The 243,793-nt window shown below is 46.4% G+C and overlaps 6 protein-coding genes across 8 annotated transcripts; 4 read left to right on the top strand and 2 right to left on the bottom strand.

Moving 5' to 3' along the window:
• The first annotated feature begins 10,291 nt into the window (after positions 1-10,291).
• Positions 10,292-18,546, top strand: LOC128420023 (gastrokine-1-like). The gene is made up of 6 exons (XM_053401390.1): positions 10,292-10,331; positions 10,692-10,739; positions 11,828-11,965; positions 12,077-12,184; positions 16,077-16,215; positions 18,299-18,546. Exons 1-6 carry the CDS (start codon positions 10,320-10,322, stop codon positions 18,394-18,396), a joined length of 543 nt encoding a protein of 180 aa, XP_053257365.1. The 5' UTR covers positions 10,292-10,319; the 3' UTR covers positions 18,397-18,546.
• Positions 18,547-20,182: 1,636 nt separating this feature from the next.
• GKN2 (gastrokine 2) lies at positions 20,183-28,788 on the bottom strand. The gene is made up of 6 exons (XM_053401389.1): positions 28,695-28,788; positions 26,353-26,409; positions 24,920-25,051; positions 23,791-23,901; positions 22,090-22,243; positions 20,183-20,748 (listed from the first exon to the last, which is right to left on the bottom strand). Exons 1-6 carry the CDS (start codon positions 28,704-28,706, stop codon positions 20,666-20,668), a joined length of 549 nt encoding a protein of 182 aa, XP_053257364.1. The 5' UTR covers positions 28,707-28,788; the 3' UTR covers positions 20,183-20,665.
• Positions 28,789-33,304: 4,516 nt separating this feature from the next.
• On the top strand, positions 33,305-38,571 carry LOC128420024 (gastrokine-1-like). Its single transcript, XM_053401391.1, has 6 exons — positions 33,305-33,387; positions 34,556-34,609; positions 35,099-35,236; positions 36,195-36,305; positions 36,543-36,684; positions 38,324-38,571. Exons 1-6 carry the CDS (start codon positions 33,376-33,378, stop codon positions 38,404-38,406), a joined length of 540 nt encoding a protein of 179 aa, XP_053257366.1. The 5' UTR covers positions 33,305-33,375; the 3' UTR covers positions 38,407-38,571.
• Positions 38,572-44,477: 5,906 nt separating this feature from the next.
• Positions 44,478-55,141, top strand: LOC128420025 (gastrokine-1-like). Its single transcript, XM_053401392.1, has 6 exons — positions 44,478-44,513; positions 46,271-46,324; positions 49,306-49,443; positions 50,780-50,884; positions 51,925-52,057; positions 54,821-55,141. Exons 1-6 carry the CDS (start codon positions 44,502-44,504, stop codon positions 54,910-54,912), a joined length of 534 nt encoding a protein of 177 aa, XP_053257367.1. The 5' UTR covers positions 44,478-44,501; the 3' UTR covers positions 54,913-55,141.
• A 12,055-nt stretch (positions 55,142-67,196) lies between these two features.
• On the top strand, positions 67,197-192,493 carry ANTXR1 (ANTXR cell adhesion molecule 1). 2 transcript variants are annotated; one of them, XM_053401380.1, is made up of 18 exons: positions 67,197-67,315; positions 80,976-81,047; positions 83,459-83,530; positions 87,415-87,496; positions 87,657-87,690; positions 92,318-92,397; positions 98,305-98,373; positions 99,987-100,067; positions 110,404-110,464; positions 114,856-114,954; positions 123,524-123,593; positions 124,945-125,023; positions 140,405-140,500; positions 151,268-151,309; positions 165,948-166,043; positions 167,423-167,590; positions 169,302-169,382; positions 190,634-192,493. In XM_053401380.1, the coding sequence occupies exons 3-18, from the start codon at positions 83,472-83,474 to the stop codon at positions 190,898-190,900; spliced, it is 1,464 nt and encodes a 487-aa protein (XP_053257355.1). In that variant the 5' UTR covers positions 67,197-67,315; positions 80,976-81,047; positions 83,459-83,471; the 3' UTR covers positions 190,901-192,493. The 2 variants fall into 2 exon arrangements, with proteins under 2 accessions (XP_053257355.1, XP_053257354.1); XM_053401379.1 differs by lacking the exons at positions 67,197-67,315; positions 80,976-81,047; positions 83,459-83,530; ... (1 more) ...; positions 87,657-87,690; positions 92,318-92,397 and adding an exon at positions 108,400-108,511.
• Positions 192,494-197,135: 4,642 nt separating this feature from the next.
• GFPT1 (glutamine--fructose-6-phosphate transaminase 1) lies at positions 197,136-242,134 on the bottom strand. Of its 2 annotated transcripts, XM_053401377.1 has the most exons (20): positions 241,886-242,134; positions 231,417-231,524; positions 230,709-230,816; positions 228,553-228,678; positions 227,381-227,439; positions 225,966-226,100; positions 224,297-224,358; positions 223,102-223,181; positions 218,094-218,199; positions 215,575-215,738; positions 214,830-214,925; positions 213,658-213,755; positions 212,766-212,886; positions 212,444-212,500; positions 209,313-209,470; positions 206,084-206,198; positions 203,650-203,777; positions 202,699-202,866; positions 200,370-200,531; positions 197,136-200,063 (listed from the first exon to the last, which is right to left on the bottom strand). In XM_053401377.1, the coding sequence occupies exons 1-20, from the start codon at positions 241,890-241,892 to the stop codon at positions 200,019-200,021; spliced, it is 2,103 nt and encodes a 700-aa protein (XP_053257352.1). In that variant the 5' UTR covers positions 241,893-242,134; the 3' UTR covers positions 197,136-200,018. The 2 variants fall into 2 exon arrangements, with proteins under 2 accessions (XP_053257352.1, XP_053257353.1); XM_053401378.1 differs by lacking the exon at positions 212,444-212,500 and having other exon boundaries at positions 241,886-242,131.
• Positions 242,135-243,793: the final 1,659 nt, after the last annotated feature.

Raw genomic sequence — 243,793 nt, forward strand, 5'->3', positions numbered from 1 at the left:
GGTAAAGGTAAAGGGACCCCTGACCATTAGGTCCAGTCATGACCGACTCTGGGGTTGCGGCGCTCATCTCACTTTATTGGCCGAGGGAGCCGGCGTACAGCTTCTGGGTCATGTGGCCAGCATGACTAAGCCGCTTCTGGCGAACCAGAGTAGTGCACAGAAACGTCGTTTACCTTCCCACCAGAGCAGTACCTATTTATCTACTTGCACTTTGACGTGCTTTCGAACTGCTAGGTTGGCAGGAGCAGGGACCGAGCAACGGGAGCTCACATCGTCGCGGGGATTCAAACCGCCGACCTTCTGATTGGCAAGTCCTAGGCTCTGTGGTTAAATCACAGCGCCACCAGCGTCCCTATTCTCTAAACTAAATGCCCCCAAATGCAGCTTTTCCTCATCAAAAGCAACAATGGCCTCTGCAGCAGTAACAACATATTCAGGGAGGTTGCTGGCAATCTTTCCTGGCTTTCTTTTCTGAGTTTCTGGCTTCACAGTGTGTTTACTCCCCACCCCTTCGATGAACACACCTCAAATATTGAACTTTCAAATATTTTCTGTTAGCTTTCAAGGCAGTGCCATGCCGTTGATTCAGCCGGAGACTAAGTGTGCCCTCTTTGTACAAAGAGCTTTGGTGGAAATCTACCTGAGACATTATCATTCCGCACCAGTTTGGTTTGGCTGGAGACAGGTGGATAAAGTGTTCTTATGTACTCTGGCTGGCAGAACCAATGGCTCTTCCTTTGCATTCTTTCTCAGTTTACTCATTGCACCCACCAGAGAAGTATAGTTTGGTTTGTCTTCAAGTGAGGCTATTATCTCAAGGGCATCGTTAAACTAAGGAACTTGCTTCCCACAAGAACCAGTGACGGCCACCAACCTAGTTTGCTTTTAAGGAGGATTGGACGAATTAATGGAGACGTTTCCTTTTCTCCCCCCCCCCCAAAAAAAAAATTATTCATTTTTGTTATGTACTGAAGTTCTCACCCTGGGCCAGCAGGGGGATACTGTAGATAGTTATGCAAATAAGGGATCGAAAGTGACGTTCAGTGATTGGATAGTTTTAGAAAGTTGTTACAGTAACATTGTACTGGAGCTCTATATAAGCAGGCTGACTGAACCCTTCAGTTCAGTTCTGTCCAGGCCTGTGAATAAACGAGAGCTGTTTGAAGAATCGCTGTGTCGTCTGATATGTTCACCCACAACTTAACAATTTTATAACACTAATAAACAGCACAAACAGAAAAACCAAACAATACAAACAAATTCTTGTCTTATCCTTATTTTTTCTAAACATTGTTAAGTGAGCTTCCCCAAGTCCCCCCTCTCTGATTTTCATTTTACTTCATCTTTAGCAGTTTACATATTTTAACCATTTTTTTATTACTTACTTTTACCATTAAAATCTTCACATATTATCCCTTACAAACAATGCTATTTTAAAATACACTGTCTTCTACTTCTAACCCTACAGCCTATATCCACTTCCAAAGCTATTCTAAGATTTAAATATTAACATATTTTTTTCAAATATTCTTTAAACTTCTTCCAATCTTCTTCCACCGTCTCTTCTCTCTGGTCTCGGAGTCTCTTGGTCAGTTTGGCAAGTTCCATATAGTCCATCATCTTCATCTACCATTTTTCGATAATTGGTACATCTTGTTTCTTCCAATTCTTCTCTAATAATATTCTCGCAGCTGTTGTGGCACACAGAAAAAAAAAAGTAACATCTTTTTTTGGGATTTCACCCCCCACTATACCAAGTAAAAAGGCTTCTGGTATCTTAATAAATGTGTTTTTCAACACCCAGCAGACATTTCTGATGTTCTTAAGTGTCATGGCTAGTTGATCTGGGTTCCTGGTGAAAAAAGGATTGCATTCATCTAAAATATCTGGTTACCTTTGGTGTGGAGCTATCACAGCAGTCTCCCCAAGCAGTCATTTTTGGGTGCCCTTAAGGGGGGACCAACTCTGACCCAGGGGACATGATCCAGCTGCACAGCCTCTGCAAGGACATTGGTAACAAGGAGGAGGTGGGCAAGGCTATTGAAGCCCCTGCCTGGTGGATTTCACCACCTCAGTGTAAGTATTGAGCTAATTGGTCTGACTCAGCAAAGGGTTCCTTTCTAAGTTCCTCAGTAATTTTATTTTATTTCTTTGTCTCTGGCATCGAAATGCCTTTCGTCAACTGTGCCAGTACAATTGCTGATTGTTGTCAATTCATGCCTTTAGAGCGCCCATCTCCTGCCAAATCCTCTTGTTAGACTAAAGGGCAGGGCTAGGCAGAAACACAGCCGCGAACAAGAGGAAATAAGGGAACAATGGCCATTGAAGTCATGACAACTCATACACTGATTTCATTGACTCCAGGACAATTGCTGTTTTGCTCTCTTAAATAAAGCCTGGAGAGATTTCCCACACTAATCGCGTTGAGGATATCTTATCATGAACCGGAAGGCAACTGGCAGTTGTAGTTTTTATAGGTCACTGCGAGATCACATTGCCCAACATCTCTGGAGCTGGAGCAAGTCGCCCAACATCCCTTGACATGGGGCTGCCTCTCCTACGAATGGGTGGGCCAAGGGCCCTACGACAGCCTCCCGAAATATGGTGCCCTCTTGGTTTTGGGCTGCATCTCCCATCAGCCCCAGCCAGCATGTGGAAATGCCTGTGTGGTGAAGCTGCAGTAGATGCTGGGGGAGCGTGGCAGCCCCCCAACCCACTCGTGTCTGTTCTTCCTGAGCCCCCTGGGTGCAGATGCATTGGGTTCCACCCAACATTGTGGGTGCACAGCGCATGGGTACATGATGTCATGCACAGTGCATGTTTCTTTTTTCCCCTCCAAAATTTTTTATTGGTTTTCACACTTAAAAGAAAAAAGAACATTACAATACACAAAATACAAAGAAAAGCACATAAAAATAAATTTTGACTTCCAAATCCTAATTTCATCACGTTAATAACTGACTTCCTCGAATCCCCTCTAACTGAATTTCACCTATTTAGCAGTTCTCCAAATTCATATTTCTAATAATATTTAACTTCTTTCATTTACTAACTTCTTCTCCTTTATTAATATTAATGTTTCTTAACCCAGTGAGATGGTATTTACAAGTGAGTCAGTATGAATATTACTGCGTCATTGTGTTGTTCTTCCTTTCGATTTATTCCTTTTCTTTGCTAATCTTGCCGTCCATAATTTATCCACCCTCTTTCTCTGCCTTCTTCCTCCCAGCAGCGGAGCAAGCCAATCGGGCACCTGGGGTGGCGTGTGTGCCCTGTGCCCAGGGGTGGGGCCAGCTGCCCGTGGGGCGGGGTGAGCCGGGGCAGGACACTCCTCAGGGCCTCCTAGGAGTCTGCCTATGTCCTCCCACTCAGTTGCCCTACAGCTGAGGGGGAGGCGGCGGGTGGGCCGTTTGGGTCAGCACGGAGCCTGCAGGCGCTCAAGCCACCATGTCACTCCCAGGAGAGACATGTGGCTCAGGCACGCTGCAGGCCACGCGGTGAGTGCCACCCAGCATTTTGTCACCCCCCTCAGTGGTGACACCTGGGGTGACCTGCCCCCATCGCACCCCCTTCCTCTACCCCTGCGTCCTCCTCTTCCATATCTGATTCAAGACCTCCTATTTGTAAACCTAACAAAGGCAGGTTTCTTGCCTGCTCTCAGGTTGTTATGATGCACAGCGTACCTTTGTGTGCTATTAACTTTAAAGTCCCCTTCATGGATCACTGCCTTGCCGTGGCGAAGGGGCTTGAATAACTCAGAGAAGCTATGAACTACGCCGAGCAGGGCACCCAAGATGAACAGGTCATAGTGGAGAGTTTTGACCAAACGTGATCCACCTGGAGAAGGAACCGGCAAGCCACTCCAGTATCCCTGCCAAAAAAACTCCATGGACAAAGACAACAGGCATATAAAAGTTATGAGATGGTTGGATAGTGTTCTCGAAGCTACCAGCATGAGTTTGACCAAACTGCGGGAGGCAGTGGAAGACAGGAGTGCCTGGCATGCTCTGGTCCATGGGGTCACGAAGAGTCGGACACGACTAAACGACTAAACAACAACAACAACAAACTTAAAAGTCTTCTTAATTTCCCGTCTCTGTGGCAGAGTGTCACCACTGAGGTCTTGAATTAATTGAGTTTTAGTACCTCTGAATTCTATTTGTCCTTTTTCTCTGGGCTTCTTCATGATCCTTTAACTAGGGAATGGCATAAGCTTATATCCCGGGGATGCTGTCCCAGTTTTGGCTTTGGATAGAGGGATCTACGAATCCAGTCTTTGTCCATCACTGTCACATTTATCTTTGGTACTAAGGCATTGATTGGCAAAAAAGGTAAGAAGGTCAGATTGCTCGAGTGCCTCTGCCAGACCTCAAACACGAATGTTTCTGCACTGGGCATAACCCCCCAGGTTCACCAAGCAACCTCACAGACCAGCTTGAGATCTCACTAGGTGTGTGATGGCTGTTTTAGGCTCAGCATGAGGGCCTCTTCCGCGGATATTTTAAAGTTCAGATACAGTAGCGGAGAGATCTTTAGATCCCTAACGACCATATGAAATTACAAAGGTGCATAAGCATTTTGGATAATGTAGTCTTGTCAACACAAGGGAAGTTTTTAATGTCTGCTGTTTTTATTGTGCTTTTAATATTCTGTTGGGAGCTGCCCAGAGTGGCTGGCGAAACCCAGCCAGATGGGCGGGGTATAAATAAAATTATTATTATTATTATTATTATTATTATTATTATTATACAGATTGAAAACTCAGCACTAGTAATGTGGCAAGTGTACATCGACAGGAATGTGAACAGTCTAGTTCTAGAACTGTAATTTTTGACTGAACATGGTGAGTTCTAAAGAGACCTATTTATTATTATTATTATTATTTATTTTTAATTTTTATTTCTAGTCCCCTATTTTCCCAGAGGCAATGAGTTGTCGAAAACGAAGAATAAATGGAGGAGACTCCGCCCAGAGAGATTGCCAGAGAGCCAGGAGAATTGCCCACAGTGCCCACGATAGCTTCCTCCACATTCCTGCCTCCTGCCTCGACTGGGGGCTGGGCCAAAGGAAACACTCTCCCAATCATTCTGTTCCCACCCAGCATTCCCAGATCTGCTGCTTCGCCCTTGCAGCTGTCAGCACTACATACTTTACATAGATTCCTTCTCAGCACTCACAAACTCGCCTGCCTGGCTATGCGAGAGCCAAACACATTCAAGAAGCCAAACGCACATCCAAAAACAGCCCTCATTAGTCTGATCTCCACTCTAACTACATCCGAGTCCCACATCCCCAGTCAGAAGTGACTTTGGAGGGCACCGTTAGGGGTTGTGGATTGCCAGGCACTGCCCACAAGTCTGGGCATTGCACCTGGATTTTAACCTATTAGGGGACACGGGTGGCACTGTGGGTTAAACCACAGAGCCTAGGACTTGCCGATCAGAAGGTCAGTGGTTCAAATCCCCATGACGGGGTGAGCTCCCGTTGCTCTGTCCCTGCTCCTGCCAACCTAGCAGTTCAAAAGCATGTCAAAGTACAAGTAGATAAATAGGTACCACTCCGGTGGGAAGGTAAACAGCGTTCCGGTGCGCTGCTCTGGTTCGCCAGAAGCGGCTTAGTCATGCTGGCTACATGAGCTGGAAGCTGTACGCCGGCTCACTCGGCCAATAAAGCGAGATGAGCGCTGCAACCCCAGAGTCGGCCACAACTGGACCTAATGGTCAGGGGTCCCTTTACCTTTACCTTTACCCAGCATCCATTTAGTGCAGCAGCTGTGCCCAACTTGTTTGCTTTTAAAAGCTAGCCAAATTAGAGACAAGATTATTATCATTAATAATATTAATACTTGATTGAAAACAACAACAACCAACCTCAAAGCAGTTTGCAAAAAAGACAAAGCAATAAAATAATCAAGAAGAATCCACCACAATTCAAAACTTTTGAAAAGTTAAAGTAACAGCAGACTAAAAACAGATTAAAGCTCACAACAACTGTCTAAATATCTGGGTAGGCTTGTCTAAACAAAAACAATATGCTTTTGCAGGAGTTGAAATGAGTACAGTGGTACCTTGGGTTAAGTACTTAATTTGTTCTGGAGGTCCGTTCTTAACCTGAAACTGTTCTTAACCTGAAGCACCACTTTAGCTAATGGGGCCTCCCGCTGCCGCTGCACCGCCAGAGCACGATTTCTGTTCTCATCCTGAAGCAAAGTTCTTAACCCGAGGTACTATTTCTGGGATAGCAGAGTCTGTAACCTGAAGCGTATGTAACCTGGAGCGTATGTAACTCGAGGTACCACTGTACAGTGAAAGTTTTTGCCTGATATCAATAGGCTAGGAGTTCCAAGGAGCAGAAAAGACATTTTATGTACACAACAACAGCCACACGGATGCTAATGGCCCAGAGATGGAAAGAAGACAAAGTCCCTACCAGAGATTAATGGCAAACCAAGCTGTTGGACTATGCCAAAATGACAAAACTGACCGGAAGGCTCAGGAACCAAGAAGACCAAAACTTCAACGAGGAATGGGGGGGAAAAATATGATATATTTAGGAGACCACTGTAAGCAGATGAAAACATTAGCAGTATTTTAACAACACTTGTAATGTAAGAAACACTATGGACAATGTGGAGAGATATAAAATATGGATTATGAAATAATATGCAGTTGAAAATGTTGACAATAGGACCCATGGAAGGGATGGTGGAAAGTCTGGAGATTCAGTGAAGATTCTAAATATGGTTATGTATTTGGTACTGTTGTAACTCTACACTTGTAAAATCAATAAGAATTATTTAAAAAAGAAAAAAGAAGGCTAGGATGTATAGGTATATACATCCAAAGTATAGGTGCTAAAAGATTGAATTCTTACAAACGTGGAATGGGTATTAACGTGGCACCTGCCCATTGCACTGATTCAAGCTGTCAAGTGGGCACATGTGTGGTAAGGCAATCTCATAGGTAAACTGGTTCTAAGTTGTTAAGGGCTTTATATACAAATAGTCACACCTTGAACTTGGGCCAGTAGCAAATTGGCAACCAGTGCAGATCTCTGGGCAAAGGTGCTATATGGTGGTAAGGCCTCGTTCCTGCTAGCAATTGTGCTGCTGTATCCTGTGCTAGGGACGTGGGTGGAGCTGTGGGTTAAACCACAGAGCCTAGGACTTGCTGATCAGAAGGTCGGTGGTTCGAATCCCCATGACGGGGTGAGCTCCTGTTGCTCTGTCCCTGCTTCTGCCAACCTAGCAGTTCAAAAGCACGTCAAAGTGCAAGTAGATAAATAGGTACCGCTTCGGCGGGAAGGTAAACGGCATTTCTGTGCGCTGCTCTGGTTCGCCAGAAGCAGCTTAGTCCTGCTGGCCACATGACCCAGAAGCTGTACGCCGGCTCCCTCGGCCAGTAAAGCGAGATGAGCGCTGCAACCCCAGAGTCGGCCACGACTGGACCTAATGGTCAGGGGTCCCTTTACCCTTACCTTATCCTGTGCTAACTTCCAATTCTACAATTCTGTGACTGTATTTTCTCAGCAGTCACCAACAACCACATATTTTTATAGCATAGCGCAAGATCTGAGTGCTGCCAGTTTTGGTGTGTGTGTGTTTGTGTGCAAACCATCTTCACCCAGATCCTCTTTGGAAGAGGAGCTGCCTGCTGTGTGCATGATGATGGGATTAGATCAGTTTGCATTAAAATGTGAACCCAATTAATTTCTCTCCCAGCCCCTGCTGACATCGTGCTTTTCTTGGGTTATGCTAATACTGTTGGAATAAGCATAGAGGCAGGGAGAGCATGGATGATGCAGTCGACTTCTAGACCAGCTGCTTTCCTTGGAATTGACATAATTGATTCACTCAGCATTAATGGAGAAAAACTGTTTGTTGCATTCCAGAGGTTTCTCTGTCTTCCTTCCATCTTTCCAGTTCACCACATTTCCTCATTATTATTTTTTTAAGTTTTCCTGTACATTTATTAGCATTTCTTTTTTTTTCTTCATTTTTTATTGATTTTCACATTTATCACAAAGAAAAAAGAAAAACATTACAAGACATAGAACAACGAAAAAAGACACAAAAAAGTTATTACTTCAAATCCCTAATTTCTTTACATTAATAACTGACTTCCTCAAATCCCCTCTGACTGAATTTCATTATAACACCTGTTTAACAGTTATCCAAATTCATATTTCTAATAATATTAACTCCTTTCATTTACTAATCTCTTCTCCTTTATCACTATTCTAATCCTTAATATTTACTAGCACATATTTTTATTCTACCCCTAAGCCTATTAATTTCTTCCAAGAATTTTCTATTTATCTTATATTACAATATTTAGCTAAATATTCTTTAAATTTCTTCCAATCCTCTTGTATCTCTTCTTCCTTCTGGTCGCGGATTCTTCCAGTCAGGTCAGCCAGCTCCAAAAAGTCCAACATCTTCACCTGCCATTCTTCTATTGTTGGTATCTCTTGCGATTTCCAATTTTTGGCTAATAGAAGTCTTGCCGCTGTAGTGGCATACAAAAACAGTCTAACATCTTTTTTGGGCAATTCCAGTCCTATTATTCCAAGTAGAAAGGCTTCTGGTTTCTTAATAAATGTATTTTTCAACATTTTTTTCAACTCATTATAAATCTTTTCCCAGAAGTCTTCCACCTTAGGACACGTCCACCACATATGATAAAAAGTACCTTCTTTTTCTTTGCATTTCCAACATAGATTATCATTTGTGTGGTAGATTTATTAGCATTTCAGGGCACATTTCCCCCACTGTATACACACATATGTATCCCTTTTCATTTAGTATATACATTTTTAAAGCTTGTTTTCTGCTGCTCCAGAGGGGAAGGCCTGAACCGATGGATTCCAATGGCAAGAAAAGAGATTCCAGATAAACACCAGGAACAGCTTTCAGAGGGTAAAAGCTGCTTCAGAGTGGAATGGACTTCCTTGGAAGGTTAGGCAGAGGTTGGATAGCCATCTGTCAGGGATTCTGGAGCTGTGATTCCTGCATTTCGTGGCGAGTTCCCGCCTCCCCCCTCAGAAATAAAGACACAAGATACCAGTATTTTAGGTTAATGGGTAGAATTAGGCCACAAATTTATTGATTACAGGAATTGAGCGGTGTTGGCTTAGGCATTGGTCCTATCAACTAACCGGCTTCAGCCTGCTTGCTTGAAGACCGGCAAGGGTTAACCACCAGGAGGGGGAGTCCTGCTGATGCACATCAACTAGGAGCTCCCCCGGGGTCACCACTTGGGGGCGTGCCTTAGGCCCACACCTCCATAGGCTTTGGACAGGGCAACGCCCCACGGAACCCTTTACCGGACTACCCTTCAATTTGGGGGAAGGTGATGGCGCTTCCTCCCACCCCCCACTCATCTGCATAACAATACCCTTACCAATGCCTAACCGCCAATGGCGAGGAAGTTGTGACGATTTGCTACGAGGTAGGCGAAAAACCAAATGGCTGGTGCCAATTTGCCAAGTGGGAAAAATTCCTACCAGGCCCCTTGACGGCGACCAACCGAAGTCCATAGCAATGTCAAAGGGCCAAACCTAAAGGGTGGGAGGGTGGGAAAACCGGAGCTGCTGGGGCGCTGGGAGAAAAAGGGAAATCCTCAGGCGCGCCGCCCCTAAATAACGCTGGCCACGCCTCCCGGGCCAGCCGATTGGCTGGCCAGGGAGATGACACGTCCGAGGATTCCCCCCAATATCACAGGGGCTGCGAGCCAGCCCCCACGAGCATGGGGAGGGGCGTGAAGCCCACAACCCCACCTCCTCTCCAGCTCAGAAGTGGCTTTGCTGAGGTATGAACTGGATGGCCCTTGATGGGCTTGCCAACTCTATCATTCTACAATTCTGTGACTCAGAAGTAGCTTCAGCCCTCCTGATAATAATAATAATTAATAAAATTTGTATTCTGCTTTATACCTGCAGACCTGTGCCACCCTTACGGGTGACGGTGGGCAAGCACACCCTTGAGGTTCTTGCAAGTGCCACGCTCAACTACAGCCACTGAATGAAGTCTGCATCCTTAAAGCTTTCTATTAGGAGCACATCTCTTTGTGCTTGGATCTAACTTACTAGTGAAAAAAAATCTTTTTAGGACTTGGCTGGAAGTCTGTTTAAAACAAAAGATTAGGTTATTTGCCAACCACTTTTAGCTGGGATTAATGCCAGCCTGGAGCAACTTACGTTGCTGCAGATCTCGCTAATCTTTCTGGACCTTGGAATTGCTGATATGGAAACTTTATTTAAGCATAAAGTCTGAGATTTTTTCAATCCTCTTTTTCGGAAACATCTGGCAGGTGGATCAAATGAAGATTTTGGTAAGTACTGCTTCCAGCTTCGCCACGGTAGTGATAACAATTGTTTTCTTTTGGTGCCATCGGCTAATGGGATTGCACTGCAAGAATGGACATGGTTGATTGCCTTATGAAGGTTTGTAATCTGAAACAAGTTGCTGGGCAAGAGAGATGGATATCTTTGTGGATATGGTAGCCATGGAAGACAAGCTGGTCATGAAGATGTTTTGAGAGGTCCCAATCCCACCTGGAGATGCCAGCAGAGACTGAGCCTGGGAGCTTTTGCCATTCTGCCCTTCCCCTGTCGTACTGCATTGCATTTTGTTCAACAGGCCATTTAACCTGCAATAATTATCTAATGAGCAGATCTGATCTCTCCTTCAGGCTGTCCTCGTATTTCTTGTCTCCCTGACTTGTTCTTCAGCCAGTGATGTAAGTCACCATTTCTCAACGTTGGGATGGGGGAAAGGGGCTGACCCCATTTAAGGAGGTTATTTTTTGTTTTATGGGCATTTCCACTGGGCAAGCCTTTCCCAGGTGCCTGATAGGATAGATTAGGTTCTGAAGTCCAGGACGAGGGAGAAACTTACTCAGTCAGGTTCACATTTTAGTATGGACCCACCTGATTTGAATTTCTTAAAACAATGTGAATAGAGACACAGCTAGCCTTCAGAATTCACATTGCTCTGAATTTTGCGATGCAGTTCTTCAACTGTTGTTGTTTGTTATTGTTTTTTTGTAGACAAAAATGCATCTGTTAAGAAAAACTGTGCATAAAAACGAATGTATTAGAGAAAATAGCATGTGGAAATGCATGATATTAAGGGGAATTGTTTAAAAAACGTGTGCATATCTGGCAAAATCACAAGCAAAAATGTGCCACCCTGGTCTTCTTTGGCATGGATGATGGCAGAAGGGGTGGGGGAGGGTGTGTCCCCCAAACAAGGAGCTTGCCCCCCACTTGTCCTTCCCATTGCTGGACTGTGTCATTGCTGGATGTCATGCTGGATATGTCATTGATATACCGTGTTTTTTGCTCTATAAGACTCACTTTTTCCCTCTTAAAAAGTAAGGGGGAATGTGTGTGCATCTCATGGAGCGAATGCAGGCTGTGCAGCTATCCCAGAAGCCAGAACAGCAAGAGGGATTGCTGCTTTCACTGCGCAACAATCCCTCTTGCTGTTCTGGCTTCTGAGATTCAGAATATTTTTTTTCTTGTTTTCCTCCTCCAAAAACTAGGTGCGTCTTGTGGTCTGGTGCGTCTTATAGAGTGACAAATACGGTACTTTGCCCTTTCTGTGCTCCTGCTTTTTTCTGTGGAGAAAAGGCGGGAGATACATTCAATAAATAATACTAAAAAATATATATCTTCATGATGACTTGATGTCCAGCTTTGATACAGTCTACTTGAAAAATTGCTGAAGCCCCCTCCATCCCCAGCCAAGGCAGAGTTTCATAGCCCCCCTCCTGCATGACTACCCCCTGCCTCATCCATTACAGTCCTTTTTTAAACTCCCTAGGTTATTGCTGTAAAGCACCAAGGAAATACCGACATCAGCACCCACCAGGCGGTGAAGGTCAACCAGCAAGATCAAACGGCCAATATCCACAACTATAATGGGTGGAACGGATGGGATGCCATCTGGGATTACCAAAAGGTAACCCCCCAAGAGCAGCTAGTAATTCAGACCCACTAATTCTGGACAGGTCCATGGAGATTTGAATCTTTGGATTTATAATCAAAATCTGTCTTTTCTTGCATTTGATAGGGCCTTTTTGCTGCAAGGCTGTTTCGGAAGAGGGTCTGTGTTGTAGCAGCAATGGATTTTGAGCTATTCCCAAGCCTGGAGACTCTCCACAGTTTCAAAGGGCAGAAGGTATTGTGTAGTGGAAATTATATGCTTTGATTGGTAGCCTACATGAGAAGAGATGTAAAAACTGCAAGAGTGTTTGAGAGGATATCAGGAGAAACTGCTTCCTCACACTGCCTTATGAATGTGTCCAGATGATGCAATCTTGATTTCCTTGATTTCCTGGGCTTGCACAGGCTGCTGAATTGGTTCACCTTGGACTGCAAGAATGAGCATCTTACTATAAATTACCAAAAAACTAAAGTTATGATGTTTGGCAAATCTAAGAAAACTAACAATTGGTTGCTCGAAGGAAATACACTGGAGCAATTATTCTCATTTCAGTTTGCTCTTTCAGTGGGCAGGCTAATGGTCTGCACAGCTCCAATCAAGCACCTTATTTAGCTGGTAGAACTTTAAATGGACTACAGTGGTACCTCGGGTTAAGTACTTAATTCGTTCCAGAGGTCTGTTCTTAACCTGAAAATGTTCTTAACCTGAAGTACCACTTTAGCTAATGGGTCCTCCTGCTGCTGCTGCGCCGCCGGAGCATGATTTCTGTTCTCATCCTGAAGCAAAGTTCTTAACTCGAGGTAATATTTCTGGGTTAGCGGAGTCTGTAACCTGAAGCGTATGTAACCTGAAGCGTATGTAACCCGAGGTACCACTGTACTACAATTCCAGCCTATGAAAGGGGGCAACTTGTTGCAGCCTATTTTAGAACTTTATAAGACCAGGGTGTTGCCAGAGATGTTCTTTGGAGCACACTGTGGGCCATGACCAATTTTGATTCACTGCCAGTCCCACCTCTACTAAAATAGCACTGCTCCCTGCAGAACTGGGTGTAATGCCCATTCAAGCCAAAGCCCTTAGACTAACTCTGTTTTTTTTGTTTAATTCCGCCCCCACCAAGCATGTATCGAAATCCCTCATGACAATTTTGGAAGACATGACCCCAAACTCATGCAAATGTGATATGGAATCTGCTGCCACGAGGCTGGGACCCTCTGCCTCCTTTCTTGTGACGCAGGGTTTTGAGAGAGCTAAAGAATTAATACTCCATTCCCCCCCCCATTTCATCTTTTTGAGAGAGCTAAAGAATCAAAGGCTTAGAGACACCAAGATGCAATCACAAACTACTGAGCTCAACATCTGTCAATCTGACTAAGTGTATGTTTTTTTATTCCATTGTATGCATCCCTGCGGGACGCGGGTGGCGCTGTGGGTTAAACCACAGAGCCTACGGTGGATATGGGAAAAAGGATTTAAAGGAACTGCCATAAGTAAATAAAATTAGGGGTTGCTGGAAAAATTTAAAACAAGGATGCAGAAAAAGGAGGTATGGGGAAGTCGTTGAAAGAAGGTTTAAGGAAAAGAAGGTTAAGAAATTATACATGTTTATATGTTTGTTTGTTTTTGTATTGTTTTGTATTGTTATTTAATATGTATTGGAAAATTAATAAAAATTTATTTAAAAAAAAAAATAAACCACAGAGCCTAGGGCTTGCCGATCGGAAGGTCAGCGATTTGAATACCCGCGACGGGGTGAGCTCCTGTTGCTCAGTCCCAGTTCCTGCCAACCTAGCAGTTCGAAAGCACACCAGTGCAAGTAGATAAATAGGTACCGCTCCAGCGGGAAGGTAAACGGCGTTTCCGTGCGCTGCTCTGGTTTGCCAGAAGCGGCTTGGTCATGCTGGCCACATTACCCGGAAGCTGTACGCCGGCTCCCTTGGCCAGTAAAGCCAGATGAGCGCCGCAACCCCAGAGTCGGCCACGACTGGACCTAATGGTCAGGAGTCCCTTTACCTTTACCTTTATGCATCCCTGCCAAGATAGATTTGCCAAATGTTAAAATTGAGGATCACCTTTACACAGGCAAGACTAAACATCCTTCCGTTAGCAGATTCGACGGACTGACATAAAGGAGTTCCTGAGCAGGATAGAGTTTGTGGCTGCAACTCTGTGTCAATAGGAGACATAACTCATGTACTCCTAGAATGCCCTTTTTTATAATGACCTCAGAAACAATTACTTCCACCCATTGTTAAGATGGCAGAAAGGAGGGACATGTCTCGCAAAGACCTGTTTTTTGATGTCTAATGTAGAGAGGTTTATATCCTTTAGAACATCCAAATTTCTTACCAAGGCTTTACAGATTTGTGTAATGAAACACTGAAACTTAAAGGGGGAATGAGAAATGATTTATCCTGTAGAGGTCAGGAAGGAGAAATGTAAACCACTATTATTAGCAACATTCTTATTATTATTATTATTATTATTTTTCTGTGTGTAATGGCTGCTCACTAAACACAATAAATTGAACTGAACTGAACTTATGAAAGTGCCAAGAATGTGCAGGAAAATCTCAGCCTTGACCTGGCCTGATAGACAGTAGCTTGCCCTGTGCTTCTTGCTGAACCAGGCACCCAGCTCTGAGAATTCAGGCTTGATTTACCTCTTTAGAAGCTCATGAAATTTATAGGCCTGGGGACTCCACTTTTGTAGGTTCTCCAACAGCCACTATTGTTTTGACCAAATGAAGTTGTCCTAAACATCACAATGGTGTGTGGAATGAAGAAATCCACCACAGACAAATTCAAGCAGGAAAATCTGCAGATCACTCCCATTAGCTTTAAATCTGTAGCTGAAATGGGAAACTCAACACCAGGCACGGATTCCGTTGTCTGGCACAGCCACCTATTGTGATTCTCCCCTGCTATTGCCATAAGCAGAGCAGGCATACAGGTGAGCCACAGGGAGGGGGCTAACAAAGGAATTTGTGGAGGAAATTGGGCATAGAAGATGGATCAAGAAGGGAGCTGTTCAACAGTGGAATGGACTCCCTCGGAAGGTGGTGGCCTCTCCTTCACTGGAGATTTTTCAACAGAGGTTGGATGGCCATCTGTCAGGGATACTTGAGCTGTGATTCCTGCTTTGCAGGAAGTTCGGCTTAGAAGATCCTTCTTCAACAATTCTATGATAATTTTGGACAGGGCCGTCTTAAGAATATCCGGCGCCATGGTGCATCCCTCTGCCCGCCCCCGTTTTCAAGAGTTGCTGACCTTTTTAAGGGAGGACAGCGCTGCCAGTGACACGCCCAGCTTTGCGGGGCTGGAGGAGGTGGGCAGCGGCTGGAGGGCAGCTCCTCCAGCGGCGAAGAGGAGGCGGAGGCTGGACGTGGCAGCTCCCAGTTCAGCTGGCCACTTCGTGCCGTGGTGGCCATGGCAGGCGGAGGCTCTGAGCACGGCGTGGCATGGAGGCGGGCGAAGGTGCCGATCTGATGCAGGGAGGTGCCATGTCCAGCCTCTGTCTCTTCCCTGGCGCCCTCCAGAACTTGGCGCCCTGGTGCCCTGCGCCACCAGCCTCTATGGGTAAGACGTCCCTGATTTTGGAATGCAGTCTCTTTTCTACTTAATTGATGATGAATGGTTTTTAAAAAGTGAGGGAGATTTTCAGCACTGCACTAGAGCATCTCCAAGCACAATCTCTGATCATGATAAATTTCCACTAGTAATTCCAATTTTTTTGTTATGTACTGAGTTGAATAGGATCCAAAAGGCAGCAGTCTGATTGGTCCTAGAACAATAGGATCCAAAAGGCAGCAGTCTGATTGGTCCTAGAACAATAGGATTCAGAATGCAGCAGTCTGATTGGTCCTAGAACAATGCAGCAGTATGATTGGTTGGCAGGAACTACCCAATCATGCTCCAGATAGAAGTGAATCCACAACCTGATTGGCTTACAGTAGAATTCCGGAATTAGCCAATCATGTGCAGCCCATTGTGTAAATAATGTATATAAAGCAGGTACTTTGAGGGGACATTCATTCATTCCTCCTCACCACTATGAGCTGAATAAAGAGCATGAAATCACTTTGCGACTCTGAGTATATTTCATTTTTCATCCCACCCTGGCACAGCTGTCCAAGAGCACCCTTCCGGCGAGCGACTTAACATTCGTGGTTGGCAAGAGCCGTGTCCAGAACACTGTTCAGTTTGGAAGCCCCATTGAGCAGCTCTGCAGTGGGATTCCTGTGTACTACGCCTCCAAGGAACAAGGTGAGGCAGGTTTCTCTTCCTCTCTAGCTGCAGAAATGGCTGTGGGGGGTTAAACTCAGTGGGCAGATAATCTTGGTCAACCTGGTGCCCTCCAGATGTTTTGGACTACAATTCCCATCACACACAGCCAGCCAGCATGACTGTATGATGCTGGGACTGGAAGGAGACGTTGTCCAAAACATCTGGAAGGGGACCAGGTTAAGGAAGGTAGTAGGAGATCATGACCACAGTCAGGTTGACACACAGAGGAGAGGAGGTGGCCTTGCTATCCTTTCTCAATGGTGTCCCCACTAGGGAGCAGGACATCAAACCCCACTTGTCAGTTGTGCAGGCTGATCAAACTGCTCTTGGAATGGGAGGGCCTCATCCTGGCTGCTGAGCCAAAGGGAGAAGTGAGCTCAGATTAAGGTTCCTTTAAGCCGATGAGTTTTTTGCTTAGATGTCCTGCTCCTACCATTTTCTGTACAGCACAGGGAACACCTCTGCTGATCTGAACCCATTTCAAGCCTCTAGGTCAGTGGATTCCAAAGAGGGCAGTAGTGCCCCCCATATATCGGGGGAGCACTCTAAAAGGCCAGGGGGTAGGAGGGGGGCACTGGAGGGGCAAAAGCTGGTATCAAGGGATCAAATTCATCAGTTTTGTTGAATTCATTAAATGAAATAGTTTAAACTGGATTTTGGATAAATGTGCAGTTAATTCCTACTGTTTGGAATTTTATTGTGTCACTGTCTTCCTTAGTGGGTTGTGCAAACCCCTATTCGGAATACATTCGTACCTTGGATCCTGAACACCTTGTGAGTCAAACATTTTGGCTCCTGAATGCCACAAACCCGGAAGTGAGTGTTCCGGTTTGCGAATGTTCTTTGGAACCCAAATGTCCGGCGCGACTTCCGTGGCTTCCGCGGCTTCTGATTGGCTGCAGGAGCTTCCTGCAGCCAATCAGAAGCTGCACCTTGGTTTCTGAACATTTTGGAAGTCAAACGGACTTCCGGAACGGATTCCATTCGACTTCCGAGGTACCACTGTAATGGGTAAGGGAGGGGTCACTGGAACTGGGGTGGGTGGTCCAGAAAAGTTTGGGAACCACTGACCTAGATATTGTCACCTGAAGGAGCCTTGGGATTTGGGGCTGTGTAGAAGGGTAAAATACTACAGCAAGAAATTAATCACCAGCAAACACACACACACACACACACACACACACACACACACACACACAACGCCAAGACTTTTGTAGGGAACAGTTGCATGATAGCCAAACACATTCCAATCCAGTTTAAGCTTCTTGTGTAGACGTGATTCAAGCTGACTTTGCAGAGTGTATAGAACATGGGTCGGCAAACTAAGGGCTGCAGGCCAGATTAGGCCCAATTGCCCTCTGGATCCGGCCTGTGGACAGTCCTATAATCGCTACTTGGATCGGTTGGATCGGTGTGATCTTTTGGGCTGCGCCATATTTTTTTTGCATTTTTTTCGGGCGCCATTCCCCCACCCCTCACACACACCTCCTCCCTCCTCCTGGCTTCTCCCCGCCCTGCAGAGGAAGGGAGCTGGGCTTTGATTGATGCCAGCCAATCCGAAGCCTCGCCGCCCGCATGCTGAGGCGCAGCCCAGACTCGCCACCCGCCCACCGGCCTCTCCATCCATGGCCGCGCTGTGGGCATTGTGGCGGGCACATCGTGGGGCATTGGCCGGAGCTTGGCGTGCCTGCTGGCCCTGCGCCCAGGAAAGCTGGTCTGGAAAGGAGAGGCGACGCCACCACCACCGGCTCACAACCGCAGGCAGAGTGGTGGAGGAGGTCGGAAAGCAGGGGGCGGGGAGGGGCTGGGGGGAGAGAGGAGCCCCCCTCCACTGTGTGTGTGCACGTGCGCAGTCTGGCCTGCCACAAGGTCTGAGGGGCGGTGAACTAGCCCCCTCCTAAAAAAGTTTGCTGACTCCTGGCGTAGAAGCTGCTTAGGGGTGCAGGACCTGGATTTATTTTACAGGCCCCCAGTTTGGAAAGGCCAACCATATCTTGGAGATGGCAGCACTGTGTCTGATACTTTTTTGCTAATAATTGTGTTGTGTTTTCCCCCCTCACAGGAACCAACCTCCCCTTGCAGAGTCGAGGGTGTGCGAATGTCGGGATCCTACGTGGCTTATTCAACATCTATCTCTGCGGCAACATTCCAAGTTGCTAAAATGCTGGCCAAGAGTCCACAGAGCGATTCTTTGCCTTCTTTGTTCTCCTCACAACAACCTTCTCGCTGTCCATGTTTTCCTCTCCAGCCACTGCTCAGTTTTCCAAGTCCAATCCAGCTATCAGCACTTGAAGAATAATAAAAAATGTTTACAACATGAATGGGTCTTGATTTCAATTTCTTGAAATTTGAAGGAAGATTTAATAATGCGACATGAAGCACTGCACTCAGTTGTGTCTCATTTTTAAAAATTCCGACATGCAACCACAGAGGCTTCAATCTAGGTGAGAAGACCGGTCTCTGTGTTTGGGGAGGGGGCAGGTAAGAGGGGCTTTCTATAAAGCATTAGCCTCCATCCCTTCCTCACATCTTAATTTGTCGCAAAGAGACAAAAGTAGCACCTCAAGTTTCAACAGCTGGATTTCTGTTCAGTTTGCCCACTTACCAAATTGGTACTCAGCTGGGTTCACTGCATGGAAGAGGTGCAGAGGCCTTTCTGCAGCCATAGCGTGTCTCTAATCAGCTACACTTTGGAACTCCCTGCCTATTGATATCTGGCAGGCGCCTTCACTGTGCTCTTTTCAGCTGAAAACATTTTTGCTTAGACAATATAATAATAATAATAATTTATTATTTATACCCCGCCCATCTGGCTGAGTTTCCCCAGCCACTCTGGGCAGCTCCCAATCAAGTGTTAAAAACAATACAGCATTAAATATTAAAAACTTCCCTGAACAGGGCTGCCTTCAGATGTATTTTAAAGAGAAGATAGCTGCTTATTTCCTTCACATCTGAAGGGAGGGCGTTCCACAGGGCGGGCGCCACTACCGAGAAGGCCCTCTGTCTGGTTCCCTGTAACCTCACTTCTCGCAATGAGGGAACTGCCAGAAGGCCCTCGGCGCTGGACCTCAGCTGGATGATGGGGGTGGAGACATTCCTTCAGGTATATAGGACCGAGGCTGTTTAGGGCTTTAAATGTCAGCACTAACACTTTGAATTGTGCTCGGAAACGTACTCTGAAACATAGACAAAACGATGTCTTTTTAGTTTATTGCTGGTTTTAATTTTTTTGAACGTTGTAGTTATTTAATTGCTATATTCTTTTGTAAACCATTAGATGTGTTTCATTAACCATCAAGAGGTATACAAATTTTATGGAATTAATAAATATATTTAATCGGAAAGAGTTGTGGTTGCTGAGGAAATGAGCGAAAAGGTAGGCTGTATTTCAGGACTAGCTAAAACCTGGCTTGTGGGCCACATCAGGGCACCCACCAGAGCAAAATATTGATGACCCCACCGAGTGGAGGGGTATTAAATAAATGAATAAGCTAGAGACAGCACCTGGTCTTCTGCCTAGCTCAGCACTAGGATGGGGTTCAAAAGTGCCACCACCCCAGTTACCAGATTGGTTATTTGATGAGTGAGAAAGCAGCTGAGCTGTATGCAAGAGAGTGGAGCAGGTGTATCTACCGCTGGGAAGACACCCCTCAGGCACAAAAATGTTGGCGCACACCCCCCCCCCCGGGTTGTAAATGCTCAGAGATATGCTTGGTTCTTTATCAATTATTCACATCTTTCTTAGCTAAGACAGACTCTGAAGATGGGTTCTGTCTAGGACAGTGGTTCCCAAATGCTTCGGAGCCACTGCCTCCTTGGCCCCATAGACACATCCCCAGGGCCGGATTTAGGTTTGACGAGGCCCTAAGCTACTGAAGGTAATGGGGCCCTTTATATGTCCAGCTGTCCTTTGTCAACAACAAATTGTCACTGTTTTTTTTGTGTGTGTGTTGAATATATGCTACATGGTAGTTTATGGACCTAATAGTTATATAAAGCCATTTGCACATAACAAAATATGTTTTTTTATCTTATATTTTGGAAATGTACATCCAGTTTTCTATCCAGGGGGCTCAAATGCATTTTCTTAAATGATCATTGATGGCTTTTGTCGCTGCATATGCCACACAGGAGCTAAACAGCGAAAGGACCTTTTTTTGTAGTTGCTGGGGAGAAGGCTTTGGTTTAGGAACGGACTTCCGGAACGGATTAAGTTTGAGAACCAAGGTACCACTGTAGTGACTTTGAAAATAAGAAGCCAAGAGCAGGGAGGGTTGGGAAGTTGCTTTTCTTTATTAACAGGTCTTGGGTTGGGCTGCAGCTTTCAAGGGAAGCAGAAGGAAGCCCAAGAAGCTGAGGAAAGTGAGATAATTCACGGGGAGGCAGAAAGCTTGGAAGAGCATGGAATACTGGGAGCAGCTCAGGAGGTCTACAGGTTGAGGTTTCCGCAGATTTTGATGCCCAGAATGCCAAGGATGCCAGCCTTGGCACAGCCGCCGGCATGGAATCCACCTAGGTGGGAGGAGACAAGAAACACAAATTACACACACGCATAAAAAATAAATTTGAGACCTGAAAACTGCGATCCTATAGCCGCTTACTGGGTGGAGAGCAAGTCCCTGTGAACTCAGTGGGGCTTCGTAGACTTGAATAAGATTGCACTATTAGGCAGTTAGTGAGATAGTCCTCTTATTGGATGTAATCCACTGAGAGCAGTCAAGTACAACATTCCTTGTATTGCTAGAGAAGACATGCAGGGAAATGTTTGGTCCAGCCAGTCAAAGCTTCCTGTTCCCCCTGGCTGGAGCATCCTTCCTTTGCATGTGATAGAAGGTGGGCGTGACCTTACCTGTCCAGGTAACAAAAGGACGAGTCACGCAGCACTCTCTCTCTTTTTCACTTCCTTCTTCGTTGGACCAGCTTTTAGCTAGGAATGCTCAGCTTCTCAGCTAGCAGAAGCACTAGGGTTATTCCCCCATATGGGGTAGATCCACATGTACATATTTGTAACTAAGTCTGCCTTCAGGGATCCAACTGTGAACTGATGTAAGTAAACTTCTTTTATTGACTTTGAATAAGATTTTATTCTCTTTATTCTTTTAAGAGGGATTCAAGGGAACTTACCAGGAACGTACAATTCAATCTGAGACAGACTGAATTGTATAAGAGTGAGAGGCTTACACAAGCCTGCAACCAGCTATCTGCTGTGCGTGAGTAGGGGAATGTAAACTCTGCTAAGTAAAGAAACTTGCTAACACAAGTTAAAGGTAAAGGGACCCCTGACCATTAAGTCCAGTTGCAGACGACTCTGGGGTTGCGGTGCTCATCTTGCTTTATTGGCCAAAGGATAGCCGGCGTTTGTTCGCAGACAGTTTTTCTGGGTCATGTGGACAGCATGACTAAGCCGCTTCTGGCGAAACCAGAGCAGCACACGGAAACACCATTTACCTTCCCGCCGGAGCGGTACTTATTTATCTACTTGCACTTTGATGTGCTTTTGAACTGCTAGGTGGGCAGGAGCAGGGACTGAACAATGGGAACTCACCCCATTGCGGGGATTTGAACTGCTAACCTTCTGATCAGCAAGCTCTAGGCTCTGTGGTTTAGACCACAGCACCACCCATGTCCCTAACACAAGTTAGGAAGGATATTAATAAACAATATATCCTCTCCTGCCACCCCGAACATTCCCACACCTCTTCAGTAACCAATCCAGAAAACCTGCCACTCCAGTTTGCGGAGCTCTTTTAGTCTAGTTTGATCTGCATTTCCATTGCACTTCCAACATTTAACCACTCTGGAAGTTCCATTTCCAAACTGAAGCAGCTATTTGGCTGGACTGTGAATACTCACTCTCAACTTTTTCAACTTTGTAAACGGGCACGTTCTTGCAGAGGTTCTCAATGGAGCTGCCGAAAAGAAGCCACTCCTTGATTTCTCCGAAGAAAGAGTCACTGGGTTCATATTTCACCCACACGTTTCTGGGGGACATCATCTTGTTCATCATCTAAAAAGGGAACGTGTTTATGAAGTAACTCATTTCTAGAGGGACAGCTGTGTTCATTTCCTGCTGCTTGTTCCCTGGGAAGGAGGGGGGCTGGTCTGTCCTCTCTAAACTCAGACAGACAGCTCTCATCTGCAGAGTCAGCCCCTTGCTTGCTCAGCTCAATTTCTGAGGCTGACTCTTCCACTGCGCTCGGGGGGGGGGGCACGTTCCTGACACCTGCATTGCAGGGAGTTCGATTTGGGAGTTCCTTCCAACTCTATTCTATGATTCAAAGTGCATAAACTGAATACAATATACAACTTGAAGACTGGGAAAAGAAGTGGAAGGTGAATTTAAAATTTACAGTTTGTATTTTATTGAAAGAGAATTATATGAAAATGATGTATAGATGGTATATTAAGCCAGAGAAAGTGGCAAAAAATGTATAAAAGGGGATCTAAAACCTGTTGGAAATGTAAAGAAAAAGATGGTACATTTTATCATATGTGGTGGGAATGCAAAAGGGTTAGAAATTATTGGGAAATGATATATAATGAATTGGAAAAAAAAGTTTAAAAAGACTTTTGTTAAGAAACCAGAAGCATTTCTCCTAGGAATTTTAGATCAAGATTAAAAAAAGAAAGAAAATTATAAATTATTTATGTATGCAACAACAGCGGCAAGAATTATATTAGCATGGAAGACAGAAGAAATACCAACGAAAGAACAAAGACAAGGGAAACTTATGGAATATACAGAATTGGCAAAATTAACAGATAAATTACATGAAAAGGATAACTAAGACTTTAAAAGAGAATGGGAACCATTTACAACATATATGAAGAGGCAACATAAAGAATTGGACTCACTGGCAGGGTTTGAATAAACAAACACAGTTGTATATATAAAAAAGTAAGACTATATGTATTGGGAAAATTTTGGGAAGTAACACACAGTAATATGGAAATAAAACAAAATGGGAGTATGAGGGAAGTCCAGGGGAGGAGGGGGGCAATATGGAAAATTGTTAGAGAAATATTGTTAGAGGATGTATACATGGAAAAGAACAATACAACATATTTATTAAAAACCAAAGTGCATAAACTGAATAGGCATGTACAATGTATGATTTACCGTATTTTTCGTCCTATAGGGCACACCGGCCCATAGGACGCACCTCATTTTGGGGGGGGGAAATGAATAAAAAAAATTATTTTCCCCCCAGCCGCGGCTGCTGCCCCAAGCCTTGCGCACACCTGCCTGAAGCACGGGGCACCCTCCGGAGGGCTCCCCATGCTTCGGGCGACAGGCTGCCGCCCCAAGCCTCACGCGCTCGGCGGGAACTCCCGCCGGGCTTGCAAGGCTTGCGGATAGCTTCCTGAAGCCTGGAGAGCAAGAGGGGTCGGTGCGCACCGATGCCTCTCGCTCTCCAGGCTTCAGCGAAAGCCTGCATTCGCCCCATAGGATGCACACACATTTCCCCTTCATTTTTGGAGGGGAAAAAGTGCGTCCTATAGGGCGAAAAATACGGTATACACTGAGATGTCTGTAATGAACTCTGCAGTTACCTGCTTCTCATAAGCCAGCCGCCCAACTTCTTCCAGCTCTGGAATGTAGCCTTTTTCCATCTTCATGACAAAGCAGGCCCGTCGAGAAAAGAGCCGAGTGGCGATGTATCCCTGTAATTCACAAAAGGAGAATAAGAATTGAGATTAAGGTACTGGGACTTCCGGGCTCCTTTTCGCTCCCACCCCAAGGTAGGAATCAACATTGGCTTTCAGTCTGAACTAAAGGCCCATGGTAAACAAGAAAGACTCTTTCTGAGGCCACTGGCTAATTTTATTAAAGGTGTTCGAATACATTTGGATGCCCTGCAACTGATTATTCAACCTCATTTTGTAGCATTTTTACTTTTAGTGGCAAGAAAGACTTGCCGAAATGCATTAATAATTTCAGAGGTAATGACAGGCGACTAATGACGCATTTGTCTGAAGCCACATTTTGTATGAACACAATTTAAAAAAAAGAAAATAAATGACCTTCTTCTCCGTTACAAACTGTGTGTGAACAAATTCAGGAAAATGCCTGCATTGGTGAACAAAGGGGCCTAACTCTTGTAAAAGTGGATTTTGAGTCACTAACCTAACTCCTCCTATTGTGTCAAAATTGGATAGACTCAACGAGTTCTTCATTCTTGCCAGAAAACCAATCTGTATGTTGAATGTCGAGCTGACTTATTTTACGGAGCGAAGAAAGCCATTCATTCAAAAGCACGGATGAATTTGACTGTTCTGGAAACAAATTCCTCAGAATGTGACTGACGGGTGCTTGCCATTGCCATCACCCTTTACAATGTCTGTGATCACCCCAAAATAAGTTTATTTTAAATAGATGATACTGGATGGATGGATGGAATGCAGCTGAATAAAAAAAGGTTTCTGCCTAAAATAATGGTTATTCCTGGTCTGATTTCTTTCTTTCCTGTGTTGTTAAGCCCACCTTTCTTCCATAAATGAACCCAAGGCAGAATTGCTTCCAAGGCCGTCTCCCAACCAGGCACTGACCAGTCCCAGACCTCCTTAGCTGCAACAAGGTAGATGGTGGCTCCACCTGCCTTCAGATCCACCCTCTGTCACCTGAGTCTGTTTTGCAGAGGATCCCAGAAGATTGTTGTGAGACAGAAACAGGTAGACTTACATGCTTGTAGTCAAAAATAGTATCTGAAGAGCAAAGTCCTCCATAGACGTGGATGTTGGCCACTTGATTCTCATTATCTATGGACACGGTCTGCTGGACATAATCACCATTGTAGCTTGGGATTCTGTAGACCTGAGAGTAAATATAGCCCCAAAAATTTTTGTTGTTATTATTTTTTACATATTCCTTGTTGTGAAGTATGACATAAGTAAGGGTGCTTTAAGTATATATATTTTCAAAAGTGTAATTCACTTAAACTTTCTTTTAAAAAATCAAAGTGACTAATGAGATAATGATTTAAAAGAACCCCATTATTGGGTAGTATGCCAAAGTACACAGCAGCAGGAAAAAAACCCCCATCAAATGCATGAAAAACTGGAGCAAAAATGAAAAACACAAATAATCAGCAAAATGGGGGGGAGGGAATGATCTCTTTTGCAGCATCGGGAAGCAACCAACAGATCCTTGAAAGAGTCAGGTTTTAATCTGGCTTCTAACAGCACCCAGTATTGGGGCTCAGAGGGGGCCCCCTGCAGAGGCATGCCACAGTGTTGGCACTACCATTACTGTGCAGGCGGGCACTTGCCCATGTGACAGGAGCTCCGATGCTGAACCTCAAGGGAGCTGATTCCCAGTTTAAAGGTAAAGGGACCCCTCACCATTAAGTCCAGTCACGAACGACTCTGGGGTTGTGGCACTCATCTCACTTTACTGGCCAAGGGAGCTGGCGTTTGTCCGCAGACAATTTTTCTGGGTCATGTGGCCAGCATGTCTAAGCTGCTTCTGGCGAACCAGAGCAGCGCATGTAAACGCCGTTTACTGTCCCGCTGGAGTGGTACCTATTTATCTACTCGCACTTTGACGTGCTTTTGAACTGCTAGGTTGGCAGGAGCTGGGACTGATCAACGGGAGCTCACCCTGCCATGGGGATTCGAACCACCGACAGTCCGATCAGCAAGCCCTAGGCTCAGTGGTTTAGACCATGTCCAGTTTATACCAGTTTATAAATATAAACTGTATAAATAAACAGCATATTCAACTGGGCTCTGAAGCTAACAGATCATTAATGCAAAATGAACAATACCAGAGTAATATGTTCTAACTGCCGTTCTCTGTTAACAAACTGAGAGCCTCCAAACTGTGAGCCTGTGTTTTCAGAGGGGCAGGATACAACCCTGTCCAAAACAAGGTGCAATTCTGCAAATCCACCAGTACTTCTATCTTATCTTTATAAAGTTTACGTTTTGCTTCATTTCTGCCAGTCCCACTTTTCACAGTATTTTAGGAGTTCTGCTCACTTCTGCATGCTGGTGTTGTGTAGGGCATACATGCAGTGGGATAAATAAAACCACATCCCCAGTATAGTAAATACCACCACAATGGTTACATCATTTGAAGTGTTACCATGGTGAAAAAGAGATGATTCTGTTTACCTGGAAAGTGGCTAAAGCTGGGCTCCAGAAGACCCCCAGAACAGCGATTAATACAGCCTGGGGGAAGAAAAGGGGGAGGGGGAGATATTTTCCATCAAGATAAAAATAGGACAGCAAACTCACAATTGGAAGTAGCTCCATTTAAAGCAGTAATTCCCAAACTTTTAGGGGTCACTGCCCCCTTGGTTCCATAACCTCATTCCCAGGCCCCTTACCCTACCCTGAGGAAGATAGTAACACAATATAATTCAAAACAGACAGAATTAATGGCACATTAAGTCAATTAAAATTATTTAGTGAATTCAACAAAATGGATGGACTAGATCCAGTGATAACCAACTTTTCAAAGTCTGAGGGTCACTAACATCTCCAGGACTCCTCTGCCAGCCCCTTGCCTCTTTGCACCCCCCTAGGTAACCCCCCCCCCCGGGCACTACCACCCACTTTGGAAAACACTGGTTTGATTTGGGGCTAATGGCAGTGAAGTCAATGTGGGTGCGTAGCTTTGAACCTTCTGCTACCTTCTAGAAGCTCCCAGCACCACAAGTGAATGCACAGAGATTCCATACATGCGCAGCTTCCCTGTTGCTTTCAGGGATTGTCAATGCCCTGGGAGAGCAATATTACCAGTGCCCCATGCTGGTATCAGAAGAGGAATGGGATTTCCCTTCCCCAAGGAATGCAGAGGAGAACCAGAAGCTCTATTCTTCCCAACTCCCACAAAGAGGCTGCATTTTGTTCCCACTAATCCAATAGGGGTCACTGAATGAAGAGAAGAAGAAGAGGAAGAGTTTGGATTTGATATCCCACTTTATCACTACCCGAAGGAGTCTCAAAGCGGCTAACAATCTCCTTTCCCTTCCTCCCCCACAACAAACACTCTGTGAGGTGAGTCGGGCTGAGAGACTTCAGAGAAGTGTGACTAGCCCAAGGTCACCCAGCAGCTGCATGTGGAGGAGCAGGGAAGCGAACCTGGTTCCCCAGATTACGAGACTACTGCTCTTAACCACTACACCCCACTGGCTCACCTGCAGGACCTTCAGAGAATCTACCCAAGACATACCTCACTTCTTGGTTTCTTTATTTAAAATATTTGGGAACCGCCTCTCATTACAATAATACCCAGGCAGTATACAATCAAGCAATTCAACGCAAAACAGGAATGCAACATTCAATCAAAGCAGTCTAGTAAAGGCAACACATCATGATTTCAGTAGCTAGGAATCATTCAGCTGGCATCAGAGGCTGGAGTAAGCCTGAGTGATTATCCATGTTCTCAACAGCCATTGGCAGCTGTTGCCCTCAGTGGGTGGAATTCCATTCCCCAGTCAGGGGGCCACCACGCAGAATGCCCTGCTCCAATTTGCCATACTATGAACCTCCACAGGCCTTGGAATAACACACCAAATTGAAGGTTGCCTGTGGAAGAGCTCCCCACCCCCACCCCAATCTTGGGATCCTCTCTTATCCTTCTCTGGATCTCAGACCTCCTGTACCCTGTAAGAGACATGCCATATTTTCAGTTTAAACATCCATGACGTTCAAAGTTTTGGCTGTGTTGTGGGGTTGAGGGGGGGTCAGTGCCCCGAGTCCCTTCCAGACATGGGGTCCTGTACATAGTGAGGGTTAGGGTCCAATAGGGGATTCTGTTGCTGAGCTAGACAGGCAAGTTTTTGAGGAAGACGGTGACCTCAGCTGGCCACTTAAGTGTCCTCATTAGCATCCCAAAAGAATGAGCCAGGTTGCAAGAACTACAACAAGTGATGGTGGGCCTCTAGGCTGAAGAGGGGGCCTTTCCTTCACCTGCTCACCTAGCTGCTAGGTAGGAGAACAGTAGCCAGAGAGTGTGTGAGAGAACTGAGCTGGAAGCAGCCTGGAGGCTGGAGAAACAGAGACCTGCTTGCTCTGTGCTGGATCCAAAGCTGTGACTCATGGAGAAGAAAGAGCTGTTGGAGTGCTGATGTTGTGAGTCCCTCAATCCTATACTCAAGCTATATAGATGTGTAAATAAAACCAAATATGCTAAAGACATCACAGTCTCTGCTGACCTTCATTCCAAGGAATCTGAACCCAGGTGTGGTGTGTAACAATATAATCCTACTCTGCTGTCAGAAAATCGTTCTGTAGTTACAGAAATGAGTTCATTCAAAACCAAAGCAAGTTCATTCAAAATTCACAAAATGTAAAGTTTTGGATGAGATAAAGGTCCCTGTCTCCTTCCAAGAGATGCTAGCTAGCGGTGAACCCCCACCTGCTATGAATTTCCACCCTTACAAAGACAATTCACAACGTCACCTAAATATATTAATTTTTGCTAAAAGGATTCTGCCAGCTATACTCACGAGTCCGGTCATTTTTCTCTCAGATAAGGGGAAGAAGCTGAGAAGCAAATGGAATAAGATTCCCGAGACGTCGAACTTTTATATCTTGCCTGTAGGTGTGGGGAACATTACACAGAAATAGGCCCCGTACACTTTGGGACTCCATATCTATCGGACCCGCCATGGTAAACGGCTTTATCTGCATTTTGGGCTGAGCCGATAACCACACCCGATAGCCCAGAGTACATTAGTCAGTTGCGAAAAAATTCCAATTTGGTCATTTTGCAAATATCAGTTAACCCTTTCTAGAATGTCTGCGCCTGCCTGCCTCTAGTCTGCCCATCTGCTCTACGATATCAGGTTCTTAAATAGAGGCGTGTGTGTCTGAGGTTCTGTGAGGGAGACGATGCTTCTGAAATTTCCCTCACCTAAATTTTACCAGGATTTTGGAGTTCTACATTACTGAGCTTTGTTTCCGCAGCAGAACCCAATATGCATGGAAAACCCTCTGTTCTGAATTTTGCTCAGACCAACTAGTTTGTCACAGACTCCATAACTTGCTTGCCCGTTTCCCACTGGAACTTCAGACTGACCACTGTGAGAACGGGATATTGGACCAAATAGCCATTGGCCTGATCCAGGATGGCTCTTTTATGTTTTAATTGGTGCTATTCCCACCTCTAGAGTGCATTACATAGGAACAGAGTCAGACTATTGGGTCTAGCTTTGAATTGTCTATACTGGCCAGCAACAGCTCTCCAGGATTTCAGACAGCCTGCTCTCTCAGCCCTACCTGGAGATTTCACTGGGGAAATCTAGGACTTCCTTTAATCTGTCCTAGATCTTCCAATATTCAGCTTCGTTGGAGGTTGGTGGGTTGTAGCGTCAAGAGAAAGGGAGGAAAAATGTTCTCTACCCACTTCCTCTTCTTGCTTGCCTTTTTCTTCTTCTAAACTTTACACATGTTGAGATCTCCTTGCAGGGGCGGTGTGTCCTTTATCGCCGCTTCAGATGAAACAGGAAGCGCTGCCTTGCTGGACCACTGCTGCCATTGCTGCCACTGCTGCTGCCACCTACCTGCTCCTGCCACCACTGCATGCCCTGCCGCATCCACCGTTGGCAGAGAAGCAGTGCTGCCATTGGCACCAATTTCAAACAAGATCATACTGATTTTGGGTGAGGTTTTGCCCCAAATCGCACAAGATCTTGCTTGCTCTGCAAGATCTCATTCAAATCAAATCAAGTACCTTTATTGGCATCACGATGTTATTTAAAAAAAATATTTTTATTAAACAATTTCAACATAACAAATTATCAAACCATATAATCCCATACATTATTTTCCCCCTTTTTCCCCCAACCCCATTCCATCCCTCCCTCCCCCCCAACCAGGGACTTCCCTCAGCTCCTTTCTCTGCACGTATTATTCTCTGCATGTTATAAAATTATACATATCCTTATGTTAACTATCTATCAATCATGTTATTAACCAATAAATTTGTGTATGTTTATTCAAAACCTGCCAAGGAGTGATCCACACTGGATCCTTTGCCTCAGGCATCACCTGAACCTAGTCTGGGGCCTGATTCTGAAGAGCCCCAGTCTGCACAGGTTCCCCTGCAAGAAGCACCAGCTGGGCCGAGTCAGGGGCCTGAGCCTCCCCTGGCTCCAGATGCGGGGATGACCTCGTTGCCTTCAGCTGGGCCATCACTTACAGCTGCTCCACTACCGGCTGGGTCAGGAGAGGCTGAGGCAGCCTCTGGGTCTAGTAACCCATCGACGTCTCCCGAGTTGCAGAGACTAAGGTCTAAGAGAAGGAGAGACCTGAGTACTCACAGGAGGAGTGCTCACCTCTGGGCAAAACAGGGAGGTGAATCACTGGGGGATCAGGACTGGCCTTTACCCCGACGAAGATAAAAGGCTGCTGGACCCCGCCCCAGGTTGTGGGAGCAACATTGCTGTTTGCTGGAACCTGTCTGAGATCCTGTGCTTGACCTAGCCTGGTTTCTTGCTTTGTGTCCTGCCTTGGCCCTGTTGGGCTGACTCCTCACAGAATCCTTGGATTCAGGACTGGACCTGGACCGCGTTGCTCAGGTTAACCCCTGGGCCCAGCACAAACATTTTGCTCAGCATCAGTTGGCGAGGTCTGCTGTGTAAAGGGCAATCTTTGATATTGTGGTCCATTGAATCAGGTACTACAGTGGTACCTGTGGGTTACTACAGTGGGTTACATACGCTTCAGGTTACAGACTCTGCTAACCCAGAAATAGTGTTTCAGGTTAAGAACTTTGCTTCAGGATGAGAACAGAAATTGTGCTTAGGCGGCGCGGCGGCAGCAAGAGGCCCCATTAGCTAAAGTGATACCTCAGGTTAAGAACAGTTTCAGGTTAAGAACAGAGCTCCGGAACGAATTAAGTACTTAACCCGAGGTACCACTGTACTTGGTTGCAGGCGCACAGACGGGCTTGATATGGAGTATGTATGAATCTTCCTTTGGTCACTGCAGAAGGGAAGGCATGTAATCTTGAGAGAATAAAGGAAGATCTCATTCAATTTCAAGCAAGATCATGCCCCAAATGGTTGTGATCTTGCCCAAAATTGGTACCAATGGTGGCGACGCTTCTCCACCGCTGTCAGAGGCAGCTAGGCAGCTGGGGCACCCATGGGTGTGTCTCCTGGGGCCTGAAGTAGTGGACTCAGCCTGCCTAATGGCTGTGCCAGCTCTGTCTCCTTGTTGGTTTTTATCTTCTGTGGCCAGGGTGCCCTCACAACCTCCCTTCAGCACTCTTGCCCCCAGCTTGGTGCTACGCTGCTCAGGCTGGAGGGAGCCCAGCTCTGATGGTTGGGAACCGATGGTGGGATTTGTAATCCAAGACAGCGATGTGCCACTGTAGCTGTTGATTTATGAGCTACTGGGGGAGGGAGTAAGTCCCCTGATGATGAACCTGCATAGCAGCAGACAGGGCAAAATGCCTGAGAGGAATTGGTACCAAGTTGGGGAGAGCTGAGGGACGCGGGTGGTGCTGTGAGTTAAACCACAGAGCCTAGGACTTGCCGATCAGAAGGTTGGCGGTTCAAATCCCTGTGACGTGGTGAGCTCCCGTTCCTCGGTCCCTGCTCCTGCCAACCTAGGAGTTCGAAAGCACATCAAAGTGCAAGTAGATAAATAGGTACCGCTCCAGCAGGAAGGTAAACGGCGTTTCCGTGTGCTGCTCTGGTTCGCCAGAAGCAGAATAGTCATGCTGGCCACATGACCCAGAAGCTGTACGCTGGCTCCCTCGGCCAATAAAGCGAGATGAGCGCCGCAACCCCAGAGTTGGTCACGACTGGACCTAATGGTCAGGGGTCCCTTTACCCTTTACTTTTACCTTGGGGAGAGCTGGGATGAATAAATGTCACTTTTGCAAACATTCGTGCCAGATGTGAAGAACTGTGCAGGTTTTAAGCAAAGATCCGCAGTGTAAGAACTTAACTTTATATCCATGGAAAGATGGTCTGTATCTTTATTTTACAGAAAGTGGCAAGCGCTCCACCAAATTTATTCTTTCAGTGATTCCATACCACTAGCAGCATGTTCTTTTGAAAGGGGCCACATTTTCCTTAAAAGAGACACGGGTGGTGCTGTGGTCTAAACCACTGAGTCTAGGGCTTGCCGATCAGAAGGTCGGCGGTTCGAATCCCCACAACGGGGTGAGCTCCCGTTGCTCGGTCCCTGCTCCTGCCAACCTAGCAGTTCAAAAGCACTTCAAAGTGCAAGTAGGTACCGCTCCGGCGGGAAGGTAAACGGCGTTTCCATGCACTGCTCTGATTCGCCAGAAGTGGCTTAGTCTTGCTGGCCACATGACCCAGAAGCTGTATGCCGGCTCCCTCAACCAATAAAGCGAAATGAGTGCCGCAACCCCAGAGTCGTCTGAGACTGGACCTAACGGTCAGGGTCCCATTACCTGACCTTTTCCTTGCTTACAAGTGTTAACAGAAGAGGCTGTTGGCCTTCGCAAACAGTTTTTGTGTATGCATGGGTCAATTAATTATATCAATTTAAAGATGTGAGCAGGGAAGACAAAGAACTGTAGCCATTGGAGCAACAGACCTCAGAATGTTTTCTCGTGTTAAATTCATGTTTCCTTGAAAATTAGATCGACTCTAGGGGTGGCAGCCAACTAGGTTTATCCAGAGTAGACCCGCTGAAATTTAACAGTCCTAATTTAGTCATGTTCACTAATTTCCATTGAGTAAAACATAGCTGAATGCCACACTAAAAGCAAAAGTCACAAGAATGGAACTTAAAAATGTAAAAAAAATTCCAGATTTCTGCCCATCCTGATCAATGCAGATGTTGGAATGTTACTTGACATTTCACACAACAGGCTTACTAGGCGAGCCGTGTTTGTTTTGTGGGATTAAACTCGGTCTTAATTCAGCAGTTTTAAAATGACGCCTCCCGCCCATTCCTTCTGTGCAATCAAATGTTATCAAAAAGTGTATTGATTATATCTTTTATCAGCCTCATGTGGCTTATCTGTAAGGCGTCACCTGGTTTCCTTGTCCTTCGCCTACATGCCCCAGGTCTGACGAGGACCAGCCCCACTGTGATAAGGGGGCCCTACCCCTTAGGACTCTCCACACCTAATATTTGAAAACCAGAGTATATAAAGTGGAAGGGTTCCCCTTTAGCTGATCCTGCACTTCTTCCAGTGACAAAATGAAGCTGATTGTGAGTATACACAACTTTTCATTTTCTACCGAAAGCCCATGCGATGGAAAACCCACTTTATCCCCAAAACCTCTTATTTTTGTGGGAGGCAATTTCTAGATTTCGTTTATGTATGTATTTATTTTATGACATTTATATACTGCCTTTTCTCCAAAGGAGTTCAAGGTGGTATAAATGATTTTCCACCTCCCATTTCATCCTCACAAGAACCTTGTGAGGTAGCTTAGGCCAGGGTCACCCAGCGAACTATGTACCTCACAGGGCTGTTTTGGGGGTTAAATGATATGGGGAGAACCTTACCCTCCTTGGAGGAAAAGCAATGCAACAAATAACATAAAATAAATCTGCTACATCATATGTAGACCTGGTGGGCTTCAGCTCCTTGAGGAATATGCAAGAAACACACTCATGGTGAAAGAGCCCTTCTGCCCATGAATGCTCTTGAGGCACTGTGCTTAAGAGCTCTTAACTCTGTGATGGATTGCGGTCCTAATCTTATAACGTGAAGTACCATATTTTTTGCTCTATAAGACTCACTTTTTCCCTCCTAAAAAGTAAGGGGAAATGTGTGTGCGTCTTATGGAGTGAATGCAGGCTGTGCAGCTATCCCAGAAACCATAAAAGCAAGAGGGGTCGCTGCTTTCTCTGTGCAGCGATCCCTCTTGTTGTTCTGGCTTCTGAGATTCAGAATATTTTTTTTCTTGTTTTCCTCCTCCAAAAACTAGGTGCGTCTTATGGTCTGGTGCGTCTTATAGAGCGAAAAATACGGTGACCCCCATGCACTAACAAACACAACTGTCCTTTTAGCTACTGGAAAATTGAACGTACATAGGATGCTGCAGCCGGAATCCTAATGTCAAAGTTGGACATTGGAAATCAAGGCACTTCGGAAATTTCTCTGCCCCTACTCAGAATAATTCGATAGCCAGTGCATGCTTGAATCCATCTCTAGTTGCCAGAAGTCCAAAATAGGAGACAAAGAGTAAAGGCACTTTATGCAGCAAAGGAATAAGCGAGAAATGGCTGGCTTCACAGCTTGAGTTGTTGTTTTTTGTAGATTAGTTTACAAATACTGTACTGAGATTATGTTTTAATTTTAAAAAACCCGCGTTGATTATAAATAGATGCCTGTCATGTAACGCTACTCTTCTTCTGAAATTCGTTCCAGGCTCTGAGTGTTGCGCTCCTGGGCGTTCTCCTAGCCCCCGCCTTAGCCGTTAATGTAAGTACTAAGACAGATTAAACACGTTGCTCTCATTACATTATTTCTGTTGTTGCTGCTCTTAGAAGCTCGAAATTGGATGTGCTCTGAGGCTGCCTTCATATCCTGGTGTAGAATTCTGCATGATGAGACCCTCTTGCATTGTGAATGTGGGGACATTCTTGAGCCTTGCGTAGGCTGGCCAATTTGCCAGATTTTGAGGGATAGGGGCCGGTGCTCTTCCAAAGATTCCTGCATTGCAGAGGGTTGGACTAGATGACCCCTTGGTCCTTTCCAACTCTACATTTCTAGAATTCTATCATCTCCAAACACAGCTTGAAATAAATAATGCTTCAGATTGAACTGTGCTTGAGAGCTAGCTTCAGTCATGCTTACTGAAGTGGATGTCCACTTTTTGTTCTATTCTGCATTTACAAGGAAATGTTTATTGTGAAATCTGGAACACTGAAAATCTGACTGTCTTGCTGTTCTTCATTTTTCCCACTCAAGAATATCAGCGAAAACAACCAGGGAAATGTGGGAGGCCATTCCCATCAGTCTGTGAGCATTGACAACCAAAAGCAGGTGGTCAACGTGGACAACAACAATGGCTGGCACTCCTGGAACAACATTTGGGATTACGGCACTGTAAGGAGCACCCACACATTCAGATGCCTTTGTTTTTTTACTTGGGATAAGGAAGGAATTCAGTTTGGTTCGCATAAAAAAAAGTGAATTGATCGCATTTGTGATTTCCGAAATGGTATGAGAACAATAGAGTATGCAGTATTGGGGAGGGGGTGAAATGAAGCTCAGTTCCACATTTCATGCAGACCTGCCTCGTCACTACTTCTCAAGGCAATATGCCAAATGAGGCACAACCCTGCAGATTTCATAATGCAGTTCTCCATCCAAAAACTGCACAAAATTCATGCATTTATTTCATAAAATTTATATAGCGGTCAATTGCAGAAAAACCCTCCACTGAAAGTAGTTTGCAAAAATAAATTGAGGGAATATAATTTGTAAATTTGTATATTAGTGAACATGGGCCGCGGGTGGCGCTGTGGGTTAAACCACAGAGCCTAGGACTTGCCGATCAGAAGATTGGCGGTTCAAATCCCCGCGACGGGGTGAGCTCCCGTTGCTCGGTCCCTGCTCCTGCCAACCTAGCAGTTCGAAAGCATGCCAGTGCAAGTAGATAAATAGGTACCGCTCCGGTGGGAAGGTAAACGGCGTTTCCGTGCGCTGCTCTGGTTCGCCAGAAGCGGCTTAGTCATGCTGGCTGCATGACCCGGAAGCTGTACGCCAGCTCCCTCGTCCAATAAAGCGAGATGAGCGCCACAACCCCAGAGTCTGTCACGACTGGACCTAATGGTCAGGGGTCCCTTTACCTTTACCTTTATATTAGTGAACAGTATATATAAAATTGCACTAGATTGGGGAATATTGTATGCAAAACTTTTTATTTCTTTAAAGGTTGTGAGTTTGAGGCAGTAATGGGGTGAGCCATGTTTAAGACTGGAAAACTGAAAGAAAGTAAAATTGACAGAATTGTCGCTTCCTGCGTAATGCTCATCTGACTACTCCTGTTTTGCTTGGACAGGGCTACATGGCAACCCGGATCCTCTCCAAGAAATCTTGCATTCTTACCAAAATGAATCGAAATGTCATGCCAGATGTGACCACTCTTCCAGAAGCCATCAAGGAAAAACAGGTAAAGCCAAGAGGAGCCTTGTTGGGCGGATTTCAAAGAGGATTAGACAAGTTCTTGAAGAATAAGGCCTTCTAAATTTGCATTTCATGAAATAATATGAGTACATCCAAAGTTGTCCTTCAAGATTTGTGCTTATTTGAATTTGGTGATTGAATTCCCCAACCAATGGTCACAATAATGCATATGACCCACTCAGTCCCGTCTTTCAATTCTGTGCTGTTGCTCCCCCCTGTTTAGAAGGATCGTACCAAAGGGCCGGCACCCAAGAAGCTCACTTACATGGTTACTCCCAAGAAGATCACTAACCTGGCCCCATATGGGAAGAACATTGAAGCCTTGTGCAGAGGGATCCCTACCTATGCTGCTTATGAATTCGCAGGTGAGTCCTCAACTGAAAGGGGTTTGCAGAGTGCAAAGAGTGTATTCCTGCCTCAGGGACAAGTTGAGTTTGTTTCCCCTTCCACACAACTATACATGGAACCAGAGAATCACAAGGGAACCCCTTTTGGGGTTGTCTTCTCTGCCTCCATTGCGTCCTCCCCAGGGCCACGGACCACAGGTTTGACCCTAGTGATAAACTGATTGGGCAGCTGGCTCAGTTTTAGGTTAATAATAAATAATAAATAAGCCTCAGTTTTAGGTTAATAATAAATATGATAATATGCAGATCTGATGAAAATATTGAGAACCTAATGACGTATCAATAATACAAACACACCCATGAACTGAACGAACTGTACACTTGGAACATTAAACTTGGATCTGTAGCACAACATAAAGGTAAAGGGACCCCTGACCGTTAGGTCCAGTCATGGCCGACTCTGGGGTTGCTGCGCTCATCTCGCTTTATTGGCCAAGGGAGCCGGCGTACAGCTTCCAGGTCATGTGGCCAGCATGACTAAGCCGCTTCTGGTGAACCAGAGCAGCGCACGGAAACGCCGTTTGCCTTCCCTATTTATTTACTTGCACTTTTACGTGCTTTCGAACTGCTAGGTTGGCAGGAGGTAGCACAACATAGTGAGTATCAAATAACAACTTTGTTGCTTTTGCATGGGGTTCACTTACGGAAACTTTCCAATGTGATTGTGCATAATTGGGTGAAGCTGCCCCTTCATGCTGTCAAAGGGCAGAAGCGAATGTCCTTAGAAATACTCGGTTCATGGCACATGTCCGCAAAGTGCTACTCAGAATTGGTTGTGCATTGAACATGAAATATATCTTATAGCCTTCGCCCACTTCTATTGTTGGCCCTGGTTGATCATTGCAGTCCCACTGAAGCGACTGGAAAGGCACAGTGGTTGAACTGGTTTAGAAACAGCATCAGTTGTCTCTGTTGTTGATGTACCATGAGCTGTAGGGTTCTATAAACTGTGTGAGAGCTGGTGTGGCAGAGTGGTGAGAGTGTCAGGCTTGGACCTGGGAAATCAGGGTTCAAATCCTCAGCCACAAAGCTCATTGGGTGACCCTGAGCTGGTCATTCTCAGCCTGGCCTACCTCATAGGGTGGTTGTGGTGATTAAATGGGGGAGGAGAATCAAGAATGGCACCTGGAGCCCCTTGGAGAAAAGGGTGGGAAATAAATGCATTAAATAAATGATTTAACTCCATCCAAATGCCTTGTCTGATGCTATTTCTTCCCATGTTCCAAATACCACGGAACATGTGGGAAAATAATATCTGGGATGCAGCAATGTCTGAGGGTCTCACCTTCCAAGAAACATTGACCCCTTTCATTAAGAATGTTAATGACCAAAATCAAGACCTTGTATACCAACCGCTCAATATTCTCAGTGGAGAGGTTTGATCAAGTAATATGTTTGACTGTTGAAGGTAATAGTGGATGTCTAGAGACAACAGTTAAAACAAACATATTAATAACTGTACTGCTTGATAAGTGTTTAATGGTTAATGTATTTCTTTAAAAACACATTTTAAAATAAATTAATAAATCAAATGATTTAATTCCATCCCAATACCTTGCCTGATGCTCTCTGTTCCATTTTTTTCTTTTCTTTCCAGGAGAAAGTTCAGGAGCCTGCTTCCAAGCCAATATCCTCTGGATCTTGCACATCAGCCTTTGTGGGGGAGAAAGGATGTCTTAATAAACCTCCAACTTTTCCCCACCGCAGTGTTTGTCCATTGATGAAAGAAACAGCTTCTCACCCTGGGTTTTCTTCATTTCCTTTTCATCTTACGCTTGGAGCATGAGGGGAAAAACTACTGCATTTGGAGTGATTGCCAATTAAAATGTGCCTAGAATTTTAAAAGTCTCTCTTCATTATGTATTTGTCACATTTCTATCCCACCCTGATCGGCCATTTTATCCTCTCCCCAACCCTGTGAGGTAGGCTAGATTGAGACAGAGTGTGTGTCCCAAGATTACCCAGTTTGAGTTTATGTTGCTTCATTTTCAAGTTAAAAGTCCAGCAAAAAAAATTTCTTGAAAAATGTCATCTTTAATAGAGCAGGAGTTGCTTACTTAGGAATTAACTCTCTCCTATCTGCACCTCTACCAACATTACTATGATTCTTCCAAGTCAAACAATAGCGCTTCTCTCCTTCAACGGTAGAGGGGAGTCAGAGTAGAGGCACCCCTGTTAAGTTGTGGGTGAACATATCTGACAACACTGCGATTCTTCAGACAGCTCTTGTTTATTCACAGGCCAGAACAGAACTGAACTGAAGGGTTCAGCCAACCTGCTTATATAGAGCTCAACTACAAAGCAACAGTAACAACTTCCTGTAACTATCCAATAACTGAACGTCACTTTCAATTCCTTATTTGCATACGTGGACCTGAGTCAGAGTAGAGGCAGCCCTGCGGAGGGAACATCTAGACATTGTTCTCCTGCAGGAAACACATCAAAGCAGGAACCAGAGGGCTGCTTTACTGAAAGGACACTGGATAGGCAAGCAACTCCAGAGTTGTGGCTGTCCTGATAAGCGAGCGCTGCCCTCTGAGTGTTGAGGAAAATTTGGCAGAGCTGGCAGGCAGATACAGTATTTTTTGCTCTATAAGACTCACTTTTCCCCTCCTAAAAAGTAAGGGGAAATGTGTGTGTGTCTTATGGAGCGAATGCAGGCCGCGCAGCTATCACAGAAGCCAGAACGGCAAGAGGGATTGCTGCTTTCACTGCGCAGTGATCTCTCTTGCTGTTCTGGCTTCTGAGATTTAGAATATTTTTTTTCTTGTTTTCCTCCTCCAAAAACTAGGTGCGTCTTGTGGTCTGGTGCGTCTTATAGAGCGAAAAATACGGTACCTCTTTGTTTGTGGCATCATAGGCAGTCATCCAATCACCACCGCCTGTTTATATGGACCCAACTTAGCACAACAAGACTTTATCCAGAAGACACTAACAGAATTAGACCATTTTAAAAGAGGGTGACCATAATAAGAGGAGACTTGCTGCAGCGATGACTCTGGTGCACAAAGCCTCCAACCCACGCTTGGCAGAAATGTTGACTGAATGGGACCTGGTTGGATACCTGGCAGACACTGCATCTGGAAGGCAGGGAATTGTGTGGTAGATCCCCCCCCCAGTGGAAATAATGACACATGACACAATTATTAAGGTTAATGCTAGTGTGTTGTAGTGGTGTGGTGTAGTGGTTAAGAGCGGTGGACTCATAATCTGGTGAACCGGGTTCGCTTCCCTGTTCCTCCACATGCAGCTGCTGGGTGACATTGGACTAGTCACACTTCTCTGAAGTCTCTCAGCCCCACTCACCTCACAGAGTGTTTGTTGTGGGGGAGGAAGGGAAAGGAGAATGTGAGCTGCTTTGAGACTCCTTCGGGTAGTGATAAAGCGGGATATCAAATCCAAACTCTTCTTCTTCTTCCTTTTAATGGGCTAAATAAAGCCACAACTTTATTGGTTACAGGTGATGAGCGGTATTGGCTTAAGCATTGGTCCTAACCAACGATATCCGGCTTCAGCCCGTCCGCTTGAAGTCTGGGAAGGGTTAACCACCAGTAGGGGGAGTCCTGCAGATGCACATCAACTAGGAACTTCCCTGGGGCCACCGATTGGGGGCGGGCCTTAGGCCCTCACCTCCCCAGGCTTCGGACAGGGCCACGCCCCCAGAATCCTTTATCGGACTACCCTTCAATATGTGGGGCAGGTGATGGCACTTCCTCCCCTCTTCCAACTGCAGAACAATACCAATGCCTAACCGCCAATACCAAGAAAGTTGTGACGATTTGCTACAAGGTAGGCGAAAACCAAGTGGCTGGTGCCAATTTGCCAAGTGGAAAAATTCTTACCAGGCCCCTCAACGGCGACCAACCAAGGTCCATAGGACAGTCAAGGAACGATAACCTTATAGGGCAGGAAAAGCAGGCAGCAAAGAGGGAGATCCCCAGCCATGTCCTGGTTTAAATAAGGCAGGCCACACCCCCAGGGCCAGCCGATTAGCTGGCCAGGAGGTGACGCAGCCAGGAATCCCCCCCATTCGCGCGGGGGCTGGGTTCCAGCCGCCGCATGCTTGGTGGGGCCGTGAAGCCCGCAACTCTACCTCCTCCGAATGGCGGAAGTGGCTTTCTCATGTTTTTCTCATGAATCATTGTCACGCATGAACCCAATATTAATACCCAAAAGTGATCTTCATTAGGTGGCGAGTGCAGAAATTGGGTCTGTGACAGTCTCTGATCATGCACCAGTCTCTATTAACTTAAACTTTGGTGCACTTCCCCCCAGGACCCACAACTGGTACTTCTCCCTGATGCAGTGTCTAAAGATTGCTTAGTATGTATCAACAATTATTAAGGTGTAAGATCAGCCTTGGCAGCCAACAGAGGAGCTTTAGCCTGGACATACTGACTTCTGATTTTTTACCACCTCTGAGAGGAATTTTGCCACAGCCAGTGTAATGGTATCAATCTTATCCTCAAGGGGAACCTTGATGTGAAAAGAGTAAGAAACCGGCAAATGTCCACCTCCAATTAAGGCCTGGTGGAGTGCTTTGAATATTGGCACATAGGGCCTATGAGAACTGGCTACTCCTTCATTTGGTAAATTAGGAATAGCAGGTCCCAGTCTCCTCCAGGGTGAACATCCCCAACTGCCCTCCATAAGACTCGGTTCTCAGACCCTGGATCCTTCTGAAACTGTGTTGCCCAGAACTGGACACAGGACTCCAGATGGGTTCTGACCAAGCCTGTTGCCCTCAGACCTGTGTTCTGCATGTGGGATGGGTGGGCATGATCTTGTTCTTTGACTCTCAGACCAAAATGTCTTGGGTCAGCCAAGAAGGAAGTGAAAGACAGCAAATCCTCTGAAAGGGCCCAGTGTGGAAAGGGCCCAGCATCAACAGGTAAAAAGTAAAAGGTAAAGGACCCCTGGACAGTTAAGTCCAGTCCAAGGAGACTATGAGGTTGTGGCGCTCATCTCACTTTCAGGCCGAGGGAGCCGGCATTTGTCCACAGACAGCTTTCCGGGTCATGTGGCCATCATGACTTAACCGCTTCTGGTGCATTGGGACACCATGACGGAAGCCAGAGTGCACAGAAACGCCGTTTACCTTCCCGCTGCAGTGGTACCTGTTTATCTACTTGCACTGGCGTGCTTTCGAACTGCTAGGTTGGCAGGAGCTAGGACAGAGCAACAGGAGCTCACCCCGTCATGGGGATTCGAACCACCGACCTTCTGATCAGCAAGTCCAAGAGGCTCAGTGGTTTAGACCACAGCGCCGCCCACGTCCCCAACACCAACAAAGCCAAGGCCATACACCTAAAGCATGTTTAAGCAATTTATATCATTTTAACTGTTACAGCTTTCCCACAGAGAGTCCTGGGAATTGTAGTTCACTCCTCACGGAGTTACGATTTCCAGCCCCCTTAACAGACAGCAGTTCCCATGATTCTTTGGGGGAGGGAAGCTGCCGTTGGTTAAAATAGGATAAGAAGGCTTTGAATGGTGGTGCGTTGGTGACCCAAGAGAAGGACTGCTTCTAACACTTGGGTCAAATATTTGCCTCACTCCTAAGAGATCATCTGTGGCCACACCTTGAAGACAAACACGTTCGGACTTTTCTCTCATCTCTGAGTAAACTCTGTTTAGCAAACAACAAGCATTCATTGTTTGAAGTTTGGGATTATATCCCATGGATGATTACCCTGTAAACACCAAATGCTTTCAATCTCAGGAAATCAGAAGAGGGTGGAGGTGCCTCTGTCTCCTTGCACCTTCACTAAGGGCAAATTCCCAGTCAAATGGTATGATGTAATACCACACTTTGGGATTCTTAGCAATGACAATAAAGTTTTTTGTTGCTGTTGTTTTAAGAGAAAGCTGGAGTTTTATTGTTTCTGTGATTGTGCATCAGGGTCTCGTAGCAGCAACACAAGGGAAGAGTTCTTTGTGCTCTTTCTAAACTGGGTGTTATTTTTTGTGAGAACGGTCCCTGGTTGCTGAATTACAGGTTTAGGGGTTTGAGGAGTTATTGCTGAAAAAAATCTCCCTGATTTCCGCTGCATCCAGGCAGTTTACAATACATGAAAATGTCTAGGATTGGCTTTCAACAGCCATGTGATGTGACCCAACCTTAATTTTGCAGGTTAAAGGTTGGGCTGAGGCTTATTTGAATTCTAACCCAGAAATGTCCTATAGAAAAGGACCCCTCAGCTACTCAGTATTTTTAAATATTTGGCAGTGCAAGGGCTAGCTAGTAATTTTGGAGGACCATCACATTCAGTTTGCCCCGAGTTTCCTAGTACTGTAGAGGAACTGACTGCATCTCCTGGTATGCCTTGCAAAGGACCTTAAGGTCCACAAATAACACTTTGGAGGCCCCAAGCTGCAAGGTGGTTAGATTGGTCTCAACTAGGGCCAGGGCCTTTTCAGTACTGGCCCCGACTTGGTGGAACGCTCTGTTACAAGAGACCAGGGCCCTACGGGACTTGACATTTTCCCGCAGGGCCTGCAAGACAGAGCTGTTCTGCCTGGCCTTTGGTTTGGACTCATTCTGACCCTTATGTTTCCCTCCCCTTATGGTTTTGATTTATGAGCTACTATTAAAATGAGACCTTGCCAACAAAGGTCCATATAGTTAAAGCTATGGTTTTCCCAGTAGTGATGTATGGAAATGAGAGCTGGACCATAAAGAAGGCTGATCGCCGAAGAATTGATGCTTTTGAATTATGGTGCTGGAGGAGACTCTTGAGAGTCCCATGGACTGCAAGAAGATCAAACCTATCCATTCCGAAGGAAATCAGCCCTGAGTGCTCACTGGAAGGACAGATCGTGAAGCTGAGGCTCCAAGACTTTGGCCACCTCATGAGAAGAGAAGACTCCCTGGAAAAGACCCTGATGTTGGGAAAGATGGAGGGCACAAGGAGAAGGGGACGACAGAGGAAGAGATGGTGGGACAGTGTTCTCGAAGCTACCAGCATGAGTTTGACCAAACTGCGGGAGGCAGTGGAAGACAGAAGTGCCTGGCGTGCTCTGGTCCAGGGGGTCACAAAGAGTCGGATACGACTAAACAACAACATTAAAATGAGGCTGCATTTTAAATTGTATTTTAACCCATATTTTAATAAATTGGTTTCCCCCCCTATTATGTTTTATTGTAATTTTATTGATGTTACCCGCCCTGAGCCTGGCTCTGGCCGGGGAGGGTGGGGTGGGGTATAAATAAAATTTTCTTATTAATAATAATAATTACTGCTTGTGTATTTTTCCTTATATCTCTGCAAACAAGGAGGGCTAGGAACTTGTTTCTAAGTATCTCAATGAACCACACAAGAGTGCGAGAAGGGCCTGGGATTTCTCCACACACCTGCACGGTCTATGAGGACCCCACAGGCTGGGTGGCAGAGTCAGGCAGCTGTTGGGTTGCGTCAAGCATAAGAATGAAAGGATCAGTCAATTTCGGGACCCTCACCTCCTCCTTTTTCCAATCTTAAAGTCACACTGGTTGGAATCAAGAGAAAAGAGTGAAGAAATCACTGCAAAGCAATGGCCATCAGTCACCCTGCCATAGGGATCTTTACTTAGAGAGGATACTCAGCCTCGTATGTAAATATGTAACAAAAAATATTTAGCTTTCTCTCGAGCTTCCCATAAAACGCAAATGAGAAAAATAAATGTTTGATTAGAGTGATGTGTATTTGCATAATTCTCACAGCTAGCTATATAAGGTCTGGCGATTCCTTGCTCCTTACCCATCTTGGCCTGGATTCCAGTTTGGAGCCACAACCATGAAGATGTTTGTGAGTACCTTCCTCGATTTCAATCTCAAGGGTGAAGTACAGATGTCCATCTCTTGGGCTTTGCTCTCACTAGGGAGAAAGTTGTCACCAGGTGCTCAGAGATCAGGCCAAATTAGCTGAAGACTCAGTTGCTCACAGGTGTGTGATGGAAGCAGGTGTAGTCCGTAGGGGTTCTAGGTTTTTTCAAGGAGGTGGAACCCTAAGACTTGTGGGCTCCAACTGCCCCTATTCACCAGCTGGGTTTTTAAAATGTCTTTTGGTACCCGTGAAGGTCATCACTTCTTTTGTTGTTGTTGTTTAGTCATTTAGTCGCGTCCGACTCTTCGTGACCCCCTGGACCAGAGCACGCCAGGCACTCCTGTCTTCCACTGCCTCCCGCAATTTGGTCAAACTCATGCTGGTAGCTTTGAGAACACTGTCCCACCATCTCGTCCTCTGTCGTCCCCTTCTCCTTGTGCCCTCCATCTTTCCCAACATCAGGGTCTTTTCCAGGGAGTCTTCTCTTCTCACGAGGTGGCCAAAATATTGGAGCCTCAGCTTCAGGATCTGTCCTTCCAGTGAGCACTCAGGGCTGATTTCCTTCAGAATGGAGAGGTTTGATCTTCTTGCAGTCCATGGGACTCTCAAGAGTCTCCTCCAGCACCATAATTCAAAACCAGCACCATAACTCAAAACATCACTTCTTGGGTCTCCTCAAATAACCGAATCCCTGATCATTTCCACTACAAGGCAACAGCAAAAGTGCATTTTGTCTGGGAAATACTGATAGTCTGGTCCAAGGCAGCCTTCATTTTTAGGAATCCCTGCAGACTCAGACCCTTCAAGTGTCCGATTCGCCAAGGACAGTCCCAGATTTACAGAAGCTGTCCTGGTTTCTGATTTGACCCTGGAATGTCCCACTTTTCCTTAGGACGTCCCTATTTTCGTTGGAGGATATGCAGGCTTGAAAAACATTACACTATGGAACCAGATTTTGGTTGCTGGTCTCATTCTGGATATTATTTTTACAAACCCAAAGACATTCTGGATTTGATCTGAATCAGCTGGCCTTTTACATTGTTTCATGAAATGAGAGGAGCAATGAAGATAAGAACACCCCTTGCCATTGCAAAACAGATTCATTTGCAAACAGTAGTAGTAGTAAGGTTTTAGTTTTTAAAATATTTTTATTAGTTTTAAAAATAGCAAAATACATATTCAACCAGCATAACTTGTATAAGCAATAGGTAATGCAAGAATGGCCCTTTTACAGTACCAAGAAATAGATGTAATTTCAATTTTTTAATTATTTTTTATTATAAATATTATTATTTTTCACTGTAGGCATTCTAGTGATATTAATAAACTGGTATTATGCCATTTATCCTCAGAAGTACAAGGTTCAAGTAAAAAGACAGTGGAAGACAGTCCTATCCACAAACAGGACGACAACCTCTTATATTTTTGCGACAGCCAAACGTTCCTATTTACTTCTGGAATCAAATGGAATTATTATCATTAGCACCACACTGCACAAAAATCCTTGAATTAATTTTAAACGAAATGCTTTTTTAAAATGAAATTGCAATGTTCAACACATTTTTATTATTATTATTATTATTATTATTATTATTATTATTATTATTATTATACCATCCTTCATGCAAAGATCACAGGGTGGTTTACAACATAAACATCAAGCTGGTCTTTCACAGACAAAGGAAATGTGTACTTGGCAATTTAAAATTTGACCCTCTTATTTTTCTTCCTCTCTGCAGATTCTTCTTGCCAGCCTCCTGGGGCTGCTTATTCACTCAGCGATTGCCAGCAACGTAAGTAGCCAACTTTGCTCCCATTTCTGCCTTCCTGCCCCGAAACCTCTCCTGCTGCTAACCTCTGCATGCACAAGTGGCTTGTTTTAATCTGTTTTTAGTCAATTGTTATTTTAAATGCTTGAATGTCTTAAATTCTTGCTCCCAATTTATCTTAGGGATAATTTTATGGCTTTATCATTTTCGGTAAACCTCTCTTGAGGTTTTATGTCAGTTTGTGCATTTTTACGATCAAGCGGTGTTACACATTTTATGAAATAAATACAGTGGTACCTCGCAAGACGAATGCCTCGGAAGACGAAAAACTCGCAAGACGAAAGAGTTTTTCGTTTTTTGAGTTGCTTCGCAAGACGATTTTCCCTATGGGCTTGCTTCGCAAGACGAAAACGTCTTGCGAGTTTGTTTCCTTTTTTCTTAAAGCCGCTTGAAGAGGTGCAGTTGCAACGGACAGTGCTTCGCAAGACGAAAAACCGCGCAAGACAAAAAGACTCGCGGAACGAATTAATTTCGTCTTGCGAGGCACCACTGTAGATAGATGATAGATAGATGATAGATGATAGATAGATAGATAGATAGATGATAGATGATAGATGATAGATAGATAGATAGATAGATAGATGATAGATAGATGATAGATAGATAGATAGATAGATAGATAGATGATAGATAGATGATAGATAGATAGATAGATAGATAGATAGATGATAGATAGATAGATAGATAGATAGATAGATAGATAGATAGATGATAGATAGATAGATAGATAGATGATAGATGATAGATAGATAGATGATAGATAGATAGATAGATGATAGATAGATAGATAGATAGATGATAGATAGATAGATGATAGATATAGATAGATGATAGATAGAGAGATAGATAGAGAGATAGATAGATAGATGATAGATAGATGATAGATAGATGATAGATAGATAGATGATAGATGATAGATAGATAGATGATAGATAGATAGATGATAGATAGATAGATAGATAGATAGATAGATATAGATATAGATATAGATATAGATGATATAGATATAGCTAGATATAGACATAGGCCAAATGCCACAACAAACTTAAGTAAAAAAAGGGGAGGAATGGGACTCAGTCCCCCCCCCCAATTTTTTTAATTAATTTTCCAAATTTATAACAAACATAAACAGACAAACAAACAAACATAAATCTTAACTGTAATATTTCCACTTTTGTTAACATTGTTGGGTGACTTCCTCGAATCCCTCTGGCTGAGTTTCTATGTATATCATTGTAACAGTTTTCCAAAACTATTTTCACATAAAATTTACTTAGTCAATTAACATCTTTCTTTTCATTTTATCTTTAAACATATTATTCTGTAACATCACATATTTAAATCCTAGGCCAATCTGGTGTTTGCAAGTATTTCTATTTAGATTATCTTAGCATATTTAACTAAATCGTCTTTAAATTTCTTCCATTCCTCCTGGTGCTCCTCCTCCTTCTGGTCACGGACTCTTCCAGTTAGGTCAGCTAGCTCCCCAAAATCCATCATCTTCATCTGCCATTCCTCCACTCTTGGCACTTCTTGTATTTTCCAGTTTTTAGCCAGCAAAATTCTAGCAGCAGTTGTGGCATACAAAAACAATCTGGCATCTTTCTTGGGCAATTCCAAACCTATTATTCCAAGAAGAAAGGCCTCTGGTTTCTTAATAAATGTATATTTCAACGTTTTTTCAGTTCATTATAAATCTTCTCCCAGAAGTCTTTCACCTTGGTCCAGGTCCACCACATATGATAAAAAGTACCTTCTTTTTCTTTACATTTCCAACATATATCACTCTTATGGTAAATCTTTGCTAATTTTACAGGAGTTAAGTACCATCTATACATCATTTTCATGACATTTTCCTTTAACACGGTACATGCAGTGAACTTGATCCCTTTCCTCCACAACCTTTCCCAGTCTTCAGGAATGGGACTCAGTCTTGTCCAGAAGCCATGTGACTCCATTTGCAAGACTTGCCTGAGACAGATCAGTTGGTCAAAACCTATCGTATGAGTTAAGAAGTACCTGGGATGAGGTCGGATCTCAGATCAGCGGTGAATTTACCAGCTGGTGATAAATGAGCCACTTACTTCCAGGAATCTGTAAGGATGCCTGAAATGATGTCAAAGATCAGGTGACCAGGGCTCTTCTGTTACGACTCCCTGACCAGAGAATATTCTCCCCCAGGGATGTTCTGGACTGCATCTCTGATTCACTGCAGCATCCTACAGTCATGCTGGCTCAGGTGGTGGGAATTGTCGGCCAAAATATCTGGGTGGCAGGGTGTTATGTACTGAGTTGAATAGGATCCAAAATGCAGCAGTCTGATTGGTCCTAGAACAATAGGATTCAGAATGCAGTCTGAGTATATTTCACAGGGGGAGGCACCAGGCTAGCAAAGGCTGTCCAAAGTTCAGTCCCTGGCCATCTCCAGTTAAGCAGATAATAATAATAATAATAATAATAATAATAATAATAATAATTTATTATTTATACCCCGCCCATCTGGCCATAGCTGTCAAGCGTCCCTTATTTGGTGGGACAGTCCCTTGTCCCAGCGCCATGTCCCGCTGCTGTCCCTTATTGATGATGTCCCTTAAATAAGCTACTGAAGGTAATGGGGCCCTTTCTATGTCCAGCTGTCCTTTGTCAACAACAAATTGTTGCTGTTTTTTTGTGTTGAATATATGCTATATGGTAATTTATGGACCTAATAGGTATCTAAAGCCACTTGCACGCAACAAAATGTGTATTTTATCAAAGTAATTGTTGATCCCTTATTTTGGCTGCTGATCCCTTATTTTCGAGGCTGCTGGTCCCTTATTTTCGAATCTGTAAGTTGACAGCTATGCATCTGGCTGGCCAGTCCCTCCTGGCTGGACCATGTGATCTTGTTTTCTGGTCTCCCCAAAGTGCCTTGTAGGAGTCTGACGGTGGATCTCTGTCTCTAGGCTATCCAGCTCATAAACAAGGGAAACGATGGAGGAACTGTGTACCAAACAGTCAACATTAACCACAACACCAACGTCGCTGCCTTCAACATTTACTCTGGAAGGCATTCAACCAACGCCATTGTGGACTACAACAGCGTAAGTTTCAAAGCAAGCCGTTCAGCCGCAAAACTGTTCACTCTGTGTTGGATACTCCCTTTGTCTTGGGGTGGGATCTCCACACAGCAGCTAGGCAAACCTGTTAAACTCCCCTGAAAGGGATGCATTTTGCTGCCTCAGATGAAGGAAAAGATGGTTCTCCCACTGGGGAGGGGTGCAGTCAGAAGCCATGTTATGCACGCCCCGCCCCCAAACCAGTTTCTGCCACTTATTTTATTATTATCTTATTTTATTTCATTGCGTTCATATCCCACCTTTTTCTCCAAGGAATCGAAGGTTCTCCCCCTCCTCATTTAATCCCCCGCAACGACCCTGTGAGGTAGGTTAGGCTGAGAGGCAATCACTGGCCCAAGGTTACCCAGGGAACTTCATGGCCAAGTAGGGATTCAAACTCTGGACTCTTGCAGGTCCTGGGCCAACACTCTAACCCTGACCTAGCCACTGTGATCCACACGACGGTCACCTCCAGACTGGATTATTGTAACTCACTCTACGTGGGGCTGCCCTTGAGACTGACCCAGAAACTCCAGCGGGTGCAGAATGCCGCGGCAAGACTCCTTACAGGGTCTCCGCCATGGGATCACATTCACCCGGTTCTATACCGGCTGCCCTGGCTCCCGGTGGAGTACAGGATCAGGTTCAAGGTGCTGGTTTTAACCTTCAAAGCCCTATACGGCCTAGGACCCTCGTACCTATGGGACCGCCTCTCCTGGTATGTCCCACAGAGGACCTTACGGTCTTCAAATAAAAACATCTTGGAGATCCCGGGCCACAGGGAGGTTAGGCTGGCTTCAACCAGAGCCAGGGCTTTTTCGGCCGTGGCCCCAATCTGGTGGAATGCTCTGTCATGTCACAAGAGACTAGGGCCCTGAGGAACTTGACATCTTTCCGCAGGGCCTGCCTTTGGCCAAGGCACAGCCTGACCCCCTCCTTTGGCAATCCTCATAGAACTCTAGCCCAATGGTCGCCATTAATTTGATTCTGAATTGATTTTAGAATGAATTGGTTTTAGAATGTATTTCAATTAATTGAATGTGATTTTATGTAAACTGTGTTACTTTTACTGTTGTTAGCCACTCTGAGCCCGAATTCGGCTGGGGAGGGCGGGATATAAATAAATTATTATTATTATTATTATTATTATTATTATTATTATTATTATTATGCCACACTGGCGCTTGTGGGGCTGGGACTGGCTCTCTCTTATGGGGTTGTGGGTTTTCAGTACTGTACTGTGTCCTCATTTTATTCTTTGATTTTGAACTTCCCTGGGGCCGACTCTCGCGTAACATATATTTGCCGTTGTGTCTCCCAGGGGGTTGTCATCTATCACATGCCTTTCAGGAGGCTATGTGTCATGTCCAGGATGAATCGGCAAAGCTTTCCAAGTATCTCAAATCTCGAGAGCATGATGCACGAGGTACGTCAAGGTGGAGATACAAAACTGGGGCTGGCCCCCAAATATGTGGGGCGATCCAAATGGTGCCCCGCCCCCTCCAGTGAAGGAATCTGAGGGACAAAAATCAGTGGGAGGAATAATAGAATCACAGATCACCTAGCCCCACACCTTGCAATGCAGGAACCACAGCAGAAGTATCGGACAGGTGGCCAGCCAATCTCTGCTTAAAAACCTGCAGTGAAAGAGAAAGCGTTTATAAAAACTTATCTAAACTTTTATTTACCAATTTATTGATTTAAAAAAGAGCACATACTTCAATAACATACAAGAAGAGAATGAGAGAGAGAGGAGGAAAATACAACTGAATTAAAAAATAAACATACACACACTGCGGCCGATTTGGGAGGTTCCATTCACAATCCCATAGTAGTATTATTATTGGGGGGTGACATTGTCTTCCCTCAGTTTTAATTATTTTATTTCATTGCATATAACAATACGAACACACCAATTTTTTAATCCCAGCTTTCCTCTGCGAGTGTCCAGAGAGGCTACTGGCAAAGAGAAAGATAGAAACTGTACCATCTCTTAACCATTCTCAGCCTTTCTAGCGTTAAAACTACTGATATGAAAGCAAAGCACCGCAGCTAAGTGCTGTGGAATAACACACACAAACAGACGCTCTCGTGTGTATGTGTGTGTGTGTGCGCGCGCACTTACCTGCCCCCAATACTTTTTTATTTTTTAATTTTTAATTTTTAAATTTTTTATTTTCACTGCAAAATTACAACAAAAATTACAAACACTGAACCCAAGATAAAGCAGTACAAACAAGAAAAAAAACACAAGAGAAAAAAAACACACAAAAAACCCCACACATCTACAAATAAATCCATATCATCATTCTAATCTAATCATTACATACATATACACATATTGACTTCCTTCCTTTGTTCTAAGACCTCAACATTTTTACTCTTTCTAAGTTGTTGTACTTCATTCAAGTTGGCACCCCTGGACTTAGGCATGAATGGATCTGTCCGTTTGTTTTTGTCCTTCAGGGGCATCCCTTGAACACCCTTCACAGAAGCTATGGGATTTCTCGCAAGGTGGTCACAAACATCGCTGACTATGGTGCCCCCGCCCAAGCCATTTGTGGAGGCATGACTACTTACTGGGCTACCGAGTTCCAAAGTGAGTTGGGCCAGAATTTCATAACGTTTTTAAGGGACGATCACACGTTTTAACGGCTTCTGTAGTGATGCGTTGAGGAGATCTTTGCGTTACATTGGTAACTCCATTGGTCTCACCCTCTTTTAAAGCCTCCTAGGTTGGTGGCCAGCACTGTGGGAGGGAGTTTCACGGTTTAACTATGTCATTCAGCCTGGGCAGCGACAGTCACCTAGTCCGGAACAGGGGGAGAGGGAACTGAGTGTGAAGGAGTGAAGGGCGGAAGCCCTAAATGAGCTGACGACAAGTCTGCCATTTTCCACACATTAATAATAATAATAATAATAATAATAATAATAATAATAATACAGTGGATGCTCAGGTTGTGAACGTGATCCATGCGAAATGCACGTTCTCAACCCACAGTGTTCTCAACCCGTGTCTGCGTGTCTGCGCACGCATGGGCTTCTGCGCATGTGCAACTGCCGAAACCCGGAAGTAACCCGTTCTGGTACTTTCGGGTTTCGGCAGTCTGCAACCCAAAAAAACGCAACCTGAAGCGGACGCAACATGAGGTATGACTGTAATAATAATAATAATAAATTTTATTTATATCCTGCCCTCCCCAGCCAAACTGGTCTCAGGGCAGCTAACATCAAAGTATATAATACATTAAAAACATAAAATCCAGCAATTGCCTGAAATACAGCTTAAAATCAGATTAAAACACGGCATGCAATGGGACTAAATTGGCAAAGGAAACATCAATCCCATTGCACTGACGGCAGGCAGCATGTTGTGAAGGAGCCCCCTTCATAAAAACCTAGGGCAGGCTTCCTCAACCTCGGCCCTCCAGATGTTTTTGGCCTACAACTCCCATGATCCCTAGCTAGCAGGCCCAGTGGCCAGGGATGATGGGAATTGTAGCCTTGAAACGTCTGGAGGGCTGAGGTTGAGGAAGCCTGATCTAGGGTGTGTTGGGTTACTCTGTCCCATCAGAACAGCATTACAGGGATGATGGACAAGGGGGCTATCAGTAGCTACTAACCACAGTGATTACGCTCTGCTTCCATGGTTGGTGGAGGCAATGGTTCTGAATCCCACTTGCTGGAAAAAGAGGCACATTTAGGGCAGCGCGACCGGTTCCCTTGCACTGGGCGCTGAACCTAGGGGGTGCCACAGGGCGCTGCAACTATGACGTAGTGAATTGAACAGAACAGAAGGCGAGGTGTGTGGGGTGTGTGTGAATTTTTGCCTCGCACAGGGCACTGCTGAAATCTAAAAGACCAAAGTCTGCCTCTGCAGGAAACCCCAGGAGAGTAGAGTTGCTCCTGCATTTGGTTTTGGTTTTTTTAAAAATAAATTACAGTGGTACCTCGGGTTACAGACGCTTCAGGTTACAGACACTTCAGGTTACAGACACTTCAGGTAACAGACTCTGCTAACCCAGAAATAGTAACTTGGGTTAAGAACTTTGCTTCAGAATGAGAACAGAAATTGCGCAGTGGCAGCGGGAGGCCACATTAGCTAAAATGGTGCTTCAGGTTAAGAACAGTTTCAGGTTAAGAACGAACCTCCAGAATGAATTAAGTACGTAACCAGAGGTACCACTGTATAGGTAGAAAAAGATGACTTCCCTGGATGCCAAGATACAGATTTGTGACAAGTACTCTTTGGTGAGAGAAATCCAGCAGAGAGTTAAAATCGCAAAATATGTAGCAAAGTAAAGTGTCGAAATATAGTCTGTTAGACCTTTAAAATACCCTCTTCTAAGTTGCTTCCAAAGTTCCCCATTTCCCTAGCACAGAAAGAGACCACACATTTGGTAAGTTAAGAAAGGTTTACTTACAGACTCTTCAAACGTCAGGTTCATGTGCTTTTTCATATAGCAGTTAGAAAAACACAGGCAGTAAATTTAGGTTCCAATGTGGTGAATGTTCCTAAATTATTTGTATAGAAACACAAAGATGGCTTGCTTAAGCCACAGAGTCTGAGCTTGGAACAACCAGTTCAGAACTCCTTACCAGTAGGGTTCACATGGTGGAAGAAATGGTGGGAAAGTGGAAGAACAAAGAGCTTGATAAGCCTCCCACCCCCAAGGTGAGGGGGAATGACCTCCTAGCTCAGCCTGGCAGGCCAGCTTACTCTATGACATTAACCCATTCATGCATTGATTAGACTTGAGCATGATGGTTATGTCACACGGGTCACGTTTGCGAGTTTCCCATTGATGTACTATATCTGGCTGGCCACTGTGAGAACAGGATGCAAACTGATCCAGCAGGCTCTCTCTGTGTAAATGGCCTCAGTCCTGTATTCCTGAAAGAGCATCTCCACCCCCATCATTCAGCCCGGAGACTGAGATCCAGCGCCAAGGGCCTTGTAGCGGTTCCCTCACTGCAAAAAGCCAAGTTACAGGGAACCAGGCAGAGGGCCTTCTCGGTAGTGGCACCCGCCCTTCAGATGTGAAGGGAATAAGCAGCTATCTTATCTTTAAAAGACATCTGAATGCAGCCCTGTTTAGGGAAGTTTTTAATATTTAAAGCTGTATTGTTTTTAACACTCAATTGAGAGCCGCCCAGAGTGGCTGGGGAGACTCAGCCAGATGGGCGGGGTATAAATAAATTATTATTATTATTATTATTATTATTATTATTATTATTATTATCACGCATGTTTGGAAGTACAGATTATTTCATTTCTGAGAGAGTGTTTCGAGACTCCTGCTTGGCTCTCCATAAAAAGTGAATAAAAAGTAACATTGGAAAACTTCCTTTTCCTTTTCAGGGCCCCGCCCCTTGGTTGAAGGCAAGGGCTGCGCAGGCGTCAATCTGCTCATTCTGGACATTGACTTGTGTGGCGGCATCTCCCTCTTCTAGCCAGGATCAGCACCAACATCTGCTCCAAGCCAACACAACTTGTGACCTGCCCACCAAGACATCGGCCATCCCGTCGCCTTGCCAGCTGCCAGGGCCTGTTTCAAGTCCCAAGGTTGGGTTGGGAAGGACACGGGAGGTCAAGGCCTGCCTGGTGACCTCCCAACAATTGCTCTCTAATTTCATTTGAGGACTGGTTCCTGCAGTGGCCGTCAAAAATAAAATAAAATTTATAACTTAAATAAAGTAATTTAAAAATCTATGGCAGTGTATGCAGCAGTGTAAAGACCCCCCCCCCACCAAAGCCCCATAGAATCATAGAATTGTAGGGTTGGAAGGGACCCTGGGGGCATCTAGTCCAACCCCCTGCGATGCAGGAATCTCAGCTTGAAGCCTTAGATTAGCAGTACCCGGAGGTCCAGCGGTCCGCCAACCCCGTGGCCAGAGGGGAAAAACAATTCCAGAGACTTCTTGGTCAGAGAAAAGAGATTTATTGAGATCTGCGCAGAGGCAGCCAGTGGAGTCCTCTCCAAAGACTGGCTACGCCCAATTTCACATTTGCAAACTTTCTTATACCTTGAAAACACCCTTCCCTCCCCCAAGCTTCCCCAAAACCTCCTCCAATCAGCTGGCAAGTTTTAGCTTACTTCCTTATATGGCATATGGCTATCTAAACGCCCCTCCTTCCCTTGTTCGTGTGTTCTTCTCTTGCATTACTGCATCAGAGAGCATGTGCAGAGAGTACTGCAGTTTCTACTTAGCTGAGAGAAAAAAACAGGAAATGAGCTTCCCTGCTAGCCAGCAGAAAGAGGAAGTAGCTCCCAGCTTGCAAAGCCACTGCTCGCTGTCTGTTAGCCGGCAGAAAGAGGAAGTGGGCCTCTTCCAAATTCAGCAAAGCAGGATAATATGCAATTTTAACAGAGCAATTTAGAAAAGCAACTTATCAGAGCAATTTACTTAAATATAAAATACAGGGAATACCTTCCCTGTCCCTTCATTCCCTCCTCTTCTTTTGGGACAACCTATCTCCTAGGTTCGTCCTGGTCTCTCGGGTTTATAATCCTGGGGAAGAGCAATAAGGGCCATGATTCTTTTTGCATCACACCTTGTAAGCATTGCACGAAGCAGGATATACAGAAGCAAAAAAAAAAAAAAGCAGAAGGATTAACAGCGGCCCTGCTAATAATACCACAATATGCCTGAGCCAACTGCCATGAGGCAGCCAGGAATATAACCAACCCCATAGATCACCTCCTGTAGTTTTCAGCGGGTTCCTGGCTATCATTGTTTCCATGTGATCAATGGTGACTGAAATATTATCTAGGACATATCTATTTTATTGCTGAAGGGCCCACTGATACTCGTGCTCTATCAGCTGCCTTGCTTTTTGGGAGGTTGTGTCCCACCTCTCTGAGGAGGAGCCTATTATCTTAACCAATTTTCCCACCTGTCCTTGTGGATGCTTAATACTCTCATGATTTCCTCCCAACATACTGTATCCGAAAGGGGCTTCTCCCTCTACATATATTAACATATACCTACAGGAATATATATCCACCCTTGCAGAGGCCTGACACACGGAGTGACCATATCAAAGAGTTCTGGCCCCAATATCAAAAGTCCTGGCGGTGCCTTAAATTTTGCTGGGGGAAAAAAGTCTCTACGTTGGGGACGCTGCCCGCGGGCGTCCCTCCCATCCACTTGTCCAGCCGTCTGGCGCTCTTCTGGAGATGGTTAGCTTCAGAGGATCATCAGGATTTGGTGTAACTGTCCAATCTAAAATAGCCTTCTTCACTTAAGTGTGGTGGACCCAAGGGGTGAGGTAACAGCAGTGGGCCTGGGTCCACCTGTTAAGACAGAGAGAAAATCTCGGGAGAATTACTGCACATAATTATTAAACTGCACATTTTGACTAGCATGGGGGGGGGGGTTATTGCAAAACTGAGTGGACAAAAGCTGGTCCATTGTCAGATCCTATTGACCTAGGTAGCCCATAGCGGGGAATGATCTCCCTAAGCAGGCACCTGGTTACTTCAAATGCCTTTTCAGTTCTGGTGGGCCAGGCTTCAACCCATTCTGTATACGTGCAGATCGCCACGAACAGGTAGCGGTATGGTCCACAGCGGGGCAATTCAGTGAAATCCACAACAAGGTCTTCCATGGGTGCAGTTCCACTATGCTGAATCCCCGGGGGAGCCAAGGGTCCGGTTCTGGGATTATTCTTTTGACATAGCGGGCACTTCCTGGAAATCTGGGCTGCCAGTTGATAAAGGTGGGCTATGTAGAAGCACTGCTTCAGCTGTCTGGTTGTGGCATCTGGTCCCATGTGGGTGGACTCATGGTATCTCTGAGTAATCTGCCGAGAAAGGGACTCTGGAATCCATATTCTGTCATCATGAGTAAGGTACCATCCTTCTTTGGACATGGTCAGCCCCTGGGCATCTGCAGTGTCCCTTTCCTTTTTGGTGTATATTGGCTTATCAGCGGTGTTCAAGATCCTTCCAGGGACCAGTGCTCCAATAACTGACGCGGGAGCTGGTTCTCGGGCTGCTTCCTTGGCCACCCTGTCTGCTAGTCGGTTTCCTCTGGCCACTTCTCCTAGTCCAGTTTTGTGTCCATAACAATGGATAACTGCCACTGCCTTGGGCTCCCATACAGCATCCAGAAGGTTCAATAAGGCTTGTGGGTGGGCCACCTGGTTTCCTCTGGAGGTAAGCAAACCTCTTTCCTTCCATAAGGCTCCATGGGCATGTAAAGTCAGAAAGGCATACTTAGAGTATAAATGTTTATCTTCTGTCCCTTTGCTAGGGTCAGGGCTCTAGGTATGCCACTGGCTGTTGCCAGCTTCCCAATTTTGGCACAAAACCCTTTTCGCTGTCCCTTGGTCCTCATCCACGAATAGAGTAAAGGGTTTCTCAGGGTTTGGGATGCCAAGCGCTGGGGCTTGCTGTAGTGCCCTCTTCAAATCCACGAAGGCTTGCTGTTGTTCTGTGCTTCAAACAAAGGGGTCTCTCTCAGTTCCTCTGGTTGACTCATGTAGAGGCTTGGCAATGATGCTGTAATTAAATATCCATATCCTACAAAATCCTGCAGACCCCAGAAAGCCACAGAGTTCTCTGCAGTTCTTTGGCTCTGGTATCAGGATAATAGCCTGCTTCCTTTCTTCACTGGTAACAAAAGGGTGTTCCACTGTGATTGGCATTGCCTCAAGATCCTATGTTGGAGCAGTCGCTCTAGATGCACCTACACTCCTTCAGTCGCCCTTCGTGGGATGGGATACTTATTTACTGCAACAGGATTGACAAATGGCTTGGGCTTCACAATTATTGGTGGGATATTCTTTGCCATTCCTGGGGGGTTCACTTGTTCCAGAATACTGGCGGGGATGGGTCCCTCCTCTTCTTTTATTATCATGAGGCGCCAGTACTCCCTCAGGGGTGCCTCCACAACCAGTTCCCCAAATGACATAGTGGACAATGTGGCTTCTCCCGATGGCTTAAAAATAATTTGGGCTTGCAACTTTACCAACAAATCTCTTCCTAATAATAGAATAGGGCATTCTCTCTTCCAGTGCCCTTCCTGTCGGCAGATGGCGCACTGATTCCTCCCCAGGCGGCTTCGCCCTCCTCCCCGGGCACTTCCTCTTTCCTGAGGGGTGGGTGTGGTAGCCTGTAATGCCGTCAACTTCCTTGTTTGATACTTCTCCTTTTTTTTCTCTGGGCCTCCTCATCTCTCTGATTGTAAGTGGTTTGAGCTATTTCCAACATCTATTCCAGCCCATGGCCGATGCACCCCTCATGCTTCTGGATTTTTTCTTTTGGCGAATATTGGACGCTGCTTGAGCTACAAAGGCAGCCTTTATAATGGGGCGTTGGCAATATCATCTGGGTTCTCCTCAAAGGTAGGGTTCTAATTTCTCCAATTGCACACATCAGCACTTGAAAAAGGCACATGTTGGACTGTATAAGTGCATGGTGGTGCTTCCCCACCCTGTCCTGGGGGGCTGGTGGGTCATACACTCTGCATAGAGGCATCATTGCAGTCCCACCCTTTTTCTGTGCCTTATGGGACTTATGGAGGGACACCCTGGTTGCTGCTAACAAATGGGAACTAACATCCACTTCTTTCACATAGGGTTGTACATACTGTTGCAATCTCAATTGTCTGATACTGTGTCCACATTTTTCCTTTCTTTGCTAACTCAATTAGTCCCTTCATAAACTCCTCATCATCCTCTTCCTCTTCGCTCTCTAATTCATCAACCTTGGAGGGTTCAGGCTGAGGGCCGGCTCCTCCCTAGTCCTGGGGCCCTGGGCCTGGGGGATTCGCTAGAGGGGCAGCTGGTGGAGCATAGGGTGGCGGCGGTTTAATGACTTTCCCCTCTTCTCCTTCCTCTCCTTCCTCTCCTTCCGGCTCTGATATCACCGGGGGCTTTTCTGACTTCCCTGCCGGTCAGACTGCACAAATTGTATTTTGTGGGGCGTCGCCTCGGCAGGCTTTCAGCCATGGTGGATTCTTTTCCACATTGATTTTCCAGGTAGAAATATAAGGGATCTGTTCTGGGTGGACGTTCAAGATATTTTGATATAGTGGGTTGATTAATTGCAAATTAAATCTGCCCTCCAAGGGCCAATTAGTTCCTTGGGTGGGCCAATCAACCTCACATCCTCTCTCTTCTCAATTTGAACCCAATCATCATGCTTCGTAGCTGCTTTCCAGTTGGTTAAAAAACATTTCAGAGGACTACGTTAGCTTGCCCCAGACCCCATTTTTTCAGATACTCCGCTCCTAACCGGGCTTAAGATCCTTTCACACACCAACTACTACAGACTGTGACTTGGCGAACTCTCGTTGCCAAGAAATGCACAGCCCTGCAATCGCTCGGCCAAGGGGACACTAAGCCCCGGCCCACACTTGACAATTCAACCACTGGAGTATCTGACATGCAACATACAAAACACACCCCAATATAATTCCAACATGCAACACACAAAACACACCAAAATAATTTTCCCTCTGTTTCCCCTTTCCCCAACCTTACTGGCGGCACTCTACTGCTCACAGCCAGGGGAAGCTGATCAGGCTTCCTACCACGCCCTTTCCCTTGGGCTTACCTGTTCCGCTGCGGACCCCTCCTTCGGCCGTCCTCTTTTCTCTCCCGACTGGGTGTCTCGGCTCAGGCACAGCGTGGCGATCTCCCCCTACGAACTGGCAGGGTGCGCGCTGGAGATTGCGAGCGCTGGTCCCGGTTGCTCACCCGGTCGAGTCTGGCCCCTCGGTCCACCTTTCGTGGGGTGGGGACCCATCCCGGACACGAGCCCCCAAAATGAAGCCTTAGATTAGCAGTACCCGGAGGTCCAGCGGTCCGCCAACCCCGTGGCCAGAGGGGAAAAACAATTCCAGAGACTTCTTGGTCAGAGAAAAGAGATTTATTGAGATCTGCGCAGAGGCAGCCAGTGGAGTCCTCTCCAAAGACTGGCTACGCCCAATTTCACATTTGCAAACTTTCTTATACCTTGAAAACACCCTTCCCTCCCCCAAGCTTCCCCAAAACCTCCTCCAATCAGCTGGCAAGTTTTAGCTTACTTCCTTATATGGCATATGGCTATCTAAACGCCCCTCCTTCCCTTGTTCGTGTGTTCTTCTCTTGCATTACTGCATCAGAGAGCATGTGCAGAGAGTACTGCAGTTTCTACTTAGCTGAGAGAAAAAAACAGGAAATGAGCTTCCCTGCTAGCCAGCAGAAAGAGGAAGTAGCTCCCAGCTTGCAAAGCCACTGCTCGCTGTCTGTTAGCCGGCAGAAAGAGGAAGTGGGCCTCTTCCAAATTCAGCAAAGCAGGATAATATGCAATTTTAACAGAGCAATTTAGAAAAGCAACTTATCAGAGCAATTTACTTAAATATAAAATACAGGGAATACCTTCCCTGTCCCTTCAAGCTGATGCATCCATGACAGATGGCCACTAAAACTGTGCTTAAAAACCTCCGAGGAAGGAGAACCCACCCCTTTCCAAAGGAGTCTGTTCCGCAGTTGAACAGCTCTTACCGTCAGAAAGATCTTCCTGATGTTTAGTCAGAGTGTCCTTTCTTGTACCTTGAATCTATGCTACGCTGGCTCTCAGTGCTACTACCACTACTACCTAGAGGGGCCACCAGAGATTGGTCCTGGAACCTTCTGCATGCAAAGCGCTATGACCATATTGCTACCCAGACTGTGAAATAAAAACCAGAAAGTCCAAAACTTTTCAAATCCAACTTCAGCAAAGAATTATGATGGAACCTTAGACAAGTCACTGGTCTTTCTCTCTCTCTCTCTCTCTCTCTCTCTCTCTCTCTCTCTCTCTCACACACACACACACACACACACATTTTATTTGTTTTCCATTTAATATTATATATTCACATCATTATCCACTATACCACCCATCAACTTCCGTCTCTCCCGCCTCATGGCTTTCAAAATTAACCTTTATATCATTGCAATTTATACGTTTTCCAATTCTAATTACTCTCATTACAGAATGACTCAAAGTTCAAATAAATATAGAAAGATAGAAAATTTCTCATTACAAGTCTTTGGACAACCCTGCTAGCGATGTGAATGGCTTACAATGATCTTTCAGATATCATATAAATTTACTCGTGTCCTTTTGGAATACTTGATCATGCTGGTTTCGGATTTTTCCTGTCAGCTTTGCCAGTTCTGCAAAGTCCATCATCTTCATCTGCCACTCTTCTTTCATTAGTACTTTTGTTGTTTCCATTTTTGGGCTAAAATAATTCTTGCCGCAGTCGTTGCATACATAAACAGCCTTTAATCTTCCCTTGGTATCCCTTCACTCACTATACCCAATTAAAAAGGCTTCTGGTTTTTTTAACAAAAGTATTCTTAAGCATTTTCTTTAATTCATCATATACTGGCAAAGACCAGTGACTTGAAATGGGAAATGGGGAACAAGTCACTGGTCTTCAGAGCCGTCTTTCTCATAGGGCGTAGTGGTGTGTTGCGCCAGGGCGCCGGCCTCTCAGGGGCGCCCCAGCGAGTGGGAGAGCTGCTCTGCTTTCCCAGCGGCCTCCCCTTTCCTTCCTGCACGCCCGCAGCTGCTCCCCGTCAACCATATGGCTGGCTGGCATGCAGCTTCCTCCCAAGTCTTCGCGGGAGAGTGATCCCTGCAGAGGCTTAGAAGAAGAAGAAGAAGAGTTTGGATTTGATACCCCGCCTTTCACTCCTCTTCAGGAGCCTCAAAGCGGCTAACATTCTCCTTTCCCTTCCTCCCCCACAACAAACACTCTGTGAGGTGAGTGGGGTTGAGAGACTTCAGAGAAGTGTGACTGGCCCAAGGTCACCCAGCAGCTGCAGGTGGAGGAGCGGAGACGCGAACCTGGCTCCCCAGATTACGAGACTACCGCCCTTAACCACTACACCACACTGGCTTAGGATGGAAGCTGCGCCCCCGCTGTCAGGTGTGTATGAGACCAATAGGACTCTGCAGGACTGGGGCCTTCCTAAGTTTGTTCTGAAGAGGCAATGCTCTTGCCCCATAGGTGAGGCTGATTGGTAACTCACTGCACCTGCTGGCAAGAGGCGGGAAGGGATATAAGGTCAGCATTTTCCCTTTGCCTCTTTGCCACGGCAACACGTTCCCTGCCTCGCTGCATTTGACTCCTTGCTTCTTGATCCTTGGACCCCTGACTTTGTGACTCCTTGCTTCTTGATCCTTGGACCCCTGACTTCATGACTCCTTGCTTCTTGATCCTTGGACCCCTGACTTCATGACTCCTTGCTTCTTGATCCTCGGACCCCTGACTTAGTGACTCCTTGCTTCCTGACCCTCGGACCCTTAACTTCATGACTCCTTGCTTCTTGATCCTCGGACCCTTGGCTTCTTGACTCCCAGCTCTCTGACCCTCAGACTCTTGGCTTCCTGACTCCTGGTTTCTGGACCCCTGTTCCTTCTCCCACCCCGCCATCTTGCCCCTGGTCCAGATGTCCCCTGCCGGGACTTTGATCACCCGTGAACCAGACCGTGACACCCGCTAACTATATGGCTGGCGGGCGCACAGCATCCCTCCCAAGCCTCTGTGGGGATTGCTCTCCCACAGCGGCATGGGGGAGAGTAGCTGGCAGTGCGCAGCTTTGCCCCCCCCATCCGTGGTAATTTGGGGACGCTGAGCGGATATTTGAACCCCAGCGCCGCATATGCCAAAGACGGCCCTGCTGGTCTTTCATCCTCATCATTTGTATTCATTTTTTTCCCCTGCACACAGAAAGCTAGTGGGTCTGGGAGAAGAAGTGTTCCAGCCCAGGCTTCAATCCTGAGATGTTAGTTTTCTGTCTAGGATTTTTAAAACTCCACATTTCATTAAGAGAAGAGTTAAGGCACTTATCATAGAATCATAGAATCATAGAGTTGGAAGAGACCACAAGGGCCATCGAGTCCAACCCCCTGCCAAGCAGGAAACACCATCAGAGCACTCCTGACATATGGTTGTCAAGCCTCTGCTTAAAGACCTCCAAAGAAGGAGACTCCACCACACTCCTTGGCAGCAAATTCCACTGTCAAACAGCTCTTACTGTCAGGAAGTTCTTCCTAATGTTTAGGTGGAATCTTCTTTCTTGTAGTTTGGATCCATTGTTCCGTGTCCGCTTCTCTGGAGCAGCAGAAAACAACCTTTCTCCATTATAGCTCCATTCATGAAACCAAGATGCACAGAAATTTTCCAGTGAAGGGACCCAGGCTTAATTTCTGCACCGCACAAGGAACAGGTGGATCACAGAGACTCACATCATGCACCACACCCACCCACAAGTTTTCAGAGCCAGCCCTCTTCTTTTGCATCTCTGCGCAGAGCCATAATCTTATTAAAAAGTACAGTCATACCTTGGGATAAATGTGCTTCAAGTTAAGTATTTTCGGGTTGCGCTCCGCAGTGACCCAGAAGTAATGGAGCATGTTAATTCCAGGTTTCTCCGTGTGCGCATGCACAGACGGTCAAAATGATGTCACGCGCATGCGCAGAACGACAAAATGCAACCCGTGCATGCACAGACGTACGGACGTGGGTTGCGTTCGCTTCAGGATGTGAACGGGGCACTGGAACAGATCCTGTTCCCATCCCGAGGTACCACTGTACATAAAAATTCAACTGAGGGGTTCATTAGGAACATTTTTCCAGATCCATACTCATTTCTCTAATGGTATTTGAGTAAGCATATTTGCTTCTCATTTTGCTTGATAATTATTTTCTTATGGAGTGGGGGGCAGGCTTTCTGTTAGGGGGTGCAGAAGCGAGTTATCCATGAGGCAATTGGTCAGTTAGGTATTTTTAATTCATTTACTTGATTGGGGGGCAGCTGTCCCCCCTGCACCCGCTGGCTATGTCCATGATTATACAATAGACAATGTTTATGTCAGATACACACACGTGCACACAGTCAGCTGCGATGGGTACAAATTTCACTTGAGCCGCTGGGTGTCACCCTTGAGCTCCCTCGGGCTGCGTCTTGTTCAACTTTCCAGATTCGGTGCCTGTGAAGTTCTTCCCGCTTCCCCAATTTCCAGCAGGCGCCACTGAGGCCCGAAATTAGCATCCAAGAAATGTTGGGGGCGTGACGTGGGGTTGGGTTTTGTTTTCGTTTTGAAACCAGGCTTGCGCTCCTTCGCTCCTTTAAAAGCCTGGGAGCAGATTGCACCCAAAGCCTGCTGCCTGAGAAGGCTGGAATAATGACTGAGAATGAATTTTGCAGCAGGGCGAATTTTGCAAAGTAAGGAAGCACAGGCTTTTTTTTTTTTTAAAGACACACACACACCGGATTCCACACATGGAGGAGAAAAGCAGCGCTGACCCTCAGCTTTGGTGCAAAAAAGTCCTCCTTAATGGCATTGTTCAACAACATCATCAAACCTTTTATTGGCATCACATCCAAACATCCAAAACAAATCAACACAGAATTACCACTTCCCCAGTGGCACAAAACATTTGCTAAAAGAAAGGAGGCAGAGCAGTCTATCATCACATCTCTAGGTCTCCAGGGAGATCAGACGTCTGCAGTGTATTTCGATGACAAAAAAACCAAATAGATATACCGGTATTTAGCCACTAACTTGGTGAGCTCCTGAACGGCATTGTTAAACTATGGAACTCCCAGAGGAGGCAGGCATTGCCACCACCCCGAATGGCTTTAGTTTAAAAGGGGATTTGAAAATAAATGGAGGAGAGGTCTGTCTGTGGCTATTAGCCAGGGCTCCCCCCCCCCCAGCTGGAACTCAGATCCGGCACCAGGTGGGCGCCCTTGTCATTATAAGAGAATAAAAGAGGCAATGGATAAGCCTCACCCTGGGAAAACCTCCTTCATGATCAAGGTGTCTCCCCTGCCCTTTTTATTGATGATAATCAGCTAAATAGTTTGAGGATCTATACAGCTGTGTAACATGCAGAAAACAGCATTCTTAGAGAAATCAAAGACTGGAACTGAGGGAAGCTGAGTTGGGGGGGTTGTGTGTGTGGGGGGGAGGGAAAATGGGGGGGAAATAAGGATATGTTTCTGGATAATATGTTTTTTGTTGTTGTTGTTTAGTCATTTAGTTGTGTCCAACTCTTTATGACCCCATGGACCAGAGCATGCCAGGCACTCCTGTCTTCCACTGCCTCCCACAGTTTGGTCAAATTCATGCTGGTAGCTTCGAGAACACTGTCCAACCATCTCGTCCTCTGTCGTCCCCTTCTCCTTGTGCCCTCCATCTTTCCCAACATCAGGGTCTTTTCCAGGGAGTCTTCTCTTCTCGTGAGGCGGCCAAAGTATTGGAGCCTCAGCTTCAGGATCTGTCCTTCCAGTGAGCACTCAGGGCGGATTTCCTTCAGAATGGAGAGGTTTGATCTTCTTGCAGTCCATGGGACTCTCAAGAGTCTCCTCCAGCACCAGAATTCAAAAGCATCCATTCTTTGGCGATCAGCCTTCTTTATGGCCCAGCTCTCACTTCCATACATCACTACTGGGAAAACCATGGCTTTAACTATACGGACCTTTGTTGGCAAGGTGACGTCTCTACTTCTCAAGATGCTGTCTAGGCCTGTCATTGCCCTTCTCCCAAGAAGCAGGCGTCTTTTAATTTCGCGACTGCTGTCACCATCTGCAGTGATCATGGAGCCCAAGAAAGTAAAATCTCTCACTGCCTCCATTTCTTCCCCTTCTATTTGCCAGGAGGTGATGGGACCAGTGGCCATGATCTTCGTTTTTTTGATGTTGAGCTTCAGACCTTATTTTGCGCTCTCCTCTTTCACCCTCATTAAAAGGTTCTTTAATTCCTCCTCACTTTCTGCCATCAAGGTTGTGTTATCTGTGTATCTGAGGTTGTTGATATTTCTTCCGGCAATCTTAATTCCGGCTAGGGATTCATCCAGCCCAGCCTTTCGCATGATGAATTCTGCATATAAGTTAAATAAGTATTCCTTTCCCAATTTTGAACCAATCTGTTGTTCGGTATCCAGTTCTAACTGTAGCTTCTTGTTCCACATAGAGATTTCTCAGGAGACAGTCGAGGTGATTAGGCACTCCCATTTCGTTAAGAACTTGCCATAGTTTGCTGTGGTCAACACAGTCAAAGGCTTTTGCATAGTCAATGAAGCAGAAGTAGATGTCTTTCTGGAACTCTCTAGCTTTTGAATAAAAAAAAAAGTTTTTTAAAAAAGAGAGAACAAAGGAGGCGTACCAGCTTCTGGAAAGCAAGGGAGGAAGGGGAGAGGGCTCTTGGGCTCGGATTCTGCCCGCAGGTTCCCCCCAGGCCACGTCGAGCAGAGTTTGCAGGATCCCTCCAGGATCTTGCGCGCTGCCCCGTCCTTTGTGCGTTTCTCGCGCCCTCGGCCGCTAGATGCCGCCGTCGGGGCTCTTTTTGGGCTCGACGGCGGGGCAGGACCACCCCCACCGGGAGAGCAGCCATCCTGGGGAGGGGGAGGGAGGGCCTTCCCACATTCTCCGAAATCTGGGGCAAAGCCGGGGAGGGAAAGACCCGGGGAGAAGCCTCCGGAAGCCGTCTCTCGCCTCGCAGACGGCGGCGATGCTGCCTTGTCCGCGCTGCCAGGAGAAGCGCCTTTGAAAGGCGAGGAGGCGGCGAGCCCGCTGGGCATCATCTTCTGCAAACGGGGAGACCAGCCCTCTTTGCCTTGTGCGCGATCGTCCCCTGGGGTCTCGGCGCCGCGCAGCCCTGCATGGCGAGGGCGTGAGGCGGAGGAGGCGCGCAAGTGGCCCGGGGCTCGCTGGATCCTGCCCCGCCATGGCTGCCCGCTGGGGCTGGCACGCTCTGCTCTTCGCGACGGTGCTGCTCGCCTGCGGCGGGCAGGGCAGGAGCCGGGAGGACGGCGGCGCCGCCTGCTACGGGGGCTTCGACCTCTACTTCATCCTGGACAAGTGAGTGGCTCTCGCGGGCGACCCGGAGGGAGCTTTGGGCAGGCTGCCCACGAGCTCAGGGGCATCAAAAGGCCAGCAGCTGTCTTACCCCCACCTCCCTTTAATCATTATTATTATTATTATTATTATTATTATTATTATTATTATTATTAATTCCACCCAGGGCAGGTTGAAAACCATGTAAAGCAATTTGCAATCATAAAAATAAGATGGGTCTTGGAAGAGCACATCTCAGGTGTCCAAAGGCCTCAAAAAGAGGTTTTACTTTTCCCCCCAGCCCCAAGGACTCTTCCAGGTTCCTGTTGCATTTATTGCTCTAGCTTATCTCGGTTTGGGAAATGTATACAGCAGCAGCAGCAGCAACAGGTCCATTTTGCAGCGATTGCAATTGGGTTGGTGATTTGTGCAGAGGTTGCCCCTTGGAACGCTCTTCTGCCATTCCCTATGTGGCTGCATGGAACTAGCGATGGCCACCGACCTAGATGGCTTTCAAGGAGGAGTGGACAAATTCATGGAGGAGGCCAGGGCTTTTGAGGGCTGCTGGCCAGGATGGCTCTGCTCTGCCTCCACAGTTGGCACAGTGATGCTTCTGAATCCCAGTTGCTGGAAAGCGCAGGAGGGAAGAGGACTCTTGGGCTCAGGTCTTGCTTGTGGGTTTCCCGTTGGGGCATCTGGTTGGCCGCTGTGAGAACAGAACACTGGGCTAGATGGGCCATTGGCCGGATCCGGCAGGCTCTTCTTATGTTCTGAAGGGAGAGACATACCTGTGTTTCACCCAGCAAAGCAAAGTTTGGGAAACTTTTGCAAAGGAAGTAGCTAAGGGATGCTATCTTTTTGCCCTCTGGTGTTGCCACCTCTGTTTTCTCCACGGGAGATGGAGAGGAACCTTCCTCTCCTGAATTGATCCTCAGACTCTGGATTCTAAGGAAGAAACTTGCGATTTGGCCAATGTGTTGGAAAGTGCAATTGTTGTGGCTTCTCCTCCCCACCCCCAATGTACGTTTCTCTCCCTTTAACTCTGAGTCACTTTTTCTTTGTTCCCAGCTAATGAAATGCACATTTCTCCCTTTGCTGCTTTCTCTTGCTTAATAGTGTCCAGAGATGATATAAAATGCTTACTCATGTTATTTACCCCACAGCTGACTCCATGCCATTGTGTTTACATAAGAGGCTTACGGTTGCGTTTACAATATTTGTCCAGCTGTGCGGGTGCCCGAGAATAGAGGGACGGGACTTTGGGCAACATTAATAGAAGTAGGCATGTCATAAGATGGGGAGGGCAAAACCCAAACAAAAGGCCCCATCTAGGCTTGGATTCAAAAAGCTGCTCTCACGGCCCCAAGAGGCTGGGCATGGGCCTTGTGGAAGTTTTAATTTTCCTTCCTCAAAGAGCAGACCCTTTCACACACGGAGCATCTCCTCAGTTTCAAAATAGGTTTGTTTATTTATTTGTTGCTTATAAATATAAATCCAAACCTTTTTCACCAGGAACCTCAAGGTAACACACCTGGCTCTCGCTCCCTCCTCATTTAATCCCCACAACAGCCTGGCAAGGTAGGATTAGGCTGAGAGGCAGTGACTGGCCCACTGTCACACCCGGTGAGCTTTCTGAGTGGAGATTTGAACTCTGGTCTCCCAGGTCAAAGTCCAACACTCTAACCACTATGCAACACTGCATCTTGTGGTTTTCCAACATGGTCTGGAGTGGGTGCACTCTGAGAAGGGCAATCTCACCGTGGAGATCTTGCTGTCCTACTCTTTTTTAAAAATATAAAATTTTTATTAAGTTTTAATATTTTTCCTTTTTCCTTTGTCACATTCATATCAAAGCATATCATCACATGCAACTTTGCTCATATTGACCCTTGACTTCCCCCCTCTTAACATTTCTACATCACCCTGTTTACCTTCTTACTTAAAAAAAATACTATAGTATTTGTAAATCAGTTTCAAAAATTATCATTACAAAATATTTTAAATCAAACCTGCAAACGTTCTCAAATGTTTACAATGTTCTTTCATATATTGTATAAATTTACTTCAGTCCTTTTAAAACAGTTCGTCACGCTGGTTTCGGATCTTCCCCGTCAGCTTTGCCAGTTCTGCATATTCAATCATTTTTATCTGCCATTCTTCCAAAGTTGGAAGTTCCTGCTGCTTCCATTTCTGGGCTAAAAGTGTCCTTGCAGCCGTGGTAGCATACATAAACATATTTAAGTCAACTTTTGGAATTTCTTCTCCCACAATACCCAATAGAAAAGCCTCCGGTTTTTTAATAAAAGTATATTTTAAAATCTTTTTCAATTCACTGTATATCATATCCCAGTAGGTTTTAACTTTACTGCACATCCACCACATATGGAAGAAATTCCCTTCCTTTTCCTTGCATTTCCAACATGCCTTTTCTGGAGTTCTATACATTTTAGCAAGTTTAAAAAGATAAAGGTAAAGGACCCCTGACAGTTAAGTCATATACGATCTATACATCATCTTCATTAAATTTTCCTTAAGTGTTGTACCTACAGTAAATTTAATTGTTTTTGTCCGTAATCTTTTCCACTTATCGAATTCAATATTATGACCATAATATTGCTGTCCCAGCCTTTAAAAATCTATCTCATTGGTCACATTTTTATTTTGCCCTTTCTCCGAAGCCAGAGCTTAGGGTGGCACAGGGGAGGCCTCTTACGTTCTCCTCCCAGCGAGGAAAGGCCAGGCTGGCAGAGTAGCGGGAAAGAGAAAGGGAAATGGGTCACGATCACCCACGGGACTCCGCAGGCTGGGATTCTTCCTGATGTGAGTCTCGCGTTCCACGTTGGCGCTCTTCTTGAGCTGGCCATTTTCACATTGAAAATGCTTCCTAAGAGCCATATGGCAAGACCCTGGACTCCTTTGGCCTAGAAAGGGCATTGGGACAGCCAAAGAAAAGAAATGGAAAATGGCCAACACCTCCCCTTCTGAATGTTGTCATTCGGTTACTGGAGCAATGGGTCTTAGCCGCTCAGCCTGGGGTGGCAGGGGAATTGCTTGCAGGCTGCGTTCAAAGTGGTTCTCAAAGTGGACAAGCTTAGTTGCTGGTCCAGGATGCCAAGCCGAGAGCCCCCAGAATGGCAACTGGGGCAGAGGGCGACCCCCGAGGGAAACAAAACCGTATGCCACTTCAGAAAAGGAGGAGATAGCCGCTCTGTTTCCTGCTTTAAAGCGCAAGGGCTGCCTCTCGCTTCTTGTGCTGGCTGCTTTAATTTGGGTCTAATATTTCTTCTGGAGTGCCAAGTTTCATGGGATGGGGAAGGGAAGGCCACAAGGGTGATGAGGATTGCAGATTGCTCGCACTTTCTGAGAGATCAGAGTCAGGCCCGAATGCGCTCTCTGTCAGGGAACCCAAAACGCTTCCTGGGCCCGGTGTAACTCTGCTCAATTAATAGGGCATTTATTGACTATAAGTATGGTACAGCTGCATGGGGAATAATGTGTGCAGCTCTAAGCCGCCTCACCTCCAGAAAGATATTGTAGAATTGGAAAAGGTGCAGAAAAGGGAAACCGAAATGATCCAGGAGATGGAATAACTCTTTTGTGAAGAAAGGTGGCAGCATTTGGGACTTAAAGGCTTAGGGAAGAGGAGGATAAGAGGCCACATGAGAGAAGTTTATAAAATTATACATGACTTTCGAAGGTTGTCAGGGGCCTAGTTGTTGCTGATTTTACTACAGTGATACCTCGGGTTACATACGCTTCAGGTTACATACGCATCAGGTTACAGACTCCGCTAACTGAGAAATAGTACCTCGGGTTAAGAACTTTGCTTCAGGATGAGAACAGAAATCGTGTGGCAGCAGCGGGAGGCCCCATTAGCTAAAGTGGTGCTTCAGGTTAAGAACAGTTTCAGGTTAAGAACAGACCTCCAGAACTAATTAAGTACTTAACCCGAGGTACCACTGTACTGGGTTGTTTAAGAGGGCATGTAATTGGTGGTGTGTTAGCCAGGGCATTTGGGTGTCTTCTAGTTTGCCTTGTATTTCTTGTGTTGATAAGGGTTTGTTATTTTTGTAGAAGTCTGTTAGGCAGTATAAGCCTTTGGCTTGCCAGGTTTTTATCTGGAGGTTTTGTGCTGCGTGGTGGAATAATGGGTGGCGTGCCAGGGGAATTAGTGGGAATGGGGTTGGGGACAGTTTACCTACTTCTGCTTTCCATGCTTTAAGCATGGGCTGTGTGAACCTGTTTATTGTTGTGGGGATTTTCCTCGGTTTCTTTGGGAGGAATGGGTATGCTGTGGTATGAGTACCGTATTTTTCGCCCCATAGGATGCACCTTTCCCCCTCCAAAACTGAAGGGGAAATGTGTGTGCGTCCTATGGGGCAAATGCAGGCTTTCGCTGAAGCCTGGAGCCTGGAGGTGCGCACCAACCCCTCTCGCTCTCCAGACTTCACGCAGATCTCCGCAAGCCATGGGAGCGAGAGTTGCCTGCATGCTGAAGCCTGGGCGCGCTGAGCTCAGCGCGTCCAGGCTTGCGCAGCTCTTCGCAAGGCACGGGAGCCCGGCACCAGGCTCCCACGGCTTGCGGAGAGTTGCCTGCTCTGGGTGCTGGGGTGAGGGGAAGCTCGGGCTTCCCCCGCCCCAGCCTGGGGGGGAAATAATTTTTCCCCTTTATTTCCCCCCCAAAAAAACTAGGTGCGCCTTATGGGACGTTGTGTCCTATAGGGCGAAAAACACGGTATTTTCAACTGTGTCCCTCTCCAGGTGTACCCACAATGCCCACTTCCACCCCTTTTCTTCCTAATGTAACACTAATGTCTCAACAAATGAAACTGATCTGTAGAAAATGTGACTTAAAAAAAAGAGAGACATTGTACATACTTTTGTAAACCAAGAAATCTTTAATAAAAATACGTTTTTTAAACAAGAAATTATACATGGCTTGGAGAAAGTGGAGAGGGGAAGGTTTTTTTCTTGCTCTGTCATAACATGACAGCCCACAGACATCCTTGGAAGCTGGAAGATTCAGGACAGGAAAAAGAAAGGGCATATTTGTGTAGCACTTAGTCAAACTATGGGACACGCTGTGGTCTAAACCACTGAGCCTAGGGCTTGCCGATCGGAAGGTCGGCGGTTCGAATCTCCACGATGGGGTGAGCTCCTGTTGCTCGGTCCCTGCTCCTGCCAACCTAGCAGTTTGAAAGGATGTCAAAGTGCAAGTAGATAAATAGGTACTGCTCCGGCGGCAAGGTGAACGGCGTTTCCGTGCACTGCTCTGGTTTTGCCAGAAGAGGCTTAGTCATGCTGGCCACATGACCCAGAAGCTGTACGCCGGCTCCCTCGGCCAGTAAAGCGAGATGAGCGCCTCAACCCCAGAGTCATTCACGACTGGACCTAATGGTCAGGGGTCCCTTTACCTTTACCCGTTGCTCGGTCCCTGCTCCTGCCAACCTAGCAGTTTGAAAGCACGTCAAAGTGCAAGTAGATAAATAGGTGCAGCTCCAGCGGGAAGGTAAATGGTGTTTCCGTGCAATGCTCTGGTTTCGCCAGAAGCGGCTTAGTCATGCAGGCCACATGACCCGGAAAAACTGTCTGCAGACAAACGTCGGCTCCCTTGGCCTGTAAAGCGAGATGAGCGCTGCAACCCCAGAGCTGTTTGCGACTGGACTTAACTGTCAGGGGTCCCTTTACCTTTAGTCAAACTATGGAACTCTCTCTCACGCAGGAGGCAGGGATGGTCACCAACCTTGATGAGTTTCAAAGAGGAAAGGGCCACTAGCCTTGCTTTGCCTCTTCGGTTTGTAGAGTCTCAGCCGCTCAGCCTGAGGTGGAAGGAGAAAGGGTGGAAGGGCTTCTGGGCAAGTGGAAGGTGATGGACTCTCCTTCCTTGGGGGTTTTTAAGCAGAGGTTGAATGGCCGTCTGCCATTGATGCTTTAGCTGAGATCCCTGAATTGCAAGGCATTGGTCTAGAGCAGTGGTGGTGAACCTATGGCATGCATGCCAGAGGGGGCACTCAGAGCCCTCACTGCGGGCACATGCGCTGTCCCCCCAGCACAGAGCAGAAGGCAAGGGCGGAGCGTCGAATCCTCAGCTCAACTTGGGCCATGTGAGCGGTGGGTCAGCGCAGAAAACTGCATGGAAGGAGCTGGATGCAATGCCCATCAGGGCGCCAACTCTCTCCAAAACAGGGGTTGCAACTATTCTTTGCCCTGAGTTCATTGCGTCCAATTGCGCTGAGGTTTCGGATGCTGCAAGAGCAGGACAGCAAAGAACCGAAATCCCCAAACTGGCCCATCTGCTGCAGTGCCTTTAATTCTCCTTTTCCTCAGCCACTCCACACAGGATGCCCAGACCGAGAAGGCGCCCTCGTGGTCAGGGAGGCACAAAGGGAAAGGCCAGGTGGGGCATTGGTCCCATTCAGATACGTGACGCTATCCCCAAGCAGGTGCTCATGTTGTTTTCAGAGGCTGGGCGTGGATCCTGGGACTTGTGTCCGAGTAGAAGCGCCTCGGATGGGGCGTTGGGGTTGTGGGCAAAACTGAGCCACAACCCCCAGGTTTGCCCTTGCGGAGCCTCCGCTGTGGGTGGCACTTTGTGATAAATACCTTTGTGGCACTTTGTGATAAATAAATATGGCTGCTGCCATAGCCGTGGGTCACCTCTCCAGCCGGGAGAGGCTGTGCGCGGCTATGGCAATACTCCCACCTCGCGCAAAAACCCACAAGAGCCGCGCACCCTTTAAGGAGCGTGCAGCTCCTGTGGGCTTTTCTACGAGGAGGGAGAAGGGACTGACTGGCCGCGTCAGTCCCTTGTCCCTCCTGAGGAAAAGCCCGCAAGAGCCGCGCGGAGCTTGTGTGTGGCTTTTGGGGGCTTTTCCTGCCTGCCTCCCCCCTGCATTCGCCCCATAGGACGCACACACATTTCCCCTTCATTTTTGGAGGGGGAAAAGTGCGTCCTATAGAGCGAAAAATACGGTAAGAGGGTTTGGGGGTTGCAGTTTGGGCGCTCGGTCTCTAAAAGGTTCACCATCACTGGTCTAGAGGACCTTTGGGGTTCCCTTCCAACTCTCCAATTCTGTGAGGCAGCAATGCTTCTGAATACCAGTTCTGGGAACCACAGAAGGGGAGAGAGCTCTCTTGCTCAAAGCATGCTTTTGCAGGTTTCCCACAGGCCTCTGGTTGGCCACTGTCAGAAGAGGATGCTGGGCCAGATGAGTTATTGGCCTGATCCTGCAGCCTCTTCCGGCGTGCTTGTGTTCGAACGAATCAGAACGAATGCTCATTAAACAGGCCCTCTGGAAGGGCCCTCGCTCTCTCTAGTAAATAGGGCAGCTTCCGGTAGGACTAGAGTCTACATTACCAGAGGCATGGAGGACTGTCCTCAGTTGACAGGAATATGGAGAGGGGAGGGGAGAGAAATGGCAAGCAGTTGAGTCAAACGGCAAATGCTATTTGACCCTCTTGTTTACCATTTCCTCCCGCATCTGTATGTCTCTGCCAGCTGTGGATAACTCTTCATCCACAAATGCTGCTGCTGCCATAACGCTCCTTTGTCACGAAAGTGCTCTAGGACTCTCTAATGTGGTTTCTCCAATATTTTAATATGAGCTGCCCAGAGAAGTTTGCTTTGCTTGTTTATTTACCAGCAAGATTTACATGCCCCTTAATCAAAAACACCTCTGGAGCAGTATGCATAAAAGAATATTACATACAAGAAAATACCAATAAAAGCAAACTTTGAAATCAAGCAGAAATAGAATTTTTCCAAGTATGGACAAACCCAGCAGTTTTAAAACAAAGATTCATAAATTTGGATAGGGTTGCCTAAACAAAAAAGAAAAACCCAGTCTGATTGCTATAGACCGGCCTCCCCCAACCTGAAGACCTCCAGATGTTTAGGAAGACTCCCATCAGTACCAGCTGGCACAGCTATGGGATGCAGGGGCTCGTGGGAGTTGAAGTCCAAAGCATCTGGAGGGCACCAGGTTGGGGAAGTCTGATACAGACCAAGTGGACCTCCAGGTGTTATACAGCCTCCATCACACCTGAACATTTGGCATGATGAGTGGAGGCTGATGGGAGAAAGAGGCCAGCAACATCTGGAAGACCCCAAGTTTCCTGCCCTCACTCTGAACCATCTGGTAGTGTAGCTGTTGTGTAGCGGTGCTTTCACAACTGAGGCTAAAGCAGGGTTTTAGTTTTTAAAAATGAGTATTTTGGGGTGGGCATTTTTTAAAAAAAGAAATCTACAACTTTGAGTCAAATGTGAACCCTCCAATGACATTGGATGTGGCAGATTTGAGTTTAAAACGTGTCTGTTCCTGCAGTGCAGGGGGTGGGACTTGATGGGCCTTTGGACCCCTTCCAACCCTGCAGTTTTATGATCCTTCCATTTTCCATGCAATTTTTTTGGTGTCACTTCTTTGAGGCTATTTGAAAGCTGCTTTTGTGAGATCTGGGACTGCAGTGAATGGAGCTGCCTCTACACTGTGAAGTTGATTGTGAATGTCTGCACTGAGTTCCCCTTTCATTCATGTCCCTCCATTCATCTTTGTTGTCATGCTACCTCATTTTTGTTCTTTCATTCTCCCCCCCCCCCACTAAAAATAACCTCCTTGGGATCTTCATCATCCAGACCTGTAGTATGCACGGTCTGCCTCCTGCCACTCAGCTATAGAGTCGCCATGTGTCCTCCTTTACAGGATGATTATCCTCTTTTCATGGCCGGCTCTATAATGCGGGATGGCACTGTGGTCTAAACCACCAAGCCTAGGACTTGCCAATCGGAAGGTCGGCGGTTCGAATCCCCGCGACAGGGTGAGCTCCCGTTGCTCTGTCCCAGCTCCTGCCAACCTAGCACTTCAAAAGCACGCCAGTGCAAGTAGATAAATAGATACAGTTATGGAGGGAAGGTAACCGGCATTTCTGTGCACTGCTCTGGCTTCCGTCACAGTGTCCTGTCATGCCAGAAGCAGTTTAGTCATGTTGGCCACATAATCCGGAAAACTGTATGTTGACAAATGCCAGCTTCCTCAGCCTGAAAGCGAGATGAGCATCCGAACCCCATAGTCGCCTTGGACTGGACTTAACTGTCCAGGGGTCCTTTACCTTTTTTTACCATATAATGAGCCAAGTTTAGGCAGATGCTTCAGGGGAAAGTGAGAGGGGTGGCAGGTTTGGATCAGGTTCCTAGCTCATTTCCCTCTCTGGGGGGGCAACCGCCCTTGCTGAAAGGATTCACCCAACAATCCCTCGCCTGATCCTTCCAGACCCCATTGGCTGGTGGCAGAGATGGCTGCATCTTGCATTCTCCTGCCTCTGATGGGGCTGTGTGTGTGCAGCTGCTGGAGCATTCTCCTAAACTGCAAATAAATAAACCAAGTTAGTGCATAAGCACTAGGACACCATTGGCTTCCCTCTCCCCGTCATGCACTTGTGCAGACAATGTTCTTGCACAGGTAGTCCAAGATGGCGGCAGCTTGTGCCCTGTTCTGGCTGATGGCTGCAGCTGCTGCCAGTGCCAGAGGAACTGGGTGGGCAGTGTAGAGGCTTGGCGGAGGCTACAGGCATGGCACCTGGGCCAGTTGCTGAGCATGGACCCCACCTCTCTTCTCATGCCTGCCCAGCTTGGAAGCATCTTTGGTGAGGGTGCACGTGGCCTAAGACCCTCTGTAGGAGTGAGATGTGGTCGGAGGAGCCATCAGGTTCGCCTCGCGTAGCAAAATGTCTTTGGCCGGCCCTGCCTCTATTGGAAAGGTTGTCAGAGAACTGTTGTCCTCTTGAAGGGCTGTGTGATCCAAACTTGCTCTGAAGAGAAAGGATCACCTGAAGGAAGAGCTTCAGGTTTGACTTTGCCCATCACCGTTAGTATTTGTACAGTATACTGAGCAGTTCGTAAGACAGTGAGATGCCTTTTCAGGTTAGAGTCTCATGGTTAGACCAGCTGTTTTAAGAGGCAGAACATAAGGAGTGGCCCATCTAGTCCAGCATCCTGTTCTCACAGCGGTCAACCAGATACCTCTATTGGGAAATGCACAAACAGGATTCGAGCACAAGAGCAACGCCCCTCTCCGGTGGTTTCCTTCTGAATTGATGTTCAGAAAGGTTACTGCCTCCAACTGTGGAGCCATCCTGGCTAATAGCCATCAAATTTTCCACCATGAATTTGTCTAATCCTCTTTGGAAGCCATCTAGGTTGGCGGTCATCACTACTTCCTGTGGGAGTGAGTTCCATAGTTTAACAATGTGCTGCACGAAGAACGACTGTTTTTTCAATCTGTCCTGAATCTTCCAACTTTCTGTTTCACTGGAGTTCTAGTTTTATGAAAGAGGGCAAAAATATTTTCTTTCTCCAGTGCATGCTTAATTTTACAAACCTTTTCTCTAGGAGTTTCCTCACTGGGGAGTTCCTCTATTTACTTGATCGTTTTGGTTGACCTTTTGTGAACCTTCTTGGCGATTCTGAACTGAGGGAGTTTTTTCTTTTTCTTTTCGTGTTTCTACTTTCAACTCTTGCCTCTAGAAGGGAGAGAAGCCGCCCTCCTTGCAAAGAAAGGGGATTTATTTATTTAAATTCCTTTCTGCTGGCCTTCCACATCGCGGTGGCAGCACTTTCCTGTGCGAGGAGGCGTGTGGGAAGGTCTCACGGAAAAAAGAGCTGTAATTTTAGATGTTTGGATTCTTGTTCCGAGGGGAGACGAAAAGCTGGAGGATGTACTTATGTGGCGAATTTAAAAAGTGGTGTGTAACTGAGACAGGCTCCTTCCAAACCACCAAGAACGCAGAAGCCTCTTGTCTAGCGGGTCCCTGAGTCGCAGCAGCAGAGCCGAAAAGGGAGCGCGTTCAGAGCCGCGGGGAACTCTATAGAGCTGGACCAGGGCAGGGATTCCTTCCCTAGACCATGGAAAATAGACCTGTGTCTATAAACGCAATGGCTGTTCCTCAGCTGCTTCTCTTTAAATGGGAAAAATGTAGTAACTGCTGCCTTGAGAGATCTCTCAACTGCTATGAGTTCCTGAAGCCAGGATCAGGCAGGGTTTTTCAGTGTCCCACCCTCAGCAACCCAGCGCCAGAAAATGATTTCAGACCTCCTGTAGGCAGGCATTTGGACGTTTGACCCAACAAATACAATTATTACCGTTATCCATTGGCTTAGCTAACAGTATTTATAACCCTTGGATAACTCAAAGGGAGTTTTCAGCAGCTGGACAATGTTTCCAAAAGTTCACCAGCGTTTTAGTGCGCCATTTCTCTTAGCACATGTAGCTGTGTGTACAATTTTGCCTGATCTCTATACTCTTTTGCAAGCAGATCTGCATATTTCAGTGCACCTTTGTAGGTCATTTTCACTGACACGTGCATTTTCAATGCACACTTTCCCTTAACATACCGTATTTTTCGCTCTATAACACGCACCCGACCATAACACGCACGTAGTTTTTAGAGGAGGAAAATCCGTAGGTATGCCACCCGTAGGCATTCCCTCCATAACACGCACAGACATTTCCCCTTACTTTCTAGGAGGAAAAAAGTGAGTGTTATGGTGCAAAAAATACGGTACACATGTTTTGGTTGGAGAACTCCGTCACAAAATTCAGAGCTGGTTGGATTTGGAAGGACAGCTGCATTTCAGTTCAAGTATTGTTTTGAAAATTGCAAATGAGGCAGACTTGCATTCAAATGTGAACAGACCCACGTTTCTCACTCACCTACCCACCCCTAACTCTTAATATCCTGGCTGGGGGCAGCTCATTCTCTGACACTAAATTTTGAGAGGCAGGCGGCTAAGAAAGCTGTCCAGGAGCCTCTGCCCCTGTTTCTAATCTTACCTTAGCCGGAAATTCACAAATGGCAGCCGACAAATAGAGTCAGACAGCTGGTGTCCTGCCTCATTTACAATATGGGCGTATTACTGAACTGTCGTCGAGGATTCTTGAGACGGGGCTTCCTCAGTGATGGCACCCAGGTTGTGAGAACTCCATATTCTGGGAGATTTTATTCAGGGCCACTCCTGGGTGGCTTTTAGGGTTAGGGTCAAAACAGCATTTAGTTTAGAGAGAAGGTGAGAGAGAGGGGACATGATAGAAGTTTATAAGATTATGACTGGCATGGAGACTGTGGATAGAGAAGAGTCTTTCTCCCTCTTTCATAGTGCTTGAATTCGTGGGTATCCAAAGAAGCTGGATGTTAGAAGATTCAGGACAGATCAAAGAAATTACTTCTTAATTAAGCCTTGTTGTTGTTGTTATATTTATTTAAACTCTGCTTTTTCCCCTGATGGAACTCAAGGCAGCTTACAGATAAAAACAAAAACCACTAGAAACATAAGACAAATCAATAAAATACAATTAAACACTGATAGAATTAACACTATATCCATATATAAAATCTGTAAAACGCATCAATAGTTACAATAAACGATAAACTGTGGAACTTGCTCCCACAGGAGGCAGTGATGACAACCAACCTCGATGGCTTTCAAAGCAGAATCCTGCTTAGGGCTGTCTTAAGCATATGTGGCCCTGGGGTGCAAAGATCTTCCCGGTGCGCCCAGGTTGCCCAGTCCCAGGCGCGCAGGAGGGTGGAGCCAACCAGCCAGCTGGCTCGGTCACCCCTGAACTCATGGCACAGAGCTGCCCGCAGCAGAAGAGCCTGGCGTGGCGCTCTGACCAATGTGTGAACTCTTTCCCGGACTCAACTCTCGGGCCCCGGAGTCTCGGCCTGGCGCCCCTGATAGCCTGCTGCCCGGGTGCCCTGCACCCCTTAGTGCCTATGGTTAAGACGGCCCTGATTCTGCTTAGGAGCTTCCCTTTGGGCACCTGGCTGGCCACTGTGGGAGCAGGAGGTTGGTTTAGATGTGTTCTTGCATGCTTTTGACCTGAGCAATCTTTTAAGGTGTTCTTTCATGGTGTGCTACTTTCATCTTGCACAACAAGTGTTCCACTGTTTCAAAAAGTTTTGCCAGTGGAACCAGTGAATCACTAAGGGACATTAACCTGGTGCTACAGTGGATGCAGCCCTATCTAACTTTCTCCCTAATGCTACTGAATTGTTTCTCACTTAGAGCAGGTTTGTTTCCTCAGGGCCGGCCCACCCATGAGGCAAAATGAAATAATCGCCTCAGGTGGCAGGATCCACCAGGGCAGCAGATCCTGGTGTTGAGTCCCACCCCCCACCCCCTGTTCCTGATAGAGATCTTCCCTGACCCCTTCTTACCTGGCATGGAGGCAGTCACCATTTGGGGGTCTGCCTCAGGTGCCAAAATGTCTTGAGCTGGCCCTGGTCTCCCTTTTCCCAATTGAAATCAGCTGAAAAGCTCTGTGCAGCGACAGAGCCCATCTCAAAGCTGTGCGGGGAGGCTGATCAGAGGCAGCCCTCGTGTGATTTGTGTAGTGCCAAGTTAAAGGTCCAGTGCTGCAGTTATTTATCCTTGTCAAGGAACAGTCCCCAGGGCTCACCTGGAAGATCTATCATCTACAAGGGCCTTTCAAAAGCAGCAGATGAAATACGGGCATTTCCCTTCCCCCTCCCCCTTCAAGGAACTGCGAAAGGCATTTTGAACGGGAGATCAGCTTTGAACCTGATGAGCTCCACAGATGTCCAGATGAACCAAACCTTAATAAAGCAGCAGCAACCTAAATGTTTCTGTAATTAAACCAATATTGCCTGGAATGATTTTCTTTTCCAGATCAGGAAGTGTCTTGCACCACTGGAATGAAATCTACCACTTTGTGGAACATCTGGCCCACAAATTTATAAGGTAAGAAATTTGGCTGATAGTAGAAGGTTGATTTCAAGGAGCTTAAGTGTGATTGGGCTTTGGACGTGCATGTTTACTCGGAAGTAAGTTCCACTATGTACAATGGGGCTTAAAGTTAAAGGGTAAAGGGACCTCTGACCATTAGGTCCAGTTGTGGCTGACTCTGGGGTTGTGGCGCTCATCTTGCTCTATGGGCCGAGGGAGCCGGCGTACAGCTTCCGGGTCATGTGGCTAGCATGACTAAGCCGCTTCTGGCGAACCAGAGCAGCCCACGGAAACACCGTTTACCTTCCCATTGGAGCGGTACCTATTTACTTGCACTTGACGTGCTTTCAAACTGCTAGGTGGGCAGGAGCAGGGACCGAGCAACGGGAGCTCACCCTGTCATGGGGATTCGAACCGCCAACCTTCTGATCGGCAAGTCCTAGGCCCTGTGGTTTAACCCACAGCGCCACCCGCGTCCCTCAATTGAGCTTAGTCCCAAGTTAAAAGTCCTTTTGTTTTGCTGAGTAAACATGCATGGAATCAGGCCTTCATGTCTAATTGTGGATTATATCAGAGGAGAATCAAGTTCTTTTTTCATCTCTCTTGGCTTCAGCTGGGCTTGTCCTTTTGATTCTCCATAACATCACAGCTGAGAAGAATTCATTGAGCAAATTCACAATTTAACTTGGTTGTGGGAGGGAGCCCTCTAGTTTGTTTGGCCTTGAGCTTTCCTTTTGCCTTACATTGGATCCTGTTTAATTAAAAGAAGGGAGCATAATTTATAATACAGAATGAATTCCAAAATGGATCCCTTCTTTCTGTATTTGCAGAAATCGATTCATTTGTTCTAAGGGTTCCTCTCTCCGACTCATTAAATACTTTGTTTTGGTTTTTGGTTTTTAAAAACCAGTCATGGTATTCTTCTAGCCCTTGTGTTATGTTTTTACTAAATCACTGGTTCCCAAAGTGGGGGGTAGGATTACCGGCGGTGGGGGTGGCGCTCAGAGGCACGTTAATCACTTATTTACGATTGACCGGGCTGGATCCTAGAGTGAAGCACTTTCCTTGCTTCCTACTCTTATTGCTTTCAAAGCTATTTCCTTAGGTTACATTTGTTTGTATTTATGATTCTGAGTTGCCACAGTTCACAAGATAGCAGTTATTGGAACAGCTGCTGATTTTCTTATTAATTTGTCACTGTACATCAGTGGTGGGTGAAGGTTTGTACATGTTTGATAAATCGCTAAAGACAAATATTTTATGCTCTTAAATTTCCTTCACCCTTCTGTTTTCGTTGTTAAGAATGTGGGGGGAAATTCATGCAATATTCTTGGCTGAATTTTGTTGTGTTGTTATCTTCCTTAGTGGGCCGTGCAAGCCGCTGTTCTGAATAATGCTTTTTATAGGGTTAGCGCAAGGGACACTGGGGATGAGTTTATGGAACTAAGGGAATGGTGACTCAATAAAGTTTGGGAACCACTGCTTCAGAGGCTAGAAGCACTTCAGGCTTGCATAGCTGTGCACAGAAGCCTGACAACCAGCCATAACTGTCAACCGTCCCTTATTTGGTGGGAAACTCCCTTATCCCAGCACCGTGTCCCGCTGCTGTCCCTTATTGATGATGTCCCTTAAATTTCCCGGGTTTCATGCTCGCCCGGCTCGGGAGGGAAGCAGCGGCTCGGGGTCCTCCGCCGTGAGAGAGAGCGCACGCTGGCGCCGTCGTCCTGGCGCGAGGAGTTACATCAGCCCTTCCCCACCCGAGGGGGAAACCAACAAGTTGCCATGGTGTTCTCCAAAGGAACCTGCAAGATCACCTTGCCTCATATCCACCCACTGGACTGCTTCAATCAGTGGAAATGGTTTCAGGTGCCCCTTAATACCTGTTTCCCATTAGTAAGAACCTTTTAGTGTGGCAGAACCAACACTTTGGAACTCCCTGCCTGTTGATATCAGACAGGCACCTTCACCTTATTCTTTTCAGCACCTGCTAAGACATAATTGTTTAGACAACATACCCAGATGCTTAGAAAGTTGATGCAGGTCTTAATCTGTTTTCTGTCTATTGTTATTTTAACTTTTTTGAACGTATTAAATTTTTCATTTTTCTCAGTGGCGAGTTCGTTGCCTTATCTTTTTCATAAGCAGCTTTGTTTTTTTACAGTCAAGTGGTCTGTATATTTTATGAACTAAATAAATAAACATATGGAAATATTTCTGACGGGTGCCGAAAAGAATACAGCAAAGATCGCTTCCTGATATCAATAGGCAGGGAGTTCCAGAGTGCAAGAGAATGATTATTATTTTTTTCAGTTCCAGCCTTAGATGGTTCAGAAATGATCCCTGGGTGGGTCCCAAACTCTTTACATTCATGTATGCCCATGGTGAACCAAAGCGTTGATCATAACCCTTGTGTTCCCTTTTTCCAGCCCCCAGCTGAGGATGTCCTTCATTGTTTTCTCAACCAGAGGCTCAACTCTGATGAGGCTCACTGAAGACAGGTAAGAGGAAGCCGGGAAGGCAAGGCTGGTGGTGGGCTGCAAAGGTCTGAGGCTTGTGCATCGTGCACACCTGGCTTTGCAAGGCCAGGAGCAAACATGACCATGTTGTGGACTTCTAAAGAAGTTGGAAGATCCAGGGCAGATGAAAGAAGGGACTTCACACAGTGCAGAGTTAAACTATGGAACTCGCTCCGACAGGAGGCAGTGATGGCCACGAATCTAGATGGCTTTAAAAGAAGATAAGACGAATTCATGGAAGAGAAGGCTATCAAGGCCTACTAGCCTTCATGGTCAGAGGCAGCGCTGCTTTTGAGTAACAGTTGCTGGAAACTGCAGCAGGGGAGAGTGCCACTCTTGAATCCTTCTTGCTGGTTAGCCACTTTGAGAAGACTAGGTGGGCCATTGAGCTGACCCAACAGATTCTTCTTTTGTCCTTATGACAGTGCGCATTCAGTTCTGATGGGATGCTTGCGAGGTCTGGTGCCGAATCTTACAGCCGTGGGTTTGACTTCATATCCCTGTTCTGATTTTTGAACCCGTGTGCCTCTGGGGTTTGAAAACCTGCAAAGTGTTTCTTTTTAAAGACTGCCGTGGTCCAAAAGCCCTCCAGCACCTTGTCATGGAATATATTTGGGTACTGGGATGGTGCTGGTGGGATTTGCTGCATTCTTGAAACAAACTAGAAGCTAGCCTTGAGAAAATGCCAGCTGGAATGAGGAGGCTGGTTCTTGTGCACAATAATGACACAACTGGCGTTTTAAGGCTGTATCCTTGAAGGATTTCTTTAAAAGCCAACTTAAAATGATGTGGAGCGTGCCCCCAGTGCTACAATCAGCCCAATTAAAGTTTCCATAGAATAAATCATAACAAGGGAACTTCTGGGAGAAACGCTTTTCCCTATCCCATCATCATCAACCTTTATTATGGTCCAGAGACCCAGCAAATAATTACAAAGCAATACACAATTCATACACAGCCTACCTCCAGGTTAAACAAGCATTTTGTTTAGAATATAGGGCTCATTTGATCTTGCAACCACCGATAAAAACTTTGCCACTGCTAGTGTTCTAACATGTGTCCGGTCTTCCAGTAGGAACCTGACATAGTGAGCCTCTGATTTTCCCAGGAAAGGTACCAGCAAGGGTAGTATCAGTTCAGCCCTGGCTTGCTCATATTTTGCACAATGCAACAAAATATGCTTTATGGAATCGATGTCTTGAGCACATGAGCAAAGTCTGCCCTGGTAGGGAACTCCTCTCAACCTGCCATCCAACACTGCAGAAGGAAAGTCTGTCTTTGGTGAAAAGCCTTTGGTAGTTTGGTACTGTCAGGTTTTTAATGTAAGATGTTAACTGAAAGACATACCCATACTGAACTCGTTTTATTTTATATTGATGATATTCTTTCTCCTGGGGACACTCCCAAAAGTCCCCAAAACACGCTTGAAATTGTTAAGCCTTCCGGCCTCATTGACATGATGGTGCTTCTCATCAAGTAAGGAATTAAACAGATAATGTTACTGCGAAATGTTAACCGTTCAACTGGAATCTCCCTGGAAAACCAAACCCTTTGCACTAATTGTGAACTGAAGAAATGGGAATTTCTCAACAAATGTGCACTGCCTGTTGGGTTTTGTGGAGACCCCCTCCCCATGTGTTGGCTGAACTGGCAATCTCATTCCCATGGAGATACCAGCAGCATGAGTCATTCGGAGATAGTCTGAGGACCACAGAGGCGTTATCTTGGCTTGAAAGCCTTCCGAACTCCACTTGGCTCCTTCGCGTCAGTTTTCACAGCTGAGTGAAACACCACAGAGCCCACCCCGCTCAGCCTGTTTTTAATCTGCCTGTGTGCCTGCGTTTCGGAAAGATTACATTGGATGTCCAGGACTTTTAAAAGTCTTTCCCATGAACTCATTAATCTTGAAGTTGGTTTGGGTGGAGGAAGAGAGGGAAGAGGGTGGCTGCTTTCACATAAATCTGGAGCCTGAAGATTAGACTCTCGTAATACTAGAGATCGTGGACGTCCAGTGAAGATTCAGGACAGGTTAAAGGAAGCCCTTCTTCACACTATGGAACAGTTCAACTATGAAACTCCCTCCTGCAGGAATCGGTGATGGATCCGTTTAGCTTCCACAGCTTATAACAATTGCTTTCTCCATTTGCCTCGAGTTAGACTGATTTTCACCCAGCAATTTAGCAAAAGGAGGGCAATCCATACCCCTGGGGCACCCCCACACAATGCCGTGCCACACTCTCTTTCCTCTCTTCTGAAGCCAGGTAGAATTGTCTGCTAAGCTATAGATATGTTATACCAGGGACGTCTAACTCACAAGAGACTGCGATCTACTCACAGTGTAAAAAGACTGGCAGTGATCTAACCATTGTTGTTGGATGGATCAAAGTTGTTGGGCTTTTTCTGGGAAGCCAAAGTTGTTCAGCTTTTTTTTAAGGAAGCAAACGAATGAAGGAAATGTAAAGTTTTGTTTCTATGACTATGATATATGCAGCTAGCATCTATGTTACATTGTTACAAGTATATGAATGAAGGAAGGAAATGGCATATATGAATGAATGAAACTGAATGAGCATTGTGATATACACAGAATATAATCAAGAGTTGATTATATTTAGGGTCCTGAATCCACAGTCAAATAGTGGACCTTAACCTGATGGTCAACTTTTTGGCTAGGAACCAAAAGTTGCTGAGCTTTTTTGGGAAAGGCAAAGTTGTTCAGCTTTTCTTAGGAAGCCAGAGTGGTTGAACTTTTTAATGAAACAGTAGTTGTTGAGATTTTGATTTTTTTTTACTTTTTATTTTTTTGGGGGAAGGAGATCCCTGAGAGACCAGAGATCTACCAGGAACACCCCACGATCTACCAGTAGATCGTGATCTACCTGTTGGAGGTGCCTGTGTTACACAATGCGATTTATAACATCTAGCTATATAAACTTCATTGATTCATCAAAATAAGGTCCAGCTGCTTAAATTCTGTGTAACATGAAGGCGAGGACTGGCTGGGAGGGACAGAATAAAGAACTATAGAACCATAGAATAGTACAATTCGAAGGCCACCTTCCCCAACCCCCTGCAATGCAGGAATACTTACGAGGTGTTTAATAAACTGATCCTGAGCACAGCTTGGGCCCCAGGATACAGTCTAAAGTGCACCTAGGAGACTACCACCTTGCGGAAACTAATCAGGTCTGACCAGTACCTGGAAGGGAGACTGTTCAGTGAATATATCTGCATTCTCTTGTGTTCCATTGATGGTAGAAAGGCAGGATATTGATGTAAGGAAATGTATTACAAAAATGAAAAGAACATGCTTGACATACGTTTATTTATAAAAATATTTGCATGCTGCTGTGTCATAAAATATACATACTGTATAAGTGGTTTGCAGCAATAAAAACAAACAAATAAAACACAATAAAACCATAAAAGTTAAAAGCAGACATCAATTTACTATTGTGATGGATGTATACTTAATTGCCTGGATTGGCCTGGCGAAATAGAAAGTTTTTCCGCAGGTGCTTTAAGACAGCACGAAAGGTTGAGTTGGCTAAATTCAGCATCTAAAAATGTGTCCCCTATTTCAACTACGTTGCATTTCATTTCGAATATAGTTTAGAATCTTTATATCTGAATGTTTTTTTGTTTTTTTTTATTGGGAAATTCTGAAGTTAAATTTTTTATTGATTTACAAATAAAAGATAAACAAAAAGTAAAAAGAAAATAAAAAGAAAAAATACACGTTACATATTTCACATCAAAGATTTCACATTACCATCTTTATATCTGAATGTTATTCCTCATGCACCAATTTTATCCATAGCGAGTTGACTTTCCCTCAGCGGAGATGTTGTGTTCTGCTGTTTCAGGGAGCAGATCCGTCAAGGCTTGGAGGAGCTCCAGAAGGTCCTGCCAGGAGGAGACACGTACATGCACGAAGGCTTCGAGAGGGTAAATCGCAAACCGCACCAGCGTGACACTTGCTCCCAATCACACTGTGGGTGGGCAGCGGGTGGATCAGGCCCGAAACATTACTGTTTCCAGACATGGCCCCTTATTCTTTGCACGTTCTTCTTTATGGTTCTGATGGTCGTTTTTGTTTCTCTTTCAGGCAAGTGAGCAAATTTACCATGAAAATGTTCAAGGTAAGAATGAGTTTGGGGGTCTCTAAATGAAAGCCTAGGGCTTGCCGATCAGAAGATTGGAGGTTCGAATCCCCGCTCCTGTCATCAGAGTGAGCTCCTGTTGCTCGGTCCCTGCTCCTGTCAACCTAGCAGTTCGAAAGCATGTCAAAGTGCAAGTAGATAAATAGGTACTGCTCCGGCGGGAAGGTAAATGGCGTTTCCGTGCGCTGCTCTGGTTCGCCAGAAGTGGCTTAGTCATGCTGGACACATGACCTGGAAGCTGTACGCCGGTTCCCTCAGCCAGTAAAGTGCTGCAACCCCAGAATCATCCGCGACTGGACCTAACGGTCAGGGGTACCTTTACCTTAAATGGAAGTTGCTTTATTGTCCTGTAAGTGATGGACGGATGGTACCTGCCTCTTCTGCTGGCCTACCTGTGGACAATGTCAGGTTTAGGTCCCTACCCTTGAACTGACTTGCTCAAAAAAGGGAACCTAAAGAACTGAGGCCAACAGCAGTAACAAGTCTCCACCCTTTTAGGATTGCTGTTCTTACCAAAGCCAACCTATTGCTTGGGTCTAGTTATGGGATCAGCCTGAGAGTTCTTAAGCAACTGGAATGTGGATCTGTGATTTGTCCCTAAGATCAGCTTTTATACCTGAGGACTGGGAAGGGCTTGTTTTGAGTTTACCATTTGTTCTAAAACAGTTTATAGAATTAAAGGATTGCAGTTAGAAAAGGATCCTGAGCCTCATCTAGTCCAACTGCCAGCAATGCAAGAGTTACAGATAAAGAATCCATCTAACCTTTGTTGAAAAACTTCCAATGAAGGAAAGTGAGAAAGCTCACAGTTCAAGACTCAGTCCCCAAAACGGTGTTTGATGACCTAGAGCAGGCATAGGCAAACTCAGCCCTCCAAATGTTTTGAGACTACAGTTCCCATCATCCCTGACCACTGGTCCTGTTAGCTAGGGATGATGGGAGTTGTAGTCCCAAAACATCTGGAGGGCCGAGTTTGCCTATGCCTGACCTTGAGTTTAAAATGGAGGAGCAGCCAAACAAGTGTAGGAAGAATTTCTGCTTAAGTGGGGTCCTGGATAATGAGAAAGAGCGGGGAGACATACCTAGGTTTCTTACTGAATGTCTATAACTAGCATAAATTTGGGTTTCCACTTTCAATCCAGGAACTGAGCAGGCAGCACAGGAATCCTGGCCAGAGATCCTGCACTAATAAACTGCCCCGAGATATTTGTGATTTGATTTGAATATTATCACGTTAAGGAGTTGGTTTTTAAAGCCGTTCACAATTTGATAGATGAAGTCTGGCAAAGTAAGTTTTGTTGTTGTTTAGTCGTGTCCGACTCTTCGTGACCCCCTGGACCAGAGCACGCCAGGCACTCCTGTCCTTCACCGCCTCCCGCAGTTTGGTCAAACTCATGCTGGTAGCTTCGAGAACACTGTCCAACCATCTTGTCCTCTGTCATCCCCTTCTCCTTGTGCCCTCCATCTTTCCCAACATCAGAGTCTTTTCCAGGGAGTCTTCTCTTCTCATGAGGTGGCCAAAATATTGGAGCCTCAGCTTCACCATCCGTCCTTCCAGTGAGCACTCAGGGCTGATTTCCTTAAGAATGGATACGTTTGATCTTCTTGCAGTCCATGGGACTCTCAAGAGTCTCCTCCAGCACCAGAATTCAAAAGCATCAATTCTTTGGCGATCAGCCTTCTTTATGGTCCAGCTCTCACTTCCATATATCACTACTGGGAAAACCATAGCTTTTACTATATGGACCTTTGTTGGCAAAGTGATGTCTCTACTTTTTAAGAAAGTTTTAGATGGCCCCAATCCTCTTGGGTGATACTTTTTTCCAACTGCTTTCCTCAACTGCCCCAGAAAGCAGTTGAACCCAAGACTAGCAGAGTATCTAAACTGATTTTTCATTCTCTTCAGTAATGTGGCAATTAAAAAAAAAACTGCTCTTGGGGGGGGGTTGGGGGGGCAGGGACACTCTAACCACAAGGTATTTTACAGAGGCTGTTAATTACTGGGGCTTTTGCTTTTTTCTCCCTTGCAGGTAGAAGTCTTGCGATTATATTTAGCTTTGACAAGTGCAAAATGTCATCTTTAGCATGTAATCCTTGATTTCAGAGGCCTCTCGGATTTATTGCAAGGAGCTGCCGGCAACCATCCAAATTACCTTTAATTGGTTCTGCTTCATGATGGTTGTGTGCTTTTCGGTTGATGCCGATGACAAGCCTGGGCCGGGCTTAAGAGCAAGATAACAATCTCCTTGGGAGAAGAATGCATTTTGGCAGGCGGTGCTGCAATCTAGATGATAATATGCTTGGCTCTTCTACTTTACAAGCAATTCTGTCATAATGGGGCCAGCTCCCAAATAGGTCCAGGGTTCATGAACCTTCCAGAGCATCATTTGCACCCGGGGCCAAACTCTACAGGGTGGAGGGCACAGCAGCAACCATTGATTCATTTGTTTATAGCATTTATATCCCATCTTTTTCTCCAAGGAGCTCAAGATGGTGAACATGGTTCTCTCCCTCCTCATTTAAACCCACAACAGCCCTGTGAGGCTGTGGAGCGATATTGTGACTGCCCCCAGGGCCACCTAGTGAGATGCATGATAACTGAGTGGGGACTTGAACCCTGGTCTCCCAAGCCCTAGTCCAACACCTTAACCACTGTGCCACACTGGCTCTGGCATGGCTCCAACTCTCCCTTCCTCACCCTACTGTAGGACAAGGGTGGGCTGACTCATAGAGCATGAGTCGCTGATAAGTTTTAGAAAGCATGAGTGTGTGCTCACAGTCGTTCCACTGATCTGTGCTTCTGAGTATGCCCTCTTGCTTATGGGCATCAGAAGTATCTTTCCAGTGTCCTTACCATCAATGCCAGCAGTGAGCTACGAGGTAGCCTAGTAGACTCTGCCTTTCCTTCTGGCCACCCATTGCAGAACCGTTAGAATTCCTGCTCCATGATTGCAGTCATGGGATTTTAGTCTATCACATGATGGTGTATATTTTGACTCCACAGAGTGGCAAGTGACGGAGACAGGATGTTTGTGTTACTGTGTTCCGTGAGGTGGGACTATTGTCCTTTGTTCTTTTTCTCTTTGCTGTCTGATACTAGAGAGAGAGGGAGCCATGTTGCAGTGCTCCGTGTGTGTTTATATGTAAATAAAGTAGATTAGCCAAAATGCTGAGTTGCTGAGGTCTGTAACGCAACTGCGCAGACTCTGCAGGTCCCTAAGTGTGCCAGTGCCAATTGGCATTGGTCGCTGTGATGTTCGGGCTGAAGAAAGCTTTTGAAGCTCCCGAACGATTGACCAGGAGGGAGGGAACATACCAGTCGGGCATATGTCTCTGCCAGAGTCCTACTCGAGTGTAGGCTGAACTCCTGACAAGAACTTGTCTCATGGCATGATGCCGTCACACTCTTATGCATTACCCTCTTTATAATTGACCGACAGTGACAGAAGGTGGGGAAATGCAGGATGTGGACCCCTGGCAGAGCATAAGGCTCGGTCCCTGCCACCTTCAGGTAGGCCTGGCTAATATTCCTGATTGAAGCCCTGGTGAGGCACTGTCAACTAGTGTGGACAATACTGAGCCAGCTGGATCTCTTTGCATGCCAAAGATCCCATCTTCCGTCCCAGGTATCTGCAGGCAGAGCTGGAAAAGCCTCTCTGTCTGAAATCATGAAGAGCAGCTGCTGCCACTCCGTGTAGACAGCTCTGAGCTGGAAGGACCAGTGATCTGACCTGGGAGAAGGCACATCCTGTTAGATGTCACGGATGGGGTGGAGGAGCCAGATTCAGTGGCTTGTTCTGGAGGCAGCTGCACATTTGCTGCCGTGCTTGGTTTGGTCCTTGGGCAGAAACATGTGATGCTATGTTTAAGTCAACACCTAAGGCAGGCATAGGCAAACTTGGCCCTCCAGGTGTTTTGAGACTACAGTTCCCATCATCCCTGACCTCTGGCCCTGTTAGCTAGGGATGATGGGAGTTATAGTCCCAAAACATCGGGAGGGCCGAGTTTGCCTATGCCTGGCTTAAGGTGTAAACGGTAGCTGTGCCGAAGAGGCATTTGGAAGAATCTGTAATGTACAGGGATGCATCAGAGCCCCACAACAGACTGTGCCCGCTTGCTGTGTGTTTGCTTGGTTGCAAACCCAAGTCTGTTGCTATATACTGTTCAGCAATGGTTGGAAAGGCACAGATACCAGCCATAATTCTTCTCTTGTGGCCTGAACAGCACAATAATGCTGTAGAGCAAGTCTGACTAGAGAAGAAGCAGGACACAAGTTTAATGTACATGCTCCAGGGGTACAATGGCACTCTTAGAACATTGGTGAAAGAACCAGCCATTGCTTAGCCAAACTTACCTTTTGTGCCACACTTTCTAGGCAGAGATCCATGCTTTAAAGCTCCATGTCCAAGTGTTTCTTTGTTTGTTTGTTTTTTGCACCTGAGTTTTCTTTCTTGCATTTCAGGGGGTTGGACTAGATGACCATCAGAGGTCCCTTCCGACTTCACAGTTCTGTGATTCTATGTTCCATGCATCCACATACTATTTGATAATGCTCCACTTCATCTCCTCACTCACCATATTAATGGAACGGTTTTCCTCTCTTCAGGTTATAGGACGGCGAGTGTCATCATTGCACTGACAGACGGAGAGCTTCACGAGGACCTTTTCTTCTATGCAGAAAGAGAGGTAAATGGGATGGGTTCAAAATCAATGGGAAGATGAGGGGGTGGGTGCCTGGCTCCCCATACCTGCCTGTTCAGTCAAAGGTGGGTTTTGTCAGCAGGGAAATTCTTTGTCTTTGAAACTGTGTGTCAGTGAAACTGTGTGACCCAAATAACCTACTTATGTGGGTCATGTATGGTTCTTGAATATGTGGAGTCTATATTTCTTCTGACCATGGACAGAAGACCTTGCCCTTTCTCCCTACTAATGCCAACCTGCCTTCACACAACCGATGCGAGTGACACTGTGGCCTCTTGGGCTTGCCGATCAGAAGGTTGGCGGTTTGAATCCACACAACGGGGTGAGCTCCTGTTGCTCTGTCCCAGCTCCTGCCTACCTAGCAGTTTGAAAGCATGCCAGTGCAAGTAGATAAATAGGTACCGCTCCTGTGGGAAGGTAAACGGTTTTTCTGTGCACTCTGGTTTCCGTCACGGTGTTCGTTGTGCCAGAAGCAGTTTAGTCATGCTGGCCACAAGACCCAGAAAGCTGCTTGTGGACAAACGCCGGCTCCCTTGGCCTGAAAGCGAGATGAGCGCCGCAACCCCATAGTCGCCTTTGACTGGACTTAACCGTCCATGGGTCCTTTACCTTTTTTTACCTTTTCCCTGCACACACCAAATTTTAGGGGGCAGAGCTTCTGCATCAGAGGCAAGGCAGTGTGGACAGATGTGATTCCTGGCCTCTGCTCTAGACGTCAAGCTCTTTGCCTGACCAGCCTTGCTGTGGAGAAGCAGGGAATGGTATATGCTGACTGTTCAGTTCTGTGGTCATGGCACTTGCCGTTTCACAGAGGAAGGGTTGAGACTGAGCGACCGATCCCAGTACACCCATCTTTTAGAAACCCTCATACTAAAATGCTCCTCCCATCACGATGCAGGGTTGCTTCAGACAGCTTCTCAAGCACATCTTCCTGTACTTGCAAGAGATCTCATAAGTGAACCGGTATGGTTGGGTGTCAGCAAAACCAAGTGTCCATGAGGAAATTATGGGGCCACCATGTAAACAGCAGAGGCAGCCCAGAGGGGTTTCTCCTACCCAGTCCATAGCCACATCTCAGCTGGGATTTGAAAGTTCAAATGCATCCCATCCAAACCACATGTAGTATTTGACCCATCCGTCTAGACCACACTGGCTTCCACTGACCGCCTCCAAGAATCAGCCTGGCTTACCAACACCCAGTTTCATCCAAAACCCTGTTCTTAGCCATGTTCCTTTACAACCCCTATTCTTATTAAAAACCCAAGAAAAGGCACAGCCTTTATCTCCCTTCTCCGTGCAGATGAAGAACCAACATTTTATCTCTCTCCAGGTTTTTCAGAAAAGCAAATAACCCCTTTCTTTGAGACAACTTGTTCATTAATCTTGTTTTGCCTCAGGAGAGAGTGAGCTATCAGGTTCTGTGAGGCCGGTGGCATATCTTTGCACCCATAAAGATCATGTTTTGCCTGTCTGACTCTGTCTGCCTGGTGATCAAAACTGGCACGTGTTTTAAGCAAGCCTGACAGCAGACTTTTGATTTCTTTCTGGAAACTCAGGCAGACAAGGGGAACTTTGTCCAGACAAGCTGGAAGCCACAGACTGACAGTTCAGAGGTCTGTCTGATAGATAGATGCATGTGACAAAATGACTGCAGAGTTCACCTAAAATTGCACCTCATTTGGGGAAAGAATAAGAAAATGGAAACAGATCTGTTAGCTTTTCTATGTGCAGGGCCCTTGGCAAGGACTGTATCCTGCAACCATCAAGGAGTAGGAACTGGATCTAGCCCCCAAATGAGAGGTCCCTTGATGTGGAGCGTTGTGAGACCATCATGCCACGTGTCTCCCTGGTGCGATTTTAAAATTTTAATTGAAAAGCAGGGTGTAAGTTTTCTAAAAAAAACTCAGAGAGCTGGCTTGGCACCCATCCTGTGCCATCTGTTTGTAATCAAGCCCAGGTGTCCTGAAAGGAAGTGCAGGTAGCAGATCAGAGTGTGGGAGGGGCTGAGGGAAAAACCACATTCGAGCTTCATAAAAGTAAAGGTAAAGGTAAAGGGACCCCTGACCATTAGTCCCAGTCGTGGCTGTCTCTGGGGTTGCGGCGCTCATCTCACTTTATTGGCCGAGGGTACAGCTTCCGGGTCGTGTGGCCAGCATGACTAAGCCGCTTCTGGCGAACCAGAGCAGCGCACGGAAACGCCGTTCACCTTCCCATCAGAGCGGTACCTATTTATCTACTTGCACTTTGACGTGCTTTCGAACTGCTAGGTTGGCAGGAGCAGGGACCGAGCAACGGGAGCTCAACCCGTCGCGGGGATTCGAACCGCCGACCTTCTGATCGGCAAAACCTAGGCTCTGTGGTTTAACCCACAGCACCACCTGCGTCCCATCGAGTTTCATACATTCAGCCATTTATTACATTTATATCCCAGCTATCCTCCAGGGAGCCCAAAGGTGGCCTACATACAGTGCCCCACCCTCACAAAAAACAGGCAAGGTAGGTTAGGCTGAGAGGCAGTGGCTGGCCCTAGGTCCCCTGGTGACTTGAAGGCCTTGTCTCTCCTAGCCCAGCACTCTTAACCACTCTTAACCAGGCTAGCTCTTAATCCACTATCTCCTAATCCACTTTCCCCTCCATTCGGGTTAGACTGGCATAGTCCACACCCACATGAATTTGCACATGAGGACTCTTTCCTGTTCATGCCAGGAGTTAGTCTGTCCCCTGAATTCTGCCAGAATTTCAAACTAGTCTTCAAAAACAGCCCCACACATCTCACGTTGCAGTATTCTAACCTAGAGGTCACCTGAGCATGGATTGCTGAACCCAGGTTATCCTCATTCACTTGATGGGTGGTCCCATATATTAGGGCTCATCCGGACTTCCTTTGGTGCTAAATTTCTAGGGACATGTCTGCACTTCTTGTCCAAGCATAGATGTGTTTGGGTTGTTGTTGTTTTTGTTCCAGTGCTTTCCCTGGGAAAACCTCCATTTCACTGCTGAATCAGAGCAAATACTACTAGTACTAATTAATAATAATAAATAATAATAATAATTAATAATTTATTATTATTTGTACCCTGCCCATCTGGCTGGGTTTCCCCAGACACTCTGGGCGGCTTCCAGCAAATTATTAAAATACAACAATTCATCAAATATTAAAAGCTTTCCTAAACAGGGCTGCCTTCAGATGTCTTCTAAAAGTCAGATACAGTGGTACCTCCAGTTACATACACTTCAGGTTACAGACACTTCAGGTTACAGACTCCATTAACCCAGAAATAGTACCTCGGGTTAAGAACTTTGCTTCAGGATGAGAACAGAAATCGTGCTCCGGCGGCGCGAGGCCCCATTAGCTAAAGTGGTGCTTCAGGTTAAGAACAGTTTCAGGTTAAGATCGGACCTCCAGAACGAATTAAATTCTTAACCTGAGGTACCACTGTAGTTGTTTATTTCCTTGACATCTGGTGGGAGGGTGTTCCACAGGGCAGGTGCCACTGCTGAAAAGGCCCTCTGTCTGGTTCCCTGTCACCTCCCTTCTCACAGTGAGGGAACTGCGAGAAGGACCTGAGCTCTGGACCTCAGTGTCTGGGCTCAACGATGGGGGTGGAGATGCTCGTTTAGGTATACTGGACCGAGGCCGTTTAGGGCTTTAAAGGTCAGCACCAGCACTTTGAATTGTGCCTGGAAACGTCCTGGGAAAATCAGTGGAAAATCCAATTGCCATTTGCTCCAATTCACTGTTAAAACACAGGACCTCTGATCCCTCAGGCTGTGCTGAATGGCCATGAAGGGCCAATGCATCTTTTGCAAGTAGGCCACAGACTGTGGTATCTATTCCTAGTCAGAGAAAGCAGCCTGGCCAAACCAATCCCAATTCCTTAGTAACAGGATAAGGCAACTGGATGTGCTCCATGCACAACGTCCCCCTCCCTGGATTTGATTTGATTTCTTTTGCAGTGGATGGAGTTGGGAGTTCAGGCCAGCGGTTGTCACAACTGGGAGATCACCCTCCTCCCTGCATGAATGTTGCAACAAACCACTGCCATTTAAATACACAAAAGGAAGCAAAAGCTTTAGGGTGGCTGAGCCAGGTTTTTCGGAGCTTTAAGAGGGAGCTTGGGACACGGGTGGCGCTGTGGTCTAAACCACTGAGCCTAGGGCTTGCCGATCGGAAGGTCAGCGGTTCGAATCCCCATGACTGGGTGAGCTCCCGTTGCTCTGTCCCAGCTCCTGCCAACCTAGCAGTTCCAAAGCATGCCAGTGCAAGTAGATAAATAGGTACCCCTCCAGCGGGAAGGTAAACAGCATTTCCATGCGTGCTCTGGTTTTGCCAGAGGCTTAGTCATGCTGGCCACATGACCCGGAAGCTGTCTGCGGACAAAGGCTGGCTCCCTCGGCCAGTAAAGTGAGATGAGTGCCACAACCCCAGAGTCGTTCGCGACTGGGCTTAATTGTCAGGGGTCCCTTTACCTTTAAGAGGGAGCATAGCAGGCAAAAGAGTCAGTGTTACAGAGCCGTTATTTCTCCAATACATCCTAGGTCAGAGTGACATGTCGTTAGTTGGGTAGTCTCCTGTGCGTAGTTTTATTGACTCTTAACAGGATTTTGATCCTTGATTCAGGTTGATTGTGTAACTGCTCAAGGGTGAGAGAGATGCTGTATCAGGCAGCCTGATGAAACGCAACACTGTGATGGTGTGAAAAATTGGATTTGTTCTGACCAGAAGCTGGAGGGGATTATTAACTGGAATGGAAACGTGGAGGTGGTGGTGAGGTTTCCCTCACATCCCCAGTAAAAGTAGAATTTTGAGCCTTGAACACCCAAATGGAAAGATTCGTTTTGTTGAATGAAAATTAAGGAAGTCCAGCAATAAAAATAAAAATAAGTGATGATAATAAAACTTGGGTGGAAATAAATTTGCATTTGCAAGAAACAGGTCCACCAGCTAGATCTGAATTTCCCCCCTTTCTTCTTTTGTCTCTCATTTCAATCACACTGTTTTTGTTTGTTTTCTGATATGTAATAATTTGTTTTATGACAAGTCACCTTGGGATCCTCTTCTGGGACTGAAAGGGGGCATATAAGTTTTCTTCTAAAATGAAATACATCAATTCTGAGAATATAGCATTCATCCTTAATAATGCAAATGCTATCATTTAAAGTTCAGGAGGTGACTGGCTTCTGTACCTGCTCTCTGGGCCTGGAAGCATATTCTTGCTTTGGAAGCTCCTGGGCAAATGGATCAGGTCCAGCTTACTGGTTGGCAGTGGGCAGCCCAGTGTGATGTAGTGGTTAGAGTGCTGGGCTAGGATCTAGGAAGGACCAGGGTTCAAATCCCCACCCAGCCATGAAATTCACTGGGTGATCTTGAGCTACTCACTCACTCTCAGCCTAGCCCACCTCTGGGGAGAAGCTGCAGTATGTATGCACCTTGAGCTCCTTGGAATATAAATGTAAAGGTGGAATATAAATAAAAAATAAAAAATGATATAGCGATGGCAGAAGCACCAGTCAGAAAGCTGGACTCCTCTGGGCCTACCATTTTCATTTGGGAAAACTAAAGTTCAATACCTCCCTGTTGGCTATCATGGGTAAACTTCTTTTCCCCTTTTGACAGAAGTGGATGAAATTTGAAGGAAATATCTCTTTTCAATGTCTCCATTTCCTGTAACTTTAAGACGCTCTTTTTTCCCTACTGGTGAACTTGTTAGGCGTCGGCAGGTAAAATGGCTGGATGGTTGGGTGGGTGGGTAGGAGAGAGTTAGTCATCACTTCTTTAAAGGAAGCTCAAACCTGAAGGAAGCCACAAAGCCAAGCCATGAAAACCATGTTCACATGATTATGTCTTTAATCTGTGTGGGTAATTATCTATTCTTTATTCTCTTGCTCAAGGCAAACCGATCCCGTGACCTTGGGGCAACTGTGTACTGCGTTGGTGTGAAAGATTTCAATGAAACACAGGTAAGTTCCCAATATACCAGATTTGCAGAAAACAGCAGTTTATTTTTTTTAAGTGTGTGTGAACTCCATCTTTTATAGGAACATTTTGTAAGAATGCCAGCAGCACTTGCACTTTGGAACTCCCTGCCTGTTGAGATCAAGCAGTCGCCTTCGCTGTAATGTTTTTGGCGCCTGCTAAAAACATTATTGTTTAGACAAGCCTACAAGATGTTTAGAAAGTTAACGCGAGTTTAATCTTTTGTGAGCCTATTGCTGTTTCAACTTTTTGCAGCTTTAAAATTATTGTTGTTCATTTTTCTTGGTGATAAGTTTATTGTTTCATCTTTTTTGTAAACGGAGGTTGGGTTTTTCCCACAGTCAAGTGATGAATAAAATTTATGACTAAAATAAGAGAGCCAGTGCTACTTATGACATGTTTGCTCAGTTCTACACCTCCATTCTCCACATATGCTAATGTTATAAGAATTTCTAGGTCTTATAAATATATAATAAATGTTCTCAAATGTACCAAGCGAACACATATATAAATATATAAACCACATGTCTAAAACCAACAGGAAAAGTCCTAAAGCCATTTTGACTCTTTCAGTCAACTCAAATATTTCTCTACTATGGTCGAAGGAAATGCAGAAACCTCCCCATTGTCTCTGTCCTCACAAATCTTGCCTTAAGGGCACATCTAAGGTGTGAATAAGGTGAGCCTGTGACCTGGCTCAGGAATTAAGTATTATCATTACAAAAGGATGACCAGGTCAAGTGACCATTAACAGGTAACCTGGCAGACAGGGTAAAAACAATGCACTCAGATTTCTGTTGTAGACCACCTTTTCTGTGATGTAGGTATGATGTTTCTGGGGGTGGTCTTGGACTCCAGGACAGGCAATTTAAAATGTCTATATAAGGGCAGGCACACCTTTGTTCTAGGTCCTCCTCCTCTCTCCTGCGTGTGAAGGGGGCACCCTGTTGCGACAATTAATAAAGATCAGGCTTACTAGCTGCTTTGCTTCTCAATATTCTCTGGCTAGCCTCTGTTATTTTCTCCGACCGATAGAGAACCTAAAAAGGACTCTATATGGGCTCTTGGGTACCCCATAAGGGAAAAGGAGCAGTTTTATTACTTATAACACTAACCATCCTCAAATACCCAACGGGCTGTAACATTTAAGATGGAACAAGCTTGTTTTCTGCTGCTCCAGAGGGGAGGACCCAAACCAACTGATTCAAATCACAAGAAAGGAGCTTCCAAGTAAATATTAGGAAGAATTTTCTGACAGTAAGAGCCGTTAGACAGTGGAACACAGTCCCTCTGAAGGTGGTGCAGGGGGTTGGTCTAGATGACCCTTGGGGATCCCTTCCAATTCCAAGAGACTATAAAACAAAAACAAAGCATTTTATGTTTTTGAAGGGGCTGCAATTCCTGCTAAACCCGATTGTGGGGCAAAAGAAATCACAGTGCATTGGCCACTGGCACGTTAAAAGCAAACACACGAAAACCACCGTTGCCTGTTCGCCACAGCCCATGGGTTGCTTGGCCAAGACTTTGCGTTCAAGTCCTCCTTATGACATTGTTTGCTGGCTGCTGACACGTTTGACCCTTTTTGTTGCTGTTCCAGCTGGCACGGATCGCTGACAGCAAGGATCACGTCTTCCCCGTGAATGATGGCTTCGAAGCTCTCCAGGGAATCATTGACTCCGTAAGTATCACTTACCATTGTGTTCATTTTACGACTCTTGTAAAATCACCAGTGTTGTTGCCAGAAACCAGGCATTTATCACTATCCTGACATCCGAGGGCCTCCTCTTCTGTAGTAGCAGGAATGGAACTGAAGGGCTGGACCTGGGAATGGGCTTGGATGATGGGCAGGAGATGCCAGAGGCTTGTTTATGGTTAGCAAGTACAAAGCGTGGAGAGGCAATTGCCAAGAGGTCAATGGTTGGGCGAGATGTCTGTGCCTCCCCCAGGGGAAGTGGCAGATTCGCTGTTGCAGATGAAGTGCTCCAGTCAGGCTGCAGGGTTGCAAATGCTTCCATTTGGAGTGGGGGGCAGTGGCAGGCAGCGCAATCCTAAGCAAGCCAGCCCGCTGAGTGCCTCATAGGATTGCAGCCTTAACTGTGCAAGTGGCGCGATTGAGGTTGTTTCAACCATGATTTAGATCTGTTCTTAGTCTGTGCTTGCGAAGGTGAAGCATGCATGAACAATGGAGCCGGTCAGAAAATTACCGTATTTTCCCCTCTATAAGACGCACCAGACCACAAGACGCACCTAGTTTTTGGAAGAGGAAAACAAGAAAAAAATATTCTGAATCTCAGAAGCCAGAACAGCAAGAGGGATCGCTGCGCAGTGAAAGCAGCAATCCCTCTTGCTGTTCTGGCTTCTGGGATAGCTGCGCAGCCTGCATTCGCTCCATAAGACGCACACACATTTCCCCTTACTTTTTAGGAGGGAAAAAGTGAGTCTTATAGAGCAAAAAATACGGTAAATGCAAAAGGGAGCATCGGATCAATTTGTTTGAATAAGGGAATGTGGTTTATTTCTTTTTGTTTCTGGCTGGTAGCCTACGAAAAATGTGTGAAACGTGGTTGGAACAACATGCAACAACCAGCAACAACATTCATATAATGATGTCTGCCTGAAGCACCACTAAGAGCTGGTTTCACATGCCAAACGTCATACTCCCACAGATGTGCCCTAGCGCCTTTGAGTGGATTTATTTTCAAAGCGTCAAGGTGTGGATTTCCCAGTTCAGTTGCACAGAAGGGGCAGGTAGACATGAGCCAGGGCTAAACGGACGTATCAAGGATTGCAAACAACTACTGTGGCATGTTTGAGCCACAAATGCACTCCATTGGAAGAGCCTTCCTTCTTGCAAGGCAAGCATTGCAAATTCGGTTTCTAAGCAGATAAGGTAACAAACATCCCAGGCTGCAGCAAGGAAAAGCAAGGTAATAAAACCCTTTAGCAAATGCCTTCACACTTCCTCAAAGACCTTTTGGCTTGCTTTTACAACATGCCTTCCCAACATGGTTTTAACACTTAAAACAAAAAGAAAAAAACTGCCTATCCGTCAGTCTATACAGATGGATGACCACCTGTCAGGGATTCTTCAGCTGTGATTGCTGCATCGCAGGGGGTTGGACTTGATGACCCTTGGTGTCCCTTTGAACTCTACAATTCTACATTTCTGTACATCAATATGTTTATCCGGTACATGAGCCTACCTTATTGCAAGGCAAATTGGATCTTGGCCCTCCTCTTCTCTTTCCTAACGTTTGTTTCCAAATTGGACGGGAAGCACCAAATGATGTTGGATCATCAGGTATTGTGAGATTGTAAGAGAGATTTCGCTTGCAGGCTTTCATTCCTTTTGCAGCTGTTCTTAATGGGTTCCAGAAGCAGTTGTGTGTGTGTGTGTGTGTGTGTGTATACACACATGTGAAAAATCTGGGCAGAGCTGATTATCCGAGCGCTTTCTGGGCTCCTCCCAACCTTACTAGCAGCAATCAGGTTACCCAAGGGTCGCTGTGAAATGATAAAATCTCATAATGGAGGGATCGTGTATGTGTGGTGCAGGCATGGCTAGGAATAGCATTCTATGCGTTGAGGAAAAGCTGTACGTTTCCCCATAAATTGGTTGATTATATCTTTCTGGGCGGTCAGAATCTCAGCACAAGGGATCCGTGGGTGGAGAAGCACAGGAAATAACAGGCAGAGCAGCAGCAGCAGAAAATTGTGGTCCTGGGAGTGGGGGGTGGGGGCCAAAACCAGCCCGGCGAAAGAGAGGGAGGGTCTAGCAGGGTCTTCATAGGAGCTGCTCCCCTGAAAGAGCTGCTTTCAATGCAGAAAGTGGAAGGAGGGAGACATCCATATGGAGTGTGTTGCAGTGAAATGGTTAGGGTGTTGGATTGGGACCTGCGACAAGAAGCTCACTGGGTGTGACCCTGGGCCAGTCACTGCCTCTCGGCCTAACCCACCTCCTAGGGTTCTTGTGGGGCTAAGATGGGGAGGAGAAGTACTGTATTTTTCACTCCATAAGATGCACCTGATGATAAGACACACCTAGTTTTTAGAGGAGGAAAACAAGAAAAAAAAATATTCTGAATGAAACAGTGGGTGTATGATTTCAGTGGTTCATGCTGTGGCCACAGACATGATATGTGATTTGACGGTGAGTTTGGGGTAGCCCAATGCAAAAATCCTGAGAATCCATGTGGATCTGTGCTTTGTAACCACAGTTTTGCGCCATTGTGGCCCCACGAAACAGTGGGTGTGTGATTTTTTTTTGGTGTAGGCTGTAGACATGGACATGCTATGTGATCTGATGGTGAATTTGGGGTGACTCAATGCGAAAATCCTGAGGATCCATGTGCTTTTACCTCCCCCCCTCCCAGGCAGCCTACTTTATCGCTAGCGTCCCTTATCTCCCTCCTGATCACTTGCCGATCAGCTGCTCAGCAGCTTCATTTCAACACCCTCTTCCGTCTTTCTAAAAAAAAAAAGCACAATCTGCTTTTCGCCCCTGGGCAATTCTGGCTCCAGGGACCATGCATTCGCTCCATAAGATGCACAGACATCTCCCCTTACTATTTAGGAGGAAAAAAGTGCGTCTTATGGGGCGAAAAATACAGTATGTACGCCGCCTAATAAATAAATAGAATAAAGTGTGAAATCAATCCCTCTGGCACCCTTGGGTGCATGCTCGATTATATTTATTTATTTTATTGTTATACTGCATTTCTATTCCACCGTTTTCTCCAGTGAGCTCAAGGTGGGCTTCATTGTCGTCCTCCACCCCATCTCATTTAATCTCCACAAAAATCCTGCAAGATCGCTTACGCTGAGAACTACATTGACTTGCCCAAGGGAACCCAGTGAGTTTTATGGCTGAGTGGGGATTTGAACCCTGGTCTCCCACATCCTAGTCCAACACTGACTGCTACACCGCACTGGCTGATCACTATACCTCACATTGAGGGCCAAGCTGGCACCAAGGGCAATCCCGAGAGAGCCAGCATGGGGCAGTGGTTAGAATCCTGAGCTAGAGTCTGGAAGACCAGGGTTCAAATCCCCACTCGGCCGTGAAGCTCATAGGGTGACCTTGGGCCAGTCAGTCACCTCGTTGGGTTGGTTTGGGCCTAACCCACCTCAAAGGGTTGTTGCGGGGATTAAAGGAGGAGGAAGAGTAGAACCATGCATGCCACCTTTAAGCTTTCTGCAGAAAAAGGCAGGATATGAATGTAATTAATAAACAAACACCCAGCAGATCTCTGCAGTCTGTGAGGGAGTTTCTCCTGCAAGTTGGAAAGATCTCAGAAGCCTGCTCCATAGAAACTCAGAAGAGCAGGGCCTTTAGTGTGGCTGCCCCTATTCTGTCCCTGTCCAGATTTGACAGGCGCCAACCACCACACTTTCCAGAAACAGACATTTTTTGCTTCCATAAGCTTTCCCAGCTGGATAAATGGGTCGTTCCAATGTCTGCCCACTTGTCTGGGTTTTAGTCCTGTTTTAAATGTATTTGTTGCTTACTGTTTCTGTTTTAAATTATCTGATATGTAAATCACCTTGATGTGGTGGTTTTAGAAGACAACTAATAAATGAACTGTCATCACCATCACCATGGAAACCTAAGACCACTAGGGACAAACCATCATTTTTAATTCCAAATGAGCTGAGCCATAGACCAGCTGTGCCCAACCGTGGATTTTATAGGGGGTTTTCTTCCTCTTCCTTATAGACCACTGTGGCCACCTTTGTTTCTCATGTCAGCTTGAAGAATAGCTTTTAAGGATGTTTTAAGCTTTGCTTCCTGTACCGTATGCCTCTTATTCCTTTTGCCTCTCACCAAAGAAGTTTTGTGGGTTTTGGCTGTTGATACAAAACAGAGCGGAAAACATCCACGGTGGTTTGGAAGGTGATGGATCAATTAACTGTAATAATGAATAAATGCAACTCAGCCTTTGTTCTTGGAGACTGAATGGCAAGGAGGAGTTTGGAGGAGGGTTGCTTTGTTGTGAACTGGCACCCTGCTTTCTTTTCTTATGGTTGATCTGCACATTCTTACCAAATAATTTCATGCACAGAAGGCCCCATAAGTGTCCTGTCAACCCGTCACAAAAGGAATCAGGCCTGCCAAAGGCTGCCCTCCTGAAACACCCCCACACACACACCCCACGGCAGAGGGGAGAGCAGGGAGACAGGTTTTATGAGGCCTTTGTCTTGCTTCGCTCTGAGGGAATTTTCTTTGCGGCTTTCGAGAGGGAATTTTTGCAGATCAGGACACGAGTTCAGGAAAAGGCCTCAATCGTGGGCTTGTCAGACCGCTTGGAAATTCTTGATTCGTTCTGAAAAGACTTTAAACAGTGAAGCACCGAAAGGGTTGTTCGTATTCTTTAATTATTTCATAAAGTTTATACACCGCCGGATTGTAAGAAAAAGAAAAACGTCAAAGTGGTTTATGAAACGATAAAACAGTAAAATCAAGAAAAAATGGGAATCCTAACGTTGAAACATACATACCTGTATTTTAAAATGTCCCGTCCCCCCATTATTTTTTTATTGTAATTTTACTGGTGTTAGCCGCTCTGAGCCCGGCTCTGGCCGGGGAGGGCGGGGTATAAATACATTTTATTATTATTAGTCAAAATCCTAAAACAGATTAAAATCACCTGAACTTTCTGAGTGTCTGTCTAAACAATAATGCTTTTAGAATATTTTTAGCAGGCTTTTAGATTATTTTTAGAGTACAGAGAAGGCGCCTGCTTGATATCAATAGGCAGGGAGTTCCAAAGTGTCGGTGCTGCCACACTAAGCACTGATTTCCAATCCCTGGGAGAGGAGTCTCCAAGAGCAGCTCAGGTTTCGTTTCCTCAGAGTTATAATAATAATAAATAATAATAAATTTTTATTTATACCCTGCCCTTCCCGGTTCAGAAAACCGGGCTCAGGGTGGTTAACAACAAATTTAAAACACTTAATTGATGCAAGAAAAAACAGCATAAAATACAGTATAAAACATGAATAACAATAAATTTTCAAAAATCAGTTTAGGGGGGCAAATCCATCCAATAAACATTAGATGGTCATCAGGGCTAGCTGGCTAAAGTGAAGGTGTTGAAGGTGACTGGAGATTGTGGTGTCTTTTTTGAGATATATGGGTTTATTTCCAGATATATACAGGCTGAGCTGAAGATGGAAGGGCTTCCCACCTCCACACCCCAACTTATTTTGGGTTTCCAGTCGCCAACCCACAAAGCCATCGCTTTGGAGAAACCAGGGTCCGCATCTCCACTCACTGGAGGACCTTGGGGGCCAGTGGCTGACTCTCACCCTAAGCTACCTCACAGGGTTGTTGTGGGGATTAAACACGGAGGGAGAGAACCTTGAACTCCTTGGGGAGAAATGGGGGGTAGAAATGCATTAAATAAATAAATAGTGTGCCATGGTACGACTCCATGCCATGGAGAGTCACTGCTGGCATGGCGTGAGGCCCACCAGACCTGTTATGTACTGAAGTTCTCACCCTGGGCCAGCAGGGGGATACTGTAGATAGTGATGCAAATAAGGGATCGAAAGTGACGTTCAGTGATTGGATAGTTTTAGAAAGTTGTTACAGTTACGTTGTACTGGAGCTCTATATAAGCAGGCTGACTGAACCCTTCAGTTCAGTTCTGTCCTGGCCTGTGAATAAACAAGAGCTGTTTGAAGAATCGCTGTGTCGTCTGATATGTTCACCCACGACTTAAGAAGACCGAATGCAGGATACCAACCTCAGACAGTCAAAAGAGCGAAAGAGTTTCATCAAGCCTCCAACATGGCCGGTGGGTTGCATTTTGGTTGGCGGGCTGTTGGTTGTTTAGACCCTGCAGCACTGTATTTCCACAGCTCTGTTTACAGTTCTCCTGCTGCAAAACAATGTTTGGAAATAAGTTTTTTTTTCCCCTACCCCCTTCCCACCCCTGAGGTTTTCAGCTTGGATAAAGCTTAGTGATGCTCAGGCTATGTAAATAAAATTAAATGCTCGCTGCGTGTAATCATCAACAGATTTCACGGGGCCGTGACTCACCCCAAGGATATACAGTCAGTACACAGAGACAAAGTGAAGATCGCGAAGGAAGGATGAGCCAAGCTGCCATTTTCTAAACTTCTGCATCCGTTCTAAACAAAAGCTCTGCATCCATTTTCATCTTATTTGACTGTCTAGTTCTGCTTCAGAGACTTGGGGGAAATGGCGCGATGTCATTAAAACCGCAAAACGTTAAATTAGATCAGTGTATCAGAATCATTGATATGCACTAGGGGTATTTAATTATTCATTGCATCTATATGTCACCTTTTCCTCCAAGGAGGTGGAGATGACATACATGGTTCTCCCCAGGGCTTTTTTTTTCCAGCCAGAACTCAGTTCTGGCCCCTCTCAGGTTGCCATTCTAAGGGAATAAGGGATGGAGATGTTTATGGTGAGTTCCAGAACCCCTTTTTCTAGAAAAATAGCATTGGTTTGCCCCCACAACAACCCGGCAAGGTAGGCAAGGCAGTGTCTGGCCCCCAGCAGATTTGAACCCTGGTCTCTCCCAAGTCCTAGTAGTCCAACCCTCTAACCACTAGCATGGCCCCCAATATTCGCTTTGGGTCTGTGCTTTTAAAAAACATTCAAATCCTTTTGCTCTGTGTTCCCTCTGCCTCAGTCTGTGATTTGGGTTCTGAGCAAAATGAAGCTCACATTCACTCTTATGGGGAATTTAAAAATGGCTTTACCCCCCCCCACACACACCCATTTTGGCAGAAGTGAATGAAATTGGCAGGCACAGGATCCTCCTCAGAGTGGATTAAGCCTGACAAATTGCAAGTCCGGGGGCTTTTGTGGGAGAGGGTTTCCATTCCCCGCCTAATCCCTATTATGACAATATTCTCATTACAGACCAAGCAAAGCTCCAAAATCCCCACCAGGCTCATTTTTAGATGGGTGGAAGCAGGGTTTTTCTCTCTTATTCTTTATCATCTTAAAATAACCAAGAGAGGAGTGAATGGTGTCTATCATTTTTTCATTTATTTAAAATATTGGCATTAATTCCCGCTGCCTTTGTTTCCCAATGCTTGTTTGCCTTGGAAGTGGATACTCAATCCCAGGAGCTTTCATGTCAAGCCTGGTTATGACATCTTAAGCGATGTCTAACTGCCTAGCGAACAAACAACTTTAGTCAATTCTGAAAATGTAGAATTTCGATGTTTAAAAAACTGGTTTTTCTCAAATTTCGGGTTATAAAATGGGAGATCTGGGCAATTTGCCTCCAAACTGAAAGCATGCTCTGAATTTTGAAATCTAAAATTCAAAGTCCTGATTAAGGCCTATAAAACCGTATGCAGCTTAGGTCCAGGGTATCTGAAAGATTGTATTCCCTCATTTGGACCTGCCTGGGTTTTCAGATCTTCAGGGGAGACCCTTCTTTCAGTCCTGCCACCCACCCTCTCAGGCACACTTGGTAGGGACAGGGCCTTCTCGGTGGCTGCTCCCAGACTCTGGAACTCCCTCCCTGGAGAAGCCAGACTGGCTCCCTGCTGGCTCTCCTTCTGCCAGCAGGGGAATCCCTTCTTGTTCCTACAGGCATTGGGAAACTGACTTTTTGAGGAAAGAGCTGGCACTGCAGTATTTTTATTGTTATCTGTGTTTTTAATGGATCGTGTCAATATTATTTTAATTTCTATCAGTGTTTAATTACATTTTAATGATTTCCCTTTCTATATTTTTAGCTTTTTCTGTTTTATCTGTGTGAGTCACCTTGAGTCCCAGATTGGGGGAAAGTCAGCATATAAATAAATACGATAATTTTGAAATCTAAAATTCAACATTTGAATCTAGAAGCTTTTATGCTTACATACAAAAGTATGAATTTTGGATATTGTGTTGAAGATTAGTGGTCTCTTTCCCCCCCCCCCTTTCAGTTTTGCACTCTTTTATCACTAGTCTAATTTCCAGAAATGCTTCCTTATTCTCTCTCTCCCTCCCTCTTACTCTCTCTTATCTCTGGCAGTTCCTGCTCACCTCTAGACACTTCCTCTACTCTCCTCTTCCAAGCTTCACTTTTATTCCTGAGGTGTCAGTTGCTTAGAAGAATCTGCTTCTCTTCGGTTCCTGAATCCCTGGTACTTGTATGAGCCCCGAAACCTCTTTTCAACAATCTGTACAGACTTTTAAAGAGCCTGTGGTTCCATCTGCATCTCTTTTGCAGGCAGGTGTGAAAGCAGCGTACTAGAAATGGACAATTTCCCCATGCTGAAATATCTCTGATTTTTTAACACAGAATTTATTTGCGCTTCTCCCCCACCCTGCCAAAAATCAAGGGGGCCTAGATAACTTTCCCCAGCCAAAATAGGGACCCCACTCTGGTCCTCGCCATCCCACACCTGACACCTTTCCTCAGTCATACTTACGTTCAATTTGGGCTTCTCCAGTTTCTAATGTTTCCAGTCTTACATTAAGTTTACCGCATATCAGCGAAAGTTTGTAATTTAAAAAAAAATCCTCATGAAAAATTGTTAGCATTTTGATGCAGAATGCTTCCAATATGCACATTTTTGCATGTGGTTTTCCTTATTATAAGGGACGCGGGTGGTGCTGTGGTCTAAACAACAGAGCCTAGGGCTTGTTGATCAGAAGATTGGTGGTTCGAATCCCCGCAATGGCAGGAAGGTAAACGGCATTTCCATGCGCTGCTCTGGCTTGCCAGAAGCGGCTTAGTCATGCTGGCCACATGACTCGGAAGCTGTCTGCGGACAAATGCCAGCTCCCTCAGCCTACAGAGCGAGATGAGCTCCGCAACCCCAGACTCATCTGCGACTGGACCTAACGGTCAGGGGTACCTTTACATTTACCTTTCTTTATTATACTACATAAAGGGTAAAGGGACCCCTGACCATTAGGTCCAGTCGTGACCGACTCTGGGGTTGCGGCGCTCATCTCGCTTTATTGGCCAAGGGAGCCGGCGTATAGCTTCCAGGTCATGTGGCCAGCATGACTAAGTGAACCAGAGCAGCGCACGGAAACGCCATTTACCTTCCCACCGGAGCGGTACCTATTTATCTACTTGCGCTTAGACGTGCTTTTGAATTGCTAGGTTGGCAGGAGCAGGGACTGAGCAACGGGAGCTCACCCCGTCACGGGGATTCGAACCGCCGACCTTCTGATCAGCAAGTCCTAGGCTCTGTGGTTTAACCCACAGCACCACCCGCGCTCCTATTATACTACATATGTGTGAGTTATAGCCACATATCATAGCTGTCAACTTTCCCCTTTTTTTAAGGGAAAATGCTATTTGGAATTAGGGAATTTCCCTTAAAAAAGGGAAAACGTTGACAGCTATGCATCTGTGGGCAAATTTTTCCCTAATATACACATTTGGGAATTTGAGAGTTGCAGTGTAGGCGTCGGAGAAGTTAAAAAAGAAGTATGTTTTAGTTTGGTATTGTTAAACTATGACACTTGCTGCAACAGGAGGCAGTGATGGGCGCCAACCTGAATGGCTTTAAAAGAGGATTGGACAAGTTCACGGGAGAGAGGGCTATCAATGGCTACTAGCCAGGATAGCTCTGCTCTGCCTCCACAGTTGGAGACAGCAATGGTTCTGAACAGCAGTTTCTAGAAACCACAGGAGGGGATAGGGCTCTTGTGCTTGAACCCTCCTTGTGGGCTTCCCATAGGCATCATTTTGGCCACTGTGGGAACAGGAGGCTGGACCGATGGGCCACTGGTCTGATCTAGCAGGCTCTTCTTGAAATGTTGACCATTTATATGTAATAAAACATTTCTGGGGTGCTGTTTCCTTAGCCCCAGTATCATTTTATTGTGCTACGAGAGCAGCGTTCCTCAACCGGGTGCTCTCCAGATGTTCTGGAATACATGGGATTTGTAGGCCAAGCATCTGAAGGGCACCAGGTCGTGGAAAGCTATAAAAGGGCAGCACACCCTGTATCTGAAGGTTACTGAGGCATTTTGCTGCGATTTTATTTATTTCTTTTTTTTCTCCTATGCCTGCTAGATTTTGAAGAAATCATGCATTGAAATCTTGGCTGCGGAACCTTCTAGTATATGTGCAGGAGGTGAGTTTAAAGCTGATTCTTCCAGCATTCGTTGCTACATATAACCGTGTTTCTTCCTCGTCGTTCCCTGAGGGAAGGCAGATGCCGGAGTCGGCCATCTTTTGGCTCTCCTTGGGAAATTTTCCAGACAGAGCTTGGCTGGGAATGCTAGAAAATTCCATTTGTTTTATGTCTGCTTCTATGGAGTGATCTTGATGGGATTTGTATTCGGAATGTATTTCAATCTTTTCATTTAGGCCAGAAGGGCTGTGAAATCTCACTTATTGTCTGTAAGGTTTAAGAATAGCTGTTTGTCAGCTGTCTTTCTCATGCAAGAGTCTTAGCCCATGTTTGGCAAGATAAAGGGCTTTGTGGTGTATTGCAGAGATCTCCTGGACATGAGGAAAGGATGGTTTAGATGCTCAACTTGGCAAAGCCTAGGAGGTGAAGCATTTCATCAGGGATGCGATCCTACCACAGAAGACTGATCTGTAGCAGGAGATTTTCTGTGTGAATATTGACAGGGGAAATCGCCTTGTTGTGACTTTTCCCTTTGAGAACGTAGGCACGTGAAGAGCCCCAAGAAAGTCACTCCTTTAAAATCTTTGTGGGTGTTTATTTGTGTAATTACCTTTTATGTGATCTCCTTTGTGAGATCTGCCTGAAAGGTGCTATCCAGTACAATGGCAACTTGCGCAAAGGTTACGTTCTGGTGATGGCGCAAAAATAAATATAACCAAACAAACCTCATTGGAACTGGCCCTGCACAATTATTCTTGCCTTCTGGAGCTGGCGTGCTGAATGGGCCTTGCCTTGCGTACCAGGCTCTGAGATGCTCCTGAACTGGTACTTGTATGCTCTCGTGAGAACTTGAGGCGCAGTCCGAGTTCCCAGAGCTCGTCTGAGAGCATCACAGAGCCTTGGAGAGCTTCAAAGCTGAGAAAACCCAGCACAAAAGGAGCTTTGCTGCTTTCCACATATATATATTTAATTCTTTATTGAAGAATAAAAAGTACTTTTTAACCTTATGTACTTTTAAACTTTTTGCGCAGTTTCAACCAGCTGGCTTTCATCCGCGCTAGTTGAAATCGTTCAAGTTCATTGTGCATAATATGTGGTTGAACTGTAAATACGTCAAATAAATAAGCAAATCCTGCTTCTGCCCAAGCGGTTGCTCCCCAGCAAGGGAGTTCCTCCACAGCCGGGGTGTGCCACTGCAGAGAAGGCCCTGCTCCTGGTCTCTACACACTGAGCTACACCCAGAGCCAGAGCCACTGTTAGTGTCCATCAGCTGATCGCTGCTGGGAGCATCAGGAACTTCCTCGTTCAGCCAAGGGCACTGGAGGTAGTGATTTGGATTCAAGGTGCTTCCGCCAGTGCTTTGAAGTGATTGGCTGGCACTGATCACCTGATGCACACACCCTGACTAAAAGGGTCCTGCCTTGAGGCCTTGCAGCTTTCCTCCTCCCCTGCCCCAAGGAGCACCCACCACCCTTCTGAGAAACTTGTACACAGACAGACATGGCCAACGGCGAGGATTTTTCTCCCCCGTCCCGGCTGGTGCTTACCTTCCACCTTTTTGCTGCATTGCCTCTTCCCCTGATGAGCTCACCAGCCTGCAGGGATGGATTGGCCTGGCCTGGTGTGCAGCTGATCCTTTTGGGATGAAAGAAATTGTGGCTTGGAGCACAGCCCAGATTCCTGAGTTGACTTGTGTGCTTTGCACCGCTACAGTGCAGGAGCCCCCCTCGAGGCGTGCGCTGGGAGAGGCAGTGAGTGGGCGGCATCCACGCTAAGAGCCAGCGAAACAGTTGATTCAGCAGAAACCAGGGTCACTTTTCCTGCAGAAGAGTTTGAAGCGATAACAGTTCGCTCTCCCCATCGCCTGTTTGTTCTAGTTTACGAGCACTCTTGCACACACTGACGGCCACGACTGCAAAGTGGAATCTGGTTAGAAAACTTTCCTTGCATGTGTCTTAGGCCTTTTCCTTTTAATATAGGTAAAGATAAAGGGACCCCTGACCATTAGATCCAGTCATGACCAACTCTGGGATTGCAGAGCTCACCTCGCTTTACTGGCCGAGGGAGCCGGCGTACAGCTTCTGGGTCATGTTGCCAGCATGACTAAGCTGCTCCTGGCGAACCAGAGCAGCGCATGGAAACGCTGTTTACCTTCCCGCCGGAGTAGTACCCATTTATCTACTTGCACTTTGACGTGCTTTTGAGCTGCTAGGTTGGCAGGAGCAGGGACTGAGCAACGCGACCTCACCCTGTTGCGGGGATTCGAACCGCCGACCTTCTGATCGGCAAGTCCTAGGCTCTGTGGTTTAACCCACAGCGCCACCCGCGTCCCTCCTTTTAATATAACTTACCCTTAAAAAAAGACCAGAGATTTTTCTACTAGGTATATTACCAACAGAAATTTTAAAAAACATAAGACCATTGTTCATGTATGCAATTACGGCAGCTAGAATACTGTGGCGAGAAACTGGAAAAGCAAAACAACACCAACAATAACAGAGTGGCAGATACTTATGATAGAGTACTTGCAACTAGCAGAACTGATGGGAAGAGTTAGAGGAGCTTTAAATCAGAAAGTAGATGGAGAATGGAGAATATTTAAGGAATATTTTAGACTATGCTGTACAAATAATACTATAGTCAAAACAAAAAAATTTTTTCCTTCCAGTAGCACCTTAAAGACCAACTAAGTTAGTTCTTGGTATGAGCTTTCGTGTGCATGCACACTTCTTCAGATACCAAGTGTGCATGCACACGAAAGCTCATACCAAGAACTAACTTAGTTGGTCTTTAAGGTGCTACTGGAAGGAAAAAAAATTTTTGTTTTGACTATGGCAGACCAACACGGCTACCTATCTGTAACTGGAAATAATACTATACTAGCAGAACTTGAATGATACCTGTAAGTAAAAAAACGTAATAATTTTTTTTTTTGGATTATATGAAAATAATATGATATAACATAAAGCTGTGCAAGAAAACAATGACAGCATAAATAGTATAATGAGAACGATTGGAAGTTTTAGATCCATAATTTTTATTTAATTGTTATTTGAGAAGATGCAGTTTCTTTTTGTACACAGTTTTTTCTTTTCTTTTTTCATCTTGACTTTTTTCCTTTCCTTTTTCTTCTTTGTTTCTGCTGTTAACGATCTTTTATGTTTATGTCTGTATTTTAAACCAATAAAGATTATTAAATAATAATAATAATAATAATAATAATAATAATAATAATAATAATAATATAAGGCAGGGGAGGGGAACCTGGCAACTTCCAGATATGGTTGGACCCCAGCTCTCATCAGCTGGTCTGGGCAGTGGTATGGGGCGATGGCAATTGTAGCTTAGCAACACCTGATACCAGTGGCACAGTGGGTCATTGCGTCTGGCTGTTAACCAGAAGGTTGGTGGTTTGAGCCCACCCAGGGACAGCTGTGGGCAGGATTCCTGCATTGCAGGGGGTTGGACTAGATAGCCCTTGGCGTCCCTTCCAACTCTTCAATTCTATTATTCTATGAAAGTTTGGCACCTGGTCCTAGAAGGCTGTGTAGTGTTCCTGTTGTAGTTGCCGCTGATCCTGTCCTGTGTGGGATTTGCCCAACTGTCTGTCCTTTGCAGACTCTCCCCAAGAATCCTTTTACAGGGTCAGTTTCTTTTGGAAGGCGGAGGAGGCCTGGAGATGTACGGTGGTTGCTTTTTCTTTTTCTCCTTAGTAATACATCAGATGTTCTGCCTTGGGGAGCATGGAGGCACCCAGAGAGCTAGAAGGGTTTCAGAATGATGTTGACAAGCCCCCAAGCATCTGGTCGGCCACTGTGGGAACAGGATGTTGGACTAGATGGGCCGTTGGCCTGATCCTGCAGGCTCCTCTTATGTGAGGCAAAAGATGAGGGAAATGATCAAGATGTAACTCCTGTTTATTTATTTATTTTTGGTGAGGGGGGGGGGATTCTAAGCATTTTTAGTTCTATAGTCATACCTCTTGTTACGTTCGGTTCAGGTTACGTCTTTTCAGGTTGCGTCCTGCGGCAACCCAGAAGTAACAGAACGGGTTTCTTCCGGGTTTCGCCGCTCACGCATGCTCAGACACTCAGAATGATGTTACTCACATGCGCAGAAGCGGCGAATCGCAACCCGCGCATGCGCAGATGGGGGTTGCGTTCTGCTCATGTTGCAAACAGGGCTCCGGAATGGATCCCGTTCGCAACCAGAGGTACCACTGTATAAGGTTGATTTGAATCTTCTTTGACTTGAGTTGTGATGGAAAGTATATTTTGTATTGCTGCATTTTATATTTAAAAGTAAAAAAAAAAAATGTTTCGAAAAAGAGAGAGGATGTGGTGCCTTTATTAGATGTGGGGAGGAGAACCAGTAATTCTCTGTCTTTCCAGAGTCATTCCAAGTGGTTGTGACGGGGAACGGCTTCCGCCACGCTCGCAATGTCGACCGCGTCCTCTGCAGCTTCAGGATCAACGAGACGGTCACTCTCAGTGAGTAGTTCGCTCTCCTCTCTGTCTGCATGCTCAGTTGGCTAATGCTGCTGGGCTTGGCTTGCTGTCCACTTCCATGATGTTTGCCCCTTCGCTTTGGGAAACCCTTGTAGACAGCAGGAGAGCTCCTGTGTTGAGAGCCAGTGTGGTGCAGTGGTTAAGAGCGGTAGACTCGTATTCTGGTGAACTGGGTTCACGTCCCCGCTCCTCCACATGCAGCTGCTGGGTGACCTTGGGTCAGTCACACTTCTCTGAAGTCTCTCAGCCCCACTCCCCTCACAGAGTGTTTGTTGTGGGGGAGGAAGGGAAAGGAGAATGTTAGCCGCTTTGTGACTCCTTTGGGTAGTGATAAAGCGGGATATCAAATCCAAACTCCTCCTCCTCCTCCTCCTCCTCCTCCTCCTCCTCCTCCTCCTCCTCCTCCTCTTCTTCTTCTTCTTCTTCTCCTGGTCAAGGAGCATAGCAGATGTTGTCATAGAATCATAGAGTTGGAATAGACCACAAGGGCCATCGAGTCCAACCCCCTGTCCATCTCCAGGAGAGGCAGGGATGGTGTTAGGTTGCAGCAGTATCTCCCAAAGTGAGCAGTGACACCCCTGGAGTGCTGTGGGATTCCCTAGGAGGCAAGGGGGCAGCAGCGGGGTGTTTGAGGTGTAAATGAGTCTCATGTATCTGGCCCCCTGAGACAGAGAAGTAGATGCTACCCTGCTTTCCATCTCCTCACATGACAAGGGACAATAAAGATCCAAGGCTAATCAAGTTATTTTGGCATCCGAGGCAGGAAACCCCACAAGCACCTCTCCTTTACCATGGCAACAATAAATTAAATAGCTAACAGTCTGAAGCCCCTCCACAGCACTCAAAATCAGCCTCCTGAGTTGGCCTGCTTCACTTGCTGCCTTCTAGGGAAAAGGCTCTGAGCTGTTGTTAGGCTGGGGTTTTATACTGGATTCATTCGTGTCATGTTTTATCATGTGAGTTGCTTTGAGTTTGCTTGAGTGGGAAGGCAAGGAGGACATAAGTTACTGAAACAGACAATAATAAGTGGCATTTTGTGTTAAAGTAAGCTCTCATGGTAACCAACGACTGAACCAGGAACTTCAGATTCATCATATTATGTAGAAGCTTTTTCTGACAAGCAAACGAGAAACTTCTGGTTTTGGGGTCAGACTCAGAACAGCCAGGTCAGGGGAATCACATGCCTTGAATATAAAATATAATATTATAAAGATACAACAAAAGGAATCTAGGTCTAAATCAGTGGTTCCCGAATTGGGCAGTATTGTCCCCTGGGAGGCGCTGGGATTTCCCTGGGAGTGGTGCTAAGAAGCAAGTGGGGGCAGGAGGGGAAACTGGAGGTGTAAAGGACTATTAGAGACTTTGAAAAGCTGGTCTTACTGGATCAAGTTCACCAGTTCTGTTGAATTAATTAAACATAATCATTTTCAGTGCATTTTGAATAGATATGCAATTAATTGTTAGTGTTTTGAATTTTGGGAGGTTATTATCTTCTTTAATGGGTTGTGCAGACTGCTATTCTGAATAATGCTTTTTATAGGGTGGGGGGCAGTGGCGATGAATTTATGGAACCGGGGGTAGGGCAAAAAAAAAGTTTGGGAACCATTGAGCTAAATCTAGAGCCACATATTTTTACAGTAGGGAAAGGCAGCGTAACCTTCTTAGATTTCTTCCAGAAAAATGTCCGCATCTCCTTTGTGAAGATGTTGGACGGAGTCCTTTCCCTAGTGTAAATTAGTACAGTTTGACACAGAGCTGCCTTCAAGTCTTAAACTTGGAACTCCCTCTCCATTCCTGCATTCTTGAGGCAGTGATGTGACTCTTGGCTGCTGCCGGCTTTAAAAGCTGAGCTGAATCAATTAGGACCTGATGGGAGCCGTATGTAGGTCACATCACATTCTTGATGCTTCTTTTGGTGCAGCTTCTCGTGGTGCCAGAGGCAGATAAGGCAAAGCCAGCAAGCCATTCCTGCTTCAGTTAGACCAGTGGGAGAGCAATGGGGAGGTTTTCTAAAAGCCACAGCGTTCACCCATGTAGTGAATCCAAAGGAAGTCATCGTACCACTCAATTCTGCCATGGTCAGACCCTGCCTGGAGTCCTCTGCCCAGTTCAAGAAGGAGATTGACCACCTGGAAGATGCTCAGAGGAGGGGTGACCAAGATGAAACAGGGTCTTTCTGAGGAAAGGTTGAGGGAGTTGGGTGCAGAAGAGAAGATTGGAGGTCACATGATAGCGTTCTTCAGACACCTGAAGGGCTGTCCCATGGAAGATGGAGCAAGCTTGTTTTCTGCCACTCCAGAGGGGACAGCCCTAATCAGTGGAGTCAAAAGAGAAGAAAACAGATTCCGACTCAACATGAGGAAGAACTTTCTGGTGGTATGAGCTGTTCAGCAGCCGACTATGTCGGAAGGTGGTGGACTCTCCTTCACGGAAGGTTTTTAAAGACGGATTGAGTTGCCGCCTGTCAGGGATTCTTGAGCTGTGATTCCTTCACTGCAGGCGTTGGACTAGATGACACTTGGTGTCCCTTCTGACTCCCAACTATGTGATTCTGTGAAGTTCTTGGTAAGGGAGAGAGCCCACTTTGTAACATTTACAATTCCAGGTGTGTGTGTGAGAGAGAAAGGGGTGGGGGTGGCTGGAAAAACATAGATCCACCTTCTTTCTTCCACGTGGAATTTTATCCCAAGTTGAAGATGAAGCATCTGCTGTCAATTTAAAAAGCTTAAGCACGACAGAACGGTCCATTAGAGAGAATGATATATATATTTTTTTGCCCCAGCCTTTTTCACTGTCTACACAAACAGCTGACCCTGTGACATAACTGCCTATATTATTCATTCGTCTCCAGCCCCGTGTCCCTCCACCCACTCACAACCCAAGGCTGTCGTAAGTTGCTTTGGCTCTCTGAATGCTTCGATGCAGAGCAGGGAAATAATAGCACGATTCCGGCCTGGTTTTCATTACAGCATGAGCAAAACACTTCTTTCCCATTCGCTGGGCTCCTGAGCAGGCGATTTTTCTGGCTTGGAGAATCCAGCACTGTCTCTCCGACTGCATTCTGACTTCCCCACAAAATAAACTTCAGGGTGTGTGTTTTTTTTAAAGGGGCTCTTTTGTTGGAGGAAATATTCCATGCTGCCACCATAGTGAGAGTTGGAAAAACGTCTGCGCCAGAATAAGCAAACATTTCTGGATGGTGTGAATATTTCCGAGGGTTGCATGACTGAAGATCCACTGGCAAGGAAGCAGATGATATGTAAAGATTCAAAGTGCACAATCCCTAAATTGACTACAGTATGACACATAAAACCAGCCACACTTAGGGTTCTCTCCAATAATAAATAAAAATAACCCAAGGGTGCAAGTAGTTTGACTTGTTTTCAAGTGGTTCACATGGACAATTGTTATTTATTATTGATTTATATGCCACTTATGTGCCTAATTGGCTTTTAAGTTTAACTATAAAAACAACACAAAATTAAAACACACAATGACAAAACCGTTAGCTCAGTTCCCTAACCAAGGACTCTTGAGTGAAATTAGTAGTCATGGAATAAAGGTAAAGGTAAAGGTACCCCTGCCCGTACGGGCCAGTCTTGACAGACTCTAGGGTTGTGCGCTCATCTCACTCTATAGGCCGGGAGCCAGCGCTGTCCGCAGACACTTCTGGGTCACGTGGCTAGCGTGACGAAGCTACCCTGGCGAGGCAGAGCCGCACACGAAAACGCCGTTTACCTTCCCACTAGTAAGCGGTCCCTATTTATCTACTTGCACCCGGGGGTGCTTTCGAACTGCTAGGTTGGCAGGCGCTGGGACCGAGCAACGGGAGCGCACCCCGCCGCGGGGATTCGAACCGCCGACCATGCGATCGGCAAGTCCTAGGAGCTGAGGTTTTACCCACAGCGCCACCCGCGTCCCATGGAATAGAGAGGTTCTTTTACGGATCAGTAACTGGTTCAGAAGCAGGAAGCAGAGAGTGGGAGTTAATGGATGGTTCCTATGTAGAAAGTGGAGTGCAGTTGTTTGGGACTGCAGTGGTGTTGAACTCAAGTCCAGCTTGCAGGCTTCCCATGAGCATTCATGGAGTCTGTCCGTGGCTACTAGGCATGATCTGCCTCCATCTCAGGAAGCAGTAATGGTTCCAGATACTGGTTGTTGAAAGCCACGGGAGGAGAGAGTGCTTTTGTTCTCAAATCCTCCTTGCAAGTTTCCCACAGGCATCTGTTTGGTGTTAGTGGCAAGGACAAAATATAGGTAGAAAAGGAGAATTCCCTCGATGTCAAGATCCAGATTTGGGGCAATTACTCTTCAGTGAGGCTCATCGCTGTCTAATTACTTTTTCAAATTTGGTATCCCAGTTTCAAATGCATCTTTCCAGGGAGCAGTCGGACGGAATGGTGGACACCAGTTTTTGTTTGTGCTGCAGAGGGGAGGAGGGGAACAGCCGAAGGATGTATTTTGTGATGAAGCAGCAACTGATGATCAAGCAAAAAGCGAGCCCTCCCCACTTGCCAGCTAAACTTGCATTCCCTTGGGAATGCCAGACTACAAAGGATGTGCAGATTTATTGTGGGGAAGGCAAAGAGAACCTTACAAAATCTTTTCAGGAAGTGAAAGCACAAGACCTTGAATCATGGCATGGATAAAAGAGGCTGGCTAAGGGACCCCAACCTGGTCCCCTCCAGATGTTTCCACCAGCCCCAGGCTGTGTGGCCGTAGGATACTGGGGCTGATGGGATGCAGTGGTGCAGAACAACTGGACTTTTGGGCTGGGGAAGGCTGAACTAAGCTAAGAGAAGGATAAACTAGAGACCTTGGGGTGATGTTCAGCTACATCTTACAAAGACAGCGTGGTGTAGTACATACCCTCTGACATTTCTCTGATGAAAATAGGGACGTTCCATTCCATAATGATAATTCTACTATTTGTACCCCACCCATCTTACTGGCTTGCCCCAGCCACTCTGGGCAGCTTCCAACATATATAAAAACATAACAAAACATTAAACAATAAAAAAAAATTCTCCAATGAAAATAAGGGACATCCTACGGACAAATGGGACATTCCAGGATCAAATCAGAAACCAGGATGGTTTCTCTAAATCAGGGGTGTCCCTTGAAAATAGGGACACTTAGAGGGTCTGGTAGTGGTTAGAATGTCAGCAAGGCCCTGCAAGACCAGAGTTCGAATCCCCACTTGGACATGGAGCTCACTTGGGCAAGTGAGCTCATTGCTTCTCTCAGCCTAAACTGCTTCAAAGGGTGGTTGTGGGGACTGAATGAGGAGGTAATGGTTGTGCATTTAATTCCCACAACAATCCTGTGAGGTAGGCTAGGCTGAGAGGCACTGACTGGGCCCCAGGGTCACCTCATGAGCTTCATGGCTGAGTGAGGATTTGAATCCTAGCCTCCTCCCAGGTTCTAGTCTGACCCTGCAGTCACTACATCACTGTTGCTGAGTGACTCTTAAAAATGAAGTGAGTGAAATGAAGTCGTCCCTTTTATGCCAGAAGTTTCTAACATAACTGGGCTTGGCTGGTGGACTAGGTATAAAAAAACAAAACAAAACCCCAACATTGTGGACTAGTAACTTGCAAGGTTGTGTTAAGTATTGTTGACATTGAGAAAAGTAATGGGGAAAATATTCTGAGCAAAGAAAGCCAAAATGACTGTTGCGAGATGTTATGTTTCTCTGAGGGCTTTTCCTGAGGTTACTGGGAATAAACTGGGAATGCTGAGCCAACCTTGTTATGCCTGGGAGCAGAAATGCCAAACTCATCCAGACTCCAGCCCAGCTGGTCTCCTTGCAGTCAGTCGCCAGCATTGTTTACTACAAGATGCTTTGGGTTCCTGCATAAGCATGTTGAGTAACTCAAAGAAAAGACCTTGTCGGCCTAACTCAAGAGGAAATGAAAAGCAGGCTTTGGGGCTAAAGTGGGATTAAGGCTGTTCTTTGGAATTGTCTAAAATAATCAAATAAGATTGTCAAGGCCAAAAGGTTAAAAAGATGCTATGATCCCTTCAGCTCAGCTGAAGATGGTTCTACAACCTAGCTTAGGTTTTTCTGCAGCAGCTGGATTTTGCTTTAAAATGGTCAAAACTGACCAATGCTGACTTAGGTCTTAGTCAAACACATGAACCACTGTGCAATGCTGGCTCTCTCTGAGGGACCCTTTCAAAATGGAAGCCGTGTTCAGAGGAAAGGCGAGTAAGAGGTGAAATGATAGATGTTTCTAAAATTATGCATAGCACGAAAAAAGTGAATTCCTCATAACACTGGAATTAATGAAACTGAATTTTGGAAGATTCCTGGCAGATAAAATGAAGTCCTCCTTCATGCAGGGCTTAGGAACTCCCTTCAGGAGACCGTGATGGCCACTAACACCAATGGCTTAAAAAGAAGATCAGACCAATTAATGGAGGAGAGGGCAATTGATGGCTACTAGTTGCTGGAACCCGCAGGTTCTGCCTTCAGGCTTCCTATGGACATCTGGTTACATACCCTCCAACATTTCTCCGATGAAAATAGGGATGTCCTAGTCCATAATAATAATTTTGCTCTTTATACCCTGCACATCTGACTGGGTTGCCCCAGCCACTCTGGGCAGCTTCCAACATATATAAAAACATAATAAAACATTAATTCCCTGCCAGGACAGACTTTACTCGTGTGCTCAAGACATCGATTCTAAAAAACATATTTTGCTGCACTGTGTGAAATACGAGCGAGCCAGGGCTGAACTGATACTACCCTTGCTGGTACCTTTCCTGGGAAAATCAGAGGCTCACTATATCAGGTTCCTATTGGAAGACCGGACAAATGCTAGAACATTAGAAGTGGCAAAAATTTTATCAGTGGTTGCAAGAACCAGTGATCCCTATCTTTTCTGATCTTTCTTCCCCCCCATATGATTTTTATTGAGGTTTTCCTATCATACAATAAGATTACAGTTACACAAGATACAAAGCAAGAGAAGGAGGAAATCGAGAAAAAGAGAAAGGGGAAAAAAACAAAGAAAGAAGAAACAGAGAAACATTAGCAAAAATTACAAAAGAGGGACTTCCGAATTTCCATCTGCTGGTGAAATTACTTATTTATAAATTATATATAAATATAATTTATTATGTATATGATTATTTAAAACCATTGGTCAATGCGAACAACTATCTGCTCCGCTTTCTGTTAAGCGGTATTTCCTCTATATTACAATGTCTCGGAGTAATTCATTTCCTTTTTTGGTCTTATTTATCTTTCAAGACTTGATTTATTGCCCATTTCTCTATGGGCAATAACAGACTTATTTCAGTACCATTGCCATCCATGGTGAGATTAACCTTCCATAGAAACAGGACTTTTTTTAAAAAAAGTTTTTTATTGAAAGATTTTCATGGATAACAAAGGTACCTATACCGTCTCTGTTTTCAGTTCATAGAGTCCTATCTGCAGGTCAGGTACATTCAGTGTGAGATGCTTCTGCCATAGGCATTGTGAGGTTGTGGGGAGAGTTTGGAGAGCCCGGAGCATGGCTACTTGCATTCAGGTGGTTGCAGTGAGTTTTGTTTGTGGGTGGAGGGGAAGGGGGATGTTGGGTCAAATCAGCCATATTAATTTGTCTTCTGTCAGTGTGTGGGTTAGGTTGTTGTCTTGTTGGGCTGTGTATGTAATGAAAGGGAGCCACACCGAGGTGAAGGCATCCTTTTTTGTTTGTCCCCGTGCAGTGGTCCATGTTCACTCCCAATAGGTCCCTCAGTATCTCCCCAGTGCTGCTGTTCTTCATTGTAGTCATACTTCGGGTTACAGCCGCTTCAGGTTGTGTTTTTTCGGGTTATGGATCGCCGAAACCAGAACGGGTTACTTCCGGGTTTCAGCAGTCGCACATGCACAAAAGCACGAAATTGCGCTTTGCGCATGTTTAGAAGTGCCAAATCACAACCTGCGCATGCACAGACACAGGTTGCAAACGTGCATCCCACACGGATCACGTTTGCAACCCGAGCGTCCACTTCAGGTTACATATGCTTCAGGTTACAGACTCCACTAACCCAGAAATAGTACCTCAGGTTAAGAACTTTGCTTCAGGGTGAGAACAGAAATCATGCAGCGGGAGCGGGAGGCCCCATTAGCTAAAGTGGTGCTTCAGGTTAAGAACAGTTTCAGGTTAAGAACAGACCTCCGGAATGAATTAAGTATTTAACCCGAGGTACCACTGTATTTGTCTTCTATGTGAGGTTTGTATGTGAGCCTAAGCAGAGATGTCTACCCCTGCTTTCTATATCTTATTGAGGATTTTGCTTGCTGTGCTGTATAGCACAGGAGGACCCAGGTTTGGGTGGAAATGGGTATATAACTGGCGATACATAGCTGGGGGGGGGAGAATATGTCTATTTCAGTTTGCTGTAAACTGCAAAAAAAAAGCACTGTTGCAGAGCACTGTAAGCATGATCTTTGGTAAAACAAATACAGTCGCCCCCACTTTAGTTGCCACCTGCAAACGTTGTTCTGCCCAACTCACATGCGCTCACATGCCTTTTCTGCTTCTCTTTTCAGATGAGAAACCATTCAAGGTGGAGGACACCTACCTGCTCTGCCCTGCACCTGTGCTGCGAGAAGTTGGCATGTAGGTTTGTTAGAATGTGGGACGGCTCTTACCTCTTTCTGTCTTTCTTCTGTTATGCATGTTTTCATTAGAAACCTCGAGATTTAGGGGTAAGGTTTTCTTTTTTCTATGGCAGCCTTATTCCCTTTTTAATAAAACCTTTTATTTTGTGGGCTTGTTAGGATTCCTTTTGCACCTTCGGCTGAAGTTGGTGCCATTGATGCTGAAATTAGGCTAACTGGGCTACCCAAAGCAGACCTGCAGCTCCACGTCTGCAGAGGCAGGACAACCTCTCTCTCAGCGCAGCTGCCACCGTCCCCTTTTGCTTCTTTGCAGTTGTCTTAGAGTAGAGCTTTGTACTCCTCAAGTGATAGGAAGTTTCTGGGTCAAAAACTTGCCATATTTTTCGCTCTGTAAGATGCATTTTTCCCCTCCTAAAAAGTAAGGGGAAATGTTTGTGCGTCTTATAGAGCGAATGCAGGCTGCGTGGCTATCCCAGAAGCCAGAACACTGAAAGGGATCGCTGCGCAGCACTCCCTCTTGCTGTTCTAGCTGCTGGCTTAGCTGCACGAAACCTCTTTAGGGCACAGGGAGCCTTTATCCCACTGCCCTGAGGAGGCTTCGCACGGCTGTCCCTGGCTTTTGCGGGAGGTGGGGGAAGGGACAGAGGGCTGCCCTTCTCCCTCCTCGGGGAAAAGCCTGCAAGCGCCGCACACACACTCCTCACGGCTCGTGAAAGGGAGCGCTGAGCAGAGCCTGGGGTGCATACAGGCTCTGCTCAGCACTCCCTTTAAAGAATTTTTCTTCCTTGCATTCCCCCTCTAAAAACTAGGTGCGTCTTATGGTCAGGTGCATCTTATGGAGTGAAAAATATGGTAAATTAAATCTGCTTCCTTGTGATGAGACTGAACTGGAAACTCTCAGTGTTGTTGGTTTTTTTTTGTAATGTCTATCTGCAAATAAATGTGTTCATTCTTGAATCCAGGCAGATGGGGCGAGTCTTTCCTCAGTTCCCAAATGATGGGCAAGCGAGCGGGTGGGCTGGGGCCGCTTGCGACATTGCATCCAATGGCACGTTCTTGGCGATGATGCCTGAGTCTGCCCAGCTGGAGGGCGGGTGCAAGACCCACCCATGTGCTCTAGGGCACAGAGCCACTTCTTTAAATCATGGTGCTTAACCAGACAGCCAAAAGTTGCCCTCATGCCGCCTGCTCCCACAGAGACAGGATTTCAAGAGTTGGAAGGGACTCAGGGCATCATCCAGACTGACCCCGCCCTCCAAACCCGCAACATCACATTTTCATGAGCTAGGGGGATTGTAAGTCCGTGCCCGGTTTGGGTAATGACTCTCGCCCTCCCTCCCTTTTTCTAGGGAAGCCGCTCTCCAGGTCAGCATGAACGATGGGCTCAGCTTCATCTCGAGCTCCGTCATCATATCCAGCACACACTGTGTAAGTGACCAGCTTAGAAATCCATCCTTGGGTATCGCTAAGGGAGCATCGAGAGCAATGGCTCTGCTTTGGCTACTGTTGACTTGAGTGGGAATGTGGGCTGCCTGGACTGCATGTCTTAGACACAGGTGTTAAATGCAAGGGGAGAGATGATAACGGCTGAAATCTGGCAAGTTTGCCTTTTGATGCTTTCATTGTTCAGTGACATTTGCTCCTGCTTATGTAATATAACCCTTCTAGGCTGAAGTCCTAGATGCACTTTCCTGGGAGTAAGACCAGTTGAATTTGATGGGTCTTCTGTGCATAGGAGTGTGCTGCTTAATTTGCAGAGCAGTTTAGGGAAGGGTTGGTCTGGCAGCTTCAGCTGGGTCCTTTTGGGAACCCCCTCCCTCGAAACAGCCACTTTAGCTGTCATTCTTGCACTGCAGGGGGTTGGACTAGATGACCCTTGGGGTCCCTTCCAACTCTACCATCCTTTGATTCTGTGAGCCCCTGCTTCAGTGAGCTCTTGGTCACTGGACTAGATGTGCTAGAGGATATCTGCAGCAAGGCTTATCTGGGGAGGCAAGGAGTGTTGAGGAGAATCAAGACTGGTCCGAGAGCCAGTGTGGTGTAGTGGTTAGAGTACTGGGCTATCGCCTTGGAGACCAGACTAAGCCATAAATCTTCCTGGGTGACAGTCACCATCTCTCAGTGGAGCCTGCCTCACAGGGGTGTTGGGAGGGTAAAATGGGAGGAGGGAGAACCATGTATGCCACCTCAAGCTCCTAGGAGGAACGTAACAACAACAACAACAAGATGATGATGATAATAATTGGGCACTACCTCACCAAGTTTTGTCTGCCCTCAGCCAGCCCCATCTGTCTGCCTTCTTAGAGCCCACCCAGGGGGCAGCCCTGCCTGTTAGCTTCTATCTTTCAGAATCAAATTACAAGAAATGAGATTCCAGCTAAACATTAGGAATAACTTTTTGAGGATAAGAGCTGTTCAACAGTGAAACGGACTCCCTCAGAAGGTGGTGGACACTCCTTCATTGGTTTCTAAGCAGAGGTTGGATGGCCACCTGCCAGAGATGATTTAACTGTGGTTCCTGCACTGCAGGGGGGTTGGCCTAGATGACCTTCTGGCCCCCCTTCCAGCTCTACAATTCCAGGATTCTGTGACACTCTCAGTTACCCTCAGCAGAGAAGGGGTCGGTGGGGACAAACCTGGAATTAGTTGCCCCTGATTGCCATTGGCTTTAGCTCCACCTCGTGTTGACCTGCCTTGGAGTCCCAAGAGGCACCAGACATTGCTGGTAAGAAAAGAATCGTGCTTGTCTCCCTCCCTGCCCTTCCTCCCCACTGGCCAGCCATCTTCCCACCCTCCTTTGGTCCCATCTGTACAATCATCATCCTGTACATTACGCATTTTGGCTGGAAACCGTCTTAGATGCTGGCCAAGAAATTAAGTATCCTGCACGGTCCGGGCCAACTGCAAGCCGATGTGGTCAAGCAGTTACCAAGCAGAACTTCCCTTGAAATTATTGGGTGTTTCGCCCAAGTGAGGGTGGCCAGATTGCTCCCAGAGGGTTTTGTACAGGCAAAGCTCATTCCTTGTCCCTTTCTGAATCTCTCAGACAAAACTGGTGCATGTTGTCACATGGATTCTCAAAACAAGAAGCTAAGTTATATAATACATTTGTGGGCAGCTTAGGGAGCTGCAGTCCCCAAACGCTGATGTGTGGGGATTAAAGAAAATTGGTGTGTGTGTGGGTGTGTCGTCATCTTCCTCTTTGAAACGCAACCAGCAAAATAGCCTGGAGTCACCAGGATCCTTGACATGATTAATGTATGTTGGTTTCCAAAGCTGCCATGCATGTCACTTTTTGCGGTGCTTGCAAAAACAAGGTGGTACGATTTCCTCTCGTTTTTTCCCTTTCCCAAAGTATATTAAATACTTTCAGTTTAAGCCCTTGCTGGTACCTTGATGTCAAAAGGGCCCTCTGCGCATCATTTCCTTGGGAAAAAAATCTTCTAGCAGCATGAAACGCTGCTAGAGGTGTGAGCTGGCTGTCGTACATTTGTGTGAACTGGTTTCCCTTTGGCTAAAGGACTTGGGGGCTAGAAGCCCACCTGTTCTGAGGCCTCGGGGGCTAGAAGCCCTCCTGTTCTGAGGCCTCTGATTGTGAATGGAAGGACAGAGCAGAGAGGTGGCCAGTTCTGTTGATGACAAAAGGATCTCTCCAAACCAGGTGAAGGGGCAGTAAAATGTCAGCCACTGGGCGAAAAGTCCTAACCACTTAATTTGCTGATGGCAGTGACAGATCAAGAAAGAGACTGGAGTGAAAGTGATTGATTTATTGAATTTATATACCACCCTATACCTGCAGGTCTCAGTGTGGTTCAAAATAACACTGTTGGTCCGTCTAGTAGCTGCTTTTCAGAGTTTCAGACAGGAGCCTAATCTGAATGCTAGATGATTCAGGGCAGATAAAAGAAAGTCCTTATTCATGCTGCGCATAGTTGAACTACAGAGCTTGCTGCCACAGGAGGCAGCGATGCCACTGAATAATAATAATAATTTATTATTTATACCCCATCCATCTGGCTGAGTCTCCCCAGCCACTCTGGGCGGCTTCCAATCGAGTGTTAAAAACAATACAGCATTAAATATTAAAAACTTCCCTAAACAGGGCTGCCTTCAGATGTCTTTTAAAGATAAGATAGCTGCTTATTGCCTTGACATCTGATGGGAGGTCGTTCCACAGGGCGGGTGCCACTACTGAGAAGGCCCTCTGCCTGGTTCCCTGTAACCTCACTTCTCGCAGCGAGGGAACCACCAGAAGGCCCTTGGCACTGGATCTCTCGGCTGAACGATGGGGGTGGAGACGCTTCTTCAGGTGCAGTGGTACCTCGGGTTACATACGCTTCAGGTTACATACGCTTCAGGTTACAGACTCCGCTAACCCAGAAATAGTGCTTCAGGTTAAGAACTTTGCTTCAGGATGAGAACAGAAATTGTGCTCCGGCGGCACGGCAGCAGCAGGAGGCCCCATTAGCTAAAGTGGTGCTTCAGGTTAAGAACAGTTCCAGGTTAAGTACGGACCTCCGTAACAAATTAAGTACTTAACCCGAGGTACCACTGTATACAGGACTGAGGGCTTTACAAGGGGATTAGGCAAATTCATGGAGTAGAGGGCGATCAATGGCTACGACAGTCATGTTCTGGCTCCACAGTCACAGACAGCAATACTTCTGAATAGCAGTTGCTGGAAACTGCAGGAGGGGAGAGGGATCTTATGCTCAGGTCCTGCTTGTGGTCAGCCATTGTGAGAACAGGATGCTCGACTTGATGGGCCATTGGCCTGATCCGGCAAGCTTTTCTTATGTTCTTGAGCCATATTCATTTAAAAGTCCTGGATTCTTTTTCCCAAGCAGCTTAGTGTAATTTCTGTTTTCTGCAGGGTTCCCCCCCCCCTCCTGTTGAACTCTTAGGAGCTGAATTCAGCATGAGAAAGACTATATAAAGTAGATCCTTGCAGCAGCAGGAGCAGCTCTGAAGGCTTGAATTATGCACCAGAGCTCTTATGTAAGAAGTCTCCTTGGGTGCCATGATATTATGTGGTTTTGCCTTAAACAATATTCTGCCTGTATTGTGATGCTCCAGCTGTGTTTCCTTCCTTTTCAGCCTTCATAGGGAGCAGCAGATTTTATTGCAGTGATTACCAAGTGATGAGTCAGGACATGCAGTGGTTTGGAGAGGCTTCATCAATCAGTCTCTAGGCTGCCAGGATCACTCCCAGGGCAAGGGAGCCTGAACTGAGCCTCTTTCCCCCTCCTTTGGGCCCTTCTTTCTTGGTTTTTGGTTGACTTGGATCCTTTTTCAACATGTCCAGTGTGGCTGCTGATTTCTGAGTTGCAAAACACTTTCCCTGCCTTTCCATTGGTGCAAGCCAGAACCACAATTAACAAACAATTAAACAATGATCATCCAGCAACTGGGGTGGGGGAGAGAGAGTACACAGTAAGCAGCAGGTAAAAACCAGTGTGCTAAGGCATGGTTGACTATTATTTGTTCCCTGCTAGGTACCCAAGGCCAGGGCCAGCCCACCCATGAGGGAAGGTGGGGCAAGTGCCTCAGGCAGCAGAATCCATAGGGCAGCAGATCCAGCCTCCAAGGATTGCATTGCCTGCTGATGCTGCCACTGCCTCAATGACGGTGACAGCTGCAGCAAGCTCCTTGGCCATGGTGTGCTGTCAGCGGACTACAGGGACTAGTAAAGGTAAAGGGACCCCTGACCATTAGGTCCAGTCGTGGCCGACTCTGGGGTTGCAGCGCTCATCTCGCTTTATTGGCCGAGGGAGCTGGCGTACAGCTTCCGGGTCATGTGGCCAGCATGACTAAGCAGCTTCTGGTGAACCAGAGCAGAGCACGGAAACGCTGTTTACCTTCCCGCCGGAGTGGTACCTATTTATCTACTTGAACTTGACGTGCTTTCGAACTGCTAGGTTGGCAGGAGCAAAGACCGAGCAATTGGAGCTCACCCTGTTGCGGGGATTCGAACTGCCGACCTTCCGATTGGCAAGTCCTAGGCTCTGTGGTTTAACCCACAGCACCACCTGCGTCCCTCACAGGGACTAGACCAGTCCCCGTAATGTTCCTGGTAAATTAGAGTATTAAAGTATTAGAGCCTGGTGCCACCTCCTCAAAGCCCAGGAGGCTTCTGCCTGGCTTAGGGAGGGAGGCGCGATGCTCATGTATGCAATGTCGGGGCCCCCACTATTGCCCTCGCAAGCTGGCACCTCTGGCCCTAACTCTTCCCCTACAAAACAATTCACTGCTCGCCACTGTTCCTTGGAGGCCAGATCTGCCATCTCCTCAGCAGTGCCCCCCGCCATGCCACCTCTACAGAGGCCTCTCAGCGAATTGGAGGCACTGCTGGTCTCCTTCCACTCTGAGGGAAGAAATGGCAGAGGCTGCCCTCTTGGCTCTCCTGGGCTCTGCGCCCGCCTGGTGTGATTGACAGCCTCCTCCATGACGGCCTTTGATTCCCTCTTCAATCATCAAGTAAAGGTTGATTTGATTCCCGCCCCCACTCCCTTGTTCCTGATGTAGATCTTCACTCTCCCCTTCACTCTCCTGGCAGGGAGAGGGGCGCCATTTTGTGGTTTGCCTCAGGTGCCAAAATCTCTTGGGCCAGACCTGCCCATAACTGCTGACTCCTGAAGCTGCCCCCTGTAGGGAGTTCAGTTTCCCCTGCCCCAACCCCATCAGATAGAGGATGTTTTAGTAGCAAGTGCCTAGAAAAAGTGGCCTGCCTGTGACCCGAATCGGGGAAATATTTGACTTTATTGCTGGAGTACAAATCTGGGGCTAGGGTTGGCGCAGGCAGCCCATAAATTCCTGATGCCTGTTGCTTCGCAAACACTCCCCCGTGGACAGTGTCCCTCTCTGGACGAAAGACAGGCACGTCCAGTCTGGCAAAACAAAGAAAAGAATGAATGAAATGTGTATTTCAATCAAAGTGGGCAGGGCTGAGATTTATTTTATAGCCAAGAGCCTTGTACGTGTTTCCACTGCTTAGAATGTTTTGGAAACTTTTTATATCCTAGAAGTAGCGCTCCTTTTTTCCCCTGACTGAATTTTGGTTTGCTCGTGAAACCTGATTAAATTTTTGATTGAAACAGAAATCTAGCCATTTTCAGGTTCTTGGCTGAAATAAAGTAAGGCAGGGTTTTTTGCTGGATCCTGCAAGGTATCCGGCTGGGGTGAGGCCACAAGCATGTTGAAGACAAATTGCATTTCAAATACAATGCTTGTGGGGTCTGGATCCTGCTGCAGGGCACTCCCCCAACACAAGGTGCTTTAAGAGCCGAAAATCCGTCAGCTGGGGTGGAAAACTGGTGCTGAGAGGTGTGGACGCTGGAAGTGTGCCAGGAATTTGGCTCTTGGGCCCAGCCCACTTGCCCAAGTGGCGCATAAGCCTGGCCTCCATTAGCTGTTTGTTAGTGCGCAATATGATTAGCCTTTCTCCTCGCCGTGTGGGTTTTGAGATTAGTCCCAAACCCTGCTCTGAGATCATTGGCTTTGAGTGATCCAGAAGGGAGGTGGAGGGCAGACTGAGCCCACGCAGGGCAAATGGATCCCCTTCACGGAGCTCCACATTCTTTTTCCATTCCATGTGCCAAAAGGACTCAGTGGCCAAAGGCGGCTGGCAGAAGGTGGAAAACCTTCTGCCATTGGCTGAGGAATTCTACTTATTGAGCTACAGAACTGATACACGACTTTCCTTCCAAACTGGAGACAAAAAATGATGGGCGTAGGAGAAGGATATCCAAAATGCTAGCATAAGAAATCTGCAGCCTGCCAAAGATTTAAGAATGGGCTCAGGGTATGGCAGATGGGTGCTGCTAGGACGTTAAAAGACTTGGGGTCCCAGGCCCAGCGAGCAAATGTGAGTAACCTTTGCTTGTGACTGTTTATAGGTATAGGTGCAGAATGAGGCTGGCTTTCCAAAGGAGAGTCATCTTGTGAGCAGAGTTTAAACAACAAATTTAAATTAAATATAAGCTGAATATTTAATCATCTCCTACCTTGCCCTTCATGTCCAACTGGCTGTGGAAGATTTAGGAACTTTGCACCCAAGAGGATAAACACGTTTTCTGCTGTAGATTGGCTTTTGCTCCAATTTAGCAGTAAACAGTGAGTTTTCCCAGGGAAGGTTGGGGGGGGAGAGAAAAAGACTGAAATATACTCAGAGTTGAGAGTGGATTTCATGCTCTTTATTCAGCTCATAATGGTGAGGAGAAATGGAAGTTCCCTCAGAATATCTGCTTTATATACATTATTTACACAATGGGCTCCACGTGATTGGCTAATTCTGGGATTCACCTGTAGGCCAATCAGGTTGCGGATTCACTTCCACCTGGAGCTGGATTGGATGGCTCCTGTGGACCAATCAGACTGCTGCGTTCTGGACCCTATTGTTCTTTGACCAATCAGACTGCTGCATTCTGAATCCTATTGTTCTAGGACCAATCAGACTGCTGCCTTTTGGATCCTATTCAACTCAGTACATAGAAATTTGCCTAGAAATCAAAGGAGAAATGGAATAAAACAGGGGACAAACAGGAGTGTGGATGAGCCCTCAGGGAACAATTGGGGGGTAGATGGGAATGAGGTATTTAGAACTATGGTGATTCTACGGACTTCAAAATGAGGAAGAGAAGAACAGAAAAAGCAGCAGCTCTTTAGGACCCCAAAGATTCCTATTGCCTGGGGTGCAAAACACCGTACTCATCAGTCCCAGCCATGATTTCGCTCAGTGGCTAAGAACACTTGAAAGGCAGGAGTGGCCAGAAATTGCTTTAAAGTTTTGCCAGCTTGTTTTGCTTTGCTGCTTGTCTCTCAGGAATTGGAATGGCTTGCTTTCTTCTCTTTAAAGGAAGACTCACAGTCCTCCAGCAGAAGCGGGGTCTAAGTGCCATGGACTTTCTTAATGTCCTGGGGCTCAGCCAAGGCCACATTTGGCCACCTGCTGCCACTAAACCCTGCAAACCATGGGAGCAGAGCTAGCTAGAATCTCACGAGTCAGAGATGGAGAAATATTTGTTTTTCTTAAGGTTTCACATCCTAAACAGAATCGCTTAGCAGTGCTGCTCCTTCCACATTCTCACTGAAGCCATTCTGTCCGTCTTGTCCTGGGAACTTGGAAGATATTTTTGGCACTATTTGGATTCTGGTAACACTCCTGTCCTCTGCTTCTGCCATAGAGTACGGCCACATATTGCATGGGGGGTTGGTTCCAAGAATTCTGTGTATACACCAAAATCGCGTATACTTAAAAGCATGTATACCTGTGCAGCTTAGTGGGTGAGGGGCGCTCCCAGAGCCGGCACACTGAGGGGGTCTTGCCTCCCAAGCAAGGCAGAGAGCTTAAAAGCTACTTATGAGCTGGGTGCCTGCACAATACAGTGGTACCTCGGGTTAAGAACTTAATTCGTTCTGGAGGTCTGTTCTTAACCTGAAGCACCACTTTAGCTAATGGGGCCTCCTGCTGCCGCTGCGCCGCCGCTGCACGATTTCTGTTCTCATCTTGAAGCAAAGTTCTTAACCCGAGGTAATATTTATGGGTTAGTGGAGTCTGTAACCTGAAGTGTATGTAACCCGAGGTACCACTGTACAAGCTTTTAAGCTCTGCCTTGCTTGGATTTAACTTGGACAGTTCCAACCAGCTTGCCTTCAACTGCTTATGGTTGAAACTGTGCAAGTAAAATGCATGTAAGATGTGATCGTGCAGTACTCTGGTCCAGTTGGAGATACCACCAGGCAGTTCTTAGGATCTTTTGCCATACTAAGCTTCTCTAGGAGAAGTTTAGACTACAAAACCCTTCTAGCTTTCGATGTTCACTGCAGTTGATGGTTTTTTAACACATGAAAGCATTCCGCCATGCACTTGGAGTCTTTGAACCATGACCATAGATGAACTGAGAACGGATGCAGTATTTTCCACTGAAAATCACCAGCATACCAAACTTGCTGCCCTGATTAAATTTTTCTATTCCACACTGCATCGTTTTCCATGAAGTCTACTACTCTTGAGCAGCACAAACAAAGTAGATAAAGGCAGGTCAGGCTATATCCCCAGTCTCAAGCATGGCAGTTGTTTTATGAGATTCCCCCCGTGTCTGCTTTGGCTGCTGTTCCAGAAACTAGAAAACATTGGATGATCAAAGCAAGCTGGAGTCTAAAACCAGCAGAGAGTCTGGGAGTTTTAATTTCCTTTTTATTAGACCAGATTGTTTCAGTTATATGTATTTTTAAAACCCTGTACATATACGTGATAAAATGAATGATAGACAGCAACTTCCATGCCGCAGAGAAAAATTTGCCCTGTGGAAGCTATGCCAAGTTGCTCTTCTCAAGGCTTCAAAATAAGAGACCTCCGTTTATTGAGGTTTTGCCTGCCAACAGAAAACAATGAAGAAAACTATTGTTTAGCTGTGCTAAAATTGGGCAGCAACAGCTCATTGCCACCCCTCCAACTAAAGGGAGCATCAAATAAAGGGGTTGTCTTTGCCGTTGAGTGGGAACCTCGAAATTCCATCTCCAGACAAAGAATTTGGCTAGTTACTTCCCCAACCTGGTTCCCTCCAGATGTTTTGGACTACAACTCCCATCAGCCCCAGCTAGCACGATCATGCTAGGAGATACTGAGAGTTGTAGTCAAAAACATTTGGAGGACACTCAGCAGTAAAAAGTCCCCCTCGTGATGTCCTTCCTTTCTTATCTACAGGAGGCATCTATGTTCTGTCCTGGATTCCAGATGGGGCAGAACTTTACCCTATCGCCCACCTGCATGCATGTTTCTGCTGCACATGTTAGTACAAACTGCATTATTTTGAGCAACAATTTAATATAGCAACCATTCTTGGTCTTCACACTGTTTTCACAAACATTGAGGAAGCAACTGGAAAATGCCCCCAGTGTGTATCCTATAAGATTTCCAACTTTGAAAGCTGATTTGTGTTCAGTGGTGTCCTGCCAAGTATTGTTTTCTCTGTTTCTCCAGCTGGCAACAATGCTATAAGCAAAACTTTTGGCCTTTTTGGTTTCTCTGGCATAATATAGGCCACACTCGATTTGAAATTTCTACAGATTTACCTGGGCTTTGGTTGAAAAAAACAACAATTATAAGGCCTTTATAAAAGCCCAGGAGGAGGGCAAAAGTGTTTGAGCATACAGTTTGAGTGTTGCAATATGTCAATGAGCAAAATATGTGTTTAAAGCCACCTTTCCCAGCTTGTTAGGAATGGATGAACCATAAATACAGTGGTACCTCAGGTTAAGTACTTAATTCGTTCTGGAGGTCTGTTCTTAACCTGAAACTGTTTTTAACCTGAAGCACCACTTTAGCTAATGGGGCCTCCCGCTGCCGCCGGAGCATGATTTCTGTTCTCATCCTGAAGCAAAGGTAACCCGAGGTAATATTTCTGGGTTAGCGGAGTCTGTAACCTAAAGCGTATGTAACCTGAAGCGTATGTAACCCGAGGTACCACTGTATCTGTTTCTCTCAGCTTCTCGTTTTTCCAACCTTAAGTTCCATTCACCTGCTTTTAGCATCAATTTTTGATCTTTTTCTAATTTTTTTTTAAAGGTCCAGACAAAAGTGATAGCTATGTTTTGGTTCCCCTGTTGGCTTGGGGAAGGGCAAATGAGATGGCTTCACATTCAATTGCAAACAAATTTCTGCCCCAATCCTGCAATATGGTTCCTTCCACATGTTTAGGACTACAACTCCCATCAGCCCCAGCAAGCATAGCTGAAGGGTAGCAGCTTCTGAAGGGCACCATTTGGGAAATGTTGCTTTAAATTCTTTGGCCAAAGTCCAAAGGGCTCTGCTTCAGCAAACATTCCTCTGAAGAGTAACTTCTAGGCCAGTTCCGTGTGCTGTACCCGCAGGGTATCGTGCCAGCCTCTGAAGTCTTCAGATGTCCTTTCCTTAAAGGTAAAGGGACCCCTGACCATTAGGTCCAGTCGTGGCCAACTCTGGGGTTGCGGCGCTCATCTCGCTTTATTGGCCAAGGGAGCTGGCGTACAGCTTCCGGGTCATGTGGCCAGCATGACTAAGCCGCTTCTGGTGAACCAGAGCAGCGCATGGAAACGCCGTTTACCTTCCCACCTTCCTACTTGCACTTTGACATGCTTTCGAACTGCTAGGTTGACAGGAGCAGGGACCGAGCAATGGGAGCTCACCCCGTTGCGGGGATTCGAACCGCCGACCTTCTGATCGGCAAGTCCTAGGCTCTATGGTTTAACCCACAGCGACACCCACGTCCCTTGTCCTTTCCTTAATGGTAGCTTTTTGTTTGTTAAATTCTAAGTTATCTAACAAATGTACTTTAATAAAAGAAATAAGTTACACGTTCTTCCTAGGCAGTAACCGGAGCCAGGCCTCCTTAGTTTCAGCAAGGTTGCCTCCAGACTGTATCCTGACCCCAAATGTAATTGATTAGTGCACTACAGTAGGCAATTAATTAATCCAGCCTCCTTTAAATGGGCTAAAAACCTGCCATCTAAACACATGCAAATGTGCCTTCTTTTTTAAAAAAGTTAAGAACAGGATCAGGTTGTCTGCCATGTTTGTGCAGGCAACATTTGGAAAGTTGCGAATGTTGCTCACTCTAGTCCTGTTTAAGCTTCGTAAGGGTGAAACTACCTTAGTTGACAAGTTTTCCCTGAGTGAAGAGTTCATGATTTAGACAAGTGATGGCCAAACTTGGCCTTCCAGCTGTTTTGGGACTACAGTTCCCACCATCCTTGACCACTGGTCCTGTTAGCTAGGGGTGATGGGAGTTGTAGTCCCAAAACAGCTTGAGGGTCAAGTTTGGCCATCACTGGTTTAGAGTAATTCCAAAACCATCAAGCTGTATAATGTTAACTTAGCCTCCCCCAACCTGATACCTTCCAGTTGTTTTCTGCTGCAGCTTTCATCAGCCTCAGCCAAAACATCTGGAGAGCACCAGGTTGGGGAAGGCTGCTTTAAAACATCTGGCAACATGGTATGCCTTGCAAACATGAGCAGATGTGGTACAGTATCGCAGTAGGGTTGTTTCTGACGGTTCCAAAAGTCTAAAAATAGCAGCCGTGGTTTTTTAAAAAATCAATAGAAAATGTTCTTTAATATTTATTTTACAGCAACAAGACTTTAGACATTTATTAATGAGCAAGATCTTTTCAAAGCTGAAGTAAAGGTTTCCTACTGCTGCTTGTTGCATTTGAGCCCATTCTGCATTTAATTGAAAACAATTGCAGAGCCTTTGGCCTCCTTCCCTGGGCTACATTCTCATTTGAGAACCGAAAGCTGCTCAGGCTCTACATCTCCTCTGCTTAAGGGTCAAGATGCTCTTGAAAAGACCTGGGCAGAGATGGGACCAGCCATCCTCACCTGGATTCTCTCCTGCATATTCACTTCTGAGCAACAGAGTTCAAGGGGAGTGTTGATAAGCTGTGAGGGAATGCCCAGGAGATCTACAAGGATGATAAACAACCTAGAAGAAAAAGCTTAAGGAACTGCATGTGTTTAGCCTAGAGAAAAGTAGATTGAGCGATATAGGAGAGAGATCTTGGCCGGTGTTTGCTGGCCAAATGAGCTGAGGAAGGGCCAGAGTGGTCCTTATCCAGCACTGATAAAAACCCAGCAAGCTTCTTTCCTCCCAAAACTGTTTAAAGGAGGCAACCCCAGAATCAGGCACTTTTAGCTGGCAAAAGCCTTTGCTTCATCTGTTTAGTTAAGAAGTTTATTATCTTCTCTTTTGCCAAGTCAGCTTTGCAGGGGTCTATTGAAATTTAAAGCAAAAGTATTTTTAAAAAACCTGATCAAGAGGGTGGAGCGCCTCCCCCATGAGGAAAGGACACAGCGTCTGGGACCTTTTCGTTGAGAGAGAAAAGGCAAGGAAGAGGTGACATGATAGAAGTTGGTTAAATTAGGCATGGTGTGGAGAAATAAATCAGGTTTTAGTGGATCTCGCCAGCCCCATCCCATGTGCCCCTACGATGCTGGGTCTGGTGGGAATTGTGTCCCCAACCAGATTGGCAAAAACTGCTTTATGGTTTGTTTGCTCATTGGTGAGACAACTCTTGAAGAAACAAACCTTGGTTTAGCATTATGTGCAAGCGCAACCTATGTCTACCATTGGATCACACTGCCTGTGCACATGCTTACTGATATTTTCAAGGAATCTAAAAGGTTACTCTTGCCTGATTCTTCTTGAGCAAGACCTGTCAGTTCCAGCGGAATAGAGCTTTAGGGTTCAGACCAGGTAACAGATTAGAAGGTCCTACATTGTTATTTTATTAAGCTACAACGCAGCACATCCTGCTTTTTCTAGTCAAGGACTGCACAGACAGAGAAGCTAGGCTCTTGATCTCTGATTCTGGGGGTGGAGAATCTTGTAAGGAACTGAACGGATAAACAATACATCTAAAATCTTGGAGAGGGGCCCTGGGTCAGGGAAGAGAACATTCTTTGCATGGCAGAATGTCTCATGCCTGGATGAACATCGGAAGCTGCCTTATCCCCGGTCAGACTGCTAGACTTTCTACATTAGCATTTTCCATACTCTCCAGGGATTCAGGTGGTGGTGTAATCTTCCTAAGCACTAACTGAAGATGTACTGGGAGGGAGGAATCGCCTGACTCAGCTTTCTCCATTCATTCATTCATTCATTCATGCATGTATGCATGCATGTCCACCGTCCATTGACTGCTATCTCAAGTGAAGAGTGATTCCTTGCATGTGTGAAGGTGCTACCACAGATTGAGCACCACAGGTAGAACTTAAATACCTCTGGGATAGCCCAAAGTCACATGAAATGCTTCAGATGCAGAATCGCCAAGACTCAGAGGACTTCCTGGTGCTGTAGTATCTTTAAAGGTATCAACTCCTTAGAAAAAGAGGAGGAGCAACTCAGGGTTTCTAACACTGCCTCCAACACAATGCTTGTCAATGTGTGATTACATGCGCGGTGGCAGAACACACACTCGGCACACAACAGTTTCCAGTTTCCAGCTTTAGCAGAGGCCTTTCTGCCCAAGGCTCTGGAGAACTGTAGCCGGTCTCTGCTGCTAAGCTAGAGAAATTGGTGCTCTGACTCAAGAGCCCTGGTGTGTTTGCTGGCCAGTCCTCAAGTGCTGAGCCATCGACATGTGTGCATGTCTGAACCTACACCGAAACCCCCACCTCCTCAACACGCCAGGATCAGCAAAGCTCTTGATTGCTACCTTAGGTCAGAAGCAGCCTCCCTATGTGGCCATTCTGCCACCCCCACCCCCCCACTTTTGTTATTTTAACTGTCTGGCTCTTTAAAACCAAAGCCGCTGAGCTGAACTCTGGCCAAACCTAATTTTGTCTGTGCTTGCTTATCCCAAAAGCCTGATGACACCAGTGAGGAATGGCTCAGAAATATTAGCTGGTCTCTGGAAGCGAATAGTCTATACTTGAGATTAAATTTGGAAGCAACGTGATATAATTCATTCGAAGAGCATTTTCCTGACTTGGAGAAATAGCCGGGGTGAGGCACTCCAGAAATGGGGGCTGCCTTCAGATGAACCTACACACCATGATTTGGAGATGGAACAAACTCTGTTTTTGCCTGCTCCTTCCTCCCCATCGGCACACCTGAACAGTTTACGTCCTAGTTTGAGCAAAGTGCCGTTTGCAATTGCAAACCAAGTTCTCAAGCCAGGGTTTGTGATCCTGTTTTGCAGTTCTGATTTGAAGATGCACACTCAAGCCCTGCTTTGCTGCAAAAGGTGCAACAACAAACTATGGTTTGACAGTGTGTAACAGGAGGAGACGGTGCATGAGCACAGCACTGGTTCATGATCCTCAGGTCCTAACCATAACTCAGAGCATTGTTGGAATGCAGCTGATATTTAGCAAATAAAGTGTCTGGGGCCCCTGATTACTTAGGCTGATAAATGAAGGGAAAGTTCAATTTGTTATGGCTGAGCCTCAGCCTCTCTCTAGCTCAGAGTTCCATGCATTTCTCTGTCTTCTGATGCTCAGACCAGATCAGTGCTGCATCCTGGAGTTGCAAAGCACTCAATTTTTCATATAATCATAGAATTGTAGAGATGGAAGGGACCCCAAGAGTCATCTAGTCCAACCCCCACAGTACAGGAATCACAGCAAAAAATCCCTGACAGATGGCCATCCAACTTCTGTTTTAAAACTTGCAAGAAAGCAAATTGCACCATTTTCTCAGGTAGATGGAATCTCCTTGTAATTTGAATCGGTTGGTTCGGGTCCTCCCCTCTGAAGCAGTAGAGAACAAGCTTGCTCCGTCTTTCATGCAGAAGCCCACCAGCTGTTTGAAGATGGCTTTCATATCTCCTTTTGGCCTTTTTTTCCAGGCTAAACACCTGCATATCTGTGAAGCAGGAGTGTCCATGAGAGTGAGGAGAGGGGCTTCTACTTTCTACTTGCAGTAGCCTTTGTTGCTTTTATTATTTTATCCAGCCTCCCTCCAAAAAACTCAAATCGCTACAGGTGGTTTCTTCTACACCTTTACCTTCACAACACCCTTGTGATGTAGGTTTGGGGGTGGGTGATTCCCTTAAGTAAGCTTTGTGGTGCGACAGAGATTGCTTTATTTATTGCATTTCTAACCCAACTTTTTCTCCAAGGAGCTCAAGGTGGCACAGGTGGTTCTCCCCCAGCTCATTTCATCCCCACAACAACTCTGTGGTGTAGATTAGACTGAGAGGCAGTGACTCACCCAAAGTCACCCAGCGGGGATTTGAACTCAGGTCTCCCAGGTCCCGGGCCGCCATCCATAATCTCCCAGTCCTCTGTTCCCACACTGATCTTGCTCTCTTCTGCCTTTTCCTCTGCAGTCTGATGGGACGATCCTGGCCATTGCTCTGCTGATCCTGTTCCTTTTGCTGGCGCTGGCTCTGTTGTGGTGGTTCTGGCCGCTCTGCTGCACCGTGGTAAGTTTCCTCCTGCCCACACTGGGATCTCTTCCCTCTTTAGCAGCTCCCCTGTGCGGACAGGCCAGTGATTTGAGCAGCAAGGAAACAGCTCACACCAGAAACCTGCATCTGCTCTGCCAAGTGTTTTGTACGGAACCAGGGATCTTGCTTTCCTCCCATCTCAGGTGCCCCAGTTTGTCTCCTGGGAGGTCAAAGGTGGAACTCGATCTCTACATCTGGGGCACAATATGAAGCAGGGCTCAGCCCCAGAAGCTGTTTTCCAGCCCCACTGCTACTTGGGCCTGGGCACATTCCTGGGCTGTCAGCAGGTGGGGTGGCCAGCCTGCATCTGAGCTGTACCTTTTCGAGCTTTTCGATCGGAATTGGCACTATTATAGGTGCCACATACGGCAATACCGATTCTGCATTTGTAAGAATGCAAACGTTTCGTTTGGCAGTACCTAAACTTTGGTAAGGTAAAGGAAAAGGGACCCCTAACCATTAGGTCTAGTCGTGACTGACTCTGGGGTTGCGGCACTCATCTCGCTTTATTGGCCGAGGGAGCTGGCCAGCATGTGGCCAGCATGACTAAGCCGCTTCTGGCGAACCAGAGCAGCGCACGGGAACGCCGTTCACCTTCCCGCCGGAGCGGTACCTATTAATCTACTTGCACTTTGACGTGCTTTAGAACTGCTAGGTTGGCAGGAGCAGGGACCGAGCAATGGGAGCTCACCCTGTTGCGGGGATTCGAACTGCTGACCTTCTGATCGGCAAGCCCTAGGCTCTGTGGTTTAACCCACAGCGCCACCCGCGTCCCTAAACATTGGTACTCCCTGCCTATTGAGATCAAGCACTGTATTATATCTGGCTCCTGCTAAAAACATTTTTGTTTAGAGAAGCCTACCTAGATGCTTGGAAAGCTGATGAGAATTTTAACCTGTTTTGGAAAAAAAAACCAAATGCTATGTTTTAGATTCTATGTTGTAATTTTTCCTTGATTTTATTGGGGTTTTAAAAATAAATTTATAGAAATTTAAATAAAATTTATATCCTGCCTTTCCCCCAGACTGGGACTCAAGGCGGCTTACACGAATTAAAACAACACAGATAAAATACATGAATCTAAGCCATGTTGGCCTTTATAGACCATAACCAGCATTTTGAATTTTGCCCAGAAACAGACAGGCAGCCAGGGAGGGGAGCTGTTGTATCAAGGGAGTTGCAGTCTCCCTTGGAGAGTTGAAGGTATTTTGAAGGGGTGTTAGCCACTCATGGTGTGTGTGTGTGGCAGGGGGTTGAAATTTGGAAGGGTGTTTTGGGCCACAAGCAGCAATGGAACAACAGCAACAAAATTGTGGACTGTGTCGAAAGTGATCCCGCTTTCAAATTAATCTTGGCATGCCTGTCAGATTAATACCCTAGGGAGCATGGGCCAGGATGCACAGGCAGGCAGCAGCCAAGGACCCAAGGCTGAGGTATCTGCAGAAGGCCTAGGGCAGGTGTCCCCAACCTGGGGCCTTCCGGATTATTTAAAAAATAAGTGCCATCAGCCACAACAAGCACAGCTGGCGGTTTTCTAAAACTTCTGAAGGCCACCAAGTTGGACTTGGAGTGGTATCTGGGCAGACACCATGGTGAGTTACTGTTTAGTAAATTGTTGCACTTCTCCAGAAATCTGTTTGCTGTGCAGTTCCTTAAAAGGTAAAGGGACCCCTGACCATTAGGTCCGGTCGCAGATGACTCTGGGGTTGCGGTGCTCATCTCGCTTTATTGGCCAAGGGAGCCGGTGTCCAGCTTCCGGGTCATGTGGCCAGCATGACTAAGCCGCTTCTGGCGAACCAGAGCAGCACACGGAAACGCCGTTTACCTTCCCGCCGGAGCAGTACCTATTTATCTACTTGCCCTTTGACGTGCTTTCAAACTGCTAGGTTGGCAGGAGCAGGGACCGAGCAACGGGAGCTCACCCCGTTGTGGGGATTCGAACCGCTAACCTTCTGATCGGCAAGTCCTAGGCTCTATGGTTTAACCCACAGCGCCACCCGCGTCCCAGTGTGCAGTTCCTTAGGAGCACAGAAAAAGGCACAAAATGTGGCACTTGGTTTGGGATGCAGATTTTTACGCATGTTTCTAGACCTCATGATTAGAAGAGGAGGCACGAAAGTGCTGACCATGCCTGTGATGATGAGCCAGGGTGGTACAGTGCTTAGAGGGCTGGGTTAGGACCCAGGTTCAAATCCCACCTTGGCCACTCACCAGATGACCTGATGGCCGGTCATTCCCTCTCAGCCTAACTGACCTTACAGGGGTGTGAGGAGAAAATGGGGAGGGGGGCTATGTACTATCACCTTGATATCCTTGGAGGAAAGGGGGGGGAATACAAACATGATACAATAAATAATATAGAAATGTTGGTGTTGATTATATTGTTGTTGATAACAAAGAATGAGTGGGATTCACCTCAGAAGTCCCGTCAGTGGAAACTGTACAAAGCCTTCTGCTTGTGCAATGGGGCTTTCCTCTCTCCCCCCTTCCCAATTTACTTGGGAGGGGGTCAGGTGCACCCCCAGAACAGCACGGGGGTGGGTGGGAGGAGATTTTACTAGGGTTCCCATATGTCTGAGCCATCGGAAACTGTGTCCGGGAAAATCCGGTGTCCGGTTTTGTTGTGTATTATCAGATTTTGCATTTTTGAAATACGGCAACCCTAGCTGACAGAATGATCATCTTAGTGTTAAATTCTTCCCAGTGTGTTTCTATAATGCTTTTGAGTATTCAAACCACGAGATAGAGGGAGAGATAGGGAGAGGTAACCTTCACAATATGTATGGAGATGGAGGGGCAGAAGAATCGGCTGCTTCTGATGTTTGGGGGCCAGGGAGCAAGTTGCTTCTGTGCCCAGCACAACTCTTTGCAAAAGATGTGATTCCTGCATTTGCAGGGGGTCAGACTCAATGATCCTTTGGGTCCCTTCAAATTCTACAGTTCTATGAAAAGCAGAGCGACAGCACAACCCTATGACTTCTACTCAGAAGTAAGTCCCACTGAATTCAGTAAGACTTAATTCTAGGTAATTTTCCACAGGATTGCAGCCAGAATCACACAAAACATAAATGCTATTGAATAATAAAATAGAATAAATCATAATTTTTTGCTCATTTTTATGCAGGAAGCGGGAGGGGGGAGTTTTCTGGGCAAGGAGAACTGGGTGCAGAATGTCTGATTTCTTTCTTGTTTTTTCGTTTTAGCCCAGATACTGATACCCTGTGTGTATCCACCCTTAGAAAGTGGGTCCCAGAACAGGTTGCCCTCCTGATAGGTGTATTTGAGTAAAGCATGTGTTTTAATTTAAACGGAAACCGTTCCCGCCCAGCTGTGCTCCAGGCGAGATAAATGGCCAGCGTCATTTGGGGGCTGGGGATAATTAAATTCACCGACTTCAGTGGAGGAGTGCCATGGATTTTTCTGGACCAAATGGTCTTCCTGGCAAACGCTCATCGATAAACATAGTTTCCAAATGCATCATTGTTGATGATTCTCCAGTGTGTTCTGTCGAAGAAAGGATGAAAGATTGGGCTCATCACTCCAATTTACAGTAAATGTGGTGATGTCAAACCGAGGTCAGTCAGACAGTAAGTGAGATTTTTGTGTGTGTGTGTTCTGGCTCAGGCAGAAATCTTCTCCATCTTTCATTTCAGCAGGTGTCATACGCAGGTAGAGCAATGAGAGGCAGGGGCCCCATCCAGACATGCAACAGAATGAGATGTTAGACTCCTGAGCTGGCAGTTTGGCCTGTGCCACTTCAGACTTCAAGAGGGTGGGGAGGGGGATGCTGTTTTTAGCACATCAGGAAGGGAGCTTCTAGCCTAATTCATTGCATTCCTTACAATCCTACTTTTCTACTTGACAGCAGTTTCTCTTCTTTTTAAATGTAGGGAACAATTGAAGTATTGTTACGTGGCATCCCAATCTCTGAGCAGTGAGAGACTTCAGTGGTTCAAGGTGCTTATTCAGGGTTTGGGGGCGCTGTGGTCTAGACCACTGAGCCTAGGGCTTGCCGATCAGAAGGTCACCGGTTCGAATCCCCGCGACGGGGTAAGCTCCCATTGCTCGGTCCCTGCTCCTGCCAACCTAGCAGTTCTAAAGCAAGTCAAAGTGCAAGTAGATAAATAGGTACCACTCCGGCGGGAAGGTAAACGGCGTTTCCGTGCGCTGCTCTGGTTTTGCCAGAAGCGGCTTAGTCATGCTGGCCACATGACCCAGAAAAACTGTCTGCAGAAGCGGACAAACGCCGGCTCCCTCGGCCTGTAAAGTGAGATGAACGCTGCAACCCCAGAGTCGTTCACAACTGGACTTAACTGTCAGGGGTCCTTTACCTTTAGCTTTTTTCCTTGGAATGAAGGTCAATGGAGACTGCGGTGTCTTTATGCTATATGGTTTTATTTACACATCTATAGAAGATGAGCATAGGAAGAAGGGGCTCACAGCATTAGCACTCCAACAGATATTGCCTCGCTATGAGTCACAGCTTTGGATCCTGCACAGATTAAGCATGTCTCTGTGTCTCCTGTTTCCAGGTTGCTTCCAGCTTAGCTGGAATATTGTTCTCATACCTAGCAGCTAGGTGAGGGTGGTAGTGGAAGAAAGACGCCTCCCATTAGCCTTGAGGGCACCATCACTTAGTTGCAGCTCTTGCAACTTTGCTCATTCTTTCAGGATGTTGATCTGCAGCATGGAGTGTCTTAGTGGACATTCCAGTGCCTCCCCATTTCAACCTCATTCTTCTCCGACATGTGCAGACCAGAGTTCCCTTCAACTGAACTACTGAGATTCTGCTTTTCTGCTGTTAGCTGGGAGCAGAATTGCAACGGAACAGGAGTGAGCAACCTGCAACCCTGCCAGGGACACAACTTGTGCTGGGGAGTCCCAAAAACACAAGAAGAGCTTCCTGGATCAGGCCAGTGGCCCATCTAGTCCAGCATCCTGTCCTCACAATGACCAACCAAGGGAACATCATTTGCACACTCCAGACAAGACAAGGACATGGTGGGAAGAAAGTAATGTAATGAAATTTCAAGAGGGATAAATGTAAGGCTCTGCACTGAGACAGGACTAACCTGATCCACAAATACAGGTTGGGGGTGTGAAAAGGGGTCTTAGTAGATCACAAGGTTAACATGAGTCAACAGTGTGATGCAGCAGCAGAAATGGGCAATGCAATTCTAGGCTGCATCAAAAAAAGTAGAGTGTCAAGATCAAGGGAAATAATAGTCCTGCTCTATTCTGATCATGGCCACTGGTCCCATCACCTCCTGGCAAATAGAAGGGGAAGAAATGGAGGCAGAGAGAGATTTTACTTTCTTGGGCTCCATGATCACTGCAGATGGTGACAGCAGCCACGAAATTAAAAGACGCCTGCTTCTTGGGAGAAGGGCAATGACAGGCCTAGACAGCATCTTGAGAAGTAGAGACGTCACCTTGCCAACAAAGGTCCGTATAGTTAAAGCCATGGTTTTCCCAGTAGTGATGTATGGAAGTGAGAGCTGGACCATAAAGAAGGCTGATCGCTGAAGAATTGATGCTTTTGAATTATGGTGCTGGAGGAGACTCTTGAGAGGCCCATGGACTGCAAGAAGATCAAACCTCTCCATTCTGAAGAAAATCCGCCCTGAGTGCTCACTGGAAGGACAGATCCTGACGCTGAGGCTCCAATACTTTGGCCACCTCATGAGAAGAGAAGACTCCCTAGAAAAGACCCTGATGTTGGGAAAGATGAAGGGCACAAGGAGAAGGGGACAACAGAGGACGAGATGGTTGGAGAGTGTTCTCGAAGCTACCAGCATGAGTTTGACCAAACTGCGGGAGGCAGTGGAAGACAGAAGTGCCTGGCGTGCTCTGGTCCATGGGGTCACAAAGAGTCAGACACGACTAAACGACTAAACAACATTCTGCCTTGGTCAGACCTCATTTGGAGTCCTGTGTCCAGTTTGAGAAGGATATTGACAAGTTGAAAGATGTGCAGAGGAAGGCAACAAAGAGGATCAGGGGTCTGGAAACCAAGCCTTATGAGGAACGGTTGAGGGACATGGGGATGTTTAGCCTGAAGACTGAAAAGTGAAAGGATTGCCATCTTCAAATATGTGAAGGGCTGTCCCAGGGAAGATGGAGCCAACTTGTTTTTTGCTGCTCCAGGGATAGAGGACCAGAACCAATGGATTCAAATGACAAGAATGGTGATTCCGGCTAAATCTTAGGAAGAACTTTCTGATAGTAAGAACTGTTAGACTGTGGAATGGACTGTCTCAGAAGGTGGTGGGTTCTGCTTCATTTGAAGTCCTTAAACAGAGCTTGGATGGCCATCTCCCAGGGATTCTTTACCCGTGATTCCTGCCGTGCAGGAGGTTGGACTAGATGAACCTTGGCAGCCCCTTCCAATTCTATGATTCTGTGAAAGCATCACTCCAAATGCCATAATTCTCATGGAAATATCTGGTGATGAGAAAAGTAATGTTGGATCCGTTTGGGAAAATTTGGTTCTCACCCTGGACTTTAATTAACCCAAAGGATCTGAAATGTTGGAGGAAAGAGGAATGTAAGAATAACTGAAGAATGTTTGATTATTATTGAGGATGAAGCTGGAGAGGAAACACAGATGCTCAGCTGTAACCCCCAAGGAACAATTACAGTGGAACTTACACATTTTCCCATCAGCGTGGAGGAAATAATGAGGTTCAGAATGATTTGACAGCCGCCCTTTCCAGCCATGGAGCTAATGACAAACATTGTTTATCTGGCCTATTAGGAAGCTTTCCAAAAAAATAACATTGCTTGATTATTATTATTTTAAGCGAAGAAACATAAGAGGAAAGTTGTGAGAAATAATCTTGAGCAAAATGCGCACAATGGAAACAGCACCAGGCAACCCAGTGGAAAGTTTTCTTTTGCAAACCTCCTTGGAATGAGTTGCAAGCTTAGCAATGGCTAGATTCCTGCTGGATCAAGCCAAGGACCCATCTAGTCCAGCATCCTGTTCTCACAGCGGCCAACCAGATGCCCGTGGGAATCCAGAGAGCAGAAAATGAGCACAAGAGCCCTCTCCCATCCCATGGCTTTCTGCAACTGATATTCAGAAGCATTGCTGCCCCTGACTGTGGAGGTAGAGCATAGCCATCACGGCTAGGAGTTCCTGATATCTTTCTCATCCATGAATTTGTCTAATCCTTTTTTAAAGTCATCCAATATAGTAGCTATCACTGCCCCCTGTGGCAGTGAGTTCCATTGCTTAACTATGCGCTGCGTGAAGAAGTATCCATCATGAGATTTAGATGCTTTGGGTCTAAAGTGGTGCGTTGTTTTTAGCCTAGCTTTTTTTGTTGTTTCTGTGAATGGAATTCGTCTCTGCCTGTTGAAGCTAAATGGGCGAGACGTTACGGAGCAACACCTACTGCATTTGGCTTCACTCAGTGACCCAGTGTGCTTTGCTGCTGCTGCTGCTGCTGCTGCTCCCATTCTTTATGCCATCAGCTCATAGCATGGTGCTTGCCATTTGTACTATTGAGCAGTGGAAACAAAGAAACAGAAAAAGGAAAGGAAAATGTCTGGTTTTAATCTCAGTCCCCGTCTGTGGCAGCGATGGACACAGGGCGCTATATGTTTCATGTTAAACAAAGCTGTCCATGTATACATTTTTCATTCTTGGAGCTGAAAATGAAATGCAAACATTTAGAGTGTAGACATATCATGGTCCCAGGACTTGGACTCCAGTGCTGCTGCCTTGAAAGAGGAGGGCTGGAACATTGCAGACCCTAAGAGGTCAGGGAGAGCTTTTCCCTGGCCCCTCTCCACAAGGGCCTAAAAGCAGAGCAGTGTTGAGCAAGGCACAAACAGGACTGACACATTCACAAGACAGTATGAAGAAGCAGATTCTCTTAACAATATCCTTTCACAGTCTCTTTTTACAATTTTTGCATCTCTTGACATGTAGGCCATCTGTTAAAGCATATCCTATCCACTACAACAGCTAGTAAATGCTCCCCCACCATCAATTTTATCTAATCCCCTTCTACAGCTATCCAAACTAGAAGCCAACATGATATATTGTGGCCATGAGTTCCATCCATTAACTATGCACTTTCTTTGTCCATCACTGCATATACCTCTTGTTGGTGGGTTTCATCGAATGATGCTGCATTCTTACGAAAGAAGGAGAGGAGGTGGAGAAAACCCTCTTTCAGATACTCCCTTGAAGAGCATGTTGAAGACTCTTCAGCGGCCTCTCCCTCTGGGCACTTGTGTGGATTGGGCCCTGAGAGGGAAGGCATACTTTAAGCAAAAAGTAAGGTCACCACAACTTCCATCATAGAGCTTCAATATGCTGATGACAACATAGTGTGTGCACACTCGGAGGATGGGCTCCAAACCATCCTAAATATATTTGCAGAAGCTTATGAAAAGCTTGGCCCATTGCTCAACATCCAAAACACCAAAGTGCTGCACCAACAAGCACCAAACAGCCCCTCTGCAGCACCACAAATCCAACTCAATGGTGTAACATTGGAAAATGTCGGTCACTTCTCCTACCTGGGCACAGGGCCAACATTGATGACGAAATCCAGCATCGCCTGAGCTCTGTGAGTGCAGCTTTCTCCTGATTGAAGTGCAGAGTGTTTGAGGACCAGGACATTTGCAGGTAAACTAAAATGCTTATTTACAAAGCTATTGTACTGCCAACCTTACTATATGCTTGTGAAACATGGACCACTTACAAACCCCATCTCCAACTCCTCACAAGATTCCATCAACAGTGTCTCTGAAAAATTTTGCATATCACTTGGGAAGACAGGTGAACTTATGCCAGTGTACTGGAAGAAGCAAAGATCACCAGTGTCGAAGCAATGATTCTTCAACATCAACTTCGTTGGACTGGTCATGTTGTTCGGATGCCTGATTATCGTCTTCCAAAGCAACTTCTCTATTCCTAACTTAAGAATGGAAAGCGTAATGCCAGTGGACAACAAAAGAGGTTTAAAGACTCTCTCAAGGCAAATCTAAAATAAAAAGTAGTATAAACACCAACACTGGCCTGCGAGTGCTCCAATTGGAGAACAGCCTTTATCAAAGGTGTCATGGACTTTGAAGACGCTCAAACTCAGGATGAAAAATGCTGGCAGACCCTCACCGTGATCAACTCCCGCCCAGAAACCTATGTCCCCACTGTGGAAGGACGTGTGTATCCAGAATTGGCCTCCACAGTCACATATTGGCTCACTGTTAAAACCGTGTTCATGGAAGACAATCTTACTTGGCTACGAGTGCTCTTCAAAGAAGACAGGTGGGCAGGCAAGGGCTTGGAGAGGAGGAGGTGGGGCCCAGAGAGTGGGCTGCACAAAATCTCAAACCACCAGTCGATCTGTACAGTGGTTCCCAAAGTGGGTGAGACTGCCCTGAAGGGAATTACCTGGGGGGGGGCAGGCCAAGAGGCAGGGGGGCAATGGAGGTGTAAAAGACTATTAGACTTGAAAAGCTGGAATCACTGGATGAGGTTAATCAATTTTGTTGAATCAGTTAAACCAAATAGTTTTAATTGAATTGATGTGGAACTAATTGTTACTGCTTTGAAATTGATTGTACTATTATCTTCCTTAGTGGGTTGTGCAAACCACTATTCTGAACAATGCTTTCTGTAGGGTAGGGGGCACCTGGGGTGAGTTTATGGCACCAGGTTTTCCATAAGAAGTTTGGGAACCACTGACCTATACTTATTGATTTGTGTGGTGCTGGTGAATTAAACCTCCTGTAGCTCCATTGGCCTGGTTTATTTTGCTCCTTCTCACGTAGGGAGAGATTCAGCTCTCTGTTCCTCTCCAAGGCCGCTGCATCTGAGGTTTAGGAGAGATGCTTGTCATGCCTCTGTTTTCGCTTTCCTGCTGGATGGACTCCATGCTACTCTTGGAGAGAATCGCTGTGGCAATTGCCAGCTCCTTGCTACGTTGGAGATGCTGTGTGTGTGTGTGTGTTTGTGTGCAAGAAATAGCAGCCTCGCACTCGCATCAGCTTTGACAGTTTCTATGGTGAAGACCCCAGGCCTATTTTTTTAATAGAAAGCCCAAACACAACCCCTCACATGCAGAGTGAAATTCTGGACTCAATGTACTTTCGTTAAATGTATTTATTTAATTTTCATCCCACCCTTCCTTCAAGGAGTCTTGGCTGGCATCTGTGTTCATCCACCCCACATTTTATCCTCAGAGCTATCCAGGAGAGATGGGCGGGGGACAAAGCTACATTTGATCCTTGTTGCTGTGTGCCAGGGAACAAATCAATTAGGCAAAATGTGGATTTTGTGAGTACGTATTATTGTGGGTTTGGTGTGGGTCAGTCTGGATGATGCCCTGAGCCCCTTCCAGTTCTTGCAGTCCTGCATCCAGGGAGGGTTAGAATGTAAGTGAAGAGTTTGCTGAACTGGTCAGACAAGTTTCTTTGTAAGAAATGACCTTAGCTGGCTACTCAAGTGTCCTGGTCAGCATCTCAAAAGAATGAGGCAGTTTGTGAGGGCTACACCTAAGTGTTGGTGCCCTTCAGGCTAAGGGGTGGGCCTTTCTTCCATCCACCTCACTTAGTTGCTTGATAGCCGGAGAAAGTGTGTCCACGCACTGTCCATGCTTAGAACTACTCTCTAACCATTTTTTGACATGTTCTGGGAAGTGAGTCTTGACTGAGTTTAAAACCTGACTGTAGAGCAGCCTGGCTATGGCCTAACCCCTTGTGTTTCTTCTTCATTCTTTTTAGATCATTAAGGAGCCTCCCCCACCCCCCATGGAAGACAGCGAGGTAAGTGCCCACTTCATGATGGCTTCTGAATTGCTCCTCTTGCCTTTGCTTTGTGTCTTTGCCCTGTGGGGAACTCAGTTGCGCCGTCCACCCCTGCAGAAAGCAGCTTTGTCAGCCCTCTGCTTGAGGCTTGAGAAGCACTGAGCCTTGGACTTGCAAAGCTCCTTTTGCAGTGCTTCTCTATCACCTGACTACCAGCTGGAGAGTGTTGTGCAAGGGACTTTGACAGGTAGGTTGTAATGGCACCAGGTGATTGACAGGTGGGTTTTTCCTGCTGGCCTGTCAAAGTTGGCCTGTAGGGCTGGTGGGGACGGATACGGATCTGGCCCACTGGGCCAATCACCTTCCCTACTCCTGTGTGTCTGTTATTGTGCTGGCTATCTCCCTCGTATTAATTCAAACTGTACCGTGTCATTCAGTGATAAGATGCTGGATGTGAAATGCGATGTGTTTGCTGTCGATCACCTCCTGTTTTTTGAAACCTCCGGATGTTGTTCTGAATCGTGAAACCTCTTGAATTATGTTGCAGTTTGAGTTCTGCTTGTTTGTTTTCATTGAGAACTTCGGTTTGAGTGAGGCCCAAGCTAACCAACACCATCAAAATCCCGTGTCCTGGTGATTATTCTCCTGGGTGCAAACCTGAGCATTTGTTCATGGAAATGGACGGTTCGATTCAGTTCCCAAATCTGAATTGCTGTGTTGTTGTCTCAGGTCCATGTCTTCACCCACATGGCAAGAGGGCCAAGCCACTGGCCAGCCTGTAATTGGATAATGCTTGCAACTGATGTCATCTTGCCCACTTAACAACTAGCGATAGACACACTTGGCAGGTCCGTTGCATTCAGTAGCATGGTTGCAATTTAGCAAAAAAGGTGATTATGATTTCTGTTGAGAGGAGCCTTCTTGCAAAACCAAAGCAATCATCTGTGTTCTTTTCCTGGAGAGACTGAACTCCTAGAAGCCGTTGCTGTTCCAGCATCTGAGCCCAAGCACTGTTGACCTGGGTAGACTGAGGGAGGTCTGGGTAGACTGGGAGCCAGTGTGGTGTAGTGGATAAGAGCAGTGGACTCGTAATCTGGTGAACCGGGTTCGCGTCTCCACTCCTCCACATGCAGCTGCTGGGTGACCTTGGGCCAGTCACACTTCTTTGAAATCTCTCAGCCCCACTCACCTCACAGAGTGTTTGTTGTGGGGGAGGAAGGGAAAGGAGAATGTTAGCTGCTTTGAGACTCCTTTGGGTTGTGATAAAGCGGGATATCAAATCCAAACTCTTCGTCTGCAGCTCAGTGTCTGAGACAGGCTTTGCATGGAGAAGGACCCAGGTTAAAACCCTGGCATTTCCCTGTAAGACTGAGAAAGGCTTTTGTCTTAAATCTTGGAGAGCTGGTGCCAGGTAATGGAGATGATCCTGACCTTGATGGACCAATGAGCTTTGACTCAAGATTTGTCATGGATGCAGCCTCATTGTTTCCTATAAGAGGTATCTTTGCCTCGGACCACTTTGGACAGGACTTACTTCAACTCTGTCTCCCTGTTCACTGTCAAGGGGTGACAGTTTGGAGAAGTGGAAGTCCACACCAATGGAGGGCTTCCCTTCACTAGTCATTTTTAGGGTGCTTTTTTCCACCCTTGGATAATCTGATGGAGGTGCACAGGGCAGGGAGGAAAGCACGCACCTCCCCCAAAAAGCCTCCTCCAGGATCTTGGGGCAATAGAGTGCATTCCCCCATCTTACCCATGTTGAAGGGGCAAACCAGTGGGGCAGTGGCCAAAGCTCTGAAGCTGTGCCCAGTACATTAGAACCAGCTTGCTTTACTTCAGGGAAGGTTCACATAAGCTCGTAAGAGACCATTTGCATTCAGTATTTGGGCTTCAACCAAAGTGGGTGCAACTTCCTAAGATATCACCCCATGGGGTTCTCAACCATAAAAGCTTGTGACCTGGGCATTTAGTGAATAATCATGAATGACTGGGGCAGAGACTTAGCTCCAGTGACAGAGGAATCTTTTTTCTCTGTGGTTCTGGTTCTATCTAGCCAGAGGACATGGGGCTGTTGGTCTAGCAGAGCCAGTTCAGAAACTAACATGTTCAACAAAATGTATAACTCTAAGAACCTAAGAACAGCCTGCTGGATCAGGCCATGGCCCATTTAGTCCAGCATCCTGTTCTCACAGTGGCTGAAGTGTGAGAAAACTAGCAAGCAGGACCTTCTGGAGGCAGGGCATAGGTATTGCCTGGCTTCTCCATGAATTTGTCTAATCCTCAAGTTAATGCCCATCCCTGCCTCCTGTGTGAGGGAGTTCCATAGTTTAAAGAAATTCTTCCTTTCATCTGCCCTGAATCTTCCAACATTCAGCTTTGTTGGATCCACAGGTTCTAGCAAAGGTTATTCTATCTCTAGGACAGCCTTTGCCACCTGGTTACCGCCAGATGTTTTGAACCACAACTCCCATGAGCTCCAAGCAGCACAACCGATGGGAATTGTAGTCCCAAACACCTGGAGGTTGTTGAAGGCTGCTTTGGGAACCTTAGGCTAGGTAGTGGAGTGCCCTTGTGAGGTGCCTAGGAGGGAATATCAGATGAAGCCCAAGCTTTTCCAGAAAAGGAAAGTTTTGTTAATAGACTAAAATAATATGCAGTATACTTGAAGGCTGTCCCAGAGAGGAAAGGGTTATAGAGGGAGTGGGAAAGGAGTTGGCAGAGACCCCAAGGCTGCTGCACAGTTATGCTTTAGCGGGGGGAAGGGAAGGGGGAGCAATGGAAGTTGGAAAACTGGCAAGAGAGACAGAAAGAAATAGGGAGGGAGCAAGTTATACCTTTCCTTCCATATGATCTGTCCAAAAACATGTCAATGGAGTGGGGGAGGGTCCTCAGCTCCAGGGTGAATCCCCCCAAAGAGAAACCATGGCATGGCATTGTTGGTCAATGATTGCTGGATGAGTTTGTGTGTGTGCAGCGATGAATATTCAAAGGCTGAAAAGGAGTCAAGTCAAGCTGAGTGTGTCTCACTAAGATTGTTTTCACTCAGATCATTGATAGTGTCAGAAATACCAAACTAATGACAGACTGGGTAATGACCAGAAACAGGATTCTTTGATAAACAAAAGGGAAGGATGGCCGTCTAATAGTCTAAACTGGATGCTAGCGGAGTAGAATCACTTTGGCCAGAAGAGGCCACAGCTGTTGGACTAGCCTCGGCTGGTGGAAGGCACACTTGCACTGCCCCACAGGGCCACATGAAACCAAGCTGGCTCCACCTTCAGGTATTTGACGATGGCTATCGCATCGCCTCTCAGTCATCTCTTCTCCAGGTTAAACCACCTCAGCTGTTCCCTTGATCATCTTGGTCTTTCAAGCAGACTGTTAGACTTCATCTTCCTGGGCAGACATTTAACAACATTCTCGTCCTTCAGGTTGATTCAACTGTTAAGAAAGTAGCTAAAAAGGTAAAGGGACCCCCTGACCATTAGGTCCAGTCATGACCGACTCTGGGGTTGCGGCGCTCATCTCGCTTTACTGGCTGAGGGAGCCAGCGTACAGCTTCCGGGTCATGTGGCCAGCATGACTAAGCCGCTTCTGGCGAACCAGAGCAGTGCATGGAAACGCCGTTTACCTTCCCGCCAGAGCGGTACCTATTTATCTACTTGCACTTTGACGTGCTTTCGAACTGCTAGGTTGGCAGGAGCAGGGACCGAGCAATGGGAGCTCACCCCATCGCGGGGATTCGAACCGCCGACCTTCTGATCAGCATGTCCTAGGCTCTGTGGTTTAACCCACAGTGCCACCCGCGTCCCTAAGAAAGTAGCTAGTCAACTGTTAATTTAAAATTAAGCACCAAAGTTTTCGACTCAATAAATATGAGGGATCTTTGAAAACTCATAGGAATCAACACAAAGAATCATTACAGACCTTAAATACCATCCCCAGAGAGCTGTACTCCTGTGCTGTACTGAATGGAATCTTGAACCCGATTTTGTGTTTATGTATTACGCTGGATCTGTTGCCAAGTGCATCTTGCTTTTCCACCGAAAGCATGACTTAATAGGGGGTCCAACCTCAGTACCAGGTTAGTGAGTTGCTTCTTGAAGGTGTAGGAGGATTAAGGCCCGGCAACCCTGCACCACTGTAGCTTTCGGAGTCGGTGAAGATTTGGCAGCCGCCCATTTGCACTGCAGAGCTGTTGGTCTAGCTTTTATCTGTGTTTATTATTCCTTTCCAGATTGTTTCCTTTTTCCCTCTCCCTGAAAGATCTCATGGGCAGATATAGTTAAATAAACTGGAGGGCGAGCAGCGGCGCTCAGTGCAGCAGGAAATGCATTATTACCCACCAGTGTGTTGTACAGGCCGTCTCCCCCTCCTCTCCCGGTCACCCCAGGCTCACGCCTCACTGGTGGGAAGGGCAAAGGCGGGAGAATGGCGCCTTGTAGCAGAGCCAGGGACCTCAAGGGAAGGGTGTGGGACTTGAATGCAACCCCGATGTGATTGGGAACAGATGAGAAGCAGGTTCTGGGCCTGGAAGGTGAAGCTTTCGCAAGCAACACTGGGTCGCCGAGGTAGGGAGTGCGCTGTGGGAAGAAGAAGCTGCTTCCTGTAGCCAAAGCAATAGTTCACTAAGCCAGTGGCAACTGAAATTTTAAACATCTTATGACTGTACAGCATAGGAGCCAACTCTTGGGGCCGAGGTCCCTTCCACAGCCCCCATAAAATATTTGAGGGTCCCCCGCAAAGTTGATGGGCATTGCCATTCACATGGTATTCATGTGCCATGTCTTGGGATCGATGATGTGGGGGGGACTTTCCCCCCTCCCCATATTTTATTTGTCGGCACCCCTGCCACGCAGAATCTCTGAGCTGTTCTGCTTGCCTTCCCAAACTAAAACTAAAAAGTTAACCATTGCTTTCATCTTCAAATACCGGAAAATGTCACATGGAAGATAAAGCAAGCTTGTTTTCCACTGCTCCGGAGGGGAGGACCTGAACCAATAGATTCCAAGAAATAATTTTCTGAGGGTAAGAGCTGTTCAGCAGTGCAACTGACACCCTACTAGGAAGGTGGTGGACGATTCTTCAGTGGAGGTTTTCAAACAAGAGATTGGATAGCCACACATCAGGGATTTTTGAGCTGTGGTTCCTGTATTGCAGGAGGTTGGACTAGATTACTCTTAGGGTCCCCTTCCAGCTCCACAGTCCTATAATTCTATACCTCCATTGGCCGTACTGGTGAGGCCTGGTAGCTTTACTTTCACTATTGGTAATAATAAACAGGGATACTCATTAGATTACAAGGAAAGAGTGAGTAACAGAACGTTTCAGTCAGCTGTTTTTGTTTCTTATAGTGGCATCAAAACATAAATAAATCAAGTAATGTTGGGTTCTTGTTTTGCTTTTCATTGTTGGTTTTGCAACTCATCCTCTGGCAGTCAGGTGACAGTTGACCCATCACGTCAAATAGACTCCACATGGCTGACTTCTCTCTCTCTCTCTCTCTCTCTCTCTCTCTCTCTCTCTCTCTTTCTTTCTTTCTTTCCTTTCTTTCTTTCTTTCTTTCTTTCTATGCAGTAATGGAGCAAAAAATAGAAAAATCACCAACACCCACTTCAGAAAATCCCACACTCCAAGATAGAAAATAGATCTTGTAATATTTATATTTTATTGAAAAGGCTTGTGTTGGAAAGAAATAATTTGTTTCCAGCCCCTTGATGCCAGATTTGAATCCTGAGAACATGTCATATTTTTAAGTATTTCCTGGCAACTGGCCTCTGGCCTCTGAGTTCTAGTTTGTGGCCCTCAAGGTGTTGTTGGACACGCGGGTGGCGCTGTGGGTTAAACCACAGAGCCTAGGTCTTGCCGATGAGAAGGTTGGTGGTTCGAATCCCTGTGACGGGTTGAGCTCCCATTGCTCGGTCCCTGCTCCTGCCAACCTAGCAGTTCGAAAGCACGCCAGTGCAAGTAGATAAGGGGGAAGGTAAACGGCGTTTCCGTGCACTGCTCTGGTTCGCCAGAAGCGGCTTAGTTATGCTGGCCACATGACCCGGAAGCTGTACGCCAGCTCCCTTGGCCAATAAAGCGAGATGAGCGCCGCAACCCCAGAGTCGGTCACGACTGGACCTAATGGTCAGGGGGTCCCTTTACCTTTACCTAGGTGTTGTTGAGCAGCCCTGACCATTGGCCATGCTGGCTGGAACAGATGAAGGTGGAGCCAAATCAGAAATGCCTCAAATGGCATTTGGACCTGCCAAAGCTCTCCTTCTTACCAAATAGCTGCAGCGCAGTCCATGTCACTAGAGAATCTTCACTACACAAACTCTGTTTTTAGCACCAGAGAACCTTCACTTTCATATCAAAGAAATAACCTACCTCTAGCCTTTGGGCACCACAGAAAAACCAGGAAAATGTGTGAGGGAAGGCCCAGAAAATAGATCTACCTCGAGCAAAAATTATTTTGTAGAATTGAAGCGGTCAAGGGGTATGACAGATACCCAAGCTCTTCCTAATCTTGTTTCATTCCTAGCTGATGGGATGCTTTTTCCATGTGTTTTGAAGGGCTCTTGGAAGCAGAAACGTTCAGACGTTGCCAACAAATGATGCTCATTCAGGAACAGATGGTTCCAAATTTTGTAATGTGAGACAAATAAGTATTTTGGAGGAGAGGTTGCTGTTTTTGTGATGGTGGATCTCTTCTTACTTTAAAAAAAAATATTTTTCAAACTGTAGCTAAAACAGATATGTGTGTGTGTGTGTGTGTGTGTGTGTGTGTGTGTGTGTCTAGTCCCCTTAAATGCACTTTCCTGGAAGTTTGGCTGGTTCAGGTGGGGGGGTTTTACCCGAGCAACAGGAGGAGCAGCACCAGTGAGGAGACTATTCTTCCTGTGTCTTGACCAGGAAATGGCTGTTTCCTTAAGAAAAAGAGGGAGAAATATGGCCTGCAAGGGGCAGGGAGCTTGCTTTTTTATTTCAGGAACCACCGGAACATACTGGTGTGGGAGAAAGACTGACTCGCATGCAGAAGGTCTCATGTTCAGTCTCCAGCAGCACCTTCAGATACAGTGGGAATGTCCCCTGCCTGAAACCCTGGAAAGCTGCTGCCAGTCAGTGTGGACAATACTAACCTATTTGGACCAATGGTCTGACTCTGCATTTACTCCACGTTGTGAGTCGAGGACCCGCCACCCGCATAGGATTATAATAAGACACGGAGACACATTATTTTAGGTTAATGGGCAAAATTTGACCACAACTTTTATTGGTTACAGCATGTGAGTAGTATTGGCTTAGGCACTGGATGATATAGCAATACAAGAACCTGCACAGCCAGCAGCCATATCAGGGTTAACAGCCAATGGGAGGAGCTTGTTGATGCAAATACAACTGGAAGCTCCCCCATGACGTCACCGGGGGATTGCGCCACAGCCCTGGCCACCAGCAGGGCATCGGACAGGATCCACGACCGCTGGATTCCTTTAACGGAATACCCAAAAGATGAGAGGTAGATGATGGCGCACACCCAATCCTCCAACACAGCACACATATCCCAGTGCCTAACCACCAATACCAGAAAGTTGTGACCAATTGCTACGAGGTAGGCGAAAAATCCAAGAGGCTGGTGCCAATTTGCCAAATGGATAAAAGAGTCCTACCAGGCCCCTTGGGCAACCAAGGCAACCAACTGAAGTCCATGGCAAGGTCAATACACAAAAGAAGAAGCTGACCTAAGAGGGAGGGAGGGCGGGAGATCCGAAGAAAGCAGGAACAGACTGGGAGCTGAGCGCTGCCGCGGCTGTTTAAATGCGGCTAGGCCCCCCCCCAAGCTGGCCCTATTGGTCGACTGGAAGGCTTGGCCGCGGCAGCAGAGGCAATCAGGAGCAGGGAGCCGAAAACGCCTCCCTGCCCCAGCGGGAAGCTGCTCCGGCTCACAACCCCTCCCCTCTGGGAGGAGGAGAGGCCTTCCCAGACTAAAGCAGACCAAGTTGGGCCTGTTGTTCGCCTTCTGGGTGTGGTGGCTCAGGTGCTAATCCTGGTTCTGAGAACTGGGTCCTTTACTCTGCCCTGAAGTGCTAGAGCAGGCATCGGCAAACTCAGCCCTCCAGATGTTTTGAGACTACAATTCCCATCATCCCTGACCACTGGTCCTGTTAGCTAGGGATGATGGGAGTTGTAGTCCCAAAACATCTGGAGGGCCGAGCTTGCCTATGCCTGTGTTAGAGGATTGCATGCCATATTATGGCGATGGGCACCCATCCACACTCAGGAGGGGCAGCGAAATACCCTGGTTGACCCATGGCCCAAAACATGCATGGGTGCAACTTCTGCTTGTGTGGGGTCAAGTGGGGCAGCGGGGTGGCTGAGGAATTCTGCTGGCAGCATCTTTTCCTTCAAATCCGCGGTTCTCAACCTGTGGGTCCCCAGATGTTGTTGGACTACAACTCCCATCACCCCTGAGCTCTGGCTTTGCTAGCTAGGGGTGATGGGAGTTGTAGGTCAGCAACATCTGGGGACCCAAGGTTGAGAAAGGCTGCTCCAAATGTTTCTCTTGCTCACAGCACAGAAAATGGAGCCTCTCAACGTATTTTGAAAAGCTCCATCCTGTCACGGGATTTGCGTGGCTTCTTCTTGTGTTTTTCTCTTCTTCGATTCGGCACCGCTGCTGTTGTTTTGAGTTTTCAGGCCTGTCGACTCCTCCTGCCCCAAAATCTTAAATGGCTTGCAAGGTTTTTAAGGCCCTGCGGAGAGTGTCTTAAGCACTGGTATTTCCTGTTGTGCAAAGGCCTTTGCAGTAACAAAGTGAGGAGAGCAGGAGAGAGAGAGAGAGAGACGGCAAGAAAAGAAAATATTTGGATGGTTTCCCTTCCCGTTTTCAAGCAGCAGCAAAGAAATATGATAAAATAAAACCCTCACAAAAAGCTCCATGCAAGCTCCCCGGCATGTCAGAGGATCTAGTAAAGTGGGAACTCTGCTTGCATGGAGCAGAGTCCTTTGCAAACGACCTACTTACACCCTTAACATTTATCAAAAGAGTCACACCATGCACTGAACTGATTTACACTCAAGGCAACCACAGCACTGAACCAGGCCAAAGGGGCCTCTGTCCAGGCATGTCACTGTCCCTGACAAGGCACCCAGAGCTGCTGCAGTTTCATCTCTTTTCCTTCCTTCCTTGCAGGACCAGCCCAGGACATTTTGTTGCCCGAGGCAAACCAGAAAATGCCACCTCCCGGCCCAGGCAACCTTTTCCCGCCCCCAGCTGCACATGTGCAAACTCCTCCTTATCACAGAATCATAGAGTGGTTGAGTTGGAAGGGACCTTAAGGGTCATCTAGTACAGGCATGTCCAACTTCCAAGAGACTGCGATCTGTGAAAAAACAGGCAGTGATCTATTCATTGGATTGACAGAAGTTGTTGAGCTTTTTTTAGGAAGCCTAAGTTGATAATAAGGGACACGGGTGGCGCTGTGGGTTAAACCACAGCCTAGGGCTTGCCAATCAGGTTGGCAGTTCGAACCACAGCCTAGGGCTTGCCAATCAGGTTGGCAGCTCCCATTGCTGGGTCCCTGCTCCTGCCAACCTAGCAGTTTGAAAGCACGTCAAAGTGCAAGTAGACAAATAGGTACCACTCCAGCGGGAAGGTAAACGGCATTTCCGTGCGCTGCTCTGGTTCGCCAGAAGCTGTACACCGGCTCCCTCGGCCAATAAAGTGAGATGAGCGCCGCAACCCCAGAGTCAGTCATGACTGGACCTAATGGTCAGGGGTCCCTTTACCTTTAAGTTGTTGATCTACCACGGACCCCCCGCAATCAACCAGTTGATCACTGTTGGACATCCCTGATCTAGTACAACCCCCTGCAATGGAGAAGAGTCCACAACTTCCCGAGAGAGCCAAAAAACCTGCCCGCCCACCTGCCTGACCCTTTAGGGGGCTGAGAAGGCTGAGGCCAGAGTTTTCCAGTGCCCTCCTTCTTACTTTGGACTTGCAGGCTGGACCACTTTAAGAGGAGCCCCAGGCGGCCCTGAGGAGAGGAGGGCTTGCTCTCTCCATCAACTGCCCTCAGTTCCAGGTCTCTCTGCTGCTGGCTGCCTGGTCCCTAGAGCCAGAGTCCCCTCACCTCACCCCAAGGCCAGAGGTAGCCAGTTTCAGGCTCGGCAGGGGAGAGGAGCCTGCTGGTTGGCCACCTGGAGGCCGAGCGCACCAGCCCCCATCACCCCCACTCACTCCCCTCAGAGCCCTTGGGGCAGGGGGGCCAGGCTTGATAGCCCTTTAGTGCCCCCCCCAAGAGTGCCCTTTGAAGTTGCTTCTTTGCAATGGCAGTTTCAGCCCTCCCGTGGTTTTAAACAACAGCATTTTAGTTTAGAAAAAAAAAAGATGAGTAGGGAGGATTGCGGGAAGATGACAGATATTTTATAAAATTATGCATAGTGTGGAGAAAGCAGGCCCAGAGGGGGTCACCCAGGGAAGCTGGACCTCTGGAAGATGCAGGGCAGACAAAAGGAAGCCCTTCTTTGCACATCATTGCATACTTGGACTATGGAATTTGCCGCCACAGGATGTGGTCAGTGGCCACAAACTGAGCTTCAAACGGGGGTTAGGAAGAGTCACATAGAATAAGGCTGCCTGCGGAGACTAGTTGTGATGGCTATATTAGCTCCCTCAGGAAAGACGCTGCACACCCTGGGATCTTGAGCAGGAGGAAAGCTCTTGTGCTCCTGCCCTGGTTATTGCCAGGGGCATCTGCTAGCCACAGAGGGCTAGAGGGGCCTTCTGACATTCGTGTGGCCCTTGAACGTAAGAAGAGGCTGCTGGATCAGGCCAGTGGTCCATCTAGTCCAGCATCCTGCTCTCACGATGGCCAACCAGATGCGCAACGTGGGAAACCCGCAAGCAGGAGGACCCAAGCACAAGGGCAACGCTTTCCCCTCCTGTGGTTTCTAGCAACTGGTGTTCAGAAGCGTTAAGACCTCTGACTGTGGAGGCAGAGAATAGCCAGCATGGCTGGGAGCCATCAATAGCCTTCTCCTCCTCCATGAATTTGTCTCATCCCCGTATAAAAGCCGTCCAAGTTGGTGGTCGTTTCTGCCTCTGACTGTGGGTGAAAGGAGGGATGGTCAGCGATGAAGGGAGCTGTAGCCCAGAACATCTGGAGGGCACCCGTTTTGGGAAGGCTGGCCTAGCTAGGAGCAATGTCACGTGAAGAAGAAGAGGAGTTTGGATTTGATATCCTGCTTTATCACTACCCTTGTTGTTGTTGTTTGTTGTTGTTTAGTCGTTTAGTCATGTCCGACTCTTCGTGACCCTATGGACCAGAGCACACCAGGCACTCCTGTCTTCCACTGCCTCCCTCAGTTTGGTCAGACTCATGCTGGTAGCTTCAAGAACACTGTCCAACCATCTCGTCCTCTGTCGTCCCCTTCTCCTTGTGTCCTCCATCTTTCCCAACATCAGGGTCTTTTCCAGGGAGTCTTCTCTTCTCATAAGGTGGCCAAAGTATTGGAGCCTCAGCTTCAGGATTTGTCCTTCCAGTGAGCACTCAGGGCTGATTTCCTTCAGCATGGATAGGTTTGATCTTCTTGCAGTCCATGGGCCTCTCAAAAGTCTCCTCCAGCACCAGAATTCAAAAGCACCCATTCTTCGGCAATCAGCCTTCTTTATGGTCCAGCTCTCACTTCCATACATCACTACTGGGAAAACCATAGCTTTAACTATACAGACCTTTGTTGGCAAGGTGATGTCCCTTCTTTTTAAAATGCTGTCTATTCCTTTCTCCTTTCCCTTCCTTCCCCACAACAAACACTCTGTGAGGGGAGTGGGGCTGAGAGACTTCAGAGAAGTGTGACTGGCCCAAGGTCACCCAGCAGCTGCATGTGGAGGAACGGGGAATCGAACCCAGTTCACCAGATTACGAGTCCACCACTCTGAACCACTACACCACACTGGCTCACACTGGCTCACGTGACATCCCTCTCCAGCTATGACTCCAGCTATGCAGGGGTTTGGTCTAGTTAACCCTTGGTGTCCCTTGCCACTCTGCAGTTCTGTGATTCTGTGCTGCCACTTCAGTGATGAGAGGCAACGTGCCTGTCGGGACAGGAGTCAACTTAGCGTTACGAGGAAGAGGAGGAGTCATATCCTCGTCATCTGTGATTCCTGTGCAGGAGAATTTCCCCCATTTTATTTCATCTCTAAATTCATATTTTGCACAGTTAAAGCTTTGCAGTCTGAAATCTGAACCTTTCCTCATAGAACAGATGGGCTGGTGTGTTTTTTAAGCAGAAGTATGCACAAGCCCTGTGTTCTCCTACAGTTCCTAGCACAACTGGAAGGAATGAAATGAACACAGATAAGATACAACACAAGGAATGAAACACAAGGAGATCAGCCAAACGTAGTAATCGCACTAAGTCTTAGGTCGAGAAGAGAACAAAAAGATCATTAACTGAAAGCAGGCACAGAGCAAGAACAAGTCAGAAGACAGCAAAGAAAGGCACTGAAAGATGGTTACTAAAATGAAAAGGCCGGGGTGAGCTAGTCAGAAGGGCTGGAAGATCTCTGAGTGCTTTAAGAATGCCGAAAGTGTGCTGTTAACTGTAGCTGTGATGGAAAAGGTGGCTGTGATTGCAGCAATGGTCTGATAGGTGGTCATCACCTATGCTGTAAAGGAAGATGCCAGAAAGCATCAAAATGCAGCCTTTATCTCTCTCTCTCTTATGCTTTTAGGAGGCTGACCCTACATACATTTGTATGCAATAAAGACCTCTCTTGTCACTTGGAGCCTGCCTCCTTTTCCTTTGGGTTTCTGTGATGTGTACCTCCAGATTAGGAACACCTTTTAAAGTTCTCCAACCCCGGAGTAGATGACTCTTTGGGTTCCTTCCAAAGCTAAAATTTTGTGGTTCTATGACTCCCGTAGCACTGAGCCAGGGCAGGGAAAGTAGAGGATGCACGAAAGCAAGACGTGGGCTTGCGACCTTCTTGAAGTTCCCCCTCTCACCAATAAATAGGGTGTGGTGACTCCTCTGTCTGACAGAAGTCTTGGGTCAGCTGCCATCTGGGGGCCTGGTTTGGCCCATTGGCCACCAGTTCCCCACCACAGATATGTTTGTCATTCTGATTCTGTTACAGCACAGCGTGTGGTATCAAGCAGTAGAATTCAGGTTCTCCAATTTGCTTCTTTGGTTCAGAGCAGGTTTTTAGCCCTTCCGCCTGCAAAGTTTCCTCATATTTATATGCAGAAAACTCTGAGTTTGTTATTTTTCAGTTCAGGGTGCAAATGTACTCCTGAAAATGCAACACACAGGCTCCCCACTTTTCCAAACATGAGCAAGTACTGGCGGCACCTTTTTTCATGCTTCTCCACCCCTGAAAGCATCTCTCCAGGCCTCACGTTTATGTATTTTGGAGATAACAGATCACATTCCACACCTCCTGCCAGGCGAAGGAAATACCTCTTGCGAATGGCTTCTGAAGCTTCTAATGCTTTAAGGCATTAGAAGTTAGTTTTGCCTCCTGCAAGGCTGAATTAATGAGCACAGCTCTAAACCAGGAGGGACACCTGATCCGAATGAGAAACAGCAGGGTTGCATGTTAGAAGTCCTGCCCTTATTAACACACACACACATGTGCTGCATAACATGGGATGGTTACATACGTGCTGCTGTAGTTCACAGCCCTGTCATGCAGCCAGACCTTTGGGGGGAGGACAAAGGGAACATCTGGTGAGAGGTCTTTCAAGACTTTCACTATATCCCATTCTCCTATGTGCCATGTGGATGCTGCACAACACACTGTTTAAAAACATAAAGAGGTCCACATCCGTTGAACGTGGGGAGCCTTGCAGGCTATCTCCCCCATGTGCAGTCAAAGTGCATATCTCGGAAGGGGCTCAAAATCCTCTTTGCGGGGAGGGATTCTGCGGGCAGTGAGAGGGTGGGTGGGCACCTGGGTCATCAGCAGGAGTGATACAGACCCCCGCAGCCGCCTCCCACCTCATGCATCCACGTTCAGTAGGTGGGCTGGTCTGACTCCCCCTGTTGTCAGAACGAGATGGCGCGATCTCAGGGTTGTGCTACAGACAAAGGCCCCTTTTTTAACCCCATTAACTGAAGCTTTAATGGGGCATACTGGGTGGGCGCTGTGGGGTTGTTTTAAATTGTTGTTAAATGTTATATGTTAATTTGAATTTTTTGTATTTGTGGTCTGGAGTGTTGTTTATGGGCTTTGGTGGGGGAGTGTATCGTTTATTAGTTTGTATACGCTAGTATTGTTGTTAATTGAGAACCAGTGTGGTGTAGTGGTTAAGAGTGGTAGACTCGTAATCTGGTGAACCGGGTTCGCGTCTCTGCTCCTCCACATGCAGCTGCTGGGTGACCTTGGGCCAGTCACACTTCTCTGAAGTCTCTCAGCCCCACTCCCCTCACAGAGTGTTTGTTGTGGGGGAGGAAGGGAAAGGAGATTGTTAGCCGCTTTGAGACTCCTTAGGGTAGTGATAAAGCGGGATATCAAGTCCAAACTCTTCTTCCTTTTCTTGTTTCGATTATTTCAATTATGTTTTTATTATTTTTATTACGTATTTTGTCTTTTGTATATTGTAACTTTAAATTATCATCGACGTTGCCATCATCTTCTTTGCCTGTTTTATTTATTTTTCAGGAAGAAGACGATGATGGGCTTCCCAAGAAAAAGTGGCCAACCGTAGACGCCTCCTATTATGGTGGTCGTGGCGTTGGCGGAATTAAGCGGATGGAGGTAGGTGAACACCAAGTTGGAAGATTCCAGACAGATAAGAGGAGAACTCTTTCACGCAGCACATAGTTAAACTGTGGAACTCACTGCCACTGGAGGCAGTGATGTCCACCAAAGTGGATGGCTTTGGAAGAGGACTGGGCCAATTCACAGAGGAGGATGGGTTTGGCAATTCTGAGAACAGGGTGCTAGACTAGATGGGCCATTGGCCTGATCCAGCAGGCTCTCCTTAGGCAAGAGACGTGTGCTCTGGAGGGATTGCTGCTGTTGCAAAAAATGATGGGCTCTCCATACTGTTTCCCCACCCACATTCCCTTCACCCTGATGCTGACATTTGCCCCCAAACTGCTGTTTGCTGCAAAAAATGCTGTTTTGGCAGGAAAACAGCACAGGGTGTTGAAGGGTTAAATCCAGATTTGGGACCACAGCACAGAGAGATGGGATGTGTGTGTTTTCACCCTCCGCTGTGGTTCCAGTCTGGGTTGGGGCCCCACAAAGCTGCTTTTTGTGAGAGACAGACAGCAGACAATTGTGAGATAACCTGAAGGCTGAGATTTGTTATGTGTGTTGAGAATTTCCCCCCAGCGTCTATCAACATTATGAAGCAAATTTAAGGTCCCCAAAGCCATGTTTGTCTCGTAACACTAATGCAGGAGTGGGGGGACGGGGGATGGCGAGCATCGTAAACGGGCAAATCAAGGGGGGGATACTTTCCTCTGTTTCTGAGGCCTCACTGCAGGTCCAAAATGGACTGAAGGAACCAGAGAATCATCTAAATAAATAAATAAATAAATAAATAAATACCCTACCCTCCCCAGCCAAGACCAGGCTCAGGGCGGCTAACAACCAATAATAAAACAAGTTGATTAAAATACAACTTAAAAAACAAAAATTAAAATACAACATATTAAAACATTAAGATGCAGCCTCTTAACAGGAGGAGAAAGGAAAAAGAAAGAGGGGAAGGGGATCAAACTGATTACAAGCCAAAGGCCAGGCGGAACAACTCTTTCTTACAGGCCCTGCGGAAAGAAATCAGATCCTGCAGGGCCCTGGTCTCATGAGGCAGAGCGTTCCACCAGGCCGGAGCCACTGTTGAGAAGGCCCTGGCTCTGGTTGAGGCTAATCTAACTTCCTTAGGGCCCGGGCCCTCTAGGGTGTTGCTATTTACAGACCTTAAGGTCCTCCGTGGGGCATACCGGGAGAGGCGGTCCCGTAGGTACGAGGGTCCTAGGCCGTGAGAAGAGAAACAGCTTGAGCCCCAAGAGAATAGCCATGTTTTATCTATGATTGCTGGACCGCAAGGGACTCTACAGTCCGATGCTTCTGTGATTCTGTGAAGGGGACTAAACCCTCAAGAGTTTTTTTGTGGGTGTTTTTAGGTTCGCTGGGGGGAAAGAGGATCCACTGAGGAAGGTGCGAAGCTGGAGAAGGCCAAGAATGCTCGGGTCAAGATGCCGGAGCAAGAATACGAATTCCCAGAGCCCAGGAATCTTGGGAACAACATGCGGAGGTCATCTTCTCCCCACAAGTGGTACTCTCCAATTAAGGTACCTCTCTTACGCGATATTTTCATTGCAACCCCTGAAACATCATTTCCCACCTTCTAACTGGTTGCGGGGGGAAGTGCTAGTGTACAATAAAGTAATAAAAACATCTTAAAATCCTGAACAAACAGCCAATGAATGAATCTGATATATAGGCCATAAACCATCTCTGCAGAACACACTCTGCCCCCGGACCCCGGGCTTGTGTGGTCCCAGCTAATACCCCCCTTCTCCCTCTTGTGACCAAATTCAAGCTGCTGCAACTGCTCGTTCTCTGCCCCTACGACCAGCTGAAGGATGGACCTTCAAAAAATCCAGAATGTGATTCCCAAGAATTAAGGAGCATTAAGCACCTAATCACTCATTGACTGACATACGTTAAGTCCGTTCACACTCATCTGGACAACCCAAACTTATAACAAATGGATCAAAGCTGCCTTCAAATATTCCTCCTCTGTAGAAGTGCCAAAAAATTTCTGGCACGCTCAGCAGACTCTGTCCATAAGTGTGCATATGAGGAGATTGCTGAGTAAAATTCCAGCGTAGCTTATTCTGCATCTGTCCTGGTCTGTTCACTCCGGAAATGAGAACTTGCATGCCCTGCTGTGGAAGAAGGTATGTTCACTGTTGGAGTGGATCGCCTGCTCCTTTTGAGGGAGAGGGAAGTTCATGGGGGTCCCTGAGAGGAGGAAGCAAGGTGCACAGCTGTGCCTGGATTGTCTCCTGGATTCTGTCCTCTTGCAAAACAGATTTGTATGTTGTGTCACCACCCAGTTAAAAAGTGCCAGGGTTACAGAAGCAACTTAGCACTCCAGAACCCAAGCCTTTCCTTCCACCATTGATAACTAAGGGCTCTTCCACTCTTCCTTTTGCACCATGGTTTCCAAGCACAGATCCGTGCTTTAAAGCTCTGTGTCCAAGCATTTTTTACTTGTTTGTTTGTTTTCTCCTGGGACTTTCCCTGGGAAAACCCATGTTTTACTGCTAAATGGAGCAAACAGCAATCCCAACTTAAAACCCAGTTGGCCTTTGTTCTAATTCAGTGGTGAAACACAGGTTTTCCTAGAGAAAGTGCTGGGACAGAATAAAAGCCCTCCGACATGGAAGTTTAAAGCCCGGACATGTGCCTAGAAATGCAACACAAAAGGAAGTCTGGATGAGGTAGATTTTATCATTCTGCAAGCATCTGCATTTTGGCCTGAAATCGATAAGCTTGTTGAAGTGTTTCTTCTGTCCATGAAATTACATTGCTGCTTAGACCCTGTTGCAATCCGAGTTGTGCTAAAAGATTCCAAAATTCTGTGCCAAGCAAAGCTGGATTCTGTGGCCTGTGTGAATTATGCAAACTGAGCATATCTGCATGATTTCCTTACTTCGCATAATTTGTTCTGCTTCTGCCAGTCATGGGAAAGACCCGCCCTCAACCACTGGGAATCCTCCCACCATTCAGGTCTCTAAGACTCAAGCACAACTTTGTGAGTATAATGGCTAGAAACCTGCATTTTCAAAAGAAAAGTGGGGTTTTCATGAGCGTGACTCCTCTTCCCAGCTGCACATTTTTCTTTTGAGACAGACAGGCACACAGACAGCAAGAGGAAGAAAAAATATGTAGCTTTGTCAGAGTGAAATGTAGCTCTGCTTCCTTTGCAGGCTTTTAGAAGATGACAAGCACTCTGCTAAATGGCTGCTTAAGCAATCTTTGTTTCGTTTTCAGGGAAAGCTGGATGCCCTCTGGGTTTTGCTGCGGAAAGGTTACGACCGAGTGTCTGTGATGCGACCACAACCAGGAGACAAGGTATTGTTGCCCTTCTCTAATAACTTGCTCTGAGCGATGCCTGGTGCCCTCCAGATGTTTCGTATGACCAACTCCCATCACCCCCCACTGGTCGATCCAGAACATCTGCTGAAGTCTGCTCTGGAGGGTGAGCTTGGGAAGACACGCCTGTGTCCTCATTGCCATTGGCCAGAGCCACACTATCCTGTGTTTTATGCCAAATAGACAGCAGAGGGAGGGGGAAATTCATGAGCAACAAAGAGGGGAAGGTGTAGCACGCGGAGTTCATATTGAAAAGGGAAGGGGCAGGAGGGACTATGGAGGCTCCTTTCCACACAAGGGAAGTTCTAGAATCTCCACCCTTTGTTCACTCACTTATCATAGGCTATCTGCATGACATTATCATCAAATAATAGCACCCCCTGCACTTTCCCTTCCCTTCCATGCAGGGCTCTGCCTCTTGACTTCAGCACACTTCCAGCTGGTGCCATTTAGGAAATCAGTTTTAATATTTGTACTAAAGTTTTGGGTTTTTTGGCTTATGAATTTTCAAAAACATATTAGTGCAATTGTGCTTAAACATAGCACAAGCTAAACAACGTATTCTTCAAATGAACATGCTACTTAAATGCCCCCGCACCAATGCCTGCAAGTGTGGAAGGTTGATGCAGACACAGCAACACGCTAAACCTTCCATTGGAGCGGGTTGGAATAGATTGCCCTTTCATTCCCTTCCAGCTCTACAATTCTATGATTCTAAATGTGGAAAAGGAGCAGAAGTACAATGTCTGATTGCGTGGCGAGTCCCCTCCCCCCAAGTGAAAAGAAGACACTGGACACATTATTTAAGGTTAATGGGCATAAAAAGGCCACAACTTTATTGATTACAGGAATTGGAAGGTATTGGCCTTAGGCATTGGCTCCTATCAACTACCCGGCATGGAAACTGGGAAGGGTTATCCACAAGCCATGGGAGTCCTGTTGAAGTACGCCAACTAGGATCCCACGGGTGTCACTGCTCGGGGGTGTGCCGGAGACCCTCACCTCCCTAGATTTCGGACAGGGCAATGCCCCCCAGAGTCCTCTACCGGACTACCCTTTTCATTGGGGGAAGGTGATGGCGCTTCCTTCCCCCCCTTCATTTGCATAACAATTAACCCCTGCCAATGCCTAACCGCCAATACCGAAGAAGTTGTGATGTTTGCTACGAGGTAGGTGAAAAAACCAAAAGGCTGGAAGTGCGCCAAGTTGGAAAAAATCCTACAAGGCCCCTTGTGGCGACCAACCGGAGTCCATAGCAAGGTCAAAGCTAGCTAAGCCTAAAGGGTGGGTGGGATGGGAAAATCAGGCAGCTGGAACGGGGCAAAGAGGGCGGTCCCCGGGCACACTAGCCTTAAATGGGCTAGGCCACGCCTCCCCTGCCCGCCGATTGGCGGGCCGGGTCGCAGACACGCCCGGGGATTCCCTCTTCTCGCGGGGGCTAAAACCAGCCCCCGTGTGTGGGAGGGGTGGCCCGCAACCCCCCCTCCTCTCGAGCTCGGAAGTGGCTTTGGCAACTGAATGCCTGCTCTCTCAGTCTACAGTGGAAATGTGCAACTGCGAATTAGATTCAAAATGTTTCAAGCAGTTTTCTCTTTGTTGAGATCCTGGGTTCCCAAAACTGCAGCTTAGAATGTTTGCTAAGCGGCTGGAGAACTTGATGGAGGGGTTGCAAACAGGACCTCTCCAGCTGCAGCCAGGGGTTCGTGAGACCAGAAATCTCCCATCGCACAGCAGCTGCATTCTTGGGCGGCTGCTGGCTTGTCTGAGCTTCCCTATGGGAAGTTTCTTGTTTCTTTAAATTCAGTTACACAGAGCTGGTTACAGTCCCTGTGCAGCAATGATGTAACTTGAAGGGTGATGTCATGGACACAAGCAAAGGTTAAAACAACACCGTAACCGTAGTAGAAGCAGAACCAAAAGCAGGTGGCATTTCTTAGCCAGCCCATCTTCTATAAAGTAGAAGAATAGAAGTTGTTCTTCTCTCCTGGCCCTGTGGCTGCAGATATAGTTGTCTAAGAGCATTGACAGTGACCTGATAATGATGCACATTTTTCTGTTGTCCAGCTCTTGCCTCTAGCCAAACGGGTTTTATGGCCTTTTTAAAAGGGGGGGGGGGAGCTGCCTCCATCAGCTCTCTGGGGAAAAAAGCTGTCCTTGGACTTCTCCAGTCACCTCCCCCCACTCACCCCAGTTGTCCCCACCCACTTCCATTCCCTCCACCCCACTTCTTACTGTTAGACATATGAGTCTGGTTTTCAGATCTCTCAAAAACCATGAAATCTCATCCCAGTTCATAAAAGGCTTCCTCGCTGGCAGTGGCCGGGATCCAGGATAGAAGGGAAACCCAGTCCACCTCTTACGGCAGGGTGGAAACATCCACACATCTGCCCCCAGCTCCCCTGCTGTCTCCCAGAGACCTAGACACAAATATTCCCAAGTCTGCATTCATCATATTTTCTGAAGGACCCTTCGGAGAATTATAAAGAAAACAACCCACCCCCCAGCTGAGAAACCTTCAAAAGGAAACCTGCGAGAGCTTCAAAAGTGCCACAAAAATGCTCTCCCTCCTTTTGACCAAGTGACGCATTCGCTTTGCAAGCAGTGACATGAAATTTCCATGGATGTAAACATAACATAAAGCAAGCGTCCCTCGGGCAGGAAGGAGGCATTAGGCAGTCTGGAGATCGGTTGCTTGGAAAGCACAGATCATATTTCTCCTTTGGAAAAAAAAATTAATAATAATTCTGCAGCTGCCAATAATTTCCCCTTTAGGAAGAGGCGGAGATAGTGATGTGTCTTTGCTTTGAGAATGCCTGCTTTCCAGCATTTAGACATAACGGCCCTGGTGTCTTCAGAAGGACTGCAAAAATGGCACAGGGAGAGCTGGATGCCTTTGGGGCCCCTGGCAAAGGTGCAAACACATTCTGGTGTTGAGACATGGAAGGCATGCAAGATTCTTTGTCTGTTCTGTAATCCTCCTGGATTAAGCCAAGAACCATCTAATCCAGGGTTCTGTTTCCAGCAGTGGCTAGCTAGTCTAGTCTAGAGTAGGCAGAGCCACCATCCTTCCCCTTCGTTTGCCCCTGACTTCTGTTGCTCTGTTCCGTTTTATGCTGCCTCCGACTGCTTTTGCCTAGTAGCAAGGGCACAGTTGTGCACCTCAAATTTGAATTTACATGAAAACAAGAATGCATCAGAGCAGATGCTGACTTTCCTTTTTAACCAATTCAGATTGTTCCGTTTCGCCTACTCTCAGGTAGGCCATAGAAATGTGCATGCACACGAAAGCTCCTACCAATAACTAACTTAAAAAGGTAAAGGGACCCCTGACCATTAGGTCCAGTCGTGACCGACTCTGGGGTTGCGGTGCTCATCTCGCTTTATTGGCCGAGGGAGCCAGCATACAGCTTCCGGGTCATGTGGCCAGCATGACTGAGCCGCTTCTGGAGAACCAGAGCAGCGCACGGAAACGCCGTTTACCTTCCCGCTGTAGCAGTACCTGTTTATCTACTTGCACTTTGACATGCTTTCGAACTGCTAGGTTGGCAGGAGCAGGGACTGAGCAACGGGAGCTCACCCCATTGCGGGGATTCGAACCGCCGACCTTCTGATCAGCAAGTCCTAGGCTCTGTGGTTTAACTCACAGCGCCACCCACGTCCCCAATAACTAACTTAGTTGGTCTCAAAGGTGCTACTAGAAGGATTTTATTTTTATTTTTATTTATTTATTTATTTTTGGTTTTGACATACAGTTCAGACAGGGCAGTATCTGATGCGGGGTTGGGGGGAGCCTGACAATGAAGGCCTCATCCTGTGCAGATTGTGAAACCTTTGACTTGTTTTCTTCATTTTCTGATCCTATTTTCATTCCATGAGCTGCTGACACAAACTCACAAGATGTGTTTCAGGACATTCTGGCCCAGGCTTTTCCTGTCTGATATAAATAAAGAAATCAACAACTCAGAGGCTTCATTAAGAACATAAGAAGAGCCTGGCGTCACAGTGCCTGTGGGAAACCCACAAGCAAGACCTGAGCCCAAGAGCCCTCTCCCCTCCTGAGGTTTCCAGCAACTAGAATCCAGAAGCATCACTGTGTCAACTGTGGGGGGCAGAGCACACCTCTCATGGCTAGTAGCCAATGATAGCCCTCTCCTCCATTAATTTATGTAATCGCCCTTTTAAAGCCATCTAGGTGGACCTCTCTGCCTCCTGCAGGAGGGAGTTCCATAGTTTAACAATGCACTGCATGAAGGAGGACTTCCTTTTATCTGCCCTGAACCTTCCAACATTCAGCTTCATTGGATGCCCATACGTTCTAGTGTTATGGGACGCAGGTGGCACTGTGGTCTAAACCACTGAGCCTCTTGGGCTTGCCAATCAGAAGGTTGGCTGTTCGAATCCCCGCGATGGGGTGAGCTCCCGTTGCTCGGTCCCAGCTCCTATCAACCTAGCAGTTCAAAGGCACATCAGTGCAAGTAGATAAATAGGTACCGCTCCGGTGGGAAGGTAAACGGCATTTCCGTGCGCTGCTCTGGTTTTTGTGTTCCGGTGTGCCAGAAGCGGCTTAGTCATGCTGGCCACATGACCTGGAAAAATTGTCTGCAGACAAACGCTGGCTCCCTCGGCCTGTAAAGCGACAGGCCTCGGATGAGCATCCATTCACGTGCCCATTGGAAATCTCAGCCCCTTTCCTTGCCATTGGCTCTCACAGACTACTTTAGGGTCAGGTCAGGTCAGACTTCTGTTGCTCATCGCCAGAGGCAAAAATTTAAACCATCTCAAAGATGCATTAAACAGCAGATCACATTTGCAAATACAAATACCGAAAATACACAGAACACAAGACTGGTTGTTTGCCATGAGTTGCCCTCAGATGGAACAACAAACCATGGCTTTAACACAAATAAGCAAATACTTGCCCGCATGGCTACAACAGACTTCAGGACTTTATGGTGGGTAAAGGTAAAGGGACCCCTGACCATTAGGTCCAGTCGTGACCAACTTTGGGGTTGTGGCGCTCATCTCGCTTTATTGGTTGAGGGAGCCGGCATACAGCTTCTGGGTCATGTGGCCAGCATGAATAAGCCGCTTCTGGCGAACCAGAGCAGCGCACGGAAACGCCGTTTACCTTCCCGCCGGAGCGGTACCTATTTATCTACTTGCACAGATGTGCTTTTGAACTGCTAGGTTGATAGGAGCTGGGACCGAGCAACGGGAGCTCACCCCGTCGCGGGGATTTGAACCGCCGACCTTCTGATCGGCAAGTCCTAGGCTATGTGGTTTAACCCACAGTGCCACCCGCATCCCTTTTTTGGTGGGTAGGGAAGTAATAACTGAGTAATAACTGTGGGCACAGTCCAAGTCACACGGAAGTCTGAGATTCTCAACTGTCCTGGAGGGCCCTCCTTATCCTGACCCTCCTTGATCGCTCCAGTCTCCTGCTTCTACCAGTTCCCAGCTTGTCCCTTCTGCTAACTGCTCAGTGTCCCAGCACCAGGCTCCAGGCCCTAAGGCAGCCTTTCTCAACCTGTGGGTCCCCAGATGTTGTTGAACTACAACTCCCATCACCCCTGGCTAGCAAGGCCAGAGCTCAGGGATGATGGGAGTTGTAGTCCAACAATATCTGGGGACCCACAGGTTGAGAACCACTGCCTAAGATATCATCCCTGGGGACTCTTGGGTTGGCGGCTCAGCCAGCTGCTCTCCTCACCCAACCGGGACCTGACTTAATTGTTGTTGTTACTTGCCTTCCTTGTGTTGCATTGCAGGTAGATGACCCTCGTAGTCCCTTCCAACTCTATGGTTCTCTACTTGCTTTAACTGATCTGCAAGGCAAAGGCTAAAACCAGTTTTCTAGCTTCATTTTGGGCAGACAAAAGAGGTTGTGAAATTTTCTTTTCGCAGCGTCAAATCTGGAAAGGGGCTGAGGTTGCCAGCACGTCCAGCTGCTTCCAATCATTCTGGAGGAGGCCGGGTCACATGGGATTCCTGTGGTCTCCTCGCATTCTAAAGGGACTAGGTTTTGCAATTTTGCCTGCATTAATGAGGTTATTTTTGTGTTCAAGATAATAGACCAAATGGCGGGTGTTCTCCGCCCCCCCCTTAATTGAGTCCTCTTTTCACCCCAAAGGTATAACCTGCCCCTAATATAAAAAGCTCATTATCAGGAATGGGAACTTGGGAGGGGGGCATTTTTAATTACGGTGGCGCCCGCTTGTGGCATTTTATAGTTTTGTCTTGCATTTCCATCATAAACATGGTTTTTAAAGGAATTTACTAGCCAACCATAAAAACTTGCCTTAAGGGAAACTTAAAGCTGTCAGAAGATTTCATCCCTCCTTCCCCCTTTATTTAAACAACAACAACAGCAACAATTTAATGCAGATGGCACATAAGCGGATGAAAAAATGGTTATTAATAAAGGAGGTTGTATTATTAATATTAATAGCTCCCATGAACTCATAGTCATCAATAATTCTCCACCATATGGGTCAAATCCAGTGTTAGCCCCTTTCAAAGCTGTATACAGCTATGGAATTCTTCCTGCTCCTTGAGCCTTACTCAGCAAGTCTTAAGGTTCCAGCAGGCATCACCAAGCATCTCCTCATGAGGACTAACGACATGCTTTTTTCTTTTTTAAAAACTGAGATTCTTTGGAAGTTGAATGCTACACCGAGCGTTACATTCCGCAGCCTTCCTGCACTGCTGAAGACTTGTGGCACACACTCTGCCTATTCCCAAGCCTTGTATCACTCTGCCTTTGCTCAATTCCTGCAATGCAGGGAGTGGGTTGGACTAGATGACCTTTGGGATGCCCTTCCAACTGTACAGCTCTGTTGTTGAAAGTGGGTGCCTGTGTGAAGGGGGAGGGAAACAGAGAGTGCATAGGAGGTCACTTGGTGTGGGATTGGCTTTATAAAATGAGAACGGAATATTAGGAAATAATTTATTTGCTGGCGGGGATTAAGCCACTCTGTTTCAGCACCTGCAAAATCCCCAATTTTTCTTCTAGTTAAAGGAGATATTAAACCCATTTATGTCACACCTGGATGACATTTTTTATTTCAGGCCTCATAAATCTGACTAGCTAATAAAATGACAAATGCACCGAGTTGCTAGTAAGGGTTATTACTGATGCTGTGAAAATATATTGAAATGTTTGCTAGGGTTAAAGCAGAATGGGGGGGGGGAGCAGCCCACAGACCCCCTCCCTGGGAACCTGATTCTGCTGTGTTTGTATAGATAGAGTAACCCTTTTGATTACTCATTCCTGCTTGAGGAGCAAAGAACCACCTGTGTGAGTCAGAGACTTTGGCTTTTAAATTCTTTTTTGTGTGCACTTAAATAAAGCTATTATGTGGCTTTTTTTACTATTCCAACTAAAATAATATGTATGTTGGTATATAGACCCTTGGCGAATATAAGGCAGAACGTATAACTCAAAAGGCCGCAGCTCTGCCAAAATATACTGAGCTCACTATGGATAATCACAGTGTATAAATAAATGCATTTAGGATGCAATCCTGTGCATACTTACCTGAGAGTAAGCTCCACTAAATTAATTGAGTCAGGATAGATAGATAGATAGATAGATAGATAGATAGATAGATGATAGATGAGTTAATTAAAAGTGCAAGCTTCTTGTACTGGTGTCTGGAAGGAGGGGGCACAGTGGCCCCCAAAATTTATCACTTGCCCCTTCTGTTTAGATGTCCCCTGCTTCCTGCATGGCTTCCACCCACTTGGCTCACAGGCGTAATCCTTAGACTTTTCCTGACAGCTGATGGGTGTAGAGATCATTTGCTTGGGGCCACTAGTTCTTCCGGGACGCGGGTGGTGCTGTGGGTTAAACCACAGAGCCTGGGAGTTGCTGATCAGAAGGTCAGCAGTTCGAATCCCTGCGACGGGGTGAGCTCCCATTGCTCGGTCCCTGCTCCTGCCAACCTAGCAGTTTGAAAGCACATCAGTGCAAGTAGATCAATAGGTACCGCTCTAGCGGGAAGGTAAACGGCACTTCCATGCGCTGCTCTGGTTCGCCAGAAGCGGCTTAGTCATGCTGGCCCCATGACCCAGAAGCTGTACGCCGGCTCCCTCTGCTAATAAACGAGATGAGTGCCGCAACCCCAGAGTCGGTCATGACTGGACCTAATGGTCAGGGGTCCCTTTACCTTTACCAGTTCTTCCAATAAACAACTCTGCCATTTGTGCGGGACTTGGAGGTGGAGCCCAGGGGTTCATGAGGTGGAGCTGACAGGCACCCAAAGGGAACCCTCAGGAAACATCCCTTTCCCGGAGGCAGAAGTGGCCAATGTTTTTGGCCCAGTGGGCATCACATTGGGAATGTTACGGCACTGCAATGGGCACCGGTCACAAAATAGCTGCCCCAAAGATGTGGTGTCATGGTTGCCACACCTAAAGGAGCAGAAAGAGACAGGACCACAGAATTGCTCACTCTTCTTCTGCACCGGCCCCTGCTATGTTCTTTCACAGGCAGAAGCTTTTTGCTCTTGGGTATGTCTAGTTAGAGTTGGGGGTGCTTAGCCTGGAAATGATAAGACTGAGAGGAGAGATGACAACCATCTTCAGATATCCCACATGGAAGAGGGAGCCAGCTTGTTTTCTGCGCCTCTGGAGGGTAGGACACAAACCAATGCCTTCAAGTTACCAGAAAGGAGATTCCAAATAAACATTAGGAAGAGCTCTCTGAAGGCAAGAGTTTTGCAGAGTTTCGAAATGGCGTTTCTCCTCTTTTGTTGTTGTGGTCCATTTCCCATTAATGAAAAATTAATCCAAATGTTAGCTCTTTTCCTGGAACTCCCTCACCCCATGGGCAGAAGCTGCTCTCTCTCTCTCTCTCTCTCTCTCTCTCTCTCTCTCTCTCTCTCTCTCTCTCATCAAGAGGTCAGCAGTTCTGGTCCTCTGCAGGCGAGGAAGGGAATGAGGGTGCCCATGCCCTGGCTGGCGACCAGCAGTAGCAGAACTAGGGGGAAAAGAGGGTGGAAGGATCTCTCCCCCTTTCCAGAATGAGCCAGCGGCCAAACAGCCTTCTCCTGGCAGGGAGAAGTGGAAGGAGGCAGGAATTTCCTTCACATAAGACTCTCCGCCTCTCTTTCGTGAGAGAGAGGGGGTGTTGGGGGAGACCTATGGGAAAAAGCGAGTGGGAGTTGGGTATATTTAGCCTGCAGAAGAGGCGATGTGAGAGCCATCTCCAAATACCCAAAGGGTTGCCACATGGAAGGTGGAGCAAGCTTGTTTTCTGCCGCTCCAGAGGGTGGGATCTGAACCAATGGATTCCAATGGCAAGAAAGGAGATTCTGAATAAATATTAGCAAGAACTTTCTGACAGTAAGAGCTGTTTGAGAGTGGAGGAGACTTACTTGGAAGGTAGCGGACTCGCCTTCAGTAGAAGTTTTTAAACAGGTTGAATCTGTCGGGGATTCTACAGTATGGTTACCAGACGTCCCCGTTTCCCGGGGAAAGTCCCTGGATTTACAAATCTGTCCCCGGACAAAATCTGTCCCCAGATTTCATTTAATGTCCCCGGATTTATATTTTAAGTGTTGTAGATTTATTAGTAGGGTATGAATGTTGTGTGATTGGTTCAACGGCACAAGACACATCATATGGGGACTTCTGGCGAGGCAAAATGGCAGGTGCCACGGCAGCGAGCAGCTCCTGAAGTCAGCCAGAGCCAACTGCGCTACCAGGCTGGCTCCGGGCTGCTGAGACTGCCACTGCCGAGGGGGAACCGGGGACGCTCGGCGTGTCAACTGGGGGAACCACTGACTCCCCCCCCCCTCCCCGCGACCCAAATCGAGCCGGGAGCAAGAGCGCCTAGCCGACTGCCCAGTGGTGCTCCGGGGCCAGGAAAACCCTGGAGCCGACACAGGGAGGAGAAGGAGAAGGAAGAGAGAGAAAGAGGAAGGGGAAATAAGAGGGGAGCCCCGATCTTGCCAGGCCGCTGAGGAGGAGACATAGGAGAGCACCGGGAGAGCAAGGACATGTGGCCGAGCCCAGGCCCGACCTGAGCCTACTCCAAGGTGGCTAGAGCTCCAGGAGAGCAGTCTGGGGCACAGAGGAAGGCCGCGTGACAGAGGAGACCACAGAAGAGAAGATATTACTTTTTTTATTAAAAAAACAACGCTTTTTAAAAAATAACTTCCCCCCCCTCTTTTCAAAAAAAAAAGTGTCCCCGGATTCTTTGAAAAAAATCTGGTAGCCTTATTCTACAGCTATGATTCCTTCATTGCAGGGAGTTGGACTAGATGAAGCTTTGGGTCCCCTCCCAAGTCTACAGTTCTATGATTTTCCAGGCACTATGTGGCCTCCTGCAGGAAAAAAGAAGGGGGGCAAATCGTCCCTTCCCCACCCACATAGCCAAGCCCTTCCCACTACAGTGGACAGAACAGAGGAGGAGAACTCAGGAAAAGCACCCACTCCTGAGTGCGGAAATTTGGTTGCAGCTTTGAAGCTGTACCTTTCAGTGAAGGAACTGTGGTAGCGCTCGCCACTGCCCATGTGGAAACAACCCTAGATATCCATGACATATATGAATGAATCGATTTTATACCAGTTTGATTGTCGTGACTTCTTGCCAAGAAATTTTAAGAACTGTAGTTCATTCTGGGTGCTGTGAATTGTCTGTTAGTGCACTGGAAAACCCTTCAAACAAAAACCAAAATCCCCCAGCGGGGAGGCGAGCAATGTATGACTCTGGGATGTTGATTGGGCTTGGAGCGAATATTTTGCCTTAGATTACGGGAGAAGCAGATTTGGATTTCTCCTCTAGGTTTCTCTTGCAATCACATAAAGTGAGTGTTGGAGCAGATCCTAAAACAGCAGCAGCCTCAGCTTGCTTGGAATAGTATAAAGGGTCAAAGGTCAGCTGTGTGGGATTAGCACAGAGGTCTTGGATTAATTTTTGTATAAGGTTCTAAACCCTGGAGCCTCTCTGTTTCCCCTTTCAATTATCTTGTGCATGGTCCTGGGTCCCTTGTCGAGTTTAGCATGAAAAAGTTTTGAACAATGGGGAGAGGTCTAGCTCAGTGGAAGTTGAACTGTGGCCAAGTGTGGCGCATAGAATCATTGAAGGGCCCCAAGGATGGTCTAGTCCAACCGCCTGCACTGCAGGAATCTCCGCTAAAGCATCCATGACAAATGCATGAAGAAGGCCTCACCTTCAGCGCTTTCCAAACCTGGTAGCTTCCTGATAGCCCAGGTGTGCTGCAGTTGTCATCCTGAACATCTGGGGGAGGCAATCAAAGATGGAGGCTGGAATATTCTTTCTTCTTCTTCATTTCATTTCTATACAGTGGTACCTCGGGTTGCATACGCTTCAGGTTACAGACTCCACTAACCCAGAAATAGTACCTCGGGTTAAGAACTTTGCTTCAGGATGAGAACAGAAATCGTGCTCCGGTGGCGCGGTGGCAGCAGGAGGCCCCATTAGCTAAAGTGGTGCTTCAGGTTAAGAACAGTTTCAGGTTAAGTATGGACCTCCTGAACAAATTAAGTACTTAACCCGAGGTACCACTGTACCACTTTATATTTTTTAAGAAGAAGAGGAAGAAAATCTCAAAGCAGTTTACAACCTAGATTAAAACATCAAATAAAACAATCCAGAATAAAACTTTACAGAAGAAAGTCAAATATACATTCAAAGCAACCCTACCCTATTAATAGGAAATGAAAAGATTATCTTAAAGATTTCAAAAAAAAATTACTAAAGGAAATCAAATATAAAATGCATGTTTATAAGAGCATAATTGGCAAGAGAACAAAATATTATCATATTATCATAATATAGTAATGGACTGCTGTAAGTACAGTGGTACCTCGGGTTACAGACGCTTCAGGTTACAGACGCTTCAGGTTACAGACTCCGCTAACGCAGAAATATTACCTCGGGTTAAGAACTTTACCTCAGGTTGCGAACAGAAATTGCGTGGCGGCAGCAGGAGGCCCCATTAGCTAAAGTGGTGCTTCAGGTTAAGAACAGTTTCAGGTTAAGAACGGACCTGCAGAACGAATTAAGTTCTTAACCCGAGGTACCACTGTACACTTCTTTATGTTCATAAGAACATTAGAAGAACCTGCTGGATGAAGCCAGTGGCCCATCCAGGCCAGCATCCTGGTCTCGCAGTGGCCAACCAGACCCCTGTGGGAAACCAGGCAGCAGAAGCCAAGCAAACAGGCCCCTTTTCCTCTTGCGGTGTCCAGCAACTGGTATTCAGAAGTATTGCCATAGTAGATGAATGCACCTAATAATAATAATAATAATAATAATAATAATAATAATAATAATAATTTATTTATACCCCGACCATCTGGCTGGGCTTCCCCAGCCAATCTGGGCAGCTTCCAAAAAAATATTCTCCTCTTTTAAAAAAATAATCCTCTTTTAAAGCCATCCAAATTAGTGGCCACCACTGCTTCCTGTGGCAGTGAGTTCCACAGTTTAGCTTTATTTTCTCTCTCCTGAATCTCCCAACTTTCATAGAATGTCCACAAGTTCTAGTGTTACAAGAGAGAGGAAGAAACTTCTCTCTATCTGCTTTCTCCATGCCAGGCATAATTTTATAAACGTCTATCATTTCGCCTCTTAATTGCCTTTACTTTTATCTAAAAAGTCCCAAAGGCTGCAACCTTTCTTTATAGATTCCCTTGACCATTTCAGTTGCCCTCTTCTGAACCTTTTCCAACTTTACAATAGCCTTTCTGAGATGAGGTGACCAGAAGTCTAGGCATTCTTTCAAGGATCACACTCTAGCACAGTCTTATTCTCTTCTTGAGCGACTCAGTTGCAGTGACAACTGCCAAGACATGTGGCCACCTCTGCGTTACAAGTGTAGATCAGCTTCATGCTGCTTCAGCTGATGTACCTTCTCCCAAAGAATTGTCATTTGGAGAGCAAACTTGACCACTCTCTCATAGCCTTCACCAGCCCTTCTGTCCAGGGGCTGATGGGAGTTGTAGTCAAAAACATCTGCCGGGTTTGAGAAGGCTGCCTTTCAGGGCCCTTTCCTCCCTCATCTCATCCAGGTTCTTGAAGGAAAGGGGTACCTACTAGGTCCTTGAAGTATTGGTAGTCAGTGAGAGGTCTGGGTGGTCCACCTCCACAATCTAAGAAGAATATTGACAAACTGGGACATGTGCAGAGGAGGGTGACTAAGAGGACCAAGCGTCTGGAAACCAAGCCTTATGAGGAATGGTTGAGGGACTTGGGTATGTTTAGCCTGGAGGAGAGAGACTGAGAGGTGAATGGATAAAGCTTAAGGGTAAAGGGACCCCGACCATTAGGTCCAGTTGTGGGCGACTCTGGGGTTGTGGCGCTCATATCACTTTACTGGCCGAGGGAGCTAGCGTTCGTCCGCAGATAGGGTCATGTGGCCAGCATGACTAAGCCACCTCTGGTGAAACCAGAGCAGCACATGGAAATGCCGTTCACCTTCCTGCCAGAGCGGTACCTATTTATCTACTTGCGCTGGTGTGCTTTCAAACTGCTAGGTTGGCAGGAGCAGGGACCAAGCAACGGGAGCTCACCCCATTGCGGGGATTCAAACCGCCAACCTTCTGATCGGCAAGCCCTAGGCTCTGTGGTTTAGACCACAGCGCCACCGCCATCTTCAAATATTTGAAGGGCTGTCACATGTCTCTCCTGCGCCCAAACCAATAGATTCCAATGAGAAGGAGATTGGCTTTCTTGGGTAACAAGGAAGTTAAAGAGTGGAACGCCCTCCCTCAGAACCTGTTGGACTCTCCTTCATTGATTGTTTTTCATCAGATTCTGGATGTCCATCTGTCATGGATGCTTTAGTTGAGATTCCTGCATTGCAGATGGCCCTTAGGGTCCCTCCCATCTCTACAATTCTGTGATTCGATTTGCTTGCTTGTGTAATAAAGACACTGGGATTAATTTGGGACACATCCTGACACTTCCTTGTTTCAGGATTGTACGTGACCTGGTTTTGTTTAGCCAAAGGGAACTGATCTCTTCCAGCATTGGCTTGTTTGTGGCCGTGGCCCAGGAATCACAAACTCTCCTCCGTTTCTGCCTCCTGTTATCAGATGTTCAGACCGACCCATATTTGTTTTAACATCCTGCTGGTGAACTTAAAGGCTGCCCGTTTCTTCTTGGGTCATCTTTTCACAGTCAGAATTGCAGAAGAATGTCCCTCTGGTCACGTGAGCCAAGAGTTCCTCTCCTGGGAAGAAGGGCTGTTTTCTTCACCTGAGGAAGAAGAGTAGCAAACCAAAGCAGGCATCCCATTTCTTTCCCAGGTCGACCTGAAAACCTTCCCAATTCTTTCCAGCTGCTGCATCTAGCTTAACCACTCTTGCCACATCCTTTTCCCTTCCTCCTCCAAGCACTGAAAGGAAGTCCATCCAGGCTGTAGACTCCCCTTTAGCCAAGCGTGCTCCCCTGGAGCAAAGACTTCCAGACTCTGCTCTGCACTCACATAAAGAGCATGTGTAAAATCTGCTCTTTCACAGAACTCACCTTGGTCTCCCATCTCGCTTGCTGAACAGGTCTGCACCTGCTGCGTTTCAGGATGCACTTCCATGTCCGCTGGGTCCCACACGTTGCCATTTAAGGCACTGGATTGGCAGGAAAACGAACGGGGGGTAGGCTGGGGTGGAATTCATACACTTCCGTGATGCAAGATTGCCAAGAAAAACCATGCCCCATAAACATTTTATTAGATTTTGATTGCAGCTCTGCTTGGGTTCCAGTTGGATCAATGAAGGCGACCACTTCATCGTTCTTACTGCCCCAGCTGAATACTTTTTCAGGCAAAACAATCCTAAGCATTATTTATCTCTGGCTCCGTTTCCCTTGGCTGCCGTCTTTTTTATTATTAAAAACTTGGACATAAATAAAGAAAATAAATATTGTAGGAGTGATAGTCCAAGGCCGCTTGAGTTCCATTGCAGGAGCCCTGCCAGGAAAAGCGATGTTTGTGTGTGTGTGTGTGTGTGTGTGTGTGTGTGTGTGTTGATCCAGGTGACTAATGCAGCTGCTGCTTCTTATCCTACTCTAGCAAGAGGCAGAGTTAACACTGAACAAATGAGAGCTTTTTACTTTTTTACAAGCCCACGATGCCCAGGACTTAGCAAACCCTTTCTAAGCAAAATCTGAACAGGCAGCATATGTCCAATCGATGTTGATAGGAATGGCTAATCTGCCTGCTCCTTCCTGCACAGTCTTAGAATCATAGAACTGTGGAGTTGGAAGGTACCCAAAGGTCATGTAGTCCAACCCCCTGCCCCAAGGGGGTTTCCTTTGCAGTCCAGCCTGCCAGCCCCTGCATTGCCATCGGCTCCCCAGTTCACACACAGAGCTACACATGGTGGAGTCTCCCTCTTCTAGGGCCTGTTGGGTGTGCTTGGTACAAACCTTCCCCCTTCACCAAAAAGCTCACACACTTCCCAGCTGCTTCTTTCTTCCTCTCTTGTAAATCTGCCAAGGGATATTTGTACTCCCTAAACACAACTCAGTCTGCAGCAATTCATTCCAACAGGCCTTTACATCTCCGTGTTGTTTTTTCTGCTGCATAAAATTTGTTGCGGTTGACTTTCAGTCCTCAAGAATCACTGAACCCACAAGCCAGGCTCCCAGCACAGTTCTGCTCATTCAGGCCCAATGATTTGAGTGGCCCTAAAGTGCACTTAACTCTGTTTTCAGATTGACCATTTACTTATACGAGTCGCAGAAATCTGTGTTGAAACAATTTTAAGACCTGCAATCTGAGCCTGCAGAGCAACAATAAAATCCAGGCTCTGAAGCTGAGAGAGCTTTAGAACTTGGGATCATTTTGCACAGTCAGTGGTATTTTGTAGTGTTACCGGAAAAATCCGAGGGCTCCCTTGGACAAAAACAAAGACACCAACCAGGATAACTTGGAGCAAAACAGCAGCCTGTAGGCTTGGCCTTTATTGAACTGTTGCAACAGGGTGTTCCCCTCACTTGCAGGAGAGAGGAAAGACCCAGAAAAATGGTGTGCAAGACCTTATAAAAACTTTTGAAATTCCCATCCTCTAGGTCAAGCCCACCCCCAGAAACATCATGCATACATTACAGAAAGGAGGGGTTGAGGGAGGAGTTGTGGTGGTAACCTGAGTGTCCTGTCACCTGGCTGATTCCCTTCTCCCCCCTCCTCATGAGTCATTTTCAGAAGACAAAAGGTAGTCACAGTTTCCTGCCCCCTGAGGGAAGATCTGATCATTGTCCTTTGTTCCAGTCCATGCTGAATCCACTCCCATATGGAAGTTCTTTGTGATCTTGATTGTCTTCTGTCTAGGACCATCAGGGTTGGCATAGCAACTGGGCAGGGCTCCTGTGGATGTGCTGAGCTGGCCTGTATCAAACCTTCCCCATTTTGTAGTCCTTCCTTCATGAAGTAAAATAAAAGTGGAACAGTGCAAATCCGATGTATGGTTGATTTTCTATGAATTTATAACAGAAGTGTAGCGTATGTAGTGTGCGAGTATGAGTGTGTGTGAAGTTTGAGTGTGTGTGAATTTTGTACAAACTGAATGATGGGTGGGGGTTTTCCTGCTACAGTAGAAATATTAATGTCTGAATTTTGTTACCATATTGGCTACAAAACCTTCTGAGAGCCAAATGCTAGAACACTGACTTTGAAGTCCAGATATTGACTTGAGCCAAGCTTAATTTGCAATGGCGAATTTTTCATTTGTAGTGGAGTTTGCCAGGGCTCAGCCCCGACATCTGTTTTCAACTCCTGAGTAGCTAGAAAGCATGAGCTGTGTTGACCGAGATGTGTGTGAGTTGTAGGGCTCGGGAAAGGCTGGATAGTGCATCTCAAGTGATCAGCACAATATTGCACAGGGTGGATTTGATTTAAATCAAATCGATTTAAATCACGATTTAAATCACTAGTCAGTAAGACATGATTTAAATCAAAAAAAATTTACAGAAATACATTCCTCCTGGTATAATCTTAATATTTACAACCAGATGAAGGTTTCATTTTTGGAATAATAAATTTTCCGATTAGTTTTTACAGTTATATCAAAAATTACTGATTTGGTTATACTATTAGAAATACATAGATCATTATGAAATTATCATGAGGTTTAGTAAGTTAACTGTTTATATTTGGGCAACTTTTCTGCTGAGCTTTATCGGAAGGAGAAAAATAATCATTTCCTGAATAACCATTTCTTTAAAAACCAACTTAGACTGAGTTTCAGCACACATGAAAAAATTAAAACAAATCCTTATTTCCTGATGAATAGCCTTTGGACTATAATGTAACTTAAATAGAAAACTATCTTTAGAAAGATTTTTTTCCTCCAAAAGCATTTTATTTTAAAAATCCAATTTAAATTTAAAAAATGATTTAAATCAAAAAAATCTGATTTAATTTTTTTTAAATCCATTTTTTAAATAAAATGTGGAATATGTGGAATAGTGTATTGCTACCCCACTCCATGTGGGACGCGGGCGGCGCTGTGGGTTAAACCACAGAGCCTAGGACTTGCCGATCAGAAGGTCGGCGGTTTGAATCCCCGCGATGGGGTGAGCTCCCGTTGCTCGGTGCCAGCTCCTGCCAACCTAGCAGTTCGAAAGCACGTCAAAGTGCAAGTAGATAAATAGGTACTACTCTGGCAGGAAGGTAAACAGTGTTTCCGTGCGCTGCTCTGGTTCTCCAGAAGCGGCTTAGTCATGCTGGCCACATGTACGCCAGCTCCCTCGGCCAATAAAGCGAGATGAGCGCCGCAACCCCAGAGTCGGCCATGACTGGTCCTAATGGTCAGGGGTCCCTTTACCTTTACCTTTACCCCACTCCATACCTGAGTTTATCTGAGATGGGTGGTCTTGGCTGAAGTGAGAGTGAAGCAGATGGGTTTCACGACATCTCAGCTGGCCTGATTCACCAATGTTCAAAGGGAACCTTCCTTTGTCAAGAGAAGTGTTTGGTTGGATTTAAAGCTGTCCAGTTCCTGTCACTGCCTTGATGGACTTCTGCTTGTGGGCATCTTCTGGCAACCTGCGCAACAGACTTAGCTACTAAAGAATAGCCCTGGGGAAATACCTGAGGCTCCTGAGATTGGCATCCCAACCTAAAAATGTGTTTAATCTAGGTGGAGTGGTCTGCTGTTTCCCCCGAAAAGGAATCATTCCCAAAACAGGCTCCTATCTGAAAATTAAGGGCTCCCTCCTCTGTTCTCTCCTTTCCTGGGGCTGGTGGCAGTAGTAGTCTAAAACATCTGGAGGGCACCAGGTTGGAGAAGGTTGGCCTTGTTTCTATTCTCTAAGCAGGGCCTTTCCTTCACGGAATGCTTTGAGTCTCAGGCAGATGTTTCTTGAAAGCTGTAAGGAATCATTTCTTCGCCGGCTAGCTAGTAGGAGAAAAGGTGTGGATCCCTCGCCACCCCCACAAACTGACCTCTGTCTAATCTTGTAATGTCTTTTCCCCCTCCTGATTTACTACGTATAAAAATATGTCCTGCTGTCAGCTGGAAAGGGGAGACATGAAAGACAACTCACACCCACCCCAGCTAAGGCCCAGGGACAATGAATCAAACCATTGCAGCCGAGTCCAGATAATGTGCTTTGATTTACAATGACCCCAGCATAGGCTGATGCTTCGATTCGGGAGGCAGTGGAATGGAAACAGCCTTTTAATGCAGGGCTGGGTGCTCTGTGGCCTCCTTTCCTGAGCCACACCTGGCCAGCTGAGCCAAGGCTGAGCCCCACACAGCTGCCATATGTTGACTCCCCATAGGCTGATCTCCTGGAGGAGAAGCAGAGAGGGAAGGGAGCGGCTTGGCTTGCGCACAGGCAAATGTCTGTGCAAAAGCTCTGAGGTGCCACGCTGGGCCCCGCCTGCCATTTCTCACACTGCAGCTGCTGAAGCGTATTACATTTTTCAGTTCATGTCTACATGGACTGTTATGTCTAAACCACTGAGCCTCTTGGGCTTGCCGATCGGAAGGTCGGCGGTTCGAATCCCCATGACGGAGTGAGCTCCCATTGCTCTGTCCCAGCTCCTGCCAACCTAGCAGTTCGAAAGCATGCCAGTGCAAGTAGATAAATAGGTACCACTGCGGCGGGAAGGTAAAGGGCATTTCCATGTGCTTTGGTTTCCGTCACGGTGTTCCATTGCACCAGAAGCGGTTTAGTCCTGCTGGGCACATGACCCAAAAAGCTGTCTGTGGACAAACGCTGGCTCCCTCGGCCTGAAAGCGAGATGAGCGCCCCAACCCCATAGTCACCTTTGACTGGACTTAACTGTCCAGGGTTCCTTTCCCTTTTCAACTGAGTCCCTTCCAACTCTGATTCTATGACACCCTGAAATATAAACTTGGAGGAACGCTTCAGTTCCACCATCTCTAACATGAGAAGAGCCTGCCGGTTCTGGCCAGTGGCCCAACTAGTCTGGCATCCTGTTGTCATGCGGCCAGCCAGGTTCCCATGGCAAACCTGCAAGCACAAGGGCAACTCTCCCCTCTTGTGGTTTCCAGAAACTGGTATACAGAAGCACTTGCTGCTTCCAGTTGTGCAGGCTGAGCATAGCCATGGCCACCGACCACCCTCTCCTTCATGAATTTGCTTAATCTCTCTCTTTTTCTTTTTCTCTTTCTCTGTCACCCTTCCCTAACCTGGTGCCATTCTGATGTTTTGGATTATCAACTCCTCTTAGCCCTGGCTGGCTTGCTTGCTGAGGCTGATGGCAGGCAAGTCCAAAATGTCTGCAGAAGAGTTTGTTCACATCTTTCTGCCACTGGCTTGAGAAATGATACATTACAGGGTTTGCTTTATTGCAGAGGTGGAAATTATTAGAGGAGACTAATTTAGCACCATTTTTTATAGGCAGCTAAAGATGCATTTTGTGGCTGTGGGTGAGTATCAGGTCATTAACATCCAACCACATTCTGCACCTTTTTCCACCAGAGATGCCATTACAGGCCCGCTCCCTGTTCTTTCTGGTCCACAAACGCCTATAAACGTAACCCAGCGTAACATAAGCTGTCCACCCATCTGAGCCAAGAGGCAAGCAGCAACTTTGACTGTGTTTGTTCCATGGTTTGCTACATCCTATCCCAGAAACAGGCTCCATTTTGGGAGGTGGGGGTGCATATCTTTGAGGCTTTTTATTCATGTTCCAACCCTGCCTCTGGGGCCAGGTGCAGAGAAGCAACAAACTGAGTTTTGATTATGTGGTTTAGCCTGGAAAAGAGTTGACCCTTTTAATAGGTATCAAATGGGTTTCTTAGTGTAGCGTTCAGCACTTGGCAAGACCCCTGCCCAACATGATGCCCTCCTGCTGTTCTGGACTCTGCTTGCCCTCAGCTCCAGCCAACATTTTATGTAGCCTCTGTGGTTTTTGGGGTGTCAGGTGAGGAGGTATAGAAGTTCCCTCCTTTTGCCCCTTTTGCCCCGCTAAATGCCCCAGTGCCATCAGTCTTGGGACCTTGAGAGTCTTGTCAGCTCATTTTGAATTTGGTTTAAAAAAGAAATCTGTTCTTTTAATTTGCAAATGTATAAGCTCCTTCATATGCAGGGAGTCCCACAAATACGGAGAAACCACTCCCTTATTTTTGGGTGGCCCCATTTCCTTCCAAACAGATAGACCTGTGTTTGCTATTAGTATCTGTCAGCCTTGGCAGGATCTATAGAAATAAAAAATAAAGAAAAATCTCCAGCATTCGTTGTGTAAAAAAGAAAGAACAACAACTAGAAAGCTGAATCTGGTGTTTTTTTTAGCAAGCACTGTTCTACCTCTGAGGAAGGGGAGCAATGCTGTTATTTATTTACTACACTGTCTTACCTTTTTCTCTAAGGATCTCAAGGTGTCGGACTTGGTTCTTCTCCTCCTCCTTTAGCCCCCACAGCAACCCTGCAAGCTAGGCTAGGCTAAGAGGTGGCAGCTGGCTCCCAAGGTCCCCCAGTAAGCTTCATGCCCAAGTGGGGATTTGAACCCCTGGTCTCCCACTTAAACCACTACACAACACTGGCTCTCAGTTATCCATGCCACTTAATTCCCCACCTCACCGGACCACTGGAAGTCTTCTTCAGATGTCCCTACAGGTGTTCTTTGCTCACATGCTTCCAAGCGTACCTTCACCATCATGAGGTCTAGAAACCCTTTTTAGAAAGAAGCAAACTACCTAGATTCTGCACTTTATTCCGATTCTGTGCTCAGTGTGAATTCTATCAGCTCCATCCTGAGTGACTCCATGTTTGCTTTTTCTTTCAGGGTCGCTGCATTAATTTCACCCGAGTGAAGACGTCACAGCCTCCCCCCAAGTACCCTCTCAACAACGCCTACCACCCCCCTCCCCCTGCCCCCATTTACAACCCCCCTCCCCCTGCCCCCATCTACACCCCTCCCCCACCCAGCTCCCCAGCGCCTCCCACCCCGTCTCCGCCCTCCACGCTCCCCCCTCTCCCTCCCCCTCCTCATGCTCCTCCCCCAAATCGGGCCCCGCCCCCTTCCCGCCCCCCTCCGCGGCCCTCTGTCTAAACACCCCGCCCTCTCCCCCAGAAGCCTTTCTTAAGCCATTTTCAAGAGTACTGTAAAACCAAGGATCTTTCAGAGGCGGCCTTAAACATTCTGGGTGAAGAGACAAGCAAACCCCTTTCAATTCTTCTTTTTCTTCTTTTTAAAAAAGTCCTCTGATGCCCCCAGTTGACTAGAATGCTCAAATCCCTGGTGTTCAGTTCGGAAGAAATCTCTGCCATTCATTACTTTAAAAAGAATAAGACTGACGGCAAATGCAAAACAGTCGCTGGATGCGGCCCACAGCCCTGTGTGTTCAGGATACTACCAGCCACTGACCTGAAAGTCATCCTCTTCCTGTCAGGTTGAGTAGATCATCCCTCAGAGGTGAGTGGTGGGAATCGCAGGAGGACAGCGTGGCTGGGGCCACAGAAATCCTTGCAGCCAAGGCTGCCCTTGGAGCCCACGCTGGTATTGCCACATGGAAGGTATTCCTGAGCACGCCTGGATTTGATATGTTGCTACAAGGAAGGCAGTAGGTGCAATGAACTCAAGTCTGATGGTTTCAGAGGAAGAACAGATGACTGGAAGCAAAGGAAACGTCAGCACATTGGCCTTTGAAGAATCACAGAATTGTAGAGTTGGAAGGGACCCCGAGGGTCATACAGTCCGAACCTGCAATGGAAGTGCAGAAAGTGGCCTTTGTATGGCCTTTGTCATGTTCTCAGCTGACAGGAGGAGTCCAGAGGAGTTGGGATGCTGTGAAGAAGCAGAGCAAATGCAGCCGCTGGGTGGAGAGGCTGGGGTTGCCCAGGCAAGGGGCAGAAGTTCTGTGGCACATGCCCGTGAGATTTCCAAAAGGAACATCCACAGGACACCCAAGGTCAGCCCAAAGCGGTTGATTCCATGGGAGATCTGAAAACCACCAACAATACATCTGGCAGGCCCTGCAAGGACCCTTTAGGAAGTGTGTTGGCAGTTTAAGTGAATCCGCTTCCGGTTGGCTGGCTTTGAAAAACAACACAGATCCTTCATGGGAAGGAGGAACAGAAGGGAAGGGAGTTTCACGCAAAAGTGTGCAGAGAGGAGATGAAATGACTTGAATTGCCACGGTTTTAAAAAGACTAGACAACTTTCCCCCTTTAGTAGTTACTTTCAAATGGATTCTGACAACCATATGTTGATGTCAATTCAAGGAGGCTCTTTTAGTGGATTTGATCATGCTTAAATGGTCTCAAGTGGTGCCTAGACTGAGCGAGAGCTACTGCATTCTGGCTTAGCCATGTTAAGTTGCCCTCTTGATGTGTGTTCAGAGAGTACTTTGGGAAGGAGAGCAAGATGGATGCTGATCTGAGAGGTGTGACTTGAGTTTCATGTCCTCTGCTGACTCAGTATTTGGCCATGGGAAAGCCACTCTTGGCTTCAGTTGCAATCTGTCAAAGAGGGATTCCAGAGCACATAGCAGGAGAGAACCGCTGTTGTCGAGGGGAGCTAAAGATTGCAGACCCTTACAAATTGGAAGTGGCCTGGGAATTGGTTCCATGGGTGTCACCTGAAAAAGTTCATCATGTATTGACTTCAACATGGTGTGAGACTCTTTTCCTCCGGTACTTATTTTACAAAATCTATGTTGATTTGTTTTCGTTTTGAAGGGGCAATTCACACAGCCACCTCATGCCCGCCTGCCTACTCTTGGCATTTCTGTACACCTCACCTCCATCACTGATGCAAGGAGCGCTCCATGCCTGCCTTTGACTGGGCAGGAGCCCGATTTCAATGGAATCTGCATGCAGGAGGTCCAAGGCTGTTTCCAGCTCAAGGTGTTTGGATTACAGGACAGAGCAAGGGCCCAGAGAGCGACTGTGAGCCCAGGCAGATGGTGCTAGGCTAGGTAAGCCAATGGCCTGACTTGCTGTAAGACAGTTACGTTGCAGCACCCACTGGAAACTAGCCTTAGTTAGCGGGGGGTGCGGCAGTTTGCTGGGGCAATACCAAAATGTGCAATAACACTGAGCCTCCCAGGAGATGCACAGGTTGCATCGTTCCCTTTATAAATGGGAGCTGACTCAGTTTTCCAGTCCTGCAAATGTACGTACTTTACCTGTAGTAAAATGTCTTGACAACCTGCCTTAGTAACACAGATGTTAGAAGTAGATAAAATAATTGCATCAGTAAGGGCAAACTCATGCAGCCCCATGTGATCGTTAGGATCGGTTTTCCCCAAGGAAAACATACCTCCTGATGTTTCTGGAGGATTTTAACACCTTTCTGCAGAATTATGCATCCTAAAGTTGTTCAAAATGGTGACGGGCGGGATCTGGTCAGCATTTAGCACGTTGAGCTTGCATTGCTTTCAGTGACTTCGATATGCCGACTCCACTCTCCCTTGCTGACATGAAAATCAATGTGGCCTTTGGTTCCCTTGGGCTCCCATAGACATTCACTGCAAGAGATCAAGGCCACAGTCCAGGGGGAATGCTTGTGCATGTATCTGCCATAGGGCATGTCCACCTTCATTGCTAAGGTAGGTTGCAAGGAAATTCTTTGCAGGGTCATTGCAGCCAGAAGGTGGCTTTGCAATGGTTAGACTTGGCTATTTGGGTGCTCTGAGAATGTCTGGGCTGGAACACTTTGAACATCGCAGCATGTGGCAGAAAACCAAGGAAGGGAACCTGTGCATCTGCCCTGGGGGAGAGATGCATAATCTTCAGGTGTGCATGGAGCATAAGCAGAGCCTGCTGGGTCAGGCCAATAGCCCACCTAGTCTGCAGGAAACCCACAAGCAGGATTTGAGCACAAAGCCACTCTCTCCTCCTCCTGTGGTTTCTAGCAACTGCGATTCAGAAGCACTGCTGCCTCTAACTGGAGGCAGAGTACAGCCTTGTGGCCAGTAGCCATCAATAGCCTTCCCCTCCACGAATTTGTCTAATCCTCTTTTAAAGCCATCCAAGTTGGTGGTCATCGCTGCCCCCTATAGGAGCGAGTTCCATAGTGTAACTGTGTGCTGTGTGAAGGGCTTCATTTCATCTGCCCCAAATCTTCCAACATTCAGACATGCGAGTCAGCTGAATGGGCTTTTAAAAGATTTAGTCAAATTCATGGCTGGTAAGTCAACCCAAAGCTATCTGCCATGGTAGCTACATGGAATACCCCATGGTCCGAGGCAGGATAGTGCTGGGCTGTCCCATATGCTAGGAAACAACAGGTCCCCGATCATCTCCATGGTCCCACTTTTGAGCTTCCAGGGCCCTCTTGAAAACAGGATGCCAGACTAGACAGCCCCTTGGTTTGGTTGATGCTCTTTCCTGGTTTTCTGCTGCCTATGATAACATTCAAAAGCATCCTAAAGACAGCTGTATAAGGTTGCAACTCAAGCAACTTAATCCAGATTGGAAGTGCCTAATCTGTCTCCAGGGCTGTGGTGTCAGCAGTTACCATGAGCTAAGAGTGGCCAGTGGAGAGAGATTCCCCTGCCTTTTGCCGCTTCATCTCCCCGCTCGTTTCTTTCCCCAGCTGCACAGCAACAGCTGCTCAGTCTGCAGGCAGAACAAAGCAGCCTTCTGTAATAGCAAAGGCACCACTCGGGACTCTGCCTGGTCACAAACCTCTCCGGAAATAGCCACTGTTTGGGTTTTCAGGGTGTAGTTGCAGTTCGGTCACAAGGCAGCCTTGCCGTTGTCCGAGAAGCTCCAGCACAAGGTCCAGCTGGTTGCCACAGTTTAGCTGAGCAGAAGTTTGTCTTGCTGGAAGATGGGAGCGCTCAGTCCAGTTGGAAGCTCTCTTGCGCAACCCTAGTGGAGGTGCAGAACAGCGCAACTCGTAACAGGGTTTGCCAAGAGAACTTCCTGGCAGACTGCTTGGAAAGTATAGAACGAATGGGGTGAAAGTAATACGGGGAGTAGGTTTGACTTGTTACAGAGCCTTGAACGTGCCCCCAAAGTTTGGAATAAAAAAGCTTTTAGAAAAATGCAACACTTCTTTAGCGTTAATTTGGTGGCAATGCTGGAATAATCTCAGAGGAAAAATAAGTGTATTTTTGATAGCTTCCGGTTTTGTTAAAGATGAATTTTGTTTCCCCAGTTTAAAAGATTTAAAAACTTAAGGATAGAGGGAGGGAACAAATGAATTTAAAAGTGTAAGTTAGGCCAAGGATGTTTTATTTTCAAGTACACAAATTCTCTGTGCATGATTTAAAAGCAAAATTCCAAATCTGTGGTGTATATTTTATTGTTGTATGCTTGCCATATTTTAAGTGGAAGCATTTCCTATCCTGTGTGGATAAAAGATCTTTTTTTCATGTTGTAGTAAATTATTATAAAGCCAATGATATTTCATGGCATGTTATTGTATCAAGCTGTGCTTGTTTTTTGTTTAATTTCTCCCCCTTTTATGGTTGTACTGCTATTATTAATGTATGGATAGTCCCTGTAATGACGAATGCCTCCTTTACACAGCATTAATTGTAATCATGAAGACTCTTGAGCAGAAGATCTTCCACTTAAACCTTTATGGACAGTTGTAAACAGCAGCTGAGGGGTCTATTTGTGTGGAAGAGGTGGTGGAGAAAGAGGAAAATGGACCCAATCCACTCTTAACTCTTTGGAGAAAGAGCATGGGCTGTGCAGAACTCAGGTTTCAGCCATTTTCCATTTGCCTGACGTCGTGTAGGTGCCGTGAGAGCAATCAGAATCAGCTCAAAACTATTTTCATGTTAGAGGTGGAGAAATCTGTGAGATATCAGTGCTTAACTTTGGTTGGATTGTGTCCATGGACCTCAAATTCTGATTAATTTTCCAGGGTCAATTAATGTTATGTAACAGAGAGGTTGAACTGGCCAGTGTACTATATACAGACATATAGTACTGTGTATACATCTTTTGTTAGTAGAAAATCCTGAGCTCATTATAGCAAATATTCCAGAACTAGCCGTTTCTAAAGAGAGTTCTTTGTATAAGAAAAAGAAGCGTGGAAGCAGTTGGATGAGACACCATCTTTTCTGCAGCTTCAGGAAGTGTTAAATCGCAAAATGACTAACCACTTCACAGGCTCACACATTCAAATAGTTGAATAAATACTGATAAATCATACTTGACCAAATCTTGAGAAACTACTTTGGTTGAAAATATTTATTCCTAGATTCAAAAGCCAAGTGCATGTCATATAATTAACGGTGGCCAATCTGCAATTCTTGGAAGTCCCTGGAAGGATTGAGAGAAGAGGTGGTTAGCAATTAATGGAGATGTTGCAAGTCAGAAAAGAACTTTTTCTCTGTAGATGTGGTGACCTTTGGTGGATGAGAGAAATGTCTGTTCAGCAAGCAGAAGACTCTTGTTCTGTGCCCTTGGCTTATTTGCATGAATTGTGTGGGGGTTGTTTTTTTAGATACAGCCATTACTCTTTTAAATTTTGATGTTATTAAAGAACTAATTTGAGCTCTGCCTTCATGTATTCTGTTCACAGACGTGGGGAAAGGGCAGCTGTGCATCAGAATAGCTTGGTTTTGCCCCCCCCCCAGCATAAATCATGGCTACGCCGATTCCCAGAAGAGAATATCAGTTTTCATGGGTGAGGGGAGCTAGAGACCAGCAACATCCTTAGCCTGAAGCCTAAGAGGACAGTTCTGCCCATTGTGTCACTGAAGCATTTTGACCCCAGAACCCAAAGGGTGGGGGGAATGAGGTCCTTGAAACCTGGACTGTTAAAGCTGGGAGTTCCTCTCACACACTGTCAAAATAGCCAAGCCTTTGGCTGTTGCTTCCAGGGCCCTGTTCACACTGCTCCTAGCAGCATGGAAACCCTCTTCCCAGTTCCCCAAGTCTGCTGCAATAATTGGTTGGAATTGGAGAACGAATCCTATTGCCGAGCTCTGGTGAGCCTACCAAATGAGTTTCCCCAGGTTGTTACATCTCTCAAGGCAAAGGCTAAAGACCAGCCATTCAAAGGGGGGGGGGCGGAGGGCAGGCAGAACTACGGAGCAAAACCCTGCAAAAGAAAACATGTTTGGGGGACACTGCTAGGCATTTAATTCATTTTGAAAAGGCTGAGCTGCAGTTCTAAGGGGAGTGTTTGGTGGGCCACACAGGACTATCAAGTTAGAAGGCTGTAGAATTTTGCTCCCCCCGTTTTTACAATGATACCTGTGCATTCCGCGGGCAAGAGCTACTGCGGTTTGCCATTTTAATTCACAAGTGTTGGCCTTGGGTGGTTCTTTTTATGGGAAGAACACAAGAGAACAAGGATTTCTAAGCCAAAGTCATGGTAAGGTTGGGCACTTTTTATTATTCAAAGAGCAAAATACAAAAAAGTAAGCTAGGAAACAACCTAAATGATAAAATTCTGAGCTGCGTAGAGCACACAGCACAAAATTAGTAAAGAGTGGTCCCCATAAACCATGACGAGCTGTATATATACATTCAAAAGGAAAATGAGCAGAGAAACAGAGGGCTAACATTTTGCAAAAATGTTCCAGTTTTAAACACACACACAGACACGCACACACACACACAGAGCTGTGATTTCATCAGCCAGAGTCCACATTAGTCGTCTTCAGTAGTAAACCACGTCAGTCTTCTTCAGGACACACGAGAAACATAATGCAACTTGTACTTAACAAAGATGGCCACAATGGAAGTGTTGAAGACCACGCTGGTGGACTGTTGAGTTACATGAGTTCACTTGGTTGTTAAAAGGCTTGCAGACTTCTGGAACCGTGGAGTTCAAATTGAGGGGGAATCCCACATGGAAACTTGCACAGGAAGAGAGCGCAGACCTTCCCACATCAGTTAGAACTGTAGGGGCTGGAAGTGATGCTAAGTCCTTCTGCCCTGCACGCTGGTGCTCTACATCTATGTAAAGTAGGCCAAGTCACAAGTGGAGTGAAACCTCTTCTAGCAGCCCTGCCTTTCTCTTTACACTGCACAACAGGCAGTTCAGACACATATCCACTGAGATGAAAGAAAACCGCTGCCCCTCCCGACATTGCATAACCACTGGCAAGGTAAGGACTTTTGATTAACGCAATACTTCACAACTCTACAATGTTCAACAGCAGTTATGGGCCACTTTAAACCTTTAACTGAACGGCAGGTAATATTTTTATGGTGAGCACAAGAGAAGCTGAGCATCAGGGTGCAAGGCTTTCTGAATACTCAAGACACACCGTGCGCCTCATCGCATTGTCCTTATATCAGGCAGGGCAAGAGGGTCACACAACTGCTGGCCCAAGAAGACCCCCACATCATAGCATCCCTAAATGCTCTCTTTTAGGACATTTATTTCTCAACTGATAAAGGGGGATGCAGAGAAGCTGGTGTTCTACTCAGCTCTGCAAATTGGCTTATTTGCCATATTTCTTAGCTTTTGTACATTCCACAGTTCTTCTGCCCTTGAAATAAAACTGTGAAAGCAGCCTCAGCAAGGAAGCTCATTCACAGCCCTCTGGTACCATCTCTGTCCCATCACCTAAGGACAAGGGAACTGGGAGGCTGCTCATTCAGATAACTTGGATTTTTGCCATCTATGTTTGCTCCATCAGTGGTTTCCAAACCTGTTCAACCCTAGTACACCAGTCTGGCATTGAAGCTCATCTTTGGTCTTCATATTGTATTGCATGTTCTCTTACGCCCCTTCTCACTACCTTCATCACAATCGTCAACTTAATACTAGATAGAGCACATGGCTGCTTCATTTCTCAAAGGTTTTTTCATGCGGAGCTAGAGAAGAGAGAAGGAAGACATCTCTGCGTTGTTATCTCAAGTGGAGTAAAATTCCACCTCCATCTTCCCGTTCTGCAGTCTGCTGGATTCATTGCCATCCATTATTATTAATAACTCGGTGCTGAAAAATAGGTCACATTGGCCTAGGCAAATGGCAACAAAGGATGGATTTGCTTTTACAAAATGACAAACACTTTTTGCCACTATTCACAGTCCCCTCAAAGTGCCAAGGGGTGGGTGGTTTTTGCAGCGGGCTAAGGCTTTCGCACAGAGCATGTTCACACCACCTTCCCTCCCCCTCTTCAGCTCAGCCCTAGTCTTACTATCTGCCCCCTAACCTCTAGAAAATAGCAGCTTGGCCTCCACATGTTTATGTGGGACATGTTCACATTAATAGATTTGGGATCATTAATTGAAGAGCTGTCCTCCAAATAAAATGGACTTTATGCCACTGCTCTGATTCTTCAGAGAAGATGCTGGGAATAACATTAGTGGCAACCGTTACAGACCTCAGTTGTGTCTTCTCTCACCCAAGGGTCGCCCAACTTTTCATCCTCCAGGAGGTAAAAATGGGGTACAGTTCTCTCTTCTGACTGCATTCCTTATATGGTGAGGGATGTATTTACTATGTGGTGAAAGAGGCAAGGGGAAGTGACCCACCTTATGGTGACTTTACACCATTAAGAAAAATGAACGCACAAAGAGGCCTCCACCTCAATCTACACTCTACAGGAGCAACCAACCAGGGCTCTTTCCTCTTTAGGCATTGCATTATTACAGCATTTTCAAGAGGATGAAAGAGGGGGGCTTGTGCAGACAAGGAATGGTGGGTCCACACAGAACTAAACTGGTTGAAAGGGCCAGGGGCCAAGCGCCAAATGCGAGGGTCCTTCCTCCTCTGGCCAACTACTCCCATCTTTATTGCATGGAGAGGTGCAGAAATCCATTATGAAACAGGCCCCTTCAAAACAGTTGAGTTCTGATGACAGTGAACATCCTTGCGGGATGGGAAAAGTTGGTTTCCTGTGGCAGAGCACAGCCCTAGCGTCTCTGTTCTTATAATTTCCAGAACTACCTTCTCGTTTCCCATTTCCATTCCTGAAAGATCTTACGAGCCTGCATGTCTTATACTTAGACAATTATGCAATTCAGCACTATGGAGGCCTGAAACAATCCAGCTAAACAACAAAGGAGGATTATGACTTTTTAAAGAGAACAAACTACCTTGAAATGATCATCATTTAACAATGTTGCTGGCATAGCCTGTGGATTCAACGTTTAACAGTCACAAATGCAACAGAATTATAAAGACTCTTGAACAGGGGATTAAGATTCGATCAAGGAAGGACTTTTAAAATCAATGTGTCCCAGTACCAAAAGAGAGTGTCTCTTGCTGACATCTGCCAAAGCATTAATGACAGAGTATGCTACTCAACCGTAACAGATTTGGCCAGATTTCTTGGAAAGTCAACCTGAAAAAGACAAAAAGACACAGACAAAAAACCTGAAAAGGATATTTTAAATTGAACAGCCAATATGAGACTTATTGTTTTGTTACAGACACATGTGCTCTTTCTGCTTGCTGGTTTATTTGGCAAGGCGCCCAAGCTGCCCACTTAGCCCAGCTGAAGCCGGTAGATTCACACCACCTTTAGTGATTTGTGAAACACCACTGTGGGAACATGGTGCTGGACCAAATGGGCCACTGGCCTGGTCCAGCAGGCTCTCCTTATGTTCACTGAAGGACTAAAGGTGATCTTTAAAAGTGTGGTACTTACATCATAGCCTCTGAGTACCGCAAGATGAAAAGCCAGGAGCTGTAAAGGGATGACGCTCAAGATCCCCTGCAGACAGTCCACGGAGTGGGGGACTTTGATGGTTCGCTTGTTGTTTTTGATGGTCTCAATATCTTCCTTATCGCAAATCACAACAGGCCGACCCTGCAAGGAGCACAAGCGTAAAGGAAAAGGCGGGGCAGCCCCTTCTCCACTCCCAAACTTAGGAGGCCTCCATCCACCTCTTAGGTTCAGTCTCTCCACACCCTTGAGAGAAAGGTGAGGCAAAGGCGGAGAGGTCTCCGAGGCACCATAGGGAAATGGCAGGCCAGAAGAATCACACTGCTCCTCCACCACCACCTTCAGGGGATGATTTACTGCACCTTCACAGCTTTTTTTGACACCTGTGGGTTCCAACTGCTGTGGGGTGCCATTGTACAGCTGCTGCAAGCAGGTCTTGGAGTGCTAGACCCCAAACTGTGACAGAGGAGAGCAATCTCAATCCCTCTCCCCTGCAAGCGTCACACTGGTGTCTGCTGACAGCATTCCTACACCTGCTTTGCAGATGGCACCACACCACAGAGCGTGGCTGAGCAAAACTCAGGGCAAATCTCTTGAGCTGGACCACTGCTTGACCCTGCTCCTGGGCCAGGAAGAAGGCAGGCAGGCTGGAGGGAACATGTGTACCCAGAGAGCAGCGCAAGCCTGTCTCCTTTGCTCTGGCTGTGCCCCTGTCCTGGGGGAGGGGAACCAAGCTAGGAGGGACGGCTGTCTCTTTACCCCCACCAATCCTGCCCCATGAACTCTTTTGTCTTCTCAGACTTTTGAATCAAGGCACAAAGAGCTTGGAAAAGTGCTTTTCTCCCACAAATGAAATAAGGCTGCGCCAGCAGAATTCAAAAGGTGTCACAACAGCCAGCCTGGAAGGTGGTTTCTGCTCGCTGGCCAGATGGGGCTGGTCTGGAAGCCACTCTCCTCGGCAAATTTCTGGCTGGTTCCCACCCAAAAAAGGAGAAACGGAAGCCTGGGAGCCTTGAAAGTGCCTCACAAAGTGTTGTGCTGGCTCAGGTGGGGCTACAGAGGATGGAAGAGGCCTCCTCTTTTTTTCCAGCAACAAGCTCTGTCTGTAAGGAGTTGAAGAGGGCCTCAGCCTGGAACCACCGGGTGTTTGCCATTTCATTTGCTACATGCCACTTTTGTCGGCCCCAATGAAAACAATGTGTGTAGTCAAGAAACACACTTTTCAGTTATTTACCATCTCCCTAGTTATTGGCTTATGTTACTCGAGTGAAAACACAGGGGACAGCAGATGTGGTTAGTTTCGTTTCACTCTGGAGAAGATCCTAAGAGGAGAAAGCCAGGAGGCAAGTCTTCAAGGGACAGAGAAGCAAACACCATTGGAAATGTCTTCCAATGTTCAGGTTCAGAGCCTCGTTTTCTCGGCTGGAAGAGGTGCTGCACTCCTGCTTCTTCCCTCACCCCTTTTCTCCACTGCTCCAGGCACTGCCACTCAGTTCTGGCATTAGAGCTGGCGGAGGTCAAAGTGCCTCCTGAGCTGCTGAACGGCAGGAGATAAAAAGCTAGAGACACTGCACAGCTCCCTTCGATCAGGCTTCCCATTTGACAGAAATATGGGGCATAAATTTATACATAAATGCGGGGGGAGCACAGGAACAGATGCAGTTATGTTTGTCCCCTAGAAACATCCGTAAAGGGGAAAGAGCTATTCAGCTTCAAAGAGGAACGCCCCCTCCCAAGCATCTTGGATATTCAGCTTGCCCATCCATGCCTTAAGCAGGCAAGACTTCTAGGCAACTGAGGAGATGCAGGAGAGGGCAAGGAGAGCCAGTGGTGGTGATTAGTGTGTTGGAACAGGGAGACCAGGGTTCAAATTCCCACTGGGCGATCTCAGGCTTCTCAGCCTAACCTACCTCACAGGGTTGTTGTGAGAAGAATGTATGCCACCCTGAGCTCCTTGGGGAAAGGCAGGAGATAAATGCAATACATAATAAAAGTAAAACTGCCTGGCTGTGCAAGGAAGAAATCTTGTCTGAGGAATGCCAGCAGCCTTGCTTGTGATCCTGACCCCTCAAAAGGGGCCTGAGGATCCCACATTCCAACCTGGAATTAACACACAAGCAAGAGGTGAACGAAACCCTTAGACCAAGGATTGAGGGGTAGAGGAAACAGATCCCTCTTTCCCACCACCCACTTCCGATACCTTTGGGCACTGCAAATGCCAGTGCCTCATCCTTTATCCCCGAGGAGGAGCAAAGGAAGACGGGACTTTGTGGAGCGGAGGTGGGCTCTGTCTCTTCTTGCCTGAACTCACCTGCCGGGCAATGACCTGCTGCAGGGCGTTCTGGCACTTGGTGTATGTGCCGTCCCTCATGATGATCATGATGACAGGCATCAGTTTATCGACCAAGGCAAGGGGCCCATGCTTCAGCTCTCCGGCCAGAATGCCTTCCGAATGCATGTAGGTGATTTCTTTTATTTTCTGCAGAGAAGGTGCAACACATTAGTCTGTGAAGTCTCTCTCTAAAACAAAGATCCTCCTCAGGCCAGGGTTTAAATCCCTACTTAGCCATTAAGCTCACTGGGTGGCCCTGGGGGGCAGTCAGTGCCTCTCAGCCTGACTTGCCTCACAGGGTTCTTGTGGGGATTAAATGAGAGGGGGCAACCATGCATGCCACCATGAGCTCTTTGCGGGGAAAGGTGCTCTCCACCAAGCCAAAAGCAAACAAACAGCTGTGCGTAGTGGCTCCAGAACCCTCCAGCTGGTTTCTGCCTGCCCCAGACTGCAGAAACACAAGAAACTGCCATGAGAACTGCAAAACTCTTGGTAGGTCACAGGAGATGGCTGTTGAGCTGCATTCAGTTTAGCAGACAACAGTATTTGCAGGCCTGATTTAAAACACATCTTCATTTCTGACTTTTAGAAAACCTACTCAGTCCATTTGGGATTCTTTCTGTTGTCAGGGATTGCCCATACACTTTAAACCAGCCTTCCCCAATCCAGTGCTCTCCAGTTCACTTGGACTACAACAACTTCCACACAGGATGGGGCTGGTGTGAGTTGCAGTCAAAACACCAGGTTGGGAACAGCAGCTTTAAACCCTCTCCTTGCAATTAGAAACATGCTTTTAAAAACACCCTTCCTCATTTTCTTGTTCATTGTCAGGTCTGACCCTCCAAACCGGAACACAAATAATGATGGATAAACATTATTATTATTATTATTATTATTATTATTATTATTATTGGAAATGGGGATTCTTACCAGAGCGCCCTCCAGGCATGCTGCATAATGATAACCACGGCCCATAATAAGGACTGACTTCTGGTGGTAAAGCTCCGTGGCCAGTTTCTGGATTTCATCATCCATGCTCAGGACTTCTTTGATCAAGTCTATCGCAAGTAGCAAGAGGGAGGCAACATGTTAACACGCAGGTTAACAATCTGCAATCACACTTACATGCACTTTGGAAACAATGTTCAATGTGGCATTTAAATGCTGCACTGAAAACTGCACAAATCAGTGGATCTTCAGAAAGTAATAGTAACCATCACCTGGACCACCAATTTTTATTGGGGTTTCATTAGCACCGAAGAAAAGAGGTGGGAGTTGGTTTTTCTAAATCCTCCAACAGAACTCCGCAACCTGTTCTCGTAACTTATAAAGTGATCCACATTTGAGGATGTGACAATAAAGGACTAAGATACACTGATGCAATGCTTGATGTGGCTTTTAAATACCGTATTTTTCGCCCTATAGGATGCACTTTTCCCCCTCCAAAAATGAAGGGGAAATGTGTGTGCGTCCTATGGGGCAAATGCAGGCTTTCGCTGAAGCCTGGAGAGCGAGAGGGGTCGGTGTGCACCGACCCCTCTCCCTCTCCAGGCTTCAGGAAGCTCTCCGCAAGCCTTGGGAGCCCGTGTGAGTTCCCGTCGGGCTCCCTAGGCTTGCGGATAGCAGCCTGCATCTTGAAGCCTGGGGCGCCTTGTCCCCCGACCTGGTTTGGAGGCTGGCGGCGGGGAGAAGCGTGCTTCTCCCTGCCACCAGCCCCACAAGCTGGGGGACAGCGGGGAGGCGCAGTGCACCTTCCCGCTGTTCCCCAACCTGGTTTGGGCTTCAGGCAGATATCCGCAAGGCGTGGGAGCCCGGCGGGAAGTCGCGCCGGTCTCCCAAGGCTTGCGGAGAGCTGCCTGTTCTGAGGGCTGGGGTCGGGGGGAGCTCAGGCTTTCCCCGCCCCAACCCCGCGCCTGGGGGGGAAATAAAAACTTTTTTCTTTATTTCCCCCCTCCAAAAACTTTTTTCTTTATTTCCCCCCCCCCCGACCCTATGGGCCAGTGCGCCCTATGGGGCGAAAAATACGGTAAATATGTTTTCTTCTCTTGAAGATATGACTGTCTTCATTTTCATATGCAACTTATTATTCCTGCACAAGCCCATCTTCTACAGCTGAAGAGTTTACCCACAGACCTCATCTGTTTATTTTATTTATAAAACCATCTTTAGCAGACGACTTCACCCCGGTATGGCTCCCCTTTATCACATATGCAGCCCAACAAGACAATGACAAAAATCTACCAACAGCATACGAACTAATACGGCTAACCTGATCCAAAACACCCACCCACCCCACTCACACATGAAAACAATGTTCACCACAGCCAATCACAAACGAACAACCACACCCTAGGCCAACCCCAACCTCTCTCACCACCAAAGTGAATAGCAGAGAACCTGCATAAGTGACGCTGACACAAAACCCCACACATATATTAAGTAAAACAGAAACATCGCCACCTGACCCCACCCCCACTCACCTTTTCCCCCTCCAACTCTTTCCCCCTTTTCTTCCTAAAATAATACTAACGTCTCAACAAATGAAACTGATCTCTAAAAATGTTACTTGGAAAAAAAGTGAGAGATTGCTCATACTTTTGTAAACCAATAAAATCTTTAATAAAAAAGGAAAGGGGGGACCCCATCTTTAGCCCCCAAAATGACAAATTTCATCAATTAAAATATAATCAAAACAGCAAGATGAACAATGAGCCAAAAACCACAACCAAAAGCTTGGCAAAAGAGAGAGAGCGCTAGTCACCACGAAGAAAGAGGCTCAGCTGGTTAGAGTGTGGTGCTGACAATGTCAAGGTTGCAGCTGCATATTCCTGCATTACAGGGAGTTTGACTAGATGACCCTCAGGGTCCCGTCCAACTCTGCAATTCTATGATTCTAACTAGGCTTCCTGAGGTCCAGAATCTGGGTGCCAGAACCAAAAAGGCCCTGCCACTCAACCCAGCCCAGACTTCTGATGGCAGCAGGTTGCAGAGGAAGGCCTCCAGCCAGAGTGCAGCAGATAAACAGGCTCATACAGCAGGAGGCAGCCTGTCAAAGATCCTACTCCAAAACTGTTTAATAACCAGCACTTTGAACTATGCCTAAAAATGGATTGGTAGCTAGTGTGGATTAACCAAGAATGGAGCATCAGAGAATACTCCGGCTTCAAAGGCAGCTCCATGCAGGCTATGTGGCAGTGAGGGACCTGATCTGGATGAGATCCTTGCAGCTTCAACTCTCCCAGCTTAGCACAAAACCAGGAAGCAAGTGAGAGGTCCCACTACCCGCATCGAGTAAATCCTCGCCTTGCTGTTCTCCTTCAAAGAGTCACATTTTGTCATGACGCCTCAGAGTGCCCGTACGCACCTGGCAATAACTTGAGGCCTCGCATGATTTCTTTCCGTCTTTCTTGCATGGAAATCCTGTCGTCGCACATCATGAGCGCAAACATCACTAGCGACACAAATTGGCTTGTGTAGGCCTGTGGAAAGAGAGGACATCACTGTGCATATGCTTGCCAGGTTTGCTAAGATGCTGCAAGCTGCCCAAAACTCACACCTGAAAGCTGCTGGTATAAAAGTGGGGGCCTCAGGTGCCCACAGGGCTTCACTATCCCACTTGACCCTGGCACAAACCCAGCCCAGCCCCTAAGCACCAGAAAGGATTGGTTCTTCCAGTGAGAAATCCAAAATTCCAAATCCAAGGGAGCTCCATCGCCACAGACAAGGCTATTCATTTTACCTCCAGCTAACAGCAAAGGGACACCACCCATCAGGCCAAGCTTATACCAGGCATCTAATCTGGCCACTCTCAAGTGTACTTGATGACAGCAATTACCCTAGCTAACCTGGAGAGTAAGAATAAGGGAGCAGCTGAGTGTGTGGCCAGTCCTTACAGCTGGAGGCTCTGTTATTTTGTTGTTCATGCCTGGGCAGAGGCAGAGATCCTGCACCCAAGCCACAACTCGCACTCGTACATCTTCACATCCTTAGGCAGGAAAGTGGCGGGGGCGGGGGGGAGCCAGTCAATACCCCTGAATTCTGTCTAAATTTTGTCTAAAGGCTGACGGAAAGGGGCAGGCCCTGCAATCTTCTCCTTTTTCCTTCTAGCCTGATTAGAGAGAAAACAACAGACCCAGCCCAGCGACTCAGAGCAGGCTGAGAACCTGGGTATGCTCAAGGCTAGCTCTGAGGAGGAAATGTGTGGAGTGGAGACAGAACATAGCCATGGTGGCTAGGAACCATTGATCCTTGCCTGCTATCTGGTCCAGTGGCACTCTCCCCTCTCATTGCCATAGGTTACCCCAGGCTCCAGTGCCTCTGGACCAGAACAGTGGCTCCTTACCTGGGTCTCTGGAACAGCCTAAGAAACAGTTTCTCAGGTTCTTAACTGGCTTCGCGGAAAGGAACACCAATATTTTCAAAACTGCCAATGCAGGCTAAAAATGAGCTGGACTCTCTGCTGCAAAGTATACCCTGATTGCTCCAACAAGTGAATTCAGACCCTCTCAGCTCATGTAATATTGCAGCACATTCCCCACGAAAAAGCAGCAAGTGCCTTAGCATGCAAATCTTAGCCAAGGCTTGTTCTTTGTTAAACGCCTCTTTTCAAATTTTAAGGGGAAAAGGAAGCAGCTCAATCACCTTGAGGAAATATTGAGGTATTTGCTAGGGACCCTCTTTGACACGCCCCCCCCCCCGGAGGAAGGGTGTTGGGAGGATTCAGGACAGATAAAAGCTCTTGTGCTCAGATCCTGCATGCGAGTTTCCCACAAGCATCTGGCTGGCCACTGTGAGAATAGGATGCTGGCTAGGAGGGCCATTGGCCTGATTCAGAAGGCTCTTAAAGGTGTTCTTAAGGGGATCTACAGCCTGGAGGTCTGCGGAAGGGAGGGGGGAGAGTGCAGAATGCCCGGCTGCAGCAGCAGCAGCTCACACAACAAACCATGGAAAGCAACTCTAGGCAGCAGGGAGGAGATGTAGGAAGCCCTGGTGGGAATCTACTGAGATAGGGAGAGATCCCATCACCCGGGATCTTGCCTGATTCACTGCTCAAAGACTCTTCCAATGTTTGGGTGTTAATGGTATGTTTTTTGAAAGCTTTAAAGAATAATTTAATACAAAAAGTTGTTGAGTTATACATGCACATGAAAATGATATACACCAAGAGATTACCTAACATTTACCATATTTTTCGCCCCATAGGGTGCACCTAGTTTTTTTGAGGGGGGGAAGCTATCCGCCGGAGTTCCCGCGGGGCTCCCAAGGCTTGTGGAAAGCTGCCCAAAGCCCGGGGTGCGCTCCGCTGCACTCCCCAGGTTTCGGGCTGCAGGCTGCTGTGCGCAAGCCTTGGGAGCCCCGCGGGAAGTCCCGTGCTTCCTGTGACTGTTACGGGGGGCTGCTTTGTATATTTTTATGCACTGTGTTTTTGCATGAATGCATTAACATTTTAATGCTTGTTTTAATAAATATATTGTAAGTCGATTGCAGGCTTCTGGGTAACAAGCAGCTAAAAATTCAAATAAATAATAGCTGGGAAAGGGGTTGGGCTGTGTGCCTGCACTTCAAATGAGGATTTCTTTAAGAACTTATGCCTCTTTCAACTTAACGCAACCTGAACTACCGTATTTTTCGTTCTATAGGGCGCACCGGCCCATAGGACGCACCTCTTTTTTTTGGGGGGGGGGAAATGAATAAAAAAAATTTATTCCCCCCCCCAGCCGCGGCTGCCGCCCCAAGCCTTGCGCACACCTGCCCGAAGCACGGGGCACCCTCCGGAGGGCTCCGCATGCTTCGGGCTGCAGGCTGCCGCCCCAAGTCTTGCGCGCCCGGCGGGAGCTCCCGCCGGGCGCGCAAGGCTTGCGAACACTCGCCCGAAGCATGGGGAGCCCTCAGGAGGGCTCGCCATGCTTCGGGCGACAGGCTGCCGCCCCAAGCCTCGCGCGCCCGTCGGGACCTCCCGCTGGGTGCACAAGGCTTGCAGACACTCGCCCGAAGCACGGGGAGCCCTCCGGAGGACTCCCCGTGCTTCGGGCGACAGGTTGCCGCGCCAAGCCTCGCGCGCTCCCGCCGGGCGCGCAAGGCTTGCGGACACTCGCGGGGGCTGCAGGCTGCTGCCCGCAAGCCTTGTGAGCCCGCGGGAACTCCCGCCGGGCTTGCAAGGCTTGCGGATAGCTTCCTGAAGCCTGGAGAGCGAGAGGGGTCGGTGCGCACCGATGCCTCTCACTCTCCAGGCTTCAGCGAAAGCCTGCATTCGCACCATAGGACGCACACACATTTCCCCTTCATTTTTGGAGGGGAAAAAGTGCGTCCTATGGTGCGAAAAATACGGTATTCAAAATGCGGGTATTTCTAAACACCCTCTGCACACTGTAGATGAACTGGGAAAGAACCCCTCTGCCTGCCCCTGCTTCCTTGAGAAATCACAGAATTGTAGAGTTGGAAGGGATCCTGAGGGTCATCTAGTCCAACCCCCTGCAGTGAAGCATAAGATTCAGAACAGATGCATGTATTACAAGATATGCAAATCTACGTGACTCAACTGAGCTTTATTGGTGTCAAGTGTGAGTGCCTCTGATGACACAAGGAACCCTTACCTTTGTGCTGGCAACCCCAATCTCTGGCCCAGCATTGATGTGAACCCCGCAGTCTGTCTCGCGAGATATGGAGCTCCCCACAGTATTTGTGATTCCTACAGTCAGGGCTCCTCTCTCCTTGCAGTAGCGTAGGGCCATCAGGGTGTCTGCTGTCTCACCTGCAGAGAGACAGACACCATCAGAGTCAGGAAATGCTCAACCTGGAGGCCATAGAATCATTCTAGCCCAACCCCCTGCAATGCAGGAATCACAGCTAAAAAAAATCCCTGAGTAATGGTCATCTGACCTCTGCTTAAAAACCCCTAATGTAGGAGAGTTCAACACCTTCCAGGGGAGACTGGTCCACTGTCCAACAGTTCTTGCCATCAAAAAGTCATTCCTGATGTTTAATCAGAATCTCATTTCTTGTCATTTGAATTCACTGCTTCAGATCCTACCCTCTGGAGCAACAGAAACCAAGCTTGCTCCACCTTCTATGTGACAGTCCTTCAGACATTTGAAGGTGGCTATCCTATCACCTCTCAGCCTTCTCTACGCTAGGTAAAGGTAAAGGTACCCCTGCCCGTTTGGGCCAGTCTTGACAGACTCTAGGGTTGTGCGCTCATCTCACTCTAGAGGCTGGGAGCCAGCACTGTCCGCAGACACTTCCGGGTCACATGGCCAGCGTGACAAGCTGCATCTGGCGAGCCAGCGCAGCACACGGAACGCAGTTTACCTTCCCGCTGGTAAGCGGTCCCTATTTATCTACTTGCACCCGGAGGTGCTTTCGAACTGCTAGGTTGGCAGGCGCTGGGACCGAACGACAGGAGCGCACCCCGCCGCGGGGATTCAAACCGCCAACCATGCGATCGGCAAGTCCTAGGCGCTGAGGTTTTACCCACAGCGCCACCCGCGTCCCTTATATGTTTAGCGTCTCTACGCTAAACATACCTAATTCCCTCAATTGTTCCTCATTAGGCTTGGTTTCCAGACCCTTATCATTTTGGTCATCCTCCTCTGCACACTTTCCAGCTTTCAATATCCTTCTTAAACTGTGGTGTCCAGAACTAGACACAGGACTCCAGGCTGGGTATGATCCAGGCCATAGCTGTCAAACTTTTCCCTTTTCTTGCGAGGAATCCTATTCGGAATAAGGGAATTTCCCTTAAAAAATGTTGACAGCTATGATCCAGGCAGAATAGTGTGTTCTTATAACTTCCCTTGATTTGGACCCTCAACTTCTGTTGATGCAGCCTAGAAATGCATTAACTTTTTTTTTGCTGCTGCAGATAGGCACCATAGATGAGAAACCACAGACCTAAGCAAAGCAGCAATGCTCTCTGAAGAACTCTAGCTCTTCTCCTTCTTTGCTCAGCATCATGAACAGAAGGCAGCTGCATTACAACACAATACTAGCTAGGGAAAACATATTATTGCTGATCTGGATTTTATGATTTGTTCTTGTTCCTTTATGTGAGCTGCCTGGAGTATACCCAGATGCAGAAAGGCAAGATATAAAATATCTAAATAAACCGGACAAGATATTGTAATGAGAATAGCAGCCAGATGTTAAGAAGGCAAACTGAGGGGGTATTGTTCATTTTAAGCAATACCAAAATTGCACACTGTTTTTGGAATGATGCAAAGGGCAAGAGTAAAGTAGGTAACCTGGGCAAATATCTACAGGATTCCAAATCCTTTTAGCAATACATTCTGGAAAGAAATCTCCCTACCAATGAACCATTCATATATTCCACTGGCACTCAAGCAAATCTAGACTGATCTGTCTAGATGGCTCTGTGTGTTATGTGTATGGAGTTAAACTACAGGACATAATTACAGCTGTTTTTCATAAAACAACTCAAACTACTAACTACTTCTTATGAATTTAGAGAATTCATTATATTATTACACTGAAAATGCTGAAACAACAGGAATACCAAGTGCATGGCAAAGAAGATTGCAGGCATGCCTGCAAATCACCAGTAGAGGGTGTCAAATCCCCAGCCTGCTGACTGCCAATGCCTACCGTTCCTTTGGCCGGCTACTATCACTATGGTCAGCAGGGAGCATTCTAAGAGGCGCCTTCTACGCTCAAAATATATTCTAGCAGTTCCCCTGGCCAAGGAAGAAATCACTGTGCGGTAAAAAAGCCTCCAGATGTTGTTGGACTACAACTCCCATCAGCTGTGTTGGCTGGGGCTGATGGGAGTTGCAGTCCAACAACATCTGGAGGGCACTGGCCGGTGAAGGCTGCCCCAGAGAGATGGGAAACTCTGCAAGGAATCTGCTGTTTGTGACTACCCAATATGACTCATGTGTCCAGGAGGGCAGAAGATTCTACAATTGGTTTGTAGCTTTTATTCCACAGAACAAGGTTTTTTTTGGCAAACCAAAGTGCCCAGGCTTCAGCCATTTCATCTGAACAGTAACATTTCATTTTCAATGCAGCAGCGGTGCTGGAAGTGATTATAAAAAACAGTTTTGGCTATTTAGCCCCTTTTTACTTATACTATATTATAGTATAAATCATGGGTAGGCAAACTAAGGCCCGGGGGCCGGATCTGGTCCAATCGCCTTCTAAATCCGGCCCGCGGACAGACCAGGAATCAGTGTGTTTTTACATGAGTAGAATGTGTCCTTTTATTTAAAATGCATCTCTGGGTTATTTGCGGGGCATAGGAAATAGTTTATCCCCCCCCCCCAAAAAAAATATATAGTCCGGCCTCCCACAAGGTCTGAGGGACAGTGGACCGGCTCCCTGCTGAAAAAGTTTGCTGATCCCTGGTATAAATAGTCAAAACTACTATTCTGGTAAAGTAGAAAGGGTCCTTCAGTAATGTGTAGCTATACACCTGTTTTTTTAAAAATAATAATAATATTGTTTTAGTTATATTAGTTTAATTACTTTTTAACCATTTTCATTTTTTGCATTTTATTTGTGTCATTTTAATTTGTGTAAGACACACTTGGAGTCCCGGACTGAGGAAAAGGCGGGAGATAGAGATAAATATCACAAACACATAATTAATAAATATGTATCCACATGATTTAATTTTTAGCTTATATTTGAAACTCAGCTTTAGGCATGAAATTCAGGCTGCATTTCACTACATTCACACAGGGTTTGTCCTTTGTTTTGAAACTCTTACATTTTGCCCCGGATAACTTGCACATGTCTGGTTCTAAGCATGCCGAACTCATTACTTCTAAAAACACAAACAAACAAACAAACAAACAGAAACACACATTGTTTGTATGAGCAATGGCCAAGAAGTACCATGTGCTAAGAGCTCCAGCCGGGAGAATCCTGACTGGTCTTGGTGGCTCCTGGCTCTACTGGATTCTAAACCTCCCTCCTCGGTAGCACGCCAGGTCAAAGGTCATGAGCCTAGCCAAAGGTAGCCACCTACTGGTCTCAGTTTGGCCTGCCACCTGCCCAGCACTGCTCCCAGGCCAAAGACCCGTCCGTACCTGACTGGCTGATGAAGAAGCAGACATCATCTCTGAAGACTGGAGTGTTCCTGTCCAAAAAGTCACTGGCAAGTTCTACCATGACAGGCAATTCAGTCAACTCTTCCAGAACTTGACGTGTCTGGTAAAGAAAAGAAAAGGAAAAGGGGGGAAGTCACGTACTCCTCAGCCCATGAAGCAGTGCAGCAGATTCTGGAGGGAACACTTCCTGCTCCCACTCTCCATCTTTTAAAGAGAGAGAAAGTGTGCAGGGACAAGTGGTGTCATTTTGGCTCTTCAGTTTCAGTGCAAGAAACAAAAAGAGGGTCCAAGGTCGGCATCATTAAAACATATTCTCACAGGCAAAATAAACTATACAGGCCTCAAAGAAAATGTGATTTATTACATCAGAACTGGAGTGAGTTTCCAATTCTGGTAAGACTCCCAACATGCCAAATGTTCAACCAGGGGTACCAACTTGAATAAAATATTGGGGGGGGGGGCACAATCAATTTCATGACGCGGCACATGCACACCATTTGAATACCCATCAACTTTGCAGGGGGCCGGCCCCCTCCAATATTTTATTCGGGAAGGGGGAAGGGACCTCAGTCCCTAGGAGTTGTCACCTACGTGTTCTACTGAGTATGTCTTTCCATGCTCCAGTTAAGAATTAATGACCCAGTAGGTAATTTCAGTGAGATATGCCTCCCATCTGCAGAACCAAACAGACCAATGAAATGATGCTACAAGGACGGGTCACAGTTACAAGGAGCCAAAAAAGAGCCGCATTCACCTATCAGCATCCACTTTCCATAGCTTCACAGACGTCATTGTAGGATCACAGCACTACTAATTTGTTCAATGTGTTTGAGATGCTACTCAAAAGGAAAACCCAAAGCCAGCCACTTACTGCAACTCCAGCATGGTAGCTTGTTCCACAAGCAATTAGGATGAGACGTCGACACCTTTGGATCTCCTTGATGTGATCTTTCAAACCCCCAAGATTCACTATTATAAATGTAGACACAAAGGTTTTGGTATTTAACATGATAATAACAACTACTACTACTACTACTACTACTACTACTTCTACTAAAGGAAAAACATAAGAGACATTTCAACTAAGACTTCAGGAATTATACTGTTCATTTAGAGGAATGTCAGAGTTTCCCCTCCTCTCATCATCTACAGTGCACAGTAAAGGTAAAGGTACCCCTGAGCATTAGGTCCAGTCACGGACGACTCTGGGGTTGCGGCGCTCATCTCACTTTACTGGCTGAGGGAGCCGGTGTTTGTCCGCAGACAGCTTCCGGGTCATGTGGCCAGCCGCTTCTGGCGAACCAGAGCAACGCACGGAAACGCAGTTTACCTTCCCGCCGGAGCAGTACCTATTTATCTATTTGCACTTGACGTGCTTTTGAACTGCTAGGTTGGCAGGAGCAGGGACCAAGCAACGGGAGCTCACCCCGTTGCGGGGATTCGAACCACCGACCTTCTGATTGTCAAGCCCTAGGCTCTGTGATTTAGACCACAGCACCACCCGCGTCCCACAGTACACAGTAGGGTCAAGCAAATGTCATCTCCTTAGACACTTTCCTAAGCAGGAAGAAGGCAAGTACCAAGTGTGGCAGCATAAACCCCCCAGTCCCACTAAGCATCCCAGAGGAGAAGGGAAACTTGCTCAGCAGCAAAGTGGTCAAAATGCAATCAACAGAAAGCAGAGGTGGAATAGTGTAGAAGAACTTCTACCTCAGCTGTTTGATGGTGGAACCAACTATCTCAGAAGGTAGCGGACTCTCCTTCATAGGAGGTATTTGAGAAGAGGTTGGGCTGGCCATCTGTCAGGGATTCTTCAGTTGTAATCCCTGCATTGCAGGGGGCTGGACTAGATGGCCCTTGGGGTCCCTTCCAACTCTACAATTCTATGAATCATCCTTACATTACGTAAGGCAAAAGGGGCAGAGAATTTCTCTGTATACAAACCATCCTGTTGTGCCCCCTCCCTCCTTAATTAGCAGTACTTTATTAAGCAAAAGCGCCTCAAAAATCCAAACAGCATTGACATCCTTTTGACTTAGTTACCGGTGTAGTCATCAAAGTTGACTCTTCCTCTCATGGTGTTGACAACGGATTCTGGTTGTTCAAAAATTTCCTTTTGCATGAATGAACTGAAGTTACCTTAAAAAAAAAAACAGCAGCAAAATGTAGACTGGATGGAAACAACACTGCAATGTTTATTCTGTTGACAAAGCCACCTGTTGATGGCAATGGCGACCACCTGAGAGGTGTCAGAACTGAGTTCTGGTGAGCTCTAGCTGAAAAATGTCCTGCTTACTAGTATGTATAGGAGAGTAGCCATCCTAATATAATTTTGTCCTTTTTGTTGATGCAGAAATTCTTTATATTTTCTTGTTTGTTATTTCAGAACGTGGTGTTTTACTATTATTGCAACTTCTTATATATAAATATTTTAGTACAGTGAACATGGGCTAAACAACATTGCCTGGGAAATGTAAAGAAAAGAATAAAACGCAGCCAATTCAGTTATGATACATAAACTACAACTGTGAAACAGCAGAGCCGATGGAGTCCTGCTCTTGGACTGTGCCACCTGATCATGACAGGAACAACTGTTTAGAAATTACTACCTGAGTTTTGATTTTGATTTTCCTCTTCCCTCCCTGTCTATTTCCCATTTTGTGTCATTTTTAAAAAAATTGTAAGCCTCCAAGTTGGTAGCCTGTGTCCCCACGAACCTCCAGGAAGGATCTTCACAAACACACACACACTTGAAACTGAGAAGCCCTGACTATCAACTTAGACATACCCTTCATGATTTGCTGGAGCTCCATTTGTAGGGTCTGGACAGCGCGACTAGGATGATCAGCCGCTGTGCGCTTGACTCGATGGATGGAGAGACGGCCGTCCACAACAGCTGCCACATCATCATCCTCCAGAAAAATCACTCTGTTGGTGTGCTCAATAACTGCACTGTAAAAGAGTAGAGAATGGTTCAACTTCCATCTATGGAAACTAGAAGGAGAAGAATCGGGACTATTATGCTTAAGGGCAAATAACTTGTAAGATTCTTTTTTTTTCTGTCCTTCTGTCCTGGAAATACTACTACTAATAATAATAATGATAAATAATACAATGTTGAATTGGAATACAACTACAGCCTCCCCTCCAAAAAAACTATGAAGGGTCTGCAACTTACCATATTAACTGGATCATTTTTAATATCCTTACTTTATCATTTTACTGTAACCTACTTTTCAGCTCTTATGCAAATTTTATTGCATTTATTTAACCCTCTTCCATTTTTTTTACAGGCCCTTTTAAGACCAGCTAGAAACAAAGATCATGACTGATCACAAAATCATTCCTGTTTAACATAAGAAAATAGATTTAATTGGCTGTGCATTCCAAAAACATGGTCTAATTGGACCCGACCCCCCCCCCAATGTCAATTTAAATTCCTCATTGGACTATCTATCAGTAAGCTCTTGAAAAGAGAAAAGATGCCTAAATATTGTGCTCAGAGGAGGAGTGGGTCTAATGTACCCAAATAGCATGAAAGGTGCCCCCTCCCCAATGAACATTGCAAATAAGAAATCAGTGTAGCAGGTTTGTACACTGAGTGTGTTAACTCCTGTATCAAGAAAGTCGAATTGGAGCAGAATTAACCCTTAGGGTAAAATGTTCACCTGGGCTCCGACAGACCCCTGAAATCGTTTTGTGGGTTGTTTTGTACCCAAAAACAGAACACCCTGCATAAAACATGGTTTTTATCCAATGCTAGTTTTGCGCATAGTTGAACTACTGAAGTTAAAGCACATGACTGAGGTTCATTAGTTTTAATATTTTTGCTTTGAGTAGAACTTAGTTGGGCTGACTAGAACTATAATTAAACTACACACCCAAATATTCCTTTGCTTTTGAAGAGGTAAAAGGTAAATGTAAAGGGACCCCTGACCGTTAGGTCCAGTCGCGGATGACTCTGGGGTTGTGGCGCTCATTTCGCTTTACAGCTTCCGGGTCATGTGGCCAGCATGACTAAGCCGCTTCTGGCGAACCAGAGCAACCCACGGAAATGCCATTTACCTTCCCGCCGGAGCGGTACCTATTTATCTACTTGCACTTTGACATGCTTTCGAACTGCTAGGTTGGCAGGAGCTGGGACTGAGCAACGGGAGCTCACCCCATGGCAGGGATTCGAACCGCTGACCTTCTGATCAGCAAGTCCTAGGCTCTGTGGTTTAACCCACAGCGCCACTCGCGTCCCTTTGAAGAGGTATAATAGCATAAAAATGAAATTTATGACACACACAAAATGCTATGGTGTTCTTTACCCTATTTTGAGAAGTTGTTGGGGTCAGAATGCACCCCAAGCAGCTTATGCATTTGGTAGTTTCACTTTCCTCTTTCAACAGGACCAAATAGACTGCCTGATAAGCTTAGTAAATTAAACAGTGGGTGAGTGGGTAAAAAGGAGCTGAAACACTACAGGAGAACTGATCCCAGAACTGCTAAGGAGTAGGAAGCCATTCAGGTTTGCTAATAAATAATTTTATTTATTTATTTATTTATTTTTGCAAATATTCCAAACATCTGCGATGCTATTAGCACAGGAAAGTTAACTGCCATCCTTCTCTCCCTCTAGGGAACTGACAACAACATATATGGTTCCTCACCACATGTTAGGCAGAGGTATAGCAATTGATCTGAGGCCACTTGGAAAGCTTCAAACACCCACACAACTGTGAAGTCATGAGCCCTACTGGGCACCTTTGGGAGAAAAGGCAGGATAGCAATTTAAAATATCAACAAGCTGGTCCCAGACTATCAGCTATACTCTGCTGGCTCTAGGATAATCAGACGCCTCAGAGCAGGAGGCTTCCTCAACCTCGGCCCTCCAGATGTTTTGAAACTACAATTCCCATCATCTCTGACCACTGGTCCTGCTAGCTAAGGATCATGGGAGTTGTAGGCCAAAAACATCTGGAGGGCCGAGGCTGAGGAAGCCGGCCTTAGAGGCTCTGACACCAAGAGTACCTGGTCTGTTAGATTCACACCCACTTCCCATTCCACTGGAAGTACACTAGGTGCTGAAGGTGTCTACAAAACAGGTCGAGTCAGGAAACATTTTATGCCACGTATAACACGCATGCTACTTGAAAGTGACACACAAATGCCAGTCACTTTCTCTTCTCCCCTCTGGTCCTTCATCCAAGAGAGGTGGCCTGTCACTGACTGCATTAGCCTAGCAGTCAACCTCCTCCTTGGTGCGTGCTGTGGGAAGCCAAGGACAAGGCGACTTTGGCTGACTCCACAGGGGCCACAGACCTCGCATCCGACGCAAAGTAGTACTCCACCGCTTTCTCCTCGACAGGAAAGAGGCAGGTGGTGCTGTCCACCCGGGAAAGGCTGCAACTCCCCTTCTTGTCTTTGCCTGCGGAGGCAAGAGAGCTCAGTTAGCTGCCATTAAGAGGGCACAAAGCAACTGACAGCAAACAAAGGCACCTCATTCCATTGATAAAATTCACCCCAAGTCACCAAGTCACAGTACCAACATGAAGCTTCACTTTCTTAAAGGTTGCTGGCATAGTCCACGGGAATATTTCCTGCAGAAGCACCACTGAAAGGAAGTGGGCAAGACCAATGCCACTGCCTTTTCATTTCAACAGGAGCTGGGCAGGAGGCTTTCCCGGGGAGTCTGCCTTGTGCAATTTTATTTATTTATTACTTCTTCCATTTATATCCTACTTTTCCTCCACAGAGCTCAGGGAGGCCGGCGGACTGCTCCTCTGCATCACCATTTTATGCCAAAAACCCTGTTAGGCTAGGAGGCAGTGACTGGTCGAAGGTCATCCTGTGAGCTTCTCGGCTGAGTGAGGATTCAAACCCTGGTCTCCCAGGTCCTAGTCAGACACTCTCGCCACTACACCACACTGGCTCTCAGCTTTGACTAAGGATGAAGGATGTGAAACATTTGAATGCCTTTTGGTGTGGAGTGGGGACTGTCATGTGAAAAATGACAGTCTAGCTTTTCTTAAGAACATGATTTAAACTAGCCAATTTCTAAGCAATTCCGCATGCACAACATCCAGGCCTTTTGGAATTAGTTCTGTGTTTGTCAATTTAAAAAAAAAAAGATGACAATCAGGTGTTCTTAAACTTGAATTCAACGTGGGCCCTGGACAGGCAGCTAATACAGGTGTTGGGCTGCTGCTCTCAAAACCTCAGAGCCAGAATAGCTTTTCTGAAGACAACTGAGCTAGCTGGAGTAGTTTGCATTAGGAGAACTTGGACTGGGGCAGTGAAGAATGTATTTTGAACAGGCTGCTCTAGAGTCAAGCATGTTGTACCTGAAAAAGTATTGATTCAGGATGACTCTCACAATTGTCAGAAATACCAAGGACCAACTGTGGAGGCAGAGGATAGCCTTCGTGGCTGGCAGCCATTGATAGCCCTCTCCTCCATGAATTTGTCTAATCCTCTTTTAAAGCCATCAAAACTGGTGGTCATCCCTGCATCCTGTGGCAGCGAGCTCCATAGTTTTAGCATGTACAGTAGTACCTCAGGTTACATACGCTTCAGGTTACATACGCTTCAGGTTACAGACTCCGCTAACCCAGAAATAGTGCTTCAGGTTAAGAACTTTGCTTCAGGATGAGAACAGAAATCGTGCTTTGGTGGCGCAGCGGCAGCAGGAGGCCCCGTTAGCTAAAGTGGTGCTTCAGGTTAAGAACAGTTTCAGGTTAAGAACGGACCTCCGGAACAAATTAAGTAATTAACCCGAGGTACCACTGTACTGTCTAGTAAAATCTATGGAACTGTGGAACTGGCTCCCATAGGGCACAAGAAGGATTGAAGCCTTAAGACACCTGACAGTCAGAGCTATTGAAAATATGGGCATGTTCTGCGAAGAACATTTGCACACAAATGATTTAAAGCAGCAGTGAATCACAGAACAAGCAGCTCTTCCTTAAAGGCAAAGATACATTTGGATTTGCTACCATATTTTTCCTGGCATTGCCCCCATTTTTACTGCGATTATCTACCCACTGGCAAACTGTTAGTATTCAGATCAGTACTTGATAGCACCAATGTTAAATGTATTCTAAATTTTAGTATTAAAACATGGCTCTCATGTTGATACTGACTTAAAAAAGAAAAAGGCCAGTTCCAGTTAAGTCAGACATCCTCAAATCTGGATGTTGGTTTCAAATTAACAAAATCAGCAGAAGGCAGAGAAACCAGAGAAGGCGAGAGAGGGATCAGAGGACCTTTTGGTTAAGTGGAAAAGCCCCATTAGGATTCTCGCATGCAGAATCTCCCGCCCCCAATGCCATCTCTTTAATATGTTGCCATCACTTTCCATTGAACAAACAAGGTTACACATCTTGACAATCAAAAGCCAAGAACACTGTTTCTGTATGCACTTCTGCACCCAGAAAAGCAGGCTAAGGAATGAAAAGTTCTGCTCAAATGAACATAGTAGCAGACTATACCCTGTGAAGCTGGTCCCTCCTCTCAAATGGAAAGCGATCAGCTACATATTAAAGAGAAAGTGATTGTCTTAATTCATTTTCAGGACTCCTCATCGAATGAAGAATTATGTCTCAGGCACCTTTCTCCATTTTAATGGATATTCCATCAATAGAATGATCCATAGGTTGTGTGGCTGAAAGTGCAACACGAAAAAAATAACTTCAGTGTGTCATTGACAACAAGAGAAACTTCAGCAATGTCAATTTAAAATAAAAATTAGGTACAAGCAGAAGGCAGACTTTTGGCTTGGAAGTGCAGTTCACAGGGCACTTTCTGAGCTGTGTTAAGTCCTGCGAATTTCAGTTCCATGGGGCCGAGATGAAGCTGTTTTGCAGCAGCAGCAGAGGGCTCCTGTACCCATTGTCCCACTTGAATACCTGAATTAGCATTTGCACCTGGGATAGATACTTCCAATAAACCTTCATAACATGACTAAATGACAGGTTGCATGGAAAGGTGAAGCATCAGCATGGAGATACTTGGAGCAGAACAGTGGGCGACAAACCCCTGCCAAGTCACAAACTTCGCTAGACAGTGTTCAGCCAGTCACCTATCCTGGGTTGCTTGTTGAAAGTTGAGATTCAAATAAAATAAATAAAGAAGGGGCCAATAAACCTTGCTGTGGAGATACTGGAATTCTCAGGCAAGCCTATAGGACTGTAGCATTAGTTGCCCTCCAGTTAAAGGGAACGAATACATTCCTAAAGCTACAGGGATGTTCTGCTGGGGGACAAGACGAGCTGAAGATACTGGTCAGTCTTCATACCAGAAAGCTAAGGTGCCACGTGCACAAGGTACCGTATTTTTCGCTCTATAACACGCACCTGACCATAACACGCACATCGTTTTTAGAGGAGGAAAACAAGGGAAAAAACATTCTGAATGAAACAGTGGATGTATCATTTTTGTGCTTCATGCTGTGGCCACAGACATGTGATCTGATGGTGAATTTGGGGTGACCCAATGCAAAAATCCTGAGAATTCCTGTGGATCCATGCTTTGTAACCACGTTTTTGCACCATTGCAGCCCCAGGCAACAGTGGGTGCGTGATTTTTCTGGTGCAGGCTGTAGCCATGGACATGCTATGTGATCTGATGGTGAATTTGGGGTGACCCAATGCAAAGATCCTGAGAATCCCTGTGGATCCATGCTTTGTAACCACATTTTTGCACCATTGCAACCCCAGGCAACAGTGGGTGCGTGATTTTTTTTGGTGCAGGCTGTAGCCATGGACATGCTATGTGATCTGATGGTCAATTTGGGGTGACCCAATGCAAAGATCCTGAGGATCCATGTGGATCTATGCTTTGTAACCACATTTTAAGTGGGGAGCGAAGGAAAAACAAAGAAGGGACATGAGGGGGTGTGCAGAGAAGCAGCTGGCTAAGAATGCAGGAGAGGGATTTAACGGGAGGGAGGAAAGAAAGGCAAAAGTTTCCCCCCACCCAAGCCAGCCATCTCTCTCTCTCTCTCTCCCTCTCTCCCCCTCCCCCCTCTCTTTCTCCCTCCCCCCTCTCTCCCTTCCCCCCCTCTCTCCCTCCCCCCCTCTCTCTCCCTCTCCCCCAGCAGCACCGGAGCACAGAGAGGAATTAGCTTTCCCCTCTGCTTGCCTGGAGGGGAGGGGCTTTCCCTGCTCTTTGTTCCGTTTCAGCAAACACAGCAACGAAACAGAGGAGGGTGAGCAGTAAGACCCTGAGGCAGAATGCAGGAAAGCAACAGCTTCCTCTCTCACGGAGCTCCCTCCTCCCTGATGCGCGCGAGTGGATTTTTGCCTGATTTTTCGGCTCCAGGGACCACACATTCGCTCAATAACACGCACAGACATTTCCCCTTCCTTTTTAGGAGAAAAAATCTGCGTGTTATAGAGGGAAAAATACGGTATATAGTGATATTATGCAAAATGAGGGGAGTAGCTTACAACCAAGCTGCTCACTGTGTATCTAAGGGTGGATTGATTTAACAATCATTCCTTCCCTCTGCCCAGAAATCCCTAGGAACAGAACAGGGTTTGTGAGAGTTGGGGAAGAAGAGGCCAAGAGCCAAGGCCGGGCTCAGGGCGGCTAACAAGCAATAATAAAAACAAGTTGAATGAATACAACTTAAAAACAAGATTAAAATACAACATTAAAATATTGAAACATTAAAATATTAAAATGCAGCCTCATCACAGGAGAAGAAAGGAAAAAGAAAAAAGAAAGAAGAAAGAGGGGCAGGGAATCAAATTGGCTCCAAGCCAAAGGCCAGGCGGAACAACTCTGACTTACAGGCCCTGCGGAAAGAAATCAGATCCTGCAGGGCCCTGGTCTCATGAGGCAGAGCGTTCCACCAGGCTGGAGCCAGTGTTGAAAAGGCCCTGGCTCTGGTTGAAGCTAATCTAACTTCCTTAGGGCCCGGGACCACTAGGGTGCTGCTATTTATGGACCTTGAGGCTCTCCGTGGGGCAGACCGGGAGAGGCGGTCCCATAGGTATGAGGGTCTTAGGCTATGAAGGGCTTTAAAGGTCAAAACCAGTACCTTAAATCAGACCCTGTACCCAATAGGGTTTGCTTTTTAGAAGGCTCCCATAGCATCTCATCTCCATATTAATAAGGTATTAATTTAGCATATCTGAAGAAGTGTGCATGCACACGAAAGCTCATACCAATAACAAACTTAGTTGGTCTCTAAGGTGCTACTGGAAGGAATTTTTAAATTTTGTTTTAATTTAGCAGATAGTACCAAACTTCTCACTTCTGCCACACTTGCGTTAAAGAAGAAGAAGAAAATGAGTTGAGAAATTCTTCGAGCTGTGAGATTTACCTGTTCTGTACAGTATTGGAATGTGGTCAGTAGAAAGCTTGTGCTCACTCCGCACTCCAATGAGCAGGGGGCTTCCTCTCCTGAAAATAAGACATCCAGCTGTCATGGCCAATAAACACTGGTACCTGCGTCGATTCTTCCCTTTGGAGGGCCTGATCACATTTGCAGCTTAGCTAAGTGTCAGCACAGCCAAGTTGAAGGATACAACCAAGGGGGAGAAAGTTTGGCCTGGAGATAGCAAGTTCAAGCAAAGCACCCTGTGAGGAGGGGCAGGGCTATGGCCCTGGGGTGGGGTGACTCCCCATCTGACCAGGACACAGATCCGAGCTTCAAAATTGGGGGAGGAAACCTCATTAATCTGATCTCAATTATAGCCTGCAGATGGCAAACAGCACTAACTCAAGATCTATATAGTTCAGAGTTGGGCAGCTTTTAAGCCAAGACAGAATGCAGTTAAAAGCATCCCAGACGAACTGAATTTATAGTTCACAATCTGTGGGACAAACTCTCAAGAGCCCTGAATTTTGAGACTGCAATGATGTGCAGACCAAGCAAAATCTTAAAAGAACCAAACTGATAGAAAATCTTTTAAAAACCAAACTGATTACCATCTGAGGACTTGTCTGTCTTACACATATCAGATGATCCCTGACATGCTTACTCAAAAGTCAGTACCACTGAGATCAGTTAAGTGCAAACAAGACCACTGCCTTGAAAGTCCCTCTTTCACCTAATGGAACCAAGAGAGCTACAGATCTGGGTGAGGCAAGCAAAGGATTTTCAAAAGAGGTTTCCAGACCCTTCACAAACTACAATTCTCACAATTTTTTGGAGTAAGCTATAAAACTGATATGAGTTAACTACCCAGATTCAGCCTGGAAAATCCAAACAGTCATTGCAGTCAATATGTTGATTGTTTTGTTAATTCTGAACTGTTTGTGGTACTTCATAGATAGCAGGAAACAACATTAAAGAATGGGGTTATTTTTCTAAGAGAATATTTTTGCATTAGCAGGTAACATGAAAAACAGGGAATATTATACCATAAGGTTGCATAATAGATATGGCAAATAGAATTTCCTACAATTCAAAATTGGCTAAAATCTATGATAGCCTATCAAAAAGAAGGTGTGGGTGCACAAATAATGAAACTGACCTAGGGAAACACAGAGCATGCTACTGGGACGGTATTTACCTGGTTCCAACTGCTTGACCAGGATAGTGAACACTTTTGAATACGAGGGCAAATGCACCTTCCTTGTGGAAAAACAAACAAACACACACTTTACTTTTTCAGTTAACATCATTTAAATGTTTTAATTAAAATATTAATATGCAGCCTTGGGGAGAAAACTCTTTCAAGGCAGCTTACAATACATTGCAGCTTAAAAGTCTCAGAAACAGTATACTGAGAGACCAGGGAAACCACCCAAAATTACTAAAGTATCATCAAAGCCAACAGCAGAAGCAACCTTTTAGGGAAGCCATGAACAAGTGGTCAATTTCAAAGCTGTGGGGTTGCCCCTCTGGCTTCCACTGCTTTTGGAGGCAGCAAATTAAAAGGAGCCCCACTGCTGACCTCAGAGCACCAGGAGCTTGGCACAAGTGAAGGCAACCCTTCAAATATCTCGGACACAAAACACTTTAAGCCTTTAAAAGTCAGAATCAGCATTATAAATGCACTAGTAACCAGGTCAGCTGATACAGTAGGACTATCTCATGTCCCTACCACCCAGTTCCCCCCAAAATTTAGGACACTGCATTCTGCACTGTCAAAAATTTCGAACCCACCTTTAAAAGGCAGACCAGGTACAGTGCACAGCAGTAGTTCAGTCTGAACGTGACTGGCAAGAGCCAACCTCTCTTGCTGGAGAGATAGTCCAAGCTGGTAAAATGCACTTTGTGCCACCATTATTTTCTTGGCTTTCCCAGTTAGCATCAATGTCCAGGAGAATGAGCTTGGTTCTTCAGGGACAAAGTAGCCCCATTCCGGACCAGCAGCCCATCAAGCTTGGGAGCAGGCAATCTCCCTACCCAGCTCTGTTTTATCTGGATATAATCTCAGATTGTTTGCCCTCCCCCACCCAGGACCACCTTCAGGATTTCAAGAGGGATGAGAAGTTGGAAACAAGAGAAGGAGCTGTGTGTCACAGCCGGCAACACCTCAAGCCAAATCTCCAGATAACTGATTAGAATCTGCTTTTCTTGTGTCCTTATGTATTTCTCCTGGAAGTTTCATGCAGACATTAAAAAGCATGTGGAGGGGGCAGGTTAGGCTCTTGTGGCACTGTATAAGTCAATGGCCATAGGATAAGGCAGAACGCCTTCAACACAACCTTAATTGCTCCACAAGAAAAGACTCCCAAGACCAATCTGGATGAAGAGGATTTCAACACTGTGACTGACTATAACAAAAGCTGCTGAGAGGTATTATTATTATTATTATTATTATTATTATTATTATTATTATTATCCTCATCATCATCATCATTATCCCTAGTCTGAGTATCACAGGATATTCTCTAAATTAGTCAATTAACTTACATCTAGTTTGGTAAAAGCTATGAACTAACATTACTGTTGCAAACAGGATCCTGGCTCTTTCATTTGCTCTTTGCTTAGCATAGAATTGTAGAGTTGGAAGGGACCCAGAGGGTCATCTAGTCCAACCCCCTGCAATGCAGGAATGTCTTACATTGCTGACTAAAGCAGCTGTAAGAGAAAGCAGATTGCTCTATGCCAGCAATGGACTAAGCAATTCCTGAAACCTCACCATGAAACATATTAAAAGGTCTGGCAAAACATAAGAATTGTATATTGTCTCCTATGGGTGATAAATGTTTTACGAAAAAATGTAGAATTACCAGCTGTTGGATGACCCTTTCTACCAATGTGGTGTAGCTGATATCGTCACTTTCACGGTTGTCATACATGTACTTGACAAGTTTAGCAATTGTCTCAGTATCAGTCTCGGACTCAAATTCATAACCTTTGCTTTCCTGAAAAAACATTTAAGAAGTATGACTTGTGTTAGTCAAAACAATGGAAATATGGAACATGGCACATGGACCAGGGAATATCTACTACGCACTATTTTTGTATCATAGCAACCATATTCTAAAAATATTGCACAGGCTGCTCCTGTTTCTTACAACTGCTCTACTTTCATTCATTAATTTCAAGTTCTCCTGCTCAGAGAAAGAATCAAATAGAATAGATAAAGGAATGCAGAAGCAAAAGAACCATGTCTTGATGGGCAGGGTTCCAGCTCACTGCTGCGCTCCTACAGAAAGCAGAGCAGATGCTAACCACACAATGCAACCAAGCTAGTATGGAACCCAATGGCAAAGTTCTCAAAGGCCAGAATGGGTCGGGATTCAATTTTTGTTGGTTAGGGAGGGGAAGAGTGGCAATAGCATTCTAGAGCAGCTGATGATATATCTGGTGCCACATATGACCGTAAACAATTAATAACCCCACGACCTCTTTTTGCAAAGAAAAATTCCAGAGGGGGTTGCTGTGTTGTCTGTGGCTGCAAACACCACAAAAAGTCTTGCGGCATCTTTAAGACTATTCCTGGAAGTATATTCATCTGCTCTTTAGATTTCTTAATTCTACTACTTCCGCTGAAGTCAATACAGTACCATTAACCTAACAGACACACAATCACATTACACACTTAAGCCTGAAAGAAATGAGAAGCAAGATAAAATTATCCAGCTTTGGTAAGATTGTAATATTATTATATAATGCCACTAATGTTCATGGGAGAAGGCCCATAAAGTCGGTGACAAGAATGCATGCTTTGACTGCAGAAGGTCCCAAATGCAATCTGCAGGCAGGAAAGGGAAGACCCTGCTACAATTTCTGGCTGGGGCTGTTGAGAGTTATAGTTATGGTTATAGTCCAAAACTGCTGGAGGGCATCAGTTTGGGGAAGCCTGGTGCAGACAGTACAGCAAGAGATGAAGCAACAACCTGAATTGAGATAAGGTGCCGTCCTGCATCCCTAAGGCACTTCACAGGGTGACACAGAAGATACCTATCAGCCCAGGGGAACATGCAATCTAACCACTCCTTAAAGATATAGCACCAGCTCATGTAATAGATACTTCAAAGGCTCCTAAAGTGTCTCCCTTCTCAGCATTCAAAGAATGCTGGCATAATTTGGGAACAAAACTACCAGGCCCAAGTGATTCTTTCCTACGATACAAACACAAGCAGATTCAGACTTCCCACTTTGTTTAAACTCACAGCACAGCACAAGGAGCTTCACTTACCAAAAATTTCTTCAGGTCTTTGTAGTTTGTAATAATGCCATTGTGGATAACAATAAATTCTGAAACACAGGGGCAGAAAACACTTTAGGAGCTATGATCATAAAAGAGCCCGCAAAAATAGGGAAGCATCCCAAGAGGAGGAGAAAAGAGAGGTGCCAAGCACCTTGTTCAAAGGCAAAAGCCTGAAACAGAAACTAGGATTCCCAAAGCCAAGCCAACCACAAGCCCATGATAGATGGATGGTCGAATTCAATAAAGAAAGTACAATCCCTGCTTGGCTGCTTAACTTAGAGTAGTTTAATGCCACCTGCTGCATCCAACTGCAGTATTAATTTACTTTATCCCAGACCCATTTACAGTTCAATTTCCTAATGTAAGAGAGAATGTAGGCCATCTTATATGTGGGCCATTACCCAAAATTGTTTTCTGTTTTAACTACACCAGGAATGACAGTTGCCTATGCTAAACAGGATGTATCAACGAAGTACAAGGTAGCTGGCAGCTCAATTTCAGCCCCGAGGAGCCTGTAGAATTAAGACACTTAACAGATTAAACAAACCCTTAGAACAGATTAATGGGAATTATAACCCATGCTTGTAACTTTGGTAGTATTTTAACCTTAGTGAAATACTAACAGCAGAGCTTTGTAGCAGTCATTACAGTGCCTCAGATCACAGTTTTTTAATCTAGAATCAATATAATCAGTGAGTACTCAAATTTAACCTTTTCTGAAAATCTCTATAAGGTAATATATGATTTATTCTGTAATGCACAACTCACTTTTTAAAAAAGCTATTTTAAAAGCATTATCATCTGTGAACATTCTGCATATTTAAAAGGAGTTGAGACCAGCCTTGTTTTTAACTTGAAACAGTCTTTAATCCATAAAAGAACTAAATTCTGTTTCCCAATGCAGCTGATTTTTGGTTTGTTTGGGCTCTCCGGTCTGACTATCTGCCTCCTCCCACCTGGAAATAAAGGCTAAGACCCCTAAGATTTACTTCTTACATGTCTTGCTACCTGGTACTTTGTTCAAGACGATGGACACAGTTGTCCAAGAAGATTGCCTGCCCGACACTTTACCAACTCTGAACAGCCATCAGAAGCTAGGACAAAAGTCAAAGCGTCACCTCATCCCTCATACCCACCAAAACGTAACGGCAATGTCTTACCATTGTTTTTATCCGATCGCTGTGGGTGGCTGTTGACAGGATTGGGCTCGCCGTGGGTGGCCCATCTGGTATGGGCAATTCCAAGATGCACATCAAACTCAATGTCCAGGTCCATATCCTGTTGTTCTAGGTAAAGTGGGGAAAAGTTCATTCCTAAGAGGATCCCCTACTCTTACTGAATGGAGGGAAAGGTTTCAGCTGACATCACCCACTGGCTTCAGAAATGCAGCATAAGGCTTTACGAAGTAGGCCAAGGCTTTCAGGCTACTCACTCATGAATGTGAGCTCTTTTCGAACATTTACAGGTCTTTTGCATGTGTTAAGTGGTCCACTTCCACCAACACATAAATTATAGGTGGGGAAAATCTGGGCTAAAGGTCAAATGTGGCCCTTCAGCCCTCTCCATCTGGCCCTCAGGACTCTCCCCAGGCCACCCCCCCCCCATACCAGCCATACTCTGCACCCTGCTGGAGTGTTTTTGCCTGGCCGAAATGTGTATCTGAGCTCTAATCACGCCTCTTGCTGATCTGGATGGCAGACGGAGAGGGGCATGAGTGATTGTAGAAACCAGCCTCATGAGCAATGTTTAAATTCATTACTCTATCAACTTTTTCTTCTGGCCCGGCCCGCCATTGCAATGTGTATCCCTGGAAGGATGTCCAGAAGGGAATGTGGCTCGGGACAAAAAACGTCAACCACCCCGACCTAAGTTCTGACTAAAGCCAGCTGTCTCAGTCAGCAACATTTAAGATAAAAGTCCACAATGCCGAGGTCCTCCACCATGCCTCTCTGAAAACAGCCATAGTTTAAAACAAAGTATTATCCACAATATTAGCACACACTGTTGTTTCCTGAATAGAGGGCATTGAACGGAACACAAAACATGAGACGTTTGCTTCTCCATTGTTTACCGTTTTCCCACCCAGAGATCATACCAATTTAATACTTGCATTTTTCTAGTACATAGAAAGTTAAGAAAAGACCATCTTATTTTGTGGCTGTATCAATTTACCATGCTTAGAGCATCAACATTTGATTTAAGCAATTCCTAAGACCAGCAGCTACAGAAATACATAACTGCTGTATAAACTAAATCATTGGCTGCAATATGAACAAGCATTCTACTCACACATTCCATTTTAATTCTTTACTTTTGCCTTTACTGCAAATTCCCTAACAGCTGAACTATGATTTGTATGTGCCCTCCAATGCAGGACTGCAAACCAGCTTCCCTCCATGGTTTGGTTGGTGGTCCCAGTTTGGAGGGCAAGCCCAAACCATAGTTGGCTAGTTTAACAGCAAATTCTGGTTTGTGCTAAAGAGGAAGCAACTTGCATTGGAGCACATAATGCAGGCATAGGCAAACTCCGGCCCTCCAGATTTTGGGGACTACAACTCCCATCATCCCTAGCTAACAGGACCAGTGGTCAGGGATAATGGGAATTGTAGTCCTACACATCTGGAGGGCCGGAGTTTGCCTGTGCCTGACATAATGTGAGGGAGGGAGAGGAACACGTATGAGGCCACTCAAGCAGCATCAAACCAAGGTTTGGCAATGAATGTGAATAAATCCACTGTTGGCAACTTCAGTAGTTTCTCACTTGGCAAAACTGGTCTGGCTATCTGCTGTTATCAGTTTATATGACACTAGTTTATCAGTAAACGGACAAGAAATGAGGTCTCAGCTGTCCACTCTGGAAGGAGATGGACAAGACAATGCAGAGTATGTGAATTCCGCTATCTTGTGAACACTTTTTCTTCATGCATATCTCCACTACCATTCTCCCTATTCATGCTGCCTCTACTATAACCAGAGAGAGAGAGAAAGAGTCTGTGTTCCAAAGGTGACTGAGATGTCTGAGCCTCACTGGCCATAGAATGACCCAACAACAAGGGATCATGCTATATCTCTATATTTGCTCTCAACAGGCAAGGCAGACGTGCAGGGAGGATTAGTAAATTCGATTTATCTGAGAACTGCATTATAGAAATGAATATATAGTTTATCATTTAGTATGCCAATGAGCACAGCATGTGTTGGGAAGTGTTTTCAGTTTGCACCTCACAATACATTGAAAGACGGTTGCTGAATGGTATTGAGATCAGGAACAAAGACCACCAAAGAGAAAAGGTGGATTGTGTAGGACTGGACTTACTGTTCACTTCTTCATCCAAAGCCTTCACTTTCCCCTTCTTTTTGATGAGTGCAATTTTCCCAGCATTGGCCTCCCAGTCTTTATCATTGCCTCCATCAATTCCAACTCCTAATACACAGAAAGCTTAAGGTGAATCTCACACACCTCATTTGGCTTGAAATATTAATTGTTCTGCTTTCCAATTAACCTAACTTCCACAATCATTTTTCTACAGGCTAGAATAAAATTGCAGGGTTTCAGAACATTATGGCTGTACATAATTACAAGAAAAGCCAGTGCAAGATTTAGAAACATAACATTGCCTAGGTGTTCCCTTTTAGCCATTGGGCTGCATTGCTCGGACACTGAAGAATATCCAAGCATTCCAACTGCACAGGGTCAGTTATGTTAGCCGCTAGACTCTTGTCAAACAATACAGCTTCTGTGAGAAAAAGGAGATTTCTTTCATTGGGAAAAGACATCTCAAAAAGCCTAGTGAGATTTAAACTTCATCCAAATACCTGTGCACATAACGGTTTATGCCCAAGATATACAACTAAACATGTAAAATTGTTGCATGTGAACTGAAAGGTAGAATAAGTCACACCAAGCCTTGCTTCTTACACATTGCAGACCATGACTTTACTGGCAACCACATACTTTTAAAACCATATTCGCAGAAAAAAAGTTTGAAAGATAAGGAATCCAAGGACAGGGTGAGCAGCTTACCAGCTGAGTCATATCCTCTGTACTCCAGTCGCTGAAGCCCTTTGATGAGGGTCTCCAGGATCTCCCGTCTTGTCCGGGGAACATGGTAGTTCAGGTAAGCAAAGATGCCTGCAAGATTGATTAGAAATTAAAACAAAGACTATATACATGCAATACTGCATTTCACTTTGTAACCACAACTATGAACTGAAACAGCACTTGTGTAGGATTTCTATTAGCACAGCCCCCAAAGTGTTGTAAAACATTTTTTTATAAAACATTACAAGCCACAAGAAGAAAAAGCACCACATTTTTTTTTGCTACATTTCTCCCAATCGGTATTATTTATATATATATATATATATATATATATATATATATATATATATATATATATATATAGTACATATATGCAATTAAAATTGTAAGTAAAACAGAGAGAATGTAAAAGCAACTGCAGGGACAAGAGAAGGATCCATTAAGAAGGGGGTTTTTGAAGGAAGGATGGGATATAAATAAAATAATAAATAAAATTTTAAAAACATTAAAAAGTATAAAACATATTATAGATGAGTGCAGTGAAGTGGCTCCACTCTGCAAACTCTAGAATGGAGTGCAAGGATGTAGGGTAAAGAATTTTGAGTTTGCAGAGTGGAACCCTGCATTGCAGCCTTCCTTCAAAAAACAAACAAGACAAAAAATCCTTCTTAGATTTTGTGCTAGAAAATCTAGCAGGCTTCTTGTGGATTTTTTTAATTATCTCAGTAGCTCCAGATCACCTGATTTAGGCCTCATCTCTGCTACCATCTGCATGAGAAAAAATACGCCCCACATTCTGGAACTTTTACTTTTTAGACACTGTGGGATATATTCAGTGCTAGTTCAAATCAGAGTAAACCCAGTGGGTCAACCCCAAGCAATAACAAATCCATGGATCCCACAATTCCTGGGAAGTCTCAGAAAATAGCACCTGGAAAGTCAATAATGTGCTCCTGTGTACATTAGCCAGTGTGGTGTAGTGGTTAAGAGCGGTAGTCTCGTAATCTGGGGAACCGGGTTCGCTTCCCTGTTCCTCCACATGCAGCTGCTGGGTGACCTTGGGCCAGTCACACTTCTCTGAAGTCTCTCAGGCCCACTCACCTCACAGAGTGTTTGATGTGAGGGAGGAAGGGAAAAGGAGATTGTTAGCCACTTTGAGACTCCTTAGGGTAGTGATAAAGCGGGATATCAATCCAAACTCTTCTTCTTCTTCTACCTCTCACGCACAACAAATGAGTTGCCTTGTCAAAATAATGATTTGCATGCTCAATAAGTACCGCATTTGAGATTTATAAGGATATCCCTTATAATCTCCATGCATGAACTCCCTCTGTGAAAGGGCACTGCCGTACTCACACTTTCTTAGAAAGTGGGCAAGGCACAAGAAACAGGGGAAGAAGTCGGGTGGGGAGCTTAAGTCATGATATTCCAGTTTATCAGGATTTCAGACAGGTTGTCAACTCCCAGTGGCTACAAGGAAGTGTTCAATTTCATTATAGCCAACAAAGTTAGTAATTACGAACACTTCACTGCAGTAAAGTATTCCAACTCAAGAGAAGAGCTTTGGAACACCCCCCCACCCCAATATAACTAAGAAAAAACAAAGAAGAGACTGATTAACTTTTGGAACTGGCACAGTTCATATTGCTGAAAGTCTGTCTATCCCACCAGGTGCTCTTCTCCTTAGAAATGCTCCAATATTGAAAGTCAGATGCAAGAAAAATGCATGAACCGGAGGGATGTAAGCAATGGGGAGAGACCTCGCTACTCCCCCACCCCTTTCTACGTAACTGGACTGGAGGACATCTGGGTTTAAACAGAGAGCTCTGCTGTCCTCACAACTAGACTGAGTCTCAAAATTCTCATTCTTGCCTAGGCTAATCCTTACAGCAGGGCTAGGCAACCTAAGGCCCGTGGGCCGGATGTGGCCCAATCACCTTCTCAATGTCTCCTTTTATTTAAAATGCATCTCTGGGTTATTTGTGGGGCATAGGAATCCGTTCTATTTTTCCCCCAAAAAAATATAGTCCGGCCCACCACATGGTCTGAGGGACGGTGGACCAGCCCATGGCTGAAAAAAGGTTGCTGACCCCTGCCTTACAGTGACCACCCCAGCAGCAACCATTCACATTTCTTTCCGATTCTAACCCTTACCTCTCAAAAAGGTGCACAGCTGGCCAAAAATACCCCTCCTAGAATGACCAAGGGAGTGGATCTCTTTTGGGAAGGCATTACAAAGACAGGGGTCCACCACTGACAAGACCATGGGTAGACAAACTAAGGCCCGGGGGCCAGATCCGGCCCAATTGCCTTCTCAATCCGGCCCGCAGACGGTCCGGGAATCAGCATGTTTTTACATGAGTAGAATGTGTCCTTTTATTTAAAATGCATCTCTGGGTTATTTGTGGGGCATAGGAATTCATTCATTATAGATGATAGATAGATGATAGATGATAGATAGATAGATAGATAGATAGATAGATAGATAGATAGATAGATAGATAGATGATAGATAGATAGATAGATAGATGATAGATAGATAGATGACAGATAGATATAGATAGATAGATAGATAGATAGATAGATAGATAGATAGATAGATGATAGATAGTCCGGCCCCCCACAAGGTTTGAGGGACAGTGGACTGGCCCACTGCTGAAAAAGTTTGGACAAGACTGTCTGCTTTTAGCAGCAGTCAATCTTGCCTCAGGAAAAGGGCCCACTTTCTTGCTCAACACTTCACTGGCTCCCTGGCTCAGTCCAGCCATCATTCAAGGCTGCTTCAGTATTCGTATTACTCGCATAAGTCAGAAGCATGTGAACAGGGTGCTTGTGGTGGGTCAGCAAGACCATGTTGGCAAATGCTGCTCATTTAGCTGTAGCCAAAGATCTGCCCCACATAGCATTAGCAGCCTGTTACCATGGTGTGCTTTCAGTTCACTAGACACCTCATCCCTTTCCTCTTCCTCACAGCTTATGGTCCCTCATCTAGGGACAAATGTTGACCTGTGATCTCCCAGCAAGCATATCTTTGGCTCTGGTGAGAGCATGGAAACAGAGAGACACACCCCACATTCGCACCATGCCTGAAGAAGTGCCATTCTTATACCAGAAGCCTTGGGACACCCAAAAAGCTGTGGGATTTCTTAGTTACTAAGGCAAGCCAAGACTGGTTGACCCCAGGGAGAAAGAAGCACATTCCACAGATGTATTGTTCACGGCTAGGCGATATATTGATATATTGTTCAAAACCAGTTTGAAGCCCCTATCGTGCTACTGGTTTCATAATTTTTGGCTGGATATTGCAAATCATTCTGATGCATGGCTTTTTTCATTTTGCCCAATCTCAAAAAAAGAAAGACACTTTCAAGCTATTTTTAAGGAAATTTGCCAACATTTACACTTCCAACATGGGCTGCCATATGTCCAGTGTTTCCCTGACATTTCAGCGCTTTCTACTCAGACACTGTTTCCAATGGCCAAATCCCAGCTATGTCTGTGAAACTTTGGACATATGGCAACCCTACCTTAGCCCTTGCTCCCTCCAAGTGTACAAGCACTACACTAATTTTGAGGTGTGCTGCTAATCACACATTTTTACCAACTAATCATACACAGCACACTCCCAAGACCACTTCCTCATTTGCATGAGTTGAAAAGAAGAAAGGAAGTAAAATGTTACAGTGATATAAATTTACTCATTCAGCTCATAAATAAGATCATAGCCCATAGGAGGAAATGTTCTCTATGTAAATTCTGTGATGACAGGGTTGAAAATAAGTTCCCAAGAAGAAATGTTATTAGCTCATCTAGAGAGCCACCTAAAAGGGGCAGATGGAAAGAAGAATCACTAACTTTTGGCAGGTCAAAGCTCTCTACCTTATTGTTTGGAAGCAAATATAATTTGTCACCTAAAGTACAGTAATATATTACAAAATTACAAGAATCAGTGCCCAACCTCCTAGCAGCTATTTCACATAGCTGTCACATCCTATACAATGGTACCTTGGGTTAAGTACTTAATTCGTTCCGGAGGTCCGTTCTTAACCTGAAACTGTTCTTAACCTGAAGCACCACTTTAGCTAATGGGTCCTCCTGCTGCTGCCGCACCGCCGGAGCACGATTTCTGTTCTCATCCTGAAGCAAAGTTCTTAACCCGAGGTAATATTTTTGGGTTAGTGGAGTCTGTAACCTGAAGTGTATGTAACCTTATTAGCGCAGATATCTAGCCTTACAGAAGTGACCTATTGGAAAACTTACAAAGGAAAACATATTGGAAATACAGTTACATACGCTTCAGGTTACATACACTTCAGGTTACAGACTCCACTAACCCAAAAATATTACCTCGGGTTAAGAACTTTGCTTCAGGATGAGAACAGAAATCGTGCTCCGGCGGTGCGGCAGCAGCAGGAGGCCCCATTAGCTAAAGTGGTGCTTCAGGTTAAGAACGGACCTCCGGAATGAATTAAGTACTTAACCCAAGGTACCACTGTATAGGATGTGACAGCTATGTGAAATAGCTGCTAGGAGGTTGGGCACTGATTCTTGTAATTTTGTAATATAACCTGCGCTAATAATTACTACTGGCGGTGCAGGGGCTCCCAAAGTTTCAAACACTAGGAAAGCATAGACCCATGCAGCCAGCAGAATGGCAGGCTAGCACAAGGCTGCCCTTGGGGGTCTTCAGACATGGCCCCCCTCAGAGCTGCGTAAAGGGCAGTTTGCAACTCCAAAACGTGCCTGGGGGCAACTGTGATTCACCACAGATAAAACAGAAAATTGTATAGCTAAACTTCAGACCACAGCCCCGTCAACACCAACTGGCCATGGTCTCTGCAGCATTGCTAGGGAGGAGTCTTACCTAACCTACCTGGAGAGATGGTGGGGATCAAACCAGGGACCTTTGGCACGGAAAGCAGAAGCTCTGCTACTGAGCTAACATCCTCCCTTTTAAAGTAGTTTATTTCCTGCTGTTCCTCTTCTGAGAGAGCCCAGTTAGAATTCACAAATTCAGCTGTGTTCAGCCATGACTACTGCAAGTCAATACTTCAGAATTCAGATAAAAATGGGGGGGGGTTAATAAGGGTTGTGTTTGTATAACCTTGAAGTCAAAAGAATTATATTGGCCTCCTTAGCTTGATATCAGCAAGAAATTGGAAGCTACCCAGCAGAAGGAAGAGCAAGTGCTTGTTTCACTCCTGGTGGCAACACCTGGCTGTGAAACATGAGGGTTCAGCTGGTCGGTTGAGACCAGAAACTCGATTGCAGCCCAGCCTAAACGAGATTGGTTCAGGTGCCACACTTCCTTTTGTACTTGTTTAAGGTATGGGTTAAGCTTTCTGGAAGACGATAAAGAACAAAGAATGATAGAATGCAGGGGAAATTTAAAGGGGGGGGGTGAGAGAAAGGAACAGAGAGAAGGTAAAGAATGACCACATGCAACAAAAATATTTTAGTTGGCCCCATAGCTCATACTGGGGTTAAGAGGCACGGTGGAGAGAGATCCTTTGGATATGATAGTTGCTATGAGAGCACTGCGCTGAAGGGCAGGATAAAAATTGCTCAGACAAATTAATGTCAACAGTAGAAATAGTTACCGTATTTTTCGCCCTATAGGACGCACTTTTTCCCCTCCAAAAATGAAGGGGAAATCTGGGTGCGTCCTATGGGGCGAATGCAGGCTTTCGCTGAAGCTTGGAGAGCGAGAGGGGTCGGTGCGCAGGGCTGTCTAGGCTGCGGATAGTATCCTGCTTCCCGGAGCCTAGGCAGCCCTGCGGGAGGTCCCGCAGGGATGTCTAGGCTGCGGATAGCAGCCTGCTTCCCAGAGCATCGGGCGCCCTGAAAGCAGAGCGCCCGGCGCTTCGGGAACACATCCGCAGCCTAGGCAGCCCTGCGGGAGGTCCCGCAGGAATGTCTAGTCTGCGGATAGCAGCCTGCTTCCCGGAGCACCGGGCGCCCTGAAAGCAGAGTGCCCGGCGCTTCGGGAACACATCCGCAGCCTAGGCAGCCCTGCGGGAGGTCCCGCAGGAATGTCTAGTCTGCGGATAGCAGCCTGCTTCCCGGAGCGTCGGGCGCCCTGAAAGCAGAGCGCCCGGCGCTTCGGGAACACATCCGCAGCGTGGGGAGCCCTGCAGGAGTTCCCCGCAGGGCTCCCCACGCTGCGGATAGCAGCCTGCCGCCCGGCAGGCGGTGCGCCCTGAAGCAGAGCGCCCCGCGCCCCGGACAGACATCCGCAGCGTGGGGAGCCCTGCAGAAGTGCCCCGCAGGGCTCCGCACGCTGCAGATAGCAGCCTGCTGCCCAGCGGGCAGGGCGCCCTGAATCAGAGCGCCCCTCGCGCTGGGCAGACATCAGCCAGCCCCACAAGCTCGGGGGACAGCAGGGAGGCGCAGCGCCGCCATCCCGCTGTTCCTCGACCTGGTTCGGTTTCTCCAACCTGCTTTTTGGGGGGGAAATAAAGGGGGGAAATTTTCCTTTATTTCCCCCCCAAAAAACTAGGTGCATCCTATGGGACGGAGCGTCCTATGGGACGAAAAATACGGTATTTCACTGCAGATGTTAAACAGAGTACCAGTCTCTACACTTGGTCAAACCAAATGGTCAGAAATGAACACTGTGTGCTCTACTAGGGTGGACAATTTCACAGCAAGTCAGATCCCAAATTTTAGTTGTACACTGAAAACCAGAACAAACTACCCATTTACGAAGAGCCAACAATCTCACTCTATTTTGCTGAACAGGAAAAAACTGCCCTGTCAGTTCGGGCATTTCTTCTTTACCTATAAATCAATGCTTGGAATCTGCTCTTAGTCCTGTAGTCAACCCCCCTCTCCCACCCCTGGCAATGTAACCCACTAAGTTATGAATAACGTATCAGATTTTGAAATTATTCCAGTTTGTGCTGCACCAGTTTAATTATTAAAAGAAAGTGATCTTGTAAGATTTGCTCCCATCCTTACCCCTGCAGCAAGTTTAAACTGGTTATGAGTTTCACATTCAACTATGAACAAGGTATATCTACTACACTGGTTTGTCTGGACATCTACATTCTACCTGGGCTGTTAACAATAGATGAATTATACTTATTCCATCAAAGAATAAGCAAGTGAGATACAGAAATGTCAGGGTAAAGATAAAACTGCAAGGGCAATAAACCCTACAATTTCAACCATGCAAGAGAAGTAATCCCCTCAGAAATATGACCTGAAGAAAAGGCATTGGGCTTTGTCAGTCTCCATCACTCTAAAGGCACAAAATTCTGCTTTCTCATTTTGGAACAAGACAGTCAAGAGTCTATAACTGTATTCAGAAATATTTTAAAGGATATGTTTGTAGACAAAGAACAGATTATGCTATGCAATCTGAGAATCCCACACATTCCCAAGACTGAATTCACAGAAAGACTTGAACTGTGCTCACAGCAAACTATTTATAGCATAAATTGCCTATTCTATTCTTAGCACTGCCCCATTTTCCATTTTCTGAGGCAAATTTGCATAGCATTAAATGCACATGAGCAAACTGTGACTGCAGCTCTTCTTCACTTTGCTCTTCAGGAGAAATTTCTCATGAACCTGTGTCCCACATCAAAAAAAAACCCACACCAATACCTGAAGGTGACGGAGTACAACAGAAATCCTTAGTGTTAAGAAAGCCGAAAAAATAGTGGATATATGGGGAAGGGCTCAGTGGCAGAGCATGATCCATCTCCAACACCTTCCATGTGCAGCTGGAAAAGACTCCTGCTATAAACCTAGGCGAACCACTGCCAGTGTGGACAATTGGCTAGATGGACCCAATGGCCTGGGATTCAGCAAGCACATGTAGACCTATGCTACATCTGCACACCAAGAGAATGCAAATGATAATTCAGAGCTCAACCAGAAGGTCCTGGTTCACTAGGTGGCCTCAAGCAAGCCAATTTTGCTTTTCTTCAGCACCTAGTCCTTTGGAATATGGGGAGAATCATATTGACCAATTTGTAAGGATGAGTGGGGCCATGTGTTTTGATTTAATTTTATTTATTTCGTAAAATTCATATACTGTTCGAAGCAGTTGATAAATGTATGCACGTGAACACAAAAAGAGCTATAGACATACACACTTCCAATATTATTAAAATAATAATGAGGCAGTCTTATCATTAAGTTCTCTGAAAAAGTTCAGCGGGTGAAGATCAGGGAGCCTCATCTGTAGTTGCACCCTTTACGAATTTAAGAATAGAAGAAGGGCCTGCTGGATCAATCCAACATCCTGTTCTCACATTGGCCAACCAGATGCCAGCCCGGCGGGAAACCAGCAAGCAGGAATGGAGCACAAGAGGCCTCTCCTCTCCACAGGAGAGTTTCCAGCAACTAGTCTTCAAAAGCATTGCTGCCTCTGACCATGAAGGCAGAGGCTAGCCATCCTGACTAGCAGCCATTGATAGCCCTTTCCATCATGACTTTGTCTAATCCTCTTTTAAAGCCATCCAAGTTGGTGGCCATCACTGCCTCCTGGAGGAGTGAGTTCCATAGTTTAACTATGTGCCACACAGTGGAACATCACCACCAGAGATGTGTGCCTAGCATCTCTTCTTTATACTTTTATTGTGTCATTTTTGCTGTGCTCTGAGGTATTTCTTTTATTTCTTTCTTTTTGGTATTTTAAATATGTATTTCATGGTAGTCATCTCACAACGTTTTTAAAAAGAAAAAAGCTGCAAAATATTTTTTTTCATTTAATCTCTTATTAGCGATGATCTTATTAATGATGATGCCTCTGGAATTGATCCAAACACCCCTTGCCTTTTGTCTACATAAGAGGACTCTTTTCTTATTCCACGTCCCCACTTCTTCTGTGCCACATTAGAAGCTGCTTTTGAAACTCAATAAGGTTAAACAGCACCTTTCAACACATCTAAAGGATGTGCTTGTAGGCAATGTGCAAACACAACGTCAAATGGGGATTAAATGAAATATTAAATCTTTCTGGAAGCACCGTAAACAGCTCAGTGCGCAAAACAAACACCACGTAAAGAGTAAGAACCTACATGCAAGCCAGAGATATGTAAGCAGCCCTTCCACCTACCAACACCAACACCGCTGGCAAACCCTAGCTTCAGTACAAGTTGCTAGAAAGGCAGACAGCCCTGAAGTTGGTGTTGAGTAGCTCCTGAACAGGCAAATCTGCTTTTCTACCTGTCTACCTGTCTGACACACACCTATGCTCTTCCTCAACTGCATGGATGGCTGCCACCCCTTCCCACCCCTTTTTATTTCTAGGAGGTTAACATATTGCCATATTGTTGTCTTTAGCCACCCTAAGCTTAACGGAAAACGAAGTTGAAAATATCTCCCTGTTGAATTCTGCCAATTCACCCCCTTCCTTATCATCAGCAATCTAAACCTGCTTTCCCAATATCACACACTCGTCTACTCTCACGCTAATTTCCCCACAAGCCTCACTTGCGCCAGTCCTTCAAAACATTTGTCCCCTTCAATTTAGCACCCGCGTAAGATTTAGGCTGTAAGCTCCTTGGGGCAGAGACCTGTGTTTTGCTTATGCTACTGATCTTCAAAGCACCACAGACCTTGATGTCACTTTATAACTACTACTACTACTACTACAGTACTGGATCACTATTGCTAAACCAGTTGTAGAGCTTTCCCCCCCTCTTCATCATTTTCCTGATTTTGCTTTACAGTACAGTGGTGCCTCGGGTTACATACACTTCAGGTTACATACGCTTCAGGTTACAGACTCCGCTAACCCAGAAATAGTACCTCGGGTTAAGAACTTTGCTTTAGGATGAGAACAGAAACCGTGTGGTGGCAGCGGGAGGCCCCATTAGCTAAAGTGGTGCTTCAGGTTAAGAACAGTTTCAGGTTAAGAACGGTCCTCTGGAACAAATTAAGTACTTAACCCGAGGTACCACTGTATTAGGTTTCCTTAATGTTCCGCAATGTCCAAGCATGGGGTTGCCTGTAAACAAACCATCTCTCTCACCCACCTGATTTCCATCTGCACATTCACACTGTCCCCACTGCCCTCCTATTATCTCCCTTCCGAGCCACCCTGAAGGCGAAGGCACTCTGCACATGCTCAAGAGAGCCAGCGTCGATGAGGCTGGGCTAAGCCCCTGGGTCTTTCCCGAGGCCCTCTATAGAGCTGGAGAAGGAAGCAGCTCAGAATGGGGGCCAAGAAGAGAGGCAGGTGCTGCCCTGAGAGCCTTGCCTCCCCCCACCCTCCCCTCTTCAGGCGCACTCTGCACATGGGCTGAGGAAAGGCTACTGCATGCGAAGGAGCCCGAGAGTCCTCTAGCCCAACCCGCTGCCGTTTGCCCTGAGGGAGAGAAGCCGCCTCGCCCTGGCTTTGGCCCCTCAGCATCGCCCAGCCTTCCCAGCGGGGCAGCCTCCATCCCTCCCTCCCCACCGGCCGCCTTTCCCTCGCTCCTTCCCTCCTTCCTCACCGCACATGGTGGCGCCTGAGGAGACCGAGCAGGGCGGCTGTGAGGCGCGGAGGCTGAACAGGCGCTTCCTCGCTGACGGGCCGGCGGGACTGGCGGCTGAGGAGGCGGCGGCGGTGGCGGCGGCAACGTCTCCTCCTCCCTGGGACAGAGGAGCGGCGGGCGAGGGGCGCAGGCTCCCTGCCTGGCCCGCGATTGGGCCCGGCTCGGCCTAGCGGGCCCGGCTCCTCCTCCGCCTCCGCCTCCGCCGCCTCACGAGGCCTCCGGGCTGCCGTGTCACTCGGGGCGACGTGGCAGCCGGATCAGCATCCGCCTCAGGTGGAGGAGCGGGAGGAGCGGGGAGCCCCGCAGGCCGGAAGGGCCGCGCTCGGGCGGAGGCGGAGGGGGAGGCAGGCGGGCGGGCGAGGGGCTCCAGGCGGGGGCCCGACGAGGCGCCCCCTTGGCGTTATTGTGATCAATAAGGCTAATATTACCATTCTGGGTCTCCTGGTTGGTGGTGGCTCGTGGCCCGGGCAAAACAATGCGCCCCTTGGGGGGCTAATAAGGCAATAAGGCACACACCCCCTTTGGGGTTAGATTCAGGTAGGGAGCCGTGTTGGTCTGACGCTGTAGAAATATATAAAAAAATTGTCCAGTAGCACCTTAGAGACCAACTAGTTTGTTCTTGGTATAAGCTTTCGTGTGCATGCAACTAAGTTTGTTATTGGTATGAGCATGCATGCGCACGAAAGCTTATACCAAGAACAAACTTAGTTGGTCTCTAAGGTGCCACTGGAAAATTATATTATATTATATTATATTATATTATGACACCCTTTTAGGATTGCTGTTCTTACCAGTCCGCTTTTTTGTGACTCTAGGCTGCAGCAAAACGAGGTGCCCCTTTCGGGGTTATCGTCATTATCCTGCTTTTTGATGGTAACACTGCAGCAAAATGAGGCGCCCTTTTGTGTGTGGTTGTCATTATCACCAGTCAGCTAGCTGGTGGCTCTAGGTTTGGGCAAAATGGGGCTCCCTTTTGGGGCTATTTATGTACAGTGGTACCTCTGGTTACGTACCTAATTCGTTCCGGAGGTCCATTCTTAAGCTGAAACTGTTCTTAACCTGAAGCACCACTTTAGCTAATGGGGCCTCCTGCTGCTGCCGCACCAATAGAGCACAATTTCTGTTCTCATCCTGAAGCAAAGTTCTTAACCTAAAGCACTATTTCTGGGCTAGCGGAGTCTGTAACCTGAAGCGTATGTAACCTGAAGCATATACAACCCGAGGTACTGTATTTAGTACCCTTCACTTTTTGACTTTTAATTTCGTGCCCTTTGCCCCAAGATCCCAGGGTGGGATTAGAACACACTATGAAATCAGTTTTAAAATAATTTGCCTTTCCTTCTTTGCCATAGGACCAGAGCATTGTGGGGCGTTTTAAAACAATGCTTCCAGCAAAACTCCAGAGTTGCCTGTTGGAGCTTCATGGAGCCTCCATGTTCAGCAACAGTCTATTGCCCGGTACCTGGTGCAGGGGACAAGCAGCAGGGAGTGGTGGTGGTCCAGTAGCCACCCTCATGCCCCCAACTGATTGCAAAGGGGTCTTGCTTGGCCTGCCCTGGCAGCCCCACCCGTTCTCCTGCTTAAAAGAGGAAGGTGGCAGAAAAGGCCCCCTTCCATACTGGAGAATGGCCACCAGTCCCAAGAGACGATTCTAGGCCAGGCAGGCTAATGGCCAGAGGTTGTGTAAGGCAACTTCCTGTAGTGACTGTGGGCCAATGTGGTGCAGTGGTTAGAGGGTCGAACCTGGACATGGGTGAGACCACGGTTCAGATCCCCACTCTGCCATCATGAAGCTCAGTGGGTGACTTTGGGTCACAGACGCCGCGTCTCAGCCTAACCCACCTCACAGAAAGCGGACAGCCATGT

Source organism: Podarcis raffonei, chromosome 8, assembly GCF_027172205.1.
Source record: "Podarcis raffonei isolate rPodRaf1 chromosome 8, rPodRaf1.pri, whole genome shotgun sequence".
Lineage (NCBI taxonomy): Eukaryota > Metazoa > Chordata > Lepidosauria > Squamata > Lacertidae > Podarcis > Podarcis raffonei.

What these genes read in the sequence shown, in the direction of transcription:
- LOC128420023 (XM_053401390.1), top strand. An exon ending in CCATCTGGGATTACCAAAAG is followed by an intron (nt 11,966 to 12,076) that starts GTAACCCCCCAA and finishes TGCATTTGATAG; the next exon opens with GGCCTTTTTGCTGCAAGGCT. An exon ending in ACAGTTTCAAAGGGCAGAAG is followed by an intron (nt 12,185 to 16,076) that starts GTATTGTGTAGT and finishes ACCCTGGCACAG; the next exon opens with CTGTCCAAGAGCACCCTTCC.
- GKN2 (XM_053401389.1), bottom strand. An exon ending in CAGCTTTAGCCACTTTCCAG is followed by an intron (nt 25,052 to 26,352) that starts GTAAACAGAATC and finishes ATTTACTCTCAG; the next exon opens with GTCTACAGAATCCCAAGCTA. An exon ending in CAAAGTTGAAAAAGTTGAGA is followed by an intron (nt 20,749 to 22,089) that starts GTGAGTATTCAC and finishes CCTCCCACCTAG; the next exon opens with GTGGATTCCATGCCGGCGGC.
- LOC128420024 (XM_053401391.1), top strand. An exon ending in CCCCCGCCTTAGCCGTTAAT is followed by an intron (nt 34,610 to 35,098) that starts GTAAGTACTAAG and finishes TTCCCACTCAAG; the next exon opens with AATATCAGCGAAAACAACCA. An exon ending in TGCTGCTTATGAATTCGCAG is followed by an intron (nt 36,685 to 38,323) that starts GTGAGTCCTCAA and finishes TTTTCTTTCCAG; the next exon opens with GAGAAAGTTCAGGAGCCTGC.
- LOC128420025 (XM_053401392.1), top strand. An exon ending in ACTCAGCGATTGCCAGCAAC is followed by an intron (nt 46,325 to 49,305) that starts GTAAGTAGCCAA and finishes CTCTGTCTCTAG; the next exon opens with GCTATCCAGCTCATAAACAA. An exon ending in TCGAGAGCATGATGCACGAG is followed by an intron (nt 50,885 to 51,924) that starts GTACGTCAAGGT and finishes TTTGTCCTTCAG; the next exon opens with GGGCATCCCTTGAACACCCT.
- ANTXR1 (XM_053401380.1), top strand. Translation starts at nt 83,472, where the DNA reads ATGTCCTTCATTGTTTTCTCAACCAGAGGCTCAACTCTGATGAGGCTC. An exon ending in CCCCCATGGAAGACAGCGAG is followed by an intron (nt 151,310 to 165,947) that starts GTAAGTGCCCAC and finishes TTTATTTTTCAG; the next exon opens with GAAGAAGACGATGATGGGCT. An exon ending in GACCACAACCAGGAGACAAG is followed by an intron (nt 169,383 to 190,633) that starts GTATTGTTGCCC and finishes TTTTTCTTTCAG; the next exon opens with GGTCGCTGCATTAATTTCAC.
- GFPT1 (XM_053401377.1), bottom strand. An exon ending in TACTTTGCGTCGGATGCGAG is followed by an intron (nt 215,739 to 218,093) that starts GTCTGTGGCCCC and finishes ACTCTTTTACAG; the next exon opens with TGCAGTTATTGAGCACACCA. An exon ending in TTGGGGTTGCCAGCACAAAG is followed by an intron (nt 206,199 to 209,312) that starts GTAAGGGTTCCT and finishes CTCTTTCCACAG; the next exon opens with GCCTACACAAGCCAATTTGT.